Source organism: Gopherus flavomarginatus, chromosome 10 (assembly GCF_025201925.1).
Source record: "Gopherus flavomarginatus isolate rGopFla2 chromosome 10, rGopFla2.mat.asm, whole genome shotgun sequence".
Taxonomy (NCBI): Eukaryota; Metazoa; Chordata; order Testudines; family Testudinidae; genus Gopherus; species Gopherus flavomarginatus.
Genome location: NC_066626.1, coordinates 30382083 through 30670059, shown reverse-complemented (window position 1 = coordinate 30670059; position 287977 = coordinate 30382083). Strand labels below are relative to the sequence as shown.

The following is a 287977-nucleotide window of genomic DNA, read 5'->3' as shown; positions in this document are numbered from 1 at the left end:
TATAAAAAGAACACTCCCCTTGGAAAAAGTAATACACCTGCACATAAAAAAGGACTACAATTACTATTTTTATGGGGATATTGTACATCCTGAAATTAGTTTAGTAGTTTTTCCATAGTGTATACTAACTAGAAAATGCACCAAATCTTTCTCTCAGGTTGGGCTCAAAGGCAGAGGAAGTTTTGGGAATGCCCATATTACAAAGCCTAAGTGCCTTCATTGTACTGGACTTCATCAGCAGGTAAAATTTCTTTGTTATGTTATGATATATTGAATAAATATATATCAAAAATTAACCAATGTTTCGTTGATGATTAGACGTATTTACTAAAGGTTTGATTCGGCATCTGTTACTCACAAAGAATAGTACTTTACTCTTTGAATAGTCCCATTGATTTCATGGGGAGTACCTGTGGAGTAAGACATTACTCAAGAGATATTAAACCTTGGCTTCAGTGTTTAAACCAATCTCTAGCTATATGACGCCAGGTGAGACCTGTGTGAAAGGCAGATTATCCTATATCTGGTTTCTAACACTCTCACCTCTGCAGCATCTAATTCTGACCACTGTCAGAGAGAGGATACTGTCCTCAAAGGAGGGTGGTCCTGATCCAATATGTCAATTTCAATGTTTCTGTGTTTGAGAGGCAGAACTGGGCTCTAAATATTTTTCTATTAAATTGCTATGATCCTTCAAATACATTTGATGTCAATGTACCATGTCAGGAAAACACTACTAAACCAGAGTTTTGTTCATGCTTTTTTTCTTTCCTGAGTTTCCCATGATGAAAGCTGGATAAATTAAAATACAAAAACACAAATACAAAATACAATATAAAGAATACAAATAACAACTGGAATGACTCCATACACATTACAAATGGTGCATTATATTGTAAGATTGAAAACAATGTCCTTGTTGTTTCTTCTGCACCTTTACTGCACAGATGACCCCCCCCCCCCCCGGCCCAATTTTGTGGTAGTTAGAGTATGAAATTTGGATTCAGAAAGCCTAGTTTCTGTTCCTGGATCATGTGTCTGTATTTACCAGGGCCCAGAGCCAGTGCAGAGATATGGGCCCTCCTTGCAGATGGCCCTGACCTCCCACAGATCACCTGGCATATGTATATTTATGAGCAAACTCCACCCTCCAAAATAATAATCCAGATATTTCCTCCCCTTTACTCCATCATGTGGGTTTTCCCGTAGGAAGGGTTGATCAGGCCCTTTCCTTTTAATTAAACCAAAACTGATACTATCATGTAGATATTTCTTTACGTGAAAAAAAAAATTCTTCGGCGTTTCTGCTTAATACCTACATGTAGATTATGCAGGGGAAATTTTAAAATGCTGTCCTTTGTTTTGAAAGCTCTTTTAATTCTACAAAGCTATCTCCTAACAGTCACAGGAATAAATACAAATAAACTGTAGACACATTATAATCTTCCTAGACAAATTGTTTATTGTATCAACAGTTCTAAAAGCTCTCAGGCTTTATTTAACAAACAGATAAAGTTGTTTTCTCAGTTATAGCCTAAGTGAAGAAATGCAACTGTTGAAATGGTTTTGGATTTTTAAACTACAGATTAATAACTAAAACAATTTGCAGTTCACACACTATAGGAAGGACTTCTCCAATGAGCAGAAGATATAAAATGCACTGTGGCATATCCAAACTGTCTCCGATTAACAGTTTGTTGTAACAATAACATTGCAAAGGTGCAAAAGGAGAAAGTGTTTTATTTATTAGTATGTGTGTAATTGTAACATAAAGTAGATTAAAGGGATATTGAAATATATTTCCTGGAAAAATAATGACATAAAAGGTATTTGGGGATAGTATGTGCTTTTGAGCCATTGCCCACTTTGGTGGCAGTATCTAGAAGCACTGAGGCTGTAGCAGAGATGCTGCAACCTAGAGCCCTATCTATGCTAGGGAATTTTACAAAATAATTCCCACCAGTTCTACCACTGATTCAGAAGAAGTCTTAGTGTCAGCGTGAGACTTAATGTAGAATAAGATCCTCTGTCTAGATTACTTAAAGATTTTAGTAAGTTTAATTAACATGATGGTAAAAAGCACCAGAGACTGCTGGAGCCCTTTCTGTATTAGGGTTCCCATTCTGATGTGAGCTTTTCTGTGAACTACACTAATGTAGACAGAGCTTAGTAGTGCTGGGGAGCAATGAAACTCCTTACTGTGCTGGCCCATGTGCGGAGGCAGTAGTGCTACGGCTCTGTCCTTCTCTAACTTTATGGATTTTGCTATCAGCGCTAAGTCTCCTAGTCCATTGACACCTGGAGCACAAGGACCAAGAATATGCCTAGCCCCTGAATAGGGGAAACAAGAGGGGTGGAAAAGTTCCTCGTGCTCACCAAGCCTCCTGCCCAATGTTCTTATTCAGGGCTAGGCACATTCTTCTTATAAACTGTTGCTCTCTAGAACATAATCTGCACACCTCTCTGTTCTTACCTCTTTTCATATCTCACGTCCCTCCATCTACCTTCTTCATATCCTTCTCCCCATCTTACCAATGGGCTTTATTCCATTCAGCCCGTATCCCTGGAGCCTCATCTCTGACTGAAGTCACTATGTCTCTATCTTTTTCTCCTTGAAATACACTTCTGCCAAACAGCTTAGGACCCTACTCAAAGAAGTGTTAACAACAGAGGTAACGGGGTGAGTGAAAAACAAAGAAATAAAATTGTACAAAAAATCATGGAACTAGCAAGATGCGTGATAAGTTCACAGCTCACTCACCCTCTCTTGCATCCATTTCCCCGCCAGACTTTGCTTATATGTTATCAAGACTCTGACCCTACAGCTGACAGCATGGGTAGACCCCTAAACCTGTGCAAATCCCCACTGAAATCAATGGGGCTTTGTGCAGGTACATACTCACATGGATTCAGTTGCAGAATTAAATCAGAATCCAGCAATAGGATTAGTAGAGGTAAAGCTTGTACCATCAGCTGAACATATATTCTGGGGGGGCCAAACTGTGGCCGATGAGCCATTTGCAGTTCTTTTACAATTAAAGTGTGGCTCACTCAGCCCCCCACATCTGGTCCCATTCTCCATCTACCAGACTTGAGGAGGGTGGACGTTCGGGACCTCTGTCTTGCAGCAGGGTTGAGGGGCAGGAGATTCTGCCCAGCAGGGACAGGGGCTCTCAGGGCTTCAGCCCTGCCAGACGTGTCTGCTGAGGCTCGGGGCTTCAGCAGGAGTGGGACTGAACAAGCCCCGACCCCAACAGGTGCTTCCCATGGGGCAGAAGCCCTGAGCCCTGGCAAGTGTGCCCAGGTTCTTGAACTTCTGAAGATTGTTGTATGCAGCTCAGAGGGTAAATAAGTTTGGCCAACCTTGGTATATTCCCACCTTTTTCTAAAATTAGTCAAAACCGTGTGGTCTTACTGGATCTGTTGTTCCTCCTGGATTCTTAGATGGCAGTGATGACACATTGGACCTTTCATTTATAGTTAGATGGTAGGCTGCAATCATTCTTGTCTGAAACAGACCTTATAATGGGCATATTCAAGTTTGTCACCACCAGGATAGACTACTGTGATACACTCAATAGGAAGACCATTCAGAAGCTTCAGCCAGTGCAAAATACAGTGGTTTGCCTGAATTGAGTAGACCTCTCCAAACACCTATTAACCCTGTACTAATGTGTCTGCACTGGCTCCTTGTTTGCTTCTGTGTGCAGTTCAAGGTGTTGTTGGGTGAAAAGTGTTTAATGATCAGATTGGAGTGAAATTGATTACCTGAGACTGTCTCTAAGTCCTATACTCTTCGTGGCTGTTCATATCAGCTGCAAGGCTCTTGCTGTCAACTCACGATACTGTACCTTCCAGGTCCTCCAGCAGGGCTTTCTCAGTTAAAAGTCTTTGATGCTGGAATTCACTCCCTTTGGTTGTCTACCAAAGCACAGTACTAGCAGTCTTCAGAATATCAGGCAAGTTGCATTTATTTAGTATAACTTTGGGTTGATTTTCCTTTCCGATAAAATATGGTTGCTACTATTCTGACTGCTGAAGCAGTGGTTTATATGAATGCTACCACCCCCAGTAGCTTTAGTTAATATGTTTGAAAATGTTGTAAATAAGTGACTAGTTGTGCTGGCAACAGTGCTCTAGAAACTATGAAAATAAATTAAAGAAGGGACAGAAGTAGCAGATGGTACAAAAAATAGAAGATACAGAATATTCTGGAATGATATATAAGCATGTAAGATACTGCTTATTAATTTAAAAATACACGTTATGAATAAAAAGAACACATTAGTGTCCAGTATAATGTAATGAACAAGGTTTTTCTTTGAAATTTCACAAAATTAAAAAATGGAATCTACAAAGGATGGTATCAGTGACATAAATCTGTGTCCATGACAGTGTGTGACAATGGAGGATGCTTCTCTGAGGAAAAAAATATTGCAGGAAAAAGGATTTGGTTGCTGTTTGACTACTGATCATATATTCATTCATAAAAAAAGAAGGCACTGTGCATTAACAGGTGCAATTTAAGATTCTTGTACCAAGCGTAAAAGAGTGATTAAAAAGAAAGTAAAATGTCACATTTTGTTAACAGTAATGAGTGGACATGCCATATACAAACGACAATGATATTTCTGCAAACAGCTCCCTACATCACACTGTAAACATTTACTCTCCAGAGTCTGAAAGTGATTGCTTGAATTGGAACACTATGTTTGGAGGAAGCAATTAAAATCACTCTTCAGCATTCAGTGACAGGCTAGCTGTAATTCAAGCTTATTTTGTTTAGTTTTCTTTACCGCTTACAGCAATTTGTCCCCTCCAGGGCATTACTGTTCCCTATGACTAAGCAATGCAAAATGTTTAATGATCAAGATTTTATTGACTGGATATATTTTGACCTGCAAAGAGAAAACATTGGGATTTATCGTTCATTTTCTCTCCATAACTTTTACACACACACACCCCTCCAGAAATACATTTTTGTACATGTGTATCTTAAACAGTTGTTCAGGAGTTTTACTGCAAATGATAACATCAAATACAAGTACAAACCAGACAAGGTTTTTATTACTTTTGGAAAATGCCTTTCTTGGAAATAATGCATTCTACATGCTTGAAGATCACTCAGAAGTTTAAATTAGTGCAGATCATGGCTGCCTGCTTACTCAGCTAGATTCTGATGTTCCCACTTAACCTCCAGTATTACCTTATTCTTACCTTGATTCAGGAAAACATTAAAGGATGTTCTTAACTTTAGACTCATGTTAAATCCCACTGACTTCATTGAGGCTTAGGCACATGCGTGAAGTTAAGTACGTGCTAAAGAGTTTTTCTGAATAGAGATGGACTGCTTATTTGGGGCCTCTGTACTTAGCCCCATTGGTTTGAATGGAACTTCTTGTAGTGTAAGGGACTACTCGACAGGAACAATGCAGTAAAATCTAGCCTTTAGAAGCTGCTCCTGTTTGGGGCGTAATTCAGCTGTGGTCTTTAGACTGCACTGGCTATCAGTTTGTTTCTGGGTCTAATTCAAGGCGTGGCTTTTTATCTATAAATTTGATTTAGGGACTAAAAGTCCAATAAATTTAAATTAAATTTAAATTTAAAGGAACGTCTCAGAAGGCTGTCTCACTACATTTAAAGCCTGTTTGTACTCGTGCACTTTTATGATAAAGAATTTGACTTCATAAGTGCTGTTTGTAAACCAAGTCCCTTTTTCTTACTACTAGCTAAATAGTGAGAGACAACACATAACCCATCATTAATGTTTGTGGTTGAACAGCAGCTCCATACCCTGCATTCCATGGTAACCACTCACATCCCTTTTTATAGGAGCAGTAAAAATTTTCACCAATGATTCAAGCACAGCATAAAGCAACAGAGAAGTAAATAAGCTTGTATAGAATTACTAAAGGAAACAATAGGAGTACTTGTGGCACCTTAAGACTAACAAATTTTTTTGAGCATAAGCATGAGCATCCAAAGAAGTGGGCTGTAGCCCATGAAAGCTTATGCTCAAATAAATTTGTTAGTCTCTAGGGTGCCACAAGTACTCCTGTTCTTTTTGCGGATACAGACTAACACGGCTGCTACTCTAAAGGAAATGATATGTCAGCACATATTCATCTTAATTTAACAAAGAATCCTGTAGCACCTTAAAGACAAACAGATGTATTGGAGCATAAGCTTTCGTGGGTGAATACCCACTTCATCAGACGCATGTAATGGCTATTTCTGTGCCTATGAGGGTAACAATGTTAACCTCATTTTGGTGGCAGAATGCTCTTACAGGTATCAGACAACAGCAGCTTCAGTGCTGGTATCATTGGCACTGATTTTGCAAGCTGCTCAGTGTGGGTGAAACCATGTGTTCATTCAGAACTCCACTGAAGGTGATGGGGCTCCTCAGAAGTGCAGCTTGCAAGATCAAGGTCTTAGGTCTTCACAGCATACAACTTCAGCAAGGCAGGTTCTGGAACTGCTTGATGTTATGTTTGTTTATGGGTGTGAGTGTCAGAAATAGTCTCTTTCTAGTCTCTGACTTTGTAAGAGACCAGACCACGTTCTGTATTTGATGGTGACTGGTGATCATCTGTGCTGTATAGCTTCTCATCTTCCTCTGGACTGAGCTAGGGTCTAATCAGTCATGTCATCTCAAGAATTAAACCCCCTCCCCACTCTCCACTCCTTCCTTCGCTTGGGGCATCATTATTTGTAATCCTTTAGAGACGGGGTGGTTCCACTAATATAGCCAATCTACTCACTAGCTCTTTCTCTATATTACTGAGTTCTCAGTTCTCATACTTAGCTGCCGAGTCTTCAAAGAGCACTTTGCAGTTTTGCACATCAGTATCTGCCTGCCACTCTTCCAGCTCTGACTGTGGCTGACTTCATTAAAGCTAGCAGACGGTAAATGACTATTTGTTGTTTCAGTCTTTATCTCTCTGACTTTAAATTTCTCACTCTTAAAAATAAAAAATACCATGGCAATTATAAATACTGCTGCTATCAAATATGTTGTCTGTCTTTACGCTATTTTCATCAAGTATTAACAAGATTTAGGAAGATAACTAACAGGTTGTATATTTAGGAAGGAGCTTTTGTTTGCAAGCTTCTTCTACAAAAGAATGCAAGTTAATATTTTTGTGTTACTATTGCAATTCATCTAAAAAAAGAATAATAAAATTACTGTAAAGAGGGAAGCAATGACTATTCCTTTTCCATTCTAATTACCTGTCAGTTAGTGATATCTGTGGCCTAGATGGTGCTATGAGGACAGTCCATGTTAAAAAGGCAATGCATAGCAGTGTCACCCCAGAGGCATCCTGGGGAGCTGGCTGGAGTGTCCCTGTGTGCTGGTGATCTCCAGCTGCCAGAATGGCCTCCAGAGTCTTTCGGCAGCTGGCACAATTTAGAACTGCCTCTGAGCCGCTCCATTCTGTACCAGGAGACCAGCCTTGCTGGCTAAAACCCCATTTGTTTTCCTCTTCAGCATTGTGACAAGCCCAGTTCTGCAAAATGGATAATCTGGTTTATAAGAATTGTAGTTTTCAGTGATTCAATGTATTATGTACAAATCTACTCTACCTATAGTACAAAAAACCCCACAAATATGACTAATGGCTTCCTGCTTCCTTGCCATAATACTTATCCACCCTATCATTAGGGTAGATGCAAATAGGAGGCCTGAGCTGTGATCCTAACCTGCATAGCTAGACAAGGTAAAACGTTTGATGGAATAATTAATGTATGTGATGCTGTTTAATCATTCATTTAGGAAGACTACATTTAAGCACAAGTACACACCAAGGATTCCAAAAGAAGAGGTGACAGTGAAAGCTTTGTAATTTATAGCACTGGATCTTTCTTTAGATGTGGTCTAAGGACCATCCCTTCCTGGTGAGCTGCAAAATGAATTGTTTTGAGAGCCACTCAGTAAAGAATTGGGGTGCTTGAAGAGGAAATGGTCTATGATAATTATCTTTCTTTCATGGAGAGGTCCATACAATGAAAAAGCACCTGTTTACAGTGTTTTATGATTACAGACTAGTCTTGTAAAAAAAAAATCTAGCAAATTATCTTGTCCATCTTCCAAGTCTCTACATCAGGACAAGTCTGATTTAAGATTTCCTGGACCATCCTTTAAAAATGGCCTGGCCACTTTCACCCCTCAGTGAGCTGGATTTTTGAATTGGCACATGGCCCAGGAATTAAAATAGCTAGTTTCGTCAATCAGAATACCTGAATTCTTTTCTTTGATCCTGGATTTTCGTGAAACTTCCCAAGCTAGTATGACAATGTGTTCTGAGAGACTTAGCATTCAGTGCAATGGGTACGTGACTTTCAGTCAGACTTAGGCTCTTGTGAAGTCCTTTTGAAAATGGGATGTAGCCATTTAAGTTACATAAATGTTGCAATGCTGGGCAAAGCAACACATAAATATCTTTAAAAATCTGGACAAAAGTCCAGATACAGATGACAAGTTACATTGGTTTGTTTTTTTATTTCTGGAGAATCCTATGTTGCCAGTGTTAGGGAATATCATAACATCTTGCCTGGTATGATATAGGAGGAAAACCTTATGATCTAAAGTTCTATATCGCCCACAAATTGGAATGAATAGTTGTGTATTAGCAACATTCTTACAGAATGTGTCCATGGTTCTACCCTAGTATAAGATCAGAATCAGATCAATGGACTTTACATTGAGACCCAGTCCTGCTCCTATTAAAATCAATGGTTGGTTTGCTACTGATTTTTATTGGGCCTGAAGCAGGACCTTGCTTTACTGTAAGTGTAATTTATTTCCATTGCTTTTTTGGATGAGTTTTTAAAACAAAGACTCCTCTACATCTATGGGCTGTTTACTAATTATGGTTCCAATCCTGCAAACACTTTTGCACATGCATAATTTTACATTGGGAATAGTCTTGTATTGAAAGTATGTGCATGTGCCCAAGTGTTTGCAGCCTCAGAGTCTATACCGATGCTAAATAGATGTGGGAAAGCCAACAAAAGTGACATTATATAGGATAAACAAGTAGAGAGTGTTTATCAGATGAAATCGCAACCAGGTATGTCAGATAGCTCACAGGCATTGTTGTGAGGTATTTAACCTCAAGCAAACTAAAGGTTCAAAGCAACGTATAATTATAAAGGAAAGTATTTATACAACTGATTCTCTTAACGTTAATTCCTATTTACAGACTATTAAAACCCATCGTGAGGACTTAAGCTTTATTATTCATCAATTCCCACTTTCTCCTCCAGTTCGATCAGGTCTGTTACCATCAGTGATAGATTCTATACCTGCTGTCTTGAAAGAAATATTTAGTTTACTCCACTACCTATCACTAATTTCAAAATGATGTTTTCAATATGTTGCTTAGAGGCTGCAAATCATACAGAGTCTGCTAAAGAAATATCTCCTATATTCTACAGATATTGAAGTTGTTATATGTCACTACATATTTAATTATATAATCAGTTGTGCTTCTATAGCACCATTACCCAAGAACCTCAGAGCACTTTGCAAGCATTACTATTCTAAGCTTCACAACATGCTTTTGAGCTAGGCATTATACCTATGCTGCAAGTGGGGAAACTGAGGTTCAGAGGAATTAAGTAACTTGCCCAATATTACATGAGGCTGTACAAACCATTCTAAGTCCGGGTTGAAATGGATTCAGTTGTTTCACAATTGGTTTGCCTGGTGCAACACACTGAATCTCAAAAAGGAAAGTGTTTTGAGTGTTTCACTCACTAATTCATGTTGTTGAATTCAGTCTTCTGTGTGTTTGGTCAGGAAGTTCAGTTTAATTAGTAAATCATTTAATTATGATCTGATATATCAACTTAAACAATACATTATGCATTACAGTAGATTTATTACTAATACTGAAATACACTGGCCAAGGACAGAACCCTGGGGAGCAGAAACCTGGAAGAGGAGAAGGAAGAGTATCTACTGAAGGAAGTGCTAAAGGAGCAATCAGCAAAGCTACCGTCATAGAACCCTCAAGGAACATACAGTCTCAGGGCTGGTCTACACTAGGGGGGAAAATCGATCTTAGATACGCAACTTCAGTTACGTCAATAACATAGCTGAAGTCGAAGTATCTAAGATCAAATTACTCACCGTCCTCACGGCACAGGATCGATGTCCGCGGCTCCCCCTGTCCATTCCGCAACTCCGTTCGGGTTGGTGGAGTTACGGAATCGATATAAGCACTTTCGGGGATCAATATATCATGTCTAGATGAGACGCGATATATCGATCCCTGAGCAATCGATTGTAACCCACCGATATGGTGGGTAGTGAAGACGTACCCTCAGTGAGAAGTGGTTAGGTTTATAGCGGCTAAAGCAGTGGAAAGACAGAGAATGAACATGGAGACAAGACCTTTACATCTGGGAAGGAAGATATAATTAGAGTTTTTGCCAGGGTGATTTCAGTGGAGTAGAGTGGGCAGAAATCAAACTGGAAGGAAATGAAGACAGAGTTGGAGAAGAGAAAGTTAAGACACTGCTGAGAAAGAGGTGTGGTTTAGTGACTTAGCAGAGAGCTTGGAGCCAGGAAGTCTTGAATTCTAAGGCTAGATCTGTCACTGACTCACTGTGTTGCCTTAAGCAAATCTTTTCATCTCTCTCCCTCTCCCTCTCCCTCAGTTTCTTAATCTATAAGCAGTCGGTATTTACTTACCCATCTCATAGGGTGTTGAAAATATTAATTAATATTTATAAAGTGCTTTGAAGATGGACTAATTTCATGATAATGGCTAGGCAGGTGCCAAGTCGATTTGCTTATTTTTGTCCATCAACAAACAATAAATGCTGTAATACTTATAAAATGGGCACACAACTAATCTATGTCAAAACTGTTATCCCTTTTCTCCATTGCCTGGTTTCACCTTCCTGTCTTGGCTTTAAGTAAGCCCCAATCCTGCTCATACTTATGTATATAAGACTACTTATATACTTAAAGTTAACCACATGTCTGTATGATCGGACGTAAGATGGTAAACGCTACAGAGAAGGAGTAATTGTTTACTGCATGTCTGTACAGAGCTTAAAACAATGGGCCCCTCTCTTGGTTGAAGCTTCTACACATTACTGTAATACAAATAATAATGAGTGAGTGATTGTGTAGTGAATGAGTAAGAAAGTGCTACATAAATGTATTTTGTTGTAAGCTCTTTGGGGCATGGACCATCTTTTTGTTCTGTGTTTGCATGGCGCCTAGCACAATGAGGTCCTGCTCAATGCCTGGGACTTGTGTGATACTGCAGTGTTATTATTACTATTTTATTTATAATGTTTTTGTACTTATACATTTATTATTTTAGCTCATATCGGGAGCCTAGTGCCTTGTGGTACAGTATGGCAGTGTTGTTTACTTGCTTAGAATTAAGCCAGAGTTGAGCTAGTATGGAATTACTTATCTTCCCTTGTGATGCTTCTATTTTAGACTGAGGTAATTCAGGAAGGCAAAATAGTGTAGTTAGCTACACCATCTGTGTTCTGTAGATAGCTCAACCACGTCAGCCTTGGATTACGCCCAATTTAAGAAGACTACTCATTGTAAGAGCATAGTCTCATCTTGATATGTCAGGAGTTACCCATATAATTGTGCAATCACACAACTCGATAGCAAGTCAATAACTCTGAATAGCTGAATAAAGACAGTACTCACTGCAAGCAGTTCACAGTTGTCTGTAGCCTGAAAATTTGTTCACGATCCACTTGGCAAAAAACTCTGAATAGCAAACAAGTTTGTAAGAGCTATGAACTGTTTGTAGACGAAGAGAAAAAAAGAACTAATAATTTTACCAGCTCTGATAGTCAATTAAATATGCTTGCATACATAAAATCACAGAATCTTAGAGTTAAGTCCAGATGGGACAACGAGATCCCCTCCTTCACATTACAGGACACTAAACCCCACCCAGTTATCCTCGCACTGAGCCCAATAACCCAGATTAGATGAAAATATTACAGCTCTCAGGAGACTAAACTATTGTGTGCCACATGCAGAGAATAGAAGTGACCGAGGTACACCAGTGCCTGCATGGCCTTTGAAATGGTAGGGAATTGATTTAGTGAGCTATACTCAGATGAACCTATGAATTTATTAATAACCCGACATGCTACACTAGTCTTCAAAGAATTAACCTAATTTCTGCTTCTTTTAGCCTCTCCATCTAATTAATTTTCATTTTGGTGGAAAAACAAACAGCACTACCTTATTAATCATAGCATCAAGAATGGTCATAATTAAAGACCAAAACTGTTAGTGAATGCAAAGAATCAAGATTTGTTTTGTTCTGAAGGAAAACAGCTTGCCTGTCTCTACAAGCTAAGAGGCCTGTGGTGAGCATTATTAAATAGGGCCAAGAGGCTGACCAATCGGAAAGCAAACCTATGTTTATTGATCCCATTTCCAAGCCAGGAAGTAAACAAGTGTGTGATTTTTTTCTATGTGCAGTACGTACACAGTTCTTACAAAAGGACGGCATATTGCACATTATTTTAATTTTCAGAACTTGTTTTCTTAAACAAGAATCCTTCTCTGTTTATGCACTGCTGTTTTATTTTTATATATTATACAAAGTAACATTTTGCTGGTTTTCATGATTTGAATTTTGAATTGTGGCTGCTGATAATGCCAGCTTTCTTTCTGCCTTATGGATGCCAAAAGGGAGGATGATTTAGAGTTTCAGTGTTCTCATCTGTAAAATGGGAATAATAATTCCTTGTGAGTAACTACAGGGGTTTTCAGAGGTTAGATTCATTAATGTCTGTAAAGTGCTTTGAGACCCTGGGAAGGCGGGCACTATAAATATGCACAGAGCAGAAGGAAAAAGGAAGATAGTGATGTTATTGTATCCATGAGCGATGTTAGAACAGCCATTATAACCTGGCACAAGTGTAATAACCAAATGGATCAACAGCTGAAACTCTGCATCATACAATACTGTACTGTATAAATGGTGACTATAAACCAGGGATGTTAAAATGAGGTTAGATTCTGGGCTAGTTCAAATGTCTACTTTCACCATAAGCTTTGAGAGATACAGTCACTTGGTACCTCTTCCTAATTAAAAGGCAGATTGTGCCATTAGGTCATTAAGGTTGTTGTTTCTTTGTTTGCCTGTGTTTGAGAATTCCCCATCCAGGTCAATGGGCAGTTCTGCTTAAAAATGGAGTGTGCTAAACCTGGGAATTTTGAAAGTGCTCTGTGTTGGACAGGGATGATGTCCCTGGCCTCTGTTTGCCAGAAGCTGGGAATGGGTGACAGCATGGATCACTTGATTACCTGTTCTGTTCATTCCCTCTGGGGCACCTGGCATTGGCTAGGATACTGGGCTAGCTAGACCTTTGGTTTGACCCAGTATGGCTGTTCTTCTGTTCAGTGTTGGCTTAGCTTTGTCCCCATTATGTCAAAAGGAGTTTTACCATTGATTTCAATAGGAGCAGAGTCAGACCAAAGCTGAGACCTTTTTAAAGTCCCCATCTAAACTGGTGCACACTCATGTTTTGTCCCTTATAGAGAAGCAGGGCCGGCTTCAGGCACCAGCCGACCAAGCACGTGCTTGGGGCGGCACCTTATAAGGAGAGCGGGCAATCTTGGGGTGATGGGGCGGCACTGTGTGGGGGGGTTGTTTGTTTTGGCAGGGCGGCGCTCGGTTTTTGTTTTGTTTTTTTGTTTGTTTTTTGGAGTGAGGCGGTGCTCGGAGGTTTTTGGGGTTTTTTTTGGTTTGTCGGGGTGTGGCGGTGCTCAGGGTTTTTTTTTGTTTCAGTGGGGCAGCGCCTTTTTTTTTTTTTTTGCTCTGGGGTGGCAAAAAGTTAGAGCTACTAACATTGCTGTTTACATAGTGCCCATAGAACAAGGAGCTTATGTGATAGGAGACTAGATTCAATAGTGAGCAACACACAAGAACATAAAGAGTAACATGTAATGGAAACACATGGAAGAAAAACTTACATTTAACTTTGTAAAGATCCTTGGGTAAATTTGGAAAAGTAAAGACATATCCTGTGGGTGGAGTGTGATTCATACAGTATTCAAATCAGAGTTGAACGCAGGGCAGTGATTCCACAGGGCATTGTGGGGATTGAGCAGTCCTACAGGAGGCAGGGGGCAATTCAGGGACCCCATACAGGTATGTTTCAGGTGAATCAGCGAGGTGAAGTTCTGGGCCAGATCCTAGCAGGTTCTGAGCATCTCCTGTGAGGTGCTGCATACCCTCAAATACCATTTAACCTTGCAGAATCAAGCTTTTCAATTAGGCAATATGCTGTAGAAAACCAGCAAGCTGACCCGTCTAACATCCCCCCATCACCTCCATCTGCCAACCAAAACAAAAGTATAATGGTCTCAAGTTGTTAATAATTGATGTGTGTGAGTTTCCCTACACTAAACTTCCAGAAAGGTCACAGTCAAGAGCAGTGCTGAGCAGTATTAGCCATGTTGTTTCTTCATCTGTCTCTCCTGCAAATAAGTGCATGTTCTTCTTCGTGTTTGCTCATATCCATACCAGTTAGGTGTGTGCATGCCTCGTACACAGTTGTCAGAAAGTTTTCCCGTAGCAGCACCCATCGGGTCGGCTGTGGAGCCCCCTGGAGTGGCGCCTCCATGGCAGTGAATATAGGTCCCTGCTGACCTGCTGCCTCCTCGGTTCCTTCTTACCACCAGTGATGGTTGTTGGAACTGCGGTCGCTTGCTTCTCAAGTGCTTCCCTTAGCTTGTTATTTGTTATAGCTCATAGTTCTTAGTTTATAGTTGGTAAGTAGTTAGTTGAGTTAGTTAGTGGTAGGAATAGTTGGAGTGTTGTGTGTCCCCCCCCATATCCTTCCCCTGGGCTATGGGGCATGCCTCTGTCCCACGGGTTTAAGCCCTGCGGAACCTGCCACAGGCCCATGCCAATGGGTGACCCCCACAACTCTTGCCTTAAATGTCTGGGGGAAGCGCACCAGATAGAGAGGTGCAAAATTTGCAGGGCATTCTGCCCAAGGACAATGAAAAAGCGAGACTTGAGGCTCAAGTAGATCCTGATGGAGGCAGCCCTTCATTCTCAGGACAACAGGATCTGGCACCAAGTGCATCCATGCAGAGTGCTCCAACCTCTATGTGTGATATGGTGCTGAGGAAGGACTCTGGCCAAAGAGACCCTTGACACCAGTGCTCCCTGGCATCGAAGCCCATGGAGGCAACTTGGCACCGCTTCCACTCCCCAGTGCTGCACAAGCAGCACAGGAAGACGGACAGAGGCTGCTCCCCTGCGCCAAAGACAGCAGTGCCAGCTGGTGCAACCAGAGTGCATCCAGTGCAGGAGCACCTGGTGCCGGAGTTGCAGGAGACGGCACTGTTGACTTCAGTCTCTCAAAGGAGTCCGTTGAGTCCAGTGCCCATAGACTCTCCTGACCGGGAGTGCCAGGTGGAGGAGTTGGAGCTCCCCTCCACCCCAGACACTTTTGAGGCCATGACAGCACCTCAGTTCCTGGCTGGCACAAACAGGCCTCTGGAACCGCAGGGAGCGGCACTGTCTAGAAGAAAACTTGCCATGATGAGGTAGTGACCTTCACCAACATGGCACTTCCCCCCATGGCACTGCTCCTTGACACTGCCATCATGGCACCATTCTCTGGCATCAGCTTCCAGATGGGGTTCCCCGGTTCCATTTAAGTATTGCTCCCCATCATTGGCACCGAAACACCGGTTCCCAGCACAGATGGAGCGGCACCGGTCTCTGGCTCCGGCTGAGTGGCACTGGTTCCCAGCACCAGCCGAGCAGTGCTGATCCCCAGTACCTGCTGAGAGGATCAGCATTGAGAGCCACAGTGCCAAACAGGACAACAGCAGAGAGTGGGAAGGACAGGAGGGCCTGGCACCACCTCTGGCTTTGTCATCTTCATTGCTGGATGAAGTGCTGGCAGGGCTTCAGCTTAGGGAGTGCCCCCCCCCCCTTCTACTGGGAGGCTGCAGCTGAGGATAGATAACCAGCAAGCTATCCTCAGCAGGTACAACTTGAATTCATGGACCTCCATGTTGAAGTTTAAAGCATTGATGCCGCCGACTCAAGATCAGAATTTGCGGCAATAGTGAAGAAGGACAAGGCAGTGGCATGGACCTCTTTACAGGCTCACTGGATGCTGCGGACTCTGCTACACGAACCCTGTCCTCGGGCAGCACTCTGAGAAGAAGCTCATGGCTTCAGGCATCCAGGCGTCCCCTGGAAGTGTAGCAAACACTACAGGACCTGCTGTTTGATAGTGCAGGCCTTTTCGCGGAGCAAACGGACTCCAGGCTGCACAGCCTTAAAGTGTCCTGGGCTACTTTGAAGTCATTGGGCATGCACACACCAGCAACTCAAGGTAAACATTTTAAGCCTCAGCTGCAACAGCGCTCCTATCCCCCTTGGCTGAGGCAGGATCTCTAGAGAAAGCGGGGCAGGAATGGCAGGCGCAAGCCATCTCATCCTCCACCCGGCCAGGGCCAAGGCCAGGGCCCGACTACGCCTTCTTCGCGCTCAAAGGTGTGCCTGAGGATGGTGCACCTTTTGAATGTGTGCCTGAGGATGGTGCACCAGCCACAGCACCAGATACTTACCCTTGTTTTCTCAACCATCTGTCCCACTTTTACCATGCTTGGTCCCAGATAGCATTGGGCTACTGGATTCTCCACATGGTAGAAGTGGGATATTCCCTCCAATACTGCTTCCCCCCCCACCATCCCTCTTCAGAGACCATTCTCACAGGCAGGACCGGCACTAGGGGTTTGAGCGCCCTAGGCGGACGGCAATTTCGCCGCCCGGCGCGCTGGTCCCGCGGCTCCGCTGGGGCTGCCGCAGTGGTGACTGCGGAGGGTCCGGTGCTCCGTGGCTCCGGTGGAGCTGCCACAGTCATGCCTGTGGGTGGTCCACCGGAGCTGTGCGAGCAGCCGACCGTCCGCAGGCACGATAGTGGCAGCTCCACCGGAGCCGCCTGCCGCCCCCTCCGGCAAAACGGCTCCCACCATTTATTCTGGCGCCCTAGGCGATTGCCTAGGCTGCCTAAATGGTAGCACTGGCCCTGCTCACAGGCATCTCCTTATACATGGGATGCAGATGCTCCTCACCTCAGGGGCAGTGGAGAAGGTTCCTCAGGAGCTATGGGGCAAGGGATTCTACTCCTGATATTTCCTAATTTCCAAAGCTCAGACCCATTTTAGACCTGCGAGGCCTCAACAGATTCATGAAAAAGTTCAAGTTCCACATGGTCTCCCTAAGTGTGATTATTCTCTTTCTGGATCCGAGAGACTGATACATCGCCCTTGACCTCAAGAATGCGTACTTCCACATATCCATACAGCCTGCTTACAGACAATTACTCCGATTTGTGGTCAACCACAGCCATTATCAGTTCATGGTCCTCCCCTTCGGCCTGTCAACAGCCCCCTGAGTGTTCACCAAGTGCATGTCAGTCGTAGCAGCCTTCCTCCATCGGAGGCAGATGCAGGTATACCCATACCTTCATTACTGGCTGCTCAGGGGTTGTTCCAGGGAACAGGCTGAGTCTCAGCTATGCTTCATCAGATCAACCTTCAACAGGTTGGGTCTCCTTCTCAACGTGAACAAGTCAACTCTGCTACCGACCCAAAGAATAGAGTTTATTGGTACAGTGTTGGACTCAATCTGGCTGGGGTGTTCCTGCCGGAGGCTCGCTTCCAGCGATGACTGACATCATACAAGGCCTCAGACAGTACCCTACCACTACAGCAAAGGGGTACCTGAGTCTTCTTGGCCACATGCCGTCATGCATATACATGGTACAGGATGCTAGACTGAGGCTCAGACCTCTCCAAGCTTGCCTTGCTATCTGAGGTGCGACAGCCTAGATTCTGTGGTCACCATTCCGGTGCAAGTAATCGAGTCCCTCCGATGGTGGCTTGACCCTCAGAAGTGTACTAGGGAGTTCCCTTCAACAGACCTCAGCCCCCTCTGTCCCTGGTAACGGACACGTCAGTGGTGGGATGGGGCGCACACCTGGGAGATGTTCAGATATAGGGCTTCTGGTCTCAGGACGGGCCCTTGCTTCATATCAACATCAAAGAGTTGAGAGCGGTCCGACTGGCGTACCAAACTTTCCAGGCCCAGCTGCAAGGCCAGTGCGTGGCAGTTATGACGGACAATACAACTGCGGTGTTTTACATCAACAAGCAGGGTGGAGCCCAGCCCTCCTGTTGTGGGAGTTCTGCCTAGCCACTCCATTCACCTGGAAGTGTCCTACCTCCCAGATGCCCAGAATGAGCTAGTGGACTGCCTCAGCAGATCCTTCCACAACCATGAATTGTCTATCCACCCAGACATCATACACGACATTTTCCAGAGGTGGGGAGCTCCCCAGGTTGATCTGTTCACCGCACAAGGCAACAGAAAGTGCCTGTAATTCTGCTCTTTTTTAGAAGCGCAACCCAGGCTCACTTGCGGACATGTTCCTCCTCCCCTGGATGGGATGTCTGCTGTATGAATTCGCACCATTCCCACTCGTACACAAGGTCCTGCTCAAGATTCGCAGAAACAAGGCGGCCATTATACTGGTGGTACCAGTGTGGCCTCGCCAACACTGATACATCATGCTCCTGGAGCTGTCAGTGGACGCCCTGATCATGTTGGCCCTGTTCCTGGACTTGATCACCCAAGACCATGGTTGCCTTCACCACCCTCAACCTCATGTCCCTCCATCTTATAGCCTGGAAGCTTCATAGCTAAACCCCATAGAGCTCATGTGCTTGGAGCCAGTGAGGAAGGTCTTACTTGGTAGCAGAAAACCCTCCACTAGGGCTACCTACCTGGCTAAGTGAAAGAGGTTTACATTCTGGTGTACTCAAGGCCGCACACCCCCACTACAGGCGCCCATACCGCTCATCCCGGAGCACCTGGAACAGCAGGGTGTAGCACCATCATCCATTAACGTGCACCTGGAAGCCATTTTGGCCTTCCACCCAGGAGCAGCTGGGCATTCCTTTGACAACCCCATGGTCGGCCATTTCCTTAAGGGTCTGGAAAATCTGTACCTGCAAGTTAGACAACCGGTTCTGGCATGAGACCTTAACCTGGTCCTCTCCAGACTAATGGGGCCCCCATTTGAACCACTGGCAACTTCTTCGCTCCTCTACCTACCATGGAAGGTAGATTTCCTGGTCACCATTACCTCAGCGAGGAGGGTGTCTGAGTTAAAGGCCCTCACCTCTGAATGCCCCCACCACAGTTTTCTGTAAGGACAAGGTCCAACTGAAGGGTGGCAACATGGTCCTTGGTTCATACATTCACTTCTCATTACGCCATCACCCAGCATGCCAGAGGTGATGCGGCATTCGGTAAAGCAGTGCTTCAGTCAGCGATTACATAACTCCAACCCCACTTCCGGGGTAGGGCTTGATAGTCACCTAATTGGGATCAATATGAGCAAACACTCAAAGAAGAAAAACCGGTTACTCATCTTGTCATAACTGTTGTTCTTGTAGATGTGTTGCTCATATCCATTCCAAACCCACCCTTCTTCCCCTCTGTTGGAGTAGCTGGCAAGAAGGAACTGGGGGAGGCAGCAGGTTGGTAGGGACCTATATTCACCGCCATGGAGGTGCCTCTCCAGGGGGCTCCACAGCCGACCCGACAGGTGCTGCTAAGGGAAAAACATTCTGACGACTGTGCACACACACCTAATTGGAATGGATATGAGCAACATATCTGTAAGAGAGACAGTTATGAGAAGATGAGTAACCATTTTTTTCCAACTTGGAAGCCAGTGGCAATGTCTGCTCTTCCACCCACTTGCAGTCATGTTAGTAGCCTGTGCCTGTTCTTCTGTCCTGTCAGTGGGCTATAATTGGCTGAGATTGGCTGAGCGTTCAGATTCTGCATGTGATAGATAGTATGGGATATAGCAATGTGACACATAATAAGAACACAATTAAAGTATGAAGCAGCAACATTTTAAAGTGACTTTTGAACACCTTTGTTCTTGAAATTGTGAAGCAACAGCATATGGCATTGCCACCCCACAAAGCTAAACCATTTCTGTGGTGTACATGACTCTTCAAGTCTCTTGGCTACCAGTCACCTGGGTGGGGGCTGAGCTCATCACCCTCAACTCCCCCTGACTCCACTGAGTAGGAATCAAAAGTATTCGGATCCTCTTGAAGAATCAATACTTTGGTCTCCAGGGTCATTTGATGGAAGGAGGGGAAGCAGCTATGGGAGCATTCCTGCCAGAATAATAAGCATTAACATGAACTCTGGAATAAGAGGTCATGTAAAGTAATGCAGATTGGAAACCATAATCTCAACTACATATATAAGATGGTGGGGTCTAAATTAGCTGTTACCACTCAAGAAAGAGACCTTGGAGTCATTGTGGATGGTTCTCTGAAAACATCCATTCAGTGTGCAGCAGTAGTCAAAAAAGTGAACAGAATGTTGGGGATCATTAAGAAAGGGATATATAATAAGAGAGCAAATATCATATTGCCTCTCTATAAATCCATGGTACGCCCACATCTTGAATAGTGCATGCAGATCTGGTCACCCCATCTCAAAAAAGATACATTGGAATTGGAAAGGATACAGAAAAGGGCAACAAAAATGATTAGGGGTATGGAAAAGCCTCCATATGAGGAGAGCTTAATAAGACTGAGACTTTTCAGCTTGGAAAAGGGACAACTAAGGGGGAATATGACAGATGTCTATAAAATCATGACTGGTGTGGAGAAAGTAAATAGGAAGTGTTATTACTCCTCATAACACAAGAACTAGGGGTCACCAAATGAAATTAATAGGCAGCAGGTTTAAAACAAACAAAAGGAACTATTTCTTCACACAACACACAGTGAACCTGTGGAACTCTTTGCTGGGAGATGTTATGCAGGCCAAGACTATAACAGGGTTCAGAAAAGAACTAGGTAAGTTCATGGAGGATAGGGCCATCAATGGCTGTTAGCCAGGATGGCAGGGATGCAAAACCATGCTCTGAAGTGTCCCTAGCCTGTTTGCCAGAAGTTGGGAATGTGCAGCAGGGGATGGATCACTTGATTACCTGTTCTGTTTATTACCTCTGAAACACCTGGCACTGGCCACTGTCGGAAGACAGGATACTGGGCTAGATGGATCATTGGTCTGGCCTAGTATGGCCGTTCATAGGTTTTTATGTCATGCATTTTGCTTTCTGAGCAGCAGGAGAAACTGAATAAAACAGGAGCAGCAGCTGGGGAAGGAGTCAGGGAAATACATAAAGACTATAAGGTACTATACCATGTGTATTTTAATTAAATGTAGACAAACTTTTCCCCATAGTATAATTTATATAGTCTTTAATGAAATAGCTCAAATACTTAAAGTTAAAAACTGCCCAAGTTTTCTCGATTGTGGCCAGAGTGCTCAGCACTGCGTAGACAGTGCCGGCTCCAGCTTTTTTGCTGCCCCAAGCGGCGAGAAAAAAAAAAAGAAGAAGAACCTGATCGAGCTGCCACCGAAGTGCCGCTGAGGAGCAAGACAGCAAGTGAAGGACCTGCCACCGAAGTGCCGCCGATCCGGACGTGCTGCCCTGACATGGATGCACTGCCGCCCCTTTTCATTGGCCGCCCCAGGCACCTGCTTTCTTTGCAAACGTTGTCATTTGTTTTCTAGACAGACTAGTAATGGCAGATGCTGTTCTTATACAGCGAGAAGGAAATCCTGCCCAGCTAATATCCTTGCCCAGATATGCAAGGTTTAAAATACAGTATAGTCACAGCAGTTCTGCTGTGCTGGAAAAGATGATAGGCCATGGAAAGGCCTCAGAGTGGGATGCTACACCCCTACATGCAAAGAAGTGGTGCTCTGTGTTGGTTCTCTTCACAGCAGCACATATAAAAGATCCAGTGCAGGAAACAAAGGAGTGCCATAATGGGTCAGACCTGAGTCCCATCTAGTCTTGTTGAGTTATTAGCCTCCATAATCTTATGCATTGGTGAGTTGCACATTGCATTAAAAATATTTCTTTTTATCAATTTTTAAATTTGTCACCTTTCAACTAACTGAGGTTCTGTTTGTTTGCAGTAAAGCAATGGGGTGAACACAAAGACCAAGCCACTTACTTAGTGGTGACCTTAATACTAACATGTTCCCCCTAAATCTCCCCATCTTCCCTTTTGTGGAAACATTCAGTACAACCATGTAACAGGGTGAGGACTCACCCCTGCGGCACCTCCTGCTGGTTATCCAGGGAATTAGGTCACCAGCCTCTGGAGCACCCTCTGCAGGCCAGTGTCTCACCTTGCCGTTTGCTCCCATGTCCCTCCCAGACCCGGTGCTCCTTCTGCTGGGATTCTTCCCCCCGCAGTACCACACAGTCTCTCTGGGTCTCCCCTCCCCAGGGAACCCCCTGTCCCCATCTTGCCTCAGTCTTTGGCTACTGCCAGTCACCATCTAGCCCCCACTCACTGGGGCGGACTGCAGTATAATTGCCACTCAACATCAGCAAGGAGGGTTTGAACCTGCTGCCTCTGCCTATCCTTGGGCTGCCCCTCTGGAACCCCAGTACCTTTTCCAGCCTTTAGCAAGGCCTGCAGTCTGGGGGGTTTCCAGGCTGGAGCTCCCCAGCCCTGCTCCAGTCTAGGTACCCTGCTCAGCTCCCAGCGGCCAGGCCCATCCCTCTCAGCATCTAGAGAGAGACTGCCTGAGTACTTGGCTCCCAGTCTTTTTTAGTGCTAGCTGTGGCCTGATTGGGATGTGGCCCCAGCTGTGGATGCCTTCCTCTAGGCTTTTCCTTCAGCCCCAGTCCTCTCCCAGGTCTGGCTGTAATCCTTTCAGGGCCGGAGCGGGTGACCACCCTGCTACAAACCACCATTGCTCAATGTGATGGGGTGTCCACGGCACACAAGCCCTAAAGGGGTTAAGGTGGCTAGCTGAGCCAGTTAACTCTCCAGGGTGTACATGGAGGAGGAGCCAGGGAGCAGGGATAAATTAAATGAGGCTCAGATGGACAGGATGGAAGAGGGGCTGTATAAAGCCCGGTAGCTGAGAGCAGCTGGAAGAAAGGCTGCAGACACTCCCTGGGAGAAGAGAGGTGTGTTTGGGGCTACAGAAGCAAGTAGCTTAGAGCAGGGGCTTTCAACCTTTTCAAGAGTCTGATTTGCCTTGCGTGCCTCTAAATTTCACCTCCCTTAAAAACTACTTGCTTACAAAATCAAACATAAAAATACAAAAGTGTCACAGTGCACTGTTACTGAAAAATTGCTTGGTTTCTCATTTTTACCATATAGTTATAAAATAAATCAATTGGAATATAAATATTGTTCTTACATTTCACTGTATAGAATATAGAACGGTATAAACAAATCATTGTATGAAATTTTAGTTTGTACTGACTTTGCTAATGCTTTTTATGTAGCTTGTTGTAAAACTAGGCAAATTTCTAGATGAACTGATGTACTTCCTGGAAGACCTCTGCATATCCCCAGGGGTCTGTGTACCACTGGTTTAGAACCAGCAGCTTACAGTTACTTCCTGGAAAGAGGGAGTTGTGAGGTTGGCAAACCCAGAGGTGGGGGGAGAGATAGAAGGTAAGGAAAGGGCTCAGGGAAAGGTAGTAAAAGCCAAGGAGGGAACAGACCTTGGCTGCTGATTAAAGGGTCCCTGAGCTGAAACTTGGAGTAGAGGGTGGGCCTGGGTTCCCCTGCCAACCACTGAGGAGGTGGCATGGGGGCAGTGAATGGGAAGATGGCCAGAGACTGATACTGAGGAAATACTTTGATACCCCAGATTGAAGAAATATGTAGAATGACCTGGCTGGAGGGCCAAGGCACGAAGATGGAGTTGCTGTGAGAGAGAGCGGCAATAGAGCATATAGCAAGAAGCAGAAGGGGGCATTGGAACTGAAGAGAGCTGAGTCCCAGACTGATCAGGAGGAGGTACCACCTGCGGTAAGTGGACCCCATGACGCTCACTTTTACTACTTTTTTGAGGATTTCAAGCTCTCGGGCAGGACATATTGGAAATGTTACATAGTATCTTGGTGCAATGCTGTGGTACCATTTTGTAATGTAAGATTAACTACAAGAGAATGATAATCATATCAAACCATTGTATTATACAGCATTACTAGATCTGAGGCTGACTGATTTTAGAGGAACTCTTAATGCAGTGTCAGAATATGTCCTGTCCAAAAAAGGCAGATTCATGCTCTCCCCCTTTTCTGCCAGTGGTTTAAATAGTATGAAGGTAGATGGGCTCAGGAGAGAGAGCCATCAAGATGTGTTCTCCTTCAGTGAATAGAAAAGAGTCTTGAAGGCAGACAGTCCACAGCCTTCTTTCTTGCCGTCACACCTATCTTGAGGTGGAAGCCACCACAAGGGAGTTGTGCTCAGGAAAAGACCACCAAATAGTGTTTAAATTCAGTAGGTATGCTCGTTTGTTCAACCAGAGGGGACAAGAGAAAACAAGGAGCCTTTCCTGTAGCGAGCCTGGCACTGAAAGGAAGACTCTTAAAACACACACTTTAATAGAAGTATTGTATATTTTCATTTTTAAGAAACTACCACTCTAATTCCAACTCCATCAAAAGAGTCAGGAAAGAGGATGATCCTGTTTTACCAACACCTAATGATGCTGATCTCAGGGCATGGAAATCAGTCTTAAGGACTTTGGTTGGCTCCTTCAAGAATTTTTATTACTTAGGGCTTAAAAGTATGTACAGTACATTGTGTTACAGCTAATACTGATTGCCATGTGACCACTTTTACTAAGAAAGATCTTTCAATCTAAGTTATTCTTGGCAATAATTTCACAGCTACTAGGATACTAAAGAGAACATAATACCATAGGTAAAAGAATTAATATAAGATTTAATAAATATGTACTATATGCTATACACCTATTTTTCATATGCACTTATCTATAATATTTTTATATTATATCCAAAACATTGGGCTAAACAAACATTATTAAGCTTGCAAAATCAAACACTCAAAAGTTAGGAAAAGTCAGAATTCAGGTTGTCTGTGCAACAATAATTCAGTCCCTTTCTTCATATGCATTATGATAGCTTTTAATTATATGACCACAGGACCACTGCCTTATGCAGGTTTGGAGATTAAAAAGACTTTGTGTTGAAATTTTTTAACCAGCTATATTACCAACCTTATAAAGTCAGACATTCTTGGAACGACTTACCTCTGCTATCCTCTTATTCCATTAACTCAAGGCATACACATATTGAAGTTACACAGAAGCACTAGCTCAAGAAGACTGAAGCTTTATGAAAATGGAAATCAATAGAAAATATGTGACTAAACATTTTGACTCTTCAGAATCACCCATAGAAAGACTGACTCATAACTGAGCTATTGATAGAAGATCATAAATCTTATAACAAAAAACTTCTAATGACAAACTCGTCCATGGCTATGTCCTCCCATATGTGATTAGACCTACCACATTATGGGGGAATCCTGCATTTCATTGAGCATAATGCCGTGAGTGGTACCGCCTGAAATAAACATATCCTATTACTCTGAATAAGGGTGAAATATCATCTTATTGAGCAGAAATTTGATTACTCGTATACCACAAGATCAGTTAATGGTTGCTTGATTTCATGACTTGCACTTAGAAGAGAAAGCATCTGCTAGCATTTTTTGCCTATGAAAATTAAAAATACTTGACACAGTTTCCAACAAACTCCATGCAATTGGAACAGACCAGAGTAATGCCAGGAAGTTAGATCATGCTTTACAACCAGAATGCCAAGAAAAGTGCAATATTATGCAATAATATTATGCAAGATTATTGAGTTATCTTCTTTGTCTAGTCTGTTGCGTTAGGCAGTTTGGCTCTTCACCATGCCCATATTGGCAGTAGTGCCACTTAAGTCTGAAACAGCAACAGCTCTGTAGATTTTAGCAAATGATCCAAATCTAGCTTTATGAACCAGGATGTCTCCTCAGCTTGGATCATCAGAGCTGTTTGGAGATAGGCTTCTTTGGGTACCTTTTGTAGAGGGTTGTGATTGGATGGATATAGAATCATAGCATCATAGAAGACTAGGATTAGAAGAGACCTCAGGAAGTCATCTAGTCCAAACCCCTGCTCAAAGCAGGACCAACACCAATTAAATCATCCCAGCCAAGGCTTTGTCAAGCTGGACCTTAAAAACCTCTAAGGATGGAGATTCCACCACTTCCCTAGGTAAGCATTCCACTGCTTCACCGCTCTCCTAGTGAAATAGTTTTCCCTAATATCCACCCTAGACCTCCCCCGCTGCAACTTGAGACCATAGTTCCTTGTTCTGTCATCTGCCACCATCGAGAACAGCCTAGCTCGATCCTCTTTGGAACTCCCCCCTTCAGGTAGTTGAAGGCTGCTATCAAATCCTCACTCACTCTTCTCTTCTGCAGACTAAATAAGTTCAGTTCCCTCAGCCTCTCCTCATAAGTCATGTGCCCCAGCCCCCCTAATCATTTTTGTTGCCCTCTGCCGGACTTGCTCCAATTTGTTCACATCCTTTCTGTAGTGGGAAGCCTAAAACTGGACACAGTACTCCAGATGTGGCCTCACCGGTGCTAAATACAGGGGAATAATCATTTCCCTACATCTGCTGGCAATGCTCGTACTAATGCAGCCCAATATGCCATTAGCGTTCTTGGCAACAAGGGCACACTGTCGACTCAGATCCAGCTTCTCGTCCACTGTAATCCCCAGGTCCTTTTCTGCAGAACTGCCACTTAGTCAGTTGGTCCACAGCCTGTAGCAGTGTTTGGGATTCTTCCCTCCTAAGTGCAGGACTCTGCACTTGTCCTTGTTGAACCCCATCAGATTTCTTTTAGCCCAATCCTCCAATTTATCCAGGTCACTCTGTACTCTATCCCTAGCCTCCAGTGTATCTACTTGTTCCCCCAGCTTAGTGTCATCTGTGAACTTCCTGAGGGTACAATGCAATCCATCCCATCATTCAGATCATTAATGAAGATGTTGAACAAAACCGGCCCCAGGACTGACCCCTGGGGCACTCCGCTTGATACTGGCTGCCAACTACACCTGGAGCCATTGATCACTACCCGTTGAGCTCGACAATCTAGCCAGCTTTCTATTCACCTTCTAGTCCGTTCATCCAATCCATACTTTTTTAACTTGCTGGCAAGAATACTGTGGCAGACCATATCAAAAGCTTAAGTAAAGTCAAGAAATAGCATTTCCACCGCTTTCCCCATATCCACAGAGCCAGTTATCTCATCATAGAAGGCAATCAGGTTGGTCAGGCGTGACTTGCCCTTGGTGAATCCATGTTGACTATTCCTGATCATCTTCGTGTCCTTTAGGGCAGCGTACCCCAGGACAGAATTTAGCTCTGTCTGCATATAGGAATCACTTCATCCACAAACAAAATGCAGCCATTCTGGGATGGAATGTAGCAGCTGTTCAACAGTGCACATCAATACTACCCAAAAGTTTAGGACAGGAAATGAAGGTTGCTACATAAGAGATGCAGTGCTAGATTAAATTTTCCATTTAATTCTCTGGGGTGAGGTTTTATTTCACAACTTAATAATGTAGAGCAGTAACTCCAATATAAAAAAATAAGAAGCCTGCTTAATATATGAAAAATATTTTTTAAAATGAAATATAATACAGGATAACTTTAATACAACAGACCAAAATTCAACCCTGATATAACATTAAATTCAACCACTGAGTTCAACTGTTTTCAGTGGAGTTACACTAAAGATGAACCTGGCTCATGGAATCATTCATTTACCATACAGGCTGATGAGTAAGCAATGATTTCATTAACAAAAAAATTACTATCTGAATGAAAAATGTAAGAATTATAGAATAAAATATGAGTTAATCACTTTTATTTCCAGATTACCTTTGCATGCATCAGATAAGGCAAATGCCATTTCAAACCAGCTTTACAGCTATTCCAAACACCAGAAATTAAGTAGGAAACTGCACCCCATTGCTAATTTGAAAATTGAACTATTGTGTACAGTATAATACAATCTTATTTCTGAATATGAATAAGTGAGGGATTCATTAGAAATGTGTGTGATTAAAACTCCTCCAGTCTTCATTTTATATCTTTGTTGCTAAACAGTGCACGTTAAATGTTTCAGTAACAAAAAAGAAAAGAAACAAGGAAACTCTTTAACCTCAAAATTTGATTGCAAAATAACACTGATTTGAATCCAGTTATTTTGTAATCACTCTGTTTAGTGCACTGACAACCTCAGAATTAATGATGAATTAAAAATAGTGTTGCCAACAAGTGCCAATCTTTTTATGTGAAAAGAAAGAACTGTCATTTATTAAAATATTTCATTGTATTTACTTAAGAATTAGCTGTATGTAGGTCCAGCCCAAGTCCACAAGGCACAATATAGGATTGTCCCCTTCTGTTTCCTTTGCTTTTTGCCCTTTTAATAGAAACATTAGCTACTGGAGCATAGGATTTGTCATACTGGCTCAGAACACACGGACATAGAGTCTGGCATCCAGGCTCCAGACTGACCAATAGCTGATGCTACAGAAGCAGACGGAAACCTCTATTAGTGCCAACTATGAAATTCAATATTTTTACATGCATGTATCTGTGCAGAGGGAGGCCCGGGGGATTAAAAAATTCCTTCCAGATCCCCACAGCTGATCAGCTTATACTGTATCATGAATCGTTACGTTATTTTACCCTTATTTTAGCCTACAGAATGAAAAAAATCTTGGTAATGCTTATAAAATTAATTAGCTTATATATTTTTAATCCATGCTTCACCATCTTCTTTGCTACTTACACCCATACTGGGGGGCAATGTGTGTATACATGCTGTGCGCTGCCAAAAAACCTCCCTGCAGTGTAGATGCGCCCATAAAGTCATGTGCATATTTTGCAACTTTTCTCCTTTAAATCATTAATAAATATTTTGTATAATATTGGTCCCAATACCAACCTCGGGCTTATTTCATAAATAACTTCCAGATTCTTTGCTCTGAAGACCAGCTATTCACAATAGTGGTTTCTTATCATTAGGACCTGATCTTGCAAGGAGCATCACATAGACAGAGCCCCAATAACTTCAATGTACTGTACTGTTAATGCAAAATTGTACACAGCCTTGCATTACTTTATGTTGTTTCAGTGTTGCAGGGAGAATGGGAAGAGAAACAAAGCTATCACATGGTGTGGTTGTTCCTCATATGTCTTGGGGTGATAACATTGCTTAAAACACCTATCTTTTTGCAGTAATCTCTTTATCAAGCTATTAGCACAAAATTCAACATTGTTTAAGGATTTCCTTGAAACCCAGGAGTCAGAACTTCTCAATCCACCACTCCCAGGCGATGAAACAAGATTCTTTTAAAGTGTTCTTCTGTGTGTCAGAAAACTTGTAGGTTTCATGGGGATATGGAAGATAAGTTTTACAATGTAGCTAAATATATTTAGGAATCTCCATACTCATGTAAAAATACCCTCATATCAAATACAGATTTAGTTAGGGTTTGAACTACAGCCCATTCAAGTCAGAAGGTATCTTTCTATTGCCTGCCCTGGTCTCTGGATCAGAACCTAACTGAAAGCACAAAATGTTTGGAATAGAGTTGAGTTTGAAACAGAGATTCTAATCTGTTCTGATTTTTATCTGAGCAAGTTTGTCCATCCTTGATCTAAATATTACGTAAATAGAGATGTTGCCCTACAATCAAACTCAGTATCTCTATCACATAATCAGCTATATTTTAATTCCTAATTATTCTCCTGGGGCTCTTCTTAATGTATCATTTTATTGCACCATTTACAGCTCCCACATTATCTTCCATCACTTTAATGTGCAGTATTCTATATTGTCCTTGCTGCTGGATGTTCATTAATGATTTCGTAGGGCAGAACACCGGAGTGATTTAAAGAAACTGAAAGCATCTTAACCAGAGCTCAGCTCTAACTCATTCCTGTTTTTCTGCTTCCCTGTAATGTTAAACAGTAGTTGATGCCTTGTGACAAAGATTGAAAAACAACCTACTGAGAAATGCTGCAGACTACATACCTGGTATTTATCTTCCTCTGTGTTTCTCTTTACTAGTATGAGTGATATTAACCTGGAAATGGATCTTGTTTCTTTAGAGTTTAACTGTGGATTCCTCACCTGAATCTGCAACAAACAAAACCCTCCATTCCAGTGTATTCTACAACAAAGATGCAAAATGCTACAGCTTCAAATAGTATTACTGCAGGGTCTGGGACAATTACTGTAGAATACAGCACTGTGTTCTAAAACAAGGATCCATAGTTGCCCATATATTCTGATGAAACCAGTGGGAGTTCTGCCTGCATGAGGCTTGCAGGATGGGGCTCTCTATGATCCTTATGGAAATCATACATTGAAACGAAAAAGTTCTTTTGGAGCTAAATCTTAATCACTTTGCTCCTGTAAGCAGTAGTCACCAAAGACACTTCAATGGGATTACTGGCATGAGTAAGGATAGCAGAATTTGGACCCTGATGATTATTAGCCATTAGCAGAGTAAATGGGACACTGATTTCATTGAGCTCTTGTACTGCTAGCCTTGCAAATACCCTTAATTTACAAGAAGGCAGCAGCTTCCACTATGCTCAGAAATACCAAATGTGATTTCAAATTATAAATAAAACTGATTTCTCAATACACTCAGGGAAGTGCGTCTTAATTTTCACAATTCTGGTGTGAGAAAAATAAGTGCACTTGTTCATTAAAGTGCTTAGATTTTAACTGTGAACTAATCTACCAAAACTGCAGAGGGTCTGCTGCCAACTCCGAACTCAGCCAGCAAGTTTCTTATGAATCTGACAGATGGTTCTCTCCTGTTCTAAATCAGCCATTGAAACTAATTTTGTCCACTCCCCTTCAGACCTTCCAAAGAACTAATGAACACAAACTGTGATTTAGATTCTCAGTTAGAGCATGATCCTGCAAACTCTGATTCATGTGAGTAGTCGTAACACAGGGCCAGTTTTAGGAGTGGGTGAGCAGGGCAGTGGCCCTGGGTGCCAGCTTCCATAGGGTGCCATATTGCTGCACTTCTCTGTTTGTTTGTTTGTTTGTTTGTTTGTTGCACTTCTCTGATCAGGTGGCCATTTTTGCTCTGCTGATTGGCCAGCCTTCCTCCCACTCCTGGTTGCTCACAGGGGGGAGGGAGCGTGAAAAACTTTTTCTGCCTTGGCTAGGAAAACTGCAAAGACAGCTGCTGTCCTTGTTTATGCATATAGACCCCCTGAAGTCAATGGGACTATTCACATGAGTAAGAGTCCTCAAAATCTGGCCCATAGTTAACACCAAGAAAAATCTCATAGGAAAATGGAATACTGGTTCCTTAGGCATAAACTGAAGTTTCAAGATGTCTGAAAGATTAATTGTTAGATTTGAATTGCTTTATAATAAAATATTGTACTTTGTGTCAATTGATCTCTGAAGCTGAATAATCCAGAGCAATTTAATTTCCAAGGTTTTTTTCTGAATACAGATAGTCAAGATTTTCAAAAGTGCCTACTAATTTGGGGTACCTCATTTTTGGGTGTCCAACTTGAGACCCCTTAAAGGGGACTGATTTGTCAGAAAGAACTGAGCATCCACCCACCGAGAATCAAGCCACTTTAAGGGGTCTCAACTCGGACACCCAAAAATGAGGCATCCAAAATTACTAGTCACTTTTGAAAATCTTGCCCTACCTAGGCCTTACCTTTTAATTCCAGTTTCAAAAATGGATTATCATTACTCCAGTGTCAAGCTATCGTACACGTATGTAGTGTCTCTCTTTCAGTTTCATGTTCATTTGGCTAGCACTCCTTACCTCTTATACATCATGATTAGACACCTCTGAAGTTTTGTATATTTGAATGTAGGATATGCACTTGCCTGTGTGAAAGCTGCCTCTCCATATTTCCTTGCTTTCTATAAATCACAATGACAAGTTCCTAATGACAAAACAACCTCTCAGAGAAGTGCTAAATCATAGAAGATTACAGTTGGAAGGGACCTCAAGAGGTCATCTAGTCCCACCTCCAGCTCAAAGCAGGACCAATCCCCAGACATATTTTTACCCCCGTTCCCTAAATGGCCCCTCAAGGATTGAACTCACAATCCTGGGTTTAGCAAGCCAATGCTTAAACCACTGAGCTATCCCTCCAATTACCATTATTGTGATAATTGGATTGGGAGATGGATAAGACATAAAATCAAGCTTCTTTTCAGTTGTAGTCAATAAAGTTTCCATGACTCTTTGTACAAGTGTAAGATTGTTAACCTTGGTGTTCCTACTAAATACCAACTCAGAAGATTACATTCTGCCTTCCTAAATTCCCCTTAGTATGTTATCTTTTTTCCATACACAAAAAGCAACCATACATAAATACACTTTTTATATTGCCTTTTCTTTTGTAGTAAAAGAATAAAAGTACGACCTCCAAGAGAGAATACACAGTGTGTGAGTTTCTTGTCTAATAGACTACATTTACACACACAAATGACTGCAGCAAGGCAGATATTTCACTCCATTTAAAGTTATACTACACAAGACAAGTCAATAGGTACAGGTTACATACAGCAGAAATTGGGTATAGCATTCTTCTTAACTTCTTATCCTAAACTATTTTTAATATTGCTGGGTATTGTTAAATAGCTGTTGCACTCCACTCCAGAAGTGGATGCATTTTGGTAGTGGATGATCCACATATAGCTATATGTTTATGGAATATTGTGATACTTTGGAGATCGATGAATTGAGTTGCAATAAAAGTCCACTTATTAATGATCATCACCACTTGAAGTTTGAAAGGATCATGAAGCCCTCTGTTTAAGATATTGTTTTCTAAAATCATACTCTTCTATGCAGTTTGTGCAGTAATTGTTCACTAATAGCTGCGTCAACAATAGCCGTGGGTTTTTTTTTGAAACACAAGACATACTATGAGGTGTCTGTTTGTCAAACATAGTTATTTTGCCCATTAATCCTATTGTATGCTCTTCAGTTTCTTCAGGAAGGAGCATGACACATTTTTTACTGTAATTCTGTTCACCAGTAAAGCCCTGAGTCAGTGACTATGCTCTTTTGCGGTTTGGGTGTGTTTGTTTTTGTCTGGGACAAATAGCTAGAGAATCTTCAGAGGCTGATGCTGATATTTGGAACGTCACTGGACATTTCAGATAGTGAGCCTGAAGTTCACTAAGTTCAGGGTCGGTATTCAGAGGGAAGCTGTGTTAGTCTGTATCAGTAATAATAACAAGGAGTCCTTGTAGCACCTTAGAGAGAAACAAATGTATTTGGGCATAAGCTTTCATGGGATATAACCCACTTCATCAGATGCATCGAGTGGAATATACAGCACATGAAAAGATGGGAGTTGCTTTACCAAGTGTGGGGTGGTGTCAGTGCTAACGAGGCCAATTCAATTAGTGTGAATGTCGCCCATTCCCAACAGTTGACAAGAAAGAGTAAATATCAACAGAGGGAAAATTACTTTTTGTAGTGCTAACGAGGCCAATTCAATCAAAGTGGATGTGGCCCATTCCCAGCAACTGACAAGAAGGTCTGAATATCAACACAGGGAAAATTATTTTTTGTAGTGACCCAGCCACTCCCAGTCTTTATTCAGGCCTAATTTGATGGTACCTAGTTTGCAAATTAATTCCAGTTCTGCAGTTTCTTGTTGAAGTCTGTTTCTGAAGTTTTTTTGTTGAAGAATGGCAACTTTAAGTCTGTTATTGAGTTTCCAGGGAGATTGAAGTGCTCTTCTATTGGTTTTTGAATGTTACAGTTCTTGATGTCTGATTTGTGTCCATTTATTCTTTTGCACAGAGACTGTCCCGTTTGGCCAATGTACATGGCAGAGGGGCATTGCTGGCACATGATGGCATATATCACGTTGGTAGATGTGCAGGTGAACGAGCCCCTGATGGTGTGGCTGATGTGGTTGGGTCGTATGGGGGTGTCCCTTGAATAGATATGCAGACAGAGTTGGCAACGGGGTTTGTTGCGGGGGTTGGTTCCTGGGTTAGTGTTTCTGTTGAGTGGCGTGTAGTTGCTGGTGAGTATTTGTTTCAGGTTGGGGGGCTGTCTGTAAGCGAGGACTGGCCTGTCTCCCAAGGTCTGTTAAAGTGAGGGATCATCCTTCAGGATAGCTTGTAGATCCTTGATGATGCACTGGAGAGGTTTTAGTTGGGGGCTCTAAGTGATGGCTAGTGGCATTCTGTTACTTTCTTTGTTGGGCCTGTCCTGTAGTAGGTGACTTCTGAGTACCCTTCTGGCTCTGTCAATCTGTTTCTTCACCTCACTGGTGGGTACTGTAGTTTTAAGAATGCCTGATAGAGATCCTGTAGGTGTTTGTCTCTGTCTGAGGGATTGGAGCAAATGCGGTTGTATCTGAGGGCTTGGCTATAGACAATGGATCGTGTGATGTGATCTGGATGAAAGCTGGAGGCATGTATGTAAGTATAGCAGTCAGCAGGTTTCTGGTGTAGGGTGGTGTTTATGTAACCATCGCTTATTTGTATGTAGTGTCCAGAAAGTGGATTTCTTGTGTGGACTGGTCCAGCCTGAGGTTGATAGTGGGGTGGAAATTGTTGAAATCCAGGTGGAATTCTTCAAGGGTCTCCTTCCCGTGGGTCCAGATGATGATGTCATCAATGTAATGCAAGTAGAGTAGGGATCCTAGGGGACAAGAGCTGAGGAAGCATTGTTCTAGGTAAGCCATAATGTTGGCATACTGTGGGGCCATGCGGATAGCCATAGCAGTGCCGCTGACTTGAAGGTATAAATCATTACCAAATCTGAAATATTGTGGATGAGGACAGAGGGTATATCTACACTACGGGATAATTCCGATTTTACAGAAACCGGTATTTGGAAACAGATTGTATAAAGTGGAGTGCATGCAGCCACACTAAGGACATTAATTTGGCAGTGTGCATCCATGTACTGAGGCTAGCGTCGATTTCCGGAGCATTGCACTGTGAGTAGCGATCCCATAGCTATCCCATAGTTCCTGCAGTCTCCCCCACCCATTGGAATTCTGGGTTGAGATCACAATGCATGATGGAGCAAAAACAGTGTTGCAGGTGATTCTGGATAAATATCATCAGTCAGTCCTCCCTCCATGAAAGCAACAGCAGACAATCATTTCGCGCCCTTTTCCCTGGATTGCCCAGGCAGAGGCCATAGCACGGCAACCATGGAGCCTGTTCAGCTTTTTTTCCACTGTCACCATATGTCTACTGGATGCTGCTGACAGATGCGGTACTGCAGTGCTACACAGCACTATCCCCTTGCCTTTGCAAGTTAGCAGAGATGGTTACCAGTTATATTGTACTGTCTGCTGCTGTCATGGGTGCTCCTGGCTGGCCTTGGTGAGGTTGGCTGGGGGCACATGGACAAAAATGGGAATGACTCCCCAGATCATTCCCTTCTTTAAATTTTGTCTAAAGGTAGAGTCAGTCCTGCGTAGAATATCAGGCAAGTCTGCTAAAGAACCAGAGAGGCAAACAGCCACTCCGGGTCAGAGCCCCAGACATCCTGCAGAAATGATGAGCTGCATGCCATTCTAGGGGGTGCCCCTGCAACAACCCCATCCGTTGCTTCCCTCCTCTCACACCCCTCCAGGGGTACTGGGGCAGTTATCCCCCCATTTGTGTGATGAAGTAATAAAGAATGCATGAATAAGAAACAACACTGACTTTATTGCATCTGCAATCAGAGATAAAATGGGGAGGAGGCAGCCTCCAGCTGCTATGATATTCCAGGCAGGACTGAATCTCCAGGAGACAAAGCTTAAAGAAAGGAATGACCGGGAGTCATTCCCATTTATGCCCAGGCGCCCCCGGCCGACCTCACTGAGGCCAGCCAGGAGCACTCACGGGACGACAATGACAGATATCAGTCATACTATACCATCTGCCATCCGTAAGGCAAGGGAAGGGAAGGGAAGGGGATGCTGCTGTGTAGCACTGCAGCACTGTGTCTGCCAGCAGCATCCAGTAGACATACGGTGACATTGAAAAAAGGAGAGAAACATTTTTTTCCCTTTTCTTTCACCCAGGGGCTGACAACATATACCCTGAACCACCTGTGACAATGTTTTTGACCCTTTAGGCATTGGGAGCTCAGCCAAGAATGCAAATGGTTTTCGGAAAGTGCGGGAACTGTGGGATAGCTAGAGTCCTCAGTCCCCCCTCCCTCCCTCTGTGAGCGTCCATTGATTCTTTGGCTTTCCGTTACGCTTGTCTCAGCTCCTTAAGTTTCACGCAGCACTGTGTTTAGTCCCTGTTGTGGCCTCTGTCTGTCATAGCCTTAGAGATTTTTTCAAATGCTTTGGCATTTTGTCTTTTGGAACGAAGTTCTGATAGAACAGATTCATCTCCCCATACAGAGATCAGCTTCAGAATCTCCCATAAGGTCCATGCTGGAGCTCTTTTTGGATTCTGGGACTGCATGGTCACCTGTGCTGATTGGTGCTCTACGCTGGGCAAACAGGAAATGAAATTCAAAAGTTTGCGGGGATTTTCCTGTCTACCTGGCCAGTGCATCCGAGTTCAGACTGCTGTCCAGAGCAGTCACAATGGTGCACTGTGGGATAGCGCCTGGAGGCCAATACCGTCAAATTACAGCCACACTAATCCTAATCCGAAATGGCAATACCAATTTCAGCTCTACTCCCCTTGTCGGGGAGGAGTACAGATATCGGTATTAAGAGCCCTTTATATCGATATAAAGGGCTTTGTTGTATGGACGGGTGCAGGGTTAATGCAATTTAATGCTGCTCAATTCAATATAAACTCATAGTGTAGACCAGGCCAAAGTCACGAAGCTCAGCCACCAGGTTTGCAGTGACATTATCGGGGATACCGTTCCTGATGGCTTGTAGTCCATCTTTGTGTGGAATGTTGGTGTAGAGAGCTTCTACATCCATAGTGGCTAGGATGGTGTTTTCTGGAAAATCACCAATGGATTGTAGTTTCCTCAGGAACTCAGTGGTGTTATGTCAACTTCAGCTTACCCTTCACTTGCCTTCATACCACTTCCAGGGATTGTTTAAAATGTATGGTTGCCACCTGGCTGGCAACTATCAACAAGGGTTATTTGTCCTGTGTTACAACCCACAGCACCCAAAGTTTGAGCAGGGAATATAGTATTCTTGAAGGGGAAGCAGCATTGTCTTGTGGACTGATCATTAGATTGGGAGTTAGGAACTGCCAATATCCAATCCTGCTCTGGCATTGACAATATGCCTTTGTGCCAATCAGTTAACCGCTCTGTGCCTGTGTTTAAGCATCTATAAAATGGGGACAGTACTAAATTACATGCCTCTCAGGCATGTTCTGAGAGTTAATTAGTTAATGTTTATTCCATAAGCTATAATGTGTTATACATATTATTAATATTAGTGGTGAACTTCCTCCAAAAAGAACCTTTTTTACAGAGCATAACTGAAGCCTTGAAGGAAGTATTGGGTGGAAACTGTTGTCTTCCTTTCTGGCATGTTTTGGGGTTACATAATTGCAGCAATACTAAATTAATGGTAATAAGAAGGGCCAAGTTACCTGGATAAAACTGAAGCAACAGTTATTCCTGAGAAAAACCCTCACCTGTGCATCTGGGCTGTTTGTAACAATCATGAAACAAGTTCCAAAGGCAGATACCAAACCACACTTGCACTCTCCACTCTGAAAAAAAGTACACACCCACCTCCTTCTTTATCAGCAACTGGAAAACAGTAGCAGACATGGTGAACTAAACAAACAAAAAACACTTTAGCTTGTTAAAGGAACCGATGGGATTTCAAAGTTAAAAAGCACTTGACATATTTTGACATTCTGGTAAATACATGAGCATTTAAAAACACAAAATATTTTTGCTTATCCTTCTTGTTTGCTATTAACAGGGACATTTATTTCTGTTTTTCATGTGAAGTATATTAGAGTGGCAGGATTTTTATGGTATGGTAATTCAGTTATAAATTTAACTGAGATAGTTTTATGATAGAGATAACACCATTATGGATTCCTTTTTGTTGGAAGTGTAAGGAGGCTCTAGGACTATACATACAATGTGACCTACACTAGAAAATCCTGCCACATTTGACAAATAAAAACCTCTCCCAGCTTCCCCAATAAGTGTTGAAAGTAACTGCCATTTACATCACTGGTTGTCAAAATGGAATAACTCCAATAATTTCAATGATGTTACTCCAAACTTACACCAGTGTAAATAAAAGCAAAATTTTATCTAGTAATGACCAAGCATGTAGGACTGAGCTACAGACTGTGACCTTCGGGTGGTAAAACATAGAACAGCTGTGGTAGAGAGTTGCGAAATTCATGATGGAATTTGCTGAGAGGATACAGAGGTGAGGAAACACAGCTGCCAGATATGGCAAGTACTTTTAATACAAACACAGCCTTCTTTTGAGAGATCTTGGTGCCCTTTTGAAATGGAATAATGCTAGAGATTTCTGCTCGCCAGGTTGTTTCCCATATCTGTTCTCTGGGCTGGTGCAGCCCAGTTGTTCTATGTTTTACCAGCAGGTCACAGTCTGTAGTTTAGTTCTACATGCTGATTCAGTACTTGGATAAATTCTCCTTTCATTGGCACTGATGTAAATTGGGAAAGTAACACCATTGAAATCATCGGCATTATTTCACTTTTACAGCACCGTGAACAGAATGGGGCATAGACAGATTGATTCTTCTCCTACTTAGCACAGCTTTACGCCAGTGTAACTTTAATGGTGTTATTTCCACTGGTGAATGGGAGAATCAGGCCACTGCTGCTAAATGTCTCTACCAACCAAGTTGTATGGATATATTAGTACTCTTTAAACAAAAACAAGTGTGGCCTGGCTGTTCTGATTAAGCTCATAATATGTACAGGGTGAGATTTTAAGCATAGAGGAGCCTAACTGTAGGCACCTTTGTTATTTAGGCACCTAAATAAGTGGCTTGACTTTCAAAGGTGCTGAGTACCCAGGGGCTCTCATTAAAGTAATGAATATATATGTACAAATGGTTTGCTGTTCTAATTTTAAATGTTGCAAAGTGATGAGGCCTCTATCACTCACATAGCATATGGAATAATCTTCTAAAGGACCTCACTGTCAAGAGTCATAGAATTGTAGGACTGGAAGGGACCATGGATGGAGGAGCCCCAACCCACCTGCCCTAGCCACCCCAAGTCGCCAGTTGGCCCACTCCAGCCACAGCCAGCGCCAGCCCAAGTACCAGGCCTGTCCAAGATGCTGGTCCCAGCGCCAAGCTGGCCCGAACCGCTGGCCCAACCCCCAGGCCAGCTGTAGAATCTCCCCAGGCCGCGTCGAGATCCCCAGGCAACCAGCTGGAGCTGAGCCCCTGTTGGCTTTCACCCCCAGAGCCCTCCATTATCTTTCTGGGTACAAAAGTTAAGATGACTGGTCTGTAATTCCCCGGGTTGTTCGTATTTGCCTATTTATAGATTGCCACTATATTCGCCCTTTTCCAATCTCCCTTCTATTCAGATTAATTTTTCATTTTCCTAATTTCATCCTTTCTGTTTCAGAGATCTTAGCTGTTATGCTAAATAACTCTGTACTAAAATACAGGATAGGAATTAAATGCTAAACAATTTCTCTTCATTCTGTTTGTTGTATCTTTGCTCTTTACAGAACATTAAAAATATGTGGAAAGTATGTGACACAATTAGATTCCAAATAACCATGTTTGCTGTCTGTATAAAACAAAGAAAACACTACTACCTCTATACACTGCTTCTGTGTTGGGTTCTAGTGGCTTGTGCCATAGAAGACATAGAGGGTCATTAGAGGGCTCCCAAATTATTTAAAGGGATACTACTCAAATCATATACAATGCTTATAGCCTTCCATTATTTCTACTAGTATGTTCCTCCTTAGCTGTCACCATAAGTGCTGACTCGTGGGTGCTCCGGGGCTGGAGCACCCATGGGGAAAAATTAGCAGGTGCTCCACACCCACTGGCAGCCCAGATCCCCTCTCCTTGCCTCCTTCTTCTGCCCCCCAACACACCACATCCCTGCTCTTCCCCCTCCCTCCTAGTGCTTCCCTCCTCTCGCCCACCCCGCTGCCTAACAGCTCTTTGGTGGCACTTAGGACTTTCCAGGAGGGAGGGGCAGGTGCAGGCACATGGCACACTCAGGGGAGGAGGCGGAGAAGAGGCAGGGCAGGGCTGGGGACTTGGGGGAAGGGGGTGGAATGGGGGTGGTAAGGGGGAGGTGTTGGGATGGGAAAAGGCAGAGTGGGGCAGGAACTTTGGGGAAGGGGTAGAATGGGGGAGGGGGAGGGAAGAGGTGAGGCAGGGGCTGGGCTGAGGGTGGGTGTTGAGCACCACTGGGCAGAGGGGAAGTCGGCACCTTTGGCTGTCACTTTGAATCAGTGTAGTTGGCTCCAAAAGTTGTAGTAAAATTTGGCAAAGTGTGGTTAGAACTTCAAGCCATAATGACAGTGTGTCACAAGAGGGCAGCAGTGGAAATCAGTGGAGGCTTTCGAAATAGGTTTCAAATGAGAAGATAATGCTAGTAGTGAATAGAGAAAAATGTAATGAATTTTGCCATTTTGCTGGTTTGGTGATGGCAAAAAAATACCTGATTTTTTAATCTTGTGCAGGCCCAACTCTCAGTGCACACTCTGTGCGGTCTCTTGTACTCAGCATCTTACTTGCTGTAGAACCCGTTGCTGTCCTCCCTCAAGTGCTTACTCTGAATATTTTTTTACTGCTGCTGGAACCATCACCACTGGTCATAGGACTTGATTATTTACAGGGCACTGACAGCCATAATACTGAACTAATATTTCTTATGTATCAAAAAATGTTGGAGAAGATCCATGAGCTAAGTGAGGGGGGAGATAAGAATGTGGGAAAAAACAGGCAGACTCTTCAGTGCTGACTGGACATTTAGAAAGATTGGGAGTGAAAACTAAACGTAGATAAAGCATAGGTTGGGCAACAGCTTATTTTGGTGTTCCTGTTCCGTGAAGGGAATTTGTTCAGGCTCGCTAGTTTCCTAATGATGGTCATAAATTAATAAAGCAAAAATAAGTCTCATCCATTAAAGTAAGTGTGGACTAGTGAATGGGGCCTGGGCAGGGAGCCAGAAGATTTGGGTTCTAGTCTCAGCTTGGCCATGAATGCCTATGCGTTCATAGCCAAGTCACTTGACCACTCTGTGGCTCAGTTTCCCCTTATTTAAAATGCAGATAATATTATTTATCTGCAACACAAGGAGTCACTCAATACCAACTGGCAGAGGGCACATCATACTGTAACTCACTTCAGGCCTGACACTCATTGTCCCAATACACTATTGCCATCATCTGTATCTAAAAGGTGCTATGTAAGGTATCATATGCTAGCCACTAGTCAGTAATGTTATTGTATGCTGTATGTAAAGGTGATGTATGAACAGATTTAGATGTGTTGCTGGAAATATGTTCTCAAAAGGTGTTTTGGAAGCAATTCACAACCCAAATCTGTCTTAGACAAAGGAATGTTGTTTCGCTGTTGTTCTGTGTCTCCAGTGTAAACTGAGCCAGGTAAGCATCAGAACAATGAAAAGTACATCTACACACAAGGGAAACAAAGCCATCAAGCTAAATGTGTGGGGCTGGGAGTGGGGGGGAAGACCACTTAACCATCATGACAGGGGATTGAATGTCTGCATTCCCCAGGAAGCCTTCCTGGCTTTCGAAACAGAGACAATAGATGTTGGGAAATATAAGCAGAAGCAGAAAGCCATTTGGCATGCGTCACTAGGGGATAAAGAGGAAGCTGCACCCTTTGAGTCCATGAAAAATGGATCCTCTTGGCCCCAAAACCAAGAGTAGCTGGAACTGACTGTGGGTGAGAAAATTGCTTAGATCAGTGGTTCCCAAACTTGTTCCGCCGCTTGTGCAGGGAAAGCCCCTGGCGGGCAGGCCTGGTTTGTTTACCTGCTGTGTCCGCAGGTTCAGCCGAGAAATTAATATTCTGCGCAGCATTTCCTCCCCCCCCCCCACAGAAATGGGCTGCTGAGCTACTGGCCGCCACTAGATTTGGCAGAGCCCAGTTCCAACATAGAAGACACTGTGAAGAGAATGGGGACAGAGCTGGAGGGTTCTCGGCAACTGCAACTCCTGGCATGCCCTGAAGGAAGGAGGTGGCATGCAGGAAACTCCACACAAGCCTGGGACCCAGTATCCAGTTGTTTCTCCCTCTGGATCCCTGGGTTCTAGCAGGTAGGGGGTGTGGGTGTTGGGCTGTGGGGGACCCAGCAGCTGGGCTCTGGGAGGTAAGGGTGTCTGGACTGGGGAGCACCTTGTGGTTGGGCTCTGGGGAAGGGGTTGTGGGTGTCTGTTCCCACGGTTGGGCTCTCGGGGCAGGGGGAGGGGAGAGAGCAGAGAAACAGGAACTGTTTCATAGGGATTTCTGTAACTCTCTACCTTTGGGGGAATTTTTTGTGTGTCTGTATTGTTATAGATATAGTTGCTGACAGGTATTTTGAAGTAAATTACCAAAGGAATTAAAACTGTCTTGAATATATAGTGTTATTTTGACAAAATAAGCAGAATTTTGCAGAATTTTTATTTTTTGGCCCAGAATTCCCCCAGGAGTAGTGCTGTGTATTGAACTGAAGTGTTCAGCTAAACTAACAGGCTGGTGTGTGCTCTGTCTCTTTGTCAGCAGAAAACTTGATAACTTCTGTGAGTGTCCAGTGAGAGGGGCTGGAAACTGCAGAGGGGAGAGGGTTTGGGGGAGACTCAGGACTGGAAGAGCTGTTGGTGTCATCCTGCAAGGAGTAACCAGGGTGGGGGAAGCTAGGATGAGGCCACTGTGCTGGCGGAAGGCTATTTGCATCAGGGCTCTGAGCCAAAGCTGTGCAGCGCAGAAGCATCCTGGGTTACAGGGCAGACAGTGGTGAACTCCCAAAGCATCACATTGGCATAGTCAAACAGGATTTACTATTTACTGCTTGCTATTTGACTCACACTCAAACCACAGTTTCCAACTTTCACGTGGTAAATAAGCACCCCAACTTACACAATAAAACAAAAATCAAGCTAATCCAATTTCAAAACAAGGCCAAAATAAGCCAATACCTAAGAACCCCAATGCTCTATGTGACTAGATCCCCTAAGCGTGCACTCTGGGACTGTGGTAGGCCTGTTGTGCACTCCTGACTCTCTTCCCCCCTTGCTTCTGCTTGCCGTGCCCCGCTTCTGCTTGCCGGGAGCCAATCAAAAAAACAGAAGCAACAAGCTACAACACGCAACAAGCTACAAGCCAAAAACTAGCCAACAAAAAAATCACAAGCCAATTAAACCAAAACCAAGCCCAATTTCTGTGTTTTTTTTCACAAGTTTGGCATGTCTGTCTCAAACCACTGATTTACTAGATTTTAAAGTGATTTTTCAGTGAGAAGGCTGAGTGGAGTCAAAGAAAGTTTACAGATTTATTGGTTTTTTGCTTGTTTATTTTGGGCAAGGAAATAGAACAAAAGGAATTTTAAAATAAGCAGCAGTGGAATAACCATAAAGTTAGAACTGGACAGATTGGAGGCTGACCAGAAAGAGAAAGACTGCGAAGCTGCAAAAGCAGCTCGTGATCACCAAAAATGGGAAGCCAAACAGCAAGATAAACAAAACCAAATACGAGAAACAGACTAGAGAGCCAAAAAAGCTGATCTGAGAGATGAGCAGAGGGAGGCAGAAAAGCAACAGCAGGAGGAAGCACACCAATGAACCGTGGAACTAAAAAGAGAAAGAAGCCCAAGAAAGGGGGAGAGAGAAGCTGTATAACCTGGATATGATGGATAAATATGGACACAGCCCACAGGTACTCTCTCTTCCCCAGGAATAGCCCGATGGGACAAGCAATGCCCTACATACAAAAAAATCAGATTACATTGAGGAATACCTTACTACTTTTGAAAGATTCTGTGTGTTGCATAAAGTCCCAGAAGACAAGAAATTGCCAGTGCTGGTGAAAAGGCTTTTGGATAAAGCATTAAATGTATTTAATGAAATGTCAATTGAATAGGTTTGAAATATGATGAATTTTAAAAGGCTGTATTGCAAACGTTTCAAATTACCTATGAAGTGTACAGGGTGAGATTCAGAAACCTCAAAAAGGATGTTAATATGAGTTGTAGAGAATATATATATGATTTGATGAGGAAATGGGTAGAAGGGAAAGGGGCAGAGAATTACAACCAGTTATTTGAACTTTTTGCACAAGAGCATTTTCTGAGTGTATGTATACTCTGATGAAATCAGAGCTGCTCTTTGGGATAAATCCCTAATGTCTGTGCAAGAGGCTGCTGATCTGGCTGATTCCTATACACAAGACAGAGTTTCCAGTGAGCACAAGCCTCCAAGGGAAGGGCAGAAGGGAGGAAAGTGGAAGGGTGGAGGGGAGCCCAGGCAGTCACCTTTCCAGAACCGATACCCTCCTGGAAATCACATTTGTAGACCCGCATCATAGGAGAACGGACCCAGAGAGTATTTCACATGTAATTCCACCAAGCAGGGCCGGCTTTAAGCCAGTTCCCCCAATTCTCCGGAATCGGGCCCCGCGCCTTAGGCGCCTTTTTAATTTTTAAATTTTTTTTTACTCATCCGGCAGTGGTCTGGGTCTTTGGCGGTACTTCGGCGGCGGGAGGGTCCTTCACTCGCTCTGGGTTTTCAGCGGCATTTTGGTGGCGAGGGATCCATGGAAGACCTGGAGCGAGGGAAGGACCCCTCACTGCTGCAGTGCCGCCGAAGACCCAGACCGCCACCGGGTATTCGAATTGGACCTCGCAGTTCCTAAAACCAGCCCTGCCATCTAGCACCTGAGACAATTGCTCTAAACAAAGGGAATCTAAGCCTACAACCATCCAGCCACGCCCAGAGTAATGTGGCTGTTGTAAACACAGGACCCACTAGGGTGACCAGATGTCCTGATTTTATAGGGACAGTCCTGATATTTGGGGCTTTTTTTTATATGGGCTCCTTTTACTCCCTTCCCCCATCCTGATTTTTCACACTTGCTATCTGGTCACCCTAGAACCCACAGAGGTGCCTGAAACATTCCTGATAACCTTTGTAAGGTCTAGTCCATTGGAGGTTGCTGCTGAGTTTATTAAAGTTGTCAAAGTGAATGGCAAAGAATGCCTAGGGTGGAGAGACATTGGTGCCCAAATCTCTCTGGTTAGCGAGAGCATGGTCAGGAAGACTGACAGACTGCAGGAAGAAAGTGTAGAGCTCCTGGCATTGGGAAGCTGTAAAACCACTGTGCCTTTAGCTAACGTGCACTTGAGTTTGGAAGGTGTGGAAGCCATTTTAAATGTTGGTGTGTTGGATTGAATTCCAGCAGAAATACTCATAGGAAATGATGTATTAACTATGTCTAAAGTTGTTTAATAAAACCTGCTCTTTTCTGAATGTTGGCAGAAACAGGGAGTGGTGCCCTGGCCCCACCTGCTGCCCCCATGCACCTCCCCCGAGTGTCCCCCAGCCCCCACTTGCTGTCCCTGCATACCTCCCCCAGGCCCTGGAGTGTCCCTGCCTCTCCCTGGAGCTCTAAGCTGCCTCCACTCTTCTGGCTCCCAGCATCAACTGCCACTGCAGGGTCCTAGTGCCCCCCATTCACTAGTGGCATGGCAAGCTGACCCTGCCCCTGCCCTTCTGCCTCAGACCCTTCCCTTTTCCGGCAGGACCCTCCACCAGCAGAGGGGGCTCCCCGCCAGGAGTCACTGCTCGTGTCCCATGCTGGGCAAGGGGCAGCCCCATCTGCCACCCCCAGTGAGGCTACAGTGAGGGGCAGCAGCAGGAGAGGAGGTGCACATGTGATGGCAGGCCCCCCCTCCTCCAGCACCCAGCACAGGGGAAGCGAGGGGGCTTCCTGGACCTGAGAGGGGCCCTAGGAGCACGTGCAGTGACAGTGGTGTGAGGTGAGTGTGCTGCTGGGAGGAAGAGGCCCCCTTTCTCCCCTCTCCCCAGAACTCGCTGCTGCCGACAGGAAGAGGGCTAGGGCGAGTCCTCCTCTCTGGCCTGCCTGCACCCTAAACCCCTCATCCCTATTCCCACCCCATGGCCCTCACCCCTGCACCCTAACCCTCTGCCTGAGCCCCTCCCACACCCCAAACACGTCATCACCAGCCCCACCCCAGAGCCCTCACATTTTTACATTATTTAAAATATATATATATTGGCTTACAAGGCAGGGTGTGTGTGTGTGTGCGGGACTTGGGTATGTTCTGGGCACCACCAAAATTATACAAACCTGCCACCCCTAGGCAGAAAGGCTGTCTTGGAAACACCTGAAACTGGGTTGCTTGGTAAAAAGGAGTAATAAAAAGATATAACTTCTGATGCCAGATGTATTCACAGATTTGGTCCTGTGTGAAATTTTAGCCATTTTTCACCACTGGCTCAACAGACTTCCACAAGAAAATGAAGAAATTCTGCCCTGTTGGAAAAATCAAGAGTTGTATACAAATATGGATTTTATTTTTAATTGTCAGAGGTGAGAGTGAAGTAGAGGAGTTGGTATGTGTGCAATTTTTCACCAACCTTGAAGCCAAGAAAACAAATAGAAGCCTATGTTTACATGGCTTAGATATTCAGAGCCAGAGCTTCAGTTGTAAATTGATGTAAATTGATATAGCTCCTTTGAATTTCAACCATCCAGTCAGATTAATAAAAGGAAGTATATGGAGATAAACCAGTTTACTCCTGCTGAGGCTCTGGCCCCCAGCTGTTACTGAGCTGGTGCGAATAATTAAATTGTTAAACTATGGAATGAAGAAACAGGGAGATGAATGTAGGAGCTTTATTTCTATTTCCAGGTTTACTCTCCCAGCTTTTGATTTCACGAGAACCCCCAATAAATTATGACCCCGGGGTTGGAGAGTAAAATGTTCCATTTAAATTTTTTAAATAATACATAAATGCAAATACCTAATTTAACTATTGCTGTCCTTTCCCCTACCAACCTTCCTTTCTGCAGTCTCCCTAGACAGCTCCAGCTGCTGTAACCCTCATGTTTCATTCTGACTTTGACCATAACTGGAACACTGAGTAGCCTGCATGGCCATGGCTGTTGCTAGCAGCCATTACTGGAGCAGCAATTGGCTTGATGTTGATATCCAGTTCCATGAACCTGATGGAGGTTCGGTTTAAACCTACAATGTTTGGACCACATGCTCCTTGAAATAGTAAAGAGCCAGTCTGTCACGTGATGTGCTTGGCCCTGTGGGGAAGGTAGCATCCTCTAGTTTAGCATCTGATGGAGTGGTAATGTCGGAAGCATCGAGCGAGGGCTCAGACAAGATTATCTTGGAGGGAGAGTGGGGCAGGAGAATGGTGGCTATAGAATCATGTTATGCATTCTGCCTATCCTTCAGTGCTCTGGGAGACTTCTTCCAATAAATATCTGAAGAAGATCGTTTATGGGAAAGCCACTTCCTGCTTATGAAGGTGCGTAGCATATTCACAACTAGAAATTAAGTGGACGCCAATTTTTCAGTACACAAATGACAATCATGATTCTTCAGAATCTGAATTCTAACAACAGAAATTTACTGAACATTCATTATTTTAAAAAATTCCATATGATGTGCATGATTAAAAACTGGATATTTATTATAGACAGTACTGGAATTCACTGTAGTGTTCGTGATATTTCCTATTCTAAGCACTGTGAGAGAGGTTCATATTGTGTTGTAAGCATACTCTTTTAATGGTGTTTACGGTATATAAACTGAAGTGAGTGCATGCTTTAGAGGCTCCAGACAGAAAATTCCAGTGTAAGTCAAAGTGAATTAAAATGAGGCCTGGTCAACATTACGCGTTTAAACCGATTTTAGTAGCGTTAAACCGATTTAACCCTGCACCCGTCCACACAACGATGCCCTTTATATCGATATAAAGGGCTCTTAAAACCGGTTTCTCTACTCCTCCCCGACGAGAGGAGTAGCGCTGAAATCGGTATTACCATATCGGATTAGGGTTAGTGTGGCCGCAAATCGACGGTATTGGCCTCCGGGCGGTATCCCACAGTGCACCACTGTGACCACTCTGGAAAGCAATCTGAACTCAGATGCACTGGCCAGGTAGACAGGAAAAGCCCCGCGAACTTTTGAATTTCATTTCCTGTTTGCCCAGTGTGGAGCTTTGATCGGCACGGGTCGCCATGCAGTCCCAAATCCAAAAAGAGCTCCAGCATGGACCGTACGGGAGATACTGGATCTGAACGCTGTATGGGGAGACAAATCTGTTCTATCAGAGCTCCGTTACAGAAGACGAAATGCCAAAGCATTTGAAAAAAATCTCCAGGCTATGATACAGAGTCCACAGCACAACGCTGTGTGACAAGCGTAACTGAAAGCCAAAGAATCAAATGGACGCTCATGGAGGAAGGGAGGGGGGACTGAGGACTCCAGCTGTCCCACTGTCCCCGCAGTCTCCGAAAACTATTTGCATTCTTGGCTGAGCTCCCAATGCCTGTAGGGTCAAACACATTGTCCGGGGTGGTTCAGGGTATAGCTCGTCAATTTACCCCTCCTCCCCCCTGTGAAAGAAAAGGGAAAAAAATCATTTCTTGACTTTTTTCAATATCACCATATGTCTACTGCATGCTGCTGGTAGACGCGGTGCCGCGGCACTGAACAGCAGCATCCTCTCCCCTGCCTTCCCCAGTGGCAGACAGTACAGTGCAGAAGAACTGGTAGCCGTCCTTGTCACCATCCCGTGAGTGCTCCTGGCTGGCCTCAGGTGAGGTCGGCCGGGGGCGCTTGGGTAAAAATAGGAATGACTCCCGGTTATTCCCGGCAGATGGTACAGAACGGCTGGTAACCGTCCTCATCATAGCAAATGGGGGCTGAACTCCATCAGCCCCCGCCCCTTTCATGTCTAAAGAAAAGATTCTGTACTGCCTGGACCATCATAGCAGTGGGATGCTGGGCTCCTCTCCCCCCGCACCGTTTAATGTCCTGCCTGGACTATCATAGCAGCTGGAGGCTGCCTCCCCCTCATTTTATCGCACTAAAAAGTCAGTGTTTCTTATTCCTGCATTCTTTATTACTTCATCACACAAATGAGGGACACTGCCACGGTAGCCCAGAAAGGTTGGGGGAGAAAGGAATCAACGGGTGGGGTTGTTGCAGGGGCACCCCCCGTGAATGGCACGCAACTCATCATTTCTGCGGGATCTGACACGGAGCGGCTGTGCTCTCTGGTTCTCTAGTATACTTGCCCCATATTCTAGGCAGGACTGACTCTATTTTTAGATAAACCATAAAGGAGGGATTGACTCAGGTAGTCATTCCCATTTTTGTCTTTGCGCCCCCGGCCGACCTCAGCGAAGGTCAGCCAGGAGCACCCATGACAGCAGCAGACGGTACAGAATGACTGATAACTATCATCTCATTGCCAATTTACAATAGCACAGCAGACAGTACAGAATGACTGGTAACCGTCTCTGCTACCTTGCAAAGGCAAATGAATGCTGCTGTGTAGCGCTGCAGTACCGCCTCTGTCAGCAGCATCCAGTACACATACAGTGACAGTGACAAAAGGCAAAACGAGCTCCATGGTTGCCATGCTATGGCGTCTGCCAGGGCAATCCAGGGAAAAAGGGCGTGAAATGATTGTCTGCTGTTGCTTTCATGAAGGAAGGAATGAGTGATGACATTTACCCAGAATCACCTGCGACACTGTTTTTGCACCATCATGCATTGGGATCTCAACCCAGAATTCCAATGGGTGGGGGAGACTGCGGGAACTATGGGATAGCTACGGGATAGCTACCCACAGTGCAACGCTCCAGAAATCGACGCAAGCTTCGGTACATGGACGCACACCACCGAATTATTGTGCTTTGTGTGGCCGCGTGCACTCAACTTTATACAATCTGTTTTACAAAACCGGTTTATGTAAAATCGGAATAATCATGTAGTGTAGACGTACCCTGAGTCTCAGGGACACAATTAGGCAGTGAATAGGGGGTGAGGGGAGGGAGGGGAAAGGCTTTTTTCATTATGCTTGCATTCAATTTCTTTTGTGAACAGATCAGATATTGTCATTAAGTCTTTCTTTTCAGAACAACATCAAAAACACGTGGTTCAAGGAAACTGTGAAATGCATATCCTTTCCCAATCCAGGTTTCTGCATGCAGAATGCTAGCTAAGGTCTGACAGTGAGCTTCTGTATGGATGCCATTCCCCTCACCCTCAGATATATAAGTCATTGCCTTGTTTATAAACCCAACCTTCCTCACTACAGCTAGGCATCTGTGTCTCTGACACACCTAAGTCTCTTTCTTTGGCTCTTCCAGCAAAAGTCCAATGTTTACATTACCTGTAGTTGTCTTTGGTGCATGCAAACATTACCCAGCCAGTTTCCTATTTCTTTAACTTGCCTCAGTCAGCTGCAGGTTGACTCTATACTCCCTAATAACAACCACCCCTTCTGTCTTGATGCCATCTGCAAACTTGTCCCGCTTTCTAGACACATACTGCAGTTTCTGACAGGATTGGTCCCCATATTGAGCCTTGGGATACTTTGATTTCATCTTTCAGTCCAGGTACATTTGCTATTGTTGATGCTTGTCCTGATGACTTTGCTTACCAGTTTCCTGTAATGGTGTATTATTAAACACCTGGTAACTTATATCCTGTCAGATCAGCTAAGATCAGCTGGTATGCCCTGGGCATCAGTTCCTACAAGCAAACTCCGCAGGACACGTAGCAGAGCTTTTCCATTGGAGGGCCCTAATCTGTGCAATTTGCTCCCTATGGATTTGGTGATCTTGAGCATGCTTATTTGGACAGGCATTTTGCTAACTGTTATTGTTTGCTTGCAATCAGGGAGGTAATTTGGCTGCAAATGTTTTCTTGCAGCAGCAGTAACTGCTGTTTATAAGCTATCTGTGTTGAGTAATTTGTATTTAATTTTGTATCTTTTTATATTTTTGTAAAGACCCCAGATGCTGAAGAGAAGGGCACTTTACAAGATCCTTAAATATTATCACTCAATGCTGAATTTAACAAGTGTCCTAGTCATTATTTTTAACCGAAATCAATGGCTAGGTAAGGGAATTAACTTAGTTTTTTTTATTTTTAAGGTATAATAAATCAAGCATCTTTAATCTTGTTTTCAAAAGCCATTCAGTCAGGAACCTCATTTGTGCAACAAACTAGGACCTCTTTAGGTAGCACCCCAAAATTATAAATGTTTCATACACTGTCAGGAAGTCATCTAGGACTAAATTGTACCAATAATATGTTAAACTATTTTATATTATAATTTTTAGCCACTAGGTGGCACCATGAGTAACGTACCTGTCCCAGGACTTCTTCTAGGGTAGAGCAGTTATATGCTACCTCTCACTCAGGGTCAGGGCTGAACCTCCAGGAAGAATCTAGCCCTCAGTGAGAGACTTTGGCTTGGACAGCACAACTCTTTTCATTTGTTGATTTTTAAACTTAACAGTTACAGACAGCAAAAGTGCTCTTATCTTGCTTGGATGTGAAGGTGGGGTGATCTGTTAGATTTAATCATGCATTAGGAATGCATTTACTTTAAGAAGACTTGTCAGTCACACAGTCAATACTCAGAATTAGTGGAAATGTCAATAATTTCTGGTAAGGACAAAAGCTGAAAACTCCCACTCTTCAGGACCAGGAACCTTTATCTGCACTCTCACAAGCTAATCGATGAAATGCTCAAACACAGGAACATTGTGATGAATTAGTCATTAATAAACTTTAATTGTGTTTGTAACTGAACATAAAAAGGATAATCATACTTTGAAATAAATTATACTTTGACTACTCAGTTACTCAGTTGTCAACCTTTGTACATATCAATAGCAAATAAATCACTGATGCAGTAGAGTGTTCAGAAGCATTCAGATTAAACCACTTACATTGCAGACTGAACAAGTAGCGAACTATAGCAATAGCATCAAAGAATGCAGGTGAGTGTATAAAATTATTGTCCAGAATTTAAGTATATTGTATAAAAGAATTCAGGCACATGCCAGGACATGTAAATGTCTCAGTTGGATTCCAGTACACTTCTCAAATAGCTGTTTGTTGAAAAACATTCTGCATGGAAGCATACAGATGAACAGTAACACTTAGCATCAGATGCAACATTAGTCTTTCAACTATTCAAATAATTTAATTCCAAATGTCCTTAAAAATTAGAGCAAAAGTGATGTCTGCAGTATAGTCAGCTACAAATTGTGGGTTTCCTGCTGTGACACTTGTGGGGTATGGTGGAATTTCTATAAATTTGGCCTAGCTGCAGCAGTTCATGTTAATTTTGGAATGACTCTCCTTGGGCCTTACAATGCTATCTAGTATTAAAATAGAGTGAAAGGACAAGATGAGACAAAAAGTAAAGGGGACATCCTCACAGTGATCTCACTGACTTTGGCTAAAAGCCCTGACAAAATCCCACAGATCTGTGGGAAAATTCTGTGCAAATGTTGCCTAAATTTCCTTCTGATTTCTGTTGACCCTCCCTGTTGATAAAAATATGATCCAGTACCTGTGAAAGTCAACGGACTTCCAGTCAACTTCAATTGGCATTGGATTAATCCTCCTAAGTGTTGTGCATTATTTGCCTGATGCAAAGCCCATTTGCTTCATTGGGTTTTGGATTATAACCTATTAGTTAACGTCTGTTGTCTTCAGTGGGAGCTATGGATGCTTTAATATTAGGCCATGTGCCTTACCCAAAGTCCACAGGTCCTGATTCACAATGGTACTTAGAGACTCATTCCAGCAGGCAGCCGAGCACACCTACTTGACTGGATCCCACACATGAGTCAAGTACAGGATTTTGCCTTCTATATCTATCTTCTGATGATTGGCAACCAAGGGCACAAGCACCTTACACACAGTACTAGCTGGGTATATAAGGCCTCTGCAATGCTTAATAGGGAACAAAAAGGTGCATGAACTCCGATAATGCTTTATTTCTTCCTTGCTTTTTCACCTTTACATTTTTCCCATTAAACTTGTTTTTCAATCTTTGATTCCCAGCCTCATTTTCTTCTTGTTCAAGTGAATTAGCAGAGAAAAACACTGAACCATTGTGGGAAGGGAAATCCTGTCTTTTCCTGACTATTCATAACAGGCAATTCCATTTTTGTTTCTGTGACCCAGCTCCAATGATAGCAGCGGTGCGCTGTCGGACTTCCCTGGGGAGCTTCTAGGTAGCTGAATTTGAGCTTTTATGTAAAGGGGACTAGGACCATTAGCAACCCAAGAACTGCATTTGCAAGGGTTTGGTGAATGAACCACACACAAACTAAAATTGTCAGTGTTCACACACTTCTAGTTACTTGATCACCAAAGCCTACAGGTAGCAGTTTCCATGTAACCAATTTATGATGGTGGCATCTAGTAGTTACATGAGGAAACCAGGACTTATTGTTCCTGACTTTGCCACTGACTTACCATCAGGTTACTTAAATTATCTGTGCCTTGCTTCAGCCATCTGTGTTGTGAGATCTAATTAGATGTTTGTAAAGAACATTGACCTACTCAGATGAAGCAAGGCGCTATAGAAATGCAAAACAATGTGCTACTATTAGTAATTATTAAAATAATAGGTTTAGCCAAGAAAAAGGAAGCCTTTAAAACCATGAACCCATATAATTCATTTAACAAATACCCTTCTATAGGGTTCACTGCTTCATTTCTGCTGTCCATTTCTGGTAAAGGGCTATGAAGTGAAGAGTTTTTTCCTAAACACTAATTAGAATCTTTCCTTTAATTCATTTTTTACACTTTTGTGGTTCTTTCATTCTTAAGCTTTTGAGGCCTATCTTAAATTGTAGCACTAGTTCGAACCAATTTCTTTCCTTCTGGTCTTGCTTATATTAGGAAAAAAAGTTTGTTTTTTAAAACCCTAGTGTAGGCAAGTTATATATTCACATATTAGCTAGTGTAGGTGGACACCAGGGATTTATTCAAAATGTCAAAACCATGTTTGGAAAGGCTTAACCATGTGTGCAGGTAAGGATATCACTACCCTACAATCAGGGGAGTGATTGCAGTATGTGTAGACACATGGTTTGGTCTAGCTATCAGTGAAACTGTGGCAGTATGAACTTCAGTTTGGTCTGTACAAGTCCATCTGAAACCCCTGTGTAATTCAGTCCATGCTGAAATTTGTGCCACTGAGCCTTCACTAGGTACTCATGATAGCTAAATTAAAGCTAGATCAGGTATGTCTATACATGCTACAGTTACACCTGATTGTGGTATAGACATATCCTAAGACAGTTATTGAATCAAGGCTCTAGGACAGGGGTAGGCAAACTACAGCCCAGAGGGCCACATTTTGCCCTTCTGATGTTTTAATCCAGCCCTCGAACTCTTGCTGGGGAGCAGGATCCAGGGCTTGCCCTGCTCCGCGTGGCTCCCGGAAGCAGCGGGATGTCCCCCCTTCAACTCCTACATGTAGGGGCAGCTAGGGGGTGCCGCACACTGCCTCTGTCCCAAGCACTGACTGTGCAGCTCCCATTGGCCAGGGTTCTCAGCCAATGGGAGCTGCAGGGGCAGCACCTGTGGACAGGGCAGTTAACAGAGCTGCCTGGCCATGCCTCCATGTAGGAACTGGAGTGTGGACATGCCACTGCTTCCAGGAGCTGCTTGAGGCCTGCACCCCTAATACCCTTCTGCACCCCAACCCACTGCTCTAGCCCTGATCCCCCTCCTGCCCTCTGATCCCCTCAGTCCCAGCCCAGAGCACTGCCCCAACCCCTCATTCCTAGCCCCACCCCTGAACCCACACCCCCAACTGGAGCCCTCAGCCCCCAACCCCCTTCCCCAGTCCAGAGCCCCCTCCCATACCTTGAACTCATTTCTGGCCCCACCCCAGAGCCATCACCTCATCCTGCACCCCAACCCTCAATTTTGTGAGCATTCATGGTCCACCATACAATTTCCATACTCAGATATAGCCCTTGGACCAAAAGGTTTGCCCACCCCTACTCTAGGAGGCAGCCGTTTACAGCTCCCTAGGGGTAGCTTTTCTGATAAAACTGGATTCTCAAGGTGTGGGGTTCCCAAACTTTATTGTATTGCAGCTCCCTTCCAGGGATTTTAAAACTTGATGGCTCCTCACAACCAAATAAATTTTTTTAACCAACTCAAGACACTAGCTTCAAGGATATTGACTTAAAGAGTTAAAACACTTGCAGCTACTTATAGTTTCGAAAAATATGAAGCACCTATTCCTCCCTTCCCCTGTCTGCTGGTGCTGGTCAGCACTGGGAGCCTCACTTTGCCCTTTACTCTAGCAGGGGGCTTTCCATCAAGAGCCTTCCTATGGGCACTTGCCCCAGCAGGGAGTCTCTCTGCTGAAGTTCCCGCTCCAGGGGGCACAGAGCGGTTCCAGTGCCTATAGATAAGGTAATTTTAAGCCTAGTTTAATGGTCTCCATCATTAGAAAAGAACACAGACAGGCATATTAATTCATTCCCTGCGCCCAACACTGGTGGCTTCCCCTCGAGGCCTTGGTAGGGCCCCAGGGAGCCCTGGCTCAGTCTGGGACATGCAGACCTAGGCATTGGGCTAGACTGTGGCTTTCCTGCCACACATGCACCACCCAAGGAGCACAGCAGCGGCCTCTATTAACCCCCGTCCTCTTTAAGTCCCCTTCTTCCCCACATCAGCCGGGCCCTTCCTGCGCCCTGCCCTGTTTGCGGCCCACGGGCCCTATTTCCACCCCCCCGCAAATGGCAGGTAAGACCAGACTAGTTAGGGCAACGGCTTCAAACGTTGCTAGTGATCATGCGCAAAACACTCGCGCATGCTCAGTTACACTGGGGGAAATATCACGGAGGCATGATTTGTTAGTGAGCATGCTCGGAAAGTTCGCGCATGCTCCATCGCTCCACCGGCCTAGCTGGGTGAGCGTAGTTAGTGGCTTTGCGTGTAGTGCGACTGCGTAGTTCGTGGGTTCGGGGCGTTTGAAGGACGTAGTCGCTGCCCCCGCACGTGGCAGGATTTGGGAAGCGCGAGCCCGTGAGTTTCTCGCCTGTCACCGCTGGCAGCGGGACACGTAAGGAGGGAATGTCGGGCCGGGAGCCGCGGAGAGAGGAGGAGGGGGCGAAGCTGAACCAGAAGGAGGAGCTGAACCGAAAGGTGGGGGCGGGGCGCGGATGACTGTCGCCCGCACGGCCCTCGCGAGACCGGATGTTCCGGCCTCTTCAGAAGAGAAACTGGTCCAGTTCCGGTTGGGGTCAGTGCGGAGGAGTGAGGCCCCCTGTCGGCTGGGATGGTGGGGCCCAGTGCGGGAGGCCCGGCCGGGGAGGGGGCGGCACCAGCATGACGTCATCTTGCTTATTTGGCTTTATCACTACTGGAGCGTTCGCAGTGATGTCACGCTGCAAGGTGTAGTGTCATAATGCCGCCACAGCGAATCAGGATGTTACATTGGCCCTGGAAATACTTTCAGGGAAATCGTGTGACATTGGGTGCTTGCTGTGAAAATGGGGGTGCGGGGCAGCAGGAATATGAGTGATGACTTCATTTTTACCTGCAGGAAAAAATGAGGGACTCAGTACCACGAAAAAGCAGAGATTTCTTTGGCTTTTTAAAATTTTCACAGTAGAAAACTTCCACCATAATTTGCCCTAATTAATGGCTTTAGTGCCTGTGTTAGTAAAGGACTAAATGGACATATTGGTAGAACTACTGTGTCATGCCTAGTGTTGATCACTCCAAGCTTGAGATACATGGTCAGGGAATTGTGGGTTATCTTACGCTGCATCTACTCGTCCCATACATGCTCCATGGAGACATAAAATATTTTAGCCTCTGGAGTTGTCATTCTGGCATTCTTTACAAATGCTAAATATTTACTGTAGAGACAGTAACGTCATCAGTCTGTAGTCTGTTAAATCTTAAGGATTTCCTTAATCTTCACTTTCGTTTTGTAAATTTACTGCTTCTCCATGGAGTCTTCAGTGGAGGATATTGGTGCAATATATGTGTTATGGTTTGATCGCCTGAGAGACAGGAATGGGATTAAAAGTGGATTTATGCCAGCTTTGTGACTTCCAAATTCTGGAACCAGTTACAGTACTGTTCAGTCCATGGCATAAACTAGAGGAGATGCTATGCTGTTCTTGTTTATGTCCAGTAGCCTATGGCCCCAAGGGCCATTCTTGCAGCCTGTAATAGTTGTAATAGTAGAGGTTCTTTGGTCTTTTTTCCAGCAGTGATCCCTATATCAGAGAAAGAAGGTGTGGACAGCTCTGCACCCCAAGGATTCCCCCTGCCCTAGATGCGTTCCCAGGAAATTGACAAAATTGGCTTCACAGTTCTTTGTACTGTTGTGTGCTTCAGAATGAAAAAGAAGTTAGAAAAATCATAAAGAAACCCATTTTTCCCCTGAAAAGAAGAAAATCCCACAAAACAGATCTTTCATATGCTCTTGTTGCATTAACCTCGGTGAAATTCTCCTGATTTATACCAGAATAATTCAGAATCTAGTTCCTAGCCTGTTCTGTCATCCCTGTTGATTACAAAACATGCCATATTTGCCTACATAGTAACCCCATCTACAAGAGTAGTAGGCTTTATTAGGGTCTGGTGCAAAGCTCAGTGAAAGCAATAGAAAGACTCCCATTGATTTCAGTAGGCTTTGGAATCAGGCCCTAGATGTGCAGTAGTGATCACATGTAATTGTGGAGAAAAAGATGCAGGTCATATACAAATTATCTCTCTTCTAAAGCAGGTATTTGAAAATGTGGTTTACTCCCTCCTGGTTTGCTGGCTCAGACTTCTACAGATACAGTTTTTGAGATCAAATTAATTTCAGAAAAGTTTGCTTTGGTTTCTATCAGTCGTATGCCCCAGAATATTTTACTGGCTATGTTTATATTGGCTATGGAAACAACATCTTTCATGTCTCAGTTTACTTTCCATTCTTTACTCCATCACTTTTCTATCTAATTTCTCCTGGACCTGTCAGAATAAGACAAACATTTGCATTTACCTATCCGAAAACATGGGTTGGAGTGTTAATAGTGGGTTATAACATGCTGATTTATTTGTCATAAATCCAGAGTTCTATTATGTTTTTCAGATTAAAGAGCAGAAAGTTGTAGTTGATGAGCTTTCCAACTTGAAGAAGAACCGAGTGAGTGATTACAAAGTGGTTTTTTGTCAATTCATGTTTTGCATTAGATAAATCACCTTGTCCGGCTTGTCCTCGTCCGTCCCTCCACAAACATAGGTTGACACCACACCATTCTGTTTTATTATGAGCACGTTCTTTCCATTTCTGGCCAAAGAGTTTTGTCATGGGATCAGCCCCGCACATTTCTGGTCTGCCCAGCAGTCGCTTTTGGTCTGTGTCGTCTGTTGTCTTGCCTGCAGACTGCATGACCTGCCCATCTCCACTTTGCATCATACATCGCTTGCACTACATCAGTCACCTCTCTACGCCTTCTGATCTGACTCGGTATATGATCACAGAGCGATATTTTGCACATTTGTCTTTCCATTGCTGTCTGGGTGACAGCCAATTTTTCTTCCTCGCTTTTGTCATTGGCCAGCTTTCCACTCCATATATCATTGCTAGCAGAGCAGTGGATTTAAACAGTTTTTTCCTTTTAATTCATGGGCAGTTCATCAGTTAGAGATGTCTTTATTTTGTTGAGATTTTCCTGCCCCACCTTTCTCCTCCTACTGCATTTCCCTTCAAATGAATTGTCTCTGTTCAGCTGCTTACCCAGATAAATGTATTTGTCAACGTCCTGGATTACTTTCCCGTTTACAATGATGATTCCCGCTTCAGATGCTCATTTCGCATCCATTTAGTCTTTGACATGTTCACTTCCAACCCAATATCATGCGAAAGTGTTTGCAGTTGCTGCAGTTTGTTCTCTAAGAACATAAGAATGGCCATACTGGGTCAGACCAAAGGTCCATCCAGCCCAGTATCCTGTCTACTGACAGTGGCCAGTACGAGCTGCCCCAGAGGGAGAGAACCTAATAGGTAATGATCAAGTGATCTCTCTCCTGCCATCCATCTCCACCCTCTGACAAACAGAGGCTAGGGACACCATTCCTTACCCATCGTGGCTAATAGCCATTAATGGACTTAACAGTCATGAATTTATCTAGTTCTCTTTTAAACCCTGTTATAGTCCTAGCCTTCACAACCTCCTCAGGCAAGGAGTTCCATAGGTTGACTGTGCACTGTGTGAAGAAGAACTTCCTTTTATTTGTTTTAAACCTGCTGCCCATTAATTTCAGTTGGTGGCCCCTAGTTCTTATAGTATGGGCATAAGTAAATAACTTTTCCTTATCCACTTTCTCCACGCCACTCATGATTTTATATACCTCAATCAAACCCCCCCGTAGTCTCCTTTTTTCCAAGATGAAAAGTCCTAGCCTCTTTAATCTTTCCTCATATGGGACCCGTTCCAAACCCCTAATCATTTTAGTTGGCCTTTTTTGAACTTTTTCTAATGCCAGTATTTCTTTTTTGAGATGAAGAGATCACATCTGTACACAGTATTCAAGCTCTGGATGAACCGTGGATTTATATGAGGGCAATAAGATATTCTCCATCTTATTCTCTATCCGTTTTTTCATGATTCCTAACATCCTGTTTGCTTTTTTGACTGCCATTGCGCACTGCGTGGATATCTTCAGAGAACTATCCACAATGACTCCAAGATATCTTTCCTGATTAGTTGTTGCTAAATTAGCCCCCCTCATATTGTATGTATACTTGGGGTTATTTTTTCCAATGTGCATTATTTTACATTTATATACATTAAATTTCGTTTCCATTTTGTTGCCCAATCACTTAGTTTTGTGAGATCTTTCTGAAGTTCTTCACAGTCTGCTTTGGTTTTGACTGTCTTGAGCAGTTTAGTATCATCTGCAAACTTTGCCACCTCACTGTTTACCCCTTTCTCCAGATCATTTATGAATAAGTTGAATAGGATTAGTCCTAGGACTGACCCTGGGGGAACACCATTAGTTACCTCTCTCCATTCTGAAAATTTACCATTTGTTCCTACCCTTTGTTTCCTGTCTTCTAACCAGTTCTCAGTCCATGAAAGGATCTTCCCTCTTATCCCATGACAACTTAATTTACGTAAGAGCCTTTGATGAGGGACCTTGTTAAAGGCTTTCTGGAAATCTAAGTACACTATGTCCCCTGGATTCCCCTTGTCCACATGTTTGTTGACCCCTTCAAAGAATTCGAAAAGATTAGTAAGACATGATTTCTCTTTACAGAAACTATGTTGACTTTTGCCCAGCAAGTTATGTTCTATGTGTCTTGACAATTTTATTTTTATTTTTACTATTCTTTGCTATTGTTTCAGCTAACTTGCCCACCACTGATGTTAGACTTACCAGTCTATAATTGCCAGGATCACCTCTGGAGCCCTTTTTAAATATTGGTATTACGTTAGCTATCTTCCAGTCATTGGGTACAGAAGCCGATTTAAAGGACAGGTTACAAACCTTAGTTCATAGTTCCGCAATTTTACATTTGAGTTCTTTCAGAACTCTTGGGTGACTTGTTGCTGTTAAGTTTATCAATTAATTCCAAAACCTCCAGAGTGACACTTCGATGTGTGACAATTCCTCTAATGTGTCACCTACAAAGGACGGCTCCGTTTTGGGAATCTCCCTAACATCCTCAGCTGTGAAGACTGGAGTAAAGAATTCATTTACTTTCTCCGCAATGACTTTATTGTCTTTAAGTGCTCCTTTTGTATCTTGATCGTCCAGGTGCCCCACTGGTTGTTTAGCAGGTAGATAAATGAAGGTGGGAAAGCATGAGAAAACAAACACAAACACTTCAAAATAGCTGCTGCCCACTATGAGTCTGACACTTTTTAAGACAGCATTTAGTTATTGTTATATTGATATTATTAACCTAGTTTACATTCCTTGTCAAAGATGATTTATTTTTCAGGAAGTGATCACATCCAGTTTTGTGGTAGTGATGAAGTGTGGCACATTCTAGATCAAAGTAAAACACCTGAGTGCCCCTTCCAACACATCTCAATGCTTCAAGCCAAAAAGAAGACAACTCTTACTCTACATTTTCCAAGTGGTGAGGGAATTACTCTCCATATTACATTCAGAATTAAGCTGTGCAGGAATTGTTTTTTATCAGGGGAAATACCAAATTTTTATGTCAAACCCATAATATTTGTTACAGATTTTGAAGGCAAAAGTTGCTTAAAGTTGCTTTTAAAAATACAAAAGAAGACCTTCTCTGCTGTTATCCTCCTCCATAAATCCCTTGAGTTTTATGACCATTATGCAAGAATGGTTGGTGAAGGGCGGTAGATAGAAATGAGAAAACAGATGTTATATGCACTGTTAAGCAAATAAATACTTTCCTTTTCTCTAAGCATAACTTATATTGGCTAAAACTCCAAGATAAAGATGTATAGCCTACATGAAGGGGGGGAAATACCTGCTCCCATTTTAATATCTAAGAAAAGCAGGACAGCTTTTCCATGACTACTTCAAAATGATTATGTTCTGATATTTATCAGTCTGATTAATCAGTGTCTAAAGTTTGTAAAAAACAAATTAATTGAGTTTCTCTTTGGATCAGCACAATTTGTTTCGCCATTAATCATGTCCGTCGTGTGAATTTTTCAGAAGTCCTTACCATTAGCCTGGCTGCTTTCTTTGAAATAAGAGAGATTTACCATTAATTTTGAGGGGAGCAGAGTTAAGCCAATACTGAGCATGTGTGAAAATCCTACCCTATATGCACAAGTTAAAACCTTTTTAAAAATAAAGATAGGGTTAACTATATACAAATGTCATCTGCAAAACATTTGTAAATGACGGCACTTTATTTTCAGAGATATCTTATGCGTTACCTACCAACTATCTAATTTCAACAGTGCACAGAAAAAATGATAATCAATGTAAATGGACTTATATGTTCTTAAAAATAAATCCTTCAAGGTGCAGGTAAATTATGCAGAAATGTGTAAACAATTCCTGACAAAAGCAGAATTAGTTTGAGCCCTGGATAGCTCAGGACTGGTAATGGGTCTTTGTCAAACGTGATCAGTTTTTTTATTGGTGCAGTTATTGGTGGACATGTTCACATCAGAATTGGCACCACTGGCTGACCCATTGGCAGTTTCAACAGAGAGTATGGAAGAGATGGAGGATGGATGCTGAAGCACATTGGAGAGGCAGTGTAAAAAAGCATGTACTTGCCACTTCTGGTCCGTGTGTTCTGTGGATAAAGGACTTCAGTCTCTAGGACTCTCCATCTGAAGTTTCACAAACACCCCCCTCCCTTTTTTTTTTTTTTGATTGTCTATAGTATGCCAGTTGAGACTGCTATCTCGTGTTTTGGTTAACTGTTCAGAATTAAATGCACTGTAGATATGATATGAAATCACAAATTTTGTTCCCTATCACCATGACTGAATAGTTCAGTTTGGCTTTGTGTACTTGATGAATATCATGGATACAACTTGATAAAGAATTGTCTTTATGGTATAGTAGAACCTCATTTTTACAAACCCAGATTTTACAAACCACCAGTTACATGAACCATTTTTCTTGATGGGACAAAAAATCACAACAGAAGAGACTTCGGTGAAGAACAAGTCAACATCCCTTTATATTCTGATGTCTTCAGTGTGTTGGAAATTGCTTTGCAGTTGTTCGAAAGACAAGAAAATGATGCAGTGCATCATACTGCAACTTAGGCACTGTACTGACTAATTTTTTTATGTTCAATTTTATGAACTTCTTGACTTTCTGCACTCAGTCTCTAATTAGTTTGTAACATAGAGGCTCTACTGTATATACGATTTATGTTGGGCCAAATCCTGTAGTTTTTAATCAGTCTATTCCATTGGTTCCCAAACTTTAACAGCCTGTGAACCCCTTTCACTAAAATGTCAAGTCTTGCGAACCCCCTCCAAAAAATGAATATTTCCAGGGATTTTCTCCTTTACCTGAATATAAATTATAAAAGCAGTGATCTTGGAAATATAAAATTTGGTTTTATGACATGCTTATTACACACTATTTATTATTCATTATTATTTATCATTATAGTATTTTTAGTAGAATCAAACGAAATGCAGAGACAAAATTTCTCGATACTTTAAATGACTGCTTCTTGGAGCAGCTGGTACAGGAATCCACAAGGGGGAGAGGCAACTCTCAATTTAGTCCTGAGTGGAGCGCAGGATCTGGTCCAAGAGGGGACTATAACAGGACTGCTTGGAAATAGTGACCATAATATTATAACATTTAACATTTCTGTGGTGGGAAGAACACCTCAACAGCCCAATACTGTGGCATTTAATTTCAGAAAGGGGAACTATGCAAAAATTAGGAGGTTAAACAGAAATTAAAAGGTACAGTGACTAGAGTGAAATCTTTGTAAGCTGCATGGACACTTTTCAAAGACACCATAATAAAGGCTCAACTTAAATGTATACCCCAAATTAAAAAACACAGTAAAAGAACTAAAAAAGAGCCACCATGGCTTAACAACCATGTAAAAGAAGCAGTGAGAGATAAAAGACATCTTTTAAAAAGTAGAAGTCAAATCCTCGTGAGGTAAATAAAAAAGGAGCATAAACACTGCCAAATTAAGTGTAAAAATGCAATAAAAAAAGCCAAAAAGGAGTTTGAAGGACAGCTAGCCAAAAACTCAAAAGGTAATAAAATGTTTTTTAAGTACATCAGAAGCAAGAAGCCTGCTAAACAACCAGTGAGGCCTCTGGACGATCAAGATAGAAAAGGAGCGCTTTAAGACAATAAAGTCATTGCGGAGAAACTAAATGAATTATTTGCTTCAGTCTTCATGGCTGAGGATGTTAGGGAGATTCCCAAACCTGAGCTGGCTTTTGTAGGTCACAAATCTGCAGAATTGTCACAGATTGAAGTGTCACTAGAGGAGGTTTTGGAATTAATTGATAAACTTAACAGTAACAAGTCACGGGGACCAGATGGCATTCACCCAAGAATTCTGAAAGAACTCAAATGTGAAGTTGCAGAACTATTAACTATGGTTTGTAACCTGTCCTTTAAATCAGCTTCTGTACCCAATGACTGGAAGATAGTTAATGTAATGCCAATATTTAAAAAGGGTTCTAGAGGCGATCCTGGCAATTACAGACCAGTAAGTCTAACGTCAGTACCTGGCAAATTAGTTAAAACAATAGTAAAGAATAAAATTGTCAGACACATAGAAGAACATAACTTGTTGGGCAAAAGTCAACGTGGTTTCTGTAAAGGGAAATCATGTCTTACTAATCTTTTAGAGTTCTTTGAAAGGGTCAACAAACGTGTCTGTACTGTGTACAGAGATGGTCCTCTCATCTCAAAAAAGATATACTGGCATTAGAAAAGTTCAGAAAAGGGCAAGTAAAATGATTAGGGATTTGGAACAGGTCCCATATGAGGATAGATTAAAGAGGCTAGGACTTTTCAGTTTGGAAAAGAGGAGACTAAGAGGGGATATGATTGAGGTATATAAAATCATGAGTGATGTGGAGAAAGTGAATAAGGAAAAGTTATTAATTTGTTTCCATAATATAAGAACTAGGGGCCACCAACTGAAATTAATGGGCAGCAGGTTTAAAACAAATAAAAGGAAGTTCTTCACACAGCACACAGTCAACCCATGGAACTCCTTGTCTAAGGTAGTTATGAAGGCTAGGACTATAACAGGGTTTAAAAGAGAACTGGATAAATTCATGGCTGTTAAGTCCATTAATGGCTATTAGCCAGGATAAGTAAGGAATGGTTCCCTAGCCTCGTTTGTCAGAGGGTGGAAATGGATGGCAGGATAGAGATCACTGATCATTATCTGTTAGGTTCACTCCATCTGGGGCACTTGGCATTGGATGCTGTCAGTAGACAGGATACTGGGCTGGATGGACCTTTGGTCTGACCCAGTATGGCCATTCTTATGCTTTTATGTATTACATTATGAAAACAGCAACACCCTTCCATGATCTCACTTTTGTAGCTTGTATCACTTTGAATAAGCCTATTGTAAGACAAGGCTCCTATGTTTCATCAAGGAGTATCAGATGTGAAACAGCATGAAGCTATTTAAGAAGCCAATCCATAGAGTTCCTCCTACACAAGCATTCGGGGCTTGAGCAGTCCAGACAAACAACGCACGTTACAACAAAGCTTAAACTTGTTTTTCATAATTTTAAAAACAATACTAGCTCCCTATTTAATTTTAAGAACAGCAAAAAATATCCACCTCCCTTTCCATTTCTTATAAGGACTCTCGAAGTTTAAATATCCTCAGTGTGATAGAGATGTTTGCTTTGATCTGCTTAGCTCTTGGAAGTCCAGGGGCTCCAGGCTGTTGGCCTCGTGCTGCCCAGGATCCCTGTCCGCCATTAGGAATTTTTTTCCTGAGAACCCCCTGTAACATTTTGTGAATCTCCTGGGGTTCACAAATTCCAGTTTGGGAACCACTGATCTATTCTAGAACTCTCACTGAAGTTTCGAGTGAGTAGAGACTCCAGGAAACTGTCAGTATAAATGGTAACCATGTTCTGTTATACATTTTACAACTATAATATGTGTTGCAAATAATTAACTTTTTAATATTTTTATCTTTTATCCTACATTTTTTGTATCACATAGATCTGTTTTTAGTACAGTGCCTTTTAATGTAGTAACTTGATGGACGCTTGCCATTTAAAAGAATGTGAATTTGTGTGTCCTTTTGGCATCAGTACTTTCAAACTTTTACAATGTCTTATCTAAATTGTTGATTAAAATGTCTAACTTGGCCTGATATTTGCCAATATCATGTTAGCTATTCATACACTTTAAGTATTCATCAATATGGTTTACTTTCAATTTAATTTATATTTGAAATAGTGGCACTTGAGTCATCATATGTGAGGGAAGAAGAATATAAAATAACAGTAGGTAACAATGATGTGGATGGTAAAACCATTGTCTTGATAACACATTAGGCTTCTGCTATAGATTTATTATTAATATTAACCTATCCCAATTTCCTTCTTATTTTTCAGAAAGTTTACAAACAGCAACCCAACAGCAACATATTCTTTCTTGTAGACAGAACAGAAACACTATCTGAATGTAAAAGTAAGTTCTTAACATACATTGCCTAACAGTATTTAAAGGTGGTATTCGTAACTCAGTAGGATTTCCCATGCAGATCAAAATGAACAATCATAATTTGTTTATTCAAAGTTGTATGATTGCTGTGTTTAATTTGTCTGAATATGACAGAAGATTGAAGTAATCACAGTATTATATATATTCATGCTAAAGTACTTAAAATGAAAAGCTGCCAGTCCTAAAAATGTAGGAAGAGTTGCCAGTAAAAATTATAGTAGACCTAGTGCCCAGTCCTCTGAAGTGCAGAGCACCCTCATCTCCTTTCAGGAAGCAATCAGCATCTTGCAGCATTTGGTCCCATATAGGAAGAATAAACCTGTTTGAAAGTAGCATGGGATAGGGAAGAAAGAAAACTGCAGTTGAACTGGATACCTTAGGGGGCTGGAGGAATGGGCTTTGGGATTATGGAGGTGTGGAGGGTTGAGGATCCAGGACAGAAGCATCTGGAGAATGAGAGAGAGACCGATGGTTAAATAGAGACCAAGAAGCATCAATTAGATGAGAACATCTAGGGTCAGGTGTGGAATGAATTCCAGGATGTAAATGAACTTGGTAATTTCTGGACAGAACAAATGGTGCTTGATCTTTATTTCTTAGAGTGTTTTTAGCCAGTTTACACTGAGAAGGCTTTAGTTAAGATAGTTCATTGCAGTTTGTTATGATAGTAAAGTACAAATCTTACACTGACAGTAGCTAGGAGTTCACCAGGTTCTGATACTGGTAAAAGCCTTATGTTTAAAAATGCATTACAATAATAATGACTTAGATTAGAGGGATAGGTTGTAAACTCTTTGGGACAGGGACTGTCTTTTTTTTCTATGCCTGTATGGTGCCCAGCACAATAGGGTCCTGGTCCATGACTGAGGCTCTTAGTCTTGGGCACTACAATAATACCAATAATAAAGAATAATTTCAGTACCTGATAAGTCAGTAGTTACAGCGAATAGCCCAATCAATGCAAATTTAATGATGCACAATTTTAAAGTTCATGTAAACAAAAATGTGCATAAACAATAAGAATATATATCTAAATTTGATTATCTTTAAGGTGGGGAAGCTGCAATGGGTTGATTTGTGCTATGTTACTGATGCAAACACTTTCATATTTTCTTATGTGTCTTTACATTTGTGTTTGTACTATTGGCTATGATTACTGACTTATCAGGAACCATTATTATCACTGTTTATTATATGTATTATTGTAGTGCCTAAGAGGCCCAATCATAGAATCATAGGACTGGAAGGGACCTCAAGAGGTCATCTAGTACAGTCCCCTGCACTCATGGCCTAACTAAGTATTATCTAGACCATCACAGACAGGTGTTTGCTAAACTGCTCTTAAAAATCTCCAATGATGAAGATTCCACAACCTTCCTAGGCAATTTATTCCAGTGCTTAACTACTCTGACACTTAGGAAATTTTTCCTAATGTCCCACCTAAACCTCTCTTGCCGCAATTTAAGCCCATTGCTTCTTGTCCTATCCTCAGTGGTTAAGAAGAACTATTTTTCTCCTTCTTCCTTGAAACAACCTTTTATGTATTTGAAAACTGTTATCATGTCCTCTCTGTCTTCTCTTTTCCACACTAAACAAACCCAATTTTTTCAATCTTCCCTCATAGGTCATGTTTTCTAGACATTTAATCATTTTTGTTGCTCTTCTCTGGACTTCCTCAAATTTGTCAACATCTTTCCTGCAAGGTGGCACCCAGAATTGGACACAATACTTCAGTTGAGGCATAATCAGCGCGGACTAGAGCAAAGGAATTAGTTTTCGTGTCTTGCTTACAACATTCCTACTAATACATCCCAGAATAATGTTTCCTTTTTTTTTGCAACAGTGTTACACTGTTGACTCATATTTAGTTTGTGGTCCACTATGACCCCCAGATCTCTTTCTGCAGTGTTCCTTCCTAGGCAGTCATTTCCCATTTTGTATGTGTGCAACTGATTGTTCCTTCCTAAGTGGAGTATTTTGCATTTGTCCTTATTGAATTTCATCCTATGTACTTCAGACCATTTCTCCAGTTTGTCCAGATCATTTTGAATTATAATCCTATCTTCCAAAGCACTTGCAACCCCTCCTAGCTTGGTATAGTCTGCAAACTTTATAAATGTACTCTCTATGCCATTATCGAAATCATTGATGAAGATATTGAACAGAACTGGATCCAGAACTGATCTCTGCTAGATCCCACTCATTATGCCCTTCCAGCATGACTGTGAACCACTGATAACTACTCACTGGGATCGGTTTTCCAACCTATTATGCACCCTCCTCATAGTAGCTCCATCTAGGTTGAATTTCCCTAGTTTGTTCATGAGATGGTCATGCGAGACAGTATCAAAAGCTTTACTAAAGTCAAGGTATACCACATCTACCACTTCCTCCCCATCCACAAAGCTTGTTACTCTGTCAAAGAAAGCTGTCAGGTTTGACACAGTTTTCCTCTTGACATATCCATGCTTACTGTTATGTACCACCTTATTATCTACTCAGTGTTTGCAAATTGATTGCTTTATTATTTGCTCCATCTCTTTCCAGGTACAGAAGTTAAGCTAACTGGTCTATAATTCCCTGGGTTGTCTTTATTTTCCTTTTTATAGATTGGCTCTATATTTGCCCTTTTCCAGTCTTCTGGAATCTCTCCCGTCTTGCATGACTTTTCAAAGATAATTGCTAATGGCTCAGATATCTCCTCAGTCAGCTCCTTGAGTATTCTAGAACGCATTTCATCAAACCCTGGTGACTTGAAGACATCTAACCTATCTAAGTAATTTTTAACTTGTTCTTTCCCTATTTTATTCTCTGATTCTACCTCATCTTCACTAGCATTCACTTTGTTAGATGTCCAATCACCACCAACCTTCTTGGTGAAAACCGAAACAAAGAAGTCATTAAGCATCTCTGCCATTTGCACATTTTCTGTTATTGTTTTTTCCCCCTCATTGAGTAACAGGCCTACCCTGTCCTTGGTCTTCCTCTTGCTTCTAATATATTTGTAGAATGTTTTTTTTGTTATACATTATGTCTCTAGGTAGTTTGATCTCATTTTGTGCCTTGGCTTTTCTAATTTTGTCCCTACATACATATGTTATGTTTATATTCATCCTTTGTAATTTGACCTAGTTTCTACTTCATGTAGTATTCTTTATTGAGCTTCCGATCATTGAAGATCTCCTGGTTAAGCCAGGGTGGTCTCTTGCCATACTTCCCATCCTTCCTATACAGTGGGATAATTTGCTCTCGTGCCCTTAATAATGTCTTTTGAAAAACTGCCAACTGTCTTCAGTTGTTTTTCCTCTAGACTTGCTTCCCATGGGATCTTACCTACCAACTCCCTGAGTTTACTAAAGTCTGCCTTCCTGAAATCCATTGACTTTATTTTGCTGTTCTCGCTCCTATTACACGTCTGCCCCGATATAACTCTGTCCTCAGGAACCAAAAAATCTTACCGTGTTATAGGTGAAACCGCATTATATCAAACTTGCTTTGATCCGCCAGAGTGCACAGCTAAAAATTGTCTCCAATACATTCCAAGAACTTGTTGGATAATCTGTGCCCTGGTGTGTTATTTTCCCAACAGATGTCTGGGTAGTTGAAGTCCCCCATTACCACCAAGTCCTGTGCTTTGGATGATTTTGTTAGTTTCTTAAAAAAAGCCTCATCCACCTCTTCTTCCTGTTAGGTGGTCTATAGTAGACTCCTACCATGACGTCATCCTTGTTTTTTACCCCTTTTATCCTTACCCAGAGAATTTCAACAAGTCTGTCTCCTATTTCCATCTCAACCTCAGTCCAAGTATATACATTTTTAATATATAAGGCAACATCTTCTCCCTTTTTTCCCTGCCCTGTCCTTCCTGAGCAAGCTGTACCCTTTGCTAATATTCCAGTCATGCGTGTTATCCCACCAAGTCTCTGTGATGCCAACTGTGTCATTAGTTGTGTTTATTTACTAGCATTTCGAGTTCTTCCTGCTTATTCCCCATACTTCTCACATTAGTATACAGATCTAAGCTACTGATTTGATTTCCCCCACCGCCGGTTCTGTCTTTTTCTCCCTTATCCTTGCTATAAGAAACCCATGCTCCACCCAAATTCTGATCCTTCTCTCAGGTCCCCATGTTTTTGACTTACCTGTGGGCTTTGGTCACCTGCCCCTTTAAACCTAGTTTAAAGCCCTCTTCACTAGGTTAGTTAGTCTGTATCCAAATATGCTCTTCCCCTTCCTCGATAGGTGGACCCCATCTCTGCTTAAGTCTTTCTTCCTGGAACTGCATCCTGTGGTCAAGGAAACCAAAGCCTTCCGGACGACACCATCTTCGCAGCCAGGCATTCACCTCCAGGAGGCATCTGTCTCTGCCTGGGCCCCTACCCTTGACCGGAAGGATCAAAGAGAACACCACCTGCGCTCCCAGCTCCTTCACCCTTATTCCCAGAGCCCTGTAGTCACTTCTGATCTGCTGAGGGTCATACCTCACAATATCATTAGTGCCCACATGGATGAGTATCATGGGGTAGTAGGGGAGCATGAGGATGCTCCTTGACAATCCCTCCGTAACATCTCAGATACGGGCCCCTGGCAGGAAGCATACCTCCTGGGATGCCATGTCAGGATGACAGGTGGGTGCCTCCAACCCCCTCAGAAGAGAGTCACCAACCACCACTACCCTACATTTTCTTTGGGGAGTGGTGGCTGCGATCCTCCCAGCCTTGGGGGTATATGGCATTTCTTCCTCCACCTTTGGGGGTGACTGCTCATTGCCAGGGCAGCATATCAATTTTCCATCACCATCGTGGGTGGGTTGGGAGTAGGGATGGAGCACTGCCTGCTGCCAGAAGTAACCAGGAGCCAGTGTCTTCCCTGTGACAGAGCCATATCCTCTTCCCTCGGTGGTGTGACAGCAGTCTTCTGTAGCTGGATAGTGTCCTCAGCCTTGGATGTCTCCCTATGAATACTCTCAAGGAATTGGGCACGGATGCTCCTCAGCATAGCCACCTCTTCCTGTAGCTCTCCCACCGGCTTTCTGAGAGATTCCACCAGCAGGCACCTTTCACACTGGATGGTCCCCCCCAGCCTGGCTTTCTGTGAGTGGGAAATGCAGACCACAATCTCAGGAAATCCACACCAGGATCTGGGTAGAGGCATCCATGGTTAGGTTGTCTGCCAGATACAGGCTCAGGTGGAGGAGACAGGAGCAATGCTGGCACTGGCGTTGTGACCCTTCCTAACCATAGGGATTTTATTTCATCTCCCTCCCACAAACCCCTTCTCAAACTCCCCTGTTTGTGGTCCCCCTATTCGCTTGCTCCCCTTGGTCACTTAGTCTTTGGCTTTTAAGGCCTTCTCTCCTGCGTCAGCCCTACCACCTCATTAATTTCACAGGGGCAGGTGATCACGAGGCTGATCAGGGATGAGCCAGGGAACAAAGACTCAAACAGTCTCCAGACACACAATCCCAACTGACCATGCAACTGAAATAACCTGAAAGAAAAAGAAAAAACACAAACAGCCAAACAAACTCACTCACCCCAAGATTAGTACTCGGATCTTGTTTGTTCAACAGGGGGAACGCCCTTTCTCAAACTCTGCTGTTTGCGGTCCCCTGTTTGCTAGTTTCCCTTCATTGCTTAGCCTCTGGCTTTTAAGACTTTCATGGACCAGGATCCTATTGTGCTAGGCACTGTACAAATATAGACCAGAAAGACAGTCCCTGCCCCAAAGAGCTCACTGTCTGTCCCTCTAAGTCATTTGTATTCTATCACATTTATTATTTTTTATTTTTAATAGTTATTAATTTATGAATTAAATTTGTTGATTTATTAAAATAATTTTTCAATGATTATTTATTTCCTCTTTTCTTTTATGCAGACACATTAGATGACCTGAAGAAGGCACATCAGGAGATAGAAAATTCAGAGAAGACCAAAATCAGGAAATAGACCATTTAAATTCTACATAGCAATGTGTGGCATTTGTTGTGTTGTCAGCTTGTCTGTTCAGCACACTATTGGTGGCTTCTTCAAAGATGATCTGCTGTGCAACCTTAGAAGAAGAGGACCTAACAGCAGCCAGCATCTGATAAAGACTGTGTCTGATCTCTCCTACCAGTGTTTGTTTTCTGGCCATATTCTTCACTTGAGGGGATTGATGACTCCCCAGCCTCTGACAGACATTCATAACAATGTGTTTCTTTGGAATGGAGAAGTCTTCAATGGAATTCACATAGGGACAGTAGAGAATGACACTCAAGTTATGTTTCATCATCTTTCATCACGTAGTAGTGAATCTGCTATTTTGTCACTCTTCTCATCTGTTCGGGGTCCATGGTCTTTTATTTATTATCAAGCATCTAGACACTACTTGTGGTTTGGTAGGGATTATTTTGGTCGTCGTAGTTTGTTGTGGCAGTTTAATAAAGAGCTAGACAGGGCTCTCTGTCTGTCGTCGGTAAGTGCTCTTTCTGAGTCTGATAACGAATGGCAGGAAGTTCCAGCATCTGGAATTTACAAAATCGATCTCAAGGCCTGTGCTATATCTGAATCTTTGGTTTTAACATTATATCCCTGGAAATACCATTTCAGAGAAAATGCAATAGAAGAAACATTCTTCAGTGGCTTGGATCAGATTTCAAAAGATTTACCTGCCTATGTGTCTCTTACGATGAGTGAGTCAAAACTTTCTTTAATAACGCCAGTTGTTCCTTTAAATAGGACAGTTCCTGAAACTTCAGTTGACTCTCATTGCCCTAATATTACTAATAGTATAGTTACTGTAGAAGATCTTCATGGATTTCTTGCAGAAGAGCACAAGAAGAAATTGGTCCATCAGCTTATTGATGTTTTAGGTGAAGCTGTAAAGAGACGTGTTTTATATCTGTTTAGAGATACGGATGAGCTAACAGGAGAAATTCTGAGTATACCTACCAAGAAAGCACATGTTGCAATACTATTTTCTGGTGGCATTGATTCTATGGTTATTGCAACCCTAGCTGATCGACATATTCCTTCGGAGGAACCAATTGATCTGCTTAATGTAGCCTTCATGATTAAAGAACAGACTAAACAAAGCAAGCAGAAAAAACAACATGAATTGCATTCTTGTCAGGAATGCTTTAAAAAACTTGATACTACACTTGTTGATAACTTGTCTCGCTTCAATGTGCCTGACAGGATCACTGGCAGGGCAGGACTGAAAGAACTAGAGACTATTAATCCTTCAAGAACTTGGAATTTTGTGGAAATTAATGTTACACTTGAGGAACTTAAAAGAATGAGACAACAGCGCATAAGCCACTTAGTTTATCCATTGGATACTGTTCTGGATGACAGCATTGGTTGTGCAGTTTGGTTTGCTTCCAGGGGAGAAGGTTTTATTACTACCCAGGGAGATGTAAAACCATATAAAAGTTCTGCAAAGGTATAAGATCTTCTTTGTCTTATACTTGGTCAATAAAAATAAGTATAGTGCAATTTAGCTTCAGTAGTCAGTACACAATACATATCCAAGGTCACTGGAATATAAGTGAATTTTGCAGTTGTAATAAGTGTGTAACTGTCTGCAGTTCCAAAAATGCAGGACTCCTGCATTCAGTTCCTTGGCATGGAAATTTTCTATTCCGTAAGCTTGAGTATACAGGAGTAGAACTGGGAAAGGCAGTATCTTCAGCCTGAAATATTCAATTTTTGAATTGACGTAGTAGGGAAGAATCGTACCATCAGATCTAGCCTAAACAGATTTGAAATATTTAAATCTGCAGAAAATTTAGTTACTCAGCATTGTTTTGTGCTGGTATCCCACAAACCAGTAATTCCCACAATATCATTATTTGGGTTGGTATGTGACCAAAAAAAAAAGGCTATTACTACTGAGGGGAGAGGATTGTTTTTTGAAGGCTTCTGACATATTTTAAACAGTCATTTAAAGAGCAACTTTTCTCCTGTGTCCACCTGATATTTTTGTTGCTGTTTTGAAGGGGGCAACTTCTTTCAGTAATTTGATAGCCACTTCAAGAATTCTCTTCTTTCCTCCCATTTGTCTTTGGTAGCTAGGATGGAGAAAGAATTAATGTTTTTTAAAATAATGTTGCATATTTGGAGTTCACTTCTGCATCATCTTGGAGATTTACACTATTTGCTGTCAGTTAATAGGAATGTTTTAAATGGTTGGAGTCAAATAATAGAGGATTTAAAGGACAGTTTAATGGATTTTGCTTTATTTTAGATTGTGCTACAACCTGTAATGGCTTATTCATCAGAGTGGATCACCTAAAGATGTGGATACTGGTTTTATTTTAGTTGTCTTTCAAGTGACATGATTTACTTCGCAGTTTTTCTCAATTTTTCAAAAAGTTCAAATTATTTTTTTCCCTAAATAGGCTGAAATGGTTTATTATAACAGAGCAGGTCTTTTGTTTTTCTTTAATGATTTAAAGCCTGAGGGTATACTGTTCAGGTCTGATCCTGCTCCAATTTAAATCAGAGTTCCCAGTGACTTCAATGGGAACAAGATCAGGCCCTATAAAAAATAATAAATACAGGCTTATTCTATTATGTTAATCTAACTGTGTTTGAATATATTTATTGGGTTTATTTTCAGATTGTTACAGTTGAATATTTTGGGAATTTATAACATGTTTTTCCCCCCTTTAATTAGAGTTCCTAGATAAATAATAAAATACCACTTTTTATACTCTTCTGTAGGTTGTGCTTACAGGAATTGGAGCAGATGAACAGCTTGCAGGCTATTCCCGACATTGTGTTTGCTTCAAAAAATATGGTTTAGATGGCTTGAATAAGGAACTAGGAATGGAGATGGCTCGCATTTCTTCTAGAAATCTTGGCCGGGATGACAGGATTATTGGAGATCATGGAAAAGAAGCAAGGTAGCACTGTTTTAACGTGCAGCAAATCATTTCAACTCAGAACTCCATTTCTAGCACTGCAGTGGAATTTTAAACCAAAATAGTCATGTCTTAATTTTTTAAAAATTCCAGGAGGACATTTGTTGTGTGTGTACAGACATTGGGCCTGTTCTAATGTAAAGTGCTTACAGTACCCCTTAAGAAGACATAGCAACTTGAAAATCACATTTCCACCTGAAAGTTTTACTTCCAGTCTCGTGTTAGTATGATGTCATTACCCTCACAAGCACTCATTTGAGGTGACCTCACCTGCACACTGTGGTGGTTCTTGGGGTACCCAGGACTTTGAGCCACCTTGTTACCCCTTTGCCTGCAGCAGGAGAGAGACTTGCTGGTGCTTAACCATTGCAGTGTTAATCAGCTCCCTGGCACCTCCAGTCTGTTAGCCACTCAAACAGTCTCCTTTGCACAGTGCTAGTCCACCCCTCCCTTTGCTTTAACAATAGGTCCACCCCATTCCCAAGCCCCTTTAAAGTGTTTCCCTGCTGATATCTTGCCTCTCTCACTAGCTACTCACAGAAATATCAGGTTTGCTATCCCCCAGGAGACAGTGTATATATGAGGTTGTTTGATTCAACTGAGGATCAGCTCATATATATCATCACAGCACTGCAATATATTTTATAATGAAAACAATCATACATTTATCATCAAAGGCTAAGATTTAAGAGACACTGAGTAAGGGTATTCCAGTCAGCAAGGTAACTTACACAACTCTGTACACACTTTCTGGAGACTCACCTTAACTTTAACAGTCTAACCATCTGTCTAAAAGCAGTCTTCTCTCTCCTAAATGTCCTTTACAGTGCTGCCAGGCAGGGCAGTTTGGGATCCTGTTTTCATGAATATGCCCAATTACTCCCTCAGATGCAGGATAAAGAGATGGCCTAGTGTCTTCTCCTTGTATCCACCAAAATTAATTGTTGGCCCCCAGAGTCAGGATGATTCCTACTTTCTTCCTCCCCTGAGTTTTATTCCTTGGTGTGCTGACTTTATGTTTTTTTCACATTCTTGTGTTGACTTCATATGCAAAACTGGCTTCCATTGTGTTGACTTACAAAGGCAGATGTGAATATACATCTGGTAGAAACCTGTTATCAACACTGCCTGCATTCAGACTTTTTTAGGGACATATTTTCAGGTTGTGAGAGAGAGAGTTTGTGTGTGTGTGCGTGTACCCATTTCACAACTATATTAATGACCAGTGTGATCCTGGCATTCATTTAAGATCCACATTACATCATTTATGGATAAATACCATGAATGTGGTGTGAAGGCCAATACTATAATGGTGCTCAAAAGGGAGCTAGATAGATTCATGGAAGATAGGTCTATCAATGGCTATTAGACAGGATGGGCAGGAATGGTTTCCCTAGCCTCTGTTTTCCAGAAGCGGGGATTGGGTGACAGGGCATGGTTCACTTGATGATAACCTATCTGTTCATTCCCTTTGGGGCACCTGCCATTGGCCACTGTTAGAGGACAGAATACTGGGCTTGATGGACTTTGGTCTGACCCAGTAGGGTCATTCTTAGTGATAGGTATAGTGAGTTTGTGTGGCTGGTTGGGAGTTACTGTTAGAGAACAGGAGTTCTTAGGGTCTCACACACTTTCCCCCAGGTTTAGTATAACAGGAACAGCAGCAGCAAAGCTTAAACTGAAGAGGTAGCAGACAAATATGTCCAGAAGGAGGGAGGAAGGAGATGCCTGAGCATTTTTGGTGTTACTCGTGGCCCAAAAGACTTCTAAACCTCAGGAAGGGAGCAGAATTTTTTTTAATCCATACATGCTGTTAGGTGTTCTTATAGAAACCTGAATTATTTAGTTGATTTTGTCATTCATTGTTCTGCATAAAGTCTACATAATCTGATTCTGTATGGGGTACTAAGTGATGACTTTAGAGAATGCAGTCCGCAAACTCTACCCACCACATAGGCTGTGGGATTGCCATACATGCAGCTTCTTGCAGCCATTATTCCTGACTGTGAAACAGCAGCTGCTGCCCTTCCACACCTCTCCACTAGAGTTCCTAATCATTAGATTGGTATAGCCTAGATCGGGGTGGGCAAGCTTTTTGGGCTGAGGGCCACATCTGGGTGGGGAAATTGTATGCAAGGCCAGGGCAGGGGGTTGGGGTATGAGAGGGAGTGTGGCGTGTTGGAAGGAGTGCAGTGCAAGAGATTGGGGCAGAGGAAGAGTGTAGGGTGTATGAGGGAGCTCAGGGAAGAGGGTTGGGATACAGGAGGGGTGCGGAGTGCAGGAGGGGGCTCGGCAGGGGTGCAGAAGGGGTGTGGACTGCGGGAGGGGGCTCGGCAGGAAGTGGAGTGCAGGAGGGGCATGGGATGTGGCAGGGGGTTGGGGTGCAGAGGGGTGCAGCCGGGAGCTCAGGGGAGGGGGTTGGGGTGCAGGAGGGGTGTGGGGATGTACCCGGGGGCTTAAGGCAGGGAGTTGAGGGGTGGATTGCAGGAGGGGTTCGGGCTCTGGCCCAGCACTGCTTACCTAAAGCGGCTCTGGGGTGGCAACAGCACGCAACGGGGCCAGGGCAGGCTCCCTGCATGCCTTCCCTGTCCCTGTCCCTGCACCACTCCAGGAAGCCTTGCAGCCCCTGCGGGAGGGGAGGTGGAGGGCTCCACATGCACTGCCCTTGCTGCACCTCCAGGTACCTTCACCGAAGTCCCATTGGCCACGGTTCCCCGTTGCCGGGCCATGGGAGCTGTTGGGGAGCGGTTCCTGGAGGCAAGGGCAATGCACGGAGCCCTCTGTTACCCCCCCCTTCTCCTGGGGCCTCAGGGACATGGTGCCGGCCGCTTCTGAGAGCAGCGCAGGGCCCGTGGCACTCCCCTGGCCTAGATTTCGTAGCCCCACTTTAATTTACACAGAAACAAAACATCTTCTTTCATGCTTGTTTGACCCACCTAATCATCCCATCATTGGAGTTAAGTGATGGTCTGGAGGTTTTTGCATGTTAACTCTGCACTGGGTAGAATTTCTTTCTGTATAGTAAACTGAAAAAATGGATCTTAAGTCACCAGTCGTGATTTTGTGACTAGCAGAAAATGTGTAAGATCTTGGGCCGGGGGGAGTGACCTACGGAGTTATAAATCTATGATACATGTGAAAGGATCTTTAAGAAGGAAGTACCCTTTTAGCAAAGTAAAAACTGACAGTAGGCATTTACTACCTAAATTTTTGTGATTTGTTTTCCCCTTTAGAATGGTGTCACAGAATTTTCAGTCTAAATATGTTTTATTTCATAGAATCATAGATTATTAGGGTTGGAAGGGACCTCAGGAGGTAATCTAATCCAACCCCCTGCTCAAAGCAGGATCAGTCCCCAACTGGCCCACTGAAGGATTGACCTCACAACCCTGGGTTTAGCAGGCCAATGCTCAAACCACTGAGCTCTCCCAGTGTAGCTGTATACGAAGGTTAGGTTTTACAGTAGTTCAACATTTAAAAATCCTCTGATCTTGGAAAACATTCTGTTTATAAACAATCCTACACCTACATTATTTATGTTTTCTCTCTTCTATGTATCTTTATTGGTGGTGACAAGAGCTGTGCATAAAACAGAATTTCTGTCATTTGCTCCTGTTTAAGTACAAATTATTTTTCTTCGGCAAGACTTTTAAAATTTCTAATCAGATAAGTTTTAAATGAAGTTTCTTATGGATGTGTATTGCTGTTTCAGTCTTTTATTTCCCCAAGACTCCACAACACTTCTGTTTTTCTCACACCACATTAACACCAAGATTTATGTTGCATCTCCTTCTAGGAATGGATATTGGCTTGAAAGTCCAAATTTTCTACAGATCACTGTAGTGTGAATTGAGTATTCTAAAGCAGTTGTCTCATACACTACACATTTGTTTGAGTTTAAATGTTGTCAAGGTAACAGTTTTTCATAATATTTTCTGTTTAGATTTCCTTTCCTTGATGAAGATGTTGTTTCGTTTCTTAACTCTCTGCCTGTTTCGGAAAAAGCAGACTTGACTCTACCTCGAGGAATTGGTGAGAAATTACTTTTGCGCCTGGCAGCTAAGGAGCTTGGCCTCACGGCCTCTACTATTCTGCCAAAGAGGGCCATGCAGTTTGGAACCCGGATTGCAAAAATGGAAAACAGCAGTGAAAAGGCATCTGATAAATGCAACAGACTTCAGTCAGTTTCAGTAGACTAACTTATGAGGCTGCAATTGAAGGTTTGTTCACAGCACATCTTATGGGAAATTTATGGTTTAAAATTTTGTATTTTATCAAGTGTGGATATTCAATAAAATCCTCAACATTTTAGAATTGTGTTTTATATACTGGTTTTAATCAGTTTAACTGTAATTACACCTTGCATTTGGCCTAATGAAGAACCACTGTATTATTCAATCTGGTCTACCAGAGCATGACTGCCTTGGGGGAAGGAGAGGGAGGGTTTCCACAGAAAAACAACAGATTCAGGCTGTTTGTTTGTGTTTTTTTAAACTAATTTTCAGAGGGCTTTAGGGAAATACTTTTGAATCCACTCCACCTGCCCACATTATGAAGCTAGCATATAACATTAACTCAACAAAAAATGTCATCTCTAGGGGTTATTGTGTGCATTTACTTACAGCTGAAGAAGGAAAACCTACTGTGTATCATGTACATTCTGTCTGTCAGAGAAAAACTCAGTTCTCGCTTTTTGTTTGGGTGCAGCAAAATCAAGTACTTTATTATTTCTCCGGCAATTGCAATAGAGGGAGAGAGTGCCTTAGGACACTGGGTCGCCCCAGTCCCGGACAGGTCTCTCAACAGGTAAACAATTACAGCAAGCATTTATACCTTTGTTACAGACAATAAGCAATAATACAGACAATAATGAGCAACAGCTGCATTTTGTTTATACATAGGCTATCCTGCTATCTTATTTTCCTCACTTCTGGGTGCCAGTCTACATATTTAATTATCCGTGCAAGGTCGTGATAACTTCTTACACAGTTCTTTCCTACTCACCTCACGCTATCCTCACTTCTACAGATCTCACGTCATTAGGGTTACAGCTGGCCTAACTCTTGCTAACAGACTGACATTCATTAAGATCCCCTACAAATCCTTGTCAATTCTTTCCCTTCTTCCACATGTCCTTTTACCAATATTGCATTGTACATTTGAAATGTACTCTACATTTAACATTTTAATAGTGTTAGTATTACATATTTTAAAAATGAAACTCTCTCTTATAAGAAATTCTTAGTTCAAGATACTAAAAAGTCCATGTCAGAACAGTGATTGTTAGGATTAAGGAAAACTCAAGATCTGGTACAAGAAGTAATATAATTCTCATCTGGTTTATAATATGTAGAGATCTGGAAGATACTCATAAAATGAATGTCTATATTGCTATTAACAGTGATGTGACGGTAAGAAAGTATTACGAACAATGGACACCATACAAATCCATGTTTCTTCCATTGTAACTCTTTACTTTATTTTTTTACAATGACAGCCATCCTGATTAGGATAGAATGTCAAGCACAAATGAGAAAGTGACCATAAATACTTGTGGAAAGGGAATGCCTGAAATTCAAAAGGGGAAGAGAGGGTTGACAAATAATTTTTAAACCATGTGTTAAATGTGTCTCTCTGTCCCCCAAACTGTACATAAATTAAGGCTGTGTGACAGAGTGTATACCCCATCCTGGCTCTGAAAGATGCCAATTAACATCTGGCTGCACCAAAGGGTGGACCAGGCCTAATTAAAGATGCACCCCTGCTGGGCAAAGATGATTATAAAGAAAGGAAGCACCGTATTAGGAGGACTGTAGGGAAGGAACTGTATAGTTCTTCTCTGGGGAGTGGAAAGTGGGAGGCTTAAGGAAAATACCTAGGGGCAGATTTGATTTTGAGATTGGGAAATCTGGGAAGTGGGAGAGATCTAATAAGTGGGTAGGATCTGGACTTCAAGGGAAAGAGTCCAGGAAGATATTCAGTGGAGGAATAGAGCAAGGGAAATTGAGAGTTGTGAAAAGTTGAGATGGAAGAAGTTGGTTTAGGATTTTATTGGGGGATTAAGCATGCTAGGAATCCCAGCCCTGAAAAAAGGCTGAATTTAGAGGCTGTGGAGAGGCCTGCTGGCAGGCTATAGTAGGAAGAAGTCCAGGGAGGCAGCAGCAAGGACTCTAAAGAATGCTAGACAGGAACCCTATATAATGAGAGCGCTTTCCTTCCCCTCCTAGGGCCGGGGAAGAGGGTGAGTGAGACCCCCGCTGTAGTTTAGGGGGTAAGAGTTTAAAGCCCTGAGAAACGTTCAGGGTAGATCAGAATGAGGCCAGGGACTCTGTTACTTTAGAATCAGTGGGATTAAACATGAGGGGGCCAGAGATTTGAGTCATGAGAGGATTCCCACAGTGCTGGAATAGCTGCGAGCAAAAGAGCACTAGATGAGAGCCTAGCTAGCGGGGCGGGTCTGCGAGCAGTGCTGTTGGAGCGCCAATTCCGTGTTCCGCGAAGTTCCCATTTTGACTCTAGTTAAGTGTGCCGCTTCTGGTTTTATAGTGTTAAGGGGATCCCTGCAGTCAGTGAGTCACCCCGCCACAGTTATTCCTGCTGCCACGTGTTTAATTTCATCAAAGATTAAGTGGGGTGATGTGTGATCAGCGATAAATTATTCCTAACGTTTCTGCTCCTCACAAGGCCAACCTTCCCCGCGCTGCGGGGAGCTGGCGCAGGCAGGCCGCAGGGTAGGGCCGCACTCAGAAGCGGGCAGAAGGTGGTGCCTGGTTTAGAAGGGCGCACTGGCAGCTTCCCGGGTGGCTATGATGTCCCCGCCCCCCTGTACGAAATGGAGAAGCCGGCACTAGCCACTGCCCCCGCTGTAATATGGAGCCCTGGGCTGGGCCTGGCGCGCAGCCCCGACACTCGCGCGCTCTCCCTCGCGGGGACACGCTCCGGCCGCGGGCATGACCAGCGCGTCGTGCACAGCTCCCCCTGCGGGGGTTGCCAAGGGGAAGCGGCGGCGTCCCGCGTTGCTAAGGTTCCCGCCAGGCCAGGCGCCGCGCGCTTCTCTCGGTTGGGCCGCGGGACTCCCTCCCTTCGCCGCCACGACCGGCCAGAGCGGAGCCTGGCCCCCTGTGGAAACGCCCACCTCGCCGCCAGGCTGGTGAGCCGGAGGGCAGGGACCCGCGGGAGGAGGAGGAGGAGGAGGGCCGGGGGAGAAGCCCGGCGTGGGACCCCCGGGGGCGCCGCTCTGTGCTGGGGACGGTGCTGTGTGTGTCCCTGGAGGCAGGAGGTTGCCAACCACCCGAACTGGGAAGGCGGTTGTGACGGTGCTGCCTCCGCCCTCAGATGCCTCCAAATTGGTTGCTTTTTTACCCAATCCCTGATTGGCCTGTGGAACTCATTGCCACAATATGGTGGAGACTAAGAGTTTAACAGGATTCCAAAAACAGTTCAGTGCTCCTGTGGATACCAATGGCTGTAGTTATAATAGTGACCAGCACCAATAAACAAGTTTTAGAAGCTGTATAAATCTCCAAGCTTCCAGACATTAGCTAATTTCTAACTGTTGAGGGTCAGGAGGAAATTTACTTGGGAGCAGATCATCTCATAATGTCTGCTCCAGAGTTTCTTGCACCTTCCTCTGAAGGAGCTGGTATTGGACACAGTTGGAGACAGTATATATATATTGAACTATTGGTCTGATCCAGTGTGACAATTCCTATGGTTTATGTTTTATTTACTCTTTCTGTTACAGTATATATTTTTAGAGGTTACTTGTAACAATAGTAAATTCAAAGTCATAAACTGAAATGTGATTTTTTTTGTCCCAAGAGAGATTTTCTTTCAAAATCATGAACTCCCTCCCGGATTTTTAAAGGACTATTAAAGTTAAGTTTTAAAATGCTAGTGTTAATTTTCATGTCACTCCAAGGCCCTGCCAGAATTACACTGCTGTAACTATTGGGATCTAAATAATCTCTATTTTTTCACTAGGTGGTTCTAGAGCTTCTGCACTTTCAAAATTAAAATTTCACCACTTGCTAGGTTTTCTGGGTGTAGGATTTTTGGATGCTGAAGTGACTGTCACTCTGTGATTCTGGGTTCTGTGTAAGACAGGACTTACATCCTGAATCTGTAGGGAGTTTATATAAACAGCTGTATGTTTATATAAACGGCTTGAGTGAGCAATCCTCTACAGGAAAAAGAATTAGCATGTAGAAAGTGAGAGTTCAAAGGGACAATGTGGGAATTAGTGGTTTCTTGCCGTATTCAAGACCCTGCATAGGAAGAAGAGGAAAAATGATACAATTCTTTTATGTCATGCAAATCTGGTGGTCCTTTTATGAGATACATAATAATGTATGCCTTGGGTAGTAAATGGTGTTTAGTGTTTGCTCTGTTTTAGAAAACATCATGTGAAAATTTGAGAATTCATTTGCAGGTGTCCCATGCATTACAAGCAAAGACATAGTCCCTGCCTTATAGGGTAATCTGAAATAAAGGAATTTAAAATGTTGATTTTTAAATTATCATTACTAGACTTCATATTCAACAACCATTTCAGAGTAATGGGGCAGTCACACTTGCCGAGAGCAATTGTTTCAGTCTTTCTGTAAATATCACTGCATTGATTTGTACTTTTTCACAGTTGAAGGTTGTTTTTCCAGACATGAGGGTCATACTGTTTTTTTTTAAATGACATCTTAGATCAGGGATCGGCAACCTTTCAGAAGTGGTGTGCCAAGTCTTCATTTATTCACTCTAATTTAAGGTTTCATGTGCCAGTAATACATTTTAACGTTTTTAGAAGATCTTTCTATAAGTCTATAATATATAGCTAAACTATTGTTGTATGTAAAGTAACTAAGGTTTTTAAAAAGTTTAAGACGCTTCATTTAAAATTAAATTAAAATATGGAGCCCCCTGGACCAGTGGCCAGGATGCAAGCAGTGTGAGTGCCACTGCAAATCAGCTCGCATGCCACCTTCAGTACACATGCCATAGGTTGCCTACCCCTGTCTTAGATTCTAAAGCACAAAATGCCTGGCTCCATAAATACATATTTTAAAAAAGTTCACTTGGTTATTTCAAGTTGGCCCACTTCAATCCTTGGATATCATAGGCAAAATGAAGTTCTTGGTTCAAGGAAAATAACATTTTCAAAAATGTGTTGCCTTGAAATAGCTTGGAACACCTCTTGTATGCTGTAGTATATTTTAATCTTGTTATTAAAGAGAGTCATTTTTCTTACAAATATTAATACCTAATTAAATAACTATTATACTTGTTTGTCTTATGTTTCTATAAGTATTTAATTTTAGACACTGCAGAAAGGAAGGATTAGAGAATGCTGAGGTCTGTCAAAAAAACATTACCTAGAAATGAACAAGGAGATGAGACAACTTACTTAGCAAATTTAGCAGTACAGAGGAATGCCAGTGCCTTCTTTGACAAATTTGACCGAAGTGAATTACAGGAATTACTTACCACTACCTCTTGTAGCTGGCTGGCTTCTAAAGATGACCTACGCCAGCCATTAGAACTTCCCAGTGGACTGATGGGTCAGCTAAAAAACATAAGTTTCCCAAATGCAATTTTCCTAGCACCAGTGGTGCCAGATGTGCCTTTGGACTGTAAAGAAGTTCATCAGATTGTGAGAGAATTGGCTGTAGGAATTTACTGTTTAAACCAAATTCCTTCCATCAGCTTAGATTCCAATTACGATCACAGCACATCTTGTCAGCTTCCTCCAGCTTACATTGACACCAGAATTGGACAAATCTTGATCAGCGTTGACTACATGTTAAAAGCACTGTGGCATGGTGTGTATATGCCCAAAGAGAAGCGTGTCCGGTTCTCTGAATTGTGGCGTTCCAGTATGGATATTGATATGGATGGGAATCCGCAAACAGAAAAAAATATTTTTTCAGAGTTTTGTTCAGCAGGTGAGTAAAAAAAAAAGTTATTTTCTGCTGATATTTTCAGCCACTATAACCCATTTAAAGAAAAATAATCTTACAAGTGATAAGTACTTAGCATATTCCTAAGAGCTAGGGGTCATTATCTGAAAAAACAAGAGATTGCTGGACAATGTGAAAAGTCATCAAGTTGGAAACTAAAAGAAAAATACTTCAAAGATCATTTTTTTCAAAATGGTGTTGAGGCACCTGTATTAAGCGGACAGATTTTCAAAAGTGGTCAGCACTCTGCAGTTTAATTTCAGGGAAGTTAACACTGCAGGGTGCTGAATGCTTCTGAAAATATGGCTCTAAATACTTGAGAAAAAGTTTGTATGTATTTTTTTTACAAAGGGTTTTTTAGATCACAACTTTGGCTTTATTATTAAGATTTAAAATTAGCTACTCTTTTAATATATAACAAATAAGACTGGGCTAAAATAAAAAAAAAATCTTCTAAACAAAAGACAAAAAACACCTGACAGAAATCCTCTGTGGCTCTCACAAATATATCTCAAGAACAGCTGCTGGTAGAGATTGCTAATGAAATATAGAACCAGGGTCACTGGTTAAAATCCATTTCAGTTTCATATTGATTTAATGCGTCTCTCAATCATTCTAGACTACTGTACCCCTTTCAGTCTTGTGTACCCCCAAGTTTCACCTCCCTTAAAAACTACTAGCTTATAAAATCAGACATAAAAATACAAATGTCACAGTGCACTATTACTGAAAAATTGCTTGCATTCTCATTTTTATCAATTAATTATAAAATAAATCATTTGGAATATAAGTATTGTACTTACATTTCAGTGTATAGTATATAGAGCGGTATAAACAAGTCATTGTTTGTGTGAAATTTTAGTTTGTACTGACTTTGGTAGTGCTTTTAATGTAGCCCAGAGTCGGCAACCTCTGGCACCCTGGCGGGCCGGGCCAGTTTGTTTACCTGCTGCGTCGGCAGGTTCGGCCAATCGCGGCTCCCACTGGCTGCGCTTCACCACTCCAAGACAGTGGAGGTGGTGGTAGGCCATGGTCAGCACATCACTCGGCCTGTGCTGCTTCCCACCACCCGCATTGTCCTGGGATGGTGAACTGCGGCCGGTGGGAGCTGCGATCGGCCAAACCTGTCGATGCGGCAGGTAAACAAACTAGCCCAACCTGCCCCGCCAAGGTGCTTACCCTGGCGAGCTGTGTGCCAGAGGTTGCCTACCCCTGATGTAGCCTGTTGCAAAACTAAGTAAATATCTAGATGAGTTGATGTACTGCATGGAAGATTTCTGCCTACCCGCACGGGTCCACGTACCCCTGGTTGAGAATCACTGATTTACTGTCATTACTCTTTGGTAGTTTATGAGAAATTAGTTGGTGCCTTAATCCAGTTCCTAGTGACAAGTATACACATTACAAAATCGTGCCCAGTTTTGGCAATAATCACCTGATCCAAATCCTATTAAAATCAATGGGAGACTTTCCAGTGACTTAAATGGGAATCAGAGCAGGTCATAACTGGCACTCTCAGCAGAGAGGAACTCTCTCACCCCTACTGGTAGTCCCGTCAGAACAAGAACAAGGCCACTGCCAAGGGAGTGCGGAGGAGTGTGCTGCAGCTACAGCTCTGACTATTGTGTAGCTAGGTAGAGGGATTTATTTTTCCAGGGCTGTCTATTTGGCATTTTCATGAGCACTAAATTTACTCGAGAAAAAGATATCAGGATGCCCAGTGTATCCACTGGAGCACTGAGGAAAAGGAGCAGCTCTTACTGGGAAATTCCCTAATTCTCCCCCTCCCCCAGTATAGTTAAACTGCAGTCTGATTTGATACAATTTTGTATATAACAGCAAGGTGATGTTTAATATGTTAATATAAAGATAAGTACAATTCTGCAATGTAAAAAATAAAAATATACTTATCAGAATTAAACAGTTGTATTAAGTTATTTTTTGACAGGCATTAGTTTTTTTTAAATATATTTTACTTACATCCAGTAGCTATATGGTTATTTATGTAGATTTTTGTTTGTGTGATGCAGGTCTAGTTGATCTTTCCAATGAACCAGGTTTTGAGGGAATCTATGATGAAAACATGAATGAAGATCCAACTTATGACCCTAACAGTGCACAAGAAAAAAATCTCTTTATGCAGTATGCAGACAATATACTATTTAAGTTGACATTCGGTACTATACAAGTTCAGCAGCATGAAAGTGTCTGTAAATTTGATGCAGCGTACGTGCTTTCTAATGTGATAAGATTGACTGAGGATCACCTTGACACAGTAACATACCAAAGGTTGCAGCAGAGGCTAATTCTTCAGCAAAAACTCGTGAAGAAGCATTTAGAGAAAAAAGCAGAAATCCGTAAGAATATTGAATATCTAAAAATAGTGAGCTTTCTGATTCCATTTTTACTTGGCTTAAAAAGAAAGATGAAAATTCCAAATTTAAATCAGCTTCTTCAACCATATTCAGGTATGCAGCTTACAAAAGACAGGTTATAATTTTAAGTTTTTATTTTCAAATTGTATATTGTTCATATAATATTAAATTACAGTACTTTGAAAATCATTTGACCATGTATTCTGAAAATTTTAATAAAATTGTAATTATATAAGAAAGTGAATGTCTTTTAAGTGAATGTCTGTTATTTTGTACATTCTAAGAGTAGCAACTGCAAATAACTTAATTCAGACCGTGGTAGATAACTTGGATGCTCATTGTGTACAGGGAGCCTAATTCATCCTGATGTAACTCTGTTGAAGTCTGTGAAGCTACAGCACAGTTGAATTTGGACTGGAATATTTATTGTAAACTAGTATTAGACAATCATTTCTCAATGAAACACACTAATATGTAATTGCTTAGCACCTAAGATTTTTAGACCGCATTAAGAAATTATGTTGTAGTACTTTAACCTTCTGTCATGCTCTAAAAAAAATGTCCTCTTTTTGTAGATGATAAAGTTAAGACTGAACGAGAATTGCCTCCATTTGTGTTTGGGCCAGATTTTAAATGCCAACATTTTCATTACATAAAGAATGAGTATTTTCATGTCCATGGAGGAATTGAATTTGATGTTGGTACACCTTCTCTTGAGGATGTTTCAGAAGAGATAAAGGTTTTGGTTCAGTATCTTTTCTATGATGTATGTGTGTGTACTTGCAGCTAATATAGTATAAGAGAATATTCTACGTTTGTTAAAAATACCAGTGAGAGCTAAGGAAATCGTGTGCTCATGAAAAAGGTATTATCCTGCAGATTTCTTGTTTAGAGAAGTATAGTAGAGCCAGGCTAAAGTAACAGTGCAATATTTTCTTATAGCAAATCTTCAGTATCATCAGTTTACTAGTTTGTAGCACAACTGTTATGTATGCTGACTTCAGCTGCCTATACAGAGTGCAGAATGCAAGAATTTTCAAGAAGTTAGGTTTGCATATGTGGGGGGAGAGTGACACAGTATTTCTCCTCCTCCTGCCCCCCCCCCCCCAAAACACATATTCACACATTTCTCTTTCACCAGTTCCTTTAGTGTGGGTCTGGCTCCAGTTTTCAGTCTTCATCATACTTTCATCTGCATCTTCACAGTTTGTCGAGAGTTGGGAGCTCTCTGATTTGCAAACAGGCTGAGTCAGTGGCATTATCCCCAAATTATATCTTATAGCAGGGGTCGGCAACCTTTCAGAAGTAGTGTGCCGAGTCTTCATTTATTCACTCTAATTTAAGGTTTCATGTGCCAGTAATACATTTAAATGTTTTTAGAAGGTCTCTTTCTATAAGTCTATAATATATAACTAAAATATTGTTATATATAAATTTAACAAGGTTTTTAAAATGTTTAAGAAACTTCATTTAAAATTGAATTAAAATGCAGAGCCCCCCGGATTGGTGGCCAGGACCCAGGCAGTATGAGTGCCACTGAAAATCAGCTCGCGTGTCACCTTTGGCACGCGTGCCATAGGTTGTCTACCCCTGTCCTATAGAAAGGACAGGTCTTCTGTCCTGTAGCCACAGTTATCACCTTAGTGTGAAGTCTTAGCTTCATTGAGGTCAATGGGTGTGTTTGTCACTGACTTCTATGGAACTAGTATTTCACCATTAGTCTCTACTGGAATTTCAGCTGTGAGGTCAAACAGCTACTGCTTTTGGATAATGGAATTCAATTTGTTCTGAATCAACCCATTACTCCAGAGCACCATCAAGGTCCCCATGCCATTTTCAGCTGAATGTTCTTCACAGACATGACTAATACTAGAGTTCAGGAGTCTAACAGCACAGAATGAACATACACAGAATGATGATTGCTGTTTCTACCTGCCATGATTGGTATCCTTGGTTACAGAGGCAGTATTGCCCTAAAGGATGCATAGAATACAAGGGACAGATTTCTCTCTGTGCAACACAATGCATGGTATTGTATCATGGCCACCCTGAGGGTAAACATGGCAGTTAAAGGGGCTGGCAAAATCCATTCATTTCTCAGGGTTCAAAGTTCCTGTCTGTACTAAAGAGAGCGTGTGCTAGGCACAGCCATTGCTTCCCCATCCAATAGCAAAAGCAGCAAAGAGTCCTGTGGCACCTTATAGACTAACAGACGTTTTGGAGCATGAGCTTTCGTGGGTGAATACCCACTTCGTCAGATGCATGTAGTGGAAATTTCCAGGGGCAGGTATATATATGCAGGTATATATATACCTGCCCCTGGAAATTTCCACTACATGCATCTGACGAAGTGGGTATTCACCCACGAAAGCTCATGCTCCAAAACGTCTGTTAGTCTATAAGGTACTACAGGACTCTTTGCTGCTTTTACAGATCCAGACTAACACGGCTACCCCTCTGATACTTGACATCCAATAGCAAGACTATTCCTCAATGAGACTTCACATTGGGTGTGGATTTAACTTTCAACAGTCTCTGAAAGCAGCCTATGTGTGTAGATGCACAGTGATCAGAATAGATTTCAGCTTGTATGTTTGGCATAACACACACAAAATTTAAGTTGTTGGGCTCTTAGTGACCATATGGCTCTGGTCAGTTCTTAGCCATTCAGACAACCACTTTATAAATATAAACATTTACATCTGGTTAATATAACAATTCTTTTATTCTAGGCCGTCTTTGATGACATACAGATTTGTGCATCAAACCATGTAGCCCAGTTGTTAGACCCGGATATACCATATAGAGAACATTACTCCATACCGACCATGGAATTTGATGGGAAGCGGTAGGAACATGCCTCATACTGTATATTTAAACTATGTAAAAATTGCCAAAGTGTTAGTCTGGTTTACTGGCTGTTTTCAAAACAATTATTGATTACTTGGACCTGCTGACTATAAATGAAAGAAATCACAGTTGTCAAGAACACCAACTACTGAAAAATTCTTAAACTGTTGATTATTCAGACATGTATAGTGTAGTGATTTTTGTCTATATATTTTATTCGTCTTCTGTCAATGACAGTACATTGAAAATATTTTTGTATGTAAAGACACAGAGCCGGATCCTCGTTCGGTGTAAAGTGGTGTAGTTTCAATCACTTTCAAGGTACTCTGACAACTTCTACTAGCTGAGGACCTGGCTGTGTATTTTAATTTTATATATAAAAACACAAAGTACACAAAAGAGCTAAAATGTTTCCTTTTAAAGGTCTTTGTTTTGTTTTTTTTGTTACAGCTATTATGTGATCTCCATTGAATTGGAAACTTTTTATCAGCAGCTATATAAGACCCCATGGTGGGGAGCCATAAATGAAATAATAAGCACTCTCAAGCCTAAAAGGCTTCCATTAACTGATATCCAGTCACTGGAGCAATTCAAGAAAAGATTTGGTTATAAGAAAGCTATTAAATGCAAGGTATCCTACTTACTGTATAATAGTTTTTCTGAAAGAGCATTTATACTCTGGAAATTGACTCTAAAAATGGCTTTATGTTGAATGTCTCTCAATCATTCCAGAATACGTTTGCACAGTTTACAAGTAAAACAATGATTTTTTTAATAACTACCAGTGTTGCAGATTCTACCTGGAATCTAACAGTGAAGCTGTTTTTTTTTTGAGGCTCATGCACATCATCGGTGATAAGCAACAAAGAGTTCTGTGGCACCTTATAGACTAACTGATGTCTGTTAGACGTTTTATCGTCTGTTAGTCTATAAGGTGCCACAGGACTCTTTGTTGCTTTTTACAGATCCAGACTAACATGGCTACCCCTCTGATACTTGATCATCAGTGATGATTCTGCAGGCAAAATTGTGGCTTCAGTAACATCTCTCTAAACCCACTGTTCTCACATTCTGTTCTCATTTACACAAGAGCAACCCCATTCTCTTTAATAGAATTAAACAAGTATAACAAAGGGCAAAAATTTGACTATGCACTTGTAACTTGATTGATTGCTTTATGCATTATCAACAGAATAGAAATTGGCTCACTCTCCTATCATCCATCTTTGATGCTGCAGTGTAAACAGGAGTAAAATGGAATAAAATGTTGTTGTTTAGTCTCAAGCAAATAGATGTGATTCTGAATACACAGGGGGCAGATCCGTTGAGTAGTATGCTGCCATTTTTAAATAGTCATTTTCAGGGTCCAGATCTTCATCTGATGTAAATTGACACACATTTATTAAAGTTAAGGGAGGCAAGTGGATTTACATCTGCTAAAGATCTTGTTCTCAATATAGACCCACAATTTAAGAATTGGAAGTTTCTTCTTCCAGGTGTCTCCTTTTCCAGTAAATGTTTTACTCCTCTTTGACATACTGTCTCTTATTCTATTTACATGGATTTAGAGTTTACCTTATGGTATGAAGTCTGCTGCTGAGAGAGGACTATCTGCCATCTTCCATACTTTTTGTCGTAAAACATCTACTTCCAGTCTCGGTGTTGTAGATGAATATGGTTATGCTCTTCTCCATCATGCCTCCATACACAACCGTGTGCCAATTATCTGTCAGCTGATTAAAGCTCATTTGAATATCAATCAGAGGCGCAATGTTCACTTTAACCCGGGTAAGATATGATATATATATGTCGGGAAGCTATGATTGTGGGGGCCCCATGTTGCCTGTCACTTCCATCACCAGAGGGGAGCTCTCTGATAGGGGGGAGTCATGGAAGGAGGGAATACCAGAACAGTGGAATGTTTCTTCTTTCTAAACCTTGTGAAAGCCTCTCTGCAGGAATTTCACAGGATCCAGATTTGTGAAGTGAGAGGCAGAGGGCAACATACATTCTATATCTCATTCTCTCCTCTTCAAAAACCATGGAGTAGAGCAGTGTAAATTACTGCAGATTGAATTCACATTAACTTACTGATCTATTAAATCTACACCTTCGGGCATTTCTGGACATTGGCAGTTGGGGGAGCACATATGGCTGCACTGTTTCTTTTGTTAGGTACTGCAAGGAGCCAGGAGTACCATGTTGCAATATAGAGGAAAGTCTCTTTCATGTGTGTGGCCTTTGTATCCAGCAGATCTCCAAGATCCGTGGGATTGTAGATGCACATTTTAAGACTACTGTGATCATCTCGTCTGATTTCTTGCATAATACATTTCACCTAGTAATTCCTATAGTGGAGGAAATTATTTTTTCCTGCTACATCAGTGAACACTATCAAGTGCATGAACTGAGGTTGAATCAGAGGACTTTTAAGAAAGATACGCAATATAGATTTAAAGACTCTAAGTAATGACGAATTTATCACTGCACCCCTGACCTCTTCTGTGGTGGGGAGGAAAGGGGGAACAAATTCCTCTGCACTGGAATAACATGTTGGGGTATATGGGTTCCAGAGTATTTGTGGGCAACAGAAAAGTTTTCCTCCCTAGAAATATTAGAAATCTCCTCTGTGACCACTCTTTGTTTTCTTTCTGCAATATACAGCATAGGATAAAATGTGCTTTACAACTAATTTTATAAATTTATCAATGTCTCTTTGTGAATTTCAGCCTGTTCTATTACAGTCATCACTATCCAGCCTTTCAGTTTCTTTAAATTACTGCCATAATGTAGCCCTCTACGATTCTATTTTGCTTGATTTATGACATGTATACAAATATCATTAGAAATATATAGAATTAGAATATATCCAATATACGATCCTATAAAAACATTTAGCCTGTAGCTAACGATCATAAATATATTTTTGTTTTAGGAAGACGTTCACAGAAGAGTGAGACTAAGGGGGACAGAGCTGGTAATTAGTACATTAAATATTATGAGATCTTTTAGTATTTTCTGTTGTTATAAATATACAAGATAAACAAAAAAGAGTTCATCTCAAGAAAGGGAAAATTTGACATTTTTATGAAAATTAGAAGGTAGAGTCTACTGGCCAAGTCTTGTCTCTAGGTCTGCTTTTACTAAAGCAAAACTCCCACAGAAGCCATGAACTTTGACTAAGTACATTAGGATTTTGATGTAAAAAAAGGGGAAGCTGAGTGGGGGATGGGCACATATAGCATGGGAACTTGGAAGACTTGTTCAGAGTTCTACTTAAAAGTTTCTGTAATTCTTTCATCTGTAGTAGACTAAGTTCCAGTCATGAGAAGGCAGTCCCAATATGTGAGTCTCATGATTACTGTCACTGGGATTTCATGAAAACATTAGAGGAAAGCTATAGATTTGCATTGGAAAATTCTACATTTCACTTGTCAGCAGCTCCTATCTTCCACATCTTCATTCTAGGGTATAGGTTTCATATTTTAGAATTCTTTGGCTTGTCATCTGCTGTGTTTAAGACTATATGGAAGATAGTTAATTCTCCTCCAGAGCTTGGTGTTTCAGTTCTAAGTGAATAATTGCTTTGCTTTGAAATCCAAAGCCAATGCATTCAATGTGATCTTTACTGAGGTAGGGAAGCCTTCTTTTAAACTATCCAGTTGCCTGACTGCTCTTTAAATTTTTCAGAGAAATTTCTTGATATAAGTGATCTCAGCCTGTTCAATGAATATTGCAAGTTAAGGGGCTGAACAGGCCTTTATGTTCCTTTTCTTTAAGAAAAAGGAGAGGGAGTGCAGACACTTATTCTGCCAAGACTGGAGATCCGTTAATTAAATAATGGACATGTTCTGTTTTTATAGGTCTTATTATCTTAAACTAACTACTTCCTGACTACTGTTCATGTTATTTATTCCTTGATACATTCCCAATTCAAACATAATCTAAGTGTTTTGAACTCCAGTAAAGTACATCTTTTAATACTTTTTACTTGACAAAGGAACTGATAGTTAGGAGCATTAAGGGACTATGCTTTCTCTGGTGGAACATATCCCCTAGTGTGTGGCACTGTAGTTGCCCCATAATTCTAAAACCTCAATTCTAAACTCCACTTCCTTACTGAGGCCTGGTCTACACTACGCGTTTAAACCGATTTTAGTAGCGTTAAACTGATTTAACCCTGCACCCATCCACACAACGAGGCCCTTTATATTGATATAAAGGGCTCTTAAAACTGGTTTCTGTACTCTTTCCCGACGAGAGGAGTAGCGCTGAAATCGGTATTACCACATCAGATTAGGGTTAGTGTGGCCGCAAATCGACGGTATTGGCCTCTGGGCGGTATCCTACAGTGCACCACTGTAACCGTTCTGGAAAGCAATCTGAACTTGGATGCACTGGCCAGGTAGACAGGAAAAGCCTCGCGAACTTTTGAATTTCATTTCCTATTTGCCCAGCGTGGAGCTCTGATCGGCATGGGTGGCCATGCAGTCCCAAATCCAAAAAGAGCTCCAGCATGGACCGTACGGGAGATACTGGATCTGATCGCTGTATGGGGAGACAAATCTGTTCTATCAGAGCTCCGTTACAGAAGATGAAATGCCAAAGCATTTGAAAAAAATCTCCAGGCTGTGATACAGAGTCCACAGCACAGTGCTGTGTGACAAGCATAACAGAAAGCCAAAGAATCAAATGGATGCTCGTGGAAGAAGGGAGGAGGGACTGAGGACTCCAGCTATCCCACAGTCCCCGCAGTCTCCGAAAAGTATTTGCATTCTTGGCTGAGCTCCCAATGCCTGTAGGGTCAAACACATTGTCCGGGGTGGTTCAGGGTATATCTTGTCAATTTACCCCCTCTTCACCCCATGTGAAAGAAAAGGGAAAAAAATCGTTTCTTGACTTTTTTCAATGTCACCGTATGCCTACTGCTGGTAGACGCGGTGCCGCGGCACTGAACAGCAGCATCCTCTCCCCTCCCTTCCCCGGTGGCAGACAGTACAGTGCAGAACGACTGGTAGCTGTCCTTGTCATCATCCCGTGAGTGCTCCTGGCTGGCCTCAGGTGAGGTTGGCTGGGGCCACCTGCGTAAAAATAGGAATGACTCCCGGTTATTCCCTGCAGATGTTACAGAACGGCTGGTAACCATCCTCATCATAGCAACTGGGGGCTGAGCTCCATCAGCCCCCCCTTTCATATCTAAAGAAAAGATTCTGTACTGCCTGGACTATCATAGCAGCGGGATGCTGGGCTCCTCTCCCCCCCACCGTTTAATGTCCTGTCTGGACTGTCATAGCAGCTGTAGGCTGCCTCCCCCACATTTTATCTCACTAAAAAGTCAGTGTTTCTTATTCCTGCATTCTTTATTACTTCATCAAACAAATGGGGGGACCCTGCAATGGTAGGCCAGAAGGGTTGGGGGAGGAGGGAAACAACGGGTGGGGTTGTTGCAGGGGCACCCCCTAGAATGGCATGCAGCTCATCATTTCTGCGGGATCTGACACGGAGCAGCTGTGCTCTCTGGTACACTGGTTCTCTAGTACATTTGCCCCATATTCTAGGCAGGACTGACTCTATTTTTAGATACAACATAAAGAAGGGAATGACCCAGGGGGTCATTCCCATTTTTGTCTTTGCGCCCCCGGCCTACCTCAGCAAAGGTCAGCCAGGAGCACCCATGACAGCAGCAGACGGTACAGAACAACTGATAACCATCATCTCATCGCCAATTTACAATGGCACAGCAGATGGTACAGAACGACTGGTAACCGTCTCTGCTACCTTGCAAAGACAAATGAATGCTGCTATGTAGTGCTGCAGTACCGCCTCTGTCAGCGGGATCCAGTACACATACGGTGACAGTGACAAAAGGCAAAACGGGCTCCATGGTTGCCATGCTATGGCGTCTGCCAGGGCAATCCAGGGAAAAAGGACCCGAAATGATTGTCTGCCGTTGCTTTCATGGAGGAAGGAATGAGTGATGACATTTACCCAGAATCACCTGCGACACTGTTTTTGCACCATCATGCATTGGGATCTCAACCCAGAATTCCAATGGGTGGGAGAGACTGCGGGAACTATGGGATAGCTACGGGATAGCTACCCACATTGCAACGCTCCAGAAATCGACGCTAGCCTCGGTACATGGACGCATACCACCGAATTATTGTGCTTTGTGTGGCCGCGTGCACTCAACTTTATACAATCTGTTTTACAAAACCGGTTTATGTAAAATCGGAATAATCCTGTAGTGGAGACATACCCTGAGGAGTCTCCAGGTGTGGGAAATTCTCCAGTGAACATAGAGTCTATGTAGTTGTCTCTACCACCTCACTACAACCTCCACTTTCATGCAGTGTACCTTAAACTTTGCCTTTGGTGGAACACAGCTCAGTATCAGTTTTAGAAAAAAGTATACTATGACCCCAATCTTTCATTAGGCTTCACACAGCCACAGAATCCCTATTAAAGTTGCTTAGGCTTCTATAGAGATCTGGCTGCATAGCACAGATTGGAGACTTGTGCCTGTGATCCTACCTGTAACAGTCTTGGGTCTGCCATGCTTTCGGAATAGTGCCAGTATATCTGATTATGTTAATATGTTCACTTTCAGGAAAACCAGATTTGCAAGAAAAGGAGACCTCTGGGGAAAGAACTGGTGAGTGGTAAAGAAATCAAATATTACCTTATTATTTTTACCTGTGCAGCATGTGGAAGCTAGAAAGATTACAGCTAAGGAGCAGAGAAATGGAATATTTTTATTAAAACTAAGGAGTTCATACTTTAAGAAAATGTGTTTCCACACTGCTTAAGTCTGTCCAAGGCTTTGAAAGCTATAAAAATAAGATTTTTCCATGACTTGCATGGGATGGAAGGCAGGATGTTTGTTTTGAAAACTATAAAATACTGTATTATTACCACTGAAGTTATAACTTCGGACATCTTTAGTTTTAAATATGTTGATACAGTCAGATGTTTTCCTTTTATCTCAAAAGCTTCAATATGATATTAAATCAAGACCTCGTAGAGATGAATAACTTATTCTGTGATTAGAATGGCGTGAAAACAGTGCTGGTAAAACTGGCAAATAGTTACATGGAGATTTTAAATCATGTTTTGCAGGCACAGTTTATGTGCATCACTTTGAAAATTATGCCCATTGTATCAGCGTTTTTTATATATCCATCAGCTTTAGGCCCTACTGCTTTACACTTGGCAGCTCAGTGTGGATCCATTGAAGCACTTACTTGTCTTCTGGCCTTCAAGGCAGATTATAAATTAACAGATGATCGAGGATGGATGGCTATACATTTTGCTGCATTTTATGACAACATTTCCTGTATCACGGTTCTCTATAGAAAAGACCCAGATCTACTAGAGGCTGAAACAACAGCTGAGTGAGTAACTAGTGTTTTTATCACTGTGACGATTGGTGCTTTATCATTTATATAATACAGTGTACTTGAAAGACCACAAATATGCCCCCTCTCCTAAAATTTCTGTCTTGCTGTACAACTACAGCCCCGTATTGGAAAACGAATTAGCCTTTCTAGAATGAGGAGTAAAATAACAGTATTTATATGCTCACATATATGTCCTTAATTATATGGGAGCAACTCCTTTGGCTTTAATGGGAATTATATGCATTGGAGCCCCATTGTCTCTAGGCTATACAACTTCAGTGTTATCATACTCATGATTGTGAATTTCTGTTGCTCATGATGTTCCTATGCTCTGGGTGGGTGAAGGAATATTATAAGCCATAGAAATTCAGGACCCAATTTTGCCATCCAATAGGATTGTGCAGCACCCACTCAGGTCAACAGAAGTTACATTTCTGTATGAGGTCAGAAATGAGGTCCTGAGACATACTTAGGCTATAGCATAAAATCATTGTTTTGTGGGGAAGAAGAGGAGACCTGCTGAAATCTTGAAGATGCACTCTCAGTGTCATTCAGTCATGATACTGCACAGATATCTATCATTGAGAAATAGGAAAAGAAGAACCTAATGCAATCTAAGTGGCAATCAGCGTAAAAGCTACCACTGACTTAGTAGAGTTTGGTATGACCACCAGGGAGCCTCAGCTAAATCAGAAATCAGATGAACAATTAAATATCAAACAAGCAGAAACGGTAAATCCAAGACAGATTAATCTGAACAGAGAGCTTATGCATTCACATCCTTATGGATTCCATTTTTGAAAAATAATAGTTTGTAATCAGCTGAAATAACTATATGAAATAAACTTGTTTGCATTCTTCATATTTTATTACATATTAATGTATACCACAATATGTTTGTGTTCCATAGATATCATTCTACTCCACTGTTGCTTGCAGCCACATCTGGAGCATTAGACACTCTTCAATATTTGTTTTCTCTTGGTGCCAACTGGAAGAAAACTGACAGTGAAGGAAACAATATAATTCATTTAGCAGTGCTGTACTTTCACACAGAAATTCTCAAGCATCTAATACAGCTAGATAATCCAGATCTTCCAGTTTGGAATACTCTTGTAGGTAAGCACATACATTCTCTCTAAAATAAAAAGTCTGTGTATGATTCATTTTAACCAACGGTATTTTCCCTAAAATGGTGAAAATATCTATAGTTAATGTACTTTCCAAACCAAGCTACAAATAATGAAAAACAGAATTTTGAATGTTTTGGGGCTAAATTGTATCTCTAGTTTTCCCTGTGAAGTCCATTAATTTGAATGAAGTTGCAGAGGCATTGCTGAAGGCAATCTGGTCCTTAATTGTTATATGATGAAAATAATATAGTTTCTATTTTTAGCATGTAGGAACTATCTACTATTTATGCAGCAAAAAATAGCTTTCTTTTGTTACTATTTCAATTACCATTGAGATCACTGTATCTTATTTTTTCAGACACTTGTTTCTCCTACTGTCTTAGGCCCTGATCCTGCAAACACTTAAGCATGTGTTTAATTTTATCCATGTGAGTAATCAGATTGAGCTCAATGGGACTACTCAAGTGTTTAAAATTATTCACACATATAAGTGTTTGTAGGCTCAGGACCTTTGCATGTAATTCGGAAAGACATATGTCCAGCTTCTGCATTACTGAAGCATACCCAGCAATTTATTATTTTAAATTGCAATTCTACAGCCTCCTTTTCAAAACAATTGGAATATCTATAAAAATACATCTGCACTTACTATACATATAAATAAGTAGGTATTTCTGTGCAGTTATCCAGGTGGGATGCAGAGAAGGAATTTTGCAGGTATAACTTACATCCATGTTTGAAAGTTAAGCCCCTTCCCTTTCCTGTTTTTGCATAAAAAGGCTCTTTGGCTGTCATTGGGTTTTAAGCACACTTTATAGTCCCGATCTTCCAGTCAGATGCACACAGTGAATTCTTATGTCCACGTGGAGTCTCACTGTTTTCAGGAGGGCTCCACATTACCACAGTGTTCTACTCATGCAAATTGATTGTAGGACTGGGGCCTGTGTCAGCCCCTGACTCTCTTATCTTTTAAAACTGTAAATTCTGATCCATAAAAGAAATGATTTTCTTCAGTTATAATATAAAGGGAGTTGTCCTTTACCTAGTAATGAGCTCATTGGGCCAGATCCTCAGCTGCAGTTGAGGTATGCTGAGCACAGTTGAGGAATATGGAGAGCAAAGACCCTCTTTATACTTCCCTGATCCTGGAACTGCTGAATACTGCCTCAACCTATGTCAGTTGCCAAGGAGGCCATTATGGCAAACAGGAATTCCTAGATACAGGGAATCACAGGCCAGACCTCCAGTCCCTAACCACAGCCCCAGCACTGGCAAGCGGTGATATAAAAGCTGCCTGAGTATCCTTATATGTAAGGGAAACCAGAGTTACTTGATTTAGGTCCGCTTTGCTCTGGATTAGGGCAGTTAACTCCAATCTGGAATATAATGAAGAAGGAGTTGAGTATCCATAAGGTTGTCTCCTTATATAGTAATGGTTTCAGTTGCTGCTTCTTGCATACGTGAGTAAGGCTTGCACAAAGACAACAGGGCCTTATATGCTATTCAAAACTGTTCCCAGTTGGGGCATTTATTCAAATTGTGATTTCATTTAAATAATTTCCCTTTGTACTTATACATGTAATTAAATAGCTTTGCTTCGAACTAAGCAGGTCCACTTTATATCATAATATTCAAAGAGAATAAATACTCTACAGCTGAAGTAATGTTAAAGGAAGATTATATGGGACACTCAATTTAAATTCTGCTAATGGCAGTTCGTGATTTTACTAGGTGAGGATACTAGGAAGAGGATTAAGATGGGAGGATGTATTTTCTTACAGTAGAAGCAATGCAAGCAATGTAATAGAAACATAATGTTAAAATGAAGCACTTGTCATATCCTCTCTCTCCATAAACCTTTCTTTATTTAATTTGTGCTAGAGAGAATGTAAACAGTTGCCCATATCTTTTGGAGTTGCCCCAAACTAAAATATTTTTGAAATGAGAGGTGGTGTTGTTCGATTTGGAGCCTGAAATAAATACCACCTAACAGCAACAAACTGTTTCTTTGATTATTTATGTAGAGAGCACATATACTTAATCTGGTTGCTGCCATGGTATAATTTTTAAAGTAGACTGCTAAAGTGGACTATTTGCTATATGCAAAGACACACACACACGGAAACTAGTACATAGCACACACATTAATGTAATGTTTGGACTCCCTGATCCTATGGTTATTTTTGAGAATATAGACCATTGATCACCAAACTAAAAAGTAAATATGGATATATGTAAAATTGCTGGGAAGAAGGCAGTTATTTGAACTTGAAAATCACCTTAAATTTTAAGTACAGGTTGGCTATTTGAAATTTAAGCCATAACTGAAAGGTTGATTTAAAGATAAATTCAGATTGTTTATATTGTTTCAAGTGCAATCAGAGTAACAACATTTGAGGGTTGCAGAGAATTCCAATTGACAATAATGGAAGTTTTGCATAGGAGGGGTTTGGTGCAATATGAGAGCACTCCTATCCAAGAAGAGAGTTTTTCCTTTATTGTGAATCTCACTGTAACAAACTGGTATATGTGCACACACATACTCATTCCTATCATAATACTTAGCTGCTAGTCTGTGGGACAACACTGTAAACTGGAGACTTTTTTTAAAGCTATGAGCTCCAGCAAGGATTGTTTTTTCTTACCCACATGGAAACATATGTGGAGTAAAATCAGACCCCATTGAAGTCATTTAAATTTGATGGAGCCAGGATTTTTATCCCTTATTGGCGTATCCTTATGATAAAGGAAAAGGACCTAGGGGTTACAGTGGACCAGAAGCTGGATATGAGTCAACAGTGTGCCCTTGTTGCCAAGAAGGCTAACAGCATTTTGGGCTGTATAATAGGGATGTTGCCAGTAGATTGAGGGATGTGATCATTCCCCTCTATTCGACCTTGGTGGGGCCTCATCTGGAGTACTGTGTCCAGTTTTGGGCCCCACACTACAAGAAGGATGTGGAAAAATTGGAAAGAGTCCAGCGGAGGGCAACAAAAATGATTAGGGGGCTGGAGCACATGACTTATGAGGAGAGGCTGAGGGAACTGAGATTGTTTAGTCTGCAGAAGAGAAGAATGAGGGGGGATTTGATAGCTGCTTTCAACTACCTGTAAGGGGGTTCCAAAGAGGATGGATCTAGACTGTTCTCAGTGGTACCTGATGACAGAACAAGGAGTAATGGTCTCAAGTTGCAGTGGGGGAGGTTTAGGTTGGATGTTAGGAAAAACTTTTTCACTAGAAGGGTGGTGAAGCACTGGAATGGGTTACCTAGGGAGGTGGTGGAATCTCCTTTCTTGGAGGTTTTTAAGGTCAGGCTTGACAAAGCCCTGGCGGGATGATTTAGTTGGGGTTGGTCCTGCTTTGAGCAGGGGGTTGGACTAGATGACCTCCTGAGGTTTCTTCCAACCCTGACATTCTATGATTCTATAAAAGCCATTAAAAAGGACTGAAAATTATGTTATTTTTAAGTTCAAATAATCTTTAAAGTTCCCTTTCAATTACAGCTGTGTTTTTGTGAGATGAAAATGTTTTTAAAATGTTTTACATTCCCAACAGAGATGTTACAGTGTGAAGACTCTATGAGGCCAGAAATGGCAGTTAGATCCTTGGAAGTTCTCTGTTTAGCAAAAGATTTCTACTGGAAATGCATTTTGGATTCAGGTGATATAAATAGCGTAGCGAGTGTACTTGATTTTATTTTAACATCTTAAAGCCATAAGTTTTTGTAAAATTATTGTGCTGTCATGTCACCATTCATTATCAACAATACTAGTGCATAAACAAAGAGTCTCCAAATGTGCTACATTCAGCAAAACTGTGATAATTTCAGCTCAGTTCAAAACCAAAGGTTTAAAATATTTATTAAATGAAACTCTAGCATGGGTCACAAGTGTAAAAAAGCTGCTTAACTTGAAGGATAGTTTCAACAACCTGAAGGAAGGCTTTAAAACAGGATTTCAAGAGTGAGAAGAAGTAGTAAGAACTGACATAACTAAGGATCTGGCTGGGGCCTCTAAAATAAAAATGACTCTGCATTGGTTTAGTCCTTGTTCATTTGCCAAAAGTAGTATTTTATTGTGTGTCTGGAGTTGGAATGGAGTTTCCATTAGATTATAATATTTGTAGGTGGATTAAATTTTAGGCCTTGGCATATTAGATGTCCCTGTCATTTGTTTTTATTTTTGAAATTACTAAAATATTTCATGTAACTCTCATAAACTCAGTTTAAAATAAATAATAAGGAAACATTATATTGGATGCCTGTCACACTGACTATAATCATGGGTTTGTTTTCTTATTTATTGCAGGTGCTATCCCCTCTCTAATCAATCTGTTGAAAGGCCACCAGATCAAGCTGGCATGTATAACATCAGGGGTGTTGAGTAACATTTCACCACACATCACCATTTCTAAAGCTTTAATAGAAGCAGGAGGCATTTCAGTACTAATTGAATTGTTGGGTTCCGGTGAACCTGAACTGCAATCTCGCTGTGCTGTTATCCTATACGATATTGCCCAGTTCGACAATAATCAAAATGTCATTACTGAGCTGGTAAGCCTAATTCAGGAACTGTTAGTTATGTTCACATTTTTTACTGTCTTAATAAGGACTGGATTTTTAAAAAATCCTTTGCTTTTCCAATATGAGGTAATTTTCATAGCTGATGAAACCTATTTGACATCTTTTGTTCCATTAATTTATATATACTGTGAGGCACGTGGAATGTAATTGCAATGGCTCTTTCTTTGGGATTGTTCCATATTACATTCACATGCTTTTTTCCTTCCTTAGGGTGGAATCCCTCCTTTGATAAATCTTTTGAAAATTAGATTACAGGATTTGTTAGTTAATGTAATAAATTGTATCCGGGTTTTATGCATCCAGAACAAACAGAATCAAATCACAGTGAAGGAACATCAGGGTATTCCAGCACTTGTTGAGTTTCTAACTTCACAATCAGGTAAACTTTTATTTTTACATGTTTGTTTAATATTCTTATTGTAGACATTTGGAAAAAAGGAAACTCTGCATATTAGTAATGATTTGAGTATTATTATATACTCCTGGGGGAATTCTGCAACAAAAAATTGAAAATTCTGCACATATTTTCAAATTCTGCATGTTTTATTTGTCAAAATAACATAATCTAATCACACCAGTTTCAATTATTATTGGTCATTTATTTGAAAATACCTGTCAGTAAGTATGTCTGTAACAATACAGAAAACAAAAAAGATTCAGGAAATGTTTTTTTTGACAAATAGATTACTTAGTAGTCATATTAATACAGAACTGAGTAATAATTCATTTCAACTACAATGCAGAACTGTATTTCCCACATCTCTCAGAAGCAGTGCAAAGCCTTGGGGGAGTCAGGGGTAACGGAGTTGCTGAGGAAGAGGGAAGTAATTGCTGGGAAGGAGCCTGGATGTGAACTTGAAACAGGGTGGATTTGATTTAAATCACTAGTCCGGAAGACTCAATTTAATCATTGGTTTCTACATAAAAGTGTATTCTTGTTGGTTGTTATAACCTTAATGCATATTCTTTGCAGCTCAGAGATAGATGTAGGTTTCATTTTTAGAAGGTACACACTATACATTTTTAAAGTGATTTATTTTGAAATTTATTTTCAGATTAGTTTTACAGCTATATCAGAAAATGAATGATTGTTTGGTTATTTCATTTACCAAAGGTAATTGAAGCAGATATTTATGAAGCCATTGGGAGGTGAACTATCTCCAATTCAACAGGTTAATCGTTAATATTTGGATGATTTTCTTGCGATGCTGTATTAGGAGAACATCACCAAACAGACATTTAAATTGTTTTATTTAACTATTTCTCACCTCTATATATTATTTATTTATTTAAAAACATTTTTGCTGTTAACAAGCATGCTATCTCTGGAGACACAAATCCACAGTTTGAGAACTGCAAAACTAAGCATCTCTGATGGTATCTTCTAGACTGAGCACTGAGTCCCATTGGGTAGATAGAAAGATTATCCTAAATAATCTATACAGAAGCCCCTGGATCCCCGTAAGATTGGGTCCCTAATTCATGAACTGTTGGACCTCATTAACAAAACTTTTCTTAAACATTACATGAATATATTGTCTCATACTATAGAATTAGAATTTATAATCCTTATTCCATGATGAGATTTCTTTGAGCTATAATCTATCTTAATTAAAACTATCTTTAGATAGGTGTTTTCCTCAAAAAGCATTTTATCAAAAAAATCCAATTTAAATAAAAAAATATGTTATTATTATTATTTATCCACCTTGACTTGGAGGGTTGTTGGGTATGGATGGGAAAAGTATGGGACAGTTTTTTTGGGGGTGGGGGGGCAGTGCTAGGGAGCTTCCCCCATCCAGACCCTGGCTAACCCCTAGCCTTTCCCATTCAGTCAGGCATATCTGTCCTGGTCCACATATGTCTCTCCACCTGCACTCAGACACCCATTCCCCTCATCTTTATGTGGCCCTGCCACCCCCTCCTCCGTCGCCATGTGCCCCTGCACCTCCCTTCCCCCTGTGGTCCTGCACCTCCACTCCCATTCAGCCCCTGCCCCACTCTGTCCTCCCACCTAGCCCTTATCAGCCTCTGTCTGACTCCCCAGCAGCCCCACGCTGTCTGTCTCCCCATAGCCCTTGTCTCCTAACCTGACCGGACAGGCACTGTGAAAAAGGCAGGCTCTTTCTCTTCCCTAGCTGGCCAGAAGCTGCTGCTCTGGTCTATCACCACAGCGTCCTCTGGTGGGCAAAAGGTGGAACTGCAGCAACTTTCCGGCAGACGCTTTTTTCTGAGCAAAAAAATAAAAATATGCATGACTCATTTAATATAATATATTAATATTTGGAGATATACCTATATCATAGAACTGGAAGGGACCTTGAAAGATCATTGAATCCAGTCCCCTGCCTTCACTAGCAGGACCAAGTACTGTCCCTGACAGTTTTGGTTTCCCCCCGACATCCCTAAATGGCCCCCTCAAGGATTGTACTCACAACCCTGGGTTTAGCAGGCCAATGCTCAAACCACTGAGCTATCCCTCCCATTACTTATGCATGTGCACAGAGGTGCAGAATTCCCCCAGGAGTAATTATTTTTGCTTGATTTTTGTATGGCTCGATCCAAAGCCACTGGAGTCAGTTGAAAAAATCCCATTGACTTCAGTGGGCTTTGAATCAGGCCCTTGTTGCCAGTGTTAATGTTTTGCTATTTAGACTAGTTTTTCACAATATTTCCATGCAAGTTACTTAAAAATTGCCTTCAGACTGGGTAAATTTGTTTACAAATCAGGCTTTAATACAGAATAATTTGCAGACCCTGAAAGAAAAAGACATTGGAGGGCAGATTGGCAGGGAAAATTCTGTGCTCAGTTTTACCCTGTGCAACTTAATTGATTTGAGTGGAGTTGCATTGGTGTAGAATTTTACTCATTGTTTTTTTTTTCATACTTTGGTTTTCATCTATAACAACCCAAAGTATATGAGAACAAGTCCTATATGTACAATTTATACATGGGTGATAATACAATATTAATGCAATATTAAGGTTAATAATTTATCTGCAAAAAGCTTACAAGAAGTGTTCTGCCTAATCTCCCATGTTCTTGACCTGTAAAAACATTTTCTTCTTGCAAGATTTCTATAAAATCAAGATAGTACTGTTTTGTGCAACCACCAAGTTTAGCCAACATCAAAGTTCACAGGGCCACATTAGTGATGTGAACGGCATTTTTGGAGCATCTGACAATCGTAGCCTTAGGATTTAAATTTGAAGAATATCTAGAAGTCAGAAATGACTAAATGTTTAGTCAGCATTGTAGCTATCTGTATCAGTACGCTACAAGTGTATTAGCCCTAACATCTCTCTGAAACATAATTACTACTAATCTGAAATAAAATCTTCTAAGAGGAAAATAAAAGAGAGAATTTTGTTGATTCTCATCAATGTTTGACTAATACTTATGCATTTAAAGATGTGCTACAGGCTGTATCTTCAGCAGCTCTTGCAGAACTTGCTCGGGGGAATGAGAAGATGCAGGATGCCATTGCAGATGCAGATGCAATTGGTCCTCTGGTTGAACTTCTCCGTGGAAGGAAAATCACTGTGCAAGTGAAAGGTGCTATGGCTATAGAAGCACTATCGGATAACAACACTCATATACAGAGACTATTTCTGGAAAAATCAGCAACAAAATATCTTTTAAAGCTCTTGAAGGCAAGAATTTATTTCGCATTTTTATTTTTCTAAAGTCTTAAATCAATTTGTTCATTAGAAAAAAGCATAAAATAGGCTGAGTTACTTGGAATAATTGGAAAACCCTTAATATCATGGAATAAATAGTTTTTTAAATGTGTAAGACTTAAAATTCTGCTAGTGAAGGAAAAACTTTGCTTTTTTCAAACTTTCAGGCGTTTCACTTGACAGTTAAGGAACAAGGTGCTACAACTTTGTGGGCACTGGCAGGACAAACACTGAAGCAGCAAAAGCTTATGGCAGAACAGATTGGGTACAACTTTATTATTGATATGCTTTTGTCACCATCTGATAAAATGCAGTATGTTGGTAAGATTTTGTTTTGTTTTGCATAAATTTGCAAAATATTGGACAGTTTATTGGGAGGTTTTTAAACATTCATTTTTGCTTTGTTTTGGAAGGAGGTGAAGCAGTCATAGCTCTTAGCAAAGATAGCAAACTTCATCAAAATCAAATATGTGAAGGAAATGGAATTGGTCCTTTGGTTCGATTGTTGAGAAGCACAAAGATAGCAGAGGGCACACTCCTGAGTGTCATCAGAGCTCTGGGGACCATTTGTATTGGTTTGTAGAATTTCTTATGTTTTAAGTTTTTTTTTTAAAAACCAACCAACCAACCTTAAGTGGTTTTGAATGGGTAAAATGCAAACCAGTTTGAAACAATATCAATGAAAGAAGAAAATATTGTATTTAATATTAAATTTGGATAGAATTGAAATATAACTTTTCAATATGAGGAAATATCATTTGCCATGAACAAAATTTGTGCTTTGTGTACATTACATAATTTTGTCATGGTAACCACTGTTTGGAGCCCCTAGCATACCTATGAAATGTAACACACAAAATTGCTTTCAGTGATGTGTAAGTGATTAAAATGCCACAGCTAAACACCAGGTGGTCCTTCCCCTTGCCAATTTCCACCACTTGAGTGCCAATGTAGACAAATAGTTTTGGTGTAGCAGCCCAACAGTGAAAATAATCTTCTCATTCCAATCCCCCAGTGCCACTGCTTAGGTGTACTTTCTACTGTCTACTGTCTGGGATAAAGGTTTCCAGTTGGCACTTTGCTATAGAAATTTCCCTGCATAAACCATTGTCTTAATCTGTGGTTATTTTGTCAGCGTCAGCTACTTTTCTAGCCTTGTTGTTATCCCATAATTCAGTGGTGAGCTCCAAAAATCCTAATAACCTGTTTCCTACTGGGTTCTTGACAGCACTTCGAGGGGGGGTCTTCACTCTTTCCGGGTTTTCGGCGGCATTTCGGCAGCGGGTCCTTCTCCCGGAGCAAGTGAAGACACAGTCATGTCCCCCCCACCGCTGAAGTGCTGCCGAAGACCCGGTAGGGAACCACGCAGTGAGTACAAGCCCCACGTGCCTGTCTCCCCCGCCATCCGACCTGACCCAACCCACGTCCTGCCCCCGACTGTCCCCCTCAGAACCTGCAACCCATCAAACCCGCCCCCTCCCCCCACTTCTTGTCCCCTGACCATCCCCTCCCAAGACCAGGGGTGAAAGTAAGGCCAGCTCTGACCCCCGTAAGGGGCGTGGCCTAGGGCGGAAGGGGCAGGGCTGAGAGTGTGAAAGCCAGCCCCAGCCCACCCTGTAAGGTAAGTGTCGCCGCCACCACTGGTGTAGTAGCAGCAGCAGCCCTGGGCTCTGGGAACTACTCCTGGGCTCCGGGGGCTATTTAAAGGGCCAGGGCAGTAGAAGAAGCCAGAGCCTCGGACTTTTTAAATAGCCCCCAGAGCCCTGCAGCCCTACCCCAGGGCTCCAGCAGTGGGGCTCTGGTGGCAATTTAAAGGGCCTGGGACAGGATAGCTCGCGGACTGGAGTTTGCCCACCCGCCAGCCCCTTTAATGACTGGTTCTACACCGGTTTCTAAATTTAACAACCAGTTCTTGCGAACTGGTGCGAACCGGCTCCAGCTCACCACTGCCATAACTGGCTTCTCTATCAGTATGTTTCAGAAGAAGCTTCTTATGAGCCTGCTGCTTCCAGCTGTCTTGGTCCTGGGGACATCTGGGGAGATAGTTAAGCTGAATTCTGTGTGATTTAGAGTACCTTGGTCTATGACTGAGTGATGGAATGACTTAACAAGTAGGCCATTGCTGAGTTTGGCAGGCAAGTGCCATGACAAGACTTGGGGTACATCTGCATTGCAGTTTTTAAAATCCATGGCAGCGAGTCTCTGAGTCCACATCTAAAAACTCGGACTCGTGCTACAGTGCTAAAAACAGCAGTGTAGACATTGTGTCATGGGCACTGAAACCTGCTCCCAGCTTCAGCCTGAGCCAGAATGTCTACACTTTTTTTTGTAGTAGCGTATCATGAGCCGTGCGAGCCAGAGTCTGTAGACCTGGGCTCCGAGACTTGTTGCTATGGTTTTAAAATACAGTGTACCCAAACAGGCTGATCATGCACTAAAAAAGACACTGATAACAGCCAGCCCAGTGAAAGGGAAAAAAATGTGTGTGCTGCATTGTCTCGTGAATTTCATGTAGAAAGGTTCTAGTACATGGATCTGGTTACTCCTTGATGAATATGTACATGAACTTTGCAATATGAATCTTTTAGTTGTTGGTCTTGTTCTCTGGCTATCTGTGTGTTCCTATTTTTGTAATTCTTGTCATATCCTGCCTGGCTATTTTTTTATTACCATTATTTGTTAAGCCACATCTAAAAATTAAGAATGTAAATTCTTTTGGCACTGCAATCTGACTTGGGAGTATTATAAAAATAAAAATATTAATTTTATGCCAACTTATTTCCTTATGGTGTATAAAAAAAGGCCTGAAAGGTTTTTTTCTCCTTGTTTTCATCCTCAAAATATCAGAAATATCAAGTCTTGTCATGCCTATTTTTGTTGAAGACTTTGATGAACTAAGTATGTGGATTGAGTGCTTTCACAGCCCTTAAATGAAGGTGTTGAATTCTTAATAAAGGCATATTTTCTTTCATATTTAAATTGGTGTTAACCCCTCCCCCAAAAAAGAAAGCCCCAAGCCAAAAACCAGTATCTTTAAAAAGTTTAAGTAAAAATCACTTCCTATTTCAGTTACTCAAGTTTTACTTGTACAATTGCTCTGATGTAAAAACCTACTAATTCTCCAGCATCCCATAGAATTTTCCAAGGTGCACAAAACCTGAATTTCTAAGTAAAAAGCAAAAGGGGAAAAATACTTTTTTGCCACGGGAATTGCCTCCCTTTCAGGACTTTTTTGGTATATCATAAAGAAGAAAAAAGGCACAAAACCACTCTTGGGTTTTGTACTTTTTGTGGCTGTTTTCCTTTAAAGCAAAATGTTGTTTTTTACAGCAGTGTATTATATGTCCACCCAATTAATTGTCACGCTGGATGATTGACCTGACAACTATAGAAAACCATGTCATTCACATTCTAATGCTATTTCTATAAGAGAGGCATGAGAAAGTGGATGCGACTAACAGGGGAGATGCTGGAAATGTGAATGTTGCATCTACTACTTGTTTGGAGAGTACCAGCATTCCTCCCCAACTTCAAACCCTGCCGAAGAGGACATTTTTGTTGTCGTCATGTACAGCAGGAAAATTAACAAGCTCTCAAAACCTTCTTGTCTAAACTCTTCTTGGTATTTCATAAAAATAAGGTATTTTCAGTATTTTCATCCCAAATTCCTTACTATGATTTTCTTGAAATTTAATTTAAACCAGATCAGATCATTTCCTTTCCCCCAACCTACATTCATCCCAAGAATAACATGTTTTTAAAACAGATGTGAAATGAGTCTTCAGATTTGGCAAAATGTATTTGTCCTCTTAAAATAAGCTCTCTGTCCTGTCTCTTCTTGTCATATGAGGATAGATCAGCTGGATAAACCATACTAACTGTGAATCTGAAATAGTCAAATGCATTGTACCCAATTACAAGGAAGCAGAGCTACTCATTCTAGAAAATATTTATGTTTCTATATATTGCTAAGAGTAAAAGTGACACTGAAGGCAGCTTATAGTCAAGTCTCTGGAATTTTAAATATCTGTGCATGTATTTGGAAATCATTACTTAGATTTAGTCAGCACTATTATTTAGGGTAGGATGGACTTTTTTGGTAAAGTGGTTCTCCAGTTTCTCTCTAACTAGAAATACCCTCAGGCAGCAAACCTTTTGGATAATTAGTGCTTATTACAGTCTCCAAGACTTAATGTTTGGAAATACGTTAATGAAAATACATCATCTGGTGGACATCTCTGAATTTACTCCAGATTTACCTTCCTTTCTTCCATATATCTTTTTCTAGGGAGCTGTCAGCAACAGAAGCCAGGCATACCTTTATGTACACATGGTCTTTGTACATAAAGATAAAACACCTGGATCAGCTCTAATACTTAGGTATTTCAAGTGAAAAGCATATAGTACTGTTATTCTTATGTAATCTGCCACAATTAGGTATAAACTGGACAATTTTTCTTTATTCTTTCTGTTTTTCTCTTGCACAAATGTCTTACATGGGCTACATCTGACATGTGGACTTTTACAGGTGTGGCTCATACGAACAATCCAGTCAGCCAGGAAAACATAGTGGATGAACAGGCCTTACCAATACTGGTTCACCTGCTTAAAAATCATAATTCTCTTCAGATAAAGGTGTGGAATAATGGTGTGTGAGAAGGGGTGTGTATGTATGTGTGAACATGTTCTGTGGTTGAAAAATATTCAGAACTGAACTTTCTGAGAACACTTCTTGCCATCTTTTTGCAGCTTAGAGCATGAGAAAACAAAATTAAATAACCTCCTTAACAAGACACTTCAAAAGCCAGCTATTGAGGAATAATTGCAAACTATGCCTACAAAACTATTTACTTTTAACTGTATGAAGGCAATCACAAAAGTAATTTAAAACTTCAAAGGATTCTGTTTTTCCCATGTGGATTTATCTTGAGTAAATTGTGTTTTCTAGATGAGCTAATTGCTTATGAATATTGGACTTCCTTGTGCTAACTCATAACATCCCTTTTGAGTGTGTTTTTTATGCAGGGAATAACATATGACAGTTTGATATGCTGGCACATCTTCAGTGCGGCATATGGGACCAAACCTACCTGCTGTATGCTGGTCATTGAATATCAGGGTTGGAAGGGACCTCAGGAGGTCATCTAGTCCAACCCTCTGCTCAAAGCAGGATCAATCCCCAGACATTTTTTCCCCCAGATCCCTAAATGGCCCCCTCAAGGATTGAGCTCACAACCCTGGGTATAGTAGGCCAATGCTCAAACCACTGAGCTAGCCATCCCCCTATGAGAGCATGTGAATACTTTGCTTCTCTAAAGGTGCAGTAAGCAGAAGTATAATATATCCACAGTTCTGGAGTCTTCATTCCTTCAAATATGACACAGCTTGGAATGACCAGGCTCAGAATGCTTTAAAGCGGTTTTTTGAGACATTAAAGCTGTGGTGAGGATTGGCTGAAAAACGTGTATAAATCGTGTCATACAGAAGCATGGCTCTGCATGTGAGTGCTACTGCTATCTTCAAATAACACGAATTACAAGTGGGTCATTTTGTCTCTCTAATCCTAAGGTATAGGTATAATTTAAACTACATAAATAAACCAATTAACCAAAGACCTTGTAGTGTAATGGACAAAATACCACTTGTTTATGGTATATAAATTACAAGAGCAATCAGTTCTCACTTCAAGGCACAAGCTGATCATGATTTGAGATCAGGAACATAGGAATTCACATATTGGTCCAGACCAGAGGTCAATCAGCAGACCAATGTGCTTTAAAGGAAGACACAAGAAACTCTGAAGAGGGCAATTAAGAAGTAACTTGACCATACAGGAAGTTTTTTCTTAACACCTTTAATTCAGTGCCTAGGTTATGCCATGAAGCATGAAGGTTTATATCCCTTAAAAATGATATATTTTGTAAATTTTGTCTAGTGTAAATGTGGATGTTTCCATTATCCATATACATATTGAATTTTTTTTTAAACCTACTAAGTCTTGGCCTCAGTTATATTTTGGTGAAGTGAGTTTTCCTACATACTTAGTTTTCTAATATAAACTGATTTGTTGTTTATTAAATAAAATATGCCTCAAATTGCTCTGCAAAGTGTAAGTATATAATATCTGCATTTTTCTTTAAAATATATATTTAGGTTGAAGTTGCATATTCCTTGGCTTGCATTGTTTTAAGGAACAGTAATTTACAGACTGTATTACAAGAGGAGGAAGGTTTCAATTACAGTGATGTTCTTGAACTTCTTAATACACCTGATAAGGTACTGTACTTGATAAAGTAGCAGTATTAATTTAGGAAAAGGTATTCTATATTTGGCATACCAAATTTACTATACAGTAGCTCCAAATGTTTACTGTATGAACTTCACATGTCAGACACACAAATCAAAAGTAACAGGAGTACTTGTGGCACCTTAGAGACTAACAAATTTATTTCAGCATGAGCTTTCGTGAGCTACAGCTCACTTCTTCAGATGCACAGAATGGAACACACAGACAGGAGATATTCATACATTCATGTTCTTTGTATGTATAAATATCTCCTGTCTGTGTCTTCCATTCTGTGCATCTGAAGAAGTGAGCTGTAGCTCACGAAAGCTCATGCTGAAATAAATTTGTTAGTCTCTAAGGTGCCACAAGTACTCTTGTTCTTTTTGAGGATACAGACTAACGCGGCTGCTACTCTGAAACAAATCAAAAGTGTGTCCTTTTAATATAACTATTTCTTAATACTCTTATGGGCTGGGTTAAACGTTACTGAAGCCGGTGGGTGTAACAGCTGCTCTTAATTTGATAGCTGTAAGAAACAGTTAAGCTCATTTATAGCAGTCCCAACCCAAAACAAAGGTATATGGAGAAGGAAGCTGCAGACATAGCCTGGTCCAGCATGGTGTGTGTCCCTGACAGAATCCTAGAAAGAAGACTTTTGGGCCTTGTGCTGGCTAAAAGAGGCTTTGAGCCTGTGAGTAAGGAAACAAGTCTCATATTATTTGGGTCCTCATGTGTTGAGGGAAATAGTGCATTCTTTGTAAATAAGCAAAATTGCATCAGAGAAAAACTCCAACTCCATCACAAATTTCTCCTCCCAGGATCGGGTCCCTAACATTAACACAGGACAAAAAGCAAGGTTAATTATATTGGTTGAGAGTTAGCAAGATTCAGAGTATGTGCATGTTCCTCTTGCCCCTATCACCAGAAAGAGTGATTTCTTCAGGCTGAGGGTCCTTTACTTTACTCCCAGACTCACACTTCCATTTCAAAGCAGTGAGCTGCAAAATCACTGGTGGGCTTCATTGCTCCATCCATCCAGTCTTCTCAGCTGTCAGCCACAGAGTGTCAGTGTTCTGAAGTGGATTTGGGGAGGCTCAGAACATGCTCAGTACCTTCCCAGCAGGGTCTTCCAGCTTCTGGTAGTTGGGGTGAGGGAGGCTAGACAGCCATATGGGTGCCTTTGCGTGTGTTCTTTCTCATTCTGGGGACAAACAGACCTCTGCAACTGTAGAGTCTAGCTGAATCACACAGTTTGTGCTGTGCAACATCTACCTTATGTTTTATACTGCTGCCCCACACCAGAGTGTCTGAAATACTTTAATGTGAAATCAAAAGCAATAGTGAAGTCCTTAGTGGACGGTATGGAGTCTGACACTTCAGGGAAACTTCAGGAAAATCTGCAGGGATAGAGTTTGTTTTTTAAATTTTTATTTATCTCCTTTTTTGTTCTGTCTGTTTCAGGAGGGATTTTTTTTTTTTTTTGTTCTTGATAGGGGTTTTTTTTGGTTAAAGAGAAGTGTCAGTGTGGTGAGTGTTATTCTTATAATTACCTAGTCTCTGAGGGTTTGGCCTGCAGTGTTTATATGAAAATCAATAAAAACAAAGACAAAAATATGATGATAGGGGTTGGTAACTATTTTAACATATCAAAGAATACAGTATTTTATTGTTTAATTTTTAGATAGTATGAAAACTTCAGAGCTTGCATGTTTCTGTGGGGTTTTGTATTTTTTTTTTTTGTTTTTTTTAAGGATATTTGTTTACGAGCTGGATATGCTTTAGCCCTTTTTGCATACAACAATCCTGTCCAACAGTTCCTGATATTGGAGACCGGCGCAGTTATGATGTCTACATTTGAACCTTTTCTACGATCAGAAATTGAGACAGATAAAGCAATGGCTGCATTTCAGGTATAGGAATAGGGCTTTTACTCATAACACACAAAACAGATTACACATTTTGGGCCTATGTGTAATGATATGGTTATTAGTATAACTGACAGAACTGATTTTTACACAAAAATATTAATATAAAGTCCTTTTCAAAGAGCTTAAATGGCCAAATATAGTAAAATGTGTAGCTTATATTACAGATTCTAAAGATCCTAGTCTTCTCTGCAAGTCTCCATCATGAACTATTTCAAAAATAATCAGAACTTGGGACTGTTTTTGATGGTAGAAGAAAATGTTGGCTATAGACTTGATCCTGTATCTTTACTCAGACAAAAATCCATAGGAATTCTGTCTGATTAAGGAGTGCAGGTTTTTTCCATATGTGTTTTTAATTTAGCATAAGAAAAGAGTAACCACCGTATCAAGATCATTTTAACAAACCAACAAATATATAGAGTAGTGGAAAAGTCTGTAAAACATGAAGATGTATGAGTTATATGGATAAAATTGCTTGTATTGAACTGACATGTCTATACTAAGGTTGTGCCTTTTTCTGCCAATAGGCAAAGGTCCAAAGTGCAAGAGATAGGGTTGAAAGTGTCATGTAAACGTGCAGCACTATGCACAATAAGGAAAAAAGGAACTGGAAGAAACCTACTTAAACAATCTGTATCTTTTAAAAATTGTCTGCCTTTGATTTCAGATTGTTGTTTTAGCCAGAGTCATAGTGGATGTGGACCAAGTTACTTTGTCTGCAAGAGGTGTTACTATTTTAGTTGAACTACTAAATTCTGAAAAGATAGCTACTCTTGTTCTAACAGGTAAGAATTATAGAAGATGAGCAAAAGCTCATAGCAATATAAAGTTAAACATTTCCATAAAATACTGTTGTTTCTCCAAAATGAGAAATTGAACAGTAGGATAGTGAAATTTACTGTTTAATATTAGGTGGTAGTCTCAGGTCAGGAGATTGGCTCTTCCAAAATACCTGCACAAAGGAGTAAGATGACATAAGGCAGAGGTGGGAAAACTATGGCCCGCGGGACCATCTTGCCTGGCCCCTGAGCTCCCAGTTGGGGAGGCTAGCCTCCGGCCCCTCCCCAGCTGCCTCAGATCACCGTGGCACCAGCACTCTGGCCCACTGCTCCTGTCGGGCAGTGTGGGCAGCCTGGCTGGCTCTGGCTGGGTAGCGAGCTCTGCTGCTCTGAGCAGCATGGTAAGGGGTCAGGGGCTGGATAAGGGACAGTGGTCCCAGGGGCAGTCGGGACAGGGAGCAGGAGGGCGGTTGAATGGTCATGGGAGTCTGGGGGGGCTGTAAGGGGTTGGGGCAGTCGGGACAGGGAGCAGGGGGATTGGATAGGGGGTGGGGTCCCGGGGGGGCCATTAGGGGCGGGGGTCCCAGGAGGGGGCAGTTAGGGGACAAAAAGGGGGGATTGGATGGGTCATGGGTTCTGAGGGGGACAGTCGGGGCGGGAAGTGGGAGAAGGTGGATAGGGGGCGAGCACCAGGCTGTTTAGGGAGGTACAGCCTTCCCTACCCAGCCCTCCATACAGTTTCGCAACCCTAATGTGGCCCTCAGGCCAAAAAGTTTGCCCACCCCGACATAAGACATCTCTTGGTCTGCTGCAATGGCTACCCACATTTTGAGTTACAGCATGAGGGAGGAGCAGCTGCCTCTGCAGGGCTTTTACTCCCACTCCCATGCCCCCCTATGGTCTGCCTAGCATAATTAAACTAATGTAGAAGGAGAAGTAATTTGCATTAGGAAAAAAAAGATTTAGCAGATTACTTTCCCCCCTAACAAAGTAGGACCCAGGGACTGAATTGTGACTCTGAGACACAATTCAGTCCCTCATCTGTTTCTGGGGCAGCACAGGTTACATGCTGCCCCTTACCCTGGGCAAACTGTAGATTTATAAACTGGCCCTCCATTTTTATTCAGTTCTTGCTCAGGCAAAATTCATATAGACATCAATGAGAGTTTTGCTTTGGTAATGAGTAAAAACTGAAGAAGGTTTTCAAGATTTTGCTCAAAGACGATAAAGGAGATGAATTTAATAAAACATTGCTACAGTATTTTAAAATGATTCCTCTTAGAAAAGCAAATTTCTTGGAGGCAGAAATCAACATTTTAGCTGCAATAGATATAAAGAAGTATTGAGAATATCACAGTAGAAATAATGACAAGACAAAAGACTGTGGGTATGGCAACTTCACTAATAATATTTAAACACATTTTGAAAAAACAGAGCATTTCAATAAGATTATGCAGGAGACTAGAAGTGAGCAAACTGATAATATGTTTGACATTATATGATGTGTAATTCCAGTGTCTAATTAATTTGTAGGGAAGTTATTGGCTAGCCTAGCTCATACAAGAGCAGGTGTTCCAGAAGCAATTACTGAACTAGGAACTATCAAACGTCTTTGTTATCATTTGTACTCAGATAAAGAAGAGGTAAAATTTCTCCCGTCTCCTCAAAATAAAATGTTCATGTTGTGGTTTTAAATTTATTTTTCTCCTTTATTGATTAAATCTGTTTGTTAGAAGAATTAGCTGATGAATGTTTGCTTTATATGTAGTAATAGAAATATTTTATAAAACCTCACTAAACAACCAAAAACCATATTAAAAATAAGATAACTGTGTAAGACAAAGATCCTGGCCCCATTGAAATCAATGGCAAAACTTCCACTGACTTCAGTGGGGCCAGGATTTCCCCCAAAGGTTTCAGCATATGTTTGTTAAATACTTAAATCCTGATCATGAATGGTAAATTTCTTACCTGATAATTTCCTTTATAATGTTCTGAGATGTATGTGAAGTAGTGAGCAGTGAACAGAAGTCGGGAGAAATAAGAAACAAGATTGAGATAAGGAGACACCTCCCTCAACCCCAAGTTAATTGCCCCAAATGGCAATGCTATTACTAGATCACTGCTTGTAGCATATCCCTGCCACAGGAGGCCTCGGTGAAGGACAGAAAGTCCACTTTATAGGATCTAACAAAGGTGTTAACTTATGACCACGTAGCTGCCCTGCAGATTTCTGAAGTAGAAGCATAAGTCCTTTTTGCCTATACAGTCATCATAGCTCTTGTGGCATGTGCTTTATGCCTTCTGGACTGGAGCACCTGGCATCTTGCATGCTTCTGTGATGCGTAGTTTAATCTGTATAGTTACTAATAGCTTGGATACCCTAAGCCTTTGGTTCTTTGGATGAAAGGATACAAACAAGGAGCCCTAGTTTCTTGTTGATTTGGGGCACATGTTACAGCTGATTAATGCTTTTTGAACATCTAAAGTGTGCCATAGCTTTTTCTCAGATGCTGTGGCTTTGGACAGAATGAAGGAAGGAGTATCTCCTGTGAGGAATGGGAAAATGAATTCACCTTAGGCAAGAGTGGTTCTGGTATTCTTCACACCAGCTTGTCATCATGAAACACTCAGTGAGATTCCTATGTGAATAGAGCTACTAGTTCAAAAACTCATCTAGCAGACATGATGGTGACCAGAAAACAGATTTTGATGGATAGGTGGAATAGAGATATTGATGTCAATGGCTCAAAAGGGTGTGGGGTTAGGACTTTTAATTCTTCTTCGAGTGATTGCTCACATCCATTCCAGTTAGGTGTGCGCGCCGCGCGTGCACGTTCGTCGGAAACTTTTTTACCCTAGCAACTCCAGTGGGCCGGCAGGTCGCCCCCTGGAGTGGCGCCGCCATGGCGCTCAATATATATCCCTGCCGGCCAACCCGCTCCTCAGTTCCTTCTTACCGCCGTGTCGGTCGTTGGAACTGTGGAGCGCGGCATAGCTGTCCTCCACGTCCCTAGCTCTCCTTGTTATCTCTCGTTATCTCTCGTATTGTTATAGTTGTTAGTTAGATTGTTAAGTATAGATAGTAGTAATTAACTGTAAATAGATTGTAAATAGTTGTTCGCCGGGGGCTTAGCCCTTCCCGGCACCCGGCACCGGGCTCATGCCTGGTTCGCCGGGCTTCAAGCAGCGTGCGGCCTGCAAGAAGCCTATGCCCACCAGCGACCCCCACGACGCGTGCCTGAAGTGCCTGGGGGAATCGCACAGATCGGACAAGTGCCGCATCTGCAAGGCTTTTAAGCCAAGAACAAAAAAGGAGAGGGATCAAAGACTCCGGACTCTCCTTATGGAGGCGGCACTTGACCCGGCGGCTTCGCAGGCCGTGATCTCGGCGCCGGCACCGGATCGCACCGGCACCGAAAAGACTCCCCGGCACCGACCTTCTCCGGCACCGGGGACAGAACCAAGACCGTCGAAGTCTGCTACTCCAGCCAGGCAGACCCGACTGGAGCGCCCGGCCTCAACATCGGCCGCGGCGCCGCAGGCACCGTCGACTCCGGGCCCAGCGGGTCCGTCGAGTCCGGTGCCGCCAAGCTCCCCCTTGAGATCTGGGGTCGAGATATTGGTCCCATCCACGCCGGAGACCTTCGCCTCGGTTCGGGACCTCATTGCCTTAACTGAGCCTACTCAGCTGCCACCCCCGGTACCTCCGGTGCGGGTTGCGTCTAGAGGCAAGCCAATGATGTCGGCACCGTCTAGGGACTCGCGCTCACGGTCCAGGTCCCGACGTCACGGCAGATCGAGATCTCGTCGCCGCTCGCAGTCCCGGCACCGCTCTCCTCGGCGGTACCGGTCGCACTCGTGGCACCGGTCGACCTCAAGGCGGTCCCGGTCGGACTCCAGCCGCCGATACCGACATCGTGACTCCAGGAGCCAGTCCCGCCGTCACTCACCGCACCGGTCGACCTCCCGGCACCGTGCTGGTGGCAGGTCCCGGTCCCGGTCGACCTCCCGGCACCGAGCTGGTGGCAGGTCCCGGTCCCGATCCCGGCACCGAAGCGGCGGCCGGTACCGGTCCAGATCCCGGCAACGAGACAGAACCCGGTCCCGGTCCCGATCCCGGCACCGATATGACTCCCGGTACCGGTCCCCGGCACCGAGACGTTCGTCCATGCCGACCCGCGCAGACCCTTACCAACCAGGGTCAGCCCCGCCGTGGCCTTCTAGACAGCCGTCGGTCTCCTCCCAAACGGACAGCGGGTATGCGCTGGGCACCGACCGGCAGGCGGCGCTATTTAACGATCCGCCACAACACGACCAAGGCCCGCAGCAATGGGGGTTTTGGACACCCTGGGCATACCATCAAGCCCAGGGGCCCCAACAGCTCCCTGCTAGGCCTGCGACGGCGGAGCACAGGGCGCCGGAAGCCTCATTGTCTCGCCCCCCTCCCTCCCCGGATGGGGAGGAAGGGTCCAAGCAGCAAGACTCCGCTCTGGCTCCTGAGGCAGAGGCGAGGGCCGAGGGAGACCCTCCATTAGACACTCTGTTGCCGGGGGTCTCCTCATCTTCCTCCCCTGATGAAGCGGTGGCTGGTACCTCCTCCAGTAGCCCCCCCCCCCCGCTGGATCTCAGGGCGCACCAAGACCTCCTCAGGCGAGTAGCTCAGAATCTGAGTCTACAAGCCGAGGAGGTCTCGGAAATAGAGGATCCGATCGTTACCATCCTCTCATCGGATGCTCCCACCAGGGTCGCCCTGCCCTTCATAAGGACCATCCAGGCCAACGCCAATACCATCTGGCAGTCTCCGGCCTCCATCCCCCCTACGGCGAGGGGCGTCGAGAGGAAGTACATGGCCCCTTCTAAAGGCTATGAGTACCTCCATATACACCCGACACCGTGTTCCCTGGTGGTACAATCAGTGAATGACAAAGAGCGTCATGGGCAGGAAGCTCCAGCCCCCAAATCCAGAGAGGCCAGGCGAATGGACCTCCTCGGCCGTAAAGTATACTCGGCTGGGGCGCTGCAGCTCAGGGTTTCGAACCAGCAAGCCCTGCTAAGCAGATACGCCTTCAACTCCTGGGTGGCAGCAGACAAATTTAAGGAGCTGCTGCCGCAAGATGCTCGCCAGGAATGTGCAGCCATCTTAGATGAGGGCAAGAAGGTTGCACGCACGTCCTTGCAAGCTTCTTTGGACGCTGCAGACTCGGCTGCCCGTACCCTCGTGTCGGGAGTAACGATGTGCCGCATCTCCTGGCTGCAGGTTTCTGGCCTTCCGCCGGAGCTCCAGCATACCATCCAGGACCTCCCTTTCGAAGGCCAGGGCCTGTTTTCTGAAAAGACAGACCCTAGACTCAAGAGTCTGAAGGACAATCGGGTCATTATGCGGTCCCTCGGGATGCACACACCGGGAACGCAACGCAGACCCTTCCGGCCACAGCAACAACAGCAGCGCAGGCCGTATTCCCAGTTCCGCCAGCGGCAGGACCTTAACAGGCGCCGCGGCAGGAATGGAAGGCGCAGGCATTCGGGGAACCAAGGGGGGCAGAACCAAGGCTCCTCTAAGCCCCCGCCTGGACCCAAGCCTTCATTTTGAAGGTGCGCCCGAGGGCGCAGTAACAGTTTCCCCCATGGATCCTTCCCCCCCGTTTTCCAACCGCCTTTCGTTTTTCCTCCCGGCGTGGACCCGAATAACATCGGACCGCTGGGTCTTACGCACGGTGCAGACGGGATACCGCCTGCAGTTTGTATCATTTCCTCCTTCCCGCCCCCCTTCCTCGTCCCTCTTCAGGGACCCCTCTCACGAGCAATTCCTTCGACAGGAGGTACAGACGCTCCTCAGCAAAGGAGCTATAGAGGCGGTTCCGGAAAACGAGAAAGGCAAGGGGTTTTATTCCCGTTATTTTCTGATCCCCAAGGCCAAGGGAGGCCTCAGGCCTATCCTCGACCTGCGAGAGCTCAACAAATACCTGGTGAAGTTGAAGTTCCGCATGGTATCCCTGGGGACCATTATCCCATCCCTGGATCCGGGAGACTGGTACGCCGCCCTCGACATGCAGGACGCGTATTTTCACATTGCCATTTGGCCACACCACAGACGTTTCCTTCGCTTCGTGGTGGGCCCCCTTCATTACCAATTTGCAGTCCTCCCATTTGGCCTTTCCACGGCCCCGAGGGTGTTTACAAAATGCATGGCAGTTGTTGTGGCGCATCTTCGACGCAGTCGTATCCACGTGTTCCCTTATCTAGACGATTGGTTGATTCGGGGCACGTCGGAACAGCAAGTCTGCAGCCATGTCCGCGTGATCACCGGCATGTTTGCTACTTTGGGCCTCTTGATAAACACGGACAAGTCCACCCTGATTCCCACGCAGAGGGTGGAATTCATCGGGGCCGTCCTGGACGCCACTGTGGCCAGGGCCTTACTGCCATTGCAGAGGTTCCAGGCATTGTCGGCGATCGTTCAACGACTGCGGACAGCCCCCTTGACATCAGTGCGGACATGTCTAGCCCTGTTAGGCCACATGGCGGCTTGCACCTTTGTGACCGGTTACGCTCGGCTCCGCATGAGGCCCCTCCAGTTGTGGCTCATCGATCATTACCGGCCGGCAAGACAGCCGCTAGACATGCTGATCACAATCCCCCAAAGGGTGTTAGATTCTCTCGGCTGGTGGCTAGACCAGTCCATGCTATGTGCGGGGCTCCCTTTCCACCCACCTCAGCCCTCGGTGTCCCTGACAACGGATGCCTCAGATCTAGGCTGGGGGGCCCACCTGGGGACCCTGAGAACGCAGGGCCTGTGGTCCTAGAAGCAGGTGGGGTTGCACATCAACATGCGGGAGTTGAGAGCGGTCCGCCTTGCTTGTCAAACGTTCTGCCATCAGCTTCAGGGTCGTTGTGTCGCGGTGTTCACCGACAACACGACGACCATGTACTATATCAACAAGCAAGGCGGCACCAGATCCTCCCCCCTGTGTCACGAGGCGATGCGACTCTGGGACTTTTGTGTAGCCCACTCCATTCACCTCACGGCTTCCTTCCTCCCCGGAGTACGGAACACGCTGGCGGATCGCTTGAGCAGGTCCTTCCTGTCGCACGAGTGGTCCCTTCGCCCGGACGTCGCCCTCTCCATCTTCCGGAGGTGGGGTTATCCCCGGGTGGACCTCTTCGCGTCCAGGGGGAACAAGAAGTGCCAAGCGTTCTGCTCCTTTCAGGGCAGGGAGCCCGGGTCGATAGCGGATGCCTTCCTTATTCAGTGGTCGACCCACTTGTACTACGCGTTTCCCCCGTTCCCTCTGGTCCACAGGGTCCTTCTGAAGGTGCGCAGGGACAGGGCTCACGTGATCATGGTAGCCCCAGCATGGCCCAGGCAACACTGGTACCCCATGCTGCTGGACCTGACCATAGCCGACCCAGTTCCCCTGCCCCTTCACCCGGACCTGATTACCCAGGAGCACGGGACCCTCTGTCACCTGGACCTGCAGTCGCTGCACCTAGCGGCGTGGCTCCTGCGTGGCTGACCGGTTCTGAGCTGCGCTGCTCCACACCGGTGAGGGAGGTGCTTTTGGGCAGCAGGAAGCCTTCCACGAGAGCGACATATTCGGCCAAGTGGAAGCGTTTCTCCTGTTGGTGCGTGGAGAGAAATCTCCGCCCTATGGAAGTTTCGGTGGCCGACATCTTAGACTACGTTTGGTCCCTCAAACAGCAAGGTCTGGCCATATCGTCGTTGCGAGTCCACCTGGCAGCTATCTCCACCTTTCACCCGGGTGCGGATGGTCGCTCTGTTTTTTCTCACCCGACAGTGTCTAGATTCCTTAAGGGACTGGAACGTTTATACCCTAACGTCCGTCTCCCTGCTCCAACCTGGGATCTTAACCTGGTGTTGTCCCGGCTCATGGGACCCCCCTTTGAACCGTTAGCTACTTGCTCCCTGCTTTACCTCTCTTGGAAGACTGCCTTTCTAGTAGCTATCACCTCAGCTAGGCGGGTGTCGGAACTCCGGGCTCTTGTGGTAGACCCCCCGTATACAGTCTTCCACAAAGATAAGGTGCAGCTGAGGCCACACCCTGCCTTTCTTCCCAAGGTAGTCTCGTCCTTCCACATCAGCCAAGAGATATTCCTTCCGGTTTTTTTCCCGAAACCTCACTCCTCAGGCAGGGAGCAGCAGCTTCACTCGCTTGATGTCCGTAGGGCTCTCGCGTTCTACGTGGAGAGGACCAAGCCCTTCCGCAAATCCCCCCAGCTTTTCGTGGCGATAGCGGACCGCATGAAGGGGCTTCCTATCTCCTCCCAGAGGTTATCCTCATGGGTAACGTCCTGTATCAGGACCTGCTATGACTTGGCTCACGTTCCTACGGGCCGTGTGACTGCGCATTCTACCAGGGCGCAGGCGTCGTCGCTGGCTTTCCTCGCCCATGTGCCCATCCAGGAAATCTGTCGGGCAGCGACCTGGTCATCGGTCCACACCTTTGCTTCCCACTACGCCCTGGTCCAGCAGTCAAGAGAGGATGCGGCCTTCGGATCTGCAGTGCTCCATGCCGCGACTTCTCACTCCGACCCCACCGCCTAGGTATGGCTTGGGATTCACCTAACTGGAATGGATGTGAGCAATCACTCGAAGAAGAAAAGATGGTTACTCACCTTTGTAACTGTTGTTCTTCGAGATGTGTTGCTCACATCCATTCCACACCCGCCCTCCTTCCCCACTGTCGGAGTAGCCGGCAAGAAGGAACTGAGGAGCGGGTGGGCCGGCAGGGATATATATTGAGCGCCATGGCGGCGCCACTCCAGGGGGCGACCTGCCGGCCCACTGGAGTTGCTAGGGTAAAAAAGTTTCCGACGAATGTGCACGCGCGGCGCGCACACCTAACTGGAATGGATGTGAGCAACACATCTCGAAGAACAACAGTTACAAAGGTGAGTAACCGTCTTTTCCTATGGGAGGTCCCATTTGGGAACAAATGGTTTAACCACAAGTTTAGCCAGTCTGATTGCGCTAAGAAATCTGGATTATTGAGGGTTCTCTGTTAGGGCACCAGAGGATCCAGAAAATAGGAGGCTACTTATTGCTGACACCTGGTGTGGTATGGAGCTGGGCTGAATTCCATTGTTTACCCCTTCCTGAAGAAAGTCTAGGATATCTGAGATATCAGGATCCTTGGGATTTTTGTTATGTTCTTCACACCATGAGCTGAACGTAGTCCAGATAGAGGAGCAGCCCTTTAGTGTTGAATCTTGCCTGGAGGAGAAGAGTTCTAATCGCTTTGGAAGATCACTTGCACAACTAAGGCTTCTCTCTTGATAGGCTATCAGTTGTAGATAATTGTAACCATGCCTCAATGGGTCACAATTGAGGATGCCAAATTCAGGACAAACTGCTCAGAAATAGGGCAGATACACCCCAAGACTGATGGCTAATCCCCCTCAGGATATACCAAACCAGCAAGAAAAGTAAACTTCTGTTTCACCACACTGGCTAACAAGAAGTAATAAAAGCAGTTTCCTCTGTCGTTTCAGTGCTTGTATTACCAGTGAAAACACTGCATTTAAAGGTGAGTGGTTCTTTACAACCAGTCTCATCAACTAAAAGGTTCTTCTGATCCCAAAGGACCAACCACACACCCACCTCAATGTACAAGTTATATCTTACCCAAAAATCATGCTGATGCCAATCCTTTAGTATCTAAAAACTAAAGGTTTATTCATAGAAAGAAAGAGAGAGAAAAAAGAAAGAAGTGAGAGTTAAAATTGGTTAAAGGAATCAAATACATACAATAAATGCAAAGTTCTTGGTTCTGGCTTGTAGCAGAGATGGAATAAACTGCTGGTTTAAATCAAGTCTCTGCTTCCAAATCATTGGAAGGTCCTCAGTCCATTGGTTAGAATGCTTTAATCTGGGTGTTGATGGAGAAATGGGACTTGGTAAAGGATGTCTGGTCTCACTGAGAGCGGCACTGGTGGTTCCAATTTCAGTTCTATCAGATTGGAGAATCATGATCTCTTCGGCCAGCATGATGCTATCTTTGTTTCTTCTCGCCTTATCTTCTGGATCACCTTGCCTAGAAGTGGAAAGGGCAGAATTGCATAAAACAGGCCTTGTGGCCATATGTGCGAAAAAGCAACTGTTCTCAAAGATCTGAGGTCTGCTTCAATGGCGAAGTACTAGAGTCACTTAACGTCTTTATGATTGGTGAATAGATCGACTGCCAGAAGGCTGAATTTCTGCAAAATCAGGCACCATTCTGAGTTTTTGATTATGTGTCTGTTGAGTCAGTCTGCCTTTGGATTCAGCTCTCCTTATATGTATATTGGCTTTATGAAAGGGAGCGTCCTCTCTACCCATTCCATTATCTCCATTACTTCTATGCATAGTAACACTCCTTGTTCCTCATTGGTCGTTAATATATGCCACATTGGTTGTGTTCCCCAGGACATTTTTCTTCCTCTAAGTAGTTCTGTAACCTCTGTAGGGCTAACCTGATGCTCTGGTTCCTTTCCCTGGAGTTCTGTGCTGTCCAACCCAGATGCACTCTCCATCCCGACAGGATGGCCTCACTTGTGAGCAGGAGTGGTGGAAGCTCCCTAAAAGTGTGTGGGGGGGGCACCAACTCCCAAACCATACCCCCCCGTGCTGCCCCTTCTCCCTGAGGCACTTCCTTCCACTCGCTCCTTTCCCCCATTCACCCCCTATCGCTCGCCCTTACAATTGGTAAAAAGTGATGGGGCCATGGCCCTCACCCTCCCCGTTCCGGTGCCCCTGCTTGTAAGTAACTGGGGGTCTGGAAGGCATATGGGAAGACTCCTGCGGTGGTTCTGTGGGATTGCCCACCATCTAAGAGAGTTCAGCATCTGGTTGTGAACCTGTACCTGATCTTGCATGCATTCTGGTGAATTGTTCCATACTTGCAGGAGAAACACCTAAAGGCACCTCACCCCTGGGGTGATATCTGTATTTGAAACCAGGAGGTCCAGTAGCTATAGACACTGAGATAACTGTATGGCTGCAGGTCTGTTATTACTTGTTTTTAAAGTTGTTTTTAATATAGAATTGTAAATATAGATGGAGTATTATTAAGAATTAGCCAAAATATTAAAATTAATAGTAATTTTTTTATTATTATTTCTAAACTGCCTAATCAGGCACACTTATCAACATGGATTAAAGCCAAATACTTTTGTTCATCTTCCCATGGCTATTCATCTTTTCCAACATGTGCCTCATTATAAAATGCTTAAACTTGCTCTCATTAAAGTCATTAGTAAAACTCCCTGTGGTGTAGGATCAGGCCTGAAGTGTACATCAGGCTACCAGTGGTTGAGCCAAATTTATCTTCGTTTTACTGGTGAGGTTTTTTTCTGTTATTTTAAATTATTGACTATTATTCTGATCCTCATTTGGTGGTTTTGTCAGGTTGGGAGCTGTCAACATGCATCCTTGCTCTGTTACGGTAATATAGTTGTTTTATTTAATGTGAAATCAGAATTATAATCAGAATTATAATCGGCCTCAAACCATTATCAGGGACAACATTTCTGTTTCTTCTAGGTTCGTATAGCCTCAGCTGGTGCTCTTGGATACTTAACATTTAACCGCACTGCTTATCGCCATCTATTAGTGGAATGCAGGAACAAACCCAAGCAATTCACACGTCTAATGAATAACCTCAGCAGGGATGCAAAAATATGCCAGGACTTTGTAAAAGAATTCCAAAGGCAAAGACAAGTGGGGCTGCCTTCTTTAAGGTACCATATGCTGTACATTTATATGGGTGTATGTTTACTCAAGTTAAAAAATAGAAATAATTATACCTCTACCTCAATATAACGCTGTCCTCAGGAGGCAAAAAACCGTACCATGTTATAGGTGAAACCGCATTATATCGAACTTGCTTTGATCTACCAGAGTGCGCAGCCCCGACCCCCCCGGAGCACTGCTTTACCGTGTTATATCCGAATTCGTGTTATACCGGGTCGCGTTATATATATGTATATGATTTTATATTTAAGGATAAATTTTCCAAATATGGCAGCAGAGGTCTGTATGCAAAAAATGCCCATGCATACAACTAAGCCATTGGTGCATGCAAAAAGATATTTGCTAATGCAAGTGCCTTGTGTGGGCACAGTTAGTCAATTTGCTTTGCCAAAGGTGGGTACATGTATATGTGAAAGTTGTCCTAGGTGATATACTAGGAACCAGTAACACCAGTCCCAAAATATTAAGGTAACATTTTCATTTGCAGATTTCTTAGGCAAAATAGTCAACTGGACAAAATCCAAAGTAATAAGCTTGGGCAAGTTCTGTCAGGACCCTGTGCATTAGCATGAATCAGAATACTGTGCATGGCCCGGGGAGCACATAGCAGAAGTTTTACATCCCTAACGTGCTTCCTCAAAATGCACAAGTCCTCCAGAAACGGTGGTGGTTTGTTCTGGAATATGATTTACATATTTTTTGGAATAGATGCAACTCACTCGGCAGTGGCCCCCTTCACTCTCCACAGACTGGTCTATCTCCTGACAGGATTCATTCTTGGCCAAAATGGGTGTATGTTAATGTTCTTCTTCGAGTGATTGCTCACATCCATTCCAGTTAGGTGTGCGCGCCGCGCGTGCACGTTCGTCGGAAACTTTTTACCCTAGCAACTCCAGTGGGCCGGCAGGTCGCCCCCTGGAGTGGCGCCGCCATGGCGCCCAATATATATCCCTGCCGGCCCACCCGCTCCTCAGTTCCTTCTTACCGCCGTGTCGGTCGTTGGAACTGTGGAGCGCGGCATAGCTGTCCTCCACGTCCCTAGCTCTCCTTGTTTTTCTATCGTTATCTCTATTGTAGTTGTTAATTAGACTGTTAAGTGTTAAGTAGTTGTAAATAGTTTTTCGCCGGGGGCTTAGCCCTTCCCGGCACCCGGCACCGGGCTCATGCCTGGTTCGCCGGGCTTCAAGCAGTGTGCGGCCTGCAAGAAGCCTATGCCCACCAGCGACCCCCACGACGCGTGCCTGAAGTGCCTGGGGGAATCGCATAGATCCGACAAGTGCCGCATCTGCAAGGCTTTTAAGCCAAGGACTAAGAAGGAGAGGGATCAAAGGCTCCGGACTCTCCTCATGGAGGCGGCACTTGACCCGGCGGCTTCGCAGGCCGTGATCTCGGCGCCGGCACCGGATCGCACCGGCACCGAGAAGACTCCCCAGCACCGACCTTCTCCGGCACCGGGGACAGAGCCTAGGCCGTCGAAGTCCATTACTCCGGCCAGGCACACCCGAGTGGAGCGCCCGGCCTCAGCATCGGCCGCGGCGCCGCCGGCACCGTCGACTCCGGGCCCGGCGGGTCCGTCGAGTCCGGTGCCGCCAAGCTCCCCCATGACATCTGGGGTCGAGATAGTGGTGCCATCTACACCAGAGACCTTCGCCTCGGCACGGGACCTCATAGCCATGACCGAGCCCACTCAGCTACCACCCCCGGTACCTCCGGTGCGGGTCGTGTCCAGAGGCAAGCCTATGATGTCGGCACCGTCCCGGGACTCTCGTTCTCGCTCCAGGTCCCGACGTCACGGTCGCTCCAGATCCCGCCGCCGCTCGCAGTCCCGGCACCGCTCCCCTCAGCGGTACCGGTCGCACTCGCGGCGCCGGTCGACACCGAGACGATCGCGGTCAGACTCCAGCCGTCGTTACCGGCACCGCGAGTCCAGGAGCCGATCCAGACGTTCGCCGCACCGGTCGACCTCCCGGCGCCGAGCTGGTGGCAGGTCCCGGTCCCGGTCGACCTCCCGGTACCGAACCGGTGGCAGGTCCCGATCCCGGCACCGAAGCGGCGCCCGGTACCGATCCGGATCCCGGCACCGTGGCAGAACTCGGTCCCGCTCCCGGCACCGTTACGACTCCCGGCACCGGTCCCCGGCACCGAGACGATCGCCCGTGCCGGCCCGCGCGGACCCTTACCATCCAGGGTCCGCCCCGCCATGGCCCTCTAGGCAGCCGTCCGTGTCTTCGCTGGCGGACAGTGGGTACGCGCTGGGCACCGACCGGCAGGCGGCGCTGTTCAGCGAGCCTCCGCAGCAGGACCCAGCCCCACAGCAATGGGGTTTCTGGACACCCTGGGCATATCATCAGGCCCAGGGCCCCCAACAGCTCCCTGCTAGGCCGGCGACTGCGGAGCGCAGGGCACCTGAGGCCTCGTTGTCTCGCCCCCCTCCCTCCCCGGATGGGGAGGAAGGATCCAAGCACCAGGACTCCACTTTGGCTCCTGAGGCAGAGGCGAGGGCCGAGGGAGACCCCCCTTTAGACACCCTCTTGCCGGGGGTCTCCTCATCTTCTTCCCCTGATGAAGCGGTGGCTGGGACCTCCTCCAACAGCCCCCCCCCCCCCGCCCCGCTGGACCTCAGGGCGCACCAGGACCTCCTCCGGCGAGTAGCCCAAAACCTGAGTCTACAAGCCGAGGAGGTCTCGGAGGTAGAGGACCCTATTGTCACCATCCTCTCGGCAGACGCTCCCACCAGGGTCGCCCTGCCGTTCATACGGACCATCCAGGCCAACGCCAACACCATCTGGCAGTCTCCGGCCTCCATTCCTCCCACTGCGAAGGGCGTCGAGAGGAAGTACATGGCTCCTTCTAAGGGCTACGAGTACCTCCACGTACACCCGACTCCGTGTTCCCTGGTGGTCCAATCCGTCAATGATAAAGAGCGTCATGGTCAGGAGGCTCCAGCCCCCAAATCCAGGGAGGCCAGGCGGATGGATCTCCTCGGCCGTAAGGTGTACTCGGCTGGGGCGCTGCAACTCAGGGTCTCCAACCAACAGGCCCTGTTAAGCAGATACGCCTTTAACTCCTGGGTGGCAGCAGACAAATTCAAGGAGCTGTTGCCACAAGATGCTCGTCAGGAGTTTGCGGCCATCTTAGAGGAAGGCAAGAAGGTCGCACGCACGTCCTTGCAAGCCTCTCTGGACGCTGCGGATTCGGCTGCCCGTACCCTCGCGTCGGGTGTAACAATGCGTCGCCTCTCCTGGCTGCAGGTTTCCGGCCTTCCGCCGGAGCTCCAGCACACAATACAGGACCTTCCTTTTGAAGGCCAAGGGCTGTTCTCGGACAAGACAGACCCTAGACTCAAGAGTCTAAAAGACAACCGAGTCATCATGAGGTCACTGGGGATGCACACTCCAGTGACGCAACGCAGACCCTTCCGGCCGCAGCAACAGCAACAACAGCGCAGGCCGTATCTCCAGTTCCGCCAGCGGCAGGACCTTAACAGGCGCCGCGGCAGGAACGGAAGGCGCAGGCACTCGGGGAACCAAGGGGGCCAAAACCAAGGCTCCTCTAAGCCCCCGCCTGGTCCCAAGCCTTCATTTTGAAGGTGCGCCCGAGGGCGCAGTAACAGTTTCCCCATTGGATCCTTTCCCCCCGTTTTCCAACCGCCTTTCTTTTTTCCTCCCGGCGTGGTCCCTAATAACATCAGACCGCTGGGTCTTACGCACGGTGCAGTCGGGATACCGCCTGCAGTTTGTTTCATTTCCTCCTCCCCGCCCCCCTTCCTCGTCCCTCTTCAGGGACCCCTCTCACGAGCAATTCCTTCGGCAGGAGGTGCAGACGCTCCTCGGCAAAGGAGCTATAGAGGCGGTGCCGGAGAACGAGAAAGGCAAGGGGTTTTATTCCCGCTACTTTCTGATCCCCAAGGCCAAGGGAGGCCTCAGGCCCATCCTCGACCTGCGAGAGCTCAACAAGTACCTGGTGAAGTTGAAGTTCCGCATGGTTTCCTTGGGGACCATTATCCCATCCCTGGATCCGGGAGACTGGTACGCCGCCCTCGACATGCAGGACGCGTATTTTCACATTGCTATCTGGCCACCCCACAGACGTTTCCTTCGCTTCCTTGTGGGGTCTCTGCATTACCAATTTGCAGTCCTCCCATTTGGCTTGTCCACGGCCCCGAGAGTGTTTACGAAATGCATGGCAGTTGTTGTGGCGCAGCTTCGGCGCAGTCGTATCCACGTGTTCCCGTATCTGGACGATTGGTTGATTCGAGGCACGTCGCACCAACAAGTCTGCAGCCATGTCCGTGTGATCACCGACATGTTCGCCGCTCTGGGCCTCTTGGTGAACACAGACAAGTCCACCCTGGCCCCCACACAAAGGGTGGAATTCATCGGGGCCGTCCTGGACGCCACTGTGGGCAGGGCCTTGCTGCCATTGCAGCGGTTCCAGGCCTTGTCGGCCATCGTGCAACGGCTACAGACAGCCCCCTTGACGTCAGTGAGGACGTGTCTAACCCTGTTAGGCCACATGGCGGCCTGTACTTTCGTGACCAATTACGCTCGGCTCCACATGAGGCCACTCCAGCTGTGGCTCATCGGTCATTACAGGCCGACAAGACAGCCACTAGATATGTTAATCACGATCCCCCAGGGGGTCTTAGATTCTCTCGACTGGTGGCTGGACCAGTCAGTGTTGTGTGCGGGTCTCCCCTTCCACCCATCTCAGCCCTCGGTGTCCCTAACAACAGATGCCTCAGATCTCGGCTGGGGGGCCCACGCAGGGACCCTGAGGACGCAGGGCCTGTGGTCCCAGGAGGAGGTGCGGCTACACATCAACATGCGGGAGTTGAGAGCGGTCCGTCTTGCTTGTCAAACGTTCTGTCATCAGCTCCAGGGTCGTTGTGTCGCGGTGTTCACCGACAACACGACGACCATGTATTATATCAACAAGCAGGGCGGCACCAGATCCTCCTCCCTGTGCCACGAGGCGATACGACTCTGGGACTTTTGTGTAGCCCACTCCATTCACCTCATGGCTTCCTTCCTCCCCGGAGTACGGAACACGCTGGCGGATCGATTGAGCAGATCCTTCCTGTCACACGAGTGGTCCCTCCGCCCAGACGTCGCCCTCTCCATCTTCCGGAGGTGGGGTTATCCCCGGGTGGACCTCTTCGCGTCCAAAGGGAACAGGAAGTGCCAAGCGTTCTGCTCCTTTCAGGGCAGGGAGCCCGGGTCGATAGCGGATGCCTTCCTCATCCAGTGGTCGACCCACCTGTACTATGCGTTTCCCCCATTCCCGTTGGTCCACAGGGTCCTTCTGAAGGTGCGCAGGGACAGGGCTCACGTGATCATGGTAGCCCCGGCATGGCCCAGACAGCACTGGTACCCCATGCTGCTGGACCTGACCATAGCCGACCCAGTTCCCCTGCCCCTTCATCCGGACCTGATTACCCAGGAGCACGGGACCCTCTGTCACCCGGACCTGCAGTCGCTGCACCTAGCGGCGTGGCTCCTGCGTGGCTGACTGGCTCTGAGCTGCGCTGTTCCACGCCGGTGAGGGAGGTGCTCTTGGGCAGCAGGAAGCCGTCCACAAGAGCGACATATTTGGCCAAATGGAAGCGCTTCTCCTTTTGGTGCGTGGAGAAAAATCTCCGCCCTATGGAAGTTTCAGTAGCCGACATCTTAGACTACATTTGGTCCCTCAAAGGGCAAGGTCTGGCCATATCGTCGTTACGAGTCCACCTAGCAGCTATCTCCACCTTTCACCCGGGTGTGGATGGTCGCTCTGTTTTTTCCCACCCGACGGTGTCTAGATTCCTTAAGGGGCTGGAACGTTTATACCCTAACGTCCGTCCCCCTGCTCCAACCTGGGATCTTAACCTGGTGTTGTCCCGGCTCATGGGGCCCCCCTTTGAGCCGTTAGCTACTTGCTCCCTGCTTTACCTCTCTTGGAAGACGGCCTTTCTAGTAGCTATCACCTCAGCTAGACGGGTGTCGGAACTCCGGGCTCTTGTGGTAGACCCCCCATATACGGTCTTCCACAAGGACAAGGTGCAGCTGAGACCGCACCCTGCTTTTCTCCCCAAGGTGGTCTCAGCCTTCCACGTCAACCAAGAGATATTCCTCCCGGTTTTTTTCCCGAAACCTCACTCCTCAGGCAGGGAGCAGCAGCTCCACTCGCTTGATGTCCGTAGGGCTCTCGCGTTCTACGTGGAGAGGACTAAGCCCTTCCGCAAATCCCCCCAGCTTTTCGTGGCAGTAGCGGACCGCATGAAAGGGCTTCCTATCTCCTCCCAGAGGTTATCCTCTTGGGTAACGTCCTGCATCAGGACCTGCTATGACTTGGCCCACGTCCCTACGGGCCGTGTGACTGCGCATTCTACCAGGGCGCAGGCGTCGTCGCTGGCTTTCCTTGCCCGTGTGCCCATCCAGGAAATCTGTCGGGCAGCGACCTGGTCATCGGTCCACACCTTTGCTTCCCACTACGCCCTGGTCCAGCAGTCTAGAGAGGATGCGGCCTTCGGATCTGCTGTGCTCCATGCCGCGACTTCTCGCTCCGACCCCACCGCCTAGGTATGGCTTGGGATTCACCTAACTGGAATGGATGTGAGCAATCACTCGAAGAAGAAAAGACGGTTACTCACCTTTGTAACTGTTGTTCTTCGAGATGTGTTGCTCACATCCATTCCACACCCGCCCTCCTTCCCCACTGTCGGAGTCGCCGGCAAGAAGGAACTGAGGAGCGGGTGGGCCGGCAGGGATATATATTGGGCGCCATGGCGGCGCCACTCCAGGGGGCGACCTGCCGGCCCACTGGAGTTGCTAGGGTAAAAAGTTTCCGACGAACGTGCACGCGCGGCGCGCACACCTAACTGGAATGGATGTGAGCAACACATCTCGAAGAACAACAGTTACAAAGGTGAGTAACCGTCTTTTGTTTTTTTAGCATACGTATTGGGTTGTGTTCATTGTGGGGCCATTCATAGAGGCAAAATTTAGCTCCTTGTCAAAAAGCTGTACATCAAATTTAAATGCTCTGTTTATTATTTATAAAAATCCATTCAATACTCAGAGCTACTACAAAAATTAATGGTAAAATTTAGACTAAGTTATGGGCATCTCCAATCCCATATAAAAAAAACAAAACAACTTTATAATTAAAAAAAGACATTCATATTGAAATGAAAACGTAAAAATAACTTATTTAGAAATTAAATGTATTTAGTTTATTATTGGTATTACAGCAGTATATTGAAACTCAGTCAAAGGTAAGGTCCCCAATGTGCTAGGCTCTGTATGACTAACAAAAAGATGGTCCATGTCCCCAAAAGCTCACAATCTAGGTTTAAGACAGAAGAGGCAGAAGAAACAAACTGATGGACAGGAAGAGAGTGGGAGGACAAGGTAATAGTAAAATGAGCATATTTTGCATAGTAGGCAGTGAGTTTAGTCTGTCATCTTGCTACCATAAGCAGCTGGTAGTGCTTTTTGTGACGGAGGTACTTGGAGGACAAGGTGGTGGCTCTACAGATTATGACAGGTTTTTCCCCCATATATAAAGGGGTATAGAAGAAAGTGTACAGGTGGTTGTAAGGGAGAAGAGGACCAATGGACATTTTTGACAGTTCAGATTAAATGGTGTAGTTAAAGATAACTTTGGCTCCGTAATAATCCACCATAAGAACATGTTAAGAATTAGACCCTCTTAACCATAGCCCTTTGGGAACAGTGCAGGAAAGATGACTGTTGCTAGAACAGAATTTCCCTGTAGATTCAGTCAGCCAGTAGTTGACAGCAGCTGCTAGCCTGCATACTCCCATCTTCCAGTTGTGAGGGTGGAACCTATCTCCCATCTCTACAACATGGGGTTGCAATGGGAGACTATCCCCACCTCCTTATGCCAATTCTGGGTATGGGATGGGTTGTGGATATGAAAGACCCTACAACTTCTTTCTCTATTAATTCCTTACAATTTCATTTTGAGTTCTGAGTGATACCTTAAAGCTAAAAGGAACATTTGAGTAAGAATGTGCTTAAATTTATGTCTCAATAATAAACAAAATAAAAGCATACTTCCAGACTGGAATCAGAAAATACCATCCATTGTTCAAGGACAGTGTGACATAAATGGAAGATGGATTGAATGAGACTCTAACATTAGACTTATAAGACAACATACATGGAAACAATTTGTAGGTGACGTCGGCTAAGATTCTGATAGCATCCCCCTCCTTTCCTTTAAACTAACATGTTATTGAATTGTTTTGCAATACATCCCTGCATCCCTGTAGCCACAAAGTCAGTATATTAATGTGTGTTTAAGGTTCCCAATATATTATTCCAGTTCACATGTAATTTCTGCACACCAGTTGCAAGTGAAATTGTCCAGACCTGGTTTTCATCTACAGAGGTATAGGAAAGAATGACTTTAGCCAGGAGGGTAAAACAGAGCCTGAAAGTTTCATTTAGAGGTGTGGCGATGAAATGGGGATTAATAGTGAGCCATAGATTTTACAACTTCCAAGGTATATCTTTGAGCAGTAGTAGTATTTACAATAATTTATCTTTATTCTCAAAAAAACCCTGAAATTTCAAAGATCTTGAACTACACAAATTCCAGAAACGTATCCAGATGACACAGGCACAGATCTTAAAACAAACATGCATGCTTTTGTGTGCACCATGATATACATGCAATACATATAGTATATATACAAGTTGAGGTTGCAAGCATGCAAAGATGTGTAAGCGGAAATCTATGACTGCATACAATGGGTATTTTTGCATGGGCACTTTTGCTCAACTTCTTTTCAAAATTTGTCCAGACTCTCTCTGAGACAACAGTAATACAACCTGTTTAAAAGCATGCATTTCAAGCTTCTCAGCCTTCAACTACGTTTACTACTGATGCAAATGAGCTGGAGAGCAGACATAAAAGAACCCTTGATGTCCTTACAAGTCCAGGCTCCATGTGAACTGGAGAGGTCAATCCTAAATATCTTCTCATCAAAAAGACATGAAAGCCTGCATTCTGCAGAATATTTTCTCAATTGGAATGTACCCAATTAACTTTATAAATCAGGCAGGGGTCACTGTACTGAACACTGAAATGCAGCAACCTGCAGTTTTAAATCTACAAAAGACTTAATTAGACAGAATGTATTTGCCTTGCAATATCACAGGTCAGAGAGATGATCTAATGGTCCCTTCTGGCCTTGAAATCTGAATTGTAGAAGTACCAAAGCAATAAACACCTGACATATTTCAAACATGATATTCTCAAAAAATGCTCAAGTTGTCAACTTTGCACCTTTTGCCTGTTTGGCTACTGCAAAAAACTCCAACTTTTTTCTTTTGAAGCTGTTTTTCTGGGATGATTTTGTTTTAATCTAGAAAAATTGGTCTTCCGTTCAACATTGCTCAAAACCCCATATAGACTATTTACTACAGGGAAATTGACCTCCTCTCTAGGGGAAATTCTTCATCATTAAGTAAGAGCATCCACATTTCCTAAGATACTTCAGCTGCCACACCAGTAAATCAGTATTAGTAGCCACAGTTAAATGTAATTGATCCAACTTTATTAAAATAAGGTGCAGCGACAAAAGGTTCTCTCAACCATTAGAGTCAATCTTCAACAATCATTAAGGTGAAGCAAAAGCTCAAACATTGATGCGGGGTGGAGAGCAAAAGAGGGAACTGAATGGCCGAAGAATAGTACAGGTCAGAAAGTCTCCCATGCTCCCACTAAACGTTGCTTCAAAGAGGGAGAGTGACTGTCTATTGCTTCTCTGGAATCTCTCTTAAAGCAAGACATGAAGGACACTTAACTTAGTGATGAGATCATATGGAATTGACCCAATATGTATGAAGTCCTTTTTCACTTACATTCTGGGTATGTCTACACAGTGATCACTCTGTTGGGGGATCGATGTATCGCGTCTCGTCTAGACGCATTACATCGATCCCCAAACGTGCTCCCCGTTGACTCCGAACTCCACCAGAATGAGAGGTGGAAGCAGAGTCAATGGGGGAGCGGCGGCCGTCGATCCCGTGCCCCGAGGATGCAAAGTAAGTCAATCTAAGATACGTCGACTTCAGCTACGCTATTCTCGTAGCTGAAGTTGCATATCTTAGATCAATCCCCTCCGCCCAGTGTAGACCAGGCCTCTGTGTTAAGTGGGATCACACACAGACATTTCCTTTTCTTGTCACAGTCTAGGATTTGTGTATGCTGAGGTAGTTTCACGGTAACTCCCCTTTCATCTTTGAGCATCTCTTAGCAGTGTTATTTGTTCATATTTTTATAAAGCACATCCCGTATTCCGTGCACAGTATAATTTTAAAAAAGATTTTAAGGCATCCTAAATACCACTGACTTGTTTAAAGGACTAGAGAGGGCTATTGGTGCATTGTTCCAAATGCTTTGAATTGCCACCTTAAAAAGTGTGCAAGCCTCGAGTATTTTTTTCCTGCTTACTCCTGCAAAATCTAAATCAAGATTGTAGAAGACTTACACATTTATCCTTATAGTTTTATAACATTACAGAGAGTAATTGTTTAGCCTTTTAGAATCAAATTCTCTGGTCCAGGAAAGAGCTGGGTATTGCCTTGAATATACTGGTACCAGTATAGTTCCAATGCAGAAGTTTTGAGATGTTGATGTAGAAAGCCAGCAATGGAAGTCTGCAGCCCCTCTTCCTTGCAGAGAACAGCTCTGCAGGGGTTTCCTCAGTCTCAACGTGGAGAAGGTTTTGGTGGCAGTGGTGTGCCCTGTGGATCGGCAACAACTCTGGACTACCAGGCAACCGCCCTGATGCAGAGTGAGGTATTGTAGCCACTGGAAGAACTGGGGCAAGTGTGGAAAGGTTCTGTACTCTGTCAATGAAACAGGTTTCTCTCCCCTGATTCTTCCACTTACTTCAGCTGTTCACTTGAAGCAAGAGTTCCCCTTTAATTTCAGAGAGCCCAGTCCTTCAGTTGTTTTATACACAGAACTCCCACTGAAATCAATGAGCTTTGCATGCAGATAGACTGCAGGATTGGACCCTAAAGAAAGTAATGTACACACACGGGATTCTTGTCTGTAATGGTAGTTCTTTGAATGTAGTATCCTTTGTGAATGTATGCTGATCATTTCACCTCTCCTTCAGAATTTTAATACCGTTGCAATACAGGACTGACCATTATACTCTCTAATTCACACATGAAGCACCTGTAACAAGGATTTATTAACCACATTCTAGACTAACCTTTTCATCTGATGTCAGGCATCTTAGTGCCACAACCAAAAGAAGTGAACTGGAGAGTGATATGGGTAAGCCACAATCCTTTCTTGTATTAAAAACTGAGATTTTTGAAATGTGTGTATATTTTGAGATATAAATACTATGGCTGGGATTAAAAAAACAACAACACTCATTACAGGCCTAATTCTGCTCCCACTGATGTCAATGGGACTTTTGCCACCTTATGCATATATTTGTGGCAGTGGAGCTATAAAGTGTGTATCTGTAAGTTTTAGAACTTATTAGTGAGTGATAGAACGGTAGTTGAATCATACCAATCTTTCTTTAAAAGTGGCCATAAAACCCTGTAACACTCATAATGTCATACTTTGAGAGAGTAAGAGAACACAAACCTTGTTTAAAACTTTTATTTTTTTATTGTAAATCAGTTCCATCTGGGAAGCTTTAATGTAATCTTTTCTGTATGATTTATAACCTAGTAGATAAAGATTGCTAAATTGTCGTTTTCAAAAATTAAAAAAAGGGCATCTGGTCATAAGATGTCCACTTTTATTTTTAATGTTGTTGAATGCTGATGGATACATGCTGAATGGCTTCTGTGTTTGCTAGGGTCTTTGCAGTCAGTTATCTATAAGGCCCACTTTCTGTATGTTGATGCCAGCATAAGACCTTTTCAGCAGAGGAACGTTAACATCTTCTGAAGTGGTCTTGGGTCTTTTCTTTATATATGTATTTTAGAGTATCATGGACTCACAGTGCAAAAGAACAGCTTGGTTCAGCGGGACCTTTACAAGCTGATGTTAGCCTAAATATTACTTAACTCTGACCTAATTAGACCATGCTGTCAGAATCCAAGGTATAGTTTATACCTGATTTGCCTGAAGATCTCCAAGGAAGTTGCTGTAAGGTGGGTGTGGCAATGTGGGACTCATCCCTGCAGTGCTTCCTGTTGGTCATCTCAGGGAGTTAGCTCGCCAGCCTCCGGAGTGCCCTCTGCAGGCCAGTGTCCCGCTTGCCGCCACACTCTGCCTCTAGGTCTCCCCTCTCTGAGGTACCCCCAACCCTCTAAACCCCACCTTGCCTCAGTCTGAGCTACTGCCAATCATCATCAAGCCCCTAGTCCCTGGGGCGGGCTGCAATGTAAAAGCCACTCATAATAGGCAAGGTTGGGTCTGGACCTGCTGCCTCTTTCTGCAACCCAGTGCCTCTGTGGGGTCTTGGACAAGGCCCTGCAGCCTGAGGAGTTGCCAGCCTGGAACTTCCTAGCCCCTCTAGCTGCTCCCCAACCCTGCTCCCTCTAGGCACCCTGAGCCTCCCAGCAGCTCAGCCGGCTACTCACTCACTCACTCACTCACTCCCTCTCTGAAGGCAGAAAGAGTCTGTCTGCTCCCAGTCCACTGCCCTCTTATAAGGGCCAGCTGCAGCCTGATTGGGGTGTGGCTACTTCCCCAATCAGCCCACATTTCAGAGCTGCAGCTCTCTCCAGGGCTGCTTTCAAGCCCTTTCAGGGCAGGAGTGAGTGACCACCCCGCTACAGTAGGGTAAGTAAAAATCAAGTGTAAGGCCAAGGGCCTTTGCTCCTTTTAGGTCAACAGGCTATCTGAGGGAAGACTAATGTTCCAGAACTCGAAGATTTCACCTCAGAGGAAGGAAATCACACCATCAACTAACAGGCTTATACCAGCCTTTGACAAGTCTTCCTGTACCTGAAAGTCTACTGGTATTGTCCCAGCAACATTATCCTCTGGCTTCTCATCTGCAATTCTAGAATCTATGTCAGAAAAATCCAGCAGTGTGAGAGATCTAAAGAGTTCACAAACACCATTCTCTTAAGTATCTAATATTTTTTCTCCCTTTTTGTTTTTATTTGCTGGGGAAAGTTCCAGCCATTTATTTTTTTTAATTTTAGAAAGTGGCAGTGTGTGTGTGCACGAGAATCTGTAAAATCCACACAGAGAAAGCACCAGAAAGAAAGCTCTTTGGGTTTAAAGAACTCTAAACTTTGCCTCATAAAAATACTTGTGTTCTGTATTCTGTGTAAGTGTCCTAAGAATCTTAAAATGCCAGTTGTAAACTGTTAATCAGAAGTTTGACAACTCCTACTTATCAGAATGTTCTATTAAGGCCTGTTATCTGTTGTTGGAGGTGGGAAGGTAAGGGGTTATCCACCACATAAGAATTGAAACATAAATTTTAATTGGTTTTGAGATTGTGGAGTAGATGTTAAACAATAATTTGGTTTCAGTATAAAATATTCATCCAAGTCTAAATTCATATTTCATTGCCTCTGGTAAAACTCTTTAGTTGGGAATTTATAACTAGACAGCTAACCTCCTTAGAATACTTCTTAGGATTTATGACATTTGGTTTTTTGTTGTATCAATCTGATAATTTGATTTTAATCAAATATTTATTTATTTGATCTTGATTTGATAATAGTATTGCTTAGTTTATTTTAGTAATATTGATGGGAGTTTAGTTTTATTGATATACTTCCTTGATTTTATTTTTTTGTTAAATTTACAAAGATGTATAAAAGGATACTGAATCATATTTCTTTCAATAAGTGACACGGGCCAGAAGTATCGAGAATCCGTATAGATATCAGCATGTCCATGTAGGAGTTTAACGAGCACCATCTTAATTATCTGGGTTTAATTTTTTTTTAATTCTTACAACAGTTAATAAGCAGCTTTAGTTAGAGAATCTCAAACCACTTTGCAAACAATAGTTAAGTCTCTCACCATCTCTTGTGAGATGATTATTGATTTTATAGACAAACTGAGGTATTAAATTAGTAATTAAGAAATATTTGTAACTTTTTTTGACACTGGGATTTTAAAAATGCTTATATGCCTAGATATAAAGGTATTAACTGCAAAGAGACTACTCGTGTGCTTAAAGAGAATCATGTCTTTGTTTATAGGCCAAAAATCAAATAAATTTATCAATGCAGATTAGTTTAAAAATCAAACTCATTTGAGTTCTGTGAGTTCATAAGAAATGCTGAAAATATATTTAAAAAAAAAATACCCAGAGCCTTCATGTTATTAGGCCAAGGAAAAACCGGAGTGCTTTAACGATCATGAAGTCCTAAGTTGTTAATATTTTATTTACAGTTTGGTGATAAATGGAGGACCCCCTGCAGTTCCAACTTATACTAAAGGTATAGAATGTATTTAACTTACTTTGAAGTTCACAGATGAATTTATTAATTGGCTATCAACACATCCCAAGAATGGGGATCTGCAGAAACACTCCTCAAAAGGCAATTTTTTCTTAGTCGTACATTTAACTTATTTTAGAAATTACCTCAATAATGAAGCTACATGTACCATATGCCATTTCCTAACTTTTGAAACTGTGGGCAGGTGACTTCAGTTAGAATTCTCAATTTTTAAAATTTAGCTAATTAGTTAGTATAGGTATATGTAAGGAGCATATAAAAGTTTCTGGTACAAATGTAAAATACTTACTATTTGTCATAGTTGGCCTCAACTTTACTGTCTTCTTTTTTTTAAAAAGCCACAAATCTGCTAGGTCACAGTGTTCAGGGACATATATTCAATATTCTGCTGATGATATAAATGTAAAATAAATTACACTATTTTTATTTTGCAGAGAGATCACGAAGTAGTAGTAGTAGGAGACAATTCAAAGCTAAATTTCATCCAAAGGACTCTCTTCTTTTAATGCCTATATCTGCTCACTTAATGGGAAAACTCAGAACTACAGACAAACCCCGTAGCCGAACTACTGGACTTCATTCATTTGCACATGCAACTTCCGACATCACAAAAGTTTCAAGACCAAGAATTTTTAATGTCAGCAAGATCGGGCTTAATTCACCAGGAAAGAAAGCTTGAGTCCAGTGCCAACAGTGTAGCAGATAAGTGTTTGTATCCATGCAATATCTTGTAGGTTTGGGAATAGTCTTTCAAAACAGAATTTCTTGATGGCAGTTGCTAATACACAGATGCCTAATTTTGGAAACCTAAACTCTTTTCACAAGAGAGTTGTGTGTGGGATGGAAGGAGGCAGTCTGTCTGTGAAGAATTAAATTTGCTGCAGTAGTAAAGAATAAATGCATTGAAAATAATTTCAAATTCATCACTCACAGCCGTCAATGAAGGCTATTGTGTGCAGGTTGTTTTATATTTTGGTGAATTTAAGCTTCTATTTCTAATCATACAATGCCTTCTGTTACTACATACAAGAGCTGCAAAACAGCTGCTACGCATACCTGCATCTTCTATCTTCAGATAGGCACTCTCAAACTAATCTGTATCCACTCTTATGGGTACATTTTTAGAATGTGCAGTTTCAAGATCAATGGACTCATGTAGCCAAGATCTTGAGGTGCTATGAAAATTGGCCTCTATAAATCGTTGTTCTGTGTTACAAAAGGATATTTGAGTATGTAGTTAAGGCTGATACTTTTCACTTATCTAGAGAACTTAAACTGAGTACTTTCCAGTGGTAATTATTGCACTATTAACTTTATTCCTATTTTACACGTGGGGAAAAATAAGGGACATAAGTCTAAGGTCATGCAAGGAGTCAATGGCATATGAGAAGAGAATAACTCTCCTGACTTCCAACTCCCTGTTTTAACTACTAAATAGCACAGCAGCCCATAAGGGTGCTTACATTGGTCAGATATGTCTTAGTAAGAGGAAACATAAACATTTTAATAATAGCCATGAACAATAATTCCCAGACTAGATGTGTCATAAGTTGATAGTTGAAAGTTCATTTAGGGAGACTTCTAGACTTGGTACCTTGATGGCAACTTCTCCAACTCGTTCTGAGATATCAATTCCAAGAGAAGCTCTATAATATAACAAGCACTGTATTATTTTTAACAAACAGTTTTTTATAATTATGGTAATAAAGTTACACCTACTCAATTATGAAGCTACCTATTTAAAGTATTCAGCATTATGAGAGAGTATTTGGTGCTTGAATCTTGTGAGGTTTATACAGGCAATGAAGATTTGTAAATCTATACAGCACCTTCTATATTTTTTGTCCAACTTCCCTTTTATGAAAGTTTCCTTGTTCATAGCATGATGATGTACCTGAGTTCCACCTAACCCATAATGTTTTTATAGCATTCCCCTTCACCAGTGACAATGAGTAAAGTATTGCAGGTTCTTTCCTTCCATATGAATAACTCAGTACTGTCTACTAAATGTCCCAACACAAATGATCTGCCCAGAACAAGAAATGTTCTCTCCAGCCCAGAAATGTAATCTCTATGCATCTTGGCTTTTCTCTCTCACCTCATATTTGAAACATGAAATGTGAGTCCTTTCAAAAATCAGTCTTTTTGTTAGCAAAATGAACCAAACCCCAGCCCAAGCAATTAAAAGGGCAGCACTGTTACTGAAGTCAATGCGAATTGTCCCAGATTATGTCAGAGGTAAGTGTGACACCGGGGTGAAATCCTGGTTCCACTGAAGACAATGGCAGAACTTCCACAGACATCAGTGGGCTCAGAATTAACCCACATATGTTCTGCAAATAATAAAGCTGTCCTGTCCAGTCACAGGACTACCATCCCACGGTAGAGGGATCGCACAGTTGTGTAGAGCTGGCATAAAAGTTCCTCTACCAACTCCTTCCTGCAGCCAGCACAGGAAAAAAGGAACATGGGCATTCCTTATACCCTGAGTATCCGTGACTGCTGAAGTGGCCCCAATGTGCTCGAATGGGGGAGAAAAGCAAATTCCTTCTAAAGGAGAAATATTTTCTCAGCTTCCCTCCCAAGTGTATCTCCTTTGAGGTGATGAATTGTGAATGTAAAACACTGCAAACATCTTAAACAAGAAGGGTTTCAACTAGTTTCAATTTAAAATTTCTGACTGAATGAGATTTAAGAAAAAAAGCAAGTGGCATAATAATAGCTCCTGCCAGACAAGTAAATTTTCAAGATATGGTTAATCTCGTTTAAAATAGGCTGAATATACAGTTGGAAGGGAAATGAGCAACTGGCCAAATGACAGCTAGCCAGAGAATAATCAAGGTCAAAAGAAATCAGCAACACAACAACTTGTGAACAAATGGCTATAAGCATGGGTGAGGGTCTAGTAAAGAGACTGAATATCCAATATAAAGGGGAACAGCAGCTGGAGAAAAACAGAAATTCATAGTGTTAAGAAAGGGAAAAAACAGGCCAGGTCAAATCAAATTTATTAGCATTACTGAACCAGAAGCTTGTCTGCACTGACTTTCTGGAGAGAGAAAACAGGTACTGAGGCAAACTAGAAGGGCTCAAGTTACTTACCGCCACTTCCAAGGGTTTGCTGTTTCTATCCCTACGTCCTAGTTACCCTATGGTCTGAACTGGAACATAGCAGAAGAGATGAACTCTGGCTATGGTGATGGTGGTTTTCCCCCCAGAAAGTCGCTTTTCTTTTTCACTTTGATGCTAGTTGAAATTTCGCAGTTTGCATCCCATTGCTAACACTTGTGAATGCAAGATATAGCAGAAGTTCACAAGAGTATTTTCCTGTGCAATTTATCTATTCTGTGGGATTGCATCAAAATAAGGTAACCTTATTTTTTAATGAATGAAGCCTTACATAAGTACTCTCTGAAGCATGACATTCCAACATTTTTGTTCTATCGGAAAACTGCAAATCTGTGTTTCCTGAGAAGTTCCCAAAATGTCTGTTTTCACTGAGGAAAGGGGAAAAGATGAAAACCTATTTCATAATAGTACAGATCGCAATTAGCATTTTAAACATAGGGAACCTCCAAGGTTTCCCAAACACTCTGCTTCAATTCAACCCCACTTCCATTCCTTCCAAAACCTACATAACCTCATAAAACAGGCCATGCCATGGATACTAATGTCTAAAGTGCAGTAGACGTATTTTATATTATTAGAGTGTTCTACATCAAATGTTATTTTATTAAAGGTATTCTGGTTAAAAAGCAGTATTTTAACTTTGTCTAAAGACCTGGGGCCAGACAGATGCACAGTGTGGCTTTGCTGAGAGGGTGTCTGCTGCTGCCATCCCTCAGGGTTCCCATCAGGATGCTGAGGAGTAGCTTTTTTTTTTTTTTTTTAAATGGCTCAGGTTTGTCAGCATGCCAGCTGGAAGAGGCAGCTGAGAGGTGAGCATATCCTTCACGTCTTCTGTCCAATTTTGGAAAAGTGCTAGCCTGTCTCCAGCTCCTTAGAGCAAAATAGGTTGGGACTGCTGTGTGCCACTGCAGCCTCCACCAACAGATATTCCATCTCAGGAATGTAAACCCAATCTGAACTTAGCACTGGATGACTGATGATGAACAGGCAGCAGGGTTCAATGCATAGGACAGTGAGCTCAGAGACAGAATGCCTGAGTTCTAGTTCTATTTCCAGCTGTGCCACCAATTAATTGAATGACCACGAGCAAGTTGATTAACCTCTTCATGTCTCAGTTTCCCCATATTACAATAGAAATAATGATATTTATCCAACGTCATAAAGTGCTTTGAGATCTATGCCCAAAAAGGGGTAAATAAGTGTTAAGTATTATTTGTATCTTATATAATTGCAGTGAAAAGTTACTGATATTTAAAAAGCACAACTGCATCACAAGATGTTTCCCATCATAAAATCTGATTGTGTAACTGAAGGAGGCTTAAATTAAAATGACTGTAGGAAGTTAAAGTTCAATATGACCATCCGAGAAAATGGATTGGTAGGAGCTGTGCCACTTACTTTGGTTCATAGCGTATGCCATCTGTGCTATTTAACACACCTAAACCTGCACGCATCCTTTCAATGCCATTCCTAAATAGAGAAGAACATAAATTTAAAATGCAGATCATACTTAACGTACAAATGTGTCTTTTTGTCTGAATTACACGTGGCTTAACTACAATAAGCAGAAATTCTTACACAATTATCAGAGGGGTAGCCGTGTTAGTCTGGATCTGTAAAAGCAGCAAAGAATCCTGTGGCACCTTATAGACTAACAGACGTTTTGGAGCATGAGCTTTCGTGGGTGAATACCCACTTCTTCAGATGCATGTGGTGGAAATATCCAGGGGCAGGTATATATATGCTAGCAAGCAAGCTAGAGATAACGAGGTCAGTTCAATCAGGGAGGATGAGGCTCTGTTCTAGCAGTTGAGGTGTGAAAACCAAGAGAGGAGAAACTGGTTCTGTAGTTGACAAGCCATTCACAGTCTTTGTTCAATCCTGAGCTGATGGTGTTAAATTTGCAGATGAACTGAAACTCAGCAGTTTCTCTTTGAAGTCTGGTCCTGAAGTTTTTTTGCTGCAGGATGGCCACCTTAAGGTCTGCTATAGTGTGGCCAGGGAGGTTGAAGTGCTCTCCTACAGGTTTTTGTATATTGCCATTCCTAATGTCTGATTTGTGTCCATTTATCCTTTTCCGTAGAGACTGTCCAGTTTGGCCGATGTACATAGCAGAGGGGCATTGCTGGCATATGATGGCGTATATTACATTGGTGGATGTGCAGGTGAATGAACCAGTGATGGTATGGCTGATCTGGTTAGGTCCTGTGATGGTGTCGCTGGTGTAGATATGTGGGCAGAGTTGGCATCGAGGTTTGTTACATGGATTGGTTCCTGAGCTAGAGTTATTATGGTGCGGTGTGCAGTTACTGGTGAGAATATGTTTCAGGTTGGCAGGTTGTCTGTGGGCAAGGACTGGCCTGCCACTCAAGGCCTGTGAAAGTGTGGGATCATTGTCCAGGATGGGTTGTAGATCCTTGATGATGCGTTGGAGGGGTTTTAGCTGGGGGCTGTATGTGATGGCTAGTGGAGTCCTGTTGGTTTCTTTCTTGGGTTTGTCTTGCAGTAGGAGGCTGGGTACACGTCTGGCTCTGTTGATCTGTTTCCTTATTTCCTCGTGCGGGTATTGTAGTTTTGAGAATGCTTGGTGGAGATTTTGTAGGTGTTGGTCTCTGTCTGAGGGGTTAGAGCAGATGTGGTTGTACCTCAGTGCTTGGCTGTAGACAATGGATCGTGAGATGTGTCCGGGATGGAAGCTGGAGGCATGAAGGTAGGCATAGCGGTCGGTAGGTTTTCGATAGAGGTGGTGTTAATGTGACCATCACTTATTTGCACCGTAGTGTCAAGAAAGTGGACCTCCCATGTAGATTGGTCCAGGCTGAGGTTGATGGTGGGGTGGAAGCTGTTGAAATCATGGTGGAATTTTTCCAGAGTCTCCTTCCCATGGGTCCAGATGATGAAGATGTCATCAATGTAGCGTAGGTAGAGAAGGGGCGTGAGTGGACGAAAGCTCATGCTCCAAAACGTCTGTTAGTCTATAAGGTGCCACAGGATTCTTTGCTGCTTTTACACAATTATGTCAACTGGTTTTTTTTTGCATTGTACCACTGCTATATAAAACATTTAAAACACAACAACATAGAAACACAGTCTTTGCTCACCAGGCAATCATAACACCATTGTCAGTACAGAGTCTGGGAGGAGGACACAGCAAATTGAAGTTAGTTGCATCTGTTACAATTTGCAGAGCTCTTCGGATATACTGATTACTTGCAACTCCTCCTGATACAACCTGACAACAATTTTTAAAAGACAGGCAAAAGTCATTCAAAAGTAAACAAATAAGGAACAGCTGATAGTGCACTAGTTCAACAAAAAAGTTTGATGAAGATATGGAAGAAAATGCATAAGAGAGGCCAAACTGGGTCAGACCAATGATCCATCTAGCCCACTATCCTATCTTCGGACAGTGGACAATGTCAGATGCTGCAGAGGGAATTAACGGAATGGGTATCATCAAGTGATCGTCATTTACTCCCAGCTTCTGGCAGTCAGAGGCTAGGTACACCTAGAGCATGGGGTTGCATCCCTGCCCATCCTGGCTAATAACCATTGATGGATCTATCCTCCATGGACTTATTTAATTTTTTTTTTTAACCCTGTTATGGTTGTAGCCTTTACAGCATCCTCTGGCAAAGAGTGCCACAGGTTGACTGTGTGTTGTGTGAAGTAGTACTTCCTTTTGTTCATTTTAAACTTGCTGCCTATTAATTTCAGTGAGTGGTCCCTAGTTCTTGTGCTATGTGAAGAAGTAAATAACATTTCCTTATTCATTTTCTCCACACCAATCAAGATTGTATAGATCTTTACCATATTCCCCCTTAGTCCAAGGTAAAATGTCCTAGGGGGAAGCTGTTCCATACCCCTAATTTCAAAGAGAAGAAATAGGGAAATCAAGACCTAATAGAAAAGGATAAGAGAATTGGGTGTCTGTAGTACTTAGTAAGGGCTTGTCTCCACTGGCAGGCTAAATCGATGCCACTGCAATTGATGCAGTGGCATCAATTTATTGGGTCTGGGGAAGATGTGGTAAGTTGATGGCAGAGTGCTCTCCCGTTGCCTTCAGTGCTCCACCTCCCCAAGAGGCGGAAGCTAAGCTGGTGGGAAAGCATCTCCTGCTGACATAGGGCAGTGTAGATACCACATTAGGTCGGTGTAAGCTACGTCACTCAAGGGGGTGACTTAGAAGCGGCAGTGTAGACCAGGCCTAAAAGATTACTGAACAGATACTATCTACAAATACAGCATGTAAAGGATGTGTAAATAAGGCAGCTATCAAAAATCAGGCATTAGGGCCTCTGTTATGCAGGTCAGACTAGATGATCATAATGGTCCCAGCTGGCCTTAATCACATTATTCAAGTAGGACAGAACAAAAGTAATGGGTGTAAATTGCAGCACGGCACATTTAAGCTATTAGAGGGAAATGCTAAAAAGGTAAGACTAGCAAGCCGTGTAATCATCACTATATATTCAAGACTAGGCCTAATACCCATGTATTAGGGATGATTTAGGAATGGATTAGATTATCCATATCTAGTGATTATTTGTCTTAAATAGTGCACAGAGTTCTCAGTCAGGATCAGTGCTCCTGTGTGCTGGGAATCTAATTCAAATGAGTCTATGAAATTATTTAATTTTTTTATATATTTATATTTTAAGTGTCTTGTAAAAATGCTAGCTATTAAAGATGACTTTCTGGTCCTGTGTAGCAGGCAAAGACACCATCCTTTTAAAAAAAAAAAATCACATAATTCTAGCATCACAGATCCAGAATCAATTAAAAGTTGTCATCTTTTTATGCATCCAATAGTAGAAGTCCTTGAAAATTCCGCTTTCTGGGACATGTGTGTCCTTGTAGGGTGGAGAATATTATTGGAAGTTTTATTGAATTTGGCATATAACAATTTTTATGCTTAATTTAGACATTTTTCACTTACAATTAAGTTGCTATAACACATAAAAAGGTAAGTAATCTCCAAGGTTTTATAGCAACTACACTTTTTACCTTTAAAATTAGTCCAAAAATGTCAAGTTTTTGAAATATTTCAAGAAAAAGGCCAATGCGGGGAGAGGGGAGCAGAGGAGAACTTTCATGAAAGAATGTCCTATTTTCTAGCAAGTTCTAGTTATATTATTGAAGAGAGGTTAATGAAACTAAATAATACGAAAAAATTTGAACACAGTTTACAAGTTATAAAATTAGGTTCATTAACAGACATTTTCATGTTCACAAAAGTCTTTAATTTTTTCACCATATTTCATAAAGCTTTAATCATCGACAAATTACAAGAACAGAAGTGCATGGCCTAGTAGCATTAACAGTGTGATGACTAAGAAAATACTATTTTTTTCTCAATTTATTAAGACAAAATGTGAGAGAGTAACTATAAATGAAGAATTCTGAATCAGTACCCCTGCAAAACCCTGCAGCAAGACCACATTGGGCTGTCAGATTTCACAAATTTAGTAGAGTTGAATTATGTCAAGACTGGGCTAGGAAAGCTACAAGGAAAAGCAAGGTACTAAAGGAAGTAGTGTTGGCAATTCAATAGGCGCCACTCTCCCCAATAAGTCAATGCTTATTAAATGTCCCAGCATGGGAAGGGGGGGAGACAGAAAGGGTGCTGTTCTGCTGGAGGTACTCTCTTTTGGATGAGACAGAGAACTATGGTCATGATCACTTTTGGTAATTAAATCTCACAGTGCACAAGATGAGGTGTTAATCCTAGTGTCCTGGGCAAATTTAAACTTGGTTAATCATATTCTGTTTACCTATAAATTCCCCTCGAAATTTCAGCTTGATATATTATTCTCACTTCCTCTCCTAAACTGTTTTCTAGTATTGCTCTGTACAGTTGAAACAAATGTGTTTCACCTGATGGTTGCATTTCAGTGGAGAAAGATGCTATCCCTACAAGTAGTTTTCATATCAGTTAGTTAACTTTATACAATGCTTGAGATTGTTTGGAGTACAAGATGTTAAAGTTGTGGATAGATGTTTCTAATAAATCTAAATATAAACAAGAAAAAGAGACATGTATGAAATCTTTAAAATTACTTTACTTTTAACAATGCAGCACTTTGCAATCCTCTATACAGCTGTACACTCTGTTGCAGCAGGTTTTATTTATTTTATATGTTCAACCAAATGTATCACATGCATTTATTTTAATGCTGGAGCTGTGTTATCAGTGGAAATGTCAAGGAGGTGCTGATGCCTTGCTGCACTTTCTCCTGGTGCTGTTACATATATTCAAATGTACGACAGCATGCATAGTAAAGTTATATGTACTTACCAAAGTTGCATTTGTTTGTGATAGGATGCCACTTTTTATGCAGAATAGAATGGCCCGGTGTGTTCGCTGGGCAATATGAAGTGCTACTGCATGCTGTACTGCAGCAGCAATGTCTGTAACACAGGACAGGAGGTGTCCCTCCTGTAAACCTAAAGAGATTGTGAGCAAAAGGGGTTTTTGCAAATATAACCGCAGGTCAGGTGATAGGCTTTGTATATATCTTACTTTGAAAAATACCTTCTTCCTTTTCTTTTTGCATAATTATTCTAGTGGCTTTGGAGCGAAGTCCAGAAAAGGAAAAATTGCAGTTAGGATGATGTCGCATGGGAGCTCCGAGTTCATAATGCAGCCTGTTTCCCTGTTGGGCCAAGTGCTCTATAGCTTTCCCACCACTCATTCTGCAGCACTCTGGGTGCTTTGTTAGAGAGAGTCTTCTTGCTACCTAGAAAAATGGAAAAGAATCTGACTATGCTAACAATAGACTTGGAAAGAAGAACTGGGGAAAAATAGGGCCAAATTAATCCCTGATGTAACTGCACTGCTCCATTATAACTCCAGTCAATGGAGTTACACTAAGGATGAATTTGGCCCAAAGTTTATATATTGTGAACTAGGTCCTATGATGAAAAGACCAATGATAGATGCTAAGGCTAACGTTAGAGGGCATTTAACATCAAATCCAATTTTATAGTAAACTGGGTGAATATGAGGATCCTCAAACTTTGCAAGAAACATGAGGAATCTAATTCTTATTCTGTTTGAAATGGACACTCACGGGTATATTAGACTGCCAAGTTAACACTAATAGAAAGGATTTCAAACTTTTTTTAAATTTTTGTTTTGTTTTAAAAATTTCCTTGCAAACCTGTGCTAGTGCTTAAGAATAAGAAACAGAAACTGGCCAGCTTAAGTTTATTTATTCAGTGACCAACACAATATAACTTGTGAAATATAAACTAGACTTTTCAAACTCTCTCAGGCACAATTAGTAACATAAGTAAGGATATTTAAAAAAAATCAAACACGATTTTAAACAGCAGCATCCTTTTAAATATCACTGTTAGTCAGATTCATTTGTACTGCATATATTGTTGAACTTTCTATGTCCAGCCTCAGTGTAGGCTGGCCACCCAGGCTATGGCTAGCTGCCTGCTGAACACAACTAGTGCCAACTAAAGAAATATAATGAATAGATCTTAGTAGCCTCTAAGCCTACCACATCTCTAGTACTTCAAATTGGAGGAAAAAAATAAAGTTTATAGTGTATTGTGCTGTTTTCTTTATGTTGACTGTAGGTGATATTCTAGAAAGCATACTGGCTAACTTGTTCCAACCTCTGTGGTTACAATGAAAATTCCCAGAGTTTAAATATACACCTGCCAAATCAGATCCTTCCTTTAACAATCCTTCCAATAACAACATTTTATAAGCAGGGAATATTTAAATATTTAAAAATTAATTTATTCTGATATATTTAAGGCATCCATCTAAGGTCTGGGAACAAATATAAAAAAATTGCTAATAAAACACAGAGAGTAGGACTGGTCTACACAAGTGATTAACCTTACTTGTTACTGGATTCCACTGTTTTTCCACTGTTGGAAAAAACATTAGCTGCTCTAACGCTTATACAAATTCTTACCCAAGGCAATGCCAGAATCCCAGTTTCCTAAAGAATACATACCGCTACTTTTGCTACTGTAAGAAACAGACAAATTAATATGTAAATAATACAACAAACATAAGTACTTGTATAAAATGCATAAAGGAATCCCTACTGAAATGTCACCTTGTCAAGCATGTCTCCTGGTGCTATATCCACTGACTGTCCAAGCAGAAGAAAATCTGAAACTCCTTGTGCTACTACCAGGATACAGTGGCCTCCAGAGATTAAAAGAACTAAGAAAGGGAATTCCACTTGGTTTATCAGCCTAATTGTAAGTGCATGTGCCTCCATGTGGTGGATAGGGATGAAAGGTTTTTTATACTTGTCCACCAATTTTAAACTATATTCTAATCCCACGCCGAGACTTAAAGCGAGTCCTGGCTTTACAGTAGTTGCAACAGCAGAGAGCTCATCGAGAGAGATTCCACTGACGCAGAGTGTTTCTTTTACTATTCGCTCAATATTTTCCCTGTGAAGTTGCTGTGCCACTGGAGGAATAATCCCACCTGTTCTAATTAGAAACGAAGAATTATGAAGTGTCCATATTTTATGACAGAAACAGAATCATAGAAATGAGAGATGGAAAAGACTTGGTGGTCCTTCCACTTCATGACAGTTCTCTACAGTTTATTCTAAAATGCTTTGTCTAGTCCTATTTAAAATGCTCCATGCAGTGAAGATTACCATCACTTCCAATGGAAGGCCATACAAGGATTCAACTTGCTCTTGCTTAGTTTATGCCCCATTTGAACTTAGCCCTGGGCTGTGCCAAGACAATTTATAGGAGTTGGTGTCTACACCCCTCTCTGTCGTCATGAATTTGGCAAGGTATGTCCATCTTCTGATTTACCTTTGTCCAAAATTGGAGACAGGTAAATAACATACTCTTCAGGATTGGTGGGTGTGGGGAATTTTACCAAATTTGATCATCAGAACCAATTCATATTTCTTAAGACTTAAGGACTTGCCCCTTGATGGAATATGACAAGTATAAATGACAATCACATTAGTAGTCATATTTAAACTACAAGTGCAGTTTAGAAAATAAAGCACCCATGATAATGTCTACTTACTTTAAATGGACTTCATTTTGAGAATGCAGAGCTTCTCCTAAGATTTTGCCAGTATCATCCACCACAGCAGCTGCTGTATCATCACAACTGGTTTCAATTCCCAGAACTAATTTAGTGGGATAGTATTTGACAGAGTTAAAGAAAATGCTTCTTAACGACACAGACCGGCCATGTTTAACTGATTTTGAAGTGCATCTGGTTACACTGCTTATTGCTAAAATCTTCTGCACAGAGGCATGCCTAGAAAAGAACTGTACAGATACCATCCTCAGAATTCAAATTCCACAAAAGTAATTTAGTCAGGTCAAGTCATATTAGTAACAAGTAATTTTAAAAGCAGTGGCCAAATTCATGCAAACTGTCACTTCAAAATTAATGCAGATACACCAATAACGACTTTAATCTAATGGGTTCATGTTTAGGAAAATGGGAAGAGACTAAAAATTCTGTTATTCCATTGTTTATTATACCCACCAGAGGTCTGAGTGAACAGACTTAGCTGATACCAGAATATCTTTTCCTTTATATTAAGCAGAGGTTCTTAAAATGAAATCTAACAATTAGTCATCATATACGGGGCCTAATTCTCTTCTCAGCCAGGTTTCACCCCGAGTACTTCTATTGACTCATGATTTACACTGGTATAAATCCCAAGGAGAAGCAGACCATTCTCCTGCTCCCTTCAGTGAGCTCCACCATTCATGAGTAATAAGAACATATATTTGTGGCAATAAAAACTTCAATGTGCCTGAGAACCATTATATATATTCTCTCTCCCCGTTTGCAAATCTATAGCGAGATACATAGCAACATGCTGGGCTAGATCCTTGGAGCTAGTAGCAAAACACTCCTTTTACAATGACCAATCTTATGTTATGATAGCAAACTTGTATTTTTTTTTCCACAGAATCTTCCTAATTCAAACCAACTCAGCTGTTTCTGTGCAGACTTTCCCAAAATATTCACTATTGGGCTTAGAACAAATGTGCCAAATTTCAGCCCTAAAGATATGTTTTGATAGGCCTCTGAAAATGACCCTTTAGGATGAAAATCCCTGTGCCACCTTAACTTTAGGCAGTACTCTATCAAAAGTATATTTTGGAGCATGCCTTAGGTACCCAGGCCTGATCCTCCAAGGTATTTCAGAGCTTAATACACACTGATTTCAATAGGAATACAACTCTTAAACACCTTTTAAGATCTGGGCCACAGTCCTCCTCTGTCTCAATTTTTCTCCCAGTACTAGGACAGTTGCTGATCATGATGTAGTATTTCAACAAGGATTAATATTAGCACCAATAGCATTAAGTGCCCAGTGCTCATGGCATTTTTAGTAATAGAGCTTAGAACTGCTGCTACATCTAACACTAGAAATCCTGTGGGGTGAAGGACATGTGGCGAATTCCTGGTCGGGAAGGAAAGTGGTGGTGGGGAAAAAGAAACAAGAAGAGAAAATGAAAGGAATTTTATAAAAAGGAAAAAAAAAGAAAATGCGTCCCATTAGAGGGATTACATAGACAAGAAGCACTGTCCTCCAACTCAGGCCCCAAGAAGAGGTAGAAACAATAGGAGGACCTAATCACCTAAAGTAAGAGAAAAAATGTTTTGGGGTTTAATATGCTTCTAAAATGCTCTCCTATTTTCTCAGTAGTAAGACATCGTCCCATTCTGGCAAATTTGTGAGATGAACACTATGTAAGTACAATACCTGTGCTTTAACAACCTAATCTGAGTTACATTACAAAACACAAATGGTTTGTACAGTAGATTACAGTAAGTGACTAACCAAATGGAGATTTCTTAAAGTGAACTGAAATCACTCTCCCCCTCTTTCTATATATGAAAAGTTAATTGAAGAAAAAAAAGCCAGTGCCAAAATATTTTTAGCAATTTAAAAAATGATTTCTTTTCCTCACTCTTTAAAAAGTAACCCTTGACGCTTGAAAGTGATACCTGTTCCCTTTCTCAGTTTTGTTGCTCCTTTGTGCATGCATACTGGTTTATTATTGGAGGGTTTCTCGAGAGTGCTTTCTTATTATTCTACTGTACACAGAATTACACTGACTTAAAAAAATTGCAAGAAATTAAGCAGATCAAGTTTCAGGTCAAACAAAAATATAACTTTCATTTTCTAAAACAGTCATTATTTTAGCGCTCAAGAAATTGACCTGAATAGTGTATCCCTTACTTTTTTACTATTACAAACTACTGAGCTAAAACGTGTTTTCTAAGAAATAAGAAGAAGAAAAGGAAATGTTTTCTTTATACTTAACATTTTGAGAAGGGTTAGGAGGTCTGTGGTTACCTGCACCCAAAACATATTTCAGAACAGATTTTGTTCAGTGTTTCCAACTGTTGGTACCATGTTTTACACTTTTCTGTGGGAGAGACACAGAACACAGAGTAAATCTCAGAAAACTCTGCAATGCATAGACGGGCAGATGTGCTTGGTTACACTCCTAAATTCTGAACTCTATAAGTAACACCCTACCGTTTATATGCCTGAATACTCCATTATTAGAAGGCACAAGACTTACCATAAGTCACTGCCACTGTAAAAAGTATTCAAGCTTTCAGAAAGGTATTACTCCAGACAACTGGGCAACATCATACTAGCAAGCCAGTTACAAGAAGAGGAACTACATAGTGGGAGAATGTATTTGTTTTATTTATTTAAAGTAGTCTCACCACAAACATTAAAGAATAAACAATAGCATAACTTGTTTATAATTCATAAATACTTGTTTTGTAAATTAGGGGATATGTGGCCACAGCATCTGTGATTATATGGAATCAGGGGCCATGAATCCACAGAGGGTACAAAGGTGCACTGGCTCCTTCTTCAGCCACAGGACTGGAATAGTGGCTGTGGTGCTTTCCTCCACTCTGTCAATAAATGGGGGAGAGGGTGAGAAAGAGGGAATTGTCCCTTCTCCACCACCCACACAGAACTGGTTCCTGTGCGATTCTGTGGTCCTGCTATCACTGAAATCAACGGGAAAACACCCAATGATTTCACCGTGAGTGGGATCAAAACACGTTTGTTACAGCACGTCACAATGTAAAAACATTCCTTCTAAAATAACCATTTTTTCCTACACACCACTCCAGCCAATATTTTTAATCAGTCCAACTCTTATTACACATGCTGTGAGAAATGCCCTTGTGGATACTAATTTAAATCCAAACTCATCTGATTAGATCCTGAGCCTTTTAAAAAACAGGACAGTGACCCCTGATAACATGATTATCTGTGCTACTTTCAAGAGCATCCACTAACTATTCAAGGATACTGATTGTATTTTTGACATAATATGTCAAGTACCCAGGCAGGGAAGATGAAGCATGACGGTAAAAAGAAAAGGGAAGCAATTGAGTTAAGACAGCTGTACCAAAATAATCAATAGTATATTTTCATCCACAGATCTTGAAGTACTTCACTCATTATCCTTATTTTATAGATGAGGAATCTGAGATAGAAAGATATTAAGTGACGTGCCTAGTCATGGCACAACCAGAAACAAAATCCAGATTTCTCACGTCACAATCCCCTCCGCTAGCTACTGGATCACACTGCTTCCCATTAAGTGAAAGAGTGGGGATCCTCTAGACCCTATCTGCACAAGGGCCTTGGTTAGACAACTACATAGAAAAACCCACCTTAAGACATCATGTGAGGAAAAACAGCAGAAAAGAGGAGAACATGCTAAGCAACATTTTCTCCTTTCTGGCTTCTTACTGTGTAATTTATGTAACACCACATCTGACCCTGGTACTTTACAGACAAATAAAATGACATATGCCTGCCCTGAAGAGATTACAATTAGATTTAATGCAACAAGATACGACTAACAAACAAGGGGAGGAGAAAATCTGTATGAAAGGATGTGAGTTACAACAGAAAAATATCACAAGATATGCTTAATATTATGCACATATCCTGTTAATTATCTCTGGGTATCTTAAAATTAATTTTCTCAACATATTACATCTTGTGGTTAAAGTCCAGAATGAAGGGGAACTAAAGCCTGAACAAAAGGAAGAGTTTTTTGATCACCTCCCACTACTCTACTACAAGGTGTATTTCTGTGCTTTTTCTTATTCTTGTTATGGAAATTGCTACTGTTGAAACAATATTTGTTGCAAAATCAAGCAGTTGCTTTGTGTTATGTCACTAAATACTGAAGACAATAACCTTTCCAGTACTAGATAAGTTTTTTTGAAAATCTACATCTATTTTGTTGGTAACTGGTTGGGTCTAGTATTTCAGTCCTGTTCCATCTTTAATTTCAATGAACAGGGCTATTCTGGGATTGAAAGTGGTTGCTTATTTAACTTTTGCTTCAGGGTTAAATTGTATCTTAACTATCTTCAACAACAGATCTCTAGTCTGGCAGTGAGGCTATACAACATTTTTTAGTATGGGGCTACTGAAAAAATGTGGCCCTGCCTTCCTCTAATCTAGAGAGATAACAAATAGGTTTGGGGAACTGATGGCCAATGTTACTGCTAACAGAGATGTAGACAGGTGTACCTGGAGAATGATCCTTCTTTGCTGGGAGCACATTTCTAATGATGTTCTGACTGGGAGGAGTTTTGTTTATTAGCTCATTTCCTAGAGTTCTGTGTTTAAGTGCACCTACTATGGTAGCAATCATATTGTGTGCAATAGCATGTCTATATGTAGAAGGTTATTACACAGAGTTGGGAAAAAAAACAGACTGCATGTAAACAAGTGTCATGGTTCTTTCTACACTCTTGATTGTTTCAACTCCCCAAATGAAACAATGACTGGATAGATACAATCAGGTGGGTCCGTTTTGAATTAATAATACAGAGCTCTAGGGCTTCTCCTTTATTGCTTTTCTATCTCAGTCCCTTTCTGGCTATTGCCTGACAGGGATAATGTGGCCCACAAATATTTTTGAAAGGAAATCTGTTTTGCCATTGGAGGGGGCCAGGATGAATTAAATGGCATAATTTTATAATGGAAGGGAAAAAACAAAGCCCTACAAGTGTTATATCTCCTCTGTTCTGCAAATTATTTAAATCAAACCTTGACTGGGGCACTAGAAGAGGAAGGTTGGTGTAACTGGCGTGAGACATGGGACTGTTTCGTGGCTGCATTCTTGGGAGAATAAACGGATAGAGGAGTTTGTAAGTCATAACCCGGTAGAGAGGAGAGCGGCACGGCAGTCGGGACAGGTGCAATGCTACGGTTACTTCACCAGCATTCAATGAGATGCTCCTCGGAGAGAACTGATTATAAAGGGTGGGCAGGTCACGTAACCTCCGACGGCGAGGATGCAACGAGAGGGGGTCAGCCCTTCCCCCACCGCCGCAGAGCGGAGCAGAGCAGAGCAGGGGCTGTTGTGCTGACCCCAGGGCGCGGAGATGGAGCAAAGTCACCCAGCGCCGGGGGGAGGCCGCTGAGGGAATCAGACAGGCGGGTCCGACACCCCGGCCTCTCCCCCTCCAGCAACCGAGACCCGGGCGGGCCTGTCACCCACCCCCCACCAGCGCCAGAGACGCCCCCGTCAGTCTTGGGCTAGATGAAGGTTCCGCCTCACTTGGCCCGGGTTTCCTCCGTCTTCACCCCCCCCCCCTTTACTTTGTGCTTCTTGCCCCGCTCCTGCGACAAGATCCAGCAGCGCCTGTCCCGCAAGCGTTAAAACCGGCCTCCCCGTGAGAGCAAGCGGACCAGGCCTGGTCACGTGGCAAAGCTGGGCCAATGGAAAGGAGGAACGTACGCTGGGGGGAGGCAGGGAACCGCTCGCTGGCGCCATCTTTGGTCCAGGCAACTAGGAGAGACTAGGAGGTAAGTAGCCGCGGGCGCCATCTTTGTTAATCCCCGGGCGTCAGCCGGCGCGCTACAGCAGCCGTCGGGCTGGGCGCAGCGGCGTGACCCTGCCCGTAGCGATGGCGGGGGCACTGGGCGGCACAGGCCGGAACAGACACGGGTGCCAGGCCCGGGGGGTAGGGCTCAGCCTCTCCCCCGCCTCCCACCTGCGCTCCACGGTGCCGCAGAGAGGCGGCGAGAGGCCAGCACGGGGCCTAAGGAGGAATATAATGGGCTCCCTTGAGCTGCTTGAGGCCTTAAGCAATTGCTTAGGCTGCTTCTAGCGCCCGCTGGCTCTGCTGGGCCTGTTTAGTGGCGCTCACCACTGCACCAGGGACGGATCCCGCTTCCGTTAGATTTGGCCCCGCCGCACTCACACGAGCACGCTCATCCTCTGCTTTTCCAGAGGCCCACGCCATTCAGTGCAGCTCCCAGTGCCACTTCTGTAGCTGTGCGCTCCGTGCCCAGCCCCTTCGGACTGAGGCAGCCGTAGTGCAGCAGGCCATGCAGCACTGATAGCAGACCACCACCTCAGAGCCTAGGGGAGCACGGGCTGCCTGCCTCCAACCACCCAAAGGGCACATCAGCGATGGTCCAGATTTATCCTGCCCCTCCTGAGGCTGTTAATCGTGTCCACTGCTCCAAAATGCACAGCAGCAAGCAGTTGAAAGCAATGATGTTTGGCTGTTCAAAGCTGGTTCTCTTTTAAGTTCTTTTGAATATTAATATCTCATTCCAAAAAACTTACAATCCTTCATACCGACTCACTGTGCTGTGTCTTAGTTTCAGATTTATTTTCTGGATTTTATATTCAACACGAAGGAGGATATACTCCTTGCCTCAAGAACTTGCACTTTAAACAAGATATAGAATATCATGTACGGTGTGATCAAGATTATGGTTTCAAGTACAGCTTTTTATGTAAACTTACAATTTGTTAGGTGACTGTTCTAGTATTAGTCATGGGCTTTATGGCAGGAATGATTGAAGGAGGAACAGCTCAGTGATTTGTGCATTGGCCTGCTAACTCCAGGGTTATGAGCTCAATCCTTGAAGGGGCCATTTAGGGAACTGGGGTAAAAATCTGTCTGGGGATTGGTCCTGCTTTGACAGGAGGTTGGACTAGATGACCTCCTGAGATCCCTTCCAACCCTGATATTCTGTGATGCTTAGAATTTTGCATAGAGAAGATAACTATGAAGAAAGTTGAGTTTACAAAGGCTGTGAGAATTTATATTAGTTAGGTTAGTGCACATTGTATTTATGGATTTACTGTATTTTAAAAATACGTTAAAAGAAAGTTAATATTGCAAAGTCAAGCACTCAGACGTTAGGAAATATCAGAGTTAAAGTTTCATGTGCAATCATAGTTTCCCCCCTTATGCAGATCCATTATGATACAGTCCTCGGTACATCACCACATATTATTTGTCCCACAAGGCCTCTGCCTCATTCAATCCATAGGATGGAGAATGTACACAGAATCATGTGGGAGTACTGAATGAGGATATTTTCTGTAAAGCCCTGCCTCATTTGTTGCAGAAGTTGTCAAGCTTCAACCATTCAGGCTGAAACACAGGATTTTATAAAGGAAAGACCTATACCTGCAATAAGAATCTAATAACAGAGTGCAGGGTAACCTTAACCATAGCTCTCCCTATTGTATATTGATATGCAAAAAGCTTCCAGATGAGTTCCATCCATGTAATCAGTATTATACTTGTCCCTTACTTTCATGTTTGTTTGTTTGTTTGTTTGCATAGATATGGAAAGATAGAGTTGAGATGGCACTTGAATTAAAAAGGCTCCCAAGTAAGCTTTTTAATCCTTGACAACTCTGCCCCATTAAAGTGTGTTTAATAATTTGGAAGTAGACTCAATACTAGTTGTGTTTTTTCTTCATGTGCTTATAGGATCATTCAGTTGTACCCTACAACGTATGTGATGCAAAGAGACAAGACCCTTAACTGCTATTGGTAGAAATTACATGGGTAGAAGTAGAGTGTGTGTGTTAATGTTTCCTCATTAATTGAATAGTTGGCTGGAGTAAAATGTACCATGTAACAGTGTTTTGTTCTTACAGAGGAGATAATAAAGCCAGATGTGTATTTTGAACAACTTGTTTTATACTACAAAGAAATAAAACCATCACAGGGCAAATTATTTTAAGTTCTGTAAACCATGTAAGCCATTGGGGAAAAAAGTATCTGAGGAGAAAAGGAAAAAGCTTACTACAGTGATGTCTTGTACAATTATTGAAAAGGTTTTCCTATTCAATTCTAGGCAAATTTTACATAGTGTTTCAAACACTAATCCTATGTTACTATCAACGATCTATTTACAAAAGCACATCACCAGTTGTAAATTTTTTGCTAAAATGAACAAAAGTACAAAGTACAATGCTGATATGATTCCCAGTCTCAAAGTCATTATCACTTATCCTTTACATAAAACATTATTTTCAAAAACAAGACACTTTCAGAGAGCTAGCATAGCCCTATGAAGCAAACTCGATTTTTTTAAAGTAGCCAGTTATCACTTTATGTTCATAATTATTAATTTAACTTGAAGATTCATCTGTTCATATGAGCCATTTAGTTGCTATGAAGTTTCATAGCTCATTGCTGACAAACTACAGCCAATCTTCCATCAGCCAAAGTAGCCAGAAAAATTCTCCTAATAAGGGAGACAAATACACCCACCAGTGGCTAAACACTTGATTGAATTTTGCAAGGCAAGTCTTTACATAGGTGTTGATTTTGCTGCATGAACACGTCCTGTACAATCCCTGTAGCCAAGGCTTAAACTAGGGCCATGCTCTTAAAGGACACAGTTCTTATGAGAACCCAAAGAAGTTCCTGCCCGCCCCCCGCCAAAATCCAAGCCAGTTCAAAATGTGGTAAGCTGCTTTCACTTGGCAGTTACTGTGCATACTTACAGGATCTCTCTTTTTCAAGACACAAAACTAAATGCTGAGGCCTCAGCATAAACATCCATCACTCTAATCACAGAGCTGATTATCCACAAGGGTAGTACAGTACTATACAGTAGTGGAGTCACCCTTGAAATGCAGATTTCTTGAACTCTTGTCAAGGTGTTCCAGGAAAGGCAAACATCTACATTTTCTTCTGTTGGACCATACAGGTAAGATCTATAGCTTGGCTGTTTACCCACCACCAGTTTGGGCTTTTACTTGGTGATTTAACTAGCTAGAGAAAGTGGTTTCTGTGGGATATTCCAGCAACCTGCAAAACTGGACTGCCTCTCCTCTAAAAAAAGGCCAATACAGACCTCTTAACCACTAAAACATGGCCTACCAGTCAAATAAAGCAGACTGCCCAAATCTACATCATGAGAAGTTTTCTGTTTTTAGAAAATTTGTGCTTTAGTTTCTCAAAACAGATTAGCAGCCCTGTCTGGAAAGTTAAAACAATGTTGACACATTTCATTAGTATACGAAAAGTAGGCTAGCAAGCTGATGCAGAAATCCCCTGAGTTGACATATACGACTGGAGATGTCTTTGTAACTAAGGAACAGATAGACATAAAAGTATTCCATTAGATCACAGCAGCTGCCAAGTTAAAAAAAAACAACTATGTTTGCAACACCTAGAGGTAGACAGACAACCCTTAAACTGGCAAAAGTGAACCACTTATACGTAATCCAAAAGCAGTAACTGGCTACTTTTACATAATCTAAGCATGAGGCCTCACCAGTTCTTCAACAGAAGATTCTGGGTTTGCATATTAGCTTGCTTTGCTTTTACTACGGCTATCTGGATGATTTGTGAAAACTGCCCCTATATTTCAACTAAGTTATTCACACCTTGTTTGCAAGTCACTTATGTTGGCTGGGCATATGTATTCTCTTAGCGCTGATTAAGTTTTAGAGCTGGGCCTGCCCAGTTCCTCACGGAAAACCTCTCTCTGAAAGATTTACCATTCACATTAAATACTTAGAAGCATCTTCCTGTAAAAGTTTACTGGTCTTCCAAACAGCATCCCAAGTAGTAGCAATTAGATCTCAGGTGTGAAAAGGATCTCATTGTATGTTACTAGATAAATGGCACAGCAGACTACCCATTCCTTCACCTGAGAAAAAGCAGTAGCCATGGCAGGTATTGGTCAGAATGCTTCAGTTTCACATCTCCCGATTAGTATTTGTTGATGCCAAAGATTCTTACACCATGAAGCTGTGGCAACTTGGGGATAAGCACACTCAAGAGAGAAGCTGTGTTTAGAATGAAATGTGCTGGATCATACTTGGTATAGAAGCTTGCCAGGAAATACCTGCAGAAACAAAGGGAGTAAAGAGAGCTGACAAATCTTTTTTTGTTAAGAGAATTTTAAAAAATTGTAAAGTCATCAGGGGACTAAGAATGGATTCCAAGGATTTGGGGAGTGGAGTAAGGACAGAACAGAAACATTTCTCCTGCTTTAAGATGCTTTTATACTTTCAGCAAATTATGGCCCCAGTATCTTTCTCCCACAACTCTAGGGTCAGGGTTTTGATAAGCAAAAGCTAGATTTTTCCCTCCCCTACCCTTTCAACCTGAGGTTCTGAAACTCAAAAGTTACAAGGCCAGCTGAGAACTCAGGTTTTAAATGGCACAAGGTGGTGGTAGTTTTATATTTTAACCTAAATAAATTTCTCATAAATATTAATTAAACTCAGTAACCAGGCATTTGAAGTCCTCTAAGGCAGGGGTTTCAAACTGGGGATCAGGACCCCTCGGGGGTCATGGGGTTATTACATGGGGGGTCGCGAGCTGTCAGCCTTCACCCCAAATCCCACTTTACCTCCAGCGTTTATAATGGTGTTAAATATATAAACAAGTGTTTTTCATGTACAAGGGGGGGCAGGTGTCGCACTCAGAAGCTTGTTGTGTGAAAGGGGTCACCAGTACAAAAGTCTGAGAACCCCTACTCTAAAGCAAAGAGGACATGAAGTTGAGTATACTGGTGATCAGTCAGCAAAGTATTAAAGAAAGTCTGCAACCCTTTTGATGTTTCCATTGCAAGTTTACTATTGTAATTTAGCTAGCTGACAACCAGTTCAACTGGAAAATTTAGAGAGCATGCCATAGATTCCAGCTTTTTGCCAGCTATCTCACGCTTTTATTGAACCTGTATTCTCACCCCTTTTTCTGCTGTTACAGTCTACTTCTTTGCTAAAAAGAGCCACAAAACAAAGTGATATTGTGAGTTTCCTTTTGGGGAAGGGGGGGAGGGTATTCTTTGCCTAAAGGAGTGTAATGGGATGTTTTTACATATTGTGCAAGCCAGGGCTTGAAAAATGCTCTTGCATTCTTGTCATGTCTTGCAAGTGGTAGGCTTTCCCTGAAAAAACAGAGAAGACTATGACATCCGTTTCTGTGTGGTAGTGTTAAAAATTTAAGAAGTTTCTTGCCCAGGTGATTTTGAAATAGCCTTCTAAATATGAACCAATGTAGAGTTCTCCTTCCAAGTCTGCAGGCAGCGCAGTGCTGCTGCTGCTAACACCTTTTACAAGCTGTAGAAGAGGACAACTATAGCAAGACTCTAAGATGTTTTATTGCTGCAACTTAGCATCCTGAGGATAGAATCGGGTCGATTTCATTCAGCTGATGCTTAAAAAGTCTATGAACAACCAGAGCTAGGTATTGGACTATTTTGAGGTTGGGAGGAAGGGGCACAAAAAAACAGTCTCTGGAATGGGGCAGATTGGCACAGACCTTGTTCCCCTAGAAGGCTAGGGAGGAAAAGGGCATCCTATCACCAGGAGGTTCTAAGGTGGAAAACAGCAAGAAAGACCTTTTCCCCCAAAAGCCAGAAAAGCAGAAGGAAGCTTCAAGTTTTATCAAAAAAAACTAGCCATCTTCCATATAAACCTCTGGAGGCCCTGAGCAGCTAGGAATCCTGGCATGCTCCTTGGTTCTCAGCAGCTGGGGACAAGGATAGGTCTCTCATCAGCACACTGTCCTTGGATCTTGCTGGTGGCAACTTATCACTAAATCTGGCTGCTTACTAGTAGATTCAGTCCTTGGGCTACTAGGTGTCTGATTAGTTTTTCAAACGTGGTGTAGGACATGATCCTGCAAGTGTGGCTTAGCACTTTGTAGGATTGGTCCCTTACTACTTACCTGACTTTCCTTCTATCTGCATATTTGTTGCTGTTACAATTCCACCAACACTGGCTAGGGTGTGTGAAGTTTCTACTCAATTGTATTTACACTGTTACATAATTTGTGTAAATAGAAACAGTCCTACTAGCAGAATGGAAAACTGACATGAAGTGCTATGGATCTGACTCATTAAGAAGTATGGCAAAGTTCACAGAAAATGTGAGATAGGCATTTCTGATGCTTACAAAAGATAAAATCACAAATGCTGAGACTCAAGTTACTGTTTTCAGCATGCACATGGTACTTTGAGGAAAATGTACTGTTAAGCTTCATAAAGAGCCCAATTCTACAGACCCTTTTGCCTTTTAATATTTACTAAATTGGGCCTCTATTTCAATAACGGGGTTCAAAACTGCATGGAAAAGAATGACTGTAAACTAATTTAATCTCCAAACACATGCTCTCTAAATCTATCAAATAGAAACAAAAATAAATTAGGAAAGATTTAACAGATGTAAAGTACCACTAATTGATTAATTGAAGCTTTTTATTCCAAATATACATATATAATATTAAATTTCAAGTACACACACAAGATAGAATCATTCTAATAGTTCAGAACTCACAGAATTATTGGAGAGATTGTGAAGAATTTTCGTGAGGATGTAAATTGTACTCCATAGTCCAGTTGCTCCCAGTGTGTTAGCAGCCTGGCTTTCCCCTGGTCAGGTGTTTCAAAAGGAGTTCCCTTTACTGCATGTAAGAATACATACATTCCCTGGCGAAAGAAATTTTTGTAAAAAGTGGCATTATTATTATTATTTAATGTTTTGCATTACTGTAGCCTCTTCAGGGCCCCAGTCAGAGTTATATTGTGCTAGGTACAGGTATAGGCACATAGTAAGAGAGTTCGTGCCATGAAGAGCTTGCAACCTGGACACACAAAGCATAGAAACAGGGCGAAGGGGGCACGAGGGCTGAAGGAGAAAGACACAAAAAGAAGTGAAGTGACTTGCTCAAGGTCGGCAGGTCAATTGCAAGGCCAGGATTAGAACCAAAGATTCCTGGTTCCCAATCTCATTCCCTATCCACTAGATCAGTGCTTCTCAAAGTCAGGCTGCCGCTTGTGCAGGGAAAGCCTCTGGCGGTCCGGGCCAGCTTGTTTACCTGCCGCATCGGCAGGTTCGGCCAATCATGGCTCCCAATGGTCACAGTTCGCCGCTCCAGCCCAAAGGGGTCTGTGGGAAGTGGCACGGGCTGAGGGATGTGCTGGCCGCCCTTTCTGCAGCCCTCATTGGCCTGGAGCAGCAAACTGCGGCCAGTGGCTGGTAAACAAACCAGCCCGGACTGCCAGGGGCTTTCCCTGCACAAGCAACGGACCGGCTTTGAGAAGCACTGCACTAGATTACACAGCAAAGATTAGATGATGGAACAGACTGTAAGTAAGAGCTCTAACAAGTTCAGGACTGCTAATCAGTAGTTATAAAACACAATATTGAAGTCAGTAGTGAAGAAGAGAATGTGATGAAGCCCCCCTGGTAACTTTTAGACTAGTCCAGGGATCAGCAACATTTGGCATGCAGCCTGCCAGTGTAAGTCCCCTGCTGGGCCGGAACAGTTTACCTGCTGCGTCCGCAGGTTCAGCCAATCGCGGCTCACTGGCCATGGTTCGCCATCCCAGGCCAATGGGGGCTGTGGGAAGCAGCGGCCAGCACATCCCTTTGCCTGCACCGCTTCCCACAGCCCCCATTGGCCTCGAACAGCAAACTGTGGCCAGTGGGAGCGGACGCAGTAGGTAAATAAACCGGCCTGGCCCACTAGGGGGCTTACCGTGGCAGGCCGTGTGCCAAAGGTTACCGATCCTGGTTGAGTTAGTAAAACAAGCCCTTGAACAGAACTATGCTCACACGGCATTTTTAGGATAGCAATCTTTACATGATCTGCCACTATCTAGGGAAAAGTCTTAGGCCATATCTACACTACAGCTTACGTTGGCATAACTTGTCGTTCAAGCGTGTGAATAAATCACCCCCCTGAGCAAAGGAAGTTACACCAACTCCCACTGACACGGCTACCACTGCTCACTAAGGTGGTTTTATTACGCCAACAGGAGTGCTGTATGTATAGATGTGCCCCTATTGTTGATACTGGGTTGTTGCTGGTCTCAGGATGCTAGATAAATGAATCTCAATTATGGCACAAGCTGATGGATTGTGGCTCCTGGTTCTCTAACCTTGACATAACATTTATACTCACATCTATACATTTTAAATGATCACTGCAAAATTATGGCATCCTAAGGCAGAAAAGGCAGTTTGAGCAAAAAGAAAAGGCATTTTTTTCAGGTCAGATTGGCAGTGACTTTGTGGGTTTTTGCCTTCCCTGTAGCAAGTGGGTGTGAGACAGTTGCCCAGATTATCTGGGTATATCTCACTAAATAATTTCCCTGCCATTGTGGGGGCCTTGAGCACTGGTGCACCTCAGTCCCTCTTACTCTCTGCCTGTGGCACATAACAGTCTAGTCTCCTGTGGGCTGTCATACTTTGGTCTAATTTTGGTTGTTGGGTTTAGTGCACAGATGCTGAATGATGATGGTGGTCCATGATATACAGGAGGTCAGACTCGGGACCACTAGATCATCTTCCATCTTTAAATTCTATGACTCTATGAGAATTATTTTTCAAGGCTCTGAGTGGGCAAACACTTATGCACGTGAGTAATTTTGTACAAATCAGTAGTACCACTGAATTACTGCTTAAGTGTTTTCAGGATCTGAGTCAAATATTTTAATTATAATCCTGAATGAAAGTCCACTGAAGTCAGTTACCATTCTATTGCTTTCAGTGAGGGCTGGATCAGGCTCTGCGTGAAGATAGGGGTTTCTTTGTAAATTATGGAGAACTAATATAATCCCTTTTTCCAAAGTGTAAACAAGAAGCATAAAGCCCAGCAGACGTTTCCATCCTAATATTGTGTAAAATGCTGTATTTTTTTTTCTGTTGCATCAGAGTTCTTCTGCTAGATTAATAGCTAATACCAGGGGGTTACACACAGAGTATGTTCTCCTCAATGTGTGTGCTACTCTCACTAATATTTAAGGCTTATCTACTTACAAATAGAACAGAGTGCATAGTTATTATCATAAATGCCAATTGGCTTGCTTTGTAACATTCTGGTTAATTTTCTAAAAGCTTTTTAAAACATTTTAAACGGTTTCCCTGATTCAAAGGCTTTTGGTTGAACACTAAAATCAATAATTCCATCTTTTACCTTCTCTGGTTTTTTGCCCTTGTTAAAAACAGTAACCTATTGTTCCTTCCACTGTAAATGGCTAACACTCTGGCTTGTGAATAAGTTCACTGCAGAAGATAAGATAGTTTGGCCACTTAGAATTTCATTGTCTACACCACCCAGAGTCAATTGTATCTTTTTCCTCTTCTACATCACTCGAACATATATACGTACATACATAAATGCCAGCTAATTTCTTAATGTATGTTACAAGACAGAGTTCTGTACTCACCAGATTGTGAATCACATTTGTTAAAGTCCATGCAACAGGAACACTGAAGAAGGGAATGCTGAGCAAAACAATATGAAGCATACCAACTCCAAGTGCGTATGTCAGCCACATTCCACGACTGTTCATCACCCTGGTGTTTGGATTTACCTCACTATGGGCAACTCCTACGTTCATTTTGCTCTATAAAAATAAAATTGTATGAAGACTGATATCACAGGATTCATATATTAGAGATATTCAGTATATCCCACATCTAATTTTAAGAGGAGAGAGACTATTATTATAAATAATCTATAATAGGGTAACATAGCTAGAAAGAGCATGTGTATTGGGTAGAACACAGGACTTTGAAGTCAAGAGTTCCGTCTTCTGACACTGACTCAGTTTGATCTTGAATATCTATAGAACAAGATTTGAGGACTGTCATTCTGAAGTCTAGAATGTCCAAACAGTCAGTATGTAGTGATGGAAACAGTTACAATCATGGCTGAAGTTCATAATATTCCCTGGTTGAGTCATCGCTGGGATTCATGGCCTGTTACTGTCCAATTCTTAAGTTATCACCCATTTTAACTTTACAAATTACACCTATGTGGTGTACAGCTACAGTATGACTTGTATGTATGTTATGCCAAGTGCCCTAGAGACCATTGTTACATCATAGGTAATTCAACTGGTCACCACCTTTACTGTATAGAAAAATTTGCATATGATAATTTCATTAGGTTGTATGAGGGAGACTGCATGCATGGTAGAATATTTGTCCCAACTGCAACACCTGTGCATCCAACTGCCACCCACAAAACACATATCTTCCAGCTCACTCCCTAGACACAAACACCCAACACATGCAGCACAAACCCCTCATTCTCCACCCGCACAAATCCATACAACTCTCTCAGTGCAACATAACCCACACACAAATCAACAGTCATCCACCCCACACCCCCAAACATCACTCTGAAGAGTGCAATGTCAGTTGAATCAGTGTGAAGTGATGGAAATAGTCTAAACAAAAAGACTCAGCCATGCTTGTAGCTATAACCAGGTTCAATTACCACCGGGATTTGCAATTTGTTACTTAAAAAACCAAAACTAAACTAAAAACACCCAACCACGACTTCATGATTCAGCTATTAGAATAACTCAAGCATTCTGTACCTCAGTTTTCCTAACTGACTGGGTTTTGTTTGGCTTAATATTTGCAAAGTGGTTTGAGATCTCTAAGTGAAAAGTCCTTCATAATAATTTTAATATTAAAGTTTTAATTATTTGCCTATGAGGCACCTGAGGTGAAGCAGACTGTATTTACTGGAGAAGTCCCTGCCCTCCTCTGCCCAACACCATTGGTCCTGCGTACTAAAATGACTTCTTCCATTTTTATCCACCACTTGTTTACAAAAATGCTGCCATGGCCTGCAAGGCTAGAACTACTCCTATTCATTTCCAAGAAAAATATATTTCTTTCCGCCTAAAACAGGCTAACTGAAGTTATCAGCCTAGCAAGATTATAGATAGATAGATCAATTGATCTTGCAAACCACAGATTCATCTGGGGTGATGCTGTTTGCAGTGAGTTCTTACACAAACCTATTTCCAAATCTGCACATGCAAAGGATGAATTACAACGCTCAAATCAGAAACACTCTCTGCCTACAAATGTGATAGTGGTCCCCACCACCAACACCACAGTTTAAGAGGAGAATCCAGATTGTTCTAGTACTGTAGATAAATTATAGAAATCACTCAGGTCTTTGCCTCTGCAATGTCTTCTTATTTCAGCTTGCTAAGAGACACACACTCTCACCCACAAAGATGAGCTCTGGTATACCACATCTGGTATACCTCCTGGTTCTGGCCAGAATCCAAGCCTTATTTTGGCACACTGAAACTTTTTAAGAGGAATGAAACACAATGGATGAACTATTCTTTATAAACTATTAATGGATATAAAATTGTATAACTTTTCATCTCAATGCACTTTAAAGTTCTACATGCCGCACCACAGAAAGGCAGCCACCTCTAGAGTGGAAGGCGGCAGCCAAATTGCATTCAGCACATTTCAGAAAAAGGTGTATGAAATGCGCATATGAGAGGTGACCATCCTTGGGGAACTGAGGGGAAAGAGGATATATTAGGCAGTGAGAATAGTGGAATCCGTACTCTTATGAAAAGCCTCATGTGTTTTTCATTGTCAATGCAAACTGGTGAGAGCTCAGTCCTAAGGTGTCAGCCGAAAGATGCATACGGTAAACTTGAATTCCATGCAGTTTACTGTCTCAGAATGAAAAAGGAATTAGTTGGTTCTCTGATTTCAGGGACTCTAGGTGCCATCCCCTCAGTCTGACAAGTAGGACTATAGTTCCTTTTCTTTTACAGATGACCCCTGACCAAGAGACCTCCTAGTCAAACTCTAATTGGTAGCTCTATTTTCAGCATATATTTAAGGCAAATTGTATTTCTAATCCACATGCTGATGCTGCCTTTCCCATGTTGGGTGCTGAGGCTGGGCAGGGATAAATGGAGCAGAAGTGATTTAGTGCTATTGACTTTTTTTTTTTTAAACCCCTTTTGGTTCCATGCTGCAGCAAGGGCTTTTCCAAGCCAGCTAGAAACTTAGGGAACAGTATAGCACAACTGTAAAACAGAAACTTCACATTAAGATCTGATTAATGAAAAAACAGTTACAGAATGTTTACAAGCAAAACAATTCCCACCCTCCTTAAGAAAGGGATAGATAATAAGTCAGACAATATCATATTACCTCTATATAAATCCATGGTACGCCCACATCTTGAATGCTGCATGCAGATGTGGTTGCCCCATCTCAAAAAAGATATATGGGGCTTGGAAAAGGTTCAGAAAAGGACAACTAAAATTATTATGGTGTGGAATGGCTGCCATATGAGGAGAGATTAATAAGACTGGGACTTTTCAGCTTGGAAAAGAGACAACTAAGGGGGGATATGATGGAGGCCTATAAAATTATGACTGGTGTGGAGAAAGTGGATAAGGAAGTGTTATTTATTCCTTCTCATAATGCAGGAACTAGGGGCCACCAAATGAAATTAATAGGCAGCAGGTTTAAAACAAATGAAAGGATGTATTTTTTCATACAATGCACAGTCAACCTGTGGAACTCCTTGCCAGAGGATGTTGTGAAGGCCAAGACTATAACAGGGTTCAAAAAAGAACTAGATAAATTCATGGAGGATAGGTCCATCAATGGCTATTAGCGAGGATGGGCAGGGATGATGTCCCTAGCCTCTGTTTGCCAGAAGCTGGGAATGGGTGACAAGGAACGCATCACTTGATGATTACCTGTTCTGTTCATTCCCTCTGGGGTACCTGGCATTGGTCACTGTCGGAAGACAGGATTCTGGGCTAGATGGACCTTTGGTCTGACCCAGTATGGTCATTCTTATGTTCTCCTCACATATGCATACACACATATAGTGGCCACTGCTACAGTTTATCTGCTTGAAAAGCCATTTATCAAGTTAAGTGTTACTCAATTCTTTTTGCCCCTTCCAACTTCATCATCACACACAATTTACCAAAGAGAGATTGGATTCTAATGTCACACCTGCCTGAATCCAGAGCAAACCCAATGAAGCCAATGGAATTAACTCCAGATACAGTCTTTAGGGTAATAGAAATTAGAATCTGACCACGGAATTTTAAAACGTTTCAGAACACAGTTAAGTGTCCCCAGGCCTGTAAAATGCTTTAGTTCTTGACCACGTGAATACAGAGGTTTTTAAGGCAGGCTCCAATCGTTGAAAAGAGGGATATCTATCCTTCCATCATATACTAGCAATAAGTTCCCTGTTAAAACAAGAGGCCAGCTACTCTATATCCCAATTGAGAGGCAAATACGGGTAAAACCCTTTACTCTCCCCGCCCCCCCCAAAAAAAACAAACAAACAAAAAATCCAACGTATCATGCATGCATCGTCGCTATTTTGCTGATTGCGGCATGGGAGATCACACACTGTCTCTCTGCAAAGCAGCTTCACTCACAAACAATAGCCACTCTAGCTACTTGCATTCAGTGTGAATCTGAAAACTTCACCTTCGTTTCGTTTTCTGGTCCATCGTGGCCAATCTGACATAGAATCAGGGCAAAGGCAGACGTCGAAGCCCGCAAGCAAACTAGATCCATTTGCTGCAGAACAGAGATCCCATGCACTGAAAAGTAGGAGCCTTGATAGAAAAACAGGGGTAGGCCCCTATCCAAGCCCCAGTGCAAGAGATGGTGTGTGTGCAGGGGCCTGCTGCTGCTTTGTTACCGGAGCAGTGCAGCCCTCTTTGTGGGGCCCTTTGGATCTAGGATGTACACAATCCACCTCGCACAACTACGGCAGCCCCCTTTCGCCTGGGCACAACCCTCCTCCCCGCTGCTCCGTCCGACCCACAGCAAGGGGGGACCTACCGCCTGGGCTCGCCTCCCCTCCGCGGCGCCGAACCGATCCGATCTCCCCGCTGCCGAGCTTGCTTCTCCCGACCAGCTCTCCGGCGGGCTGCCCGCTGCGGAGCGCGGCGCTGCTGCAGTACAGTCAGCCGCCCAGCGGTGCAGGCTGGGGGAGGCGGGGCCAGTAGCGAGGCAGCGCCGCCGCTCCGCCCCGGGGCCTTCCGAGCTCCGCGCGGCAGAGCGCTCCGGGGCCGCGACGCGGGAGCCGGGCACGGCGGGAGCGGCAGGTAACGGAGCGGCGCTAGCTTGCAGGCGCGGGTGGCCCGGAAGCAGGCGGCACTGGGTTGATCTTTGGGCCGGAAGGCGGCTCTAGCGCTGCACGTGCGGCAGGGTTTTGTCTGGGGTCGCTGTTTGCCTCCGCCGGGCCCCAGGTCACAGCGGGAAGGGAAGAGACACCGGGGGAAGGGCCGGCAGCGAGACTTCAGGAGTCTGACGGTCAGAAACGCCGAGCAGCCTCCGCCGAATGCAGCTGGTGTTGTGGGTCTTCCCCCAGCTCCTCTGGAAACGAGGCCTGAGGTGAACAACTGGGTGGTTCGCATCCCTCAACCTCAGCAAGGCCTCGGGGGTGGAGAGGAGAGCACAGGCTGAGCACAGGTTTCATTTGCTAGGGCAGGGAGTTTAAAATGTCACTGGACTGTTAGCTTCACTGGTATTCGCTGTCACTTCATTTGTGTCGTTCCACATTTGGATCTGAACAAGGCACCACAGTACAAGTGAAATGATACTAGATTGTGAGATAAGCCGGTAAATGTGGGTTTAAAAGAGGGAAGGGAGGGGAGGGGAGGAGAGGAGGGGGGGTGGACAATGCAGTGAACAGAGTTTTTTCAGTGGCAGTCTGAGACCATGGGAATGAATGCCCCCAAGAACTAAGGACCATTACAAACCTTCACCAACTTTTTGTCCAGGTAATAGGTGCACTTCTTTGACCTGCCCTCTCTAACAAACACATAGCAGCATCTATATTTAAAAAAAACACTACTGGAAGGCACTCAGACACTACGGTAATGGGTGAGGTATAATAATCTATATAGAACAAAACAGGCTAGAGACTTGAGAGAGGCCTATGTGTATGGTTAGTTTTTGCAACAGTTTTACCAAAGCATGAAGTTCTCACAGCTGTAGTGATTATCTTAGAAGTAGATATACACTGTATTATCAGCTAATGGGGTAACAACTCCTTTCCCCTTTCCCATACATGTACTGTTAAAGTAACATTATGGTTGAAATTTTCCATGAACAGAAATCCAGAAATTCAAATTTATGACCCTCACAACAACAATTGTAATTCAACCAGTTTCTGCATATGTCCTGCTTTGGTTGAGTATGTATGGTTTAACCACCAGAGTCTAGCTCTGCCACCTTTTGATCTTTGCCCTTGTCCTATGAGATAAATTATCTTGTTTTTATATTTAAAGACTGACTGCTCTTAATGAACAGGCAGAAGGATGCCCAGGTTGAAGAGATGTCTCTGTGACTGATACATAGAGACCACTCCTCTTTCCACAGCCCAGTCCAAATGCCCTTTTCTCTATAAGGGTATTTGTATGGAGGAAAGAAACCCTTCATCTGTGGCAGAGGTGAGCAAGCTATGGCCTGAGCTCCTGGCCGCTCCCCTGCTGTGTCGTCCCCCCCCCCCCCCCCCCCCCGCAGCCTCAGCTCACTCTGCCACCCGTGCAATGCTCTGAGCAGTGGGTCTGCGAACTCCTGGGGTAGCGCAGCTGCAGAGCCCAGCCTGACCTGGTGCTCTGTGCTGCGTGGTGGCATGGCTGGCTCCAGCCGGGCAGCATGGCTGCCTGTCCTGGTGCTCTGGGAGGTGCGGAGGTGCGGCTGTAGCGCTGCGAGCCACCTGTGCTCCAGGCACAATAAGGAAGCAGGGAGGGTTGGATAGAGGGCAGGGGAGTTCGGGGTGGTGGTCGGGGGTGTGTGTGGACAGGGGTCGGGGTGGTCAGAGGGTGGGGAACGGGGGTTGAATGGGGGCAGGCAGGAAGGAGGGTGGGTGGATGGGGCAGCAGGGGGCAGTCAGGGGCAGGGGTTATGGGGATGGTCAGGGAGAAGGGGTGGTTGGAAGGGGCTGGGGTCCCAGGGGGACAATCAGGAATGAGAGGAGAGGTTGGATGGAGTGGCAGGGGGCAGTCAAGGGCAGGGGTTCCGGAGGCTGTCAGGGGCAGGGAACAGGGTGGGTTGGATGGGACAGGAGTCCCAGGGAGGCTGTTAGGGGGCAAGAAGCAGGAGGGTCGGATATGGGGCAGGGCCGGGCCACAACTGGCTGTTTGGGGAGTCAGAGCCTCTGCTGACCAGCCCTCCATACAATTTTGGAAACCCAGTGTGGCCCTCAGGCCAAAAAGTTTGCCTGCCTCTGATCTAGTGGCTCAGAGCCGCATCAGAACTGCTCCCATGTCCAGGGCCGAATTAACTTTTTGTGGGCCCGGCGCCAAACATATTTATGGGCTCCTCTGGGGAATGATTGTAAAAGGGGCTGGGGGTAAAAGCACAGTGGGGCAGGAGCTAGGGTTGGTCTCTGGAGCAAAGGAGGGGTCAGGGGTAAAGTGCAAGCGCAGCAGGGCTGGGGAGGGGGTAAACAGGATCCCCCCTGCCCCTGCCCACATAGAGCGGGTACCTGCACGTTTTAGCCCATTCTCTTTGTCTCTCTCTGCACTGAGCTGCACCTCCTCCCACAGCAGCAGGACAGGTTCTCTTCCAGCCCTTTGGGGTGGGTGTTGGGAGTGGGAGGAGTGGAGGCTAATGTGGTTACTTCTATAACCGGACATTTAGTTTCCAGTCAGCACTGCTAACTGGACACTCAGGTCTCATTTTCTGCTGGAGTTTCCAGTTTAAAACGGGATACCTGCCAACAGGGCTGCCAGAAAAACCTGAGGGGAGGGGGAGAGAGGCAAGCAATCATTTTTAAAAGTAAGAGGGCTAAGCCTTGCGGGGGGGGGCGGGGAAGTGGTGGGTGGGCTAGGGAGTGGAGAGGAGCTAGTGAACAGGGCCGTGTCTGCTGTACTGCCCAGGTAGGTTGGAGACTGTGAGGATCAGCTGACACAGTATCCAGGGCAGGTGCAAGGATATTTTGCACCCTATGCAAAAATTCCACCTTGCGTCCCCCTCCACGCCTCCCCTGCCACCAGAGCAATGCTTATAAATTTTCAAAAATAAATACAATGGAGTCACATCTTACGTGGGGTTAGGTTCACCCAGGCCGGCAGGAGGCTGAGCGGGGCCAGTGGCCAAGACTCTGGCTGGCAAGGGGCCGGAACCCCCGATTGTCAGTGGGCTGAGCAGGAATGGCGGCCGGGACCCTGGTTGGCAGGAGCCGGCCCACTGCTGGCCCTGCTCAGCCCGCTGCTGGCTGAGTGAGCAGAACTCCAGGTCGGTAGCAGACTCTACGACGGCCAGGATGCGTAGCCTGCCATTAAAAAAAAATTGCCTTGCTTACCACCTTTGGCATGCGTGCTGTAGCTTGAGGACCCCTGTTCTAGTGTATACTGTGTATAGTGTTCTTTATGGTAATTTTCACTATATGCGATTTTCCTCTTGTGCGGTGACTTTAGAACCTAACCCCCGTGTAAGATGTGACTTCATTATAGTGTAAAAAATTTTTTTTGGGCACCATTTTTTGGCACCCCCAAATCTTGGTGCCCTAGGCCATCGCCTAGTTCGCCTAGTGGTTACGCTGGCCCTGACAGTATCCCCAGCCCAGGTGACGTAACAGCCAGTGGTGGATTTAGAGTTAGTGGGGCCCCCCAGCCCTGTGCTCAGCTTCATTTTTGGGGCTCCTCCTTGGGTCCCAGCCGAGGAAAAGAATATTCTCCCTTATCTCCCCTTGCCCCTGTTTTTCATCCTTTTTTTTTCATCCTCCTCCTATAGGAAATAGCAAATAAATTAAAATAAAGTGAGGTACCTTGATTGTTCTTGTAGTCTAACTTATTTTTCCACAGACCACTTGAAAATCACGGAAGGTCTCGACGGACCACTTAATGATCTTTCAAAATATTGTAAAAAAATGTTCGGATGTGGGGTCTAGCCAGGAGCTAGGGCGAGGGAGGGGGCTAAGGGTTGGGGCAGGAGGTTGGGGTGTGGAGCACTTACATGGGGCAGCTCCTGTTTAGTTCTCAGGATGGGGTAGGGATGTGAGGGGGTGCAGAAGTCAGGGCTGGAAAGGTGTGAGAGGAGTGCAGGGGTCAGGACAGGGGGCTGGATATGTGTGAGGGGGTGCAGGGGGCTGGGTGGGGAGGTGCAGGAGTCAGGGCAGGGGTATGTGAGCAGGGTGCAGTGGTCGGGGGGGGCAGGGGACTGGGGGTGTGGGCTGGGGTCGTGGAGGTGCTCACGCAGGGTGCTGAAGCGGGTATGGCCCATTCCAGCCCCTTCCCCAAGGCCTCACCCCCCCTTCTCCTCCTCCTCCCCAGAACTGCGAATGTACTGAGGCTCCCTCCTCCTCCCCCACTCCTGCTGGCAAGCAGCAGATCCAGCTGATCGGCAGCAGGGAGCGGGGAAGGAAGGAACGTAGCATGCTGGGGAAAGAGGTGGGGGAGGAGTCAGGCTGCTGCCAGCAGGGGCAGCTACGGAGCCCCAGCAGCCCCCAGGATCAAGCTACTCTGACCCCACAGGAGAGAGTCGGGAGCAGAGAAGAGCGGGCTGTGGCCCCTTTCGACTGCTGTGGGCCCGGCGCCAGTGGCGCCATTGTAAATCTGATATTGCTGCATGGCCTTATGGAGCAGTCTATGTAGCCGCCCTCCTTCCTCCTCTCTTCCTCAGAAGTCAGTTTCAGGTAGGCCATGTGGAGTTGGACTCCATAGTGTGCAGGCAGTGTGCACCTTATGTTAGATTGTGAGTTTTACCGCTATCCTATGGCGTGTCCTCTGCATAGAGTCGTCTGGTCTCACAGAGGAAGGGGGCAAGATGTGGGGCTGTTGTGCATGAATAGCTATGGCTGAGATCCCTTCTATAGCTCCACCGCTTCTTCTGTCAACGTATACTGTCCCTGATACTCACGGTCAAATAAAGACATTCGGCAAGCTGAAGTTGGGGTTTTTTGCTTTGTTTTTACACAATCAGCCATGCTAATTTCAATTCAAAACACAGTGGGGAAATATCAATATTTGCCAACTGATCAAGGGTTAACTTGGCAGAGGAAATGCTCAAGCATCTGAGAGGACACTGTAAAATCAGTAGTTAAAAATTATTTGAAATACTTATTGAAATTCTCTGACACTGTCCTTTTTAAAGACAAAGCCAATAATATTATAGTTTGCATGTATATAACAACTTAAATCTTTAAAGAGCTGTATAAACATTAAGTCTTGGTAGTCCATCGATCCGATGATGACAAATCTGTGCAGATCATCTATTGTTGGTCTCATGGTGTACCCTCTGATGACTATACAAGTCAATTCTAGAGGTGCACATTTTGCTGCAGATGGTGCATGGGAAGTTCACGGTCAGTGGGTTGTGCACTGCTGGTGCTCTGTGACGTTGTTCGCATGCCTCTTGTAGACACCGGCAGCGGTCTTCCTCAAAGGTGATGCAGGTATTTCTGACTGTTGCACGGCACTGTGTTCTGTCGCTGGCTGCATCCTCAAGGTCCCTAAGTTTGATACTGCTATACTGCAGATTGGCTTTGATGGTGTTCTTGTAACGTTTCCATGGACGACCTATATGCCGGATGCCCTGGGAGAGCTCACCATACAGAAGCTGGTGGGGGATTCTGTTGGCATCCATGCGGCTGACATGACCGGTCCAACGTAGCTGTGACTTCATGATCATCATTTCGATGCTTGTCATGTGGGCTCTCTCGAGGACCTCAAGATTGGGCACTTTGTCTTGCCAGCGGATTTTCATGACGTTGTGGAGGCACCGCATGTGGAATGCTTCGAGCTGCTTGATGTGACACCTATATAGTGTCCATGTTTCGCACCCGTACAAAAGAGATGAAGGAACAACAGCTCTGTACACAAGCAGTTTTGTTGACATCTGGATGTTGTGGTGGTTTAAAACTTTGACACGCAGACAGCCAAGTGCCTGGCTTACTTTGGATATTAGTGCGTTGATCTCATTATCCAGTGATCCATCATTGGATATGACACTACGCAGGTATTTAAAGTTCTTCACTACTTTAAGCTGAGTGCCGTCAATGGAGATACTTGGGACAGAAGCATTTGATCCAGGTGCAGGTTGATGGAGAACTTCTGTCTTTCCGAGGCTGATAGTTAGTCCGAAAAGTTGCGAGGCCTCAGCAAACTTGTTGACAATGTCCTGAAGATCATTTTCAGTGTGAGCCATGAGGGCACAGTCATCGGCAAAGAGTGCCTCAAGAAGGAGTTTCTGTACTGTCTTAGTCTTTGCATTCAGGTGACAGAGGTCAAAAAGTGAACCATCGTGCCTGTATTTCAAATATATTCCTCGATCCAGATCTTTCATTGCATGGTTGAGGATGCATGTAAAGAACAGGTTAAATAAGACAGGAGCGAGAACTCATCCTTGTTTCACGCCGTTGGTGATGTTGAAGGGGGCTGATGTGGCTCCATCAGACAATACTTCACCTGTCATGCTGTCATGAAAAAGGAGTATAATCAGGACAAATTTTCTTGGGCAGCCAAGTCGTGTTAGAATAGTCCAAAGGGCTTCCCTGTAGACAGTATCAAACACCTTTGTCAGATCTATGAAGACAGCATACAGGTACATGTTCTGTTCAATGCACTTCTCTTGTATTTGTCTGACAGCAAACACCATGTCGACTGTGCTCCAGCCAGGTCAAAAACCACATTGACTTTCAGGTAGATTTTCCTCGGAAATACTGACTATTAGGTGGTTCAAGGTGATGCAGGCGATGATCTTCCCTCCAACAGAGAGGAGGGATATGCCTCTATAATTTCCACGTTCTGCTTTGCTGCCTTTGTTCTTGAAAAGAGAGACAATAGTAGCGTCGCGGACGTCCTGTGATATGTTTTCATCCTCCCAGATGCTGATGATCACGCTGTGGAACGCTGCTAGTGCTGCTTGACCTGCTGCTTTGTATATCTCTGCTGGTATCCCATCTTTTCCAGGAGCTTTTCCTGAACTCATCTGGCTAACAGCTTTCTTAATCTCATCTATAGTGGGCGGAGAGTCAAGATCTGTCAGAGCAGGTTGTTGTGGAATTTCATTGAGGACGTTATTATTCACAGTTGATGGTCTATTGAGAAGGTTGCTAAAGTGTTCTCGCCATCTTTCGTTGATGCCTTCTCTATCTTTAACCAGAGTTGTGTTGTCTGATGAGAGCAGTGGGGTGGTCCTTAGTTTAGAAGGTCCATAGACAGACTTAATAGCGCTGAAGAACATCTTTGAGTTGTGGTTCTCAGCATAGTGCTCAATTTCTTTGGCTTTGCTCTCCCACCAGTTGTCTTGTATCTGACCGAGGTCTCTGTGTTTTGCCCTGAAGGTACTTGAAATGGTTCTGTTTAGAGACCGAGGAGGGCTCATTCTGCCATTCGATAAAGGCTTTCTCTTTACTTCCAGTGCTGAGCATATTTCTTCTTGGTTCTCATCAAACCAATCCTGATGTGTTCTTTTCTTTGGTCCAAGAGATGTTATTGCTGTGTCAGTCACTATCTGCTTGAACTGGTCCCACTCTTCGGTTACAGTACCGATCAGTTGTCTGTGGGATGTCAGTTTGTCATCAGGACTCTTCTGGAAATTGTTGAAACATTGAGCATCCTTCAGTTTGGCTATGCTGAAAGCAGGTCGCACATGCTTAGGGCGTTTGTTCCGAGAGGGAGCGATGTAAAGTGGAAGAGACTTCCTGACTAATCTGTGGTCTGTCCAGCACTCTGTGCCTCACATTACTCTGGTGATCAGTACGTCTCAGATGTCTGACCTTCTGATAATGGCATAATCTATCAGATGCCACTGTTTGGACCTATGGTGCATCCATGTTGTTTTGTATTTGTCTGCTTGTCAGAACAGAGTGTTGGTAATGATCAGGTCATTTTCAGAACAAAGGCTCAAAAGGAGTAGTCCATTGCTGTTCATTTTGCCTACACCATGTGGCCTGGTTACTCCTTTCCAGTTCTCGCTGTCAGCCCCGACTCGGGCACTGAAATCTCCAAGTAGGAGTAGTTTATCTGTTACAGGTGTGGCCTTGATCAGTCTGTCAAGATCTTCATAGAATGGTTACTTTGAGTTGTCAGAGCATGTTAGAGTGGGTGCATATGCACTAATGATGGTGGCATTACGTTTGGCATTTAGTGGGAGCATAGTTTCAGCAATCTTTCATTGATACCCACTGGAAGGTCTGGGAGTTGATGCATCAATGAGGTTTTTACTGCAGACCAACTCCATGTATTCTGTCCTCTGTCTCAGTCTTACCCTTCCAGAAGAAGGTGTAACCACTTCCTGGTTCGCTCAGGAAACCTTCCCCAGGCAATCTTGTTTCACTTAATGCCACTATATCAATGTTGTAGCTGGCCAGTTCTCGAGCAATGAGAGCTGTCCTTCTCTCAGGTCTTACAGCAGCTTCTCGATCCATGAGGATACGAATATTCCATACACCAATGGTGAGTTTTCTCAAATTTTTCTTTTGGTTTTGGCCGCAGATTGGGTTGAATGCCAGCCATGGCTTGCTGGCCAGTTGTTGTAGGGCAGGCAATTTTTAGGCCACCTTTTCTAGGCCCCTCCCTTACTAGGGTGAGCAGTGCTGTCCTAAGGAGGGCGGCTCAGACGCCTGGGATGCTGCCGGGGAACTCTACTGCCTCAAGTACAGAGCTGGACGACCACCTATCCATAGGCCGCCTGCGTGCAGGATTGGGACTACAACTCCTAGTGCTATCCTCCGCCTGTTGCCTACCCCCTCCCCCATCACCACAGGACTTGGGTGGTATGATGATGATGTTTGATGATTTTCACAGGACCTGTGCGTGAAAGCTTTTTAAGTGGTAGAGCCATTGCACGGGAGTAATCCCACTCTCTCGACCTTAGAAGCCAGACACCAATGGTACGAAAAATCGTCATGACTGGTAACTTCTTTGGTTGCAGTGGATGGTCTTGATGTCTTTCATGCCTCATCAAGCCCTTTGCTTTCCACAAAGCATTGCAGAACCGCCTTCTTGGCCGTTGGATCTTAGTGATCTCTTTCACCCAGTCCACCGGAGCTGACGTCGCATGTGAGTAGGCATATCCTTAATTCACTGAGGGTTTGAGTCCCATCAGTTACTCTCACCTGGTTTGGCTGGCCATTGCCCGGGGTGTGGCCACTGCACATGCTGCAGCTACTTGGAGCCACAGGTGAGAGCTGAGTGACAGGTGGGGACCAAAGTGGACGGACTACCCCTGAAGGGTACAACAAGTCCCCCCATGAGAGGTACTGCCCCTCCCTGGGCACCCCATACACCCCAAACATTAACTAATATCCACTTTATTGCCCCAATTCTGCCATTGTGCATTTACTTTACACATGAGTATAATAAGCTTCAAGGTGTGTAAAGGTAAGTACATGCATAAGTGTTTGCAGGATCAGGATGTTAGATTGTGAACGCTTCAGTGCAGGGAATATGTCTTTATCTTTATTTGTGAAGCACCATGTATATTTTATGGCAATGTGTAAATGTTTTATAAGTAATAATAGCACCCCTTTGTGACAGGTATGGTAAGTATTATTCCCATATTACTGATAAAGGATATTGAGAGACAGAGAAATTAATGACCTGCTTGAGGCACATGGTGAGTCTATAGAAGAGTCAGGATTAGAGTTTTGGAGCCCCTGGCTTCTATTCTCATGCTTTTGCCCTAGTCACACTATCACTGAATATGACCATTTCTAACAGACCAAAACCCAACCCTCTGTGGGCCATATTCTGCTTTTAGATTGTACATAACTCCAGTTAAGTCAGTATATGTTACACTGGCATAGCTGAGCACAGAATTTAGCTCAGTAATTTTAGGTAGATTTTAAAAAGCCTGATCTCAGAAGGGTTAGAAAAAAGAGGGGTTTGTGACTTTCAGATTTAGGCACCAATCTTGGGCTCCTCATGGTCAAGAGGGGTCCACCTATACAGATATGATTGCAGGATCGGGACCATATACTGTAATCATTTAGTCAAGGAACATGTAAGTGTTCACATTAGTATTGAACAGAAAACAAATGTACCTGAATAGATAACCATGGGACTATGTACTGTTTTGCCCATTGCTTAGTATTACTCTGAATCCTTACGTTGTCTAACGTAGAAGTTCTCTACTGTCAAACTAATGTTTTCTGATATAGGGCCTGACCCTACGCAAGATCTCTCCTTGTGAATATGTAGTTGGTACTGTTTCCCTAATTGCATGCTTCACCTAACTAAATGTAGTCACACTGATCATTGAAAAGTGATTGAATAGAAATGTCATCATGTTTGTAATATAGTCTTTAAATTCTTGTTCTATTATATTTCCATCCAGCTCCTCTGATTCTAAAAGCCCAGGGATGAAGCAGTTGTCAGCAGAAACTGTCCGTCTGCTTTCAAGTTCTCAAGTGATCACGTCAGTTGTCAGTGTAGTGAAGGAGCTGATAGAGAATTCCTTGGATGCCAATGCCACAAGTATTGATGTTAAACTGGTAAGTCTTCTCTGGTACTAAGTTAGACTTAAGATGGAAAACTGGATGGTAATATACTGGGGAAATTTCTCCTGTGTTACATAAGGGTGTAAAAGTCTCCTTTTAAAATATATATATCATCTATAAATGTGCATATTTTAATGCTAAAGTTAATGGGCAAAATTCTGCCAGGGGTTGCATCTGTGCATCTCACTTAATGTCGCTGGGCATGTAGGGGTGTAACTGAGGACATAATTTGGGCCAATGAGCAGACCTAATGAATCATTGTAGACTTGCTTTAATATGTCAGTCTTTATAAAAACAATAGAAATGACTCGGACTGAACAGTTGCTTGTTTAGAGATTGTTGGCCATACTAGTTTAGTTTTCACAGTTACGGGCACAAATGTGCAAACACCTAAACCCAGTTCTTGCCAAGAAAACCACCTGGTGGACCTCCAGGCCCATTTAGAGCCCCATTGAAGTCAATGGAATTTTACACAGTTGTCACATTTCACATTTGATTAATAGTATGCAATCTTGGCATGCAGTAGAAAAACAGGTATGCAAAATGTTGTCACTGGCCACGTCAGAGGCTGTTTTTCAGGCTTTTGTAACAAGAACATTTAACTTTTTATTTTTTCAAAGTCTTCAGATAGTACTAGTCAGAACAATGTATCAGTACCTTTTGTAATATTTTTTAACAGGATATTTTAAACATTAGCATGTTACCTAGAAGAAAACAATGCGTTCTTTCCCAGACAAAAAAACTTGGCAAATAGATCAGTTTCTCTTGATGCAGGAAATTTTTCTATTCTTGAAATATTTCAGCTAATGAAAAATAACACTGTTTATTTGCTAAGTACAAAAAATCACTGATACGTGTTGTAAGAACTGGTTTGTTCACAATGTAGAAATTCCAATGTCCTTTCCTAAAAAATATAGTAGCTATTTGAGTTATTCCCAAATTGTAAACTCAAATACCAAGTGACAGACATGAGGGCCATATAATTTCCACCAACTTCTTGGATTGCTTCCCCTAAGCTACAGTATCACTATGTTATCTGAATAGGATTTCAAGCATCTCCTGTCTGTGCTCCAGCCTCCCTCAAACACTGAACAAAGTGCTCATCTGCACTGTCTGCATCACTTGAGATGAGGACGCAATATTTTCTTATGATTGGTTTATTGAAGGTACTGTTGTCATTCATGCCTCCTGACTACTCATATTTAGTAGTATCTTACTCCATTGGGAATGCTCATGGAGTGCAATAGTATTTCACTTTTGAGTAAGGGTATCAGAATCTGGAACTGTTCAAAACTCATGGAAGACCACAGAAAGTCAATAGGAATTTTCTGTGGTCATTGTGTATGACCCCATCTCTCGTAGTGAAATCAAGTGTACTTCTAACAAGAGGGGTAAAATGAGGAACCCCGCAGCAGCAATAAGAAAGAGCCCTCAGGATCTCTCAGCTAGGAAAGAATAGACCCACTCAAGAACAAGCCCAGCCACTTCTGCTCATGATCCATGGTGTTGAAGGCAGTTGATAGATGTCAAGCATCCATACTAGTATTATTATTATTACCAATTGCAAGCAGGAGATCAAATAAAGCAACAAGGGCTATCTCTGTGTCATACCCCCATCTGTAACTAGTGTGACAAGGTTCATGGAGATATGATATGTCTAGATATGTATGAGTTCTCTTGCCACAACCTGCTTAATACTGATTTTAATCAAAAGAGGAAGATTCAAAACTTCTTGATAGTGAGCTAAATTGCCAGCATCTTCTTGAGGGGACGTCTGATTTTTAGGAAGCTTGTATATAACTTTTGCTTAATAAACAATCTGTAGACTTTGGCAGTCTCCATCAGCAATTGACCCAGTACAGCTCTTCTTCATCCCTACCCTGTCATGCTGTTTCTCACTAGCCCCTGGCAACATGGGATCTGAATTTCAGGTTGTGGTTTATAGTTCACCCATTACCCCAGTACCCTCAGAGAGTCATATGGGCCAAAACTTAAAAAAACTGACTTTGTAACCTCAAGATATTGCTCTGCTACCATAGATGCAAACAGCTCAGCCCAAATCCAAAGAAATTGTACTGCAAAATACCTAGTTTCTTTACAACTGGAAGCATTTGAATCAGCAATGCAGTGGAGATGCCCTAGGTTAATCTGGATTTTAATAACTTAAAACAAATTTGCTGATCAAGATTTTGTGAAGGCTCTGGAGGTTCTTTGTACAGCCACACATTACAACACCATGGATTCTCATTATTTTGTTTGGCTTTTGTGAAATAAGAGTAATTTATATTGACATACTATTTTTATTTGCCATAATTTAAAAAAGACTGAAAACATAATGCATGTCCACAATTACATTAACGTTGCATAGGTTCCAGAGTGCAGCAGAGAACATGAAACTTTTACAAAATTACTGTTCAATCCTTTCCTCTTCCAAAGACTATTAAATGCCCACTTCCTCATTTATAGGAGTAATCATAAGACCATAAGAACGGCCGTACCCGGTCAGACCAAAGGTCCATCTAGCCTAGTATCTGTCTACCGACAGTGACCAATGCCAGGTGCCCCAGAGGGAGTGAAGCTAACAGGCAATGATCAAGGGATCTCTCTCCTGCCATCCATCTCCATCCTCTGATGAACAGAGGCTAGGGACACCATTCTTTACCCTTCCTGGCTAATAGCCATTTGTGGACTTAGCCACCATGAATTTATCCAGTTCCCTTTTAAACATTGTTATAGTCCCAGCCTTCACAACCTCCTCAGGTAAGGAGTTCCACAAGTTGACTGTGCGCTGTGTGAAGAAGAACTTCCGTTGATTTGTTTTAAACCTGCTACCTATTAATTTCATTTGGTGACCCCTACTTCTTGTATTATGGGAATAAGTAAGTAACTTTTCCTTATCCACTTTCTCCACATCACTCATGATTTTATATACGTCTATCATATCCCCCCCTTAGTCTCCTCTTTTCCAAGCTGAAGAGGCCTAGCCTCTTTAATCTTTCCTCGTATGGGACCCTCTCCAAACCCCTAATCATTTTAGTTGCCCTTTTCTGAACCTTTTCTAGCGCTAGAATATCTTTTTTGAGGTGAGGAGACCACATCTGTACACAGTATTCGAGATGTGGGCATACTATGGATTTATATAAGGGCAATAATATATTCTCAGTCTTATTCTCTATCCCCTTTTTAATGATTCCTAACATCTTGTTTGCTTTTTTGACCGCCTCTGCACACTGCATGGACATCTTCAGAGAACTATCCATGATGACGCCAAGATCTTTTTCCTGACTCATTGTAGCTAAATTAGCCCCCATCATATTGTATGTATAGTTGGGGTTATTTTTTCCAATGTGCATTACTTTACATTTATCCACATTAAATTTCATTTGCCATTTTGTTGCCCAATCACTTAGTTTTGTGAGATCTGTTTGAAGTTCTTCACAATCTGCTTTGGTCTTAACTATCTTGAGTAGTTTAGTATCATCTGCAAACTTGGCCACCTCACTGTTTACCCCTTTCTCCAGATCATTTATGAATAAATTGAATAGGATTGGTCCTAGGACTGACCCTTGGGGAACACCACTAGTTACCCCTCTCTATTCTGAGAATTTACCTTTAATTCCTACCCTTTGTTCCCTGTCTTTTAGCCAGTTCTCAATCCATGAAAGGACCTTCCCTTTTATCCCATGACAGCTTAATTTACGCAAGAGCCTTTGGTGAAGGACCTTGTCAAAGGCTTTCTGGAAATCTAAGTACACTATGTCCACTGGATCCCCCTTGTCCACATGTTTGCTGACCCCTTCAAAGAACTCTAATAGGTTAGAAAGACACGATTTCCCTTTACAGAAACCATGTTGACTATTGCTCAACAGTTTGTTTTTCTATGTGTCTGACAATTTTATTCTTAACTATTGTTTGGACTAATTTGCCCGGTACCATTGTTAGACTTACCGGTCTATAATTGCCGGGATCACCTCTAGAGCCCTTTTTAAATATTGGCGTTACATTAGCTAACTTCCAGTCATTGGGTACCTTACAAGAGGAGTCCATTACCCTCCCCTCCGAAGAAAATTAATGGTATAGTACTGCAAACCTTGTTCATAGGGGTAATCTTTACTTCTTTCAAGGAGACTACTTTGTCTGAGTAAGAATTCCAGCGTAAGGAGGACTAGGTGACTCAGATGACAGATACAGTTTAACTCTGATTATCCAAAATTTGGCAATGTCCTAAAATTTGTTTTTTTATGAGCTCTGACTTTTCTGAAATTCCATGTCCTATACTGATGGTGTTTGTCTGAAATATACCACCCTGTTAACAGGGGTTGGTCCTGCTGGGAAAGCTGTGGCTGGGTTCTTCACACTCACTGAGATAGGTGGCTTGTTAGTCCAACCAGATACAATGGAGGTGGGAGTGGCTCTTGGGATAGAATGTGTCTAGGGCAGCATTTTTCAAATGCCGCCACCGAGGGATTTTCCTGCGGCCATGACTGCCTCCTGGCTAGAGATGGGGGAAGGGGCAAAGCCAAGGGACTCCAAGGATGGACTTCAGCCCCCTCTCACCCGTCTCTAGCCATGGGGCTCTGGTTCTGGGCTTCCAGAGTGCAGGGCCAGTCGTACTAGGAGCCATGGTCAAGAGGCAAGGAGTGGGGTGAGCCTGGGATGTGAGGCCATAGAAGTGAGCTGAGGGCAATGCAGGGAGGAAGTAGTGGGGCCTGTGGGGGTGATGGGGAGGCTAGAGGAGTGGGTGAAGACAGCAGGGGTTGGGGATCTGTGGAGGACAGGGAAGGGCAGCAGGGTTAGGGGCACCAACATACAACTGTACATTATTATTGAGTCCGCAAAAAACTCCAACATAAATAAATTACAATTTGGACATATATATGTGTACATTTATTTGTTTTTCCTAAAGTTAATGAAGTATTTTAGGAAAATTTGTCAAAGCATCCACCAGCAAGAGTTGGTAGCTGCATTCTCAGGCCACCAAAAATTTTGTTATGAGAACCCCTCTGGGGTGTGGATTGAACAGTCTCCTGATGTAAGAACCTTTAGCTCAACCAAGCCTGGCAAGAAAGCTTGAGCGACTGTTATTTTATTATTAGTTTCTTGATTAATAAAGCTAAACCTCAGAGAGTGGGGAATTAGTTTTTGACTGCAATGTGTTCAGACTTTCTTTTACAGACAGTTGGGAAAGGCATCTGCTCACACTGGAGTTATACATAAATTCCCAGAGCAATTTGGATAATCTGGTTTGTGTCTACATTTCATTGCTAGGTCACTGGTTGGAGTTCAACCAAGGGAATTTCTGAAAGTTGCCACCTGATGTCTGTTTATTGACACAAAATGAGTTGATGGTATCAGTCCAGTTCCTAATGGACAAGTGTATATATCAGGGTTGGCTTCCTTGTTGGCTTTCACTGTCTCAGCAGCTAGCCCAGGATTCAGTCTCTGCTACCCTCTTGATTTGTTTGCTCCAGGTCAAGTTTGAAGCATTCATTGGTGGGGCAGTGTTGGAAAGTTTACATTGCCACTGCATGTGCTATACCTCTGAATAAAGAGCAGACGTGGGCCATATCTGCACTACCAATTTTGTTAGTAAAACTTACATCGCTCAGGGGTGTGAAAAAAATACCCCCTGAGCAACATAAGTTATACCACAGAAGCACCAGTGTGGACAGCGCTATGTCAACAGGAGAAGCTTCTTCCGCCAACATAGTCACCGCTGCTCGTGGAGGTGCTCTTATGTCGACAAGAGAGCTCTCCCGGCAGCATAGAGCAGCTACACCAGCAGTCTTACAGTAGTGCAACTGCAATGGTACAGCTGTGCCATTGTAAGCTCACTATTGTACACATGGCCGTAGCTTTCAGAGCTGTCTGTATGTCATCTTTTTGAATAACATCTTAAACGTGAGAAAAAAGAAACAATTTTGCAATAATAATGGAAGTCTGACTTCAACCCACAAAGAAAAACACTATAATTAAAATAAAACTATAATGTCAAATAAAAGATGAAGTAAAATGTTCTTGTGATTAGAGCCTGGAGATGGGACTTAGGAGATGTGGCTCTTATTTGCGGCTCTGCTGCTGATTTGCTGAATGACTTTGAACAAATCACCGAAGCCTCTCCTTGCTTCGATTTCTCCAGCTCTAAAGTGGTAGTATTAAAAGTTAGCTACTTCAGGAGGAGATTTAACAAATTAATGCTTGTGAAGCTCTTTGATGTCTTCTAATGAAAGTGCTATAGAACTATAAAGTAGTAGTGTTTATTATTCTAATTATAAAGAAATGGAAACCAGGTTAAACAGGTTACGGTGTGTCAGATACAACAAAAAAGAATGAATGTAAATCAGACAGATAATGTTGCTCACAATGGGAAAGCATGGGAATGATACCGAATTACAGTTATAGTAAGGTAATGGCTGTCTTAAAAACTGTTTAATTTTAAAGTGATTAAGCCACCATTATTAAATTAGCCACATATGTGTTTAAAGAATAGCACTTGGATTAAAGCAACTTTAAAGCTTTGGCACTCTCTCTTTCCCATTCTTTCCAGTGGTGCGTTGCATTTCATGTTTCTCAGTTAGCTTTGTAGTAGGAGATCCAGACTAACTGAATTATTGGGAAAAATATCAGTTCTGACTAGGAGAAAACACCAGCACCATTTGGAAACAGGGATTCTAAAATCTGATGTGCCCATTTGTTTTTATAGATATAATTATATAATAAGCTTAGTCTAATTCAGAGGTTCTTAAATTGTTCCATAGTGCAGACATATCTCAATAAAGAGATTGTTTTTTGACACCTTCCCTTCCATTTTAGGATTACATAACATCCCAGTGGCACTTACGACAATTGTTTACATGGAAAAGTAGTGCTAGAAATGTCTTCAGTGCATTTTAGCACCTGGAAACAAGGGAAAAAGTCAATACTGTTCAGCCAGTTAGCTTTCACAGACCACAGGCAATTGTTGTGTGGACCGCATGGTCAGTATGGGAACTGCTGATCCAAGATATTGTAGCTTATCAGTGCTGATTTCTTTTAAAATTATCACACTAGTTTTAACTCACCCTGTTGTGCTGTGTACTGCAGCACATATTGTTTGTTAGATCATTATCTGTTCAGAGAGCCATTCAGTAAATGGAAGAAACGGGTTGATTTAGAAATCCTGTAGTTCTGTGACTGTGAATCTCCTTGCTTGTGGTTTGCATAACCTGCATTATAACATTTGTTTTGATATATCCAAATTACAGTACAACAAACAGCAAAACTTTGTTATAACTCCCCTGAGTTGTGTGGTTTCTCTCATTTAAGTTCATTCTTTAATTTAGTCATCTTGGTTTAGTTATTTATGATTTGAGACCTGCATCTTTTAATATTAATTTTTGTTAGATGTTAACATTTGTCATCTCAAAAGTAAAATAGTGGAAAAACTTCTCCCGGCTAGAAAACTATATATAATGTATCAGTAAGATGAATCATGATGTTCAGTCCTGTTTGTTTGAAGGGCCATCTGCCTTTTAGAGGGATAATTAACAAGTCTTTTGGATCTATCACAGTAGACTTGTTTGAGTGAATTTAAGGCATCATTTTGACAAAAAATGGTACAGCACGATCCACTGTTCATTCTTCTTTAATTTTTTTTTTACTTGAAAGATAACTTATAAAGGGGAAAAAAAAGTTTGCTTCTTTCTGATCTATAAAGAAAGCCTGAAATTTTAAGTCCCACCCCCACTCCTCTGGTCACTTACACGGAACACCAGCTTTAGTGTAAAATGGACTACTCTGTGATGACTGGAGAACTAGTGAAATGGTAATCTCATAAAAGCAAAGAGTGTGAAAGTTGAACAATGAGAGGAGTATGGATTTGTAGTCAGATTGTGGTGTTTTGTTTTTATTAACAACAATTTAAATCCCATGATTAATGTTTTAAATAAAGTAAGCTTTTGTTCAAGATTCAACATCCTTGCCCCTTTCAATTAAGGCTGCCAGAGGTTATAGTAAATATCACAGATACCTCTCGTAAGTACTCCATTAAAAGCAGAAGGAGAGCTGACTTCATATCCGTGAGATCTCTAAGGTGAAGAAATGAGCAAAACAAAAACTTAACCCCTTTGCTTTCCATACCCACCCCACTCCAACATCCAGACCTTCTCTATATCCCATAAAGAACCAAAAAAGTACACAGATGTCATTTAACATGGTAACATGGTCCCAGTTACTTTAGTATATGCAGAATCTAGCCTGTGATGATTAGATAAAGTAGGATACATTAACAAAACATGCATTTCCCTTTGTAAAAGGGAGGGAAGATGAAACAAGAATGAACCATCTTTAACATTCCAGCTACTGATCTTTTTCTCAGTTTATATTTTTTTAGTCATTTTAAGTCATAAGCTAGATTTTGAAATAACTTTTAGTGTGTTAGCCCATACTGTAATAGTAATGGTTCCTCAGAACTACATAGTTTAATACATTACTTGTTTTGGAACAGCATAAAATTACTTAACTGTTTCATTTTTGCTCTATACATGTTTCTATAGACAAGTTATGTGCACGTATGTGCTGCAGTCTTTCCACATGGAAATGTCAGAATTTTGCCTATTTTGAGGACTAAAGGACTGGACCCTTAACTACTTCAGTACATGTGGAGTAACCATTGTATATAGTATCTAATTTTGCATTTGAGATGTATTTTTGTGATTGATGATGATATTACTCTTTTCAGGAGAATTATGGGTTTGATAAGATAGAGGTGCGAGACAATGGTGACGGCATCAAAGCTGCTGATGTTCCAGTTATGGCAGTTAAGCATTATACCTCAAAAATAAGCTGTTCTGAGGATCTTGAAAGCTTAACAACCTATGGCTTTCGTGGTGAAGCCTTGGGATCAATTTGCTGCATATCTGAGGTGAGATGTGTCAGACTTTCTTGCTCTCTTAATTACAAAATATAAACGTGAGGACTTAAGATTGTGCCCAAACCTCACAGTAAAATGCTGGCTTTTATTTTTAAATGTAGAATTTGGCAAGTTTGATATCTCTCTGTTGGTTCTTCCGCTCCAGTGAAGCCACAGAGCTGCAAAGCTTGCTCGTTTTGAATTCACTTCGGGATCAGTCATTGACTCCTTATCGGATCAGTTTAGTAGTTGATAGTGTTTCACTTTCTTCCTTCAATTGGGGAGGCAACTATTTGCACTGTGCCCTGATCCTTTCCTTTGACTCCAATGTACTGAGGCTCTCCAGAATTCTCTGACTCATCATTCAATCTTGCTGTTCTTATATCAGTTGCCTTTAAATTATCAGTGTGATCTGCAGTTGTGGGGCCTGCTTGGACTCCTCATTGTTCCTGGCTGTTCAAATATCTGTGGCTGCAAAAACACCCTGTTTCACCTTGGAGTAGCCAGGAACCTACACTCTCACCTGGTCACAGTGATCCATGTATTTGTGGCCAGTACAACTGCACTACTATCTAGGAATGAAACTGCTTACTACAAAAAAGCATTGTTTTCAAAATACCACAACCAGTCTACTAAGCAGTACAAAGCGTTGAGAGCACGTTGTCCCATTGCTCTTCTGTGCACTTTCTTCCCACCTGAATACTGAGTCAAGTTCAAGTTTTCCATCACTATCTTCAAAAGTCTCTGTGGGATAGGCCCAAACTAGCCACAAGACAATCATGACCTCCCATGACATTACTTTGTACTGAAACAATGGAATATAAGAGTGAGGTTTGAGTGTGGGAGTGTATGCGCCCATGGAGCCTTGGCCTTGCTCACACTAGAAACTAGGTAGACTTAGGTCCAGAATTTGGATGGAAAATTCCCAAAGAAAGCCCAGGTGCTTCAGAAAGTGCTGCTGTTTGGCTGGATTATTGTCCCCTTCTGAGTAGACACTGAACCAATGATCTAGCCTGGTGATGCGGCACATTATGCTGCTGTAGGTGCTGTCTTTCAAATGAGATTTCAAACCAAGATGTTATCTGCTCTGGGCATTAAAAAGCCCCAATGTACATTTCACAAGAGAGCAGAGTTGACACTAGTGTCTTAAGTACTGGTCTCAGCATCAATAATTACATTACTTAAATACTAGTGATGTTTGTAATTGCAATCTGCCTACCTAATTTGCTGCCTGTAGTTAACCATTAGCAATTATCTTTGAGAACTCATGGAGGACGTGTGAAGTCCCAGAGGACAGAAGAAGGACAAACCTACGTGGGGAAAAAGGAGGATCCAGGAATATAGGCCAGTCAGCCTAACTTTGATACTCAAAAAGATAATGGAACAAATTATTAAATGTAGAAGATAATAAGGTGATAAATCATAGCCAGCATGAATTTTTCGAGAACAGATCATGTGAAACCAATCTAATTTCCTCCTTTGACAGGGTAAACAATCTAATGAATGGGGGGAAGGAGCAGATGTGATATATCTAGACTTTGGTAAGGCTTTTGACATAGTCCCACATGACATTCTCATAAGCAAATAAAGGAAATATAGTCTAGACTAAATGACTGTAAAGTGGGTGCATAACTGATTGAAAGACTGTACTCAAAGAGCGGTTATCAATGATTCGCTATTAAGCTCAGAGGACATATCAAGTGGGGTCCCACAGGGGTCTGTCCTTTGTATGATTCTATTCAGAATTTTCACTAATAAGTTGCATGATGGAGAATATGTTTATAAAATTTGTGGATGACACTGAGAGGGATTGCAGGATCTTTGAAGGACAGGATTAGAACTCAAAATTACTTCTATACATTGGAGAATTGGTCTTGAAAACAACAAGATGAAATTTATGTGCAAAGCACTACACTTAGGAGGAAAAAACAAATGTACAACTATGAAAAGGGGAATAAGTGGCTAGGCAGTATTACTGCAGAAAAGGATCAGGGGTGTATAATGAATGACAAATTGAACATGAGCCAACAATGTGATGCAGTTGTGAAAAAGGCAGATGTCCTTCTGGGATATATGACCAGGAGTGTCATATGTAAGTGTGGTGGGGTACACCAGCTCCTCACTAAGCCAGATAGGGTTAATGTGCTGCTGTTGGCTTGCCCAACCCTGGCCCACTACTCTTGCACTCCCTGTTAGGAAATGAATGGGCATTTAAACTGGAAGAGGATAGCTCAGTAGTGGGCTGATGAGGGAACAGACCTCCCGTCCTTTGCTCCCTGAGGAAAGGACTTACCTAGAACCTCTGCAGAGACTGCAGACTGCCAGAGCCCTCCAGAGGAAGGTAGGCCTGGCACAGGAATATAGAGTTTATTTTTAGGACTATTTCTTTGTTTTACTACAAGAAGGACTTTTGGACTGTCTGTACTGTTTTGGACAGGCCTGCAGCGCTTAAGGAGACTGTTGTGGGGAACCCCTGCCTAGGATGGTGTGGGGAACTACTTCAGTAAGGACTTTTGCACTCTACTCAAGTCTGCCCTGTAGTTTGTCTTTGACCTAAAGAGCATGGTCACATATAGTGGAGAATGTGGGCGTGATCTAACCTTGCAGAAGGGGGAGATTTAAGTGACCTGGATTGTCAAGTATACCAAGTTGGGAAGCAGGAGTTTGTCTTGCTGGGGACAACATGTACCTGGAGTGATTGTTGAAATAGATGGCTGAGAACTAACAGCAACAGTTGCCGCAAGAGATGACAGCTGAACTGCAGCAACTGGTCCATGAGCAAGGTGGTCAGGAGCAAGAGCAACAGTTGTTTCAATGAGTTGTGACCCCAGCGCAACAGCTAGAGTGGGGAAGGGAATGTAGTATTCCTCTCTGGGGCTCATGGGAACAACAGCCGTGCTGGTGCAACTCACTCAGATGGGCCCAGAGGATGATCCAGAGGGCTTCCTTGTGACCTTCAAATGGGTGGTAATGGTGGTTCACAGAGCGGTGGAGGAGAGCATCTGACCTGTAGTTCTGGAAGGTAAAGTATCTCCCAAGAGCCTGACCTTGTGTGATTGCCCAGTAATTGAGAATGTTATGCTGGAGGTGGCTGAAGCTGGAAACCTGGACCAGCATTCAGATCACTGAACGTACACTGGTAGAACAAGTTTGTGCAGGTACTCCTGGTTGCGGAAAGAGATGTCTCAGTGCCTCAGTATGCCAAGACACTCGCTGAGACAGTTCAGCTCATGAAGAATTATATGGCTTCTGAGGCTGCCTCAAGGGCACATAGAGTGAAGCAGCTTGTGGGTCAGGAGGCGTAACAGGGAGGATTAGCATGAGAGTGGCCAAACTTTGGGTGTGAACCAGCCACCCTTAAAAGGTCTTGGAAAGTTTCAGGGGTCCTGGCTGGGCTGAACAGGGAAACCTGGAACAACATAGGTTCAAGCCTGGAAAAGAAATCTTGGGAAGAATCCTGGGGATACCCATAGTCCCCCAGCTGATATGATGTTCATGGAAGAAAAAAACAGACTTTTATCAAATTATTTTTGTTCTTTTTTATTGAAGTAATTTGATGCTGAGAATCATCTCAGAACATATCTAATGTCTTCAGACCACTTTGAACTTTTGAAATCCTTGATTGAATTGAGATTCTTTATTTCCAGGTTTTGATCACAACAAAGACAGCTGCTGATGATTTTAGCACCCAATACATCTTGGATAGCAGTGGGCATGTAACTTCTCAGAAGCCTTCTCATCTTGGGCAAGGTAACGTATGCTTATTGTGATGTTTTGTGTTTCTCCTTATAAGAACAATTGGTCAGATTTGAAAGTTTTTAGCCCCTATATCGTACTCTGAAACCTACCCCTGTACAACCAAATTGAGCAGTTTTGCTAAAGAGAAACTAATGTAAAATACTTACAGGTGCCTCACTTCTAAATGATAATCTCTAGGGGCCATAGCGCTGCTTTCTGTGCAAAAAACAACAGAAGGGAAAACCTGGGGACTTGAAAAGATCTATAGGGTTCTGTGAGCTGAAAAGCAAATCAGTGGGGCTGGGGGGGTTGTAGTATAAAAAGAGGACAGGAGCACTTAGATACACCACAGTGAATAGAGACTGAAAGACCTAAATAGAATAGAGGGTGCATGGCCTTCAAGTGTCCACATAGACCAGTAAAATCCTTCCGTAGATGTCTCAGCACCCCTAATCCCTGGTAAAATAGTAGGCTCACATTCCATTTGCCAGTGACTTTCAACACAGCCATAGTATGGAGGTGGCAGTGCTTAAATTGTGATGAGGCTTGCCATGTCAGTTATGAAAGTAGAAAAATTGCTTGAGCCCCGGCACCTCATTCATTACAAATTAAGCACTGGGAGGTGATCTCTTCAGTGTTGTGTTGCACAGTGAGAGCTAATGTTGACGTACTCAGTATTAACTTGCCTATAGATTTGTTATGAGCATTACACGTTTTTCCCTGTTACCATACTGTGCAGAGTGGTTGATATGACTCTGTGCCTCTGATTTTCATGGGCTGTTCAAATGGCATGTTTTCAGCATAGAGTGGTTGCCAGCTATGCAATGGAGAAAGGGAGAGAGCATGGTGCATAGCTGCTTTCCTTCTCTGCACAGCTTTGTGGTCTCATTTCCACACCAGTAGCATGTGTTTGCTCTCTTTTCTACCATATAGCAGAGGGTAACAGATAGCATTCAATAAGAGGTAACATTTGGCACTAATTTCTGAGATGTTCACAAGAACGGAGTCAACAATTCATAAATCTCCATTTAAAAAATGCTGTTTTGCAGTGAGAATTCAGACTAAGGATAATCATTAGGAAGTATAAGCCATAGAGGAGTAGTATTGTCCCGTCCTCCAGTACCAATGCCCTGTTCTGACACCAACACTGCCAGTCTACCAAGCAATATCAGATGTCCAGGGCCTTGCAAGTTGGCATCTTAATGGTGGTGGGGGAAAATCTGTGACAAGGAGTCCAACTATATGCTAAGTGTAGTTTGTTTTATTCATGCACATACACCCCTTTGGTAGCGGAAGTGGCCAAGTGGTATGCAGGGAAATCCTTATTTCAGGAACCTTAGCCCAACACTAAATGACAGGCTCAGAGAGAGCAATTCTGCCTTAAGAACTGATTCTAATATGAGACCCAGGCAGAGAACAAACTGATTGCTTGCACAGTTTTCTCTCCAACCACCACTTCCTCTACACACAGCTTTCTTTTAGTTCGTCATCGTTAGTCCTGCTGGGGCCAGAGTACTTGGCTGAGATGTGAGCAACTGTATCTCTGTGTAATAATGACTGAGATGTAAAATCAGATTCTGATCTTTGTTATGCTGGTGTGAAACAGAGTAACAGAGATTAGAGTCCTGTGCTTGGTTTTAAGAAGTGACTCCGTGAGATCTCAAACACCAGTTACCATCTTTAACTTTCCAGGTTCCTTCTTATATTCTTGTTGTTATGGCAGTTGTCACCAACTGGTGCTGTTGCATATACCTAGTCTTCCAAGTGCTTTTTCTTCGTGTGTGGGAAAATGTTCTTATGAAGACGTGCTGTGTTGTTAGCTCACAATGTATTGTGCATGCTTGAACCACAGATTTCCTTTGTTTCCTAGCCTTGTAACTTTTTTAAACATAAGGGATGAAAGCTTTGAACCCCAGATCTCTCTTTTACAACATGAATAGCCATCAACACTGTATTTGGGAAATTCTGTTAAGGTAATCCTGTGAAGGGTCTCTGGCAGATGATACTACTGGGCACAAGACAGAATTCCCACAAGTCTCTTTTCTACCATGGTTAAATTGTTCTTTTTAAAAAAGCTTTTAATGGTCTGGATGGTGTAGCAGCAAGCCAGAGTCTATCCCACTATTCCAGCAGTGGAAAGCTTTGGAACAAATACAGGGTTGTGAGTCAGAAGAACAGGGTGACTTCAGTCACTTATGTCTACATTTTTTTGAAAGTTCAGTAATTTTAGGCGTCTAGAACTCTGGGTGTCTATTTTGAAACAACGTGGGCCTGCTTTTCAGAATAGCGGAGCATCCATAACTACAACTGAAATCAGCGGGGACCATCTGCTTCTCAGAACCTCTGGAAATCAGGCCCTAAGTGACTTGAGATAAATTCCCAAAAGCATGGACATTTTTGCAAAGTTGTACCTTAAGTTTTCCCCACCTGTAAAATATGTAATAATATCCGCCTTTTGTAAAGAGCCTTGAGATCTAAGAATGAAAAATGCTATATATGTGGAAAATATTATTGTATAGGGAGGGAAGTCTCTCACAACCTCAGAGCATATATAATTCTCAAAAGGAGAGCAGACAAACTTAGTAAATATCACAGAAGTCCTGCAACAATCAAATCAATGAGTTTCCTACGACCTCAGCATATAAACAAACAGACAAATCTCTGAAGACTCCAGTAATGAGAACAGAAAAGTCTCTCACAGCCCCACACAAGGAACAAACAAACAAATCTCACGAACAAGAGATTTCCCCCCATCTCCAGCAGGAAAAAATCCAGTTGCACCTGGAAAAGAAAAGAGGTCTTTTACAGAGCCAACAAGTTATCACAGAAATGTCTCTGCATTGTTAAGCAGTTCAGTTCAGCTGAATGTCTAGCCCATGTCTGTCCTGTGTTTGCTGTGCTAAATTGTTTATGATTTGAAAAGCTAGATAACGTACTCACAGGCACAATCACTGTTATTTTCTAAATCCCAAAGTCTTGAAAGTTTTCGGGGCACTGGAGAGCTTCTGATCGCCTCTTAGCCATACACAGGTGCTCATACATGGCTGAGATTGTGGCCAATGGGTGAGTTATATATTGTCTGAATACAGAGAAGGTGCATTCAGTAGTACAAGAGTCATATTTTTCTATCGCACATTCTTTCTTCTTGAGGAGTAGTAATACACACACAAGCATAAATTATCTGATGCATTGACAGCACCCTTCCACTAGCAACCTCCTTTCTCCCTTCTTTTTCACAGTAGACCTTTGTCTTTGTTTTGTACAGAATATGTAGATTATCTTGCACATCAATTCCAGCCTAAATTGTATTGCACTCCAGAGAGAACTTGGGAGGAGCAAGGTAAAAGGGTAACTTTTCTAGCAGTAAATGTATATTTTGGGGCCACGTTTCAAAGTTTAGGCACATAGAAGTGCACTTTTTAAAATGAACTCCCATGTCTGTCCTGTGTATTGTCTCCTAACTTGACTATGGTAGGCTCTTCTGCCCTGATCTTCCTCCCTGTCTCCCTGCAAGTCCATTCAGAACACTTCTGCTAAGATTATCTTACTGCCTGTCATTCTTAGTTTTATCATGCAATCTGAAGTTCCTCCCTTGGCATCCCTTTCTCTGCTGGGTCAAAATACGAGCTTGTGATTCTTGCCTTGGAAGCCCGCCACAACTTCTCCTTACTTATTTGCTCTTGTATCTTATCATTTTGCCTCCTGCCCTCCATCAGCAATACCAGCCTCCACCACTCTTTCTGTCTGCTTCTCCAACAGGATTTTCAATCTTTGTTTTATGCATAAAGATGACCGGAGAAGAATGTTCTCTAATTAATCTGTTATCAGTTACCCTGTACTCTTGTCTCCTCAAGATCTACTTCTCCTGTGATGCCTTTACAGGAAATTACCAATAGGTAATGATTAGGTATGGGGCCATTATAGAACGCTGACATTTGTCTTATTTATTTGCCCTCTGTAAACACACATTCTTGTTACTATTCTCCTTTTCTCCTTCCTCATGCCTTCTGGTTTTTGTTTGTTACATCCACTTATTGCGCCTTCTCTAAATGAGATTGCAGGGTGTTTGGGGTGTCTTTTATATGTGGGAGCTTCCAGGTGTCACTGTAACATAAATTATAATAAGGTATGAAAAGAAATTCTCTAGTGTTATGATACTCAGTTTATGACTTTCAAGCCACATGGATGTGCCCTCTCTCCCCCGCTGCAGCAACCCCCGAGCTGGGGCTGGGAAGGAGTGGGGGTCTCTCCCTCTCTCTGCCACTGCCGCAGTCCCCGAGTTGGGGCTGGGATGGAGGGCTGTCTCTCCCCGGCAGCCGCAGCTCTGGAGCTGGGGAAAGTTGCCTCTTTCTCTGGCCACCACAACCCTGCACGTCCGAAATTCCCCCCACCCCATCTTCTCACTCCCTGCCCCCTGCCACCTACCCCCTATTCTCCCCAAAGGCCACCTCCTCACCTTACATGTGTGTCTTCTCCAGGGTCCAGGCACCTAATTAGTGGAGCCACGCCTTTGCAGCTCCATTAATTAGGTGGGTAGCCCTTCATTCTCTTGTGTGCAGCCGCCCAAACACGCACCTTAGAGGGAACTATCCGCGGAACACCTGAATGGAGCTTGTGGACCACTGTGGTCCACGGATCACAGTTTGAGAACCTCTGATGTAGTTGAATCAATTGGTGTTTTGTGACCAAACAAATGAGGCAAATGTAACATGATTTTGTTTCTCTGGGATTGTTTTGTTTTTCTCCATCAGATGCAGAAAGGTCTCTGCAGCATTTAAAGGCTGAGTGGCTACCCTTAACAGTTTTAAACTTTATAGTCTTACATTCATTATTAAACTGAGAACTTGTCGTTATCTTTAGAAATAATAGATCTCGGGTGGTAATTATGACTAGGTTGCTATTTCTCTGACTCATTTCTTTGAGTTGGCAGAGCTGAAATAAAGGATATAAAATATTCTAATTGCCCTTTAAAATGCCAGAGTGCCCTAGGCCCAGGCAGATTTGCTGTAGAAATGAATAAAACTCTAGGGCCAAATTAATGTTCAAAGACTTAGGGAAATTCTTGGGTGAGGAAGGTAGAATTTGCCAAACCATGTGAGAAGTGATGGGTGGAAGCAGTATATATGGCTGCAGGACCAAGATCAGGCATGATGCTTTCCTGCCATGTTGGGGTGAGTGTGTTCACTAGCAGCCCTTGCACTTTTACATAAATGTGTAGCAAGCAGTCTGCTGTCCCCTCAGCAATAGACTCATGGTGCAGCTTAGGTGTAGAGTGAAGTAGAGCAATAGCCATTCTCCTCCTAACATTCATTGCACTGCCAGTAGTGCCAATAACCTCACCACATCCTTGCACTCACTCAGCTGCAGGATTCTGGCTGCCTCCTATGCAGGAGCGATAGAGGAGGAAGAACCTCCATTTTCTTTACCACACCAATTCACTTTTGCTGAGGCAGTTGTAGTCTGGCACTAAGTGCTTGTTCATTGTCATTGTCTAGATCTGTAGATGACAATTTCCTAACTCCGAAGGTGTTGCATCCAACACAGGGAAATTCTGTATCAGACTTTGTCTTGACAGATAAAGAAGAACTGATCGCAGAACTAAAAAATTGTGATAGCTTAGGTACAGTTGATCACAACTTGATCACATTTGTTATATGGAAACAGAATAAAGTTCAAACCATTATTATATATACAATAATAAAATTGTGTGTGTGTATTTATACACACACATGCGCGCGTGTGCACACACACTTGGTTATGAGCCAAAGTCAATTGGTAGAAAGAATTCAAGCAGAAAAAATGTTAATTGCAAATAGGAATTGTTTAAGAACACTTTACCATAAACAAATGGAAGAAAGGGGCAGTTGATACCAACAAAAATCATAATGGCATTAGTCCATAACTAGATGAAAATGGTAAAATTGTCAGTGATAGTGCAGAAAAAGCAAAAGCGTTTACTAAATATTTCTGTTCTGTGTTTGAGGGAAAAAATATGATGTAGTCATATCCTATGATGGTGATGATGAAACACTTTCCATTCCAATAACTCAGGAGGATGTTAAACAAAAGCTTCTAAAGTCCAACACTTTTAAATTAGCAGGTATGGCTAATTTGCATTCAAGAGTTTTAAAAGAGCTGGCTTAGGAGCTTGCTGTACCAGTGTTGATTTTCAATAAGTCTTGGAACATTGCGGAACTTCCAGAGGACTGAAAGAAAGCTAATGTGTTGCGCCAGTACTTAAAAAGAGTAAATAGGACAACCCAGATAATTACAGACCTGTCAGTATGACATTGATCCCAGGCAAGATAATGAAGCAGCTGATAAGATACTTGAGTAATAAAGAATTAAAATAGGGTAATGTAATTAATGCCAATCAACAAGGGTTTATGGAAAAATAGATCCTGCAAAAGTAACTATTGGGTTTTGATGAGATAATGTTTGATGTAATATACTTAGATTTTGGTAAGGCATTTGACTTGATACTGCAATGAAATTGTTTATAAAACTAGAACAGTAAAAAATTAACATGGCACACATTAAATAGATTGAAAACTGGCTGCCTGACAGGTCTCAAAATGTACTTGTAAATAGGGGAGCAGGTGTGTTTCTAGTGGCATCCAGCAGGGTTAGGTTCTTGGCCTTACATTATTTAACATTTTTATCAATGACCTGCAGGAAAACCTAAAATCATTATGATAAAGTTTGCAGATGACCTAAAAACGGGGGAGTTGTAAATACCGAAGGGGACAGGTTATTGATAGTGATCTAGATCACCTGGTAAGCTGGGCGCAAGCAAACAGTTTGTTACAAAAATTTGATAATGGGCTCTTAAATCTAGCAAACAAAGGTATAACAAGATCTCGCTAGAAACTGAAACTAAACAAAATCAGACTGGAAATAAGATGCACATTTTTAACAGAGAGGGTAGTTGACCATTGAATCAACTCACCAAAGATTATGGTGGAGTCTCTGTCATTGGCAATTTTTAAACCAAGATTGGATGTTTTTCTAAAAAATATGTTCTAGTTTAAACAGGTATCAGGGAAATTCTGTAGCTGTATTATGCAGGAGGCCAGATGAGATGATCACAGTGGTACCTTCGGGCCTTATAATCTGTGATCTAAAGCCCACTGAAGTCAAACTTTAGATAAGAGCTGTATTGTCTTGGCCTTTATATTTACCACACGGTTGAATGATTGCTGCTGAAATATGAGTACTTCAGTCTTCATTTATGTACATTTTTAATGTAAGATAAAATTATATACCTCTTACAGGCTAATTTTTTAAATTATACCTGATTGGCTTGGGTAGGCAAATAGCCCTCCTTGTCAGTTAATATACACTGTACATAAACGATGTAAGCAGGGACCATCTTAATACAGTGTCCTGGCATCTAGGCATTACCTCAATACAAATAATAAAAATTATTAGCATGCGATTAAAAAATAGTGGTATTTGAGTAAATTTACCTGGTAACAGAGAATAATACTTACATTAAAGTGTTATAATGGGGTTACAACCCTTTCCCCTACCCTCCTAGACACACAAAGTGGAATGTTCTGGTCTGTTGTGTAACTCAGAAATGCAAGTTAGATTGACAACTTGTTGAAAGAGCTTTTAGAATGATTTAAGACCTGATCTGTAGTACAGTCAGTTTATAAGAAAGAAAACTTCACACCACAATCAAAACCACATATTTTTATATCACAGGTCTAAATCGCTGACTCTTTAAGTTGGTATAAAATATACCAGGAAGCATATTGCAGGACTGGAATTTAATCAGGGCTTAAATAGAGTGTGCTAAATTGAGAGAGCAGCACAGTTAAATCTTAAGAATTTTCTTGTAAAATATGATAGTGCCTCCTTCAGTTTGCCTGTTAATATTTTAAATTGTTTGCTGTTTTTCAAAGACAGGGATTTTTAATACCTCTTAGTTTTGGTACATTTTTAATTCTGTATTTGGTTCAGTTATAAAAAGCCTTCCTTGTGGCATTCTATTAAATATGAGAGAGAATTATCATGACCTGATGTTAATATATAAATATCCTCATAATTAAATAATATAGCAAATTTGCCTCTTTATAAACTGTGACTGTTTTATTATCTGGATTTTATACTGCTGATTTCATATGTATTACTGTTAATTCAGTGGCAAATATAATCAGCACTTTCTGAAGCAGGATTTCCTTTAGAACTTTAATGAAATGCACTGCTGCATTTTTCCTTTTGTTTATAGTTAATAAGATTTTTTTTTCTTATTTAGGTGAGTTTGACTAACAACTTGTATATTTTATTGCTGACTTTCACATGGTGGGTTTTTGCTTCAAGAAAAATATCTGTGGGATTGTTTCTCATTTCAGGTATATTATAAGCAGGTGCTAGGGAAAGATGTAGAAAAGTTTGCTACAGAATTAGAAGAGGCTATGATTAGACATATGGCAAGAGCTTAGTGGGTCTGCACTAGAGCAGATGTACTGTAGATGAAATTTTAACTTCAGTTTATTGGTGTCTACTAATACCAGAGAAAGAGATATGGATGAAACTAGAAAAATCAAAACGTAAAGTAAGATTAATTCAGTAAATCCTCATGGCTCGCCAGAAATGGAAAAAATGTGTGATCTAGGTGTCAAGTAGCTTGAGCATAGCTCCAGTTGAAGGACATGATCAGCTTGCACAGCTGTGAAATCTAGCAGTCAGCTTGCTGTGGAGGGGAATGCTAATGTAGCGGTATGTCCTTCTCTTCATGCACGTATGATTCTAATTAATGTTAATAAGAATTATGTACATGCACCTATATGGAAGAATAACCTCTTTCAGCACAAGTGAAGGGTTTTATTTCTTTACACTCAACCAGTCCTGCACTTTTTATGTTAGCTTTACACTCTTATTTCCCACTTGCAGGTACAACTGTAGCTGCACTGAAGCTGTTTAAGAATCTTCCTGTAAGAAAACAGTTTTACTCAACAGTTAAAAAATGTAAAGAGGAATTAAAAAAAATCCAAGATCTTTTGATGGCGTATGGCATCATAAAGCCAGAACTACGGATAATCTTTACACATAACAAGGTAATAGTGACTTTTCTTGTGCCAATTATCTCAAATTCAAAATTAAAGAAAATAAAGACTGATAATTTTGTTCAGTTCATCAAGACTTTCATTACTGTGACTGCATTTTGTCATCAGATGTTTGATTTTTAGGCATTTGCTATAATTGCAGGTTGGTTCAGACCCCCCACTCCATCATTACATCTGAATTTATTAGCTTTGATAGTGTGAGTTTTAGATGGGCAGTGCCAATCTTTCAAAGAGGACTCTGCTCCCACAAAAACCTAATTTGGTGTCTATAGGTTGGACAATGCTATGATTTATTGGGCACTGATAACACACTTGTTGTTGTACAGAACAAAGAGGCAGAGACATACCTCCACCTTTCTTTCTAATGGTCTGATTTGTTGCTAATTGAAGCCAGTGGAAAGGCTCCCGCTGACTTTACCAGGCATTGAAAAAGACCATGTAGATAGCGCTACTTTTGTGCACTGTTTTGTCTCTAAGGGCTGAATTATAACAGATTACTGCAGGAGCGACTTGAAATCAGGCCAGGCAGGCACCTGTGTAATTGCATTGACTACAATACAGTTAAACCTGATTTACATCAATTTAAGGAAAGCAAAATCAGGCCCAAATATGGCTGAGCTACTGCTCATTTTATGCCCAGATTTGACGGCACAAATTTGAAAAGCTACTTGGACGTTAATGTTATATGAATAAGTTTTTATTAACCATGAGAAGTCTAACAGAAATATTAACTACAAATCTGCAGAAATGGTACTTTAGACCTGATTCTCCTCTCAGTTATAGGCCCATAAACTTCCATGCTACCACAGAAAGTAAAGAGTGACACCTAATGGCCAAAAAGATTCCACCAAAGCGATTCTTTTTCCATTTTAAAATAAAATTTCTCTCTATGGTGGTTGAATAATTTCTATTGTTGCAATCTGAGAGTTAAAGCATTATTTCAATTCACTGCACCATTTATTTCAATTTTTTATTTCTATCAATTAGAATATTGTTTTAAAAATCTTTCATGTTCACACTGTCAGTGGAAGTGACAGGTGATCTTATGTATTTGACAATAAAATACTGAATAAATAATAACTAAAAGTTGAGGTACTCCATAAATGCAATTTAGTGTAAATCTTTCATTGCAATCAATGATAGTTCTGCTGTGGATTGCAAAATCTGAAACTTGTACCCAGGTAGGGTTGCCTACTTTCTACTTGCAGAAAACCAAACACCCTTGCCCTGTCCCCTGCCCCGTCCTTTCCCTGAGGCTCCACCCTATATCCAGCCCCTTTTATGAGGCCACGCCCCATCTCACTCCATCACCCACCCTCCGTTGCTCGCTCTCCCCCACTCTCATTCACGCGCTCATTTTCACCAGGCTGGAGCTGGGGGTTGGGGTGTAGGAAGGGATGAGGACTCCAGCTGGGGGTGCAGGCTCTTGGATGGAACCGGGGATGAGGCGTTTGGGCTACAGGAAGGGTTGGGGAGTGGGGCCGAGACATTTGGAGTATGGGAGGCGGCTCTGGGCTGGGGTAGGGGATTGGGGTATGGGAGAGAGTACGGGCTCTGGGCTGGGGGTGCGGGCTCTGGAGTGGGGCCAGAAATGAGGGGTTCAGGATATAGGAGTGGGCTCCAGGCTGGGGCAGGGGTTCCCGGCCATTGGGTGCTGTGGGGCTGGCGCTCGGGACGGGGGCAGCGTGTGGAGTCCCCGTGGCCGCCCCTGCACCTAGGAACCAGAAGGACATGCTGTCTGCTTCAGGAAGCCACGTGGAGCTGAGCAGGCAGCCTGCCTGCCCCGCTGCAGGTGGCCAAATGGACTTTTCATGGCCTGGTCAGCAGTGTTGACTGGAGCCACCAGGGTCCCTTTTCAGTGGGGCATTCCAATTGAAAACCTGGCAACCCTATACCTGGGTCCACAGACCTTAGAAGAAAATTGGATTCAGCTGTCTCTAAAAAACAACTTTGATGACATTGATTTAGAGCAACAATAACTATGTCTTGTTGAAACAATTAAACTGTCCAATTTCTTGGCACTCTAATAGTTGTGAAAAAGAATGAAAAATAAGCTGCAAACACTTACTGAACTCAAGGCTTTAGAATTATGTGCTGAATGACCTCAGGTATTCAGAGTAAAGAGACGTAGCACATTTGTCATTTTAAACATAGCTTGTTTGCTGTAAGTTCTTGACCCCCCACTCTTGCTTTGGATCACAATCTTTGGTCAAGAATCTCTTTCTTGTACTCCTCTGTAATTCTAGATACTGAAGCAAAAAATGTCTCTGGACTTTAGTCCTCCTCCTTCCCCTCCACCCCCCAACACGTTAATTGTACTGTTGTCTCTTCTGTTTTTCGTCTCTGCTTCCCTCTGCTAGTGAAATTGCAACCATCATAGAAAACTGCCCAACACAGAAGCTTGTCATGAGGGCACAATAGATTTGTTTTCATTTAGTTTTATTCTTTTTAAACAATATTGTGTGTTTATAATGTTCTTATTTTTTCTCTCACTTCTCACTTTAAACCTTATTTTAAAGAGATATCAAATAAACACCTTTTTAAACAAACTGCAATATTGTTTAACCAAAAGAAGACTTCTGTCCCTGGGCTGGCTCTTTGGCTGCTGTGATATCTCCAGCACAAAATTGTCTTTTTGAGTGGGAGCTGACTATTCCTACTATGTCTTGGCATCTCTCATGTTAAGAAACAAAAAAAATAATAATTTTTAATACCAGCAATGCTGAATGCTTCTCCAATCTGGTGACTTATGGGAGATGGGTGGTTCTTGTGAATAATTCCAAAATTGTTTGGTTTCTTTAATAATACTTGAAATGTTCTGCTCTGAAAACTGACTGTAAAAATGGAATGGTGGGTTCCATGTTATTGCTCATTGTTTTCTATATCAGATCTGCTCAGTTGAAAAGTAAAAAGATGGTCTTTTTCTTGCTGCCAGCCCTGCGAAAGCACCCTATGTTCTAAGAGTCCAGTTCAGTTCTTTCCATTTGGTGCATCATACCAGTAATGGAGGTTCTGGAGGCCTCATTTAAACCTCTGTAACTCTTTATATTATGTCTTCAAGAGCACTTGTGCGTTAGAGCTAACCTGCAGTGGGTTTTCATAGATGTAAATGATTTGACTTTCTAACCAGTTTTTTGCTGATGAACAGGAAAGAATAGAATCCAACTTTCAGTGTTAGTTTTGATGACTCTGTAGAGCTCATAGGATTAAAATGCAGTAATGTCAGTAGGTGCATTTATGAATTCATCCAGGAAACAACTGTGTTGGGAAAGAAGATGCCATTTTTGCATAGTCAGATTTTAGAGTTGAACTGCAGTTCAAAGCTTGGGAAAATTTAGAAAAAAAAATCGTTCAGTAATATTAATACGGTGTGGCAAGGCGCCTTCTTGGTGTCACCAGCCTCAGCTGTTTTTAGCCTTGGTGAGATGGGCCTGAGGTAAAACAGTCTCTCTTGGCTGCACAAGGGCAGTCCGCTCCTTTTTTCAGCCAGTCTTTTTTGCTTGTTTTTCTTCCTTATGGCTCTTCTAGGTTCAGGCATTGGGCAGCTATATGCCCTGTTTCCCCACGTGCATAACATCTGTACCCTGCTCGGGGCAGGCCCCTATTTTTTGGGCTGTTGGACCTTACCCCCCCCAGTCTTTCTCCCCCAGACCCCAAGTCTCTTTGTGATCTTTGGCCGCTCTTCAGCCTCTTTCTTCCCCTCCATAGTTCTGCCTGGGGCTATGGCAACTCTGGCCCTCCGCACAGAGACTTGCCTCCTATTCTGGCGCATTCCTTCTCCGGTGGTCCGAGAAAATTATTGGGCTGCTATGTGTCTCTCTGTGTGAGGGCAACTGGCTCATCATAGGAGGAGGGATCGTTTTGACTGACCCATCCTCGTATGTCCAGTGGTAGCCCTCTCATGTACCTATCTAAAAGTATGATTTCCACAATTTTCTCTGGGCCATGGGTCTCAGGGCTCAGCCACTTTTGGGTTAGATGGATCGGGTAAAACATCTGGGGCCGTGGTGCTTTGCTGTCCTGGTATTTCCACTCGTGGAATTGCGGGGCCCTTATAGCTGTCATCATGCCAGACCTCACCAGGATCTGCACCTTCAGCTGGGGGTAATCTGCAGCTGCTTCTGTGTTCATGTCGTGGGCCTCCCCACACAGAAAAGGAGCCAGGATGCTGTCCCATTGGTTTTGGGGCCAAGCCTCCCGCAGGGCCGTTCTCTCAAACGCGAGGAGATATGCCTCTACATCGTCATCCATCGTCATCTTCTGTAAGTAGCTGCTGGCCCGCAGGAGCCAGGTCCCATGGGGCCTGTCAGGGTATTTTTCCCACTTTGAACTTTAGCGTCCAAAAAGTGGGGACCTGCATGTACCCTTCTAAGCTTAATTCCTAGCTTAGATCTGATAGCGCTGCCACCAACCAGAAATTCCAGTGTCTGGTACACTCCCTGTCCCCCCAAAACCTTCCCTGGGGGACCCAGGGCCCAAACCCCTTGAGTCTTAAAACAAGCAGAAATAAATCATTTCCCCTCCTTCTCCCTCCCAGACTTTCGCCTCCCTGGGTTACCCTGAAAGGCTACACTGATCCAAACTCCTTGGATCTTAAAACAGAGAGGAATTAACCTTTCCCCCCACGTCCTCCCCCCCCCCACCACCAATCCCCTGGTGAGTTTAGACCCAATCCTCTTGGGTCTTAAACAAGGAAAAAAATCAAATCAGGTTCTTAAAAAAGAAAGCTTTTAATTAAAGAAAGAAAAAGTAAAAATTATCTCTGTAAAACCAGGATGGAAAATATTTACAGGGTCTTCAGCTTATATAGACTAGAGGGACTCCTTCCCTGCAGCCTAAGATACAAGTTACAGCAAACAGAGGTAAAATATCCTTCCAGCAAAATACACATTTGCAAGTTAAGAAAACAAACATAAGACTAATCCGCCTTTTCTAGCTAGTACTTACTATTTTGAACATGAGAGACTGTTTTAGAAAGATTGGAAAAAGATCTGGTTGCACGTCTGGTCCCTCTTAGCCCCAAGAGCGAACAACGAACAAAACAAAAAGCACAAACAAAGACTTCCCTCCACCAAGATTTGAAAGTATCTTGTCCCCCCATTGGTCCTCTGGTTAGGTGTCACCCAGGTTTACTGAACTTCTTAACCCTTTACAGGTAAAAGAGACATTAACCTTTAACTATCTGTTTATGACAGGGCCATACATCAGGGTGGTCAGGGCCTTTAGTTGGTTCACAAGGTGGCTCGATCCTGAGCCGCCTGGCTCATCAGTAATTGATTCATCTCCTGCTGTATTCACACTGACTCCTGCTGAGTAGGCATCTGAACCCTGGTAGCCTCTTTTTGGGCCACGGTGGCCTGCACCAGTGCCTTCACTACATCCTCCATTTTTTTGTCTTCTCGTTGGGAGTGATTTACCCTGCCCTGAGAGGTTCACCACGAAGTCTCACTCAGAGCATTCCACCCCTGACACCATGTGTGGCAAGGCACCTTCTCGGTCTCACCAGCCTCAGCTGTTTTTAGCCTTGGCGAGGTGGTCCTGGGGTAAAACAGTCCCTCTTGGCTGCACAGGGGCAGTCCGCTCCTTGGCCTGGTCTACACTACGCGTTTAACTGATTTTAACAGCGTTAAACTGATTTAGCGCTGCACCTGTCCACACAACGAGGCCCTTTATATCGATATAAAGGGCTCTTTAAATCGGTTTCTGTACTCCTCCCCACCGAGAGGAGTAGCACTAAAATTGGTATTACCATATCTGATTAGGGTTAGTGTGGCCGCAAATCGACGGTATTGGCTTCCGGGCGGTATCCCACAGTGCACCATTGTGACCGCTCTGGACAGCAATCTTAACTCGGATGCAATGACCAGGTAGACAGGAAAAGTCCCGCGAACTTTTGAATTTCATTTCCTGTTTGCCCAGCGTGGAGCTCTGATCAGCACGGGTGGCCATGCAGTCCCAAATCCAAAAAGAGCTCCAGCATGGACCGTACGGGAGATACTGGATCTGATCGCTGTATGGGGAGACAAATCTGTTGTATCAGAGCTCCATTGCAGAAGATGAAATGCCAAAGCATTTGAAAAGAATCTCTAGGCTATGATACAGAGTCCACAGCACAGTGCTGTGTGACAAGCGTAACGGAAAGCCAAAGAATCAAATGGACGCTCATGGAGGAAGGGAGTGGGGACTGAGGACTCCAGCTATCCCACAGTCCCCACAGTCTCCGAAAAGTATTTGCATTCTTGGCTGAGCTCCCAATGCCTGTAGGGTCAAACACATTGTCTGGAGTGGTTCAGGGTATAGCTCGTCAATTTACCCCCTCCCCCCCGTGAAAGAAAAGGGAAAAAAAATCGTTTCTTGACTTTTTTCAATGTCACCGTATGTCTACTGAATGCTGCTGGTAGACGCGATGCTGCGGCAGTGAAGAGCAGTATCCGCTCCCCTCCCCTCCCCTCCCCGGTGGCAGACGGTACAATATGACTGCTATCCGTCGTCATCAGCAGCCCGTGAGTGCTCCTGGCTGGCCTCAGGTGAGGCCAGCTGGGGGCGCCTGGGTAAAAATAGGAATGATTTCCGATCATTCCCAGTAGATGGTACAGAACGGCTGGTAACCGTCTTCATCATAACAACTGGGGGCTGAGCTCCATGAGCCCCCTCCCTTTCATATGTAAAGAAAAGATTCTGTACTGCCTGGACTATCATAGCAGCGGGATGCTGGGCTCCTCTCCCCCGCACCGCTTAATGTCCTGAGTGGACTAATAGCAGCTGGAGGCTGCCTCCTCCTCATTTTATCTCACTAACAGGTCACTGTTTCTTATTCCTGCATTCTTTATTACTTCATCACACAAATGTGGGGGCACTGCAACAGTAGCCCAGGAGAGTTGGGGGAGCAGGGAAGCAACAGATGGGGTTGTTGCAGGGGCACCCCCTAGAATGGCATGTAGTTCATCATTTCTGCAGGATCTGACACGGAGCGGCTGGGCTCTCTGGTTCTCTAGTACACTTGCCCCATATTCTAGGCAGGACTGACTCTATTTTTAGATACAACGTAAAGGAGGGAATGACCATTCCATTTTTGTCTTTGCACCCCCGGCCGACCTCAGCCAGGGACACCCATGACACCCATGACAGCAGCAGACAGTACAGAACGACAGATAACCGTCATCTCGTTGCCAGTTTACAATGGCACAGCAGACGGTACAGAACGACTGATAACTGTCTCTGCTATCATGCAAAGGCAAATGAATGCTGCTGTGTAGTGCTGCAGTACCGCCTCTGTCAGCGGCATCCAGTACACATACATTGACAGTGACGAAAGGCAAAACAGGCTCCATGGTTGCCATGCTATGGCATCTGCCAGGGCAATCCAGGGAAAAAGGGCTCGAAATGATTGTCTGCCGTTGCTTTCCCGGAGGAAGGAATGAGTGACGACATTTACCCAGAACCACCCATGACAATGATTTTTGCCCCATCAGGCACTGGGATCTCAACCCAGAATTCCAATGTGCGGAGGAGACTGCGGGAACTATGGGATAGCTACGGAATAGCTACTCACAGTGCAACGCTCCAGAAATCGACGCTAGCCTCGGACCATGGACGCACATCGCTGAATTAATGTGCTTAGTATGGCCGCGTGTACTCGACTTTATACAATCTGTTTTCCAAAACCGGTTTATGTAAAATCGGAATAATCCCGTAGTGTAGACGTACCCCTTCTCTCAGTCAGTCTTTTTGCTTGTTTTTCTCCCTTTATGGGAGGGAATGCAGCCTTCCCTCCTGGTGAGGCTCGCTGTCTTGCTGCTCCTCAGCTACTGGCAGCTTGACTTCCCTCTCCCTCTCTCCAACAGGGAAGGGTTTAAAAAGGTCTTAGGGCACCCTTAATTGGTATCAGCTGATCCTAATTGACCTCAGGTAACTCTCTCTCAGCTGATCCTAATTGATCTCTGGTAACCCCTTCTCAGCTGAACCTGGTTGACCTGTAGTCACCCCTTCTCAGTTGATAAGGAGGAGAGCCTTTTACCCTTCTGGAACTGTTTTCTACTGCACCCTTGCAGCCGTCTGTCCTGAGTTTATCACAACGGGCAGAGATTAGTAGCAAAGTGATGGGCAGTTTGCTGAGAAACACTAGGATCCTGTCGGTAAAGAATCAGGAATACTCAACATTGGCATTTTCATGGGTTCCTATATCTCTACCTTACATATTATATAATTTGAGTAATAATGTGTCTGATTTTCCTTCAAACCCAGTCTTTTTAGAATAGTGCATTGTTAATATGGATTAAAATGATTCCCTGTCATTATGAAACAAGGACACTTAGAGGATAAGTTTGTTCAGTAGATTGATAATGGTTCAGGATAATGGAACTGTGGCCAAAAGTGGTAGGAGCCAAGAGGCCATCTGGTATGTTGGGCACTTGGTGCTTATTTCAAAGGGAAATCTTAGTCTGTTTCCATGTGAGCAAATTTCTCTATCGAACTATCAACCATTCTGGCAGTTTTGAGAAAGATACCAACACTGAATTAGCTTGGCCTCTCATGAAGAATGAATTATCTTCTCATCTTCAGAGGTAATTACTCCATATCAGGATTCAGGCACACTATTCGGGGCAATATGAGACAATACACCAGTATTGCTCCTACTTACATGCTGTATTTGCTTTTAGGAAAAAGATAGGACATTGTTTTTTAGGGCTGTTTATCTTCACAAGCACTTGATTTTTGTAAAAAAAATACATAAAAATAAAGAAAAAACCAAGAAACCCAGAGATTTTCCAACACAAGAGGTCACTCATTAGCTATTGCTGAGCTGGGAAAACCATAAGCAAACAAGGTTTGGCACAAACCAAGGGGTATCTCTGATTGTTTTAAAACTATTAATGTGTTAAAATGGTCTGGGTATGGATTCATTTTCTTTGCTCCATTTTTACTACTGTTAAGATCTGTTTGAAGATACAAACTGCAAATACTTTGATAAATAGATTTAACTTCTTTCTAGTTTCACTCTAGTTTTTATAAGTACTTCAACATTCTTTACTTAAATTCTAACTTGTAATTTCTTTCATCAATTCTACATACTTACCCTTTTACAGCAATAGCACTGTTAAATAGTACCTTATTTGTCTTCTTTCTTCAGAAGCTGAAGAACACCATTATCACAAGGCTGTTGTAATCCACAGCAATAGATCTGTCTACCTCATTCTGATACTACTGTCCTACTGTGTGCTAGAAATGTACTCTAACATAGTATTTTCCAAGTATTTTGTGGTAAGCTTGGGATAACAACATTTCTCATGGAGTACCTGGATTTATGGCTAAGACCACCTGTTAAATAAATAAGTGGTTATATATAATCATTCAAAGGCATTGCTAGAATCCTGCATTGTGGGGCTGTGCCAATACCTTGTGCTGCTGTGGAAGAAAACGGACATCCGGAACGAGCTCAGGTTTCAAAGCAGAAACACCGTAGTCTTTTTGGTGGTTTGCATGTTCATTTGCATGTGTCGAAAGGTGGCTTGAGACGCCTGTAGCTCTCTGTTGGGCACAGAGAGCAGCCAAATCAGCTCTGAGGACTGGGCTCTTTCAGGGGGTTATTTTTGTTGCTTTTTTAAAAGAAGAGACTGAACAGAAAGCCGTGGTTGAGAATTGGAGGGAATGGGGGAGAAAGTGAAGTAGAGAAGGTTGACAGTTGGGAATACAGTCAGGATAGTTTAATATACTGCATAATAGGGACCTTGACAATGAGGGCTAGTCTACATGGTGCATTAGTCCGCATCAAAGAGGTGTAAATTCTGGTTTCCTATCCTTTCCCAGGTAAAAGTGTGGACCCTTCAAACAGTACCACTTAATCATGCACGAAGGAGCTTTTAGTGTGTGCCAGCAGGGTCCACATAGGCTAGTCAGTGCGCAGCACACTGGTGTCTGTAGAATTTACATCCTTGTGGTGCAGATTAACACATGGTATACGCAAGCCCTAAGCGGTAAAAGCTGTACAGATGAAGGGGAGTCTTTGGCCAAAGGCTAGGACTGGCTAAAGAATTAAAGGAGAGTGAAAAAACACAACTTTTACCTGGGAAAGGATGTACTGTACCTGTGCAAACAGCTTATTCATAGGCCAAGTCTTTCACATGTGCAAGTCTGAGGTTAGGCCTTTAAACCCATTGAGCCCTGTGAAGTTAATAGGGTCTACCAAGTGCTCAGCATCTCTGAAAATCAGGACTCTTATTCAGTTGCCTTTCTGAAGATTTTGTATCTTTTGGTCCTTAGGTTTAAAACATTTGGCCATAGGTTTAAGAACATACTGTATTCTGCTCCATTTCTGCCACTTGATTTACTAAACAGTGGGTGTCATGCTCCTTCTGACTGAAGTTTCTAGAAATTTATCTTGCTGTTACGCAGTCCACTTGCTTGTCACATCCATTTGTTATATAAAAAAAAGAAAATTTAAAATACTGTATGAAGAATCAACAACAGCTCTTTATGCTTTTTGAATTAATTTCTAGAAAACTACACTTTGTTTTCTCAGTCTCACTGAGTATATTTATCACTGAATTTCTGAAATAGGAAATGCTTGGTTGCTTTTATGTCTGCTAAAAATGTTTTGTTTGCGTTAGCAAGTAAATATTGATTCAGTTTGCAAATCAACCCTTGAAGTACGATTGCTGTTTTGACAGCTTGGATCAACTAGTGCTCCTTCTTTTTATGAAGGTTTATCCTGCCAAGACATTCTTTAAATACTGATAATGTTGATCCTCTTGCCAGTTTGGGTATGTTAGAAAGAGGTATTTTTTCTTCCTTCATCACCGTGTTCCTTGAGAGCATATTGAATAATGAGACAGACAAATAGAAACAATTTACAAGAGTATTCTGAGAGTTTATTTCAAGTTGACACTACCTGATGGAGAACCAGGCACATTCCAGAGTTAGCTACTCTTGTTTAAACAGTGTCAGACTTTTCAGTCCCATTTGCCATATTACAGCCACCTGTAAACTCCTGGTATATTTTGCACTATAAAGATGGTTGTCCCCTGGCATTGGAACTTTCTCATTGCCACAGCAGCTACAACAACTCCAAATGTAAAATCTGTAACAACTAGCTAAATCACTAGTAAATGTGAGCGTTTGCATGCACTTTGATCTGCTGTTTGCGAAATTCCTTAACATGTGGAAAGGAAGACAATACATAAAATTTCCGTGTGTCACAATGAATAGTTGTATTCCAGCCATCTGTATCGGTCCACGAATAGTCAAGATATGTTTTAGGTTGCTAAAGTTACTGTAGAAGTACTGACAATTTCAGATACAGCATCTTGGAGTGATTATGAGCTATCATTTCTCACAGGTCCTGCAATGAACCACTGCGCTCGAAAGAGGGGTTGGAGGCAGCACCCAGCACGGCAGTTGCAGCTGCTGCCATGAGACTCAAAGATAACTCAGGGATAAAGGGATTCCATACAGATGGTTTTAGACCCCAGCAGATCTTGGTAAATCAATGGGTTTCAGGATTAAACCTCCTTTAACGGAATAATCAGATGGAAACTCCACAAGTAATACCAGCGTGATAAGTATTTCTAAGATACCTAAGATAGGTGCGATGAGATTCCCAATATGATCCTTAAAGCTCACAAAGCTGCACTGGCATAGTTAGCTGTATGCCATTTCTGACTTTGACAGCTCTGCTTCACTCTCTCCTGGGCTCCTCGACTAGCATCAGGGGCATGTCAGGGAAGGGAAAAAGTGTGGTTTGAGTGCACTGCACTGTGGTTTTCTGCTGATGTAAAATCCTATTTACTTCCATTGTACATTAGAGAAGACTTATGGTTGCTTTAATTTGAGTCAGGGCTGAACTATCACTTGCAACCCCTAGGATTGGGGGAGCTCGAAGCTAAGATATTACCACCTGTGTCATTCTAGACCTGTCCACCCCAAAATCCTACATCAAGCATAGATTGGCCATACCCGAGACTGGGGCAACAGAACTTCCTAGTCCCTGTGTGAGGAAGACCAGTATGGGTGACAGTTGAGCTCTGTATCTTTAATATGCAGCATTCAAAAGCTTTTCCTCAAAAAGTTCCAAGCCTAGCCTATTTTGGAGTGTGTCTTTTCTGGAACATGTGTGACGATACATCTTTGTTTGGCTGTGGGCTCTATGATAATTTGACACACATACTGTTGACCAAATGTCTTAATTTTTTACTGTTCATCCTGATAGTCCCTTCTTTCATTTTTTTCTGCACATAGGAGGTTAGTGCAGTACTGTACATGATAGTAAGTATGTGGACAAAAATTGTGAGTTGATAAGTATATTTAAATGAATTGAGTGGCACAGTTACATTTGTGCAAAGCAAATATGTCCATTCTTATTTCTGTGCTCTTTTCTATAGAAGTTTATTTAAGGCTGATTGTATTTCTCCATTATTACCAAGTGTGTACTCCTGTTCAAAACAAAACCTTAACTAAAGCTTGATTTCCTCGTCTGAGTCAGAGAGCTAGGATGATACAAATATTTCAGCCATCTTAAATTGTTTCAGGCTTTGTTTTAATTGTTTCAAACTTCGTATTTTTGTAGGGTAAAAAAATAAATATCAAATAACCCAATCAACAGGAAAAAATATCTTGTCATATCGTAAAGCTGTGTATTGGGTATTCCTGTATATGAGTCTTGCTTAAGTTACACAGAATCTTGTGTAGTACTTGCTGAACTTTTAGCAGAGGGTTAGATAAAATAATCCTAAATCAGAATACTTTCCCTTATATGTTAAATGAGTTGAATTGTGTGAAGTTAACTTGGTTAGCACATCCAGAGTCTGTGCCCCCCAAAAAGATGAGCATTGTGGTAACTGGGAACTGTAAAGCACAAACTTGAACCTTTTAATAAAATGGAATTCAAATTGATATTGAAGCAAAATGCATTGCTCAGGTCAAATTCTCTAAGATTTAACCCCCAAACACACTATATAAATCTAGTAGTATTTTCTGCTGAAGGAAAAATACTTGTTTGGAGAAGGCACAAATGATAGTGGAACCCGGTAAGTAATTTTATCTTAGTACAAATTGAAACAGCTCAATATGTTTGTCACACATTCTAGTGAGGTGAAATTCACCCCTGGGCAGATGGCCAGCACAAGGCCCATGGACCACTTGAAACTCCCACATCAGTGCACAAAATAGGGCTTAAGTGGTGAATAGGTCTTGTTCTAGCCCTTTTGCCCAGGGTTGGATATAATTTCTGGTATGGGAAAATTCAGATTTCACAAATTAAGCATCTGTTGGCTTGTTTTCCCTCCAATGGTTAAAATTTGCACTTGTCTCGGGGACATGCACCCCACTACAATTTTTATTTCCACATTCAGCTATAAAAAGATCTGTCATAGGTCTAATCGAGTATGGCAGTTCCTATCTCTCCAGTGTCTTGTTTCTGACCATGGTCAATATCATACTTCAGAGGATGGTCAAGAAACCTCTCAGCAGGCCAATGTGGAATAATCTGCCCCTCATGAAAGTGTGGTCCTAAACTGTAGTAGTTAGGGATTGTCTTAAGCCTTGAAGTATTTTTGTCTCCTTTCCAAAACATTTATTAAAGCATATTAACTATTATAGCGCTGGATATTCTTGTTATCCATAGCAGTGTCCAATTCCTTTTTGAATCTTGGTGAGTTCTTGGCCTCAGTGACATCATGTGGCAATGAGTTCCACAGTCAAATTATGCTCTGTGTAGAAAAGGTATTTCTTTTTATGAGTTTTGATTTTTTATTTTCAGTTTCATGGAAAGTCCCTTATTTCTCGTATCATAACATTTCATGAATAAAAATTACACATGTACCTTCTCTGTACCATTCACTATTTTGTATATTTTCATCATGTCCCTTCTTGTCTCCTTTCAAAGTGAACAATCCCAACCTTTCAAGTTTCTCTTAATATAAGAATTTTTCAGTGCTTCTGATTATTTTGTTGCTTGTCTCATTAGCACACTCTAATTCTGCAAGATCTTTTTTGAGATGGGGATGAACCATTATTTATATAATGATACAGTAGAAGCCCATTTATCTGGTCTAATTACCAGGGCCAGATCAGATAATCAAAGCTCCGGATAAACCAGAGAATGGGACAATGTGATGCTGTAGCACCATCTAATAGAGGCATGAGAGATCATCTGCTTCTGGCCCTGGAGTCCTGGTTGTTCGGTAAATGCAGAGAGCTGGTTAAGGGAGGGTCGGATAAACAGGGTTCTATTGTATTATATATTCTGTATTATTCTCCATACCATTGCTTGTGCATCCTCTAATTTTGTTTGCTTTTTGATTGCAGCTGCACACTGAGCAGAGATCTTTATTGAGCAATCTACAGTAATGCTCAGGTCCTTTTCCTCAGTTGATAGGATCAATTTAAATGCCAGTCAGTTTGTGGTGATGATGTAAAATTGGAGCATAAGAGTGGTAAATTAGGCCTCTAAACTAGAAGTTTTAAAGAATACATGGGAATTGTGGCTGAGAATTGACTCATAACTTAGTAGGTTTGGGTGTTTTGGATATTTAAAATGTAATATTTTCTCAGAAGAGAAAAGTAGAATTGTTATCAATGTTCTGTCATAAATCTAGAGCAGCGGTTCTCAAACTTTATTGCACCGCGACCCCCCATCTGACAACAAAAATTACTACACAACACCGGGGGGGGGGGGGGCGAAGCCTGAGTCCACCTAAACCCCATTGACTGGAGAGGGGAGGGGGGACAAAGCCAAAGCCCAGGGCTCAGTCCCAGGCAGGGACCTGTAACCTGAACACCGTAGTCCAGGCCTGAAGCCCTTGGGCTTCAACTTTGGCCCCAGGCAGTGGTTTCCACTCCAGGCCCCAGCAAGTCTAAGCCAGCCCTGGCGACCCCATTAAAATGGAGTCGTGACCCACTTTGGGTTCCCGACCCACAGTTAGAGAACTGGTGATCTAGAGTAATGCTGTAGTGAATCAGGTCAGGCACTTTGAATTCCTGTGTGTGCAGTTACACCTGACTGTGGTTTTAGTCTTCAGAACTTTCCAGTTTACTACTTCATTTTTAACTGTTTTGTTTAACGGTGTTGTTTTAACACTGGACAGGACTCAGGAGCCCAAAAACAGCTTACATTACAGGGAGGGGGCTGCTCCTCCAGTGCCTTGCATTTTGTAGAATTAACATGTATTTTATATGACTGTTGATTTGATCCAAAACCCACTAAAATCAATAGGAGTCTTTCCATTGATTTCAGTGGGCTTCAGATTAGACCCAAATGAGATGCAGCAAATGAAGAATCAGGCCCTTTGATTTGGAATTTTTCCTCCGAGGAGCAAGTCTTCTGCAGTTGTGTTTGAAGGTTTGTAATCTTCATACATGCAATCCTCAAAGAAGCACATTAAATCTATAACAATCTTAAAGTATATGAGTGTACAGGAATCTAAAATAGTGGCTACCTCATAGTGGGTGCAGTCAGGACTCTGCAGACTTTGTTTTGTCATGAGCCTTCAACCTATTTATTTTTTAATTGAAAAGGACTTCGAGTTTTGTGAAAGGTGCTGGATTAACAACATTGCAAACTGTATACCCGCAGAGCCTATATGCTGGTGGTGTAGGCTTCCCAATTGCCCTGCCAATGTGCCTCAGCCTTAACCTGGAGGGTAATTTAGTCTTTATGTCTTTCCTCTTTGCCGAGGAAGCCAAACAGGATGCTAATTATGGTATGGTTTTTTTGTGATGTGAGCACCTGCCTACTAGGAATTGTGCAGTGACCATCAACTCATTTTACATCAGCCGCCGAACAGCTGTCAGATGGTGACAACCTTTGGTCACTACCAACCTGGATTGAATTTGAACTGGTGACCTAGAGGTGAAATGCTCTGTATCCTATTACTAATTCCTTGAGCCATCCAGTTTCCCATCCATCACACTTTTCAAGTGACAGCACAGTATATATGAGAAATCTCGTAACAATGACTGGTTCAAGTGTACAGTATGTACTGCAATACCTAATACATGTCTTCAGCTCTTGCAGGCATTCATACTGCTTTACTTTGTATACACAGGGGACGGATTAGGAGAGGAAGCCATGAGGAAATTATTTATAATAATTTCTTGGAGGTGTGCCTTTTTATAATCTTGCCACTGTGTTTTGTTACAGTGATATCCTGTGTTGGTTTTGTTGACTAATAATAAATACTAAAAAGCAAAGGCTTTTAAATGTGCTCTTAAAAATGGGATTAAGTTCTCAGTCTCCCACTGCAATTTGTGTAATCTCACTGATTCAAACTATCTACTTGTCCTGCCCCCAAAAAATAAATAAAAATCTCGTGTTGACAAAGCTCTAGAGGAGTTTTTATTTGATCAACCCCTCTGCAGAAACAACATGGACCTGTGAACTTTTCCCTACAGTTTAGGAATCCATATACATTACTGTTTTAATGAAAAAACATTACCACCACCACTACCCCTGGTGAGAGATCACATCTGGACACTGCAAGTTTTACTTGCAGAATTGCCTCCTTATTCTGTCATGCATGGGAGCAGAGTTTCTCTATCCCTTCCCTATGGATCTGGCAGAGTGGGTTGGTCAGAGAACTTGCAGCTCTCTCTAAAATCTGTGTGGATTATGGGGGCTTTGTTGGAGGCTAGGGCTATCCACAGAGAGGCCCTGTGACCCTGCAGTGCCTTCCAGTTCCTCTTAATGCCTTCCAGTTCTTTAGCAAGCATGACTGTTAGCCATCATGCTGTCAAGAGCTTCTCCACCACCTGCTTCTCTGAAATGTCTCCCTGCTTGGGAGGGTGTGCTCACATCGCTGAGGGGAAACCTAAGTGAGTAAGTTAGTGCTGACAGAGTCAGCATTAATTTACTCAGGAAATCCCTTGGGTTTGTTGGGGGTGGGGAGATAATGCTGTGGAAAATTACTATCCCCCAAACTTGCCTGTAGCCCACCCCTTCCTTTCTGCAGTGTCTGATATCTACTGAGGCATATGTTTGTGTTAGAGGCCAGGGGGAGATGTATGTGGAGAAGAAGCAGCTAATGCCATGAAGATGGCACACTTCAATTCCACATCTTTTTGGGTCCCTTCCACCTATAGAATGGATAGGACAATTGACCCTTAATCCTTAGAGAATCTTTAAAATATTTGAGGGTTGGAGGAGAGGTTCCCCCACCCTTTAAGTTACTATTAAAAACTGGTGACAGGTTTCAGTGGTAGCCATGTTAGTCTGTATCAGCAAAAAAAAAACAAGGAGTCATTGTTGCACCTTAGAGACTAACAAATTTATTTGGGCATAAGCTTTCGTGGACTAGAACCCACTTCATCAGATGTCTAAAGTAAAAGATGCAGGAGCAGGTATAAATACACGAAAGGATGTGTGTTGCTTTAACAAGTGTTAAGTCAGTCTAACGAGATACTTAACAGCAGGATACCAAGGTAGGACAAATAACTTTTGAAGCGGTAAGAGAGTGATCCATTACAGACAGTTGACAAGAAGGAGTGAGTAACAGTACGGAGGAATTAGTATTGGGGAAATTAGGTTTTGTAATGACAAAATGATTGGGTCATTACAAAACCTAAATTTAATTTCCCCAATACTAATTTCAAGGCAGATTATTAAACATATAAATATACTAATGCTGACAAGAACAGGGAGAGAATCCAACATTCATGTGTATGCCTGCTAAGCAGAAGAAAGTTTGGCAATGTAAGTTTAATTTAGATGCCCTTAGGTTTACCTTGACAAGACTCTCAACTATAGTTTCTTCCCCATAAAAATGTATTATTGATTATTGATTGACCATAAGGAGAAGGTGGTGTAATTGTTCCTTTACCTTCCCTATAGCTCTAGCCACTTCTCCTCCCAGTTTATTTTAATTTTCCATACTTCCTAGTAGACAGGCTATAATATTTATCTTTCAGTGGTTAGTAGTGACTTTCAGTAACGCTTGCTGGAGGCTGTCGCCAGTTTGTCACTTTTCTGTTTTAATAATCCGGCTAATCTGGAGTTTTATAGGAAAATTTGGGAAATTTGCAATTTCTCTATACACACATCCTGTAAAACCCCCACAAAAGCTGGCAGCCTCTTTCCACTTTTCAAAAAAAGATTTATGGCCTGATTCAAGAAACACTTAATCATTCACTTAAGTCTATTCTTATTCAGGACATATTCATGTAATATGCCTTAGCTTTCATGCTATAAAATGCCAGTCGAGACGAGGCACTCTAGTGTTTACCACATTATGTTTCCCTCACCTAGCTACTTTACAGTAAAAATTACATACTTGTCTCCACTATGATTTTAGAGCATGATAGCTAGCATGTGTTAGTTATCACCTGGTAAATGCACACATTTTTTTTGGCAGTGAAGACAAAACCTTTATGGATGTAGCGCCTTTCAGCTAAGGATCTCAATGTGCTTTGCAATGTCAGGAAAGATTAATTACTCCCATTCATCAGCTAGGTAAACTGTGGTTCAGGCAGGTTAACTGACCCACTGAAAGTTACACTGCATCAGTGACAGAGTCAGAATAGAATCCAGTTCCCTTGACCTCCGATTCTCTGTTTTGACTATTAGATTTTCTCTTTTGCTGGTGAACAAGCACAATTATGCTGGTAAAAGTATTAACATGGCTGCTGGTCAGAGTATTAAAAAGCAAGGCTGATTGAGGAGTGATGTCTGGCCCTATGACCTTCCTTGTTGTCTTTGGAAAGAATCACTCTGAAGAGCTCTTGTTCTTCACAAGCATAAAGGCATTGTTCCCAGCTCCTGCTGTGGGATGCAAATGAGGGACTCTTTCCCCACTTATTATGCATCTGCTCAAAAGACCAAGAATAATCTTGGCCTATATATGTGCTCTAAAATTTAGCAACAGAGATGTATGGTCTGAATGATGTGGGGGGGGGTATAATTTTAGAAAATGTATGTACTGTATACACAAACTCTGAATGTGTCAGTACACTAATCTGTGCCCGTGAAATAGATATTTATGTGTTATGGCTTTTTATGCCTTCTAATTCATGCAGTGCCCCTCAATGAAATGGAGAGGGAGCCAGGATATATTTGGTCAGCTCCAACAAAACCTAAGATGGTCTGTATGTAATAATATATCTTTAATTAGGGTGTTTTTGCAGTGTCATCATACTGACTAGAGTCAGATTCTTACTTGGCTCATCACAGACTCCAGGCTTATGTGACCTAGAAAATATAGGGGTGTGTGTGTGTATATATTTTTAGCACAATTTCAGGGCATAAGCAAGGTTATAAAAATCAACTGTTGCAGGAAACTCACTGAGAAGTACAGACACTTTCAAAAATAAATATAAGTAGCATTTCTTCTTAACAACTTTGATTCTTCTTTTTCAAAACCTGTTGGTGAAGTCAATGCATTTATAATGTATTCTTTAGATTACCAGTTATTTTTAAAGTATCATGCCGTGTTGTTTCATAGTGTGCAGCCAGTTCTGAAAATGAATCTAAACCAATCTGTTGTGTGGTTACCCGATATGCACGTTTAACTAGTTGACTGACCTCTGCAACGTGAGAACTTTGAGCTAACATGTTCTAGTAACTAGATTCAGGAGTTTTGCCTACAGCTTTTAATCTTGATATTTAAGAAATAATTGATCAGTAAAAATGTGTCCCCAAATTGTTAGCAGTTGCCTCTTTTACAGAGTTTGCATTTAGTAAGTTCTTATGTTCCATAGCTTTCTTAAGGCCGTTTATTGAAATGAACTTTTTTCAGCCATTCAGCAGGTCAGGCAGTGCAATGACATCCTTGCATTAATCAGCAGCTAGGATTTGTATCTGTACCTGTGGCATCATGTTAATACAAGCTAAAATAAAACAGTGTGATGTTTATATTAGTTGTGTCACAAGCATCTTTCTCAGTTTGGTCACACGCACTGGAAATATAATATCTAGTAAAGATAAATTGGCACTTTTGATCATTTAAAATGTAGATATAACTCAAAATAGAAGCAGTAACAAGTATTTTTTTTAAAGAGGAACTCTAAAGGGAAAATTCTTTCCTCACTGTTTTGAGGATGTTTATGCGGCAGGGAGTAGAGAGAGGCACAGAGAGGAAGAATTTCCCTCCTCCACTACTCACTCTATGAAGCATCAGCAATACCACTTCAGAGCTGCTGCTAAATCCTCAAGGCAGCAGTTGCCCCTCTGTCTACTGTGCTCACCATTCAGCAGCAGAGTGGGAACCTCAGTGGAGCTCCTATGGAACTCCTAGAAATGTGGCTCTTCTCATTCTGCTGTCCACCCCCAGTGAACCAGAACCTCCAAATTCAGGGCTTTTCAAGCTTGCAGTGGAAGGAGAAGGTGATGGTCACAATGATCCCATGACTATATTCTTATACTCTAAGTGAGTTAGACTCAAGTAGCAAGTCCAGCAGTACAATGCTCAATGTGTTTGATGTGTAATTAGAAGAAATAAAGATTGGGGAGCAATTGTAGTCTCCTATATCTGCAGCCTGAACATTCCAAATGTTATGGAGAAAGCGAGTATCATTTTTACAGGAACTCAATGTTCTTCAATGGAATGCACCTTGCAAGGCAAGGAAATAACTTGGAGGACAGGTGGGATTTTAAGGCTCTGTATTTCTTGAGGTTATAGGTATATTTTTTGCTCAGTTATTATATTTATAACTCATATCCGGTACTTGAATACTATGAATCACTTTGTATTTCTTGGATGCCTTGCACATATTAGGACACTTTAAATTCAGCATTGTAATGCAAACATATTTCAGGTTAAATCTAACATTTTTAATCTTAATTTATCCTGTTGTGCTTAGGTGCTGAAGCCCTTGGGGAATGTTGCACACTAAAATACACTTAGATGCAGCTATATGATTACTATAGACAACATGAAGCACTGGTTAAAGTCTATGTATAATTATAAAGATTTTTAGTGCTCACTAGGAGAGCGGATTTAGTCAGACCCCTCCCGTTAATTTCAACATGAATTGTGTGGCTGAATCCTCTAGTTTACTTTGAAAACCTCAGCTAAGGTATGTCATTAATATCTGTAGCAGATATTTGCTGGGAGACTGTAATGGTTCTGAGGGAGCTCAAGCTATTGTAGTTTGTCAAGTCATTCATCTGTGGATTTGTTTACACAAATACTTAGTTTGTGGCAAGCTGGGATGTCCCCCTCCCCCACTCTCATTATGGCAGGGGACAAGGTGGGTGGGACCCCTCAGGCAGACCCTGCTGCCCCTCCTCCACCTGACCCCCCATCATCCCTCCCACCCTCTACCACCGCTGCTGAACCACCTGCTAACGCCCCTGCTGGGGCACTGGCAGCAGCAGGCAACGGGGTGACCTCCGCTGCTGCCATGTCCCTTAGCCCCTGCAATTCTGGGGGAGCCCCCCCCAGCCGGCGGGAAAGGCCAGGGCAAAAAGAAGGGTAAGAGCCCTGGCAGAAAGACTAGCTTGCTGCATGCTAAGTGTTTGTATAGATCCTGCTGCTGTGTACTAAAAGTTCTTTAGTGTGCTTTGATCTCTCCCACTTTGAAATGGGAGTAGATTAAAACACACTGGGGAACTGTGCCATAGCATGGTCCACAGGGCTAGAGTATGGTGGGCTAGTGTGGGGTAGATTTACACCCCATGTTGCCAAAAATTAAATTCATGTAGGCATCTCTGTATCTTAAACTCCTGTATACCTGAATATGTGTCTGAATAGTATAGATGGTAACAGGAGCAGCAGTCCTTAGTATTTTTCATGTTAAATCTCATAGGTATCTAGGAGCAGTTTAAAAAAATAAATAAATAAAAGCTCTTAATACATACCACCCATTTTTTTCTTCTAACTTACCCAAAACTAGGGGATTAACTAAAATTCAAGGTTCTATGTTAACATTGGCACAAAATGACAAAAGCTAAGAGGTTCAAAGCTAAGTCTGTACTTCTGTCTTGGACCCTGTCTTCTTTAGGAACTGAAATCCAGTGTAACTTGTCTATGTAGGGGCTTGCACCTACATAGCAAGGTGTATAATTAATTGGATAGCCTTCGTTATTGTTCTCAACTGTATAGCATTTTACAAAGATGTGAGTAAGCAAGCAAGCATAATTTCCTTCTTTATACAAATAAAGGCAGAGAGAGTGATAGTTAGACACTGAGTCTAGGAACAGAAATCTAACCTAATGATTCCCAGGCCAGTGATTTATACTTTGGCCATGGTACTATGAGCATCACAACTCTTATGTTATGATACCAGCCAGTATGAAGAATTTGCAAGATGCATTTTTAGGACCCTCAATCTGATTCAGTTACAGTCATACAAACCCACTGACTACATGAGTGCGGAGTGTATCCATAATATATTCTTTTGCTGATTATTTTTCAGCAATTGCACAAATTTCAATTCTTGCAGAAATCCTTGTAAGTTAAAGTTACATCCAGGATCAATATATATGTGGGAACAGATTCCTTCATTTTCTTGTTCTTTATTTAAACTAGGAGTAAGATTTTATGAGAAGATATATCATAAAGTACTGTCACGTGCATGTTCATACTAAAGCTATGAATGCAAGAGGATCAAAGTATAGAACATTACATGTCCTGTATAAGTGTGCAGTTGTGTATATATGTTTTCAGTCGTGAAATGTTGCAGATGACTTGAGTTCAACAAACTTAAATATAATGTCAAAAATTTGACTCTGTGCCATTTTGTTTCAGGCAGTTATTTGGCAAAAGACCAGGGTGTCAGATCACAAAATGTCCTTTATGTCAGTTCTGGGAACTGCCGTTATGGGCAGCATGGTACCTTTTCAACATCGCTGTGAAGATCCTGAGGTAAATTTTTAAACCTTCTTCTCCCAGCCCCCATGAAAAACCCACCAACAAAGAATAAACCCAGCATTTAAAAAGAAAAGGCCTCTAAAATGATTAAATTCCTTTACTGCTCAATCTCTAAAATTAATTGGTTTGATGATTGAAAGTGCGCTCCAAGAATCATCAAATCAAGACTCATGTGGCAGTGATCAAATGGCAGCAAAAATAGTTGTGTCAAATGCAGAATTACTGATTACTGTGTACTCACTAGTGTAGGATATATGGCCTATGTGAGATGGGTGGCCTGTTCAGTTACCTATACTTCCATATCATTATCATCATCATGGCATCTCATGACCTTACAATACGAAACGTCCTCTACATTTGTAAAAGGGCAGTTAGAGGTATCTGTACAAAAACAACAAAAATTATTTTTAAAGGAAGATGTGCAAAATTACCCCTAAATCTAAATTTAAAGGAGTTAATGGGTACAATTTCCAGAAGTGCTCTGCATTAATCTTACTGTGCTCCTATTGACGTTAATGGAGCTTTGCAATTGCTGCTTCCTTTGCAGAAGATACCTTACTAATATTTTCAGAGGTATATTTTAACTCAGAAATCCTCTATTTAGTTTTAGATATCACTTAAAGGAGTGACTCGCTCCTCTGTTGTCTAGTAATTGTTAATTTTGTTCTTTATCTTGCAGCTATAAAGGCTGACTAGACTAGTGTAAAGAGCATTGAAGCATAATCTATCTAGTAAAAATGGTTGTTTAGCATGTCCGTAAGAATATTGTTTTAGTAGTTTGTTCGTTCAGATGTCACTCTTAAACTGAGCTTATGTGAACCCTCATATACACTGAATTAGGAAAATGAAAATGCTTTAGATTTTGTGCTCTCCTCTGACACCTGGCATAGGAACAGGACTACAAAGAAACCACTCCGACTGGCAAGCACAATATTTGTTGTATGTGGTGGGCATTCAGCATTTATGTGGGAGGAATCTGAGGCAATAAGTAGAGAATGGAATGGAATTAAGGGGAAAGTGGAAGCTATGTGAGTTCACCTGAGCAGACAAATCCTCAAACCACTGGCTGGTAGATCAGTGAGGTATTTCATATGCCTTGGTTTGAAGTTGGAGGAGCAAGAGAGCCCAAGCTCAGGCTTCCTAGAAGTTGAGAAATGCCAGAATTAAGGTTGCCTGTGCGACCTTAATTCAGTTCCCTTGTGCGTGTGCATTTTAATACAGGCTTTAATTACATGATCCCATGTCTTTTCCACAAGACTGCTGCCTCATTCAGTGCACAGAACAGATGATGCTCATTTAAGGAACAGCTATTCAATATCTTGTTTTCTCCTTACTGTTCAATGGGTGGCCCTATGCCTTTTATATTTTACGCTATTCAAACCCTGGTCTGAAGGTTGAGTTGTTAATTTCCTCACTGGCTTTCTATGATGCTCATCGCTATACTATTTGAGTGCTTCAGGAATATTAAATAATTTATTTTTGCAACACTCCATGAGGTGTGGGGATATTATTATTCCCATTTTGCAGATGGGGAACTGAGGCATAGAGACATTAAGGTCAAAAGTATCTACTAATTTTGGGTACCCAATTTGAAATACTCAGGATCTGATTTTCCAGAATATTTAGCATTACATAGTACATTATATGTTCAAAGCACAGCTTCCATTGCATCTATGAATCATAGAACTGGAAGGGACATCGAGAGGTCATCTAGTCCAGTCAGGCAGGACTAAGTATTATCTAGACCATCACTGACAGGTGTTTGTCCAACTGCACTTAAAAATCCCTAATGATGGAGATTCCACCACCTCCCTAGGCAATTTATTCCAGTGCTTAACCACTCTTGACAGGAAGTTTTGCCTGATGTCCAATCTAAACTGCCCTTGCTGCAATTTAAGCCAATTGCTTCTTGTCCTATCCTCGGAGGTTAAGAAGAAAATTTTTTCTCCCTTCTCCTTGTAACAACCTTTTATGTACTTGAAAATTGTTATCATGTCCCCCTTCAGTCTTCTCTTCTCCAGACTAAAGAAACCCATTTTTTTCAGTCTTCCCTCATAGTTCATGTTTTCTAGTCCTTTAATAATTTTTGTTGCTCTTCTCTGGACTTTCTCAAATTTGTCTACATCTTTCCTGAAATGTGGTGCCCAGAACTGGACACAATAGTCAGCTGAGGCCTAATCAGCGCAGAGTAGAATGGAAGAATTACTTCTTGTATCTGTCCTACAACACTCCTGCTAATACAGTCCAGAACGACATTTGCTTTTTTTTTTTGCAACAGCATTACACTGTGTTCACTCATATTTAGCTTGTGATCCACTCTAACCCCCAAATCCCTTTTCGCAGTTTTCCTTCCTAGGCAGTCATTGCCCATTCTGTATGTGCGCAACTGATTGCTCCTTCCTACATGGAGCACTTTGCATTTGTCCTGATTGAATTTCATCCTATTTACTTCAGACCATCTCTCTAGTTCGTCCAGATCATTTTAATATTAATCCTGTCCTCCAAAGCACTTGCAACCCCTCCCAGCTTGGTATCGTCCGCAAACTTTATAAGTGTTCTCTCTATGCCATTATCTAAACCATTGAGGAAAATATTGAACAGAACCAGACCCAGAACTGATCCCTGTGGGACCCCACTTGTTATGTCCTTCCAGCATGGCTGTGAACCACTGATAACTACTCTCTGGGAATGATTTTCCAACCAGTTATGCACTCACCTTATAGTAGCTCCATCTAGCTTGTATTTCCCTAGTTTGTTTATGAGAAGGTCATGTGAGACAGTATCAAAAACTTTACTAAAGTCAAGATATACCACGTCTACCGCTTCCTGCCCGTCCACAAAGCTTGTTACCCTGGCAAAGAAAGCTATCAGGTTTGACACAATTTTCTTCTTGACATATCCATGCTGACTATTACTTACCACCTTACTATCTTCTCAATGTTTGTAAATTGATTGCTTTATTATTTGCTCCATCTCTTTCCAGGTACAGAAGGTAAGCTCACTGGTCTGTAATTTCCTGGGTTGTCCTTATTTTCCTTTTTATAGATTGGCACTATATTTGCCCTTTTCCAGTCTTCTGGAATGTCTCCCAGCTTCCATGACTCCTCAGAACTTTTACAGATCATACTCCAAGGTCTTAATTCAGGCACCCAGCAAATGAGGAACCCACAATTAGCGACCACCTTTGATTAGTTTGGTTTAAGTGAATTGCCTAACATCACACAGGGACTGTGTAGCAGAGGCAGGGATAGAATTTAGTTCTGCTGGGCAGAATTCAGCTGCCTTATCTCTGAGACTGTCCTTTCTCTTCCTGCAGTTACCTGCCTCATTCAGTACACATCTCCCAACTTTTGCAACAAATGAAGCAGAATCCCACAGACAAGTCTCCTTTATTATACAACTCTGATTCATCCCCATCCTGATTCATCTGACCTGAGCACTGAATGAGGCAAGCATCTTTTTGGGAAAATATCATTTGATCATGTAATTGGGGACTGTACTCTAATACATACACACACAGAGAGGCAGAATTAAGATTTCACAGACAACCTTAATTCTGGCATTTCCTGTCTTTTGAGTGCTTCACTTTGCAAACTTAACATTCTTTTAACTGCGTGGATGTGGGTGTATAATTTCGTGGATTGTTTAAAAAGCAAAATGAAAAAAAACAAATTCTCCATGAAGGAATGCAAGTCAAGATAGGGAAAGAACAGGTTAAAGAATATTTAGGTAAGTTAGATGTAATCAAGTCAGCAGGGCCTGATGAAATTCATTCTAGAGTACTTAAGGAATGGCTGAAGCAATCTTGGAACTGCTAGAAATTATCTCTGAGAACTCCTGGAGGATGGGTGAAGTCCTAGAGACTGGAGAAGGGCAAACATAGTACCTATCTTTAAAAAGGGAAACAAAGAGGATCCGGGAAGTTATAGACCAATCAGCCTAACTTCGATACCTGGAAAGATAGCGGAACAAATTATTAAACAATCAGTTTGTGAACATCTGCCAGATGATAAGGTTATGAGGAATACCCAGTGTGAATTTGTGAAGAACAAACTTCCTTTTTTGACAGGGTTGCTGGCCTAGTGAATAAGGGGGAAGTAGTAGATGTGATATATCTTGATTTTAGTAAGGCTTTTGAGACAGTTCCACAGGACATTCTCATAAACAAACTAGGGAAATATGAAATTACTATAAGGTAGATGCACACCTGGTTGAAAAACCAGACTCAAAGAGTGCTCATCAACTGGGAGGGCATATGTAGTGGGGTCTTGCAAAGGTCTGTCCTGAGTCTGATGCTATTCTGTATTTTCTTTAATGATTTGAATAATGGAATGGCGAGTATGCTTATAAAATTTGCGTATGACGGCAGGCTGGGAGGAATTGAAAGCACTTGGGAGGATAGGATTAGAATTCAAAACAAATTTGAGAAATTGGAGAATTGGTCTGAATTCAACAAGATGAAATTCAGTAAATACAAGTGCAAAATATTACACTTCAGAAGGATAAATCAAATGTACAGCTACAAAATTTGGAATAACTGGCAAAGTGGTAGTATTCCCAGAAAGGATCTGAGGGTTATAATGGATCATAAATTGAGTGAGTCAACAATGTGATGCAGTTACAAAAAAGGCTAATATCATACTAGGGTGTATTAACAGGAGCATTGTATGTAAGACTTGGGAGGTAATTGTCCTGCTGTATTCAGCACTGGTGAGGCCTCAGCTGCCATACTGTGTCCAGTTCTGGGTACTACGTTTTAGGAAATATGTGGACAACTTGGAGAGAGTCCAGTAGAGAGCAACAAAAATTATAAAAAATTTAGAAAACCTGACTGTGAGAAAAGAAGACTGGGGGGAGGGATCCTGATAAGTCTTCGTATACGTAAAGGGCCGTGATAAAGAGGATGTTGGTTAATTATTCTCCATGTCCACTGAAGGTAGGACAAGAAGTAATGAGCTTAATTTGCAGCAAGGGAGCTTTAGATTAGATATTAGGAAAATTTTTCTAACTATAAAGGTAGTTACATTCTGGAATAGCCTTCCAAGTGAGATTGTGGAATGCTCATCATTGGAGATTTTAAAAACAGGTTGGACAAACACCTGACAGGGATGGTCTAGGTTTGCTTGGTCCTGCCTTGATGACTTGTCAAGGTCCCTTCGAGCCCTGCATTTCTATGATTCTATCATGTGGTATCATATTGAGAGCCACATGGGTCATCAGCAGGGTTGGAACCTTTGGATCCATCTCACTGTCCCTTCCCACTTGAGCTAAGAGAGTAACTGATAGTAGTAGTAGGTTGTGATCCACTATGGACCAGCACTAAAGGGGGATGATAAGCTTTGCCCAAGAATTTTACATATGTTTACTTACTTGAGAGGAACTGTGAGACTCAAGAATCTTGGGCTCCATTTCAGACTCTGGAGGGAAGTGTGCTCTAGTAGGCACAGATTCTTCTGCCTTTCCCTCCAACCTGTCCCTGTCCCAGTCTTGTCTTGTCCCTGCTCCATCTCCTTGTCCCATTTCCATTCTCCTTACCAACCTGTTGTATCCACTCATCCCAGTCTGTCTCATTGCCCAGCAAGTCCTAGTCTCCTCTTCTGGACTCCCAGTCCTAGTCTCCTTGACCAGCCATTCCTAGTTCCCCTCTCCTATTTCCTCTTCTGATCTATGCTGCCCACCCCGAATCCAGGCATCCCATACTCACGTTCCCCACAGGCTCACAGTCCCACTCTCCCTCACCGGGCCTCTTGTTCAGTCTCAATATTCCACCAAGCTCTTTGTTCCAGTCTCTTTGGCAGCCTGCCCCAGTTCTTCTTCTGCACCATGGCTTCTTGTGATCTCATTCTCTCTTATCCCCATCGCCTCCTCCCCACCTTACTAGTTCCCAGTCTCCTCCATCAACTCCCAGTTTCCCTTTCTCCCACCAACCTCAGTCTCCCGTCACTAGATTCCTTGCCCCATTCTACCATGTTCCCTCCCCAACCAGGTCCAGCTCTTGTGTCCTCTGTCTTTGCATCAGGCACCTTCCACATCCATGGCTGCCTGGATGTCAGTAGGGTATTAAGAGCACTGAAGAGGCAGGCTCACTGCTCTCAGTCCAGGTACTGGATCTGGACCTGGACCGAGCATGGCCCAGAACAATTGGGAACTGCAATTGCAAGGAAAGTCCTCCTCGGCCCTTACCTGGAGGATGCTCAGTGTGGACAGAATCTTTGGGGAATTAAGCTGTGATCTAGCAAGTGTCTACTGAGCATGTGCAAACTGATTTTTTTCCAAAGTCTTCTAACTTGACCAAATTTAGGTGAATTTTCATGGAGGTTGCAAAAGGCACATCCCTGACACAAAGACCCACTCCACCCATCAAATTTAAAGCCACAGACCATGGGTTTGCTAGAGCTTCTTAAAGAAAGAGATCACCATAATTATTAAAACATATGTCTTTCCCTCCCTGTCTTCTCTGAATGAGCTGAACCATTTTAGGTGAAATGTTCCCCGAAAAGATACAACGCATGGAAAATTTCAACCCAAACAGCTAAAGTTTTGCAAAGTTGTAAGCAACTTGGAAAAAGGGTCATATAATGGGAAGTGGGGCTACAAATCCCACTTATAATAATATAATAATCCTAAGTCACTTTAAACAATTGGTTTAACTTAAAATCAAGATTCCTTGCTTATATATTTTTTCTAAAACTGTCTTATCGTAAGTGTGATTATTTAATGGATGACAATTTTACCAGTGCAATCCAGTTTTAGAAATCTTCACTAATTAACTCTGTTACGGTGCATGCTGACTTCCCAACTAGTTTTAAACAGTTAGTAAAAGTCAGCTAAGTCTGAATATGGCAACTTCTTAACTGCCTGATTTTAGAGCCTTCCAGCTGTGTTTTAATGTTGTCCATTTGTTTAGCCAAGCTATTGTTTGAAGTGACCTAACTTGTGTTTAGTATTTAAAATTTTAAAAAGCTGAAACATAAAACAGAGTGACATTTAGATTGTCTATGACAGAGTTGCAGAATAAAGTGTAAGAGAGCAGCTAGTTGTTTTTTCTGATAATGGTCCAACAGACAGTTGACACCTCTTTAACTTGTTCAATGGCATTTAGTTATGTGTATAACTGTTGCTGACCAGAACACTCCCGCTTTGGCACAGAATGTTCATTGCAGAGCTAGGGGAGTGAATAGTTTGCTGAAGTCAAGTAGCTAACCAGGAATCACAAAGGATTGCGCTGAAGCCAAAAGATTATCTGTTCTGTTTCATATGTTTATTAGCTTTGATTTAAGTAAATAAAAAGACCATGACAAAATTTTCAGTCTTGGTTCAAAAGTTAGGCACCTAAATCAAATTGGCCTGATTTTCAAAAGTGCTGAGCACTCACAGCTTGTAATGCCAGTGGCTGAAGTGGGCTAAAGACAGACCGGAGCCCCGTGTTCAAGTGATGTGTGGGTGACCTGCTAGCCAGGAAGTCCATAAGTATTAAAGGGCAATGGCTGGATTTCTCACAGGGGTCAGGAGCGGAGCGATCCAATCAAAGAATGTGAGTTGCTGTGATAGCTAGGCAAAGTTGGGTCAGGTAGCAAGGCAGCAACTCACAGGCAGTGGCCTGTTGTTCAGACATCTTCCACTTCCTCCTTAGGTCTTTATATAGTCCAGGTACCCAATGAGAGTGCTGTCCGTCCAGCCAATCGAGGGCCTTGGGCATGACTGCTGTGTGGCTGTAGGCCTTTAGCACTAAGGCTATTGGTCAGGGGCAGCAATGTAGTGCACTGTTGTGTAGTTTCTAGGGATGTTGCCTAAGAGTGTGATGGGTCTGAGTTCAATACTGGCATTCTGACAGTGAATAGTGTTGACATGGGGTGATGGTTCAGCACATCCCCACCCCCAGCACAGAGGCTTGGTGTGCTGTCTAGGGAACCAGTGGGCTTTGGTTCAATACCAGTAACCTGACAAAGCTCTTATTGAAGTCAGCCAGAGTGCTGGGTGCTCAGCATCTTTGAAATCAGGCCACTTTGATTTTAGGTGCCTAACTTTAGGCATCCATGTTTGACTATTTCACCCACATTACAGGTAGAACAGGTACAGGAGAGGCAATTGCAGATCAAGTTTCACCACTCTGCCTGCAAGTGTGCCTCAGCCCTAACCCAAGGAAGTGAGCTAGTGTCTTAATCCCCATGTCCATTCATTCCCTGGCCTCTCTGCTGAACCTGCCAACTAGCATGCCAGTTGTTGTTGTAGAAGATTTTGCAATGTGGATGATGTCTATTTGGAACTGTACTGGAGACCAGTTTCACACAGGCTACTGTACAGGCACCATGGTAGCAACATTAATGTGCATTGAGTCTGTCTTGAATTTGAACTGATGACTTAGAGATGATAGGGGTGAAGGGCCCCATACTCCATTGCTAATCATTTATCAGTCCTTTGAGTTCTGTGTTTTATTAAATACAAGCTTTACCAGGCAGAACACAAGGAATGTGCTGGCATCTTGAAATGAGGCTAGAACACATAAAAGAACACGTCCATATGCCTCAGACAGGCATCAGAATGCCTCAAGAATTTCTTGTTTAAATTTTGTAAATTTGACATCACTTTAAAACTATGCAACAAAGTGAACTGAATATTCATCTGTTTGTAAGACTGACCTGAGGGACCAGATGCTGGCCTCTGTTAAAGCTGCTTTGCGCTGCTGGCCATACAAAACCACTTTGGAGGTGTCCTAATGCGGGGGAATCCCTGGCTAGCAGAGAACTGATGCATCCTGCTTTATGTTATGCTCACCTGGTTTCTTCCAGTATAGAGGGTGAACAAGAGCAGAAGAGGGTGTGTATAGAGCAATTCCTGCCTACGGAGTCATTGAAATAATGCCTCTAAAATGTACAGGGGTCAAACTGGCAACCACAGGTATCAGACGAACACAAAGGTGGCATCATGCTTTGATAGATCCTTGTTGCAGAATAGCCCTTGAGACTGCTCCAAGGATTAGAAAGGGAGAGAGCAAAGATGGCGTAAAGACACTTCTGTAGGCCCCAGTCAACACCCCCTCTGCTGCCCTAGTAGCGCTCTGGTGTAGCAGAGAATCTGGGCCTAGGATTTCTCAATAAATTCAACGGGAATAGAGGCAAAACACAAACTATTTCAGCTCTTTTAAAAGAATTCTTTTATTGATTTCTCTGATAATTTTGAAAGGCAATGCACGTTTGGGTCATTTGAATCCTGAGCTAATTAATTTGAGTTATCTGTTTTCTTTACAAATAAAATGTGTGGGGAGACTTCTCTTATTGATAATTGTACTTGTTTTACAATTATAGGTATTTCTCTCTGGATTTCTTCCAAAACCTGAATCAGACAATTCTTTGACAAGTCTTTCAAGTTCGGAAAGGAGTTTCATCTATATAAACAATCGGCCAGTACATCAAAAGGAAATATTAAAGGTACCATACCCCAATTTCTAATTCAATAGAATAAAGAGAGGTTTCTAACTTTCTGCCCACAAGTGATAGCTGGTGCACATTAATTGACGGTGCAAACGTTAGCTTTTGAAAGTCTAAATGCATACACAAATTGGGTACTTTAGGCATCTAAACACTGTTATTTGCACTACAATTGATTATGGGAACAAAATTAAAGACTACATCAAATCCCCCTTGTTTTGTGATGGAGAAAATCAAATAATTCTCACTTGAGACCCAAAGTTATATGAAACTTTCTTCAAGACAACCTGAAATCAGGTTCACAGCCTCTAAGAAGAGTCAAGTCAGACCAGTGCTCTGCCTTCTTTATCTCACAGGCCCTGCTTCCCATCTTATTTAGACTTTAAGCTTGTTGGGATAGAAACTTTATGTTTGTGTAGTGCCCAGATTTACCCAGCCCTGATTGGGGTGTCTGGTCTGGGTGCTACTGTAATACATATAAACAACAATAATAATAATACTTTTGTGCCTTATTTTGAGCTGTCTTCTGAGGTAGAATGGGGCAGTGGCATTCCTCCCCTTCCCTCACCAAGATTTTATAACTAAAGTTTTATTTAAACAGCTTTGGGTCACAAGTGAAAGTGTATCTACTAAGAAAAACATCTTTCCAAGTTATGCTGAATTAATCATTGTTGTACCTGAACTACAGTATGTAAGCCTGTGATTTTAGTTTCACACTTTATTATCCTAAGAAGGAAGAAAAAAGTGATATATCTCCAGACCCGCCAACAGAAATTCTAGGCCCCAGGGCCGTCTTTGGGGGGGGGCCCAAGACGGAAGTGACGAATACGTCACTTCTAGGACCACCCAAAGCACAGGGCCCAGAGCAGTCTCGCACGCCTAGGCACCCTACGGCCCATCCGGGTGATTTAAAAGGGCCCAGTGCTCCCACCCATCGCCACTACTGCAGTGGCAGCCGGGGGCCCCTGGGCCCTTTTAAATTGCCCAGGCCCCTGGGCAATTGTCCCTTTGTGCCCCCCCATCAACAGACCTGTATATATCATACAACTGTAATTCAGTTTGTTGCTGAGAGCGGAACTTGAGGGTGATGTGAGTATATTACAACTGCAGGATTTAAAAAGATCTTTTCTGCAGTTCACCCTTATCCTTAACTTTTTTTTCTTGTTCTTGTCTGCTCTATTACATGATTCTTGCTTGATTTCCCTCCTCCCCCCAAAAAATATGGGCACCTGTAGAAGGATCTGTGAACCTGCATAAACATGCAGGGCTCTCCTACTATTGACCCACCTTGTTAGCAGGAGATAAAACCCTGAAAATAACTGCTGAATAGTTCTGTAGTCTGTCGGTGGCAGGTGAGACTTTTTAACTCCGTCAGGAGATAAGAGAAGTGAGAAGAGCGGGGAGACCTGGAGAAAATCTTAGTCACAGCCAGGGTTCCAGAGAGAGCTTATCTCTATTATTTAAATTACAAATGAATCCTGATCTGAGGAGGAGGGTGAGTTTGACATTGGTGGACTTGTTAGGAATGCCACCTTCTCATTCATCCTTTTTCTTTCCTCTAAGAAAACAATATTTATTTCAAAATATTACAACATATACATATATTTTCATTTTTTTAAAATTTCAGAGATAATGGTGTTCATTTGTCCTAGAAGAAAGTGCTGGATCTCCTGCCCACTTTGAGCACTGAATAGAACCATACAGTACCTTTTTCTCCAGATATATCAAGTGGGCTAAGTATATTATTTCAGAAAGTTCATGGAGCCACAGTTAATACTTTGGAGCAGATTTTCTGGGACTTACATGGCACAAATGCCCTACTGAGGATTCAAATGCCCTACTGAGGATTTTCCTGGTGTGCAGATCTCCCCAAAAGGACATTTTTAACTTCTTTGTTTTAGTATCTTTAATTTGTCAAAATACAATTTAAGAACTGTGTGTATAGTATAGTATTTTGCTTCTGTACCTTTCGGGTCTATTTTACTGCTTTTACTGACTTTCCTTTGTTGCATTTATCTGTAGCTGGTTCGACGGTTCTATAATCTGAAGTCACATAAAGATTCTTCTCGTTCGTATCCTGTTTTCTTTATTAATATTACTGTACCAACCTCTGCTGTGGATGTTAATTTAACACCTGATAAAACTCAAGTTTTACTTCATAATAAGGTAATTTATATTTTAATTTATTTTTAAATTGGGTTTGCTTGCTTAGGCCCTGATCTTACAGAGACTTACCACATTTAATTTTAGGCTCATGCATAACTCATTGGCTTCAGTGTGACTAATTAGGTGCTTGAAATTAAGCACACACATTAGCCTTTTCAGGAGTGAGGCTTTAGTAGTTCATATATGATAGGCTGCCCTTGTAACATGACTATTTGAAAATTATTGAATCAAATGAGTAACCCTTTGTTTGATTTTTAAAGATCATTTGTGTACTGTCATACTAGCCCCTGTCTCAGCCATGCTCCCTTCAGAGCCCAACATCCTGAGAATATCCATACTGAGTTAGATCATGGTCCATCTAACCCAGTATCCTGCCTCAGACAGTGTCCAGTCCCAGATGCTTCAAAGGAAATGAACAGAGTGATCTGTCTCCTGCCATTCAGTCCCAGGTTCTGGCAGTTGGAGATTTAGGGGCACCCGAAGCATGGGATTTTATCCCTGACCATCTTTTCTGATAACCATTGATGGACCTTTCCTCCATGAACTTATCTAATTCTTTTTTAACTTAGTTATGCTACTGGCCTTCACAACATTCCCTAGCAAAGAGTTCCACCAGTTGACTATATGTTGTGTGAAGAAGTACTTCCTTATGTTTCTTTTTGAAACCTGCTGCCTATTAATTTCATTGTGTGACCCCCTAATACTTGTGTTGTGTGAAGGGGTAAATAATGCTTCCCTCTTTGTTTTCTTCATACTATTCATGATTTTATAGCCCTCTATCATATCCTCCTTTAATCATCTCCTTTTCCAACCTGAACTGTCCCAGTTTTTTTAACCTCTGCCCATATGGAAGTTATTCCCTACACCTTTTGTTGCCCTTCTCTGTATCTTTTCCAATTCTAATATACCTTTCTTGAGATGGGGCAACCAGAACTTCACACAAAATTGGATGTGTGGGTGTACCGTGGCTTTATATAGTAACATTGTGATATTTTCTGCTTTATCATCTACCCCTTTCCTAATGTTCTGTTTGCTTTTTTGACTGCTGCTGCATATTGAGCAGATGTTTTCAGAGAGCTATCCACAGTAACTGCAAGATCTCTTTTTTGAGTGATAACAGCTAATTTAGACCCCATCATTTTATATGTATAGTTGGGATTATGTTTTCCAGTGTGCATTACTTTGCATTTATCAACATAAAATTTCATCTGCCATTTTGTTGCCCAGTCACGCAGTTTTGAGAGAACCTTTTGTAGCTCTTCATAGTCTGCCTGGAACTTGACTATTTTGAGAAGTTTTGTATCATGTGCAAATTTTGCCACTTCACTGTTCACCCCTTTTTCTGACCACTGTTTACTGACTTTCCTATATTTTAACCATGGGGACCTTCCCTCGTATCCCGTGACTGCTTAGTTTGTGTAAGAGTCTTTGCTGGGTGACCTTTTCAAAGGCTTTCTGAAAATTCTACTACACTGAATCGACTGGATCATCCTTGTCTATGTGCATGCTGACTCCCTCAAAGAATTCTGATGGTTTGATGAGGCATGATATACCTTTACAAAAGCCTTGTTTACTCTTCCCCAATATATTGTGTTCATCTATGGACATAAGGGTGGTGTTCTCCTCTGTTCCTCCCTTCCTCCCCAATGCTACCCTTTTGCCTTTCCTCTCCACCCTGGGGAAGCCCCTGTCCTTCCTCCGCCCCCTTCCGTTGGGTTGTAAGGACCCCACCCTCTGCCATGTTTTGTCGTTCCACCAGCAGGTGCAGGTTCAAGTGCCACCGGTGGCACATGACAGAGTAGCTCTGGAGGGGTCCTTTCTGGTGCCCCATCGAGGGGCCCAGTACCAGGCTTACTATTCCTTGGGGGAGGCCCAGTGCTTCCTCTGCTGGGCAGCAAGACACATCCGGAGGGACTGCCCCCTGGCCCGGCTCGGAGGGGCATCTGGGACCCCCGATACCCGGAAGGGTGTTGGCTCTACCATCACCGGCAGCTCTAATTGCCCGGACCTTGGGGTCGCCCCTCCTCCATCTGTGACTGCTGTCAACTCCACTCAGGTCTCGGGGGTGGCCCCCCTGATATGCCCAGATGAGCATGTGGGCCTCGCTGTTGTGGTGAGTGATAGACCAGAGCCCGCGGAGGAGAGGGTGACAGGGCCAGTGGCGGGACTTGAGCAGGACTTGCCTCAGGGGGAGTTTGTCCCTTTCCCCGCTGTCCTGCCGTCCTCTTCCCTTACCCTCCCATCAATGCCCTCGCTCCGTTGCTCTGACCTGGCTGGCCAGCCCCCCTCTTTAGTGAGCTGGGAGCTTGTGCAAGGGAAGCGCCAAAAGCGGGGAGCATGGGCCCAGCACCCCCCCTAGTTGGCGAGGGGGAAGGGACCCCTTGTAAAACTATGAAGGGGGCCACTGGTGCTGGGCTTTCCATTGACTCCCCTGCTGATGTTCATCGTTTGGAGTCTGCCGAGATCGCTGCAGCCGTGGACATGGGTAGTACCATCTCTCCTATGGAGTCCCTCCCTGAGGGGGTTACAGAAGGTGTCCCTCCTGCTGTTTTGCCATCTTGCCCACTGTAGACACCGAAGTGGCTACTGCCTCGGCTGCTGTTGAGGGGGACCTTGTAGAGGCGGGTGGAGATTTACCTCTATTTTTGATGAGATCGAGGCCCTAAGTTTGACTCCGACCACCCAGCAGGTGGATGCCCCTGTGTTAGAGGGCCTTGGTAAGGGCGATTGCTATTTGCCGCCTCCTGCCTTCCCCCCGTCTTGGGTGGATGCCCCTGTTTTGGCCGCTGCACTGCCCCAGGACCTGACCATCTGCTCAGCCCTGAGCAGATAATTGGTAATCCGACCGACACTGCCGTGCCTAGTGAGGCGATGGCTAATGCCAAACGGCAGGGCTCTGGGCCTATGGGTGCTCTACTCTGTGAGTCAGGGCCGCAGCCCTCACCCCCACCGCTCTGGGCTGTAATCCTGGGAGCCTCGTTCAGTGGGGCACCTGAGCTTGGTGCTGTGGGGGTACCCCGATCCCTTGCTGCCCCTTGGCCCACTGTATTGGGTGAAGAGGCACCGTGTCCCAGTGGCTCTGCCGCTCGGACCCCTGATTTTGTCCTTCTTCCCTGCCCTGACCCCATTCCTGTCCCAGATTTGTGTCCTGTCCCTTACCCAGTTCCAGTCCCTGGAAATTTCAGCTGCACCCTTGAGGAGCGGGACCACACAGGGACTGAACCGAGCCCGGCCGCTGCAGACGTCCTCAGGGAGATTGTAGTTCATCACTCCCTGGTGAACTTCTGGTGCGACCACCAGCTGGATGATGACTCTACGTTCACTTATGTCCGGGTGGAGGAACAACGGTCGAGCCACTCCTGGTTGGACTGCATTTATTTTTCTCGCTGTCGTCTTTCACAAGCCCGCTCCTCCAGCGTTTGGCCAGCCCCATTCTCGGACAAACGTTTGGTGGCTGTGACGATCTCTCTTTCTTCGGAAAAGCTAGGGCCAGCCTGTTGGCAATTCAGTAACAGTCTGCTGGAGGATGAGGGCTTTGTGGCATCCTTCTGGAAGTTCTGGCTGGCCTGGCAGGAACAAAGGCATGCCTTTCCCTCAGTGCAGCGGTGGTGGGACGTGGGGAAGATGCGTGCCCAGCTTTTCTGCCATAACCACACCTGGGGTGCCAACCGGCAGAGAGATGTGGTGATAGAGCAGTTGGAGCAGGAGGTCTTAGAGCTGGAGAGGTGTCTGACCGCCAGCCTTGAGGATCCACTCCTCTGTGGAGTGTACCGGGAGGAGCTCCAGGCCCTTGACAATCTTCTGGCCCGGGGCCTGTTTGTTCAATCCTGCATCCATCTCCTGCGGGAGATGGATCGTGGCTTCCGCTTCTTCTACACCCTGGAGAAGAAGAGGGGGGCGAAAAAGCACATCCTCTGCGTTTTGGCAGAGGACGGTGCCTCTCTCACGGATCCAGTGGAGATGCGCGAGAGGGCCAGAGCCTTCTACACTTGCCTTTTCTCCCTGGATCCAGCCAACGTCGATGCCTCTGGAGTGCTTTGGGATGGACTCTCCACAGTCAACATGGGTGACCGGGACCGGCTGGAGCTGCCTCTCACTCTGGCTGAGTTCTTGGAAGCCCTCCGTCTCAGGCCCACCAATAAATCTCCGGGCATGGACGGGCTGACCGTGGAGTCCTACCGCGTGTTCTGGGACGTCCTCGGCCCGGACCTTTCCACCATCGGGGCCGAGTCTTTGAAGAGCGGAGTCCTCCGTCATGCCAGGCAAGCGGTGCTCGCCTTGCTGCCAAAGAAGGGGGACCTCCACGATCTCTGGAATTGGCGTCCCATCTCGCTCCTCAGCACGGACTGTAAGGTCGTGGCAAAGGCCATCTTGCTGCAGCTGTGGTCTGTGCTGGCAGACGTGATCCATCCAGACCAGACCTACACCATCCCAAGCCATACCTTTTTCGATAATCTTTACTGGTCCAGGATCTCTTGGAGCTTGGGTGTAGGGATGGTCTGTCGTTTGCCCTCCTGTCCCTGGATCAGGAGAAGGCGTTCAACCGGATGGACCACGGGTATCTCCTGGGCACTCTGTGGGCATTTGGCGTCAGGCCCTGGTTTGTGGGGTTTCTCCAGGTGTTGTATGCCTCCTCAGAGTGTTTGGTCAGGCTCAACTGGACCCTGACCGTACCTGTCAGCTTCGGGTGAGAGGTGCGTCAAGGCTGCCCGCTGTCGGGTCAGCTGTACACTCTGGCCATTGAGCCCTTCCTTCATCTCCTTTGCAAGAGGTTGACGGGGTTGGTGCTGCATGATCTGGAGGTGCGGCTGGTCCTGGCAGCATACGCCGACAACGTGCTCCTCGTGGTCCAGGATCCGGGCGACCTGGTGCAGGTGGAGGCTTGTCAAGCTGCTTAGTCAGCGCCCTCCTCCGCCTGGGTCAACTAAGTCAAGAGCTTTGGCCTGGTGGTCGAGGCCAGGTGGTGGGCGAGCTTCCTCCCACCCGTGCTTCAGGCCATCCGGTGGACGGCACGTCCGCTGCTTTATCTTGGCATTTACTTCTCTGCCACGCATCCATCTCCACTGGAGAACTGGCATGGTTTAGAGGGCAGGGTGACTGGGTGGTTGTGAGGCTGGATAGGACTGCTCCAGTGCCTCTCCCTCCTGGGAAGAGTGCTGGTGCTTAACCAACTGGTCCTGTCCATGCTCTGGCACTGACTCAACACCCTGTGCCCACCTCCCGTGTTCCTGGCCAATCTCCAGAAGCTGGTCCTGGGTTTTTTTGTCCGGGACTGCACTGGGTCTCTGCAGGGGTTCTCCATCTGCCCATGGCAGAGGAAGGACGGGGCCTGACGTGTATGCGCATGCAGGTCCATGTCTTCCGCCTCCAGGCCCTGTAGAGACTTCTTTATAGTGCAGGTGGCTTGGCGGGGATCATATTGGCACACGCCGTCCTCTGCTGCCTGCGAGGGCTCTGATATGACTGGCAGCTCTTTTTTCTCCATCCGAGAGGTCTTCCATGAGACCTCTTTGAGCTGCTGGTCTTCTACCAGCACCTTCTCCAGACCTGGAGGTTGGTTTCAGCGACCAGGTCCCTTGGCCACCGAGGGGATAGATCTCCTCATGGAGCCCCTGCTACACAATCTCCATCTTCATGTGCAGGTGGCGGAGTCCCCCTTGATAGACCAGAGATTGGTCCTGCCAGGAGTCACCAAGATCGGAGACCTCCTGGACTACAACCTGGGGGGTTGGGTGGATCCCCAGGTGCTCAGTCAGCACGTGAGGCTCTCCACCCTTATGATCCCCCTGCGTGTACTCCAGGAGGTGGAGGCAGCCCTGCCTCCTGCAGCTCAGTTTACCCCTGAGCGGGTTCTGCGAGAGGGTGCGCCCCACTCACCCCTCACTCCAGGCCCTCCGGATCTTTCCATCAGCCCCCTGCCCCGTGAGTCTTTCCGGCCTCTCCCTGCTCGCATCTTGAGCCGGCTGCGTGCAATGCAGCCGGTTCGTTTCCAAACCGTGCCAATGGACCATCTCTACATGTTCGTGCTGCACACGTTTTATTACTCCACCCTCGTGTCCCGCCCTGATACCAAGTGGAAGGACCTTTTACCAGCGGTGGAAGGTGGGGAACCCTGGTGGGCCAGTTTATATTCCATCTTAGTCCCGCGGCCTATCAGCTGGGAGCTCCTCCATGGAGCCGTGAACGCGGGCGTGTACTTGGCGTGGTTTACCTCTGTCCCTGAAGCCTGTCCCTTTTGTGGCATGAGGGAGACCCTGGAGCACGTGTATCTTCAATGCGCCAGGCTGCAGCCCCTTTTCCGGCTCCTCCAGAACCGCCTATTGAGGTTCTGGCTGCACTTCTTCCCGCACTTGTTTGTTTATGCACACCCAGTTCGAGGCCCCACTAAGTCACGGGACCACCTCGTCAACCTCGTCCCAGCCATGGCCAAGGTGGCCATTCGTAACACCAGGGAGGGGAGGTTGTTGGGGGTGAGGGTGCTGCGACTGTGGGGCTGTTTTTTCATTCTTTTATCCATTCACGTATCCCGGCAGAGTTCCTCTGGGCAGCATCCACCGGCTCTCTCGACGCTTTCAAGGAGCAGTTGGCGCTGTCCCAGGCTCTCTGCTTGGTGTCCCCTTCCAGTTTCTTAGTTTTGGCCCTTTGACTCCCACGCCCGTTCCTGTTATTGCCTCTATTGTCCCCCAAACTCAGTTGGGTTCTGGGTTTAGTAACTCTTCCCTAGGCTGGGGGGAGGGGCTTTTTAGTGTTACAGTTCTCAATAGGAACACTCTTCTGTAGCCCTCTCACACTAGTCAATATGAGAACAGTTGTAATCCCCTATTATTATTGTGTTTTCTGTCTCTGTATCTCTCTGATCTCCCTGAGCATTTCATAATCACCATCACCATCCTGATCAGGTGTTTGGTAGTATATTCCTGCTGCTATACACTTTATAACATCAATTATTTTAAGTCATAAGTTCATTTCTTTCTTCACAGAACTGCTTAAATCAGTCATACATAGTACTTATATCACAATAGCACTTTTCATCTTCAAATGGCTTTATAATGACTAGCCTGTAAACAGAAACATGATTTATGTCCTTTTTACACAATTCTTTTCATAATTTTATAGTTACTTACATTAAGTGGGGGATTTAAATACAATATTAATATTAAAAACTTGAGTTGTTTCTGTTTAGGGCCAAATTTTGCCATTGTGCGTGTGTGGCATGCCCTTTCACATCATGGAGGCTACAGGATTTAATATTCATGACTGAGGTTGAAACTTGGCCCATTGAGTCTTGTATCAGAGATCGCATAGAGGCAGATTGTGATACACTTACTATCACTGAATAGCACCTTAGATCATGAGCAGTACCATGGAAATCAGTGGGTTTGCTTACACTGCTCAAGGTAGATAAGGGCTTCTCTTCACAATGAAATAATATACACTACAGGAGTATGATTTCTAACGTGCACTGTGTTGCGTAGTATTAGATTCACATTAAAGGTTCCCTAGCACGCTTTAACGTAGTGCTGTTTGAAACAGCCCAATTAATGCACAGCACATTAGTATGCTTTAGAAATCATACCCCCATAGCGTGGATTATGGGAGACAACCCTTAAAGGTGACACAGTCTAGACTAATAGGTTGCTACCTCTCTTAACAATGCATTTTCTTGGTTTTGTGGGTTAGAATCACAAGCTAAATGATATTTCAATATAATTTGTGTGAAAATAAACGTAAGCAGGTATCAGAGGGGTAGCTGTGTTAGTCTGGACCTGTAAAAAGCAACAAAGAGTCCTGTGGCATCTTAAAGGCTAACAGATGTATTGGAACATAAGCTTTCGTGGGTGAATGCCCACTTCGTCAGACACGTCTACTTATGCTCTAATACATCTGTTAAACATAAGCAGATTATTTTCACATTTAAGTTTGTTTAAAACTCTCCTTTTACTCTAAAGAAGTTTTCTTTCTTTTTGTTTCTTTTTAAAATTTTCTACCATTTATATAAAAACAGTCTTTGAACCATTCTGTGGATGAACACTCTCACTAAAATTGTGAAGCTAACTTGACTTGGTGGTTAGTCCATTCCACCCTGAGAGTGTGTTTCTAACTCCAATTAGTGTATACTGAGTGAGAATAGATATGCTAATACTGTTCTAAAGAAACAACATACAAGTACTAGGTCATAAAGAAAGTGTGGTATTAAAATTATTAATTATTAAAATTTATCAGTGGAGCAAAAGTATTTATAGTGAAAGATTTAAGGCTAAGGGATCTCACTGATTAGTGAATGTTTGGCATGTTTTAATGAGAATGTATGAACTACTAATACTTCATAATACAGTCAATCTAAATTAACTCAAAAAATGCAGTGAATAGAATTGTTTTTTTATTGCTATTGTGTTGTGTCAACAACTGTCAAGTACATTTTCATTGACAATTTGTCCTAATGCTTATGAGTTTTCTTTTCAGGAATCTGTCTTATCTGCTGTTGAAAATGTATTGACATCGCTGTATGGGCTACCACCTGATACAGTTTCTTGTGAAACTAATAAAACAGATGTTACCTCAGCAGACGTAGTTGTTAATGAAACAGAACAAACAGATGTGCTTGTTAATAAAATGGAGCCATTTGGAAACAGTGATCCACATGCACATACTTCATCCTTTTCATCCAGTAATGATGTGCAAAATGGTCAAGCAGGAAAAAACACAGAGGTCTGCTTAAAGCATCAAAGATTTTCTAGTGATAATACTCATGGTCTCCTCAATAGAAAAGAAGTTTCTGGCACTGACGTGACTGTGAGTGATATATCTCAAGACAGTTCCATAAATAATTTATCATGTGAGGACAGCCAGAATGGATATAGTGTAACATTAACCCTAGATGGCAGTACTCACATGGACACTCAATCTAAAAACAGAAGTGAGCATCCTTTGAGAGCCAGTTACGCTAATGAAGTGGAAAAAAATGAGGCAAATACGATCCCTGAGTATGTATCTGAAATCTCTGCTGATAACTGGAGCAAGGGGAATGCACTTAAAAATGCTACAGGAGAGAACCTGGAACCTGTAAAGATTCTGATACCTGAAGTAGGAGGAATAACAGATCATAAGGCAAATGAAAATACTGATGAACAAGATCGTGATCAGCAGAGTTCCAATCAAAATATTAAAAAAACAAATGTGGTTAATGATAAAGCAGGACAGATCATGGCCTATGATTTAATTAGTAATCAAATAATCAGGAAACCCATGTCAGCAGTTGCCCTGTTCACCCAAGAATATCGTTCTAGATTATTAACTGATCACCCAAAGGCCAACATGGAGGACTTGATGCTGAAAATTGAAGGACTATGGGAGAAACTGAGCAGAGAGGAGAAAAAGAAGTAAGTTTCAAGAGTTTGCGCCTGACCTCTAAGCCATGTAGTTTTCATTCTGGGTGACTCACTGGGTGCAAAAAATGAAAAATTACATCCACATCATTTATAAAAAAACAAGATAGAAAATGTTTTTTGGCTTGCCAAGAACACCATCCTGGCTAAAGGTTGTATTGCTAATTATGATGTTTACTGTGTGCAGATATGTACTGCTTTCTGAATTACTCATTTCGATATTACTAATTTTTCCACTCTGTTTTTCAATTAAATATGTTGCTGTCTTTCGTAAAATACTTCAGTTTTTGCAACTCATTAAAATTATATTTTCTTGTAGACAAAGACCCCATCTTACTTTGGTAGATTTTTGATTTATTCTTTAAACACTTGGCACATGTTGTGTTCTCTCTGTGCTGTTATACACATCTCAGAGCAGTTACTATCACCAACCTTCTTTTGCCAAATACCAAGGCACATTTTGGGCAACTTTTTTCCAAGGGCCGGCAGATTCACTGTGCTGATTTATATCCCATTCAGCTGTTTTGTGGTCAATGGGACTGCACTGGTGTGTAAGATCACACAGAGTGTCACTGCATTTTTTTTTTAACAATTACTCTCCATTGCTTTCAATAAAATATAATGATCTTGTCATTCTCATGTGTTTTTAGAGGCAAAATCCTGGCCTTATCTGTGCATTTGCTGGCATGCCCCCACCCTCTTGAGCTGTCACAGTTCTGCTGGCTGAGTAAGTCCAGTTTTTAGGATAATCAGGCAGGAGGTGTACAGTGCCTGAATCACACGAGGCTGTCATTCTGGGTGTGTTGTGGGAGGAATTGGTTAGCAGCTGAGGATCCACCACCATGTAGTTCCCCAATCCTTCTCTCCTCCATCTCCTATTTTATTTATTTTTTTCAGTGCTCTATGCAAAAAGAACTTTTCCCAGGCTCTAGGAATTTGAACAGGTTGTTCTGTTTTTTTAAATACGTTTGCAAAAAAACAACAGCCCAAAGCCCCTTAAGTCCAGAAGGTATCCCAGTCCCCATAACTATGTATAAAAAACTTCATCAGATGATGAATTCTGAGAAATATTTCATGCTACCCAGATCCCCACCGATTCAGAGATCTCAGCTCTTCCCAACATCCAAAAAAGTAGATTGTCTTAAGCACCAGCCACAGAGAGGCTCTGTGGCTTGTAGGGAAGAATTAAATTAACCATATCTCTAAAACAGTCACTTGCTCATATTTTTCTTTAATCATCTGATTCTCTACCCACTGAAGTTAGTGGAAGTTTTGCCATTGACTTCAGAGCTTAGTTCTTCTCCAACTAAACTGCTGCTAGGAGCAAATAGAATGAGATGATTTTTCCTGTGTGGGATGTGATGGTCGCTTATGAAGCTTGCCACTGAGAAGCTGCTTTTAAAAGCTAAAACAGTGTTAGGAATATGGGATTTGCAATACTAATTCAAACTCTTCCATTATCTCTAACATCCTGATTCTGTAGGAGCCAGTGTCTGAGACGCTGAGAAAAGAAAACAGTCCATAATGCACCTAGTCAGTTATGTAGTACAATGCCATAGTCAGTGGGAGCAGGGAAAGAACAGTTCCTCCTTGACCTCACAAGTAATCATTTTGCACTATGAAGCATGCAGCTCAATTACACTTATCAACTTGTGTAGTTGTAACTGTCACTTTTGTTCATAAAATCATTGAACCTTATATCCAGTTTGCTCTTTTTCCATTATAAATGTCCCCTCCAATGAAATTACAGATAAGTTACCAAATCCTGAATACTGGAATCTCCATATTACCTAAAATGAAGACCTATCTCTAGATATGTCATTCATATTGACACCAAATTTTTTTAACCTGATTTTACAATATTTTCACACATTTCAAGACCTTAAAAATGTTGCTTGCTTGCATTATATGGCCTTCCCTGCGAACTGAACCTTGACGCATTGGGAAGGCTTGTGTGCACCAATAACCCTCTGTTCTTCTTCGAATGCTTGCTCATATCCATTCCAGTTAGGTGTGCGCGCGCTGCGTGCACATTCGTCGGAAGATTTTTACCCTAGCAACACTCGGTGGGTCGGCTGGGTGCCCCCTGGAGTGGCACCGCTATGGCACCAGATACATACCCCTGCCGACCCAGCCACCCTTCAGTTCCTTCTTACCGCCCGTGTCGGTCACTGGAGCAGTGTAGCGCGGCTTAGCTGACCTCTACTTCCCTAGCTACTCGTAGTTCTCGTGTATATAGTTATAATCCTTTTATATATATATTTATATAGTTATACGTTTTTTCTTTACTAGCATAGTTAGTTTAGTAATAGTTAGCGGGGTTCGGGGAGCAGCCCCTTCCCCGCACCCGGTGCCGGAGCCCATGCCCGGCTCACCAGGTTTTAAACCGTGCTGTACCTGCCACAGGCCGATGCCGACAGGAGGTCCGCACGGCTCCTGTTTGAAGTGCCTCGGGGAATCACACTTGACAGCTAAGTGCCCCATTTGCAAGGCTTTTAAGCCGCAAACAAAAAGGAGCGGGACTTTCATTTACCCCTCCGCCTTTGGCACTGAGCGATGATCAATCGGCGGGCAGAAGCGCCTCCTCGGCACCGGACCCTGCCGGTACTGCCAAGGCCTTTCGGCACCGGCCGTCGCCAGCACCAAAGTCGACTCAGCACCGCTCCCTCTCTCCTAGGTCGAGAGAGCCTACGACTCCTCCTGCCAGTGCCTGATGGCTCCCCAGCACGCGCCGTGGTTGAGCTCCCTGCTCCTGCTGCTTCCGTGCCACCTGCACCGCAGCCAGAGAGCTCGTCTAAGTTGGATCGCCTGACACCGATGCCTGCTGAGGCACCGATGACGTCGGCACCGTCGATTCCGGTCCCACGAGGCCGTCGAATCCAGTGCCTGACAGCTCCCCGGCACGCGCTGTGGTTGAGCTTCCTGCTCCTGCTGCTTCCATGCCAACTGCACCGCAGCCAGAGAGCTCGTCTAAGTCGGATCGCCCGACACCGACACCTGCCGAGGCACTGATGACATCGGCACCGTCGATCCCGGTCCCACGAGGGCTGTCAAATCCGGTGCCTGACAGCTCCCCGATACGTGCTATAGTTGAGCTTACTGCTCCTGCTGCTTCCGTGCCAACTGCACCGCAGCCAGAGAGCTCGTCTAAGTTGGATCGCCCGGCACTGACGCCTGCTGAGGCACCGCCAACGTCGGCACCGTCGATCCCGGTCCCACGAGGGCCGTCAAATCCGGTGCCTGACAGCTCCCCAGTATGCACTGTGGTTGAGCCTACTGTTCCCTCCACACCAGAGACATTCTCAATGGCAAGGGATCTCATTGCCATGACAGAGTCGATGCTGCCTGACCCCAGCACCACCAGTGCAGGTAATACGGTCTCTTGGCAAGCCTCCCTTGATATGACCATCCTCTGTCGGCACAGCAGAGCTGCACCGTTCATGATCACGGTCCCACAAACGCTCTAGGTCCCATTGGTACTCTCGCTCCCGACACCACTTGCAGTCCTGCTGCTGTTCTCCTCCTCAGTACCAGTTGCACTCACCGCACCGGTCGGTATCCCGTTCGCCGACCCGCTACTCTCGGCACCGTTCCAGCTCCCGGCACCGCTACAGGCACCGTGACGCCCATAGCCACTCCCGACGTCGAGCCTCGAGATCTCGATCGACCTCCCGGCACCGCTCTGGTCGCAGGTCTGGATCTCATTCCAGGTACCGGTACGCCTCCCGGTACTGGTCCCTGGTGCCGAATTGAGCAAGGTCCGATAGAGTCAGAGACTCTACCCATGGTTTTTCAGCACCTCCATGGCCATCCAGACACGCATCAGTGTCATCCCACACGGACAGCTGTTATGCTGAGGACCACGATTCTGATGTGCCCACCAACAACCTGAGAGCCCATCAGGACCTCCTAAGGAGGGTAGCACTCCATATGGTGGAGGAGGTCCCGGAGGAAGAGGACCCGGAGGTAGAGGACCTGGTAGTGGGCATTCTATCGGCGGTTGCCCCACTGGAGGGGCCCTACCCGTTTATTCGGACCATCCAGGTGAATGCCAGTACTATGTGGCAGTCCCCAGCCTCTATCCCTCCTGCGGCCAGGGGAGTCGAGCGTAAATATATGGTGCCCTCTAAGAGGTACGACTACTTGTATGTCCGTCCTCTGCCCTGCTCACTAGTCGTTCAGTCCATTAAGGAGAGGGAATGGCATGGCCAGCAGGCGCCAGCCCCGAAATCGAAGGAGGCTAGTCGAATGAGCCTACTCGGCCGCATGGTGTACTCTGCAGGGGCCTTACGGCTCTGGGTGGCAAATCAACAAGCCTTGCTTAGCTGCTATAATTATAACACCTGGGTGGCAGTAAAGTTTATGGAGCTTCTCCCTCAAGACTCCCGCCAAGAGTTCGCTGCCCTCTTGGAGGAAGGGAAAAAGGTGGCCAGAGCTTCCCTCCAGGCCTCATTGGATGCAGCAGACTCAGCAGCCAGGACTCTGGCCTCAGGTGTTGCCATGAGGCGCATCTCATGGTTTCAGGTTTCAAACCTCCGTCTGGAGCTGCAGTATACCATTCAGGACTTCCCATTTGATGGTAAAGGCCTCTTTGCGGCAAAGACAGCCCCAGGCTGCAAAGCCTGATGGACAACAGGGTCCTAATGCGCTCTCTCAGCGTGATACGCCAGAGACCACACGCAGGCCTTTCCGTCCCCAGCCACACCGCCATACTCTATGCCTAGCCAGAGACAGGACTTTGGCAGACAGTGCGGCCGAGATGGTCACAGACGACCATCAAGACCCCTAGAGGGCCAAGATCAAGGTCCCTCGCAATCACCACCGGGACCAAAGACGAACTTTCGAAGGTGCGCCCAAGGGCAGCATACCAGTTACAGGCCGGGATCCCACTCCTACTTTCTCCTGTCGTGGTCCCAGTTAACTTCAGATCGCTGGGTCCTACGCACGGTGGACTATGGGTACCACTTCCAATTGTTCCAACCCTGTCACCCTTCAGGGACCCCTCTCACGAGCAATTCCTCTTACAAGAGGTGCAGACGCCGATGGACGAAAGGGGCAAGGGGTTTTGCTCCCGTTATTCCCTATCCCCAACTCGAATGGAGGTCTCAGACCTATCCTAGACCTGTGAGGACTCAACCAGTTTATGATAAGGTTGAAGTTCTGCATGGTGTCCCTGGGAACCATTATCCCGTCCTTGGATCCTGGAGACTGGTATGCCACCCTCGATATAAAGAATGCATACTTTTTCATCGCCATCTTCCCTCCGCACAGGAGATACCTCCACTTTCTATCCAACCGTCAGTACTTCCAGTTTACAGTCCTGCTGTTTGGCCTTTCTACAGCCCCACGGGTATTGACCAAGTGTATGGCTGTAGTTGCCGCCTACCTTCGCCGACGTCAAATATGCGTTTTTCCGTATCTGGACGATTGGCTTATCCGAGGAGACTCTGAGACACAAATCACTCAGCATGTGGGCATCGTCAAGGACCTATTCACACATCTAGGCCTGATGATTACTATAGAACAATCCACTCTGGTTCCCACGCAGAGGTTAGACTTCCTAGGAGCTATCCTGGACTCCGACCTAGCCGGAGCCTGCTTACCACAGCCGCGGTTTCAGGCGATGGCAACAATCATCCGAGGTCTGTAGACTTTCTCAATGACCTCGGCTCGCACTTGTCTCGGTCTCCTGGGTCCCATGACTGCCTGCAAGTTTGTAACCAAACACGCCAAGCTCCGCCTCCGTCCTTTCCAAGTTTGGCTCAACTCGGCATACCACCTGGACAGGGACCCAATGGTCATGATAGTCACCATTCCCTTGAGCACCCTAGGCTCCCTAGAATGGTGGCTAACTCCCTCCCTGGTGTGGGCAGGGATGCCGTTCCATCCGCCCCAGCCCTCACTGTCCCTGACGACGGACGCGTCATCTCTCAGCTCGGGTGCTCACATAGGTCCCCTTCGAGCTTAAGGCCTTTGGTCTTCTCAGGAGCTGGCATTCCACATCGATGTCCAAAAATGAGAACAGTCCGCCTGGCGTGCCAGGGGTTCCAGCAGCAGCTGCAAGGCCGTGGTGTCTCAGTGTTTACAGCCAACACAATGGCCATGTGCTACATTAACAACCAGGGAGGGACATGTGTCATAAACAGATAGCTAAGGGTTAATGTCTCTTACACCTGGAAAGAAGTAATCTGAAACACCTGACCAGAGAACCAATCAGGAAACAAGACTTTTTCAAATCTGGGTGGAGGGTTTTTTGTGTGTGAGCCCTATGTTCTTGGGTCTTCTGCCTGCACTCTCTTGGCTATGAGAAGTGATTTCTGTTTCCTGCTTTCTAATCTTCTGTTTCCAAGTTGTAAGTACAATATAGTAAGGCAGTAAGGTTTCTATTGTTTTTCTTTTTGTATTTACATGTCTATAGTTGCTGGAGTGCTTTGAATTGTATTCTTTTTGAATAAGGCTGTTTATTCAATATTCTTTTAAGCAAATGACCCTGTATTTGTCACCTTGATACAGAGAGACCATTTTTATGTATTTTTCTTTCTTTTTATATAAAGCTTTCTTTTAAGACCTGTTGGAGTTTTTCTTTAGTGGGGAACTCCAGGAAATTGAGTCTGCAGCTCACCAGGGAATTGGTGGGAGGAAGAAGTCAGGGGGAAATCTGTGTGTGTTAGATTTACTAGCCTGACTTTGCATTCCCTCTGGGTGAGGGGGAAAGAGAGATTAACTCTCGGTACTTCTGTTTTCCAAGGCTGGGAACGGGGAGGGTGGAATCCCTCTGTTTAGATTCATGGAGCTTGCTTCTGTGTCTCTCTCCAGGAACACCTGGAGGGGGGAAGGGAAAAGGTTTATTTCCCTTTGTTGTGAGACTCAAGGGATTTGGGTCTTGGGGTCCCCCAGGGAAGGTTGTTGGGGGGACCAGAGTGCCCCAAAACACTCTAATTTTTTGGGTGGTGGCAGCTTTACCAGGTCCAAGCTGGTAATTAAGCTTGGAGGTTTTCATGCTAACCCCCATATTTTGGACGCTAAGGTCCAAATCTGGGACTAAGTTATGATAACATGGTCCTCCCCCTTTTGTCAGGAGGCCATCCATCTCTGGGACTTTTGCATAGCCCACTCGATAAATCTGGTAGCGTCCTTTCTCCCAGGCGTTCGGAACACCTTGGCTCTTCGACTCAGCAGGTCTTTCCTGTCTCACGAGTGGTCGTTCTGCCACGATGTGATGCATTCTGTTTTCCAGAAGTGGAGACTTTTTCCCCACATAGACTTGTTCACTTACCGTGAGAGCAGGAAATGCCAGATATTCTGCTCCTTCCAAGGTCTCTCCCCGGGCTCGATCTCGGACGCTTTCCAGATGCAGTGGAAGGGCCAACTCCTTTATGCCTTCCCACCGTTCCTGCTGGTTCATTGGGTCCTGCTCAAACTCCGTAGGGGCAAAGCGCGCATCATCATGATCACTCCAGTGTGGTCCAGGCAGCACTGATACACCACGTTGCTCGACCTCTCAATAGCCAACCCAATTACCCTGCCACTCCACCCAGACCTCATAACTCAGGACCACGGCAGGCTTCGCCACCCGGACCTACAGTCTCTTCACCTCACAGTGTAACTGCTGCGTGACTAAACCGGGGTAGCAGGAAGCCTTCCACCTGGTCAACGTACCTGGCCGAGTGGAAGCGTTTCTCCTACAGGTGTGAAACGCTTGATCTTACTCCTACTGAGGTCTCGATCCCCTCTATTTTGGCCTACCCCTGGCCTAAAACAGCAGGGCCTAGCGGTGTCATCGCTGAGGGTACACTTGGCAGCCATCTCTACCTTCTACCCAGGCTAAGGTGGTCATTTTATGTTCTCACACTATGGGTTCGAGGTTCCTCAAGGGCTTGGAGCGCTTACACCCTCGAGTACGCCGCCCAGCCCCAACCTGAGACCTCAACCTGGTTTTAACCAGACTTATGTCTCCCCTATTCGAGCCGTTAGCGACCTGCTCGCTGCTATACCTGTCTTGGAAGACAGCTTTCCTCGTAGCCTTTACATCGGCCAGACGAGTCTCCGAGCTCAGGGCTCTTACGGTGGTTCCGCCGTACACTATGTTTCACAAAGACAAGGTGCAGTTACGACCACACCCGGCTTTTCTCCCTAAGGTGGTTTCGGCCTTTCATGTTACCCACACTCAACGCAATGGGAGCAGCAATTGCACTCTCTGGACATCTGTAGAGCGCTCGCTTTTATATTGCGCGGACAGAACCATTTAGTAAAACGCCCCAACTCTCTGTCGTGGTAGCAGACCGAAGGAAAGGCCTACCTGTTTCCACTCAGAGGATCTCATCTTGGGTGATGGCGTGCATCCTCGCTTGTTATGATTTGGCTCATATTTCCCCAAGCCACATCACCGTGCATTCTACCAGGGCTCAGGCTTCATCTGCCGCCTTGCTTTCTCATGTACCTACCCACGAGATCTGTCGCGCAGCTCCATGGTCCTCGGTCCATACCTTTGCTTCGCATTATGCTCTGGTTCAACAGTCAAGAGATGCTGCAGCCTCTGGCTCAGCAGTTTTACATTCTGCCACATTTCACTCCGACCCCACCGCCTGCGTAAGGCTTGGGAATCACCTAACTGGAATGGATATGAGCAAGCACTCAAAGAAGAAAAGACAGTTACTCACCTTTGTAACTGTTGTTCTTCGAGATGCATTGCTCATATCCATTCCAAACCCACCCTCCTTCCCCTCTGTTGGAGTAGTTGGCAAGAAGGAACTGAAGGGTGGCTGGGTCGGCAGGGGTATATATCCAGCGCCATAGCGGCTCCACTCCAGGGGGCACCCAGCCGACCCACCGAGTGTTGCTAGGGTAAAAATCTTCCGACGAACGTGCACGCGACGCGCACACACCTAACTGGAATGGATATGAGCAACACATCTCAAAGAACAACAGTTATAAAGGTGAGTAACCGTCTTACCTATGCCAGTAGGAGTTTTAACTCCTGGCAGGTTACCCAAGCCAGGCATGTTGTTATGGGAACCCTAATTCTATTTTTTTCTTAACTTTTCTGCAATTAAAATCTCAGTTTTAATATTCTACAAGCATTTAATTTTAAACAAAAATTGGATTGTTCTTGGATAGAAAGTGAATATACACTATATATAGAATATCTGTTGAAGCTGATTTCCATATAATTTAATTAAACTAATAATACCTTTGAACAATATTCTGTGATAGACACCAGCAGTAACACTTGTCATCTTCTGCCAGCAAAGCAACATTTAGTGTAATTCCATCCTAAAGATATATTAGATAGAGACGAATTTCCAGAATATAAGAAATCTCCAGCTAGCATTTGTTACAAAAACTAATTTTTCCCATTTGCAAAAACTTACCTATTATCAATTTGGGTACAAAGGTCAGCTCCCTAATGTTTTCTTTATTTTCATCAAAACTGTTGTCAGGAGTGTTGCAGATTTCCCTCTTTCAGATGGATATAACAGCTAAGTCTTATGGTTCAGTGCATAAGTATTGGCTAAGGCAAGCAACAATCCAAGAGACCAAAGATCTAAGAGAAGCTACCAAAGCAGAAAGATCTATAGTTGTCTTCTCAATGGTAGCAATCTTGAAGATTTGTTCAATGTTTAATAAAAAATGTAGTTCTCTACTAACTCGGTCCACTAGGTACAGCCTGGATAAATTAGGTCACCAATAGCAGAGGTTCTCAACCTTTTCCTTTCTGAGGCCTACCCAACATGCTATAAAAACTCCACAGCCCACCTGTGCTACAACAACTGTTTTTCTCCATATAAAAGCCAGGGCTGATGTTAAGGGGTAGCAAGCAGGGCAGATGTCTGGGGCACCACAGGGAGCACCACAAAGCTAAGTTGCTCAGGCTTCAGCCCCAGGTGTTGGCTCAGGGCCCCGGGCTATAGTCCTGCACAACAGGGCTTCGGCTTTCTGGTCTAGGCCTTAGCGAGTTTAATACTGGCCATGCTTGGCGGACCCCCTGAAACCTGCTCATGGGCCCCAAAGGGGTCTCGGCCCCCTGGTTGAGAACCACATAGTAACAAGGGGATTGTGTATTTAAAAGGATAGTCTAAGAAAATACAGATTGTCATCCACAGTCCATACACTTTTACAAGCTTCCAATAAAAGTCAAGAGACAAAAGCTATTGTCATAGAAGAGGTATATTTTCCTCAAAAGCAGCCCTAGAATGTGATACTTATCAAATACAGTAGAGTTTGAAATAAGTGACTTGCATTATCTGGATGAACTGATTTGCCAAAGGATGTCCTCTTTATTTTATTTTGGGGTATTTGGGGCTCTTTTGGGTCAAATTTTGCCAAAGGTTGCCCTATTCAAATTATCCTACTTGCTTCTTCTCTATAACAGTCTTGGAATTCCCATGTCATGGATTTCTCAGTGTTTGCTAAATCTTTCCATCTGGGCTTAAGGTACAAGTGAGAAATAGTAAAACGTAGGGTAAGTCAGATGGGAGGAAGCCTTATTTTTCCTCCTTGAGCAAAGCTCCTTTTGGAGCTAGCCTGATATTTTCCTTAAAAAAATTCTTTGCTTTTGAATTGAGAATTCCAGCATCATCTCTAGTCAAACTTCCTAAGTCACCTTTAACTAGCCAGGAGGCAACTACCTGTATTTCTCCTGGCCCCTCTGGATCACACTTGCCTATGCTGAAAGATCTTTCTTGAAAAGGGAAATGGATAGCTTTCCTTCTTAGTGACCCTGCTGTTTACTTTCTGAATCTAGACTGGACACTGTCAGATACCTACAAAGCCCCCAAACTCAACACTTGCAGGACTGGAGTTTCTCCTGAATTAAATGTATAATAACAAGCGTTCCTTAAATGTGTGGGGTTTTAAAGTTTTAATTTGTCATTGGAAACCCAGTAGGCACAGAATTAAATGAGTATGGATCAGGTCAAAGTTATAACCCAATATTCAGAATTAAGTTTTTCTGTTCAAGTGATTTCACCCATTAATTTTACAAGTAGCAGATGTTTTTTATCTTAACATTTACTCCATATTTTTCTTGGACATGATTTATTGCTCATCCCAAGATGACTGCTTTAGTAAACTAAATATTAGTACCATATGTGAATGTTAGCACATTATAATTAATTACAAATGGTGACCCTTCTGTTGATCTTATTTTCCACCATACGTGCAGATAATTGAACCTGACTGTTCCAGCAAGTATCAGTGAATAAATTAACATAAGACCAGTTAAAATACTTATTTCCAATACTGATATACGATAATAGTGCTTCTTATTGGAAATCAGTTGTATTACTAGACAGAATCCAGGATAGTGAATGAGGTAGGAAAGGAGAATTGAGCAAATTGCTGCTAAGGTCTTCAAAACATTAAGATTTGTATGTGGGAGGCAACCAACCCTATAGATCTGTATTGTAAAGTCCCTGCCTTTATGTAACCTATAATAATGTTAAGGTTATTTTCTTAGTCATGTCCACAAAAAAGCTCATAGCAATTTTTTAAGTGTCATAGAGCCTGACTGTGCAATACCCATCCCTGTTGTTCAGCACTCACTCCTGCTTACTCCCATGAAGTCAATATGATTACTCACTTACGTACTCATCAACAGCCAGTGCAAGGGTTGCATAGCTAGACACACGATCTCAATCCCTTTTATACTTAAGCACTGATATAAAAGAGGTCCTCACTTGAAGGGTCTGAGTGTTACCCGGTATGTACAGCCACAGAGGAACACAAGAATTGCCATAAAAATGACTAGTAGCCAGTGTAGTTCAGTACCTTGTTTCTTACAGTGATTAGAACTAGACGCATCGAGGGAAGGTATAAGAAATCCAAGAGTGGACATTTAAAGAATAGCCTGCTTATAGGAAAGTTTCTTCCTTAACCCCAGTCAGTTAGTGGTTGGCTTAAGCAAGATAATTTATATCCTGTATTACTTTTAGCCTATGTAATGTAATGTAACTGTGGATCATCTCATTATTCATATAAATGAATCATGTTTTTTTTTAATTCTGCTGTGTACTTGGACTCAGTGATACATTGTGACAGTGAGTTCTACAGGATGATAATATATATGTTGAGTAACAAAAAGTCTATCATTTTTAAATTTTTTCTCTCATTTTCATTGAGTATCCCTTTGCTTTTATATTATAAAAGGGAGTAAATAGGAGATCCTCGTTTATCTTCTCTGTACCAGTCATAATTTATGTCTTTGTTTAGTTTAGAATGCCTGGCAATCTCAGTCTTTTCAAATTCTCTCCAAACTAAAGTCTTTCTAGAGATGGTCTGATCCATAGCATTATTTAATGTTTATATAGTTAAAATGTGTTTAAAGAATCTCTACAATAAACTACATCAATGTAATTTTATTTCTTTATAAAGTTATTCAAACTGATCTTCGTAGACTAGGCTCTTATTGAAATCCTGCTTGAAGAAAGTATTTTCCTGAGGCTCTTATAATTTAGCCCTGGGGCTAGGAAAGCAGTATTCCATAGCAGTTTGCTAACAAATGTCTGCACTTCTCTGATAAGTTGATTGATATGGCTATCATCAATAGTTCCCAAAAATTATGAATGAAGGTGTCAGTGTCAGTTTTTTATGTCTATACAATCAAAATTCAAAACCATTTGAAGTCAAAATGCCAAGTGGCATTTACTCTGCAATACAAATTAAGTGCCTATAAGTTGAACATGTACTTCTGAAACTGTATTTCTGGTTATAAATTTAAGGTTAGATTGAGCGTTCAGGTGTAAAGCAGAAGTAGCAGCTGGGCTCTTCTGGCTGTCACACTGGGGTAGAGGCAAGGCTCCGTCCACTGTTCAGACACTTCTCACCCACTTGGTCAATGGGGTAGAGTACAGGAGTGCTGAGTACCTGGGTCAGGGTGCAGAGAAAGCTAATGTGGCTATGAAAAGGAGTGGAGATGCATGACTGTATTAGAATGGGTGTCACAATCTGGCCTTTAGTTTGTTACAGTTGTGATTTCTCTCCCACACCCTGCCCCACTCTCCATTTAGGTATGAAGAAAAAGCCACGAAAGACCTGGAACGATACAACAGACAAACCAAGAAAGCTGTAGAGCAGAGAATACAGAGATCAACAAAAGAGACAGAAAAAAGATACAAGTCCAAACTGAAGACTTCTCTCTCTGACCAGCAGAAACTTGACAAACTTTTTCAGTCTCAAATTGAAAAGAAACAGAGACATAACCAAGATATGAAAATTGTACAGGTGCCTTTTTCTATGAGTTCTTTCAAACATAAACTTCAGAGGCTTGAGAAGAAAAATTTTGATAAAAATGAGTCTTGCCAAATCTGTCACCTGAGTTTTCCTGATGCATGGATAATTGCTTCTGAAAAAAAAATCATGTTGCTAAATCCGTATAGAGTGGAAGAAGCCCTACTTTATAAAAAACTACTGGAGCAACACAAACTTCCTGTAGAGAAACTGGACAAGCCAATTGTATTAACTGACAGGTATAGTAGTGTGGAGCAGGGGTGTTGTGATGGATTTTTTTTTTTCATTTGTTTGTTTGTGATTGGTTTTGTTTTTTTAAGTATCACATAGTAATTATCTACTGTAAACACTGTGGAGGCCATAGGCACAAATTTTTCTTTAAATGATGGTCCCTCATCCAAGGTGCACAAGATCTCCATGCACCTGAGACCAGAAGACTGTGCCTGTGTCTCCTTGTGTTCCAAATTGAGAGCATAGGGGCTGGTGTGGATTTCCTGCCTCTTCAGTTGCTTTCTACCATCCATGGTCTGTGACAGAACCCCTCCACTGTCTGCATTTTTACTAGCAGTCCTGCTTCAATTTCAAATTTTTCTGTAATTTTTATCTTTATCTAGTTAGTTAGTGGTGATTTTTAGTTAGCTAGTGTTAGAGGTTTTGGGGGCATTCCTCCACCCCAGTTTTCCCACCATTTGAAGTACTTGGTATGTCTAAGATCTCTGGCTTCAAGAGCTATGTGGCCTGTCCCCAGGTCTTCCCAGTTAGTGACTTCCATGACACTTGTTTCTGTTGCCTGGGGAGATTAACATCTCCTCCAAGTTGGAATATTTGGCATTCCTTTCCCCTATGAACCTGGCAATCTTGAGAATTCCAGCTCAGAAAATCCCTGCTGGATTGCTCAATGAGGCCCCAGGCCAACCCTGATCATCAGACTCCCTGTTAGTTGGTTGTAGATGCTGAGAAGTGCCCCTATGAGTACAATACTCCCCTGTTCTGGATCATGAGAGGACAGAGCTAAGGACCTTAGCAGGCATAGTAAATGGGAGGAGATTAAGAACAAACACCCTCATAAAAAGGAGAAATCCCCTCCCAAGTCCTCATCTAAGAAGAGGACTTGTTCCCCTGCACCCTCCCAATCTGGTCAGACTCTGCGTCCTGTTCCAGTTGTGTCAGGATCTCAAGGGGAGCACAGGTCTGGCTTGTGGTATAGAGAGCCAATGGTACTTTGAAACCGCTGACCCCTGAAGAGGTAGGACCACCTCCAGTAACAGTAAGCAAAAGAAGGGAACGTTGCTGCCCACACCAACAGTACCTTCCCTCATCACAAAAAGGGGATTTGGTGATACTAATATTCACCACCTGACCTTAATCAGCACCACTGGCTCTGTCATGAGGTAGATACAGACCACACAACTCAAAGAACTCCAGTTACTGTAAGGTAAGTAACATTTCTTTTTAAATCTACAGGGAAAAGTTACTTTTACATTTACACCATGTTTTAAAATTAGAAAGAGACCTAGTCCTGCTCGTATTGAAGTTAGTAGGAATTTTGTCATTGATTTTAGACTTGTGAAGTGAGGGCCAGATACTTCTTAAAATAAATTATTTTATTCATCATCCAGAGCTTTGCTAAATACTCCCTATTTCCACAGCTGCTCACCAACTTTTATTGGTTGTGGAACAGGCAAGATCTAATGTTAATTTCTAACCATCTAGATTTTGGGGTTCTTTTAGAGAAAATATATAAAATGTAAGAGAATTGGTATCCTTATCTGCATACTTTAACAGTTCCTACGTGTTATAATATTTTGAATTTATTAAATTGGATCATTCTTGCCATCTAGTTTTTAATAACAACTTTATTATCTAGCAATTTTAATTTTAAATCATGATGCTTTTTTCTTGGAATAATAGGAATATGCTTTTGATTCAGGTAATTTATTGTTAGCATATCAGTTACAAAAAATAAAACACAGATCTTTGGGATATAAAAAGAAAATTGTCACACTCAAGTCTGTCTTTTTCAAGTTGATTTGACCTGGAGTTTTTATGGTACTTTCCGTTTTCCAAAAAATCTAATGTTGCCCTTTTACAAATAAAAATCTGTTTATCCCTGGATTTTTTCATAATAGATTATACTACTTGGTTAACAGCCTGTAATCCTGGAATTGTCATGCTGGTAGTAAATATATTGTTCACTCCTTCTCTCTGTTTATTATCGTTTCTTTGTTATTTTAAGCCTTGTGAAATTACTGTTTGCTTGCTTGTTTTTCAGTTTGTTCAGCGGATCTCATTATATGGATTCTCTCTACAATATGACAAAGGATTGCCAAAAATTAAATGGATCAATTTATTTGTCGGATCCAAGGCTTATAGCAAATGGTTTTAGGATAAAAATGACACCAGGTATGATGTAGTTTTGTATTTATTTTGACTCTAATGAAACTTTTTTATTTCACAGTTGAAGTGACTGCATATATGATATATTATAAATCTATATCTCCTCACCAATCAAACCATCTGTACCCTCAGTTCCTCAGCATTCAAAGATATTCATATCTGGCTAAGAGCATCATCTCTGTCACTCAGAGCATTGGAAAATGGAAAATGATGGCTACTTAGTGAGGAGGTAGAGCAGAGCTTCAAACCAACATTTTGTCAGGAATAAAACTCAGGTCTCCTAATTCTCAGTCCTGTGCTCTGACCACTGGCCCAAACTGCAGCTGAATGTTGATAAATTTACCACTTGTGATGTATGAAGCACTCATTATATGTTTTGCAGAGGACTTCGTTACACTCATGCTCTGCTTTGATGATGTTGACCTACATCATAACACTTGAGATTTATTTTCATAAAAGTCTTTCCTGTATTGAAGCTATTGTTGTAGACTAGAATCATAATTCATGGATATCCCTGTGCAGTGCAGCTGAATAAGGACAGAGTTGTTTTTGTTTTCTTTGAAATGTGAAGCTTTCCTTGTTGGCACACTTGCTAAACTAACCAGGTCTATGAAAGACAAGAATGATTCCTCTTTTGTTCTCTGTAGGCCTGCTCTATATTCCACTGGTATCAATAAAAAAACTGTAGTTGACTTCAATGAGAGCTGGATCAGATGCTGTGAAAGAGTCTTTTGCAAGGGTTCTTTGCCACAGGAAACAATGGAAAACCTTTAAATTTTTGCATAAGAAAAAAATAAAGAAAATATCTATAGTGGGCTTTAGTATCCTCAACATCTCAGCAGCTCAAGAAGGGCCCCAGAATCCATGCCCTTTTCCTGCCTCGCTGTTCTTTGATCTTCTGGAATGGAAGTCGCTGTTCGATTTTCTGGCATGCAAGTCAGTGTTTTGGTGGGACTTCCTTAAACCCAGCAGCCTTTGCTAGTGCTTACCACTCCCAACATATATAGAGTTCAGTAGCTCTTTGTTTGCTCCTGCAGCCAGTAGCTTAGATGCCTCCTGCTTTGCTGTGCAATGGATTGGGGACACTTTGGAGAGCCAGCAAGGCAGTTTTAAGATTTGAACACTGATCTGCCTTTGCTTCAGGATCATCATCTTTTTGCTAGCACTCAGTTTGGGATCAATGGCAGAGCTATTTTAGAACCCCTGTCAGTCTGCTCTCCAATAGAATCTATATCATACCACAAACCTTTCTCATTTATTACCTTAATAGCCCAGAAGTAGGGAGTGGGTATACTTTTACAGTGGATGATTTACAGCCATCCCACCATCAGTGGAAATCCAAAGACAGGCTTCTCAGAGGCAAATCAATAGCAGATATTTCCTCTATCATAGTGCCCAAGGAGGCTAGTTTCTTGGAGTGCGGTGCCTAGATGGCAATTCACTTAATCCACGGGAGAGTTTCACTATAAGAGCTGTTGCAAATGCTGTAGCTTCATGTGCTACCACATCATGCCTATGTAGAGTGATGACAGATGTAGTGTAACGTGTGGAAACCTTCAAGGACAGGTCCAGAAAAGATGCTGGAGAAAGACATTAGTGAAAGGCCAGTTACCGGTATGTTCTGTCCCTCCAGGAGAACACTGTTCTTCTTTTTGGGCCACATATAGCCTGAACAGAGGCTGTTGGCAAACTGGTTAAGTCAATAGGCAATAAGTCAATAACAACAAGTACATGGAATTTAATCCAGGACATTCTTTAGCAGATCCCAACCCATTGACTTCTTCCTGCAAAAGGGGCCAGTTCCTCATTTGCTCCTTTTTCATAGTTGTTTGTGCTGGCCTCCCAGATACAGAATGCTTATTAGTAGGTCCTTGAAGTTTTCCAGGGTCCATTTCCATTGCAAGCACTCATTAAAGCTACTTTTCAGATATGCATGCAAGCTTGGTGTCATCTTAATTACTGACACACTCTAGCTCACCTTTCTCATGACTCACTTCAGCTGCAAGGTAGGGAGTTGAGATTATTTTATTTATAGATATAGATATTTTTTATTCTCTAGATAAAATTACCTGCAGACCAACCCTAGACTAGTCCATCTTGGAATTCTGAGAACTCAAAACAATCCATTTGTTTCCCCTGAAACTTCCCATTATAAGACCTGTTTTCAATTGCTTATAACTTTGCCAAACTTTAACCATCCAACTCTTAATCAGAAAAAATGTGAATGATAATTGGGAATCATTTAAGAATACTTTAGTAGATGCCCAGAAAGCCACAATCGAGGAAGAAGGCCCAAACTGGTTAACAAAACAGCCTGGTTTAGAGGGAAAGTGAAGGCAGCTGTAAAAAAATAATAATAATAAAAAACAACAAATAGAAGAAAGGGGAAGTTGACGGTAATTAATATAAATCAAAAGTTAGTAATTGTAGATAATTGACAAGGGAACATGAGTTCCCATTGTGACGCTGGGGGCAAAATAGGTAATGCAATCCTTGGATGCAGAAACAGGGGAATCTCAAGCAGGAATAGAGGTTATTTTATCTCTATTTTTGGCACTGGTACAATTCCTGCTGGAATACTGTGTCCAGTTCTGGTGTCCACAATTCAAGAAGGATGTTGATAAATTGGAGAGGATTCAGAGACGAGCCGTGAGAAAAGATTAGAAAACATGCCATATATTGGTAGATTGAGCTCCGTGAGTCTATTTAGCTTAGCAAAGAGATGGTTAATGGGTGACATGATTACAGTGTGTAAGTATCTACATAGGGAACAAATTTTTAATAACAGGCTCTTAATCTAGCAGAGAAAAGTATAACACTATCCAGTGGATGGAAGTTGAAGGTAGACAAATTCAGACTGGAAATAAGGCATACATTTTTTATTATAATTAATCACTGGACCAATTTACTGAGGATTGTGGGGGATTCTCCATCAGTGACTATTTTAAAATCAAGATTGGATATTTTTCTAAAAAGATATGCTCTCAGAATTATTTTGGGATAGTCCTATGGCCTACACTCCCTTTCTGGCTTTGGAATATATGCAAGCTGAAATTTTCCATGCCAGATGTCTGCCTCAGGCTAAATTGTTCTGGAAGATGGTCAATTAAAATGGTTTAGTTGGTTCCAAGAATCAAGTGAGGGAAAAATTCATTTTTATTTTTTTTCCGACAGACAACAGCCTCCTTCACTGCACAGCCCTTATTCATCCCCAGAGGAGTTCCAGTCTGTGCACTGAATGAGGCAGGGGTCCTGTGGAAAAAATAGAATGTGCTCATGTAATTAGAGACTGTGTCAAAATGCATAAACAGAAGGACGCCACATTAAGGTAGCACAGGCAGCCTCAGTTCTGGCATTTTTCCTAGCTTGTGAGTGCTTGACTTTGCAGCCATAATGTCCTTTTTAATGTAAGTTGAATGTGTTATTTTATATATTTGGTCCGTTTAGCATGAGACTGTCCTTGTGTTTCTTTATTTTAGGACAGGATGCCATATCATACAGAGTTAAGTGTCACACTAATAGCATTTGCACAGTAGCTGGTGTTTTTTTTTTCTTCAGTCTGAGCCTCAGATAGCAGTGATTGTTCTCTCAGCTTTTAAAGTGTTTGCCTGAGAAAGGTGTGGCTTATTCAGCAAATATGACTGGAGTATATACAGTTAATAGATCAGAAAGCTCTATATTATAAATTGGATATTAAAACATTGCTGAAAGCATTTACACTCTAAGTCAAAATATTTCAGGGAACAAAAATATAGTTCATTTCCTATATGCAAAATTAAGTCAATTTATCTCTCATCCCCCCTGCCCCCAATATCCAGTCACATTCTACATTGTAGAAAAAATGTTTCCCACCCCTCCGTTCATTCAGTTTGCAAGCTAGCTGTCTCATAAGCCTTACTAGCCAAAGTTTACAATGTGACATCTGTGATATAGCTTCCTAGCTCTCATTTTGTTTATGATCAAAAGCTCCCATGGTGAACTCCGTTCCCACTGCCCACTGAATAACTAAATTCTTCTTCGAGTGATTGCTCATATCCATTCCAGTTAGGTGTGCGCCGTCGTCGGAAGATTTTTACCCTAGCAACTCCGGTGGGTCGGCAGGTCGCCCCCTGGAGTGGCGCCGCCATGGCGCTGGATATATACCCCTGCCGACCCGTCCGCTCCTCAGTTCCTTCTTAGCACCCGTGTCGGTCGTTGGAACAGTGGCGTGCGGCTTAGCTGTCCTCCACTTCCCTAGCTTCTCTTCATTCGTCTGATCACTTGTTGTGTATAGTTGACTTAGTTCATAGTATAATTAGTTTTATAATTTATAGTAGTTAGTTAGTTGTTGTACATAGTTTAGTGGGGTTTGGGCTCTAGCCCTTCCCCGCACCCGGTGCCCGGGCCCATACCCGGTTCACCAGGGTTTAAACCGTGCTCAGCCTGTAAAAAACCGATGACCACAAGTGATCCCCACGACTCTTGCTTAAAGTGCCTCGGGGAATCGCACATCTCCGACAAGTGCCGCATTTGCAAGGCCTTTAAGCCGCGGACTAAAAAGGAGAGGGACTGTCGGTTTAAGACTCTCCATATGGAGGCAGCCCTTAACCCTCCGTCCTCGGCACCATGCGCTGACAGCGCTCCTCCAGCACCGGACCGTGCCAGCCCCGCCAAGACACCTCGGCACCGGCCTTCTTCTGTGCAGGGACCTGACCGAAGGCCTTCAACTTCCTCCACACCTTCGGTGCAGACTCGTCCGGATCGCCCGGCACCTACCCCTGCCGCAGCACCGACGACTGTGGTACTGTCGACTCCGGTCCTGAGAGGGCCGTCAAATCCGGTCCAGGAGAGGTCCCCGGTGAGACCCGTGGTCGAGCTGACGGTCCCCTCCATGCCGGAGACATTCTCCTCAGCCAGGGATCTTATTGCGATGACTGAATCGGCCCTGCCTCAACCCCCGGCACTGCCGGTGCGGGTTCTCCATTCCAGAGGCAAGCCTGCAGCTATGAGGCCTCCTTCGCTGGAGTCGACGAACCGGCACCGGTCCTGATCCAGGTCTCGGCACTGCTCCAGGTCTCATGGTCGGTCCCGATCTCGTCGCCGCTCGCAGTCCCGGCACCGCTCACCCAGGCGGCACCGGTCGTACTCGCAGCACAGATCCACCTCTCGTCCCAGTCGGTACTCTCAATAGCGGTCCAGCTCTGGGCACCGCTCCCGGCACCGAGACTCTCGCAGCCGGTCCCGTCGTGGACGCTCGAGATCCAGGTCGACCTCCCGGCACCGCGCTGGTTGCAGGTCCTGGTCTCGGTCTCGGCACCGATACGATTCCCGGTACCGATCCCTGGCACTGAGGAGATCTTCAACGACGGGAGCGAGGGACTCATACCAGCCTCGTTCGGCTCCTTCATGGCCGTCCCGACAGCCGTCCCTGTCATCTGAGGCCGACAGTGTATACGCCCCGGACACCGACGTGCCTGCTGCCTTGTTCAGCGAGCCCCAGCCTCAAGATCATGGTCCGCAGCAGTGGTGATTCTGGATGCCCTGGGCATACCATCAGGCCCAAGGCCCTCCTCCAGGTCCACCATGCTTGACGGCCTCAGAACACAGGGCACCGGAGACCACGATTACCCACCCTCCCCCTCCTACTATGGAGGAAGGGTTGACCCAGCCTCAGGATTCCGAGCTCCCCAGGGAGACGGACATGATGCTTCAGGTGGAGCCCTCATCAGACCCACTCGTTCCAGGTCTCTCATCTTCATCCTCCCCTGACGAGACTGTAGCTGGAACCTCGTCGACCAACCCTCCTCCAATTGACCTCAGGGCCCACCAGGACCTCCTCAGGCATGTTGCACAGAACATGAACTTACAAGCCGAGGAGGTCCCAGAGGTCCAAGACCCAGTGATGGACATATTGTCATCCGATGCCCCCACTAGAGTGGCTCTCCCATTTATCAAAACCATACAGGCCAATGCCACTACAATATGGCAGTCTCCGGCCTCTGTTCCGCCCGCTGCGCGAGGAGTAGAGCGCAAATACATGGTGCCCTCAAAGGGCTATGAATATTTATATGTACATCCTCCTCCTTGCTCCCTCGTCGTCCAGTCGGTTAACGAGAGGGAGCACCATGGCCAGCAGGCCCCAGCCCCTAAATCAAAGGATGCTAGGCGCATGGACTTGCTTGGGCGTAAAGTTTACTCTGCGGGAGCCCTCCAGCTCCGGGTGTCCAACCAGCAAGCCCTCCTTAGCCGCTATAGCTACAACACCTGGGCGGCAGCGGACAAATTTAAGGAGCTGCTTCCGCAGGACACACGGCAGGAGTTCTCGGCGATCCTCGACGAGGGGAAAAATGTCGCAAGAACTTCCCTCCAAGCTTCCCTGGATGCTGCTGACTCAGCCGCCAGGACTCTGGCCTCTGGCGTGACTATGCGCCGTATCTCGTGGCTGCAGGTCTCCGGCCTCCCCCCGGAACTCCAGCACACTATACAAGACCTTCCATTCGAGGATCAAGAGCTGTTCTCGGACAAAACTGACCCTAGGCTGCAGAGCCTAAAAGACAGCAGGGTCATTATGTGCTCGTTAGGGATGCACATGCCTGTAACTCAGCGCAGGCCCCTCCGACCCCAACAGCACCACCCTTACCCTCAACCCCGGCAGAGACAAGACTTCGCCAGACGGCGAGGCAGGAACGGCCGCCGAAGGCAATCAGGCAACCAAGGGGGCCAGAACTAAAGCTCCTCCAAGCCTTCCTCTGGGCCAAAACCTTCCTTTTGAAGGTGTGCCCGAGGGCATTGTACCAGTTTCTTTAAAGGATCCGTCCCCAGCCTTTTCCAACCGGCTTTCCTTTTTCCTCCCTGCGTGGTCCCAGCTAACATCAGATCGTTGGGTCCTACGCACGTTGGAACTTGGATACAATCTGCAATTTATTTCAAGCCCTCCTTTCCACCTCCCTCCCTCGTCCCTCTTCAGGGACCCCTCTCACGAGCAGCTCCTCCTACAGGAGGTGCAAATGCTCTTCGTCAAAGGAGCCATAGAGGAGGTACTGGAGCACGAGCGGGGCAAGGGGTTTTATTCCCGCTACTTCCTGATCCCCAAGGCGAAGGGAGGTCTCAGACCAATCCTTGATCTGCGGGAACTCAACAGATACATGGTAAAGTTGAAGTTCCATATGGTATCCCTGGGGACCATTATCCCATCCCTGGATCCTGAAGACTGGTATGCCACCCTCGACATGCAAGATGCCTACTTCCACATAGCCATCTTCCCACCTCACAGGAGGTTCTTCCAGTTTGTGGTCAACCGGCAGCATTTTCAGTTCGTGGTCCTCCCGTTCGGCCTCTCTATAGCCCCAAGAGTATTCACCAAATGTATGGCTGTAGTCGCCGCCCACCTTCGCCGCAGTCGGATACACATCTTTCCGTATCTAGACGACTGGCTTATCCGTGGGACCTCCGAGACGCGAGTCCTTAGTCACATCTGCATTGTCAAGGACCTTTTCCTACATCTAGATCTAATGATCAATGTGGAAAAATCGATTCTAATCCCCACTCAGAGGATAGAGTTTATTGGTGCCACCTTGGACTTGACTCTTGCCAAAGCCTGCCTACCACTGCAACGGTTCCAGGCTCTGACGACCATCATCCGCAGGCTGCAAGCGGCGCTGCTAACTTCAGTACGCACTTGCCTCGCTCTCTTGGGCCATATGGCGGCCTGCACATTCATAACGAACTGCGCAAGGCTGCGCCTACGGCCCCTCCAATCCTGGCTCAACTCGCAATACCGTCCGGCCAGGGATCCTGTGGGCATGGTCGTCACCATTCCCTTGACCGTGCTAGACTCCTTCCAGTGGTGGCTGGATCCCTCCATGGTCTGTGCGGGGCTTCCGTTCCACCCGCCCCAGCCCTCGGCGTCCCTCTCAACGAACGCATCATCCCTCGATTGGGGGGCTCATCTCGGGCACCTACACACCCAAGGCCGTTGGTCCCCTCACGAACTGGACCTCCACATCAACGTCCGGGAGCTGAGAGCAGTCCGCCTCGCTTGTCAGACGTTCCGACAACACTTGAAGGGCCGTTGTGTATCGGATTCACCAACAACACAACAGCCATACACTATATAAACAAACAGGGCAGCACGAGATCTTCGCCCCTATGTCAGGAAACCTTACGACTGTGGGACTTCTGCATAGCCCATTCTATACACCTCATCGCATCCTTTCTCCCAGGAGTTCGGAACACGCTGGCGGATCGCCTCAGCAGATCCTTCCTTTCCCACAAATGGAACTCTTCGCAACCCGAGGGAACAGGAAATGCCAGACGTTCTGCTCCTTTCAAGGCCTCTCACCGGGTTCAGTGGCGGACGCCTTCCTGGTGCTGTGGACGACGCATCTGCTGTACGCCTTTCCACCATTTCCACTCGTCCACAGGGTCCTACTGAAAGCACGCAGGGGCAAAGCCCGCTTGATCATGATAGCTCCAGCATGGCCTCGACAGCACTGGTACACCATGTTGCTATACCTATCCATAGCCAACCCTGTTCCCCTGCCTCTTCACCTGGACCTGATCACCCAGGACCACGGCAAACTCCGTCACCCAGACCTTCAGTCGCTTCACCTCATGGCATGGCTCCTGCATGGCTGACTCACTCTGAGCTGCATTGCTCCACCCCAGTGCAGCAGGTACTCCTGGGTAGCAGGAAGCCTTCCACTAGAGCTACATATTTGGCCAAGTGGAAGCGCTTCGCGTGCTGGTGCGTGGAGCGGAACTTCCTTCCCGCCGAGGTCTCCATATCCAACATCTTGGATTACCTCTGGTCCCTCAAACAACAGCGCTTGGCGGTATCATCTCTGAGGGTCCACTTGGCGGCCATCTCTACATTCCACCCAGGAGAGGATGGCCTCTCAGTGTTTTCTCATCCGATGGTGTCTAGGTTCCTTAAGGGCCTAGAGCGCTTCTACCCTCAGGTACGCCGCCCTGCCCCAACATGGGACCTTAACTTGGTTCTTGCCAGACTCATGTCCCCTCCTTTTGAACCGTTAGCAACTTGCTCCTTTCTCTACCTCTCATGGAAAACCGCTTTCCTGGTGGTCATCACGTCCGCGAGAAGGGTTTCGGAACTTCGGACTCTCACGGTGGACCCCCCGTATACTGTGTTCCACAGGGACAAGGTGCAGTTACGACCGCATCCAGCCTTTCTCTCCAAAGTGGTATCGGCCTTCCACGTTAACCAGGAGATCTTCCTCCCTGTCTTCTTCCCAAAACTGCCTTCGTCTCGCAGGGAGCAGCAGCTACACTCCCTAGACATTCGTAGAGTGCTTGCTTTTTATATAGAGCGAACTAAGCCATTCCGCAAAACCCCGCAACTCTTTGTCGTGGTGGCTGAGCGGATCAAGGGGCTTCCTATCTCCTCGCAGCGGATTTCCTCCTGGGTAATGTCATGCATCTGCGCCTGTTACAACTTGGCTCACGTCCCATCAGGCCACGTGACTGCGCACTCCACCAGGGCTCAAGCATCATCAGCTGCTTTCCTCGCTCACGTGCCCATTCATGAAATCTGTCGTGCCGCGACCTAGTCCTCCGTCCACACCTTTGCCTCCCGCTATGCCGTGGTTCAGCAGTCTAGGGATGACACAGCCTTCGGCTCCACCGTATTGGACTCTGCGACATCTCACTCCAACCCCACCGCCTAGGTAAGGCTTGGGAATCACCTGACTGGAATGGATATGAGCAATCACTCGAAGAAGAAAAGACGGTTACTCGCCTTTGTAACTGTTGTTCTTCGAGATGTGTTGCTCATATCCATTCCACACCCGCCCTCCTTCCCCACTGTTGGAGTAGCCGGCAAGAAGGAACTGAGGAGCGGGACGGGTCGGCAGGGGTATATATCCAGCGCCATGGCGGCACCACTCCAGGGGGCGACCTGCTGACCCACCGGAGTTGCTAGGGTAAAAATCTTCCGACAAGCATGCACGTGCAGCGCGCACACCTAACTGGAATGGATATGAGCAACACATCTCGAAGAACAGTTACAAAGGTGAGTAACGGTCTTTTTCTAATTTTTTGAAGCTTGATATATTTGATGTTGAGTGGAAAAAAGACAACTTTGTAGTACCACCTGATCTAGGTGAGGCAGCTGCAAGGAAGCAGTTTTTCATGGCCAGTGAGAGAAAATGCTCCAAAGTTCATCATGAGGGCTTTGTTTGGAAAAGGAAGAGGGACACTGGCAGCAATGAGAGAGTCACATTTTTAGTCAGTTGAAAATTAGTCATTTGTTCACTTGGCAATATTTTCCTTGGAAATTGCAAATTATTTCACAGAAATCACTTGTGGAAACTAAAGACTGATATTTCAATACTCCAGAATGTCTTTATACTTTGTCAAAAGTTTACATGTACAGTGAGGTTTAAGTGTCTTCTCACTTCCTCAGAGGTTGCCAAATAGTTCTTGTAAAGATTTACAGATGAAAATATTTGAATTCATATGCAATATTCCACTTTTCAGTCTACAGAATATAACCACACACTGGAAAATATAAGAAGTGTGCATGATGCAGAATCCAACAAAACTGTCAGAGTGAGTGTCCTTGTCTGCCACTGCTGGACATGGAGCTCACAGAAGTCATACCTCTCAGCCTTAGCGCAGGCTTTAAGAGGAGTACACTGTCTGGTGAACTAGAACCCAAATGTGGATGTAGGGATGTTACAGCTGATAATTTTTCACCGAGAGATTTGAGCATTCGGAACTTACATTCAAAAGTCAAAATAGTTGGTTACTATTGCAAAACTATTTTTACAGTAAAGTTCAACAGTTTGCTTACTGAAACTTATTTATAGGACATGTAGCAATATTGAAGATAGATACACTAAAATCCACACTTACAAATACATAGAAGGTGAAAACATTTGGAATTACTTGGATAATGTCTACAAGAAAAATATGAATATCAAGTAGCTATGGGATGCCGTTGGCATACTGTTCATGTGCGCCACTGAACATCTAGTCTAAGTCTCATGATTAGATAGTCGGTATTCAAAGGAACCATTCAGGCAGTTTTAGTTACATGTCTAGCCAGACTTTGTGGCAAGGGACTGGGTATCTCTCACCTAGTAGCAAAGATGATATGCTTGCATAGGAGGGAGATATTGTCTTATGAAAGGGGGTATCTCGGGACCAACAAGGGCTAAGATGTTAATGAAACTTTTGTTTATTGTTACAACACTAATGAGTGGTCGGGAGTTTTGTGTTATTTTATCGTTGGCTTACTCTTATTGTAATGACTATCATTCAAAATCTTTGTAACATTTCATCAAGGGTACAGAAAGGAAAAACAGCTGTAGAATTTGAAATGTAAAGTGTTAAATAAGGCTTTCAATTTAACAATATTCCATAGCTCCTTCTCCCTTTCGCCTGTATACAGTATTTTATAGGGAACCCCACCTTTGATGGATTGTGTCCTTTTTGGGGGGGGGGGGAAGAGAAAGTTAGTTGAAGTGGGCTGGAGCTGCTGTTGTTGAAGTCTGATCCTATTTACAGTAAGATTAAACAAACACACACAAAAGAGGAGAGAAAAGAATAGCAAAGATAGAAATTGCAGCTTCAGTCTTTTGTGCTGAGTCTCACTTCCAGCTTCCCTGCTGGAGAAACACGAGCACAGTGCACATGATTTTGTCAGCCATTATAAGAGCTGGCCAACTTGTACCAGTGTCAGGCTGTTTTAAGGCATTGCTTTGAGCTGCCTCTCTGATCAGATGCATAACACCGTTGCAAAAGATGGAATTGTCTTAGCTGTCTAATCCAGACTCTTTTGAGACAGAAGACAAAAGGAGCTAGGGAAGAGAAAATATAAGATGGGGAAGGAAAATGACACAAGGGAGTGAGTGAGAGCAGAAACCTAAGTTCAAAGTGATGGTCAGGATTTAGCTGAAGCCAGTGAAGGTGGGAATGTCATTGGTTCTCTCTCTGTCTGGCTTGATCTGGGTCTCAGGAGACTGTGGAGGTGCCTGCGATGATAGTTAAGCTTGCTCCTTTCAGCATGCACAAACCTCTCACTGCCATTTAGTGATCTCCAGATAAATAATGTGCAATAAAGGGATAGCAACCTCATTAGATTAATATTAACCAATTAAAATACGTTTCTGTGATTTCAGCTATAAACATTTCCTCCCATGTATAGGATCTTTCAGTTTGTTGTTATATTAACTTGTGACTTTATCAGGAGCCTTAAAGACCCCTCTTCACTGTTCTTTTAACTTAGTCTGCACCACTGTGATGCTTCATTGTAGACACTACACCGATGGGAGGGGGTCTCCCCTCATTATATTTAATCTACCTCCCCAATAGGCGGCAGCTAGGGGTAACAGGGCATAGTAGGGCTTCCCTTGGTCCTGGCTCAGCAATCACTGGTGCAGTTTATTTATAGCGTGCAATCCCACCACCTTCTCACCATCTACAGCTAGGGGATTTTAGCCTTAAGGACGTCTCAATCTCTGCAGCCAGGAGGGAAGAGCTACCCCTCTCCTTCCATTCTCTGGCTTCTGCCCCCCCTTTCTGTCTGCCCCCTCTTCGGCTTCCTGCCCTTGAGGCTTTTATGCAGCCTCAGGCTAATTGGCAAAGGGGAAACAGCTTCCAGCCTAATCAGGTGCAGGTTTCTCTAGGCAGCTCCAATCTAACTCCCTTAATTGGAGCTGGCATAACAGAGGGCTGGCTCAGGAGTCCCAGCCCAGCACCCTGTCATACAGAGTTAACTGAAAAATTCTTCAATCAACCTGTCTCTGGCTACACTGGAGGTTAGGTTGGCATAGCTAAGTGTCTCCAAGGTATGGATTTTTCACACCGCTGAGAGACATAGGTATGTCAGTGTAAGTTTTCAACGTAGACCAGCCCTTATTTTAGTTTGTACCATCTAATGGTATGTCTGTACTTGGAGCTGGAAGTTGTCATTTCTAGCTTGAGGAGACATACTCTATCTCTAATCGAACTGGTGTGCTAAAAATAGAGTGTAGCTGCTGTGGTGGGAGGGGCTAGCCATGCTGAATACATACCTGTCCAGGATGCTATGTATGTACTCTGGGCAGCTAGCCCCTCCTGCCGCTTGTGCCTTCCCAACTATACTGCAGTTTTAGCACATTAGCTCAATCAGAGAATGTCACCTCGAGTTGCAAATTATGCCTTCAGCTCAAAGTATAGACATACCCTGTGTCTCCATCTTCTGCTGACTTTCAGAAATAAGTCCAGCTCAGCCTGTTACGTAAAATTATCTTACATGGGATAACTTAGAGTACAACAATGAATTGGATTGATTTTCATTATGAACGCATTTCCCGTTTCCCCGTTCAATGTCCTGTTTCTCAAACTCAGTGGGCACAGGGGAATGGCTTGAGATTGTCATGAACGCTGTTCCTTTGTGAGTCTGAGATAGATACTAGCAGGAGTAAGGTTTATGCTATTTTTAGGGGATTTGTTGAGTGGGAAATGAGGTGAGCAGAGGTTGAGCCCTAAAGAAAAGAAAAGTGTATGTTGGGATGGAAGGAGAGTGCCTGGGTGGGATTAATTTGATAGTAAGGTGGGTGTCTGGATTTGTTTAAAGATTTGGATTCCTATGGTGTAGGACATGGGTCCCCAACGTGGTGCCCATTGGCGCCATGACATCCATGGGCGCTCACCTACTGGCTGCCGGACAAGCAGCCTCCGAAATGCTGCTGAGAAGTGACAATGTCAAGCTCTACTGCCAAAATCCTGCCGAATTTCGGCGGCATTCCATAGCAATGCCTCTTGACGTTGCCGCTTCACGGCGGCATTTCGGCGGCTGATTGTCTGGCGGCCACTGTCCTTGGTGGCTAGTTGTCTGGCACCCACCCCTCGGAAAAGGTTGGGGACCACTGGTGTAGGGAGTTGAGTTTTTTTGCTGGGGATTAGGTAGTTACATTAATAAGATGGTCTTTGCCTTGGAGGTCCTTATTCAGGTGGTCCAGTTGCAGTGGTGGTAATCCCTTGATGGATGTTGAGGGCCCTGTGGAAAGGTTCATTTGTGAGGGCTTGGGTTCTTCAATCTCTGTGGTAGCGGAATTCAATGGAAAGACTGCTTTTGATTTCAGTGGGAATTGGATCTGTCCCAAAGAATTGAGCTTGAGTTGAATGGATGTTTAAACTATTTGCATAGCAACTAGCATCAGCACACTGTTTGTAAAAACAAATTGTAGAAGCTGAAATCATTACATATTCACTTAATTTAATTTGTTTTAATAAAAGTTATGGGATTAAAATGCCTGCCCAAAGAGGAAATACTGTAAAGTGGTGTAAGCATTTAAACAGTTCTAACCAGGAGTTGAACTCAAGTAAACTGTGGCACGTGGTGTGAAAAGGCACTCATGACACATGATTAATAAGAAACCCAGGAGGAAGTCATGCTATCGTTCCAAGGAAGGCAAAATTAATTGTCTTAACTGTATTGAATTCTAATGACTAGTTTACTAAGCGTTTTTACATCAGTTTTATTTTCATTGGGCTTATTCTGGGATATAAATCAAAACAGCGTGTAACATAGATGTTATTTATTGATATCAGGAATACTAATTATTTTCTTTTCTTATTGCCAGGACATTCAGCTACAGAAAACCAGCTGGAAATAGAAGGAATGGCTAATTGTCTGCCATTCTATGGTATATCAGATTTAAAAGAAATTCTGAATGCCGTGATAAACAAAAATGCAAAGGAAGTATATGAGTGTAGACCTCTCAAAGTGATAAACTACTTGGAGGTAAGAAATAGCAGGTTTGCCTTCAGGTATTGGTCATCTTATTTTTAAATAAACTGCTGAAGCCAATTGAAAGTCTTTCTAGCTTTTGGCATTAATTAAATGCAATTCTATTCTGATGAGAGACTTATGATGATGAACAAGAAACAATAAAATCCAACATACTATCTCTCAGTTGAATTGGCCGTGCTAAAAGGTGTAAGAACATGTTGGTCATGTCAATCATCAGACATCACTCTGAATATGCTCAGGAAGCATATTTCAGTAAGAAGGTGCTCTCTTTATGTTGGAAGTTTTCAAAGAAGAAATGCAGTTTGAATAAATGAACTGTGACCTGATAAGACTTTATATAGACACACTATAAAGAGGCAGTTCTCCAGGTTACAGCGCAGTCCCATCATACAATTGTTTACAGTTTCCAGAAAGTGATTGGTTCCTTTTTATGTATCACAGCCACAAATTCTTAACTCCTGCCAAGCTGTCTGGAATGGCTCAAACGTGGGTGCCAACCTCAGGCAGATTGTTACAAACCAGGCCACAAACCCCAAACTGGTTGTGTGTTCTATCATTAGACTTTGCCAACCAAGTATCAAGTGTGGACTCCTGAAGCACTATAACAGCCTTAATATGGAGTCACAGACAGTCCCCTTGGGCACCCAGACAATAGATAGATAGTTCCTTACATCAAAAATCACAATAATATTCAGGTTACTCAGATGAGCAGTCACATACCCCAGGTCAATTGTACTTTCGATCTCTCAGCAAAGACAATGCTTGTAGCCAATCCTGTGATAAACTAACTATTGGTTTATTAACTAGGAACAAGTAATTAGAGCTATTTACAAGGTTAAAGCAGGTGAACATACACACACAAATGAGTTACAGTCTTAGGTTTCAAAACGTAATAGAAGCTGCCGTAATGCACAAGCTCTGTATGTCTTGTAGGATTAAGCCAAGCTAAGCAGCTTGGAGATCCCTTGCTTATACTTAGAAATATTGCCCTCTCCAAATGCCAAACAGCACAGTGATACAGATTCTTCTTGTAAGGGATTTTTATTCCCTTCCCCGCCAAGTTCTAGCTGTGATGGAAGGAAGGTTTGTGCATGTCCCCTCTTCATGGGGGGGTAGTGGGGGAGCAATCAACAAAGTCTTTTGTCTGCTGATGTTCCACAATGGTTTGTCTGGTGTCCATGGGCCTTCTTTTGTTGAGCAGGAGATGACACTACTTACGGTAAACTAGTTTTTCACACTTAGTCATGCTTTTCTCCTGAATGTGGGGGTTTTCAATTTCATAGCATACACTTTTATAGTTACAAAGCAAAGACTTGCATATTACCTTATAACCCAAGATACAGATATTCTAATGAAATTAATATATGCAGCAACTCACAAGAATTTCATAAAGTCCAACAATAAATACTTCTCTATAACTCTAATACTTATTTTAACAGTAGTAACACACAAGTGAGACAGACTGATTTCCAGCTATACATTTATCATTGTTCAGTGAGGCCTAGGGGCCTTGGCATGAGTTGGCACCGGGTCTGCCAGTGTCATAGCTCCACCATAACTAATCTGGTAATTATGAAATTATTTAAGGGCTCAACGTAGGGAAAATAGACCTACATCTAAAGTTTTAATAAATCATAATGAGATGCACACAGTTTTCAAACAATCTGAAAGTGCACAGTTTTCTTACAAAAAATAAATAAAATTTCTATAATTCATGCAAAGAGAAGGTTGAGAGAGTAGAGATATAATAGAGGTAGATAAAATAATAATGAGTAAAAAGAATTTGGTGAAGAACTTTTCCATTATTGCTAGCCAAAAAATCGAATTATACAAGTTTTAGTTGCATAAATTCAGGGATAATAGTCTTATCTTTTAAAATTTTGTTTTGTTAGCTTCAGAGCAAAGGAAAGAAGGTTTCTTTCCCCTCAGACTGTGGCGTACTCATGCCACACCTCTTCTTAACTCACTTTTCCTCTATATGCTTTTCCCATGGTTGCTCACCTTTGTGTGCCCACCTATGGACAGCAGAACTGCCATTGGACCCTCTGCAGCTCCAGAGAAACAAGGCAGGATTTGTCCCACAGTATTTAATTATTAGCTGTACGTGTACAGACACACACACACATATATATGTACAAGCTTAAACCCCAAGTTGAGAGAGCATCTCTATTCAAGAAAGCACTTTAGCATGTACTTAAATAGGGGTGAACTTAAGTATCTACTGCAAGTATTTTCCTGTATAGAGGCCTAAGGTAACAAATCTTCAATCAACACATTATGGAGAGGCAAGAAAAGTGACATAAAACTGAGGGGAACAGTATATTGTTAAATATTTCAAATTATCTAATATTCTATATATTATTTGTACATGAAATTGTTCATGCTGAAAGTTGTCCATCCAAAGGGCAGTAATTACCTGTTTGTGTATTAAACATATTGATAAGAGCCATGATTGAGGGAGATGAGAAGTAAGTGCACACACAAGCACTAACGTTAAAAGGTCACTTTCCTTTGAATGACTAGCCTAATGGCTGTGGTTTTGTACTTGGATAAGCCATTTCCCATTTCAGTTTAGGGTTTAGGAGAACTGACAGGAACTGATGGGGAAGTGGAAAAATTTGCCTTCCATTATTCCTTGGCATCTTTAAAATCTGCCAAATGGTCCCCAAGCTACCAAGCAACCAGCCTATTTTCTTCTTCAAGTGGTGTGCTTGTGGGTGCTCCACTTCAGGTTTCAGTGCATCCTGGTGCCATTGATCGGAGATCTTCGGTAGCAGTGCTCGGTCAGGATGCACGTGCGCGGTTGGTGTCTCACAGCTTCGTTGGAGTCTGTTTGGCGCACGCGTGTTTCAACCCCCTCAGTTCCTTCTCAACCGTCCTCGGCTGAAGACAGAACTTGGAGCAGTGCTGAATCTCTTCCCCTATTTTGAGAGAAAATTTCCCCAGGTTGAGGAAATAAGTGCACCCATGGCCCCGTACACAAATTTATTTAAGGACAAGATCACGATGCAACCCCACCCTATATTTCTGCCAAAGGTGTTGTTCTCTTTCCTCCCTAAAAAGCTGATACACCTCCCCACTTTTTACCCCAAACCCCACAAAACACGGCACTTCATACCCTCAATGTAGAAAGGCGATTGCCTTCTACTTGGACAGAACAAAATCATTTAGTAAATCACCTAGGCTCTTCGAATCTACTGCAGAACACTCCAAAGGAGCTGTTATTTCGAAAAGGCGGCTCTCCAAGTGGATCTCTGACTGCATTAGGTCCTGCTACCAGATCCACAATACTGAACATCCTGATGGCATCAGAACTCATTCCACTCGAGCTATGTCAACATTGGTAGCATTCCTACACAACGTATTCATTATTGACATATGCAAAGCTGCTACATGGTCATCAGACCATACATTTGCCAAACGCTACATCAGCATACAAAACACCAGAGCGGACACTATAGTAGATCAGACAGTACTGTCTGCCACTACCAAACCGCAACTCCAAAGTCCCCCCAATGATAGCGGGTACTGCTCTACGTTCAGCTGAAGTGGAGCACCCACGGCGACACCACTCGAAGAAGAAGAGGCAGTTACTCACCTTGTGGAGTAACTGAGGTTCTTCGAGATGTGTCCCCCTGTGGGTGCTCCACTACCCACCCTCCTCCCCTCTACTTTGGAGTTCGATTTAAAGGACTCTACGGTGGAGAAGGAACTGAGGGGGTTGAAACGCGCACTCACCAAGCAGACTCCGACGCCACCATGAGACATCAACTGCGCACGCGTGTCCCAACCGGGCACTGCTACAAAAGATCTCCAATCAACAGCACCGAGACGCACCGACTCCTGAAGTGGAGTACCCACAGGGACACACATCTCGAAGAACCTTAGTTACTGCACAGAGTGAGTAACCTTCTTTTCTTATGCTGGATGTGGGCCTATATGACTAGTTTTTTAAGACAAGTCTTGATGAACAGATTCATCAAGAGATCTATCTGAAACGAAGGAGAGCAGACAGGGGCATTTGTTGGGCCTGTGAACATTTCTGTTACAAGGAAAGGTATTGCACAGCAATAAGAATAGTAGGCACATAGAGAAACTAAATGGGAGACATAAAGCCTGCAATAATTTTTTAAAAATTCAATTACAAAAAATGATGTGGGCTTAAGGGTAGTTTGGTGATCTAATGGCAGTACACTGCCAAATAGGCAGTTCAAGCTTTGCCTTTGAACTCTACATTTGAGCAGGACACTCTGCGTTTTTCTCCAGTGACTCTCCTTTGGCAACTCCAAGGGGCAGTATTGACTACTAGTTCCAGAAGGAGCTATATCCAGCCCTCGTAGCTGGAGGGAAATGCATGATGATGCAGGACCTTTCAGGCTGGGAGAAAAAGGGATGGATCCCTGAATTGTGGGAGGGAATGAAGTAGCTCAAGCTTAAAAATTCCTGAACTCATCTTCATTTTTGTATAGCGTGAAGGAAAGCAGCAGGCAAGAGGTAAGGAATACTGGCTAAGTAATATGATTAAATTTCCAAGTTAGCAATGCTACTTGAAAGAGACTTTAAGGTTTTGTATGTTGTCAGCTTTCAATGAAGTGAGTAAATTAAGAAAGCTAAAAAGATCAAGAAGTGCTCAGCATCTCGTAAGATTGGACCCTAAAAGAAAGTACAAACATGACCAACAGATTGGCAACACAAGTTAATTTGATGCTATTCTTTCTCTTCGTGATCTTACCTGATATCTTGCATAGTACCTTGAAATGTCTTGTAAGACTTATGCTTAGAGTTGTAGTTTAGATGTTGGGGTTGAATATACTGGTAATAAGAAGTAGAATTTACCACTAGAAAAGAGAAAAATGGAATAAACTACTACTGCCTGTTGAGTTTATTGAAGCCACAAGTTAATCTGATACAAGGTAGCACTATAAAATTAATGGGGGGGTTTCCTCTCTACAGGGAGAAGCAGTGCGTATATCTCGGCAGCTACCCTTGTATATGTCAAAAGAGGATGTAGAGGACACAATTTACAGGATGAAGCAACAGCTTGGAAATGAAAATAAAGGCTGTGTTCATGGTCGTCCATTTTTTCATCACTTAACAGATATTCCAGAATTTAAGTTACAAGCACAAATCCAAGGAAGTTATTCAGTAAAGTAAAACATTTTGTTTGGGTTTGTATTTCTTCTCCGTAATTATGACCTGTACTCTCTATTGTCAGCCTGTTTTCTACAAAGTTTTTATACAGCAGCTTTTCACTGTCTTGAGTTCAATGTCTTTTGTTTTTTAAAGTTCAGCTACTATTTGTAAACTGAAAATAAACTATGAATAATGTACAGAAACTTATTTGCTACAGCTCATTGCTAATTTTCCCATTAAGAATTTAGTTAATAAATGTTTGCAACTGTCATGGTGTTTTTTCAGTGCGTTAATAGTTTTGCCTGTAGAGCGTGTACCTAACAACCTCTGGACCCCTTTAGTCTTACTTACTTGGTCATATACCTCTTACCGAGGGTTAATTTACACTGCTTTCTACATTCCTCTCAATCTGATCTAAGTAATAGACACTCTGATTATCTTTCCCAGATCTGAAGAAGAGTTCTGTGATGCTCAAAAGCTTGTATCTTTTGCCAGTAGAAGGTGGTCTAATAAAAGATATTACTTCGTCCACCTTGAGTCTCTAAACAATAAAGGAATATAAAAGAAACATAATGGGCCAGCTTCAGATCTGATCTCCACTGACTTCAGTGGAGCTGCATGAATTTGTCTGATTAAGATGAGAGAGAAAAATTTACTGTAAACTTCTCTTAACTTATTTATTATTATACATGATTCCCACCAACGGTCAGATTTTCAAACAGAGGCTGAAACTACACATACGTATACTTTTGCATTGTGACTCCAAAATGCAAATTCACCTATACTTGCAAATTTGATTCCAAATTTTCTTCTTCAAATTTCTCTGTACTGCTCAGCATCTAAATTGCACTGTACTTGGAGTGTGGACCCTCATTTTTCCTTTGAGTAGTGAACCATACTCCTTCATCATCTTATGCTAACAATTCGTACCATATGTGTACAGATTTCAACCTAAACATATAACATTGGACTTCAGTATGTGCAAATGACGACCAAAGGAGTAAATGCCTCACAAAGACAGAGAATCTCAGCAGGAGGTGAGATTAAATATTTCCCTTGTATAAATTTTCACATACTACCACATTGCTGCTGTCAATAATTTAAAGCCAAGATTCCCAGACTTTGCCCATCTGAAGTCTCTGACATCAGTTTGGCAGAAGCCTGAGTATGGTTCTGAATTAGCATAGAACAGAGCAGATCTAGCCTGGCCCATATTAACTACAAAAGTGTGGCCTGTGTAGTCAAGGTACCAGTGTGCAGTATTCCATCTAAATGGGAGCAGCTGGACCATAATAGTCTCCAGGTAGTGCACCTTGATAGTGAATCTGAGGGGGGCTAAGATGTATTTGTTGTGTTGAGCTGCAAGTTAGACATTCCCATTTAAAGAGAAGGAAACCCAGGCATGGAGGCTACAGGGGTAAATGTGAACAAGTGTTGCTTCATCAGTTGAAGACTACTTGGGTAGAGTAAAGGGATGAGGCAGGGAGAGAGATGATTAGGTCATCACATCTTCCCTTTGCATTGGCTAATACCAGGTATATGAGGTTTTAGCAACTGCAAAGGGGTAGGAGCTGTTAGCTGGTTCCTCTGTTACCCCATCACTTTTCCGTGCTACCTTTTGTCTAATACCTGTGCATGGCCAACATCAGGAAGTAACAGTGGAGGTACGAGAATGGGCACGAGTGTAAAGGGATTCAAATGGAGCAGCTGTTGTGGAAGAGTGTGAGGAGTCAAAGTGGAGGGATGAGAGAAGGGACTGGCACCATGAGCCACAATGAGAGAGATCCATCTGTAAACAACTGCCTTACTGAAGGGCCTGTTAAAAGAACTGCAGAAGATGGAGGCTTCGGTATCCAAATACAAGGCCAGTGGTTAGAGCTCCCCACACATCACTCTCAACCCACCTTCCTCCCACTGCTATGCTCCCTTCAGCTCCTCAAACGGCTGCGTCCTCACTAACCCTCCACCAACTGCCACAGAACCTGCTGCAGCCAGGCGGATGCTGCTCATGGATGCGTCACAGCCCACCTCCACTTCGGCTCAGAGGCTCTCACCTCCACTTCGGCTCTCACGAGGCGTTGGGATGGATGCAAGGGGTAA

At 43.2% G+C, this 287977-nt stretch overlaps 5 protein-coding genes across 26 annotated transcripts; 3 read left to right on the top strand and 2 right to left on the bottom strand.

Moving 5' to 3' along the window:
- The first annotated feature begins 55885 nt into the window (after positions 1 to 55885).
- ASNSD1 (asparagine synthetase domain containing 1) lies at positions 55886 to 79395 on the top strand. Of its 6 annotated transcripts, none has more exons than XM_050916361.1 (6): positions 55887 to 56079; positions 58111 to 58164; positions 66065 to 66140; positions 72051 to 73598; positions 74882 to 75063; positions 79025 to 79395. In XM_050916361.1, the coding sequence occupies exons 4-6, from the start codon at positions 72144 to 72146 to the stop codon at positions 79278 to 79280; spliced, it is 1893 nt and encodes a 630-aa protein (XP_050772318.1). In that variant the 5' UTR covers positions 55887 to 56079; positions 58111 to 58164; positions 66065 to 66140; positions 72051 to 72143; the 3' UTR covers positions 79281 to 79395. The 6 variants fall into 6 exon arrangements, with proteins under 6 accessions (XP_050772320.1, XP_050772321.1, XP_050772318.1 ...); XM_050916358.1 differs by having other exon boundaries at positions 55887 to 56162; XM_050916359.1 differs by having other exon boundaries at positions 55887 to 56259.
- Positions 79396 to 84400: 5005 nt separating this feature from the next.
- ANKAR (ankyrin and armadillo repeat containing) lies at positions 84401 to 142899 on the top strand. The gene is made up of 24 exons (XM_050916388.1): positions 84401 to 85016; positions 87062 to 87499; positions 87982 to 88145; positions 90139 to 90254; positions 90707 to 90887; positions 91825 to 92044; positions 93192 to 93233; positions 96867 to 96911; positions 97443 to 97650; positions 98567 to 98775; positions 102345 to 102449; positions 103097 to 103341; positions 103582 to 103750; positions 106784 to 107025; positions 107220 to 107373; positions 107466 to 107627; positions 111581 to 111687; positions 113206 to 113328; positions 115090 to 115248; positions 115934 to 116051; positions 117579 to 117688; positions 127588 to 127784; positions 142153 to 142199; positions 142655 to 142899. The coding sequence occupies exons 1-24, from the start codon at positions 84419 to 84421 to the stop codon at positions 142897 to 142899; spliced, it is 4404 nt and encodes a 1467-aa protein (XP_050772345.1). The 5' UTR covers positions 84401 to 84418.
- OSGEPL1 (O-sialoglycoprotein endopeptidase like 1) lies at positions 125754 to 156764 on the bottom strand. Of its 3 annotated transcripts, none has more exons than XM_050916371.1 (8): positions 156692 to 156764; positions 154387 to 154637; positions 153437 to 153824; positions 151885 to 152089; positions 151648 to 151796; positions 148451 to 148581; positions 146748 to 146819; positions 125754 to 126100 (listed from the first exon to the last, which is right to left on the bottom strand). In XM_050916371.1, the coding sequence occupies exons 1-8, from the start codon at positions 156704 to 156706 to the stop codon at positions 125803 to 125805; spliced, it is 1509 nt and encodes a 502-aa protein (XP_050772328.1). In that variant the 5' UTR covers positions 156707 to 156764; the 3' UTR covers positions 125754 to 125802. The 3 variants fall into 3 exon arrangements, with proteins under 3 accessions (XP_050772328.1, XP_050772330.1, XP_050772329.1); XM_050916373.1 differs by lacking the exon at positions 125754 to 126100 and adding an exon at positions 142835 to 143883; XM_050916372.1 differs by lacking the exon at positions 125754 to 126100 and adding an exon at positions 142835 to 143866.
- On the bottom strand, positions 156676 to 174435 carry ORMDL1 (ORMDL sphingolipid biosynthesis regulator 1). Of its 3 annotated transcripts, XR_007768339.1 has the most exons (6): positions 174288 to 174435; positions 173928 to 174020; positions 169853 to 170032; positions 166956 to 167107; positions 164318 to 164515; positions 156676 to 156764 (listed from the first exon to the last, which is right to left on the bottom strand). XR_007768339.1 is itself a non-coding variant. In XM_050916386.1 (5 exons), the coding sequence occupies exons 2-5, from the start codon at positions 174015 to 174017 to the stop codon at positions 164380 to 164382; spliced, it is 558 nt and encodes a 185-aa protein (XP_050772343.1). In that variant the 5' UTR covers positions 174018 to 174020; positions 174288 to 174435; the 3' UTR covers positions 162330 to 164379. The 3 variants fall into 3 exon arrangements, 2 of the variants coding, with proteins under 2 accessions (XP_050772343.1, XP_050772344.1); XM_050916386.1 differs by lacking the exon at positions 156676 to 156764 and having other exon boundaries at positions 162330 to 164515; XM_050916387.1 differs by lacking the exons at positions 156676 to 156764; positions 173928 to 174020 and having other exon boundaries at positions 162330 to 164515; positions 174288 to 174432.
- A 40-nt stretch (positions 174436 to 174475) lies between these two features.
- On the top strand, positions 174476 to 286148 carry PMS1 (PMS1 homolog 1, mismatch repair system component). 13 transcript variants are annotated; one of them, XM_050916334.1, is made up of 14 exons: positions 174512 to 174553; positions 175742 to 175903; positions 184740 to 184896; positions 193622 to 193804; positions 197440 to 197542; positions 206432 to 206595; positions 229278 to 229394; positions 238706 to 238828; positions 240851 to 240994; positions 249458 to 250374; positions 263388 to 263846; positions 265880 to 266010; positions 280575 to 280735; positions 285698 to 286148. In XM_050916334.1, exons 3-14 carry the CDS (start codon positions 184765 to 184767, stop codon positions 285896 to 285898), a joined length of 2835 nt encoding a protein of 944 aa, XP_050772291.1. In that variant the 5' UTR covers positions 174512 to 174553; positions 175742 to 175903; positions 184740 to 184764; the 3' UTR covers positions 285899 to 286148. The 13 variants fall into 13 exon arrangements, with proteins under 13 accessions (XP_050772290.1, XP_050772291.1, XP_050772294.1 ...); XM_050916333.1 differs by lacking the exon at positions 175742 to 175903 and having other exon boundaries at positions 174476 to 174553; XM_050916337.1 differs by lacking the exons at positions 174512 to 174553; positions 175742 to 175903 and adding an exon at positions 174581 to 174697.
- The last annotated feature ends 1829 nt before the right edge of the window (positions 286149 to 287977 follow it).

Excerpts from the sequence above, each read along its gene's own strand:
- ORMDL1 (XM_050916386.1), bottom strand. The coding sequence starts at position 174,017 with ATGGATCTAGTTTGCTTGCGGGCTTCGACGTCTGCCTTTGCCCTGATT. Across the intron at positions 167,108-169,852 it reads CAAATGTGATTCACAATCTG|GGAATGTATGTATTCTTACA; the intron begins GTGAGTACAGAA and ends TTCTTTCGCCAG. Across the intron at positions 164,516-166,955 it reads ACAATCTCTCCAATAATTCT|GTATTTCCTGGCAAGCTTCT; the intron begins GTGAGTTCTGAA and ends TTGTTTCTGCAG.
- ASNSD1 (XM_050916363.1), top strand. The coding sequence starts at position 72,144 with ATGTGTGGCATTTGTTGTGTTGTCAGCTTGTCTGTTCAGCACACTATT. Across the intron at positions 73,599-74,881 it reads CATATAAAAGTTCTGCAAAG|GTTGTGCTTACAGGAATTGG; the intron begins GTATAAGATCTT and ends ACTCTTCTGTAG. Across the intron at positions 75,064-79,024 it reads GATCATGGAAAAGAAGCAAG|ATTTCCTTTCCTTGATGAAG; the intron begins GTAGCACTGTTT and ends TTTTCTGTTTAG.
- ANKAR (XM_050916388.1), top strand. The coding sequence starts at position 84,419 with ATGCTGAGGTCTGTCAAAAAAACATTACCTAGAAATGAACAAGGAGAT. Across the intron at positions 93,234-96,866 it reads GACTAAGGGGGACAGAGCTG|GAAAACCAGATTTGCAAGAA; the intron begins GTAATTAGTACA and ends GTTCACTTTCAG. Across the intron at positions 142,200-142,654 it reads AGTTCCAACTTATACTAAAG|AGAGATCACGAAGTAGTAGT; the intron begins GTATAGAATGTA and ends TTTATTTTGCAG.
- OSGEPL1 (XM_050916371.1), bottom strand. Across the intron at positions 153,825-154,386 it reads CAAAATGAAGTCCATTTAAA|AACAGGTGGGATTATTCCTC; the intron begins GTAAGTAGACAT and ends GTTTCTAATTAG. Across the intron at positions 151,797-151,884 it reads GCAAAAAGAAAAGGAAGAAG|GTTTACAGGAGGGACACCTC; the intron begins GTATTTTTCAAA and ends CAATCTCTTTAG.
- PMS1 (XM_050916332.1), top strand. The coding sequence starts at position 174,790 with ATGCAGCTGGTGTTGTGGGTCTTCCCCCAGCTCCTCTGGAAACGAGGC. Across the intron at positions 174,843-184,739 it reads CTCTGGAAACGAGGCCTGAG|CTCCTCTGATTCTAAAAGCC; the intron begins GTGAACAACTGG and ends ATTTCCATCCAG. Across the intron at positions 206,596-229,277 it reads TAATCTTTACACATAACAAG|GCAGTTATTTGGCAAAAGAC; the intron begins GTAATAGTGACT and ends ATTTTGTTTCAG.